Consider the following 288,358-nt stretch of genomic DNA (forward strand, 5'->3'; position numbering starts at 1 on the left):
CGTATTATTCAATATGTACATCGGAGGGGCAGTTACGCAAATAAAAGAAAGGTTCAAGAGTGGAATTAAAACTAAAGGTTAAAGAATATCAGTAATGAGATTCAATAAAGACATTGCCATCCTCAATCAAAGTGAAGCAGAATTACAGGATCTGCTGAATGGAATGGAAAATCTGAGTGCAGCATGTAGATTGAGAGTAAGTCGAAGAAAGACGAAAGTAATGAGAAGTAGCAGAAATGAGAACAGCGAGAAACTGTGATCGCGAACCTGATGAAGTTAAGGAATTCTGCTATTTAGGCATCAAAGTAACCAATAATGTTAGAAGGAAGAAGGGTATCAAAAGCAGAGTACTACTGGAGAAAACGGCATTCATGGCAAAGAGAATTCTACCAATACCCAACAATGGCCTTAATTTGAGGAAGAAATTCCTGAGCGCAGAGCTGTATGGTAGTGAAACATGGACTGTGGGTAACAAGAAAAGAAAGGATTCGAAGAATTTGAGACGTAGAGTTACAGAAGAATGTTGAAAATTAGGTGGACTGGTATGGTAAGGAATGAGGTGGTTCTGCTGAGAATCGACGAGGAAAGGAATGTATGGAAAACACTAATTAGAAGAAGGGGCAGGATGGTAGGGCATCTCTTAAGACATCAGGGATTAACTTCCATTGTATGGAGCGAGCTGTAGAAGATATAAACTGTAGAGAAAACAAAGATTGGGTTGCACCCAGCAAATAATTGAGGACATAGGTTGGAATTGCTACCCTGATATGAAGAGGGGAACTGGTGGTGGTCTGCATCAAACCAGTCAGAAAACTGAAGACTCAAAACAAAAAAAAAAAAAAAGGTGCAGCTAGTGGAACAACATACAAGAAATCCTGACCGGATGGGGCTTGGTATGGTAGAAGTGATATGTTAGAAAGTCGTTTCTGTATGTTTTACTTAAAAAACGCAAAAAATGTGAAACGTGCCGTTAGAAAAATTAATGAATTACTGTGCTGATAAACCTCTTACATTATTTGGTCTTCAAACAGCTGAGCAGAACTGAACGTACTCAGGGCATTTCTCTCTTTACTTGTTCTGATATACACTAAACTGACACGCAATATTTTTTACCTCACAAAAATCTTCGTTACTCGAACTACTGCAATACAGCGAGCGCCAATACTGCCAGCTAAATAAAAGATTCTAACTACTGAAGGCACTAACTACTGATAGGCACAGTTAGCAAATGAAAGATTTCGATAGAGAATAAACAATGTATTTACCTTAATAGTGTTCAAAAGTCATCATGTATATATCAGTTCATGACATCCGATCTTACAAATTTACTGTCTCTAATGGACACACGTCCAGATCATCCCCTTTCAAAACGCCGCCATCTTGCTCCCCGCATCCACCACTGCTGGCGGCTCACCTCCAACTGCGCAACGCTACGCGCTGTTAACAGCCAACTACCCAACACTACAATACCATATACTCCAACGATGCAAACCAACCACAGCCTTCACACAGCACAGTCAGTGATATTCATATACAGCGCTACGTGGCGTTACCAACATAAAAACCTAAACAGCCTACTTACATAGCCTCCATGCTCCCTACAAAAAGTTTTACAAATTGTTTTGGGCAGTGGTCAATACAGATTTGAAAAAAAATGTATCATAATTACAAGAAAAGGCACACACTTATTGATACATTGTTGGTCAAAAGCTAAAATTTTCTCACAGTCCATGAAGACAGTCCTGATCATTCATCACAGTAAAATTGCTGTGTTTTTTGTTCTCAAAGTCTGAGCAGTAAAATAAAATGCACACGGAAGTAATGGATTTCCATGCAGTCTAGAAGAAGTAGTGTTGTCCTTCCAACGGAAAGACAATGCTGACTCTTGACATGCAGACAGGTAATGGGTCATGACAGAGCAAACCCACAGCTGAGTCGGTCGAAGTTTTGAAGAATATTGGTAGGTAGGTCATCACAGAGCAGACCACTGTAGTCCTGTTACAGATTACGGTATTGGTGGGCCACCAGAGGTGCAGACCCACTGCAGTCCTTGTAGAAATAGTGGTATTGGTGGGCCATCAAAGATGCAGACCCACTGTAGTCCTTCTAGAGACGGCCAGCAGGCATCTGTTGCGACTGAAGAGGTGCACAATCGCCATCGAAGAGTCTTGCGGACAATATAGCAAGTCCATAAACCACCACTTGTGCACTCACAACGTTTTTGGAATTATCCTTAGAACCAGCAATGCTGTTACTCAGTCCCTTGCTGAATTATTAACGCATGTCCAAACACTAACAGTCCTCTTTTTTTCACATATTGTGCATATACTATGGCCAACAGAAATGTGTGCAGTGAAATGAATGCTTACAAGTTACTTAATTTGATGAACTGGTGTCAATTACAATTTTATAACATGAGAATACAATAACAAAAGTACAAAATACATCATTACAGAACATAACCATACAGATAACATTTGTGGTAATACGGGCTTTACAAAAGGATCGAAATAACAAATACAACAGTGTTACAGGAATTATGACATAAGTACATACATAAAAGATGAGAATACTTTTGAAACATCAACTTCACACATGAGCATTAAAACAAAACAGATTAAATAATGTCTAAACATATTTAGAAGGTAAATAACATATTATTAGAAAAATTCTGCAACATAACTCTCATCAGACAAACACATAAAGACAGGAAGAACATAAATACACAAGGGTACAGAAACATATAGCGGAATAACACAAATGGAAAGGACAGGGTTCGTTTTAAGTGTGACATATGGTACTGCAGGCCAACCCAAAACTTCATTCCATAGATCTTTCCTCTTATTTCATCATTTGTTTCCACAAAAAAAAAATCCTATCCAAGCACGCTTTCTGTATTTAAATGTTCGCTTATTTCTTACCTCATTATTTATTTTCCATTATCTTACCTCATCATTTATTTCCAAGAAAATTCTACCTAAACCTGTCGTCCCTACACCCTACTGTTTGGTTCATATCCTCTTTCAAACTAATTACTTCTTATAGTACAATACACATTTTAGCCCAATTTTTTTTCATATAACTTCTCAATGCATCTTTTCCTTACTCTCCATAATTAGGTTCGTATATAGTATCCCCCCTTCTTAAGCTACCTTAAATCTACTGAGCTCAGATACATAAACTAAGGGACGAGGCAATGCAGCAGTACAAAACAATTAACACAAACAGCAATGACAAAAAAAATGCGAATTGGCAAAGCAAGCAGCAGTATATTTAAATTAACAAATAAAATGCAACATTACAACTAATATGGCAATGTGCAGCAAACAAGAAAAATAAATCAGTAGTAAAACTGGCTTAACAGAGTAATACAAAGTGAAATACAGTAGCACTATGACTGGCAAGCAGCAGCAGCAAATACTATAACTTAAACCTAAATATGACAAAGCTCAAGCAGAAAGAATAGTGCTCTAATGACAACAATGCAGATAATGGAAATGTCTGTTCACATCTATGTCATTAAAGTTGTGTTACCAAGCACTTGAAAAGAAAATTATGTAAGCAGTTACTGTTATTAGTCCCTTCTTATTTGTTTTTCCTTTCCAAGTGCTCCCTTATTGAAGAATGTGGATCATAAAATTATTATTCAATAGATCTGTCGACAGAAAGTGTTCATATTAGCAAATGCATTTAATTTTATTTTATAGAACCAATGCTACAACACAGCTGGAAACCAGATCTTAAATGAAATAAGCAACTATGTAAAGCAAAGCATAGAAATATCATTCAGTAGCTATGTGGCATTTCATAAATCAGTAGAAGTTCTCTCAACTCTTGTAGAAAGACACTTATCATAATCAGATGTGCAGATGTAAGAATACTTCCGATCAATTCATAAGCATTTCAGTAAATAGCACAAAGTATGTGCTCCACAGTACAATCATATGTTTCCAAGTAATGGGAGTGTCGTACTTACGATGCTTTCTACAAAGAAATGTCAATAGCGATGTTAATGGCCACTTTTTTTCTCCACCTAATGGCTTTTTCTCCAGGTGGCTGGCGCAGCTGGCCGCTCACAATGCATTATGTCAAGGTTACTTGGCTTTCTTACCGAAATATTTACGACAGCAGTTTGCACTATAGTGACAGTCTCATATAAAAATTTCACAGGTCGAGAATTTGCGTTACAAATGTGTAGATGCAAAATCCTATAAATATAATAGTGTCCAAAAAATTTTTGCCGGTATTGTGAAACATTCATGCATGTACACACATTTCATAACTCTTAAAGTACGATTCTTGATTTCCAACATCCTGTTTCACAAATCAGAGTCCCTAACCACTACTCATTATTCCTTACCTTATTACTCATATACATATTCGTCGACATTTCTCCAATATTTCATCATAATAAATATGTAGCACAATCAAATTCCTCATATACCATCAGCTTATTGATCATAAACATACCTCAACAGCGTAATACACATTGTCATCGTAATAATATCATAACAACTGAGTCAAATCTCAAAAACATCGCAGCTTTCTGCAATAATTTCAAAACCTAAAAAAAAATTCTCTGCTTATTTCAGTAGTGTCATCTACCTCAAACGTACTTTAAAAATCATGATCCCATACCAAATACATCGTTCAAAGCTCTCATAGTATCACAATGGTTCCGAAAAAATATGAACAGTACACAAAGTACAGACAAAATACAATTTCGTAAGTCTGAAGTTATCCAACTGTGTAATTACTAAAACATCTGTCACTGATATAGTAAAAAAAAAAGTTTGTCTCTCTCAGTTAAATGATTAGATAGCTGTGTACTTTATGTGTTAGAGAAATATGGTACCGATGTGTAAAGTTGTATAACCAAATACCATATTAGCTGGGGCTCCTTGTGCTTGTCAAACACATGGTATGCAAACTAAGCGAGTACCCCCCCCCCCCCCCCGAGGATTAATGTAATTATACCCTCTGGTGTTACAGATTACAGCAATGGAATGGAATGTATCATGGAGAACTTTCTTTGTAATTCAAAAATCTTGAAAAATAAATGTTTTAAGTACAAAATTAACCACTCTTATACGTGTTTTGCAGTGCTAAATTGTGGGTCTTGTTGTAACATAATCTCTGTCATTACTTAAGTGTAAAAAATGTGCCAAGTGTCGTAATTATCGTCGTCCGTAAGCAAAGTTCTGTGTAAGTCAATGTACTTAAGTCGTAATAAACAAAAGTGAAATGCTATGCGTATGGATATTGTAGTTATTACGTTCAGTACCGTGTTCAAGAAATCACTACACTGTAACGTATAGTTGTGCTACAAAAAAGGCTGTCTCATTGTAGCTATACCACAAAAGTTACTACTAAAACATGTTTTACTTTCCAGAAGAATTCAGAAAAACTGTGAAGATATAATGCAGATAGAGCACAAAAGTAGCAACATAAATTGTGTCACACATTAGTCGCATCGTGATATAATCGTGTAGCTGTCAAAGAAACCAAATACTAAGTCATCTTTAATCTCGCAAAAAGTACTTTAAATCCAGAATGTCTTTTCAAGTAAACCAAAAAGTTGCATTAAAATCTCATTAGCAGTATATGTTCTAAGTATGTAAGCCTTATAGTCGTTATGTAATCGTGCAACTAACAAGCAAGAATGTATACACTCAGTAACACTGTGTCCTCTGTTCAATATCACAATGCAGTTGTAATTACTGTCCAAATAAGTTCCGTAGGTTCTTGACTGAATAGTTAACTTTAAAACATAGTTGCATGTTAACAGTTTCTAAGTGTGACAAAGCGTACTAGTAACGTGAGGTGAAAAATTTTATGGCAAAGACTAAGTTAAAAAGCAGATTATCTCTCAATAAAAGGTTTTACATGTGAAATGTGATGCAATCCTTCATAGTACTCAGAGTTTCAACTTGAACGCAATTATCATGCGGTATACGTCGCTAATGAATACTGGAATTTATCTCAAGGTTAGCATCTATGTTATTTTTCTCTGAGCCAGCCGGCGCATGTGGCTGCCTGCGATGCGAGTCATTGTCTGTCACTTTGTTGGCGCGCATCGTTATTAGGATTAGGAGACCTAACTTCTACAAATTCACCTTGAAGAGAAGGCCCTGCCCTGTTTGAATCCCGCCAGTTCTGATGAAATTCAGGTCTGTCGTTTTGTCGGTAGTTTACATAGTTTCTTTTTTCTCGGTCATGTGGTGGAGAATTTCTCCCGGAATCGTAACTGCGCGGAGGACCTTTGTGTCTGAAGTTATTCTGTCTTTCTTGATAATAATTGTTTTGGTTCCCATATTGTCTGTTTCTGTGGTTGTCCCTATCACGTTCATTACTCTGGAAATGCGATCTTCCTCTGTAACTATTACTACTCTGCCAGTGGTTGTCATATGGGTGGTGTCTGTTTTGGGTCACGATTTGCGTGGTAAGAATAGCCTTGTCGTGTCCAGTTATTATTTCTGTCATCGCGGAATTGTGACGGATGTGACCTGTAATTGTTGTGTTCCTGTTTTCGCATCCCGCGATTGTCAGTGTCAGTTTCCAATTCTTGTAACAGTCCCTGAAAAGCTTCAATGTCTTCTTTGCAACGTCCTGCCAAAATAATATGTCGTAAATGTTCAGGCAATTTGATTAAGCAAATGTGGGTGAGTTCTGAGGGGTTGTATGGGTTTGACAGGTACTGATTCTTGTGCAACATGTCTTCAAAATATTTCACAAGAGTGGAAAATTCAGATTGTTCGAAATGTTTCATCATTATGATGCTATGTTTTACTCTGTCTTGTGTAGCTTGAGACCAATATGCTGAGAGGAAGGCATGATCAAATTCTCCTTCACTGTGACAATCGTGAATGACCGATCGCATTCTAACAGCTGGTTCATTCTCTAAATAGAAACACATAAATTTTAATCTGTGTTCTAATGACCAGTTGGGAGGAAAACAATGAGAGAATTGATGAAGCCACGCTTGTGGATGAATGTCGTTGCCGGAATTCTTAAATGTTTTGAATTTACGTGTAGTAATAAACAGCTTATAGTCAAAATCATCATGTCGGCGAGTCGTATGTCGGTCATTGTCACGTCGTTTCGGCGGTTTCATCTCAAAATTCGGTGTACCTTGCCAATTTCTTTCATGATTTCCGGAAGTGCCCTGTGTTATTATTTTGTGGCTGTTCCGTACTTCTATGTCCCTCTTCCCGTATTGGAGCGCGAGTGTCCTCTGAAATATGTAATTCTTGTATTACCTGTGTCAACTGATCTTGCACTTCGCGGATTTCTCTTTGGTGTTGCGTATTAATTTGATTCTGACTTTGTTTGAATTTCCTAATTTGTTCGTACTGTTCTGTGTCATTAAAGATTACTGGTCTTGTGTCATTCAGATTATCATCTACCTTCGTAGATAAATTATTTAGCTGATCCTATAGTTCGACTGCTTTCTCTGATAATGAACTAATTTCCTCCATGTGTCTTTCTGAACCAATTTTCAGAGTATCTACTGTGTCCTTTAAGTTTTCCTGAGTTTTTGCAAGTAGCGTAACCGAATCGGTAGATGCAACTGAGTCAGATTTAGCTTGCAAGGTCTCATGATTTTCATGAACAGTAGTTTGCAGTTCTTTTATGGCTGCTTCGTGATTCTGTAATGCATCTTCATGCCGCGAAAAAATAGGTTGAAAATGCTCACAAATTTGTGTTTTTACGTCATTACAGACTTTTTGACATTTCGATTCGATGTTATGTAACTCAAATCTTCACGTGTTTGTTCAAGCGTGGTGTCTAACTTATTGTTCCATCGTGTCTAACTTTTGAAGATTTTGTTCCATTGTGTCTAACGTTTGAAGCCTTTGTCCCATTTGTTGTATTAATTGTAATAACAATGCACTGGTGTCTGAAACATGTTCCTCAGTGCTTTTCGGCAGTGAATTTGCACAGGCAACATTCACATTTTGACAAGCAGAAAATGTGTCTTGACTTATTTGAGAAAACGGTGAGGACCCAAAACCTGCGTCTACAGTATTTGCGAAATTGTCTCTTGTCATTTCGGATTGTTGAGACGAGCTTTTGCAGACCGATAGATCGATAATGCTTCCCTGTTCACTAATTGTTTCACTGTCTACACCATTATTTGCAGCCCGCTCCATTTCCCTATGCACAATTACCAAATCACTACTTTGAACATTAGTTAATTCATCACACGATGGCGCTAACACACTGCTTTCGTCTTCACTGTCATTTCTCAGTTTACTTTGGAGCCTAGTATTACGTTTTTCACACGCCATTATTATCACGTATTTCACATGATAACACAGAAAATCACAGTTTCAAGAGCAAAATAAGAAAACACATTAACATAGCATTGAAAATAATATCTCGTTAATTGCAAGCGCAGCTGCGAAATACTTGGTGCAAATCTACATGCATGCCACAACTGTTTTACTGTACAACAATGAAAAACTACAACTACAAAGGAAATTCTCTCCATATTTACGCGCTAGTAGTAAACAATAGCTACACTAATCACAGAAACTATAAGAAAACAATCAGAAGATTCCAGTGAGGTATCCTCGGCTAAGGGTCGACATATGAAACGTCCCCTTAGAAAAATTAGTGAATTACTATGCTCGTAAACCTCTTACATTATTTGGTCTTCAAACAGCTGAGCAGAACTGAACTTACTCAGACATTTCTCTCTTTACTTATTCTGATCAACACTAAACTGACACACAATATTTTTTAGCGCAACGCAATCTGACTTTCAAAAATCCCTACAAAAGAATGGCCCTGACTAACAATAACCTATACCTTTCATGAATCACTTACCTCACAAAAATCTTCGTTACTCGAACTTCTGCAATACAGCGAGCGCCAATACTGCCAGGTAAATAATAGATTCTAACTATTGAAGGCACTAACCACTGATAGGCATAGTTAGCAAATGAAAGATTTCGATAGAGAACAAACAATGTATTTACCTTAATAGTCATCAAAAGTCATAATATATACAGCAGTTCATGACATCCAGTCTTACAAATTTACTATCTCTGATGGACACACGTCCAGATCATCCCCTTTCAAAACCCCGCCATCTTGCTCCCCACATCCACCACTGCTGGCGTCTCACCTCCGACTGCGCAACGCTACGCGCTGTTAACAGCCAACTACCCAACACTACAATAGCATATACTCCAACAACGCAAACCAACCACAGCCTTCACACAGCACAGTCAGTGATATTCATATACAGCGCTACGTGACGTTACCAACATAGAAACCTAACATCCTACTTACAAGTATTGCCCTGGTGGAAAAGTGACCTATTGCAACACTTAACAACACTAAATTGCCCAAAAAATTCCTGTTTAATTTTTATGTAGGACTAACGGCCTGAGCTTAGCGAGTGAGAGAATGTTAAAATCTAGTTCGTTTTTTATGAAGGCTAGATATGACAATGCGTATTGCACGAAACGATATCGGTAGGTGCATCTGGGAAACGGCCTTGCCATGGTGGTTACACCGGTTCCCGTGAGATCACCGAACTTAAGCGCTGTCGGGCGTGGTCGGCACTTGGATGGGTGACCATTCATGCCGCCATGCACTGATGCCATTTTTCGGGGTGCACTCAGCCTCGTGATGCAAATTGAGGAGCTACTCAACCGAATAGTAGCTGCTTCGGTCGAGAATACCATCATAACGACCAGGAGAGCGGTGTGCTGACCCCACGCCCCTCCGCATCCTCCTCTGAGGATGACACGGCGGTCGGATGGTCCCGGTAGGCCACTTGTGACCTTAAGACGGATTGAAGGTGCTACTGAATCACTCTGTATGTATGTTCCGCATCTCCTGCTGAACCAGTGGATCGATTACAACGAAAGCTGGCAATGCCATTTACAGTCCGGAAAGAATCACTGCAGGGAAAAGAACCACCTATCAATGGGGATGCGGTGTCAGTAAGAAAGTGGCTTAGCTCATGACGCGCAAACACCCTTACTGCAGTCATCCAGTGTTAGAAAATGACAGCTCCTGGTAACCAGCAACAAATTTTATGCATAATTTCAAATCTTTACGAAATATTTTCACGCTGAGAGCACTCACAAAATGATGGAAAGAAACAAGTCTACTAATTACAGCAATTTCCTTGGTCATGCAGTATTCCCGACATATTTTGCAGACGGTATTCACATATACCACTGAATGTACGACTAAAATTGTAGCATTGTACGACATCCGGAGATATGTCACAAACACTGAAATGCATGAGAAACTGCCACGTTTATTACTTCTTTAGTACTAACTCTAGTCACAACGAATTTGGGAGACAGTAGCCTCACATACCACTGGATGGACCTGCCAAATTATATTATTTTGCGGCATACAGTTGAGGAGATAAGACATCATGACCAATGAACTGCGTAAAAAATAGTCTGCAGGGCGAATGTCGCTAGAGATTCAGATAGAAGAAGAAGGCGTGTGACGAGGGCCACCCGTCGGGTATACCGCTCGCCTGGTGCAAGTATTTCGATTTGACGCCATTTCGGCGACTTGTGCGTCGATGGGGATGAAATGGCGATCATTAGGTCAACACAACACCCAGTCCCTGAGCGGAGAAAATCTCCGACCCAGCCGGGAATCGAATCCGGGCTCTTAGGATTGACAGCCTGTCGCGCTGACCACTCAGCTACCGGAAGATGAAATACGTGTACAGCTACGTGTAAAATATGTTAGCTAAGTGTATTTATCATGTACGTACATCGGCAAATAAACATATGAAAAGCTCATCCTATACCCCTGAAATGCTTTCAGCGTAATTTGGCACGCATATTGCACTCCTGCAAATTGAAATAAGAACACCGTGAATTCATTGTCCCAGGAAGGGGAAACTTTATTGACACATTCCTGGGGTCAGATACATCACATGATCACACTGACAGAACCACAGGCACATAGACACAGGCCCGGGATGGTTCCTTTGAAAGGGCACGGCCGACTTCCTTCCCCATCCTTCCCTAATCCGATGAGACCGATGACCTCGCTGTCTGGTCTCCTTCCCCAAACCAACCAACCATAGACACAGGCAACAGAGCATGCACAATGTCGGCACTAGTACAGTGTATATCCACCTTTCGCAGCAATGCAGGCTGCTATTCTCCCATGGAGACGATCGTAGAGATGCTGCATGTAGTCCTGTGGAACGGCTTGCCATGCCATTTCCACCTGGCGCCTCAGTTGGACCAGCGTTCGTGCTGGACGTGCAGACCGCGTGAGACGACGCTTCAACCAGTCCCAAACATGCTCAATGGGAGACAGATCCGGAGATCTTGCTGGCCAGGGTAGTTGACTTACACCTTCTAGAGCACGTTGGGTGGCACGGAATACATGCGGACGTGCATTGTCCTGTTGGAACAGCAAGTTCCCTTGCCGGTCTAGGAATGGTAGAACGATGGGTTCGATGACGGTTTGGATGTACCGTGCACTATTCAGTTTCCCCTCGACGATCACCAGTGGTGTACGGCCAGTGTAGGAGATCGCTCCCCACACCATGATGCCGGGTGTTAGCCCTGTGTGCCTCGGTCGTATGCAGTCCTGATTGTGGCGCTCACCTGCACGGTGCCAAACACGCATACGACCATCATTGGCACCAAGGCAGAAGCGACTCTCATCGCTGAAGACGACACGTCTCCATTCGTCCCTCCATTCACGCCTGTCGCGACACCACTGGAGGCGGGCTGCACGATGTTGGGGCGTGAGCGGAAGACGGCCTAACGGTGTGCGGGACCGTAGCCCAGCTTCATGGAGACGGTTGCGAATGGTCCTCGCCGATACCCCTGGAGCAACAGTGTCCCTAATTTGCTGGGAAGTGGCGGTGCGGTCCCCTACGGCACTGTGTAGGATCCTACGGTCTTGGCGTGCATCCGTGCGTCGCTGCGGTCCGGTCCCAGGTCGACGGGCACGTGCACCTTCCGCCGACCACTGGCGACAACATCGATGTACTGTGGAGACCTGACGCCCCACGTGTTGAGCAATTCGGCGGTACGTCCACCCGGCCTCCCGCATGCCCACTATACGCCCTCGCTCAAAGTCCGTCAACTGCACATTCGGTTCACGTCCACGCTGTCGCGGCATGCTACCAGTGTTAAAGACTGCGATGGAGCTCCGTATGCCACGGCAAACTGGCTGACACTGACGGCGGCGGTGCACAAATGCTGCGCAGCTAGCGCCATTCGACGGCCAACACCGCGGTTCCTGGTGTGTCCGCTGTGCCGTGCGTGTGCCGGAGCAAGTATGGTGGGTCTGACACACCGGTGTCAATGTGTTCTTTTTTCCATTTCCAGGAGTGTATTTATGGTCTGTGAGAGTCACAGTAATGAATCTCCTATTGCGCTGAGGGTGATGAAGTGGCGAGAGACGGCAGGACGAGGGGGGGGGGGGGGGGATTAGGATATAGACGGAATGGGGAAGAAATGGGCACAGATAGAGGAAGTAGGATATAGACACAAGAAAGGCGAGTAGATGATCGGAGATGGGGGGAAGCAGAGGTGGGCAAAAGGGGGAGGAGGAGATGGACAGATGTTGGAGAAAAGGGGATAGAGGAGGCGATGGACATGGAGAGGAAAGGGTAGACATTGAAAGGTAAGAGGAGGAGGTGGATATGGCAACGCTACTTACAAAAGCCCCATGGCCGATACCATATACAACTGCATATTATGACGCAAAAGTAAAGCCCTCCGACGTCAGGCCACAAGTGGCCCATCGAGACCATCCGACCGCCGTGTCATCCTCATGAGGATGCGGATAGGAGTGGCGTGTGGTCAGCACACCGCTCACACCTGAAGGGAACTGATGTATCCGCTGCGGCAAGGCCGTTGCCAAGCCAAAGTAAGGCAAACTCCTAATCTCAGAGGGTTACAGGCAAGCAAACTACAACATCTGATTAAATATACGGAAGATTTAGGCAAACTAAACACGATATGAGATTTTTCTGTTTCTCCCGGCGTATCAAACAGTCCACTAGTGTAGTACCAGTCCATAGCGTCCAACGTGCTGTTGGATATTATAGACCGGCAACATCCCCCTCAACTGTTACATAAAATCACAATATACGTATTATCCAGGTGGCTAGTTCATCAAACAGCTAATAACAAGTAATGCGATAACAAGTAATCGCGATTTAGTTGACACCGCTGGCAAGCAATTTGACCAAAACAGGTAGGTTTTACGGAGATGTACGGGAAATTTACTTTACCGGTACTAAAAATGATATGATGAAAGCCTCAAGACCCCCTAAAGCATACTGTGAGATCCTCTTTCCAAGTTGAATTCAGTAAACGAGATATTAAGTAATGGATAATCTGACCTGTAACACATATATATACGCAGAACTAAAGACTTTTCTAATACGTTACATCAGCAATAAATGAAAGAAGACTAACTATGGCTGAATGGTTAATTCGCCACACAAAATCTCACAGAAAATATTTTAAAGCCAGTACGGACATGTATGAACTAACACCAAAACCACGTTGCCCAGTAAAGTGAGAAGTAGGAATGAAAATTCCCAATCCATATACGCCACAAATAGCGGATGTGTGTCCAGAAGATTGGATAAACATAGTGTGGTAGAAAAACACAAACGACAGCCTCCGATCACAACAGAATATCAGAGGAACTAACAAAAAATACTAGCTAGATTCGAAAGGAACCAGGATATTGTTGGTCACACGTCAGTTGAAAACAGAATTAATGCCCTCTAAAGGAAACTGTTCACTATAAAATCCACAAAATTGGCACGCAACTGCTACCCAAGAAAACATCCTCCAGCGATCAAGTAACTGACAACCCTAGCAGACCTTAAAGCGCCAATAACCGTCCGCAGGCTAGGTCTCCCTACTACCTTCGGCCCAGCAGAGCACGCACGTATTGTGCATAAAACCGGACTTCCTGCGCTCCGAACTGCTGACAGCCGGTCTTCATTCTGTTTGTTGCGCACGCTCGCATGTCGACGCCCGCCAATGCCCAGACGTCCTCTTGTAGGCTGGGGACCTGCGGTTTCCCTTTAATAGGTCAGAGACATACGCAGGGCACGTAGTATCGATAACTGCCACGGACGTCACGCTTATACGGCATAAGATCACTGAAAGGATCCTCTGCATATTTCAAGCAAAGGACGGACACATCCTACTTTAATGTCCTCTAATAGTTGTCCGGATACTTTTCATTAAATAGTGTGAGTTACATGTCTGTTTCATTACATACAGTAACAATTAGTTAGGTGAGGAAATTAGGAGAATGAAGTTGCATGGCGTTCCTTGGTCCTCCTGCAGATAGCTGGCCTCAACCAGTGATGTTTATTTTGTTTGCTCCGCTACCAGACCTCTAATACAAGCTGTCGAGTTGCCTGTGGGTTTGAGTAACTGCAACACAGGTACTAGAAGCATGAGTATAGTTTTGGAATTGTAAAATTGCTCCACACGAAGTGGGGGCAGAAGCGTAGGAGAAGCGCCGCATCATCATCAGTCAGGAGATCTGGTAGGAGCTGTGTTTCACATCACTTGATAAAAGACGGAGGACCATGTTTCGCAGATTCTGACGCATACCTCTACGTGGAGAATCGTGCAGAGACCCATGAAATATGCATGGCGCTTTTATTTCGTTATGCCGGCTCGGCCTACGTAATTTAGAGCGCGCGCAGTTCGCGGCGAACCGCGACGTGCCGCGCCTCATTGCCGCCCAGCCCGCTGCTATCACAATTCCGTTAATTAGCGGACGCAGACGGGCGGCTGCAAACAGCTCCGGCCAAATTAAACCGATGCCGCGGCACCGCACACAGCGGCCGACCTGTCCCACTATCGACTACTACAATGACGAGGTGGAGACCGCGCGATGCGCGAGTGGGCGGTTGTGGGGCAGTTCGTAACAACCGTCATCTATCGTTTACGCTGCCCGATGCATTTAAATTGTATGCTGCTTTCATTTGCTGCTTTCTAATTGAAATGTCCGTAAAAGGGGTTTACTGCAGCAACGGGACGAGTAGCGAGTGATTCTATAGGGTCGGGAAACGTACGGCGAATTTCAAAACCATTTATCCGATTTTATAATACTTCTGTATCTCTGAAGGTACAAACTTGGGGCGAATTATAACTTGGGCGCCGGAGCTATAAAATTATCTCGCAACCAGTTGCCAGTTTCTGGTGAGGTTGCCCTTAGAGGTTCACTTGTTGCACCTAGGTCACTCCATCGCCCATGATACAGAATATCGAGTACAAATATGGATAATACAACGACAGAAGGCTGTTTTGCATTCTCCGTTTCAGCATGTGTATTTTTGGGGGGCATGATTTTCCTCGAGAGTATTGCACTATTTCTCCTAAAGTTTGAAACATTGGACGGTACCAGCAGTTTCATGGCTTTGGTTTTTTATGTAATATGACACCCACTGGTCGTCTGCTGTGTACAGGCTGTGTGCCCAACAGACCAGCAAACCTGCTCGCAGTAGTTGTGTACCAGCGGCCTAACCTCGGCTTTACTTCATCATATGACAGAGCTACAACCATGGACGCTGTCTAGGCCAACAGTTGGCAACAAAAGCACCGCCAGAGGTCATTGAGTTCGTGGACCTATTTGCTTCAATGAGCAACGTGGTCAAAAATAGTTCCTCCAGTATCTTCATGCGACCTGGGATGGTGCAAAAATTCTCTGCGGCACCTTCCGTCGAGCTATGAGACAGGCGCTGATTGCACCTGCTGTTCCTCAAACAGAGTCTCCATCACATTCATCGTGACATTCAGATCCCTGACACACCAGCAGCAACTGACCAACGGACACGCCAGTGTCTGCCCTTAACATCAACAGGACTTGGCCTCTACATCGGAGACGACCATGAACTTGGTGTGGCCCATCGATCTTCACTAAGTTATTTTGTTCTAGTTCAGAGAGAACATTAAAAATTGTTGGTTTATGATTGTGGCCTTCGATCAAAATTCGGGGTTATGTAAATTCAGTGTCCATCACGAACTTTCAGTAACTGTAGCAGTGATTAACTCTGTTCGAGTACAGGAGTATTTTGGTATAACTGCTTTGCAATGAAAAAGATCTACATTGTTTACCGGGGATGTGTTCTCATAGTACCTTAATCAGCGCAAAACTTAGCATCATCCCCGTGTGCTCATTCAGGTCGCAGTTCAGAAGTATTTTAAACACAGTCCGCAGAGTATAATCTCCATGTCAGCAGAGAGTTAGCCACTCCTCATTTGTCTCTCTGGCGTGGTTCATGATGACGTTTGTGTCTCAAACTATACAGGATTCAATAGCTATAAGCGGTCTGTTATGGTAATAAACAACTTGTATAGTTTTCTGAATTTTTTCTCGATATTAAGTATGGTATCACGTATCGACACCACCCCACGGGCATCTCGAAGTAGGCAACGGAAGTTTCCGTCCGACACTGATAGCGAACGCACGGGACTGGAGGACCCAGTGTTGCGCGCTCACTGAGCCACGGCATCAGCGGCTCTCGACTATGAGCACCCTCCAATGTCACGATGAAGGATGGGCAGCCGCAGTCACCCAATCCACTTGCACCTGGAGCCCCTTCGATCCGACACGCTACACAGACATGTCCTATTCGCGGCTCTGACTCCATCATTCGCTTTACTGCTTTCCCTGTAGACACTGTGATAGCTGTACCTTATTTATTGCTGTATTATGTGATACGTGGGCCTTACTGGAAACAAGGAAAGCGTGGAAGGGAGGACTCACCAATGTAACTTTCTTTTCAAACAACACGTTTATTTATCAGTATACGAGTATATAATCATAAAATATTCTTTCACAAAATGAACAAACCTTAAGTCGAATAAGCTTTTGCAGAAGAAATCTGAAGTGCTGTATTGCAAAACAGCAAACAATATGGCAATGATTACAAGACGCCCGAACCTGCAGCCCGCCCGTTATAGGGTGAAACAGTGGTGTTTACTACCGCGCTGGACACAGGCTTACTAAATGCCCGTCTGTAGCACATGAAAACTATATAAGGACCATTCATGACAAGAGTGATTTAGTTACTCAAAACAGATGACGTAACTTTTAATTTGAAAGATGACGAAAGTTTCGGGGTTAAGATGCGCACCTGTGATTTAAAATTAAACAGATTAGGAAACAATATGACAACGATAAGGATTACTTCAAAGCAACCAACCTCTTAATTTCAATCGCCAACCAAGGTGCGACTGGATTCCAACCCGTCCCTCCTGACAATTTTATTCTGACTAAAGCCCTGGTTACAGGTGGCTCTTAATAGTTTCAAAGTTAATACCACACCATTTACTTCATTATAAATCAGTTCAAATGGCAGCGAAATCATTTTCTTAAAAGAAGCTTTTATGATGCTGTATTTCGTCCTTCCATATCTGGGGCCGAACTCTTCATTCTATGTAAATATTGCACATAGTATGGTTTACCCTATATGCGGTGTCTGTTCTTTAGGACATGTTTGGCAGAACAGACACAGCGAGACAGAGACACGGTATTCCGTGCTGTTGTGATGATCACTGTGTTTGGATAGTGTAGTGGTCTTCACATCTGTCTAGTAATCGGTATGAATGGAAGTTTAAATGTACTAGCTGACAGTAAGCAAGAGCAAAACTCTAGCAATGATTATGAGCAGGACATCTGTCTAGGGTAAGCTGATGCTCGATGGAGAGAAAGTTGAATGTGTAGAATCTTTCAGCTGCCTGCGAAGTACATATGAAGGAGTGGAGCTGCCAAACTAGAAGCCAAGTGTGGAACCTTGTGTACAAGGGACGTCCTGTGAAAGCCAAATGCACAATCTATAAAAGTATCTCCTCCCGACAATCGTATTAAGTTAGGAATACTGTATAATTAACAAGGCACAACCATGAGAAAGGAAAAGAACCAAAATTAGGAATGAGAAAATCACAGGAGAGATGCAGAGAGAGAGAGAGAGAGAGAGAGAGAGAGAGAGAGAGAGAGTACGACACGGCTCAGGTGGTTCAGGCATGTGAAGAGAATGAAGGGTAACAGCCTACCAGAACAATACCTGGATACAATTGTGCTTGGGAAAACACAGGATGGTTTCAGAGTTATATTTTTTCACTGCAGAGGAGTGTGCGCTGATAGGTTCTGCTAGATTAAAATAGTGTGCCAGAGCGAGATGAAAGCGGGATCCGAGTTTGAGGTATGTCAAGATAGCGGGAAATGGAGGCAAATTATTCATAAATACCCTACCTGACTCACTGGAAAGAAATTAAGATGATCACTGCTGCAATTACCGGATGGGCACAACAAAGCAGGTCCACAAAATAGTTCTAGCACCTTAACATAGGCAACTCAGCTTACTCCGTTCGTACCAGGTGTTAAGATGCAAGAAACACTTTTGGGACAGTTTCAATTTGCCCGTCCTGTAATATCGGGTCTCATATTCTTGGTTATCACAGCTGAAAATCTTCCGTAGACTGCACTTTTCATCTATTCTCTTTAGGTTTTCTTCATTTCGTACTTTCCTTCCTCTTAATTAATAACATATTTTGATGGCATAAAATTTCAAATTCTTAGAGTTTCCTTTGTACTTGATAATCTATGATCCACGTTTCTCTTCACAAACTGCTGTGCTCCAGACGTACACGTTCAGGAACTCCTTCATTTGTTCCAAATCGACATCTGATAACATTAGATCTCATGTAAATAAAGAAAGCTCTTTTGACCTGTGCCAGTTCTACTGTTTGTAACAAGAATTATTTTTACATGGTACCTTCTTTATGCGGAAGGTTCCTTTGCTAGAAAACGGTGGAACATTGTCCAGTGGGTATTTAAATGGCAAAGATTGATTCTGAAAAATTACCTGAGATATCGGACTTTTGTTACTAGAAGTGATTGTAGGTGGGAGTCAAAATTAATAAGCTGATTTATCGTCAATAAGACGTAATACACATTCTAACAATAACGAATTTTACCCTGTGTAGTCCAATGACTCAGTCCAAAAACTTCTCGCCTTACAAGAAAACTGGTATCCATGTTATTCATCTGCAGATCAAAGTTATGGTATAAACTGTAGTAAAATCGCTTCGTGTAGGCACCGCACTTACGCAGAAGCGTTAGATTACGGCGCCGACAATACGTCAACATTTACAACCGTTAAATTACAACGGACGAAAAGCTGATTCCCTCAGGAATAAATCATTAAGTGATCCGTTGTTCTTAGAGAAAGTGTAGATGGTTGATTTACATATGTAAATGCTAAAGTTGTACTTGTCTGACAGCTGGTGAATACATTTTAGAGACAGTGAAATAAAAGAGAAAACAAATAACCAAATTAAATTTTTAAAAGTGTGAATCTTTGGGAGTCACAACATCAAAGGAAAGAGAAATGTATTACGTAATCAAATTTCTACGGCTGCTGGGTAAACGAATATGCCTGTTATAACGAGATTGTAGCAGTAATTTGCATCTCGAGGTTTTTTGCTCTGAAATTAAATGAGTGACTCCCGTAATGCAGTTCCGCACTTCCGTTCATATAGCCGAGTCCTCAATGCACGCCTCTCTTGAATAAAAGAACCTTTCTTATGAGTCTAGACAGACGAGTTCTATGGTTGCTAAAGTAACCGAAAGAGCGTCCTTATGAGTATCACTGTCTTCCGTTACAGTGTATTTGGCCAAACACCCAGAAAACTGAAAAAATTCTGATACATCCCAGTTTAAAATGCCACAGATCCCTATTTAGACAAAGACTCTTTGATAGAATCCTGATTGTATACAGGCTTCGATTACAAGGATTTAATACGCAACTTGATTGTCTACAAGTTCCAATATAGTTATCCAATAGGACAATAGCCACGTTGTGGTACACGTAATTACATGAAATTACATGTAAAGTAACAAATCATTTTTGAAATTCCTTCTGAGCTCTTCAATTGCATTGTTATTCACTTACAAGCAATATCGCGTACATTTCTGGGGTACACTTCTTACAATGTATGCAAATCTTGCTACAACTTTCAGATAGGTCGGAAAATTTCGAATTTTTGTGCTTAGTTGGCCTGCTGCACCCTTGTACTTCCATCTTCAAACTCTATCAAAGTCTTATATCTATATAAGGTCAGCACCGAAGTCTTAACTTTCCTCCAACGACAACTGAATGGAGTTACCTCATTCGTATTGGTGTGATTCGTGCAAACAGTGTGACTGAAATATAAACCAATATAGCGTTGATGATAACTTTTCTCGAGGATTGGAGACATTGATCACTTGAACAGCAGACATCCCTAGCGTGGGAATTGAGAAGGCCACTTGGTGTGTCGTAAAGAAACCCGCACAGCCCGCTGTCTCAACGGCCAGAGTTTTCATAGTGCTGCCCACAAGAGAAGACTGCAGAACATGATGATGTATGGAACTAAAAACATAATGAATGAGAACCATGTTGGCGTAAATTAAACCATCTAACTTTCTCGACCCTGTGTTAAAAATTATGACTACTTGAATATTACTCGCCAACTTCGATCTTAGGATTGATAGGGGAAATACAGAAGGTTCAACGAAGAGCCACGTGTTCAGTCATAGGTTCATTCAGTTAGTGCAAAAGTGTGACAGGAAATGCTCAGCCAAAACCAGCGGCAGACGCTGCTAGAGAGGTATTCTTCTTCATAGTGTGATTTCCTGTTAAAGTTGCAAGAGCATACGTTCCTACAAGAATCAACCAAAATACACTGATACGCTCAAAATATGATGTGACCACTGCCCACCGCGACGTTAGATGCCGCCTGTTGGCGTTGGGGGCACGTGACACGGTTACTAAGGTACGTAAGCGGAGCAAGCAAGTACGGGGTACCACCCAAGTGACAATATCTACTGGAAATGTGGAAATCCATTGAGATAAGCGACTTTGATAATGGGCAGATTATTATCATGCAGAGCCTGTGAACAAGTATCACAAAAACGGCGAAACTGGTCGAATGTTCACATGATACTATCGTGAGCATGTACGGAAAGAGGTGGAAGAACAGTGAAACTATCACTAGGTGATAATTGGTTCGACATCCACTTCTCTTCACAGAACGTGGGGTTCGGGGGATCGTATGCTCTGTAAAGTAGAACAGATGGTGATCTGTGGAGTCTCTGTCGAAAAAGCACAATACTAGTTCTCGCAAAAGTCTTTCGGAGCACACAGATCACCGTACATAGTTGAAATGGAGCTCTGCAGCAGACCATCCCAACGTGTCCACATGTTGACCCAACGACACCGTCAGTTACGATTTCAGTGGGCACGTGACCATCGGGATTCGACCGTCGATCAATGAAAACGTGTCGGCTCATCGGGTGAATAACATTTATGCTGCACAAGGCCAATGGTCGTCTCCACAAAAGGCGTTATCGAAGTTAAGGGTGACTCGAAACGTGTAGCATGCCACGGACGCAAGCTGTTGAGGGCATTATTATACTATCGTAAACATTCCCTGCACTGGCATGCAATATGTTGCAGTAATCGAAGACACACTGACAGCTGCGAACGACCTGCATCAATTCATGCTTGATGTCTTCCCCGACGGTGAGGTCATCTTTCAGCAGGATAATTGTCTGTGTCTCGGAACGAGTGCCGTGCTGCTGTGGTTGGGGGAGTATTATAGTGAACTCACGTTAATGTCTCGGAGACCAGATTCACCTTATGCAAATCCTATTGAATCCATCTGGGTCGCAATCGGGAGCCATCACCGCGTACGCAAATCTACGACCCGCTTTTACGCGAAAAACATAATCTGTGCATAGAAATCTAATGCCACATACCTCCATAAACCTACCAGCAAACTGTCGGATTCCTGATATGCACAATTAGTGATTTATTTCGTTCCAAAGACGGACAAACCAACTATTAATTAGGTTGTCATTATGTTTTGGCTCGTCAGTGTATTTCTCCCAACTACCTACTATACGCTAAGAGACATTTAATTAGAGAGATTCGACACGTAAGTATACGAGCAATACATTTTGACATGAACCATTCGCCAATGGAACAGAAAATTGAGTAAATGACAGTTATATACAAAGTAGCCTTTCCGAGAAACTGCAAGGTGGCTTGCGAGTAGGGCTGTGGGTATATTTAAAGTATTTTTTAAGGTTTCAGAACCATTGAGAAGCCTATACAACGGAAGATTTCTATATAACTCAGACAAGAGCTCTTAGGATCGCATCATTGTGGTACAGCCGATACGAAAGTAACAGACATTCTGAAGAAAATTAAATCAGAATCCCTGGACGACTGGTGACGTTATCCACGTGAAACTAAGTTACTTAAATTTAGAGAACTGGTTTTCGAGATGGACTTTACAAAAATTCTCAGGTTTTCGATGTGACATTAATCGATGTTTGACCTTTCAGCCAACTGAACGATCGTTAGGAACGATATGTTGTTCAGATCCCACGTTAAACCGTAAGTCCCGTTCTCCCAGTATGGTAACTGGGGTAGATTAGGGGTGCACAAGTCGCCGAAGGGGCGCACAGTTAGACCACATACATCCGACCATAAAGCCATGCATGGTTATTATAATCTGCCTTAAACATATATAAAATATTTGATTACAGAGGGGATCGTTTCATTCTTCATGTTTCATGGTTTACTTTCTTACATGTCATATATTATTTAACAGAATTTTCTGAGATTTCTTATATGACGACATTTTAGGATATAAAACATAAACTTTTTATAAAGCTCGTACCCTTACGGCGTTTAGTTGCCATTATATCTACTTAAAGCACAGCACTGACCTTTACATTTGGTACATATACCCGTACTTAGCTAAGGGTACTTGACGACTGAGTGTCAGGTGTAAGGTCTGCCTGTATTATAAGGTTGCACTTTGCGCCCTACGTTAGTTATCATACAAAAATACTCTGTTGTTCTTAAGGAATTTTTGGTTTGCTAACCATTACGGTACCATTGGAGAAGCTGAAACAGCGACAATACGCTACAGAAAATAATTTCCCTGATTGTGCTGTTCCCTGTATCAACTGTCAGTAAGTCGGAAATACATATCTAAAATGTGTCCTTTTTACTGGTGATTTTTGGGGCAAGTTTATTATTGGATACCATCTCACCCATCCCACCACCTATCGCTTCCGTTGAGTGACAACCGTCATTCTTAACTAACACTTCATATTGAGGTTTAGGAATAACGTAGGAAAGATACAGATAGAATAAAATTTATTGTACTGTGAAAGACGGGGTCATCATAGGTGGTATACAAGCTTGTATTGGGAATGCAAACCGGTTGCGTACTTCTCACTGGAACTATTTCGGCGTAAGCCTTTGGCGACTTAAGAAATCCACGAGTACGAGTCTAGTGTGTTACCAAGGCCCCGCCTCGCTCGGAGCTTGGCATGAGGTGGTGGTGGGGATCAAGTACAGACCTACCCTGCATGTACAGGGGATCAGTGGTGGTGGGGATCAAGAACAGACCTGCCTTGCATGTACAGGGGATCAGTGATGGTGGGGATCAAGTACAGACCTGCCTTGCATGTACAGGGGATCAGTGATGGTGGGGATCAAGTACAGACCTGCCTTGCATGTACAGGGGATCAGTGATGGTGGGGATCAAGTACAGACCTACCCTGCATGTACAAAGGATCAGTGGTGGTGGGGATCAAGTACAGACCTACCCTGCATGTACAGGGGATCAATGGTGGTGGGGATCAAGTACACACCTGCCTTGCATGTACAGGGGATCAGTCTCACCCCACTGAAAGGGACGACATTAGCAATAAGTGATTTAGGAAAACTGTGGGGAACTTGAATATACACTATGTGATCAAAAGTATCTGGACACCTGGCTTAAAATCAGTTTCAAGTTCGTGACGCCCTCTATCGATAACACTGAAATTCAATATGATGTGGGCCCACCCATAGCCTTGATGACAGCCTCTACTGTGACAGGCATACATTCAGTCAGGTACCCGAATGTTTCTTGGGGAATGGCAGCCCATTCTTCAGAGTGCTGCACTGAGGAGAGGTACCAACGTCGGTCGGTGAGTTCTGGCACGCAGTCGGCTTTCCAGAACATCCAAAAAGTGCTCTATACGATTCAGGTCAGGACTCTGTGCAGGCCAGTACGTAACAGGGATGTTATTCTCGTGTAACCACTTAGCCACAGGGCGTGCATTGTGAACAGGTGCTCGATCGTGTTGAAATATGCAATCGCCATCCTCGAATTGCTCTTCAACAGTGGGAAGCAAAAATGTGCTTAAAACATCAATGTAGACCTGTGCTGTGATATTCCCACGCGAAACAACAAGGGGTGGAAGACCCCTACATGGAAAACACATCCACACCATAATAACACGCTTGGCACTACACACACTGCCAGATGACGTTCACAAGGCATTCGCCATACCCACACCATACCATCGGATAGCCACATTGCGCACCGTGATTAGTCACTCCACACAGCTTTTCCACTGTTCAAAAGTCCAATGTTTACGCTCCTTGCACCAAGCGAAGCGTCGTTTGGCATTTACCGGTGTGGCTTATGAGCAGCTGCTCGACCACGAAATCGAAGTTTTCTTATCCCCCGCCTAACTGTCATAGTACTTGCAGTGGATCCTGATGCAGTTTCGAATTCCCGTGTGATGGTCTGGATAGATGTCTGCCTATAACACATTACGACCCTTTTCAACCGTCGGCGGTCTCTGTCAGTCAACAGACGAGGACGGTCTGTACGTAGTCTTCACGTTTCCAGTTCACTATCAATTCGGAAACAGTGGACCTAGTGATGTTAAGGAGTGTGGAAATCTCGTGTACCGACGTATGACACAAGTGACACCCAATCACCTGACCAAGATCTAAGTCCGTGAGTTCCACGGAGCGCCCCATTCTGCTCTCTTACGATGTCTAATGACTACTGAGGTCGCTGATGTGGAGTATATGGCAGTAGGTGGCTGCACAATGCACCTAATATGAAAAACGTTCATTTTTAGGAGTGTGCGGATACTTTTTATCACATATTGTATAATGGCCTGAAGGGGACCAGAATTTGTATCCTTCTGAAAGCGTGTCCAACAGCAGAACCACTGTGCCACTTTTTCAGTTTATATGTCCGCTAATATGAACATTGTTATACACTACCGGTTTTCAAATTCTTACAGTCAATCTAAAACCTGAAGCAGGAAGGATTTTATAAATTTATCAGCATAAATAACCTCATATTAATAGCTCACAAAATAGGGCGAGTTGTTGATGTAAGCTGAAGCCGTGATACGTAATGCAGCGTTAAGACATAATGCATAAGTCTCTCTAATTTGCTTTGTCAGCAAGTGAACGAATATATGAATTCATTGAACCCTCTGCTAGGCACTTTATTGTGAAGATAGTAATCACGTAGATGTAGATGTAGTGAACAAATTCTGTCTAGCAGTCTAGTTCTAAAGTAAGGTACGTTTTAAACGTTTTTCAGCGTCCGGTTTCAATCTGTAACTTATTTACGACTGAAACTCGAACTTCTTGTGTCTTATAATTGCAAGTGCACTTTCTTCAATACAACGCTCTATCACACATTTCATTAAATTCCTCGTCTGATTCGTTTATTTAGGGCGCCTGTTCATAGATCTAATAGTCGTTCGAACCGGGGAAATATTTGTTCCGCTACGTACCAGGCAAAAATTAATTAAAACGTATCCGATATTATAACTTTCTGAACGCCTTTCACGTGCATGGTGGAGCAATCGATTTCTTTGTAATGTCACATATTTGACAGGAAATTTGATAGAGCTTTGCAAAATAAACATCCAAAGAGTAATTTGCAGTGTGAGTGAAGCTATCTATAGGAGATAAGTAGCTGAGATGATCAACGCTTAGAAAATTTAAATTACTGCGTGACGTGTGCACAATATATCTGCTCAGTTGCGGTCCAGGAGTAATGCACACTAAAATCTGTGAAAACTGTTGCACCAAAGCTAATGTATCGGTTTGAATTCGCATGAAGTAAATTTCTGTACGTTGTAACACCGCTTGTACGCATGCGACCTGAGTAAAAAAGGAATTATGAAAGATATTTCAGCTTGAATAATGTCCAGTGTCGGACTGATTAAATAGCGAATCACTGTTTCAGATGACGTAAAAACGGCCGTTACATTGGTGAGAGAAAGAGGTGCATTGAATTTGCAATAATATACATGTTCTTGAATTCTCTCTCTCATTCACTTTTATTTCTCTCGACGCCATTAAAACTGTGAATCCGAAATACTTATTTTAGAATCAACTAGATTGAAAATAATTACCACGAAATTTAAAAATTATAATCACGGTCTTCGTTAAGATGAAGCAGTGGGGTTCTATGTAATAAATATAAATAACAATTATCTCAAAGAGATAAGCACAATGGCGGCTTTGCAAATCGCTAGTTCTCACAAAAAACCTCATCGTCTGGTTCACTAGATGGGCTACTAAAAGAATAAAAATTAAATAGTTAATTAGCATGTTACGGTATTTAGGTGATACAATACCCCTGCCACATAAAACGTTCATTATTATTTAAGGACACTTATATAGACACTGCTTTTAAAAATTACAAACATGAAGAGACAAGTATAGCAACAAAACTGACAGAGATATATTTTACGTATTGAAACAAAAAAATTTTTATCTTTAAGGAGATATGCAAGTTCCTCCGTCGGTGGAAACGTATTATTCTCCATCTGACCAAATATCATACAGCAACTAAGACGAATTACACAGCTCAAGACAGAACAAAACCATAGCGACGTTTCAACATCAGGGCATGAGATATTCGATTACGGATGATATTTACATAATTTGACGACTTTTGAAAAAAAATAATCTTGAAGCATTATGTTACAATAGGAGCGCATATTTTCGTTCAGAACACTATGATGCGCGTGGGACTCATGATTTACCGACGTAAGCCCCACTCCCAATACTAGATATCTCTAAACTACATCTTCTGTTGTTTTTGATTTCGTCATTAGTTAAGGTATATCCTTGCAACGTATTAGGAGTCAGTTTCTTGTCTATTTGCTTGAACAGACTTTCACATAGAAACTAATAGTGGATAATATCCAACTAGCATTGTGGCGGTCTGCCTACCGGGGTTTGGATAATTGTGTAGCCGCTGTTGTTAAGTCAGTTCACTTCCCACTTACCGGACATAGACACGGAGAGATTCGCAAATTATCGAGCGACGTGGCGTAGTAGTTATCTCATTGAACTCTTTTTGGGGTGGACGATCGTTCAAATCCACTTCTGGCCATACTGGTTTACGGTTTTCGTGATTTACCTATACAACCAAATTCCGGGACGGTTCCTTTGGAAGAGCACGATCGATTTCCTTCCCCGTCCTTACAACATCGGAGCATGTGCTCCATGTCATGTGACCTCGATGTCGACGGGACATTAGATCTTCCAATTTTTCTTATAAACCCCGAGCCAGGTGCACTACTGACTAAAGGGACCCCTGATAATGCCCAATAGTTAACAGTCATTATGACCGTGATGGAACTGTCTTTATACAACTGAGTAGAGTTCAGGTTAAATGATCGTAACTGCTCACAGTTGATTTAAGTTCAACAAACTGGCAAGTTTTAGTAATTCCGTGGAATAATCACTCCATCGCAAAATTACGTTATGGGTTTAACTTGAAAATAACACAGCTCAGTTTATAGAGTTTCAGCCAATGATCAGTTGTGGAATGATATTAGTTCAACCACCAGACTACAAATCGCAGGTCACAACAGCTGTAACTCAAGGAACTTCTAATGTCAACACGTAAATATAGGTATTGCGCCCATTTAGTACCTGGCTCACTTGAAGTATTTGTAATCAACGCCAACTCAATGTTAATTCCCTGAAATTCTTGACCTGTTGACTTATTGTCTCCGGCATAGAATCGACACTAGAGCTGAACATTAATATGGAACATCTGTTTCATTCCCACCGCGATGGCTACTAGGTGCAAAACACCATGATTTTTATTCCAACCGTTAGTACAAATGAATTTCCTCAGTTCCAGCACGCTACTGCGCCTAGAAATGATAACATAGAATAACCACCTCCAATTAAGATGTATTTTGCGGATTAAAAATGAATGACAGTTGCACTAGGCAACATAGACCAGTTAGTCTAATAAATTGATTTGGCTTTACATCTGGGACGATTTCCTTCAGTATTATTGCTGTTGAAAAAACTTAATGATATCGTAACTGCTACAATTGATCACTGAATATGTTTCTTAACCTATAAAACGTTTCATTGTGGTGTTGCAGTTACAAATGATTGATACAAGCTAGTAAGTTCAGAAATGGCTCTGAGCACTATGGGACTTAACTTCTGAGGTTATCAGTCCCCTAGAACTTAGAACTACCTAAACCTAACTAAGCTAAGGATATCGCACACATCCATACCCGAGGCAGGATTCGAACCTGCGACCGTAGCGGTCGCACGGTTCCAGACTGTAGCGCTTAGAACCGCTCGGCCACTCCGGCCGGCAGCTAGTAAGTGATAAACGGAAACATCTTGCTCCCACGATTGGGAAGGAATTATAATCTACAAATAAGTCAGAAAAGTTCGAATCTGCAATGAAACTTTCTCATAATTGTGTAATAGGCATATAAACAGTGAAAAATTAGAAAGAAATGTGTTAAACCTGACAGCCAATTTAAATCTTGACAGCTTTAACTTGGGACGAATACTTCGCATCCATCTATATATCTCTCTGCCTTTCTTGACCGTTCATTTTCTTCGCCGCTCGCTACCTGTCTGCGAAAACATAATCAGATGTTAGTGGCATTTAAACTTGTCTCATAGACTAGCAATGAGTCTACAGCTCTGATTGTTTGCTAATGTTATTCCGTGGATTTTTCTTTGGAACACAAAAAAGAAATTTTCCTATTCTCTGATAGGTTGATAAGTAGCCACGAGTGTCCGTTGGCCCACACTGTGGAGCGTCAGAATTCAGAGAAATGCTAACTTCTTCAACGTTTGTGTACGATGTCCGATTCTGGATCAGGATACATTCAGGTTCCGATTCTGTAGACGTAAAACAACGGTGCTGTGAGGGCTGACAAGTGTTCTCACTTCAGTGTTTAACTTCACTGAGACTGGCATCGTGTGAATTATATGAATATCAGGATAAAGTGAGATTTAGCTTAAAGCGTTACTCATTATTACTTCTTCAGTTATTTCAGTTTTTTCGTGATTAGCGAGTGGATTCTTGTTACAGAAAATCTTATGCTTCCATATCTTGCTCATTACCGTGCAAGCGCACGTATCAGTTCCTGCGTAAATTTGAATAGCACCCCTCCTTGTAACATGGGTTGAGCAGTAATTCCTGCCGTGTCGTTTAATGATGATTCTGTCGTGTCATCTGCAGGTAACACCTTTTTTATGCTGTACTTCCCAGAGCTTTGTGAACAAATTGTGTATATTACGTGTATCTGAGTTTAATGTTTCATGTGCTTCTGGTGAGGTTTAGGTTTTCGCGATGTGTGTAGAATCCAGTGAAATAAATGTTGTTGTTGTTGCTGTCGTCTTCAGTCCTGAGACTGGTTTGAAGCAGCTCTCCATGCTACTCTACCCTGTGCAAGCATCTTCATCTCCCAGTACCTACCACAACCTACATCCTTCTGAATCTGCTTAATGTATTCATCTCTTGGTCTCCCTCTACGATTTTTACCCTCCACAATGCCCTCCAATACTAAATTGGTGATCCCTTGATGCCTCAGAACGTCCTACCAACCGATCCCTTCTTCTAGTCAAGTTGTGCCACAAACTTCTCTTCTCCCCAATCCTATTCAATACTTCCTCATTAGTTATGTGATCTACCTATATAATCTTCAGCATTCTTCTGTAGCACCACATTTCAAAAGCTTCTATTCTCTTCTTGCCCAAACTATTTTTCGTCCATGTTTCACTTCCATACATGGCTACACTCCATACAAATACTTTCAGAAACGACTTCCTGACACTTAAATCTATACTCGATGTTAACAAATTTCTGTTCTTCAGAAACGCTTTCCTTGCCATTGCCAGTCTACATTTTATGTCCTCTGTACTTCGATCATTATCAGTTATTTTGCTCCCCAAATAGCAAAACGCCTTTACTACTTTAAGTGTCTCATTTCGTGATCTAATTCCCTCAACATCACCCGACCGACTAAATTCCATTATCCTCGTTTTGCTTCTGTTGATGTTCATCTTATATCCTCCTTTCAAGACACTGTCCATTCCGTTCAACTGCTCTTCCAAGTCCTTTGCTCTCTCTGACAGAATTACAATGTCATCGGCGATCCTCAAAGTTTTTATTTCTTCTCCATGGATTTTAATACCTACTCTGAATTTTTCTTTTGTTTCCTTCACTGCTTGCTAAATATACAGACTTAATAACATCAGGGATAGGCTACAACCCTGTCTCACTCCCTTCCCAACCACTGCTTCCTTTCATGTGTCTCGACTCTTATAACTGCCATCTAGTTTCTGTACAAATTGTAAATAGCCTTTCGCTCCCTGTATTTTACCCCTGCCACCTTCAGAATTTGAAAGAGAGTATTCCAGTCAAAATTGTCAAAAGCTTTCTCTAAGTCTACAAATGCTAGAAATGTAGGTTTGCACTTTCTTAATCTAGCTTCTAAGATTAGTCGTAGGGTAAGTATTGCCTCACGTGTTCCAACATTTCTACGGAATCCAAACTCATCTTCCCCGAGGTCTGCTTCTAGTAGTTTTTCCACTCGTCTGTAAAGAATTCGCGTTAGTATTTTGCAGCTGTGACTTATTAAACTGATAGTTCGGTAATTTTCACGTATGTCAACACCTGCTTTCTTTGGGATTGGAATTATTATATTCTTCTTGAAGTCTGAGGGTATTTCGCCTGTTTCATACATTTGTCCTCTAGCCATCCCTGCTCAACCATTTTGCACTTCCTGTCGATCTCATTTTTGAGGAGTTTGTATTCCTTTTTGCCTGCTTCATTTACTGCAGTTTTATATTTTCTCCTTTCATCAATTAATTTCAATATACAGTATAATCTATCTGAAACCTGTCAGTATCTCCAGGCTTCTTCCATGTATACAGCCTTCTTTTAGGATTCTTGAACCAAGTGTTAGCTATGATTAAGTTGTGCTCTGTGCAAAATTCTACCAGGCGGCTTCCTATTTCATTTCTTAGCCCCAATCCATATTCACGTACTACGTTTTCTTCTCTCCCTTTTCCTACTACCGAATTCCAGTCACCCATGACTATTAAATTTTCGTCACCCTTCACTATCTGAATGTGGTGTCACTGCCAGATACCACACTTGCTAGGTGGTAGCTTAAATCGGCCGCGGTCCATTAGTACATGTCGGACCCGCGTGTCGCCACTGCGTGATCGCAGACCGAGCGCCACCACACGGCAGGTCTCGAGAGACTTACGAGAACTCGCCCCAGTTGTACGACGACGTTGCTAGCGACTATACGGACGAAGCCATTTCTCTCATTTGCCGAGAGACAGTTAGAATAGCCTTCAGCTAAGTTAATGGCTACGACTTAGCAAGGCGCCATTAGCCTTAAATAGCTTGTATATAAAGAGTCACTTGTATCGCCACAATCTCCAGATGTCTCATCAAGAACGATGTATACAAGGATGTATTAAAAGTTAAGTATATTCCAAAGATACGTATTTTCTTTATCACATTCATTAAGTCTCCTGTTTCAGACCTCACTCCATCCTTCGTGAGTTAGCGCGTGCATCTTGGCCGCCTCTTTCAATTAGTGTGCGTAGTGTTGGCAAGTCTGCCGACACTACACTGAATAATTTCTTTTATTTCATCATACATTTCCTCAATTTCTTCATCTGCAGAGCTAGTTGGCATATAAACTTGTACTACTGTAGTAGGTGTGGGCTTCGTATCTATCTTTGCCACAATAATGCGTTCACTATGCTGTTTGTAGTAGCTTACCCGCATTCCTATTTTCCTATTCATTATTAAACCTACTCCTGCATTACCCCTATTTGATTTTGTGTTTATAACCCTGTAGTCACCTGACCAGAAGTCTTGTTCCCCCTGCCACCGAACTTCACTAATTCCCACTATATCTAACTCTAACCTATCTATTTCCCTTTTTAAATTTTCTAACCTACCTGGAAGGCAAACTTTTGCAAGCAATTAAAGGTTTTTACATGGATAGTCAGGCAACAGTTAGAGTTGACGGTAAATTGAGTTCATGGTTCAGAGTAGTTTCAGGGGTAAGACAAGGCTGCAACCTGTCTCCACTGTTGTTCATATTATTTATGGATCATATGTTGAAAACAATAGACTGGCTGGATTTGATTAAGATATGTAAACACAAAATAAGCAGTCTTGCGTATGCGGATGACTTAGTTGGGATGGCAGATTCGATTGAAAGTTTGCAAAGTAATATTTCAGAGCTAGATCAGAAATGTAAGGACTATGGTATGAAGATTAGCATCTCCAAAACAAAAGTAATGTCAGTGGGAAAGAAATATAAACGGATTGAGTGCAAAATAGGAGGAACAAAGTTAGAACAGGTAGACGGTTTCAAGTACTTAGGATGCATATTCTCACAGGATGGCAACATAGTGAAAGAACTGGAAGCAAGGTGTAGCAAAGCTAATGCAGTGAGCGCTCAGCTACGATCTACTCTCTTCTGCAAGAAGGAAGTCAGTACCAAGACTAAGTTATCTGTGCACCGTTCAATCTTTCGACCAACTTTGTTGTATGGGAGCGAAAGCTGGGTGGATTCAGGTTACCTTATCAACAAGGTTGACGTTACGGATATGAAAGTATCTAGGATGATTGCAGGTACTAGTAGATGGGAACAATGGCAGGAGGGTGTCCACAATGAGGAAATCAAAGAAGAACTGGGAATGAACTCTATAGATGTAGCAGTCAGGGCGAACAGGCTTAGATGGTGGGGTCATGTTACACGCATGGGAGAAGCAAGGTTACCCAAGAGACTCATGGGTTCAGCAGTAGAGAGTAGGAGGAGTCGGGGCAGACCAAGGAGATGGTACCTGGATTCGGTTAAGAATGATTTTGAAGTAATAGGTTTAACATCAGAAGAGGCACCAATGTTAGCACTGAATAGGGGATCATGGAGGAATTTTATAAGGGGGGTTATGCTCCAAACTGAACGCTGAAAGGCATAATCAGTCTTAAATGATGATGATGATGATGACCTGCCCGATTAAGGGATCTGACATTCCACGCTCCGATCCGTAGAACGCCGGTTTTCTTTCTCCTGATAACGACATCCTCTTGAGTAGTCCCCGCCCGGAGATCCGAATGGGGGACTATTTTACCTCCGGAATATTTTACCCAAGAGGACGCCATCATCATTTAACCATACAGTAAAGCTGTATGCCATCGGGAAAAATTACGGCCGTAGTTTCCCCTTGCTTTCAGCCGTTCGCAGTACCAGCACAGCAAGGCCGTTTTGGTTAGTGTTACAAGGCCAGATCACTCAATCATCCAGACTGTTGCCCCTGCAACTACTGAAAAGGCTGCTGCCCCCTCTTCAGGAACCACACGTTTGTCTGGCCTCTCAACAGATACCCCTCCGTTGTGGTTGCACCTACGGTACGGCTACCTGTATCACTGAGGCATGCAAGCCTCCCAACCAACGGCAAGGTCCATGGTTCATGGAGGGGGGGTTAATAAATATGCAATAAATAAGGTTTTGGTATTATTTTGGTAGCTAGTTAACCTCTGTCACTCGTGGATTATGGATTAACCAGGACCATCAGCCATACTTGTATAGAGGCACTTAAATTTCAACAGACCTTTCGCATAATTTCCTGTTCGTCTTGTGTACCCACAGCAGATATCTTTCATGTAGCTTACACAGCCAAGGTAGATCATTAAATATGATTTCCCCCCACTAACTGATACTTTCCAGACTTATGCGAAACTAGATGAAGCACTACATCTGAAGCTCAGGCAGAAGAGAGCAAAAGGGTTTCTATGGTCAAATATTAATAGGAAATGAAGGGGCGAAGACTTGGTTTAACTCCCCGTCGACACTGTGGTCATCAGAGATGGAGCTCAATGTTTGTGCCAAGGATAGGGAAGTTTATCACTCGTGCTCTTTCCAAAGAGCAATCCCGGCATTTTTCTGGAGAGATTTAGGAAAATCATGAAAAATTTTGATCTGGATGCCCGGACGCGGCCTTGAACCGTCGTCCACCCACATGTGAGATCAGTGTGCTAGCAACTGCGCCACCTCGCCGGGAAATATTAATAGATAACATACCATGAAGACTGATGGAAATTTTGATGCGTATTCAATTAATGTGAGTCTATGCAATGACGCATGGATAGATCACACTGCCTGCCGGAATGAGATACCTGAGCATTTTACACCATGCGGACCTCGGCACGCCGGCACAACTGCTCACTTAGTGATCAACGGCATTGTAGAAAACCAGGACACTTATGCGTCATTACGACAAAAGGTCTACGCGGCACCTACAGTATTAGATAACCGACAAGCCTGATTTGATGTGCGTAAATACTGCCCACCCAGTTGGCAAAAAGCAATGAACTAGCGTCCTCTGAAGGGAGGTGTATATCCATGAATTCTAAGGGAGCAACTATCTCAATTCCGTTCCTTACTTGTAGGGCCAGTTTCATCACCAATGGTCGCGAAGGGTGAACACAGGCCCTTCCAGCTGCCGCTACCCGGGAGTCGGCCAACTCCAGACGCTGTTAGCCAGATGCATCGCTGTCTACACACACAAAGCATACCACCATACAGTGCAGGCCAAACTGTCGAAGCGCTGCACTGCTGTCCAGGAATACTTGTCATTCAAGGTCAGCAAGCTACTGGGTCTAGCAACAGACAGGCGTCTTCACAACTAGCTATCGTGCACTGGGGACCGAGTGTGGCCATCCTCTGTCCCCCAGATATAAGCTTAATACTTCTTTAGTTAACTGTTGAAAATAAGCAGTGAATCAAAATTTAAAAATGTGCACTGAAGAGCCAAAGAAACTGGTAAATCTGCCTAGTATCGTTTATGGCCCTCGCGAACACGTAGAAGTGTTGCAACACGATGTGGCACGGACTCAACTAATGTCTGAAGTAGTGCTACACGGAACAGACATCATGAATACTGCAGGGCTGTACATAAATTCGTACGAGTACAAGGGAGTGGAGATCTCTTCTGAACAGTACACTGCAAAGCATCCTAGACATGCTCAGTAATGTTCATGTCTGGGGAGTTTGGTGGCCAGCGTAAGTGTTTAAACTCAGAATAATTATTCTTGGGCCACCCTGTAGCAATTCTGGATTTGTTGGGTGTCGTATTGTCCTGCTGGAATTGCCCAAGTCTGTCGGAATACGCAATGGACGTGAATGGATGTAGGTGGTTAGATAGGATATTTACTTACGTGTCACCTTTCAGAGTCAAATCTAGACGTACCAGGGGTCCCATATCAATCCAATTGCATGTGCTAGAAACCATTACAGAGCCTCCATCAGTTTGAACAGACCCCTGATGACGTGCAGGCTCCATGGATTCATGAGGTTATCACCATACCTGTACGCGTCCACCCGCTCGATACGTTTGGAAACGAGACTCGTCCGACCAGGCAACATGTTTATAGTCATCAACAGTCCAATATCGGTGTTGTGTCGTGCAGTCCTCAAGGGTACACGAGTGGGCCTTCGGCTCCGAAAGCAGATATCCATGATGTTTCGTTTAATGGTTCGCCCGCTGACACTTGTTGATGGCCCAGCATTGAAATCTGTAGCAATTTGCGGTAGGGTTACACTTCCGTCACGTTGAACTATTCTCTTCAGTCATGGTCGTTCCGGTTCTTGCAGGAACTTTATGCGGCCGCAGCGATGTCGGATATTTGATGTTTTACCGGATTCCTGATACTCACGGTACACTCGTGAAATGGTCGTACGGAAAAATCCAAAATTCATCGCTACCTCGGAGATGCTGTGTTCGAACGCTCGTGCGCCGACCATAACACCACTTGAAACTCACTTTCATCTTGATAACTTGCCATTGTAGCGGCAGTGACCGATCTGTAACTGCGCCAGACACTTCTACATCTACATCTACATCAATACTCCGCACGCCACCTGACGTAACGCTTTCGCGGTTACTAAATGATCCTGTAACGAAGCGCGCTGCTCTCCGTTGGATCTTCTCTATCTCTTCTATCAACCCTAATTGGTACGGATCCCACACTGCTGAGCAGTATTCAAGCAGCGGGCGAACAAGCGTACTGTAACCTACTTCCTTTGTTTTCGGATTGCATTTCCTTAGGATTCTTCCAATGAATCTCAGTCTGTCATCTGCTTTACCGACGATCAGCTTTATATGATCATCCATTTTAAATCACTCCTAATGCCTACTCCCAGATAATTTATGGCGTTAACTGCTTCCAGTTGCTGACCTGCTATATTGTAGCTAAATGATAAGGGATCTTTCTTTCTATGTATTCGCAGCACATTACACTTGTCTACATTGAGATTCAATTGCCATTCCGTGCACCATGCGTCAATTCGCTGCAGATCCCCCTGCATTTCAGAACAATTTTCCATTGTTACAACCTCTTCATGTACCACAGCATCATCCACAAAAAGCCTCAGTGAATTTCCGATGTCATCCACAAGGTCATTTATGTATATTGTGGATAGCAACGGTCCTACGACACTCTCCTGCGGCGCACCTGAAATCATTCTTACTTCGGAAGACTTCTCTCCATTGAGTATGACATGCTGCGTCCTGTTATCTAGGAACTCTTCAATCCAATCACACAATTGGTCTGATAGTCCATATGCTCTTACTTTGTTCATTAAACGACTGTGGGGAACTGTATCGAACGCCTTGCGGAAGTCAAGAAACACGGCATCTAACTGCGAACCCGTGTCTATGTCCCTCTGAGTCTCGTGGACGAATAGGGCGAGCTTGACTTCACACGACCGTCTTTTCGAAACCCGTGCTGATTCCTACAGAGTAGATTTCTAGTCTCCAGAAAAGTCATTATACTCGAACATAATACGTGTTCCAAAATTCTACAACTGATCGACATTAGAGATACAGGTCTATAGTTCTGCACATCTGTTCGAGGTCCCTTCTTGAAAACGGCGATGACCTGTGCCCTTTTCCAATCCTTTGGAACGCTACGCTCTTCTAGAGACCTACGGTACACCGCTGCAAGAATGGGGGCAAGTTACTTCGCGAACTCTGTGTAAAATCGAACTGGTATCCCATCAGGTCCAGCGGCCTTTGTTCTTTTGAGCGATTTTAATTACTTCTCTATCCCTCTGTCGTCAGTTTCGATATCTACCATTTTGTCATCTGTGCGACAATCTAGAGAAGGAACTACAGTACAGTCTTCCTCTGTGAAACAGCTTTGGAAAAATACGTTTAGTATTTCGGCCTTTGGTCTGTCATCCTGTGTTTCAGAACCATTTTGGTCACAAAGTGTCTGGACATTTTGTTTTGATCCACCTACCGCTTTGACATATGACCAAAATTTCTTAGGATTTTCTGCCAAGTCAGTAGATAGAACTTCACTTTCGTATTCATTGAACGCCTCTCGCATAGCCCTCCTCACACTACATTTCGCTTCGCGTAATTTTTGTTTGTCTGCAAGGCTTTGGCTATGTTTATGTTTACTGTGAAGTTCCCTTTGCTTCCGCAACAGTTTTCTAACTCGGTTGTTGTACCACGGTGTCTCTTTTCCATCTGTTACGATCTTGCTTGGCACATACTCATCTAACGCATACGGTTGTCTTATATAGGCGTTGCGGGCCGCAGCGGCGTTTACCGCCTGTTTGCAAATCTTTGTATTTGGAAACGCATGCCTATACCAGTTTATTTGGTGCTTTAGTGTACTTGCTGTAGTCTACAGTCGCAGTTCTATTTAGCCTATTGACTACATGTTACTGATTACCATCAGCGGACCATCGCGTGGCGCGCAAATGCCTATACCGCTTCCACATGACGCTGTATGGCATGGAATAAAGTGGCGACTGGATCCTATCACGCGGTCCTTTGGACCTGACCACGTATTTTAATTTTTTGTGGCAGTAAGCATGTTTTCTTGTGATGTGCACCTATGGGCTACATAACAGAAGCTGTTCCCTGAATACACATGTTTTATTTGGCAGTTGAGACGACCTATAACATCCGCTGGGTGAACCAAAATAAAAAAATTTGACTTCATGCCGAGCAACTATTTTAATCCCATATAAATGAGTTTCAACAGACTCAGCATTAGCTCCAAGCATATGTCAACGAATCATTCACACGCGAAGCATTTACCCTCTGTGAGGTGGAGAGCAAATGGCTGGAGGTTATTCTCGTAATTGCTGGCAATCAAATTAAGCGAACAAAGAGCAGCCGTTTAACTCGTGAATCAGAGAGTATTCATATTGTTTTTTTTTTTTTTTTTATCGACGTGCGTCATATTTTTCCACGAGCTGTCCATTTATAATACTGCATGAGAGCTCTGAGTATCCTTTTTGTTCCCGTTTCTGTGGAACAAAGACATTTTGTTTACTGAAAATTATTTCTTTCAGTCCCGTTACTGCATTTAAGTGGGCTTTTGTGTTCTTGTTTCTATAAAAATCAAGAGATATTACTCAGTGATGCGTCGACTTACTTGTTTGATTTGCAGTCCGGTTACGATGGTTTTGATTTCCATATTTCGATTAAAATAATTGCGACGAACGCGAGTAATCGACTTTTGAGGAAGTCTTCAATGATTAATTTACCTTTCAACTACACCGTATGGAATATATAGTATTTATTCTCAGCTTCAAAACATTATAAAAATATCGTTCGAACTTGGCTCCAGAATTTTGTATTATTCATTCATGGCAAACGATTTATTAATAATGGCAAGGAAATGATTCATTTACGAGACACATTTAAATGTACAAAAGGATTTGTTATTCGTGATACAGAAATGCTACATTTACGGAAAACGTTAACATTTAAGAAAACACTGGAACAACTCCTGCTTTCGTGCATTCCTAGAGTCTGTGTTCCATAACTTGACATACTTTGTCGAAAACTTCTGCTGTGTTCCATAAGTGGCCAAATCTATTTTCGGTGCACTGGCTCAGAATAGTGACATTACACTCGCGATTCGAGTGCCCCAAGGTTTTTAAATGCCTCAAAGTAAAACAACTATCTGATTGCAGGCGTGCAATGGATCCCCTCATTAGTAGGAAGCATTTGATAGATAGACCATTTGTTATGATTACAGTGACTGCTTTCAGTCATAGAACAGTGAGAAAGTGTTTGTCAGTGCATTTCATTTAAATTTTATTCTAAGTAGAAAGGTATTTAGCTGAGAGATACTTCACCTATATCGAATTTATGATCCAATGGTGAATATTAATAGTAATATTGTTGAGACCATCCTGTCTGACTAAGCAGTGAAGACAATAATGTGTGTCAGTAATTGTTGTACTTAGGCAAATAGTTTGCTCTGCTCTGACTATCAGCTCCAATCTTAACGTTTACATATGCTTGTGCTAGAGTTCATTGCACTCTCGTGTGGCAAAGTATATATTGTGTTTGTCCACGAAAGTTACTCATATCCATTTTCTTGAATAGGAATGTTGCTCGTTCTGATGCCTAGTTAGGCTGGCAACAGTTTTCTTTATCATTTGTACAATGTGGATAGGAAAATTTCGTTTGCCACCGTTTAAACATTTACATAATTCTGACTTTCCCTTCTGATAAGACACTTCCGTTAGGTACATCACCGTCAATATAACAAAATTCCTTCCAGAGGGTAAAACTGCTCTGCTTCTTTATACTATAATTGCTTTGACTAATAATTTCGTGATACAATTTGCCTCCAGTTCTAAGGTTATGTTACAACAGTAGCGGATGGTAGTGTTGTATCTTACTAGGACTACACTTGTTTTGCTATTAATTACAATGTTTGTATCACCGGCAAACAAAACAAACTTGGCATCTGGTAATGTTACTGATGGAAGGTCATTGATGTACACAAAAAAAGTAAGGGCCCTAACATGGAACCTTGTGGGATCCCACATGTTATTAATTCCCAGTTGGATGATGCCTGATAGCTTAATACATGCCTCTTTCCTAAGACCACCCTCGGTTTCCTGACAGAGATATAGGATTTGAACCATTTTGCAGCATATCCTGTTACACTATAATACTCTAATTTGCTTAAAAGGACACTGTGATTTACACAGTCACATGCCTTTGACAGAGCACAAAATATACTAGTTGCCAGCAATTTTTTGTCTAATTATTCAAGTACATTTTCACTGTAAGTGTAGATAGCCTTCTCAAAATCAGAACCCCTTAGAAATCGGAACTGTGACTTTGACCATATGTTATTTGTGATGAGATGGTTATCAAGCCGATTGTACATTACCTTTTCTAAAATTTTTGAGAGTGCTGGCAAAAGTGAGATTGGATGGAAGTTTGATGCTATTTCTTAAACAGTGTCTTAACTTCAGCATATTTCAGTCATTCTGTATATATTCCACTGATAAACGACTGAATACACAGATAGCTTAATGTGTTACTTAACCCAGAATTACATTCTTTAATTAACTTTGTTTATATTTCATCATACCCACTAGATGTTTTTGATTTTAAAGATTTTATGATGGACATTACTTCAGCTGAGGTTATGAGGGTCAAATTAATATTATGGAAGTTACTTGAAATGTCTGGTCTGAGGTATTCCATAGCAGCATCTACAGAACCTAACAACCTCATCTTTCCAGTAACAGTTATGAAATGTTTGTTAAAAAGTTCTGCAACACACATCTGTCCCCAAAGTATCATTTTTACTCTTACTGCTATTTGTTCCTCTTCATGTCTGGTTCTACTGGTCTCCTCCTCCACTATATCCCATATTATCTTTATTTTGTTATCTGATATGACTATCTTTTCCTTGTAATATATTTGCTTTGATGCCGATTACAGTCTTAATATTTTGCAGTATCTCTTGTAGTTTGCTGTAGCTTCAACATCTGAACTGTTTCTCATTGACAGATACAGTTTTCTTTTTGTTTTACAAGATACCTCTATTCCATGCCTTCTTTGTAGTCTTTGCTCTAACCTATGTTAGTTTTGGCGGAAAACAGTGTTCAAATAAGGTATGCAGTTTATTAGCAAAAGTGTCGTATTTTTCACTCATGCCATTAGCACTGTAAACATCAGTCCAGTGAATGTCTCTGAGGAGTGTCCTAAAATAATCAATTCTTGACTTATTGATTACCCTCTTGAGCTCAGATTTAACAGTTTTTATATCTTGTTCAGTATTAACATTTAACAAATGAAACTGCATGTCATGGTCTGAGAAGCCATTGACTATTCGTTTTGTAATATCATTTTGTTCATTGGACTTTTCTATAAAGATATTATCAATGGCTGTTTGTAAGAAATTGCCTACCCTGATGGGGAACTTCACAGTGGGAATTAAGGTGAACGATAGTGTTACTAACTCATATAAGTTATTATTGGGAGAGTCTTTAAGGAAATCTATATTGAAATGACCAGCAATCACAATTTCTTTGTTTTTGGTTGTTAAATGGGCCAGTATAGCTTCAAGGTGGTTTATGAACAGATTAAAGTTACCTGCAGGTGCTTGATATACATTTAATATTCTTGTTGCTGTGGTCCTCAGTCCTGAGACTGGTTTGATGCAGCTCTCCATGCTACTCTATCCTGTGCAAGCTTCTTCATCTCCCAGTACCTACTGCAACCTACATCCTTCTGAATCTGCTTAGTGTATTGAGCTCTTGGTCTCCCTCTACGATTTTTACCCTCCCCGCTGCCCTCCAATGCTAAACTTGTGATCCCTTGATGCCTCAAAACATGTCCTACCAACCGATCCCTTCTTCTAGTCAAGATGTGCCACAAACTTCTCTTCTCCCCAATCCTATTCAATAACTCCTCATTAGTTACGTGATCTACCCACCTTATCTTCAGCATCCTTCTGTAGCACCACATTTCGAAAGCTTCTATTCTCTTCTTGTCCAAACTGGTTATCGTCCGTGTTTCACTTCCATACATTGCTACACTCCATACAAATACTTTCAGAAACGACTTCCTGACACTTAAATCTATACTCGATGTTAACAAATTTCTCTTCTTCAGAACCAGTTTCCTTGCCATTGCCTGTCTACATTCTATATCCTCTCTACTTCGACCATCATCAGTTATTTTACTCCCTATATAGCAAAACTCCTTTACTACTTTAAGTGTCTCATTTCCTAATCTAATCCCCTCAGCATCACCCGATTTAATTTGACAACATTCCATTATCCTCGTTTTGCTTTTGTTGATGTTCATGTTATATCCTCCTTTCAAGGCACAGTCCATTCCGTTCAACTGCTCTTCCAAGTCCTTTGCTGTCTCTGACAGAATTACAATGTCATCGTTGAACCTCAAAGTTTTTACTTCTTCTCCATGAATTTTAATAGCTACTCGGAAATTTTCTTTTGTTACCTTCACTGCTTGCTCAATATACAGATTGAATAACATCGGGGAGAGGCTACAACCCTGTCTGACTCCTTTACCAACCACTGCTTCCCTTTCATGCCCGTCAACTCTTATAACTGCCATCTGGTTTCTGTACAAATTGTAAATAGCCTTTCGCTCCTTGTATTTTACCCCTGCCACCTTCAGAATTTGAAAGAGAGTATTCCAGTTAACGTTGTCAAAAGCTTTCTCTAAGTCTACAAATGCTAGAAACGTAGGTTTGCCTTTTCTTAATCTTTCTTCTAAGATAAGTCGTAAGGTTAGTATTGCCTCACGTGTTCCAACATTTCTACGGAATCCAAACTGATCTTCCCCGTGGTCCGCTTCTACCAGTTTTTCCATTCGTCTGTAAAGAATTCGCGTTAGTATTTTGCATCTGTGACTTATTAAACTTGATAGTTCGGTAATTTTCACATCTGTCAACACCTGCTTTCTTTGGGTATTTCGCCTGTCTCATACATCTTGCTCACCAGAAGGTAGAGTTTTGTCATGACTGGCTCTCCCAAGGCCTTCAGTAGTTCTAATGGAATGTTGTCTACTCCCGGGGCCTTGTTTCGACTCAGGTCTTTCAGTGCTCTGTCAAACTCTTCACGCAGTATCTTATCTCCCATTTCATCTTCATCTACATCCTCTTCAATTTCCATAACATTGTCCTCAAGTACATCGCCCTTGTATAAACCCTCTGTATACTCCCTCCACCTTTCTGCCTTCCCTTCCTTGCTTAGAACTGGGTTGCCATCTGAGCTCTTGATATTCCTACAAGTGGTTCTCTTCTCTCCAAAGATTTCTTTAATTTTCCTGTAGGCAGTATCTATGTTACACCAAGTGAGACAAGCCTCTACATCCTTACATTTGTCCTCTAGCCATGCCTGCTTAGCCATTTTGCACTTCCTGTCGATCTCATTTTTGAGACGTTTGTATTCCTTTTTGCCTGCTTCATTTACTGCATTTTTATACTTTCTCCTTTCATCAATTAAATTCAATATATCTTGTGTTACCCAAGGATTTCTACTAGCCCTCGTCTTTTTACCTACTTGATCCTCTGCTACCTTCACTACTTCATCCCTCAGACCTACCCATTCTTCTTCTACTGTATTTCTTTCCCCCATTCCTGTCAATTCTTCCCTTATGCTCTCCCTGAAACTATCTACAACCCCTGGTTCTTTCAGTTTATCCAGGTCCCATCTCCTTAAATTCCCACCTTTTTGCAGTTTCTTCAGTTTCAATCTGCAGTTCATAACCAATAGATTGTTGTCAGAATCCACATCTGCCCCTGGAAATGTCTTACAATTTAAAACCTGGTTCCTAAATCTCTGTCTTACCATTATATAATCTATCTGATACCTTTTAATATCTTCAGGATTCTTCCAGGTATACAACCTTCTTTTATAATTCTTGAACGAAGTGTTAGCTATGATTAAGGTATGCTCTGTGCAAAATTCTACAAGGCGGCTTCCTCTTTCATTTCTTTCCCGCAATCCATATTCACCTACTATGTTTCCTTCTTTCCCTTTTCCTACTGACGAATTCCAGTCACCCATGACTATTAAATTTTCGTCACCCTTCACTACCTGAATAATTTCTTTTATCTCGTCATACATTTCATCAATTTCTTCACCATCTGCAGAGCTAGTTGGCATATAAACTTGTACTACTGTAGTAGGCATGGGCTTTGTGTCTACTTGGCCACAATAATGCGTTCACTATGCTGTTTGTAGTAGCTAACCCGCACTCCTATTTTTTTATTCATTATTAAACCTACTCCTGCATTACCCCTATTTGATTTTGTATTTATAACCCTGTAATCACCTGACCAAAGGTTCCTCCTGCCACCGAACTTCACAAATTCCCACTATATCTAACTTTAACCTGTCCATTTCCCTTTTTAAATTTTCTAACCTACCCGCCCGATTAATGGATCTGACATTCCACGCTCTGATCCGTAGAATGCCAGTTTTCTTTCTCCTGATAACGACGTCCTCTTGAGTAGTCCCCGCCGGAGATCCGAATGGGGGACTATTTTACCTCCGGAATATTTTACCCAAGAGGACGCCATCATCATTTAATCATACAGTAAAGCGGCATGTCCTCGGGAAAAATTACGGCTGTAGTTTCCCCTTGCTTTCAGCCGTTCGCAGTACCAGCACAGCAAGGCCGTTTTGGTTAATGTTACAAGGCCAGATCACTCAATCATCCGGACTGTTGCCCCTGCAACTACTGAAAAGGCTGCTGCCCCTCTTCAGGAACCACACGTTTGTCTGGCCTCTCAACAGATACCCCTCCGTTGTGGTTGCACCTACGGTACGGCCATCTGTATCGCTGAGGCACGCAAGCCTCCCCACCAACGGCAAGGTCCATGGTTCATGGGGGAAGACATTTAATATTATGAAGGATATTTTTTGAAATTCTACTTCTGTTACACATGCTTCCATAAGCTGTTCTAGGCAAAATTTATGAACGTCTATGTTCTTAAATTTATGACAGTTCGTGATGAATGTGGCAACTCTGCCTTTCTCCGTTTCTGATCTATAAAAGTGAGATGTTAACCTAAATCCTGTAACACTTAAAAGTTCAATATGAATGGTCACATGATGTTCAGAGAGGCAGATTATGTCAGCTGAGTTTGAGGACTCTTAATTCATCCCTGCATATAGTTACTTAATTAATTTCATTTCTCAGTCCTCGAATATTTTGATGCAATAAAGATAGCTGACGTTTCACATTGACTGCGTTAAAATTGAGCAGAGTTGAAATTTCTGCTGATTTTTGAAAATTCTTAACCAATGGCTGTTTATGCTGATGTAATAATCTAGAATTATTTCTTGGTTTCTTTCTCAAACTGAAGGTTTTTCTCAATCCTAACCTCTCTTACAACTTGGTGTCTTTCTGTCCTTCCTACCCTAAAATAGGGTCTATTCTGAACCCTATAACCACTGGTATTTTATCTCTCATGACAGTGCCTCCCCCTTTAACTCTCCTGCTATTTTCCCATCCATATTAGTAGACTTCTCTAGGAATGCACTTTTTGCCATTGCTAGTCTTCTTTTGATGTCTTCCTTGCTCTGTTTGTCATTGGTTATTTTACTGCCTGGGTAACAGAATTCCTTAACTTCATCTACTTCGTGACCATCAATCCTGATGTTAAGATTCTTGCTGCTCTCATTTCTACTGCTTCTCGTTACCTTCGTCTTTCTTTTATTTACTCCCACTTCATACTCTGCACTCATTAGACTCTTCATTCCGTTCAGCAAATCATGTAATTCTTCTTCACATTCATTCAGGATAGCAATGTCATCAGCGAATCGCATCATTGATATCCGTTCACCGTGAATTTTAATTCCCGTCCTGAACCTTTCTTTTGTTTCGATCATTGCTTCCTCGAAGTACAGATTGAACAGTAGGAGCGAAAGTATACATCCTTGTCTTACACACTTTTTAATACGAGCTTTTCGTTCTTGGTTGTCCACTCTTATTATTCTCTCTTTCCTGTTTTACATGTTGTATATGACCCGTCTCTCCCTATAGATTACCCCTATTTTTCTCAGAATTTCGAACGTGTTGCACCATTTTACATTGTCGAACGGTTTTTCCAGGTCGACAGATCGTATTAACGTGTCTTGATTTTTCTTAATTCTTGCTTCCATTACTAACCGCAACGTCAGAATTGCCTCTCTCTCGCCTTTACCTTTCCTAAAGCTAAACATCGTCATCTAGCGCATCCTCAAATTTCTTTTCCATTCTTCGGTATATTATTATTCTAAGCAACTTGGATGCATGAGCTTTTAAACTGATTGTGCTGTAAATCTCGCACTTGTCAGCTCATGCCGTCTTCGTAATTGTGTGGATGATGCTTTCCCGAAAGTCAGATGGTATGTAGCCAGACTCATACTGTCTACACGCCAACGTGAATAGTCACTTTGTTGCCGCTTCCCCCAATTATTTTTTAAATTCTGATGGAATTTTATCCATCCCTTCTGCCATATTTGATCCTAAGACCTCCAAACCTCTTTTAAATTCTGATCCTTGTACTGGATCCTCTATCTCTTCTCTATTGACTCCAGTTTCTTCTTCTGTCACATCACACAAATCTTCCCCTTTCAATGTATTCATTCCACCTAATCGCTCTCTCCTCTGCATTTAATAGTGGAATTCCCGTTGCACACTCAACGTTATCACCCTTGCATTTAATATCACCGAAGGCTGTTTTGACTTTCCTGTATGCTGAGTCTCTCCTTCCGACAATCATTTCTTTTTCGGTTTCTTCACATTTTTTATGCAGCCATTTCGTGTTAGGTATTTATTTCATTCCTCAGCGACTTGTATTTCTGTATTCCCGAGTTCCCCGGAACATTCTTCTACTTCCTCTTTTCATCGATCAATTGAAGCATTTCTTCTGTTACCCATGGTTTCTTCGCAGTTACCATCTTTGTACCTATGTTTCCTTTCACAACTTGGCCCTTTTTAGAGATTTCCATTCCTCTTCAACTTTACTGCATGCTTAGCTATTCCTTATTGCTGTATGTATACCCTTAGAGAACTTCAACCGTATGTCGTCACTCGTTAGTACTTCCGTATCCAACTTCTTTTCGTATTGATTCTTCATGACTTAAACTTCAGCCTACTCTTCATCACTATTATATTGCGATCTGAGACAATGTCTGCTCCTGGGTACGCCTTGAAATCCAGTATCTGATTTTGGAATCTCTGTCTGACGATGATGTAATGTAAATGAAATCTTCCCGTATCACATGGCCTTTTCCAAGTATACCTCCTCCTCTTGTGATTATTGAATAGAGTATTTGCTATTACTAGCTGAAACTTGTTGCAGAACTCAATTAGTCTTTCTCCTCTCTCATTCCTTGTTCCAAGCCCATATTTTCGAGTAACCTTTTCTTCCACTCCTTCCACCTACAACTGAATTCCAGTCTCCCATGACTGTTAGATTTTCATATCCCTTTACATACTGTATTACTCTTACTGTATCCTCGAACACTCCCTCTACTTCTTCATCTTCAGCATGCGACGTAGGCACGTACACCTGAACTATCTTGTCGGTGTTATTTGGCTATCGATTCTGATAAGAAGAACCCGATTACTGAACTGTTTACAGTAACACACTGACTGCCCTACCTTCCTATTCGTAATGAATCCTACTCCCGTCGTACCATTTTATGCTGCTGTTGATATTACCCGATACTCGTCTGATTAGAAATCCTTGTCTTCTTTCCACTTCACTTCACTGGCCCCCTACTATATCTACATTGAGTCTTTGCATTTCACTGTTCAGATTTTCAAGTCTCCCGACCATGTTCAAGCTTCTGACATTACACTCCCTGACTCGAAGAACGTTATCCTTCCGATGCTACCGATTTGTATTATCTTGAAATAGGGGAGATAGTGCCACAGACATGACACGTGAATTGGAGAGGCAATCATTGAAACAAAAGAGTTTTTCATTGCAACGAGATCTTCTATTGAAATTTCAGTCACCAGATTTCTCCTCCGATCGCGAAAACATTCGTTTTAGGGAGAAATGATCATCTGATCATCACAATAAAGTAAGAGAAATCAGGGCTCCCACAGAAAAATGTATGTGCTTGTTGCCCCCCCCCCCCCCTCCAACCGTTCGAGAGTGGAACGGTAGAGTGCCAGCTTGAAGGCGGCTCATTGAACCCTCTGCCATGCACTTTATTGTGAATAGCAGAGTAATCATGTAGATGTAGATGATAGAGAAGTGAACATCTACCACTTGTTATGGGTCCTGTCGTCGCTCTTAGCAAATTAATTGTTAAATTTCACATGCCTCGAATGTAACTTTAAGTATCGGTCGGTTGTAAGAGTGCGCTATGGTACACAATACTGATGGACGATACACGCTACGTCGCTGATTTGAAGACTCAAGTTTGTCGTAAAGCTCTAATGGATCACGAGAAATTCTATGTTGTCGAATATTAGCGAAGAAAGCCTGTCAAGGCGAATGGCTGTGATAGCTGGAACCCTGTCCTGTAGTTTCAAAAAGTTTGTTGTAGCCATCCAGATCTCCACTTTGAAGTCTGTACGATCCCAACGCCATGTGTACCCTCCGTCATGAGCCATACGTTGTCTCCCATGTCAGAGCTGCAGAAGGTGGCTACCGACACCAGCTCGCGCCCAGTGATGCGGCTGCAGGGAAGGGCCCAGAAACGGGAGGCCATTAACGCGGTCGCAGCTAAGCCGACCGGCGACTAGGCGCCCGTGATGGACGACCAGTGGCCCGCATTAATCACCAAGCCTCGCCTCGCTCAGCGCCCGATATCAGGGGCCAGCCTGCAACATCGACTCTTGTCTGCAGCACCGCCCACCGCTGAAAGCCCGACTGCGGTTGCCTAATGAGCACAGGGCAAAATGCAATGTCCCTGTCACACGGTCGCCTGGAAACAAGCAACTAAATCATAAGTAATTAATATGTAACCACCGCTGATTTGCCATATAAATACGCGAATACGAAAAACTGTCCGACGTTTAGGCCATATTGTATTAGTTATCCTCAGAACAGTGCCAAATTTAGCTTGGGAGAGGCTGCGTCGGTGCACTGCGTGACCAACGACAATACCATGAACACAGAAATACTGTAATAAAATTAACCTCAGTTGTCATGTGACACAGTTACGTGCATCGCAGCTGAATCAGTCTCCGTCCTGAGGCAAGCCACGGTAGTTCGGCCGAAACGTCAGATATATATAATATTTTAGCTTTTTAACTGCACTACCGGCCATTAAATTTGCTACACCAAGAAGAAATGCAGATGATAAACCGGTATTCATTGGACAAATATATTATACTACAACTGACATGTGATTACATTTTCACGCAGTTTGGGTGCATAGATCCTGAGAAATTAGTACCCAGAACAACCACCTCTGGCCGTAATAACGGCCTTGATACGCCTGGGCATTGAGTCAAACAGAGCTTGGATGGCGTGTACAGGTACAGCTGCCCATGCTGCTTCAACACGATACCACAGTTCATCAAGAGTAGTGACTGGCGTACTGTGACGAGCCAGTTGCTCGGCCACCATTGACCAGACGTTTTCAATTGGTGTGAGATCTGGAGGATGTGCTGGCCAGGGCAGCAGTAGAACATTTTCTGTATCCAGAAAGGCCCGTACAGGTCCTGCAACATGCGGTCGTGCATTATCCTACTTAAATGTAGGGTTTCGCAGGGATCGAATGTAGGGTGGAGCCACGGGTCGTAACACATCTGAAATGTAACGTCCACTGTTCAAAGTGCCGTCAATGCCAACAAGAGGTGACCGAGACGTGTAACCAGTGGCACCCCATACCATCACGCCGGGTGATACGCCAATATGGCGATGACGGATACACGCTTCCAATGTGCGTACACCGCGATGTCGCCAAACACGGATGCGACCATCATGATGCTGTGAACAGAACCTGGATTCATCCGAAAAAATGTCGTTTTGCCATTTGTGCATCCAGGTTCGTCGTTGAGTACACCATCGCAGGCGCTCCTGTCTGTGATGCAGCGTCAAGGGTAATCGCAGCCATGGTCTCCGAGCTGATAGTCCATGCTGCTGCAAACGTCGTCAAACTGTTCGTGCAGATGGTTGTTGTCTTGCAAACGTCCCCATCTGTTGACTCAGGGATCGAGGCGTGGCTTCACGATCCGGTACTGCCATCAGGATGAGATGCCTGCAATCTCGACTGCTAGTGATACGAGGCCGTTGGGATCCAGCACGGCGTTCCGTATTACCCACCTGAACCCACCGATTCCATATTCTGCCAACAGTCATTGGATCTCGATCAACGCTGCCAGCAATGTCGCGATACGTCTACCGCAATCGCGATAGGCTACAATCCGACCTTTATTGAAGTTGGAAACGTGATGGTACGAATTTCTCCTCCTTACACGGAGCATCAAGACAACGTTTCACCAGGCAACGCCGGTCAACTGCTGTTTGTGTATGAGAAATCGGTTGGAAAGTTTCCTCATGTCAGCACGTTGTAGGTGTCGGTACCGGCGCCAACCTTGTGTGAATGCTCTGAAAAGCAAATCATTTGCATATCACAGCATCTTCTTCCTGTCGGTTAAATTTCACGTCTGTAGCACGTCATCTCCGTGCTGTAGCAATTTTAATGGCCAGTAGTGTATACTATTTTTGGATGGTGGGGTAGAACACGTAGAACTATTTTAATGAGGCGCTGATTTTGCAATTCCAAAATTTTAAACATTCTGGCATATTAAAAGCATGCGTCGGAGTTGGATTCGAAACCAGGACCTTTGTAAATGTTCAAGTTTCGACTCCTAATTGGGTATTCTATAAAAAGAAAATGGTCGGATTTAGGAGTGGCCATACAGAAGGGAAGTTTAGTAGGTTGATGAGGAAACATCAGCAGTATCTCCGCCGAATAGGTTAGGAAAGAAATATATAGACAACTCTGGCTAGAGGAAACGACAATGTCATAAGACTTGTATCAGTACATCAGAGAATAAGCTCCATGATATTGGAACGAGTAGCAGAGGACAGAGATTAGAATATACACTACAGAAAACTGGGAACATTGGGTGCAGCTGATACATCAGATGATACAAGCTAAGAAATCTATGGCAGGTCGGCTAAATAAACAATCAAATCCTAAATCTAACAAATGGCAGGTTTCACATTCTTATCGTTATCATTTACTCTGACATGACACTAAAAAACCGGTACACATAAGACACACTTCGCCAAGGGAAGGCACCATTTTCGGCGAGGAAGGAAGGATTTTCTGTTTAGGCTGCTGCGAAATCTCTCGGCGTTTGTAAGGCAACAGTTTACCATATTATAGCGCAGTCAGTCGACATCCGATTCCAGCAAGAGACTACGAATCAGAATATGATGGAAATATCGTTTTCTCTTTGTAGTAAAATAGTAGAGACGCATCTGTTTAAAATGAGGAATGTGCTTTTATATATTTTATTTCTGAAACTTTGAAATTTATTTTCTAAAAACGTTCTGTCACAACTCACTTCCGCACGTTCTCTGACAAAAATCTCTCATTTAATCTTTTCAGTAACTCAATGGATAACGTATCTGTTCTTTGTGTTGCCAGTGTTTGGTAATAATTATTTTATTTTGAAATGGTGAGTTCAAAGAATAACGTAATATCAGTATTGCTGTGATGTGAATTATGTTATATGTTGAGAGGAAAGTTTTAAAAAAGATTTACAATAAACTTCCTGGAGGGTGCGTAAGTAACAGGCTGATGACAATTTCATATTGCAATGCCGGAAATTCCACTAGCGATAGTAAGATAGGTGTGGGGAGACTTCAGCTCTGACGGCCTGTGCAAGGTCCACGAATGTGTGGACCATGAACATCTTTACTCAGTAACTGCGTATTAGAAAATCGGCTTTATAATATACTTAAAATGGTTTGTTATATGCATAAAGACACGCCGTTCTCTGGTTTCTGTTGCATTTGCACCAACTGTCTGGTCTCTTCTGACATCATTGTATAGCTTCAAGATCTACTGACAGATAGTATTGTCCTACACTGAAAAGCCAAAGAGACTGGTACACCTGCCTGATATTGTGTAGGGACCCCGTGAGGACGCCGAAGTGCCACAACACAACGTAGAATGAACTCGGCTTATGTTTGAAACAGTACTGGAGGGAACCCGCACTATGAACCCTGCAGAGCTGTCCATAAATCAGTAAAAGTACGAGGGGATCGAGGTCTCTTCTGAAGAGCATACTGCAAGGCATCACAGATATGCTCAATAATGTTCATATCTGTGGAGTTTGGTGGCAAGCGGAAGTGTTTAAACTCAGAAGAGCCACACAGTAGAGATTCTGGACGTGTGTGATGATACATTGTTCTGCTGAATGTCCATCGGAATGCACAATGAACATGAATGGATTCAGGAGATCAGACATGATGCTTACGTACGTGTCACCTGTCGTACGTGTCACCTGTCAGAGGCCCCATGTCACTACAACTGCACACGACCCACACCATTACAAATCCTCCACCAGCTTCAAGAGTCCCCTGCTGCATGCCGGGTCCTTGGATTCATGAGGTTGTCTGCATACCTGTACACGTACATCTCCTCGATACAATGTGAAACGAGATTGGTCCGACCGGACAACATCTTTCCAGTCATCGAAATTTCATTGTCCATGTTGAAGGACCCAGATGACGCGTAAAGCTTTGTGTCGCTCCGTCATCAAAGGTACATGAGTGAGCCTTCGGCTTCGAAATCCCATATCGATGATCTTCCGTGGAATGGTTCGCACGCTGACACTTGCTGGTCGCTCAGCACTGAAATCTGTTACAATTTGTGGAAGGGTTGTGCTTCTGTCAAGTTGAATGATTCTCTTCAGTCATCATTGGTCCCGTTCTTGCATGATCTTTTCCCGGCCGCAGCGATGTCGGAGATTTGATGTTTTGTCGGATTCCTGATATTCAGGGTATACTGGTACGGGAAAATTCTCATTTCATTTCTACCTCGGAGATGCTGTGTCCCATCTCTAGTGCACCGATTATAACACCACGTTCAAACACATTTAAATCTTCATAACCTGCCATTGTAGGAGCAGTAAACCATATAACAACTGAATGGAAAGGCACTGATGAGAGCAAAAAAAAAAAAAAAGAGGTTAGGACAGAAAAATTTGATAAATGACATAATTGGTAAACGTATTGGTTGTTCCATCTTATCTACTTTTCCATACAGTGTTATGCCACAGCCAAGTTGTTGCTTCGACACACTGGTGCTTGTAAAATTCATGCATTCAAATTCCCACTGACACATGTCAAAAATTATCAACATCCGATGCCGTATGTTGGAGGCGAATAGCAGTGTTCAAATCAATGTCTCCTTGGCTGCTAAATTTGACACTTAATTTCCCTGTTTCCCAACTGACGTAAGGCCCCCAATAATGACACTACCTTCCCCAGTGTCTGCTAAAGAATAGAACGTCCTGGATGATTAGGACTCAATCGTCCGCTGGATACAACTGCTGTGTGATCCGTAAAGAGGAAATGTAATGGTGTAGCTTCCAAGCAGAAGTATACAGTCACAGATCTCAGGCACAAGAGTAACCCTTTCACCTTTATACCTTGTTGTTCATTATGTTACTTACTTATCAGACCAATGAATCGAATTGTCTCACAAAAACAGCAATAGCAATTGCCATATCCTCAATCTTTACAACACGTTCTGCTCTAAAGGTCTCTTACGTGAATATGTAAAATCCAGAACTATCTTTCTGAGGATTAACAAAATTCTGCATGCGTCCACTGCCCTGAGCTGCTAAGTCCACAGTGACAATGTTTTGCCTGAGGAGTCATTGCTACAGATTTGATTAATGGTAGGAACTTTCCTATGTGTACTGATTTAAACTGCTGCTGAAACATCGATTACTGTTCCTTGCAAATATCGATCTTTGCAATTCAATGATTAGTTTTAAGAGAAGCATTAAGACATAGTTTCGAAACTGGCTAGAGCACGAATTTACAAAGGCTACCATAGCATTTAACATAGCAAAAGATAAAGCATCGGCACCCACCTGAGTTGGTGAAAAAAGTTGTAATTTCTGTTACGTATTAAAATATTATTATCTTCTGAATAATTAGTACCGGTGTATGAAATCCCATTGACGGAAGGTGTCAGAAATATCCATCATGCAAAACAAGGAAGATTGTAGCTGTAGAACATGGCAGCTTAAAAGGGAAGTTCCTTAAATGTAACATGGCCAGGCGTAACAGACCAGGTCCGCTTAAGATGAATCCAACTATTTTCAATGTATTGTCACATATGCGCCAAACATTACTTGAAAGCTGGTACCTTGCGATCTTGAAGGATCCTCACCTTTCATCGGTATGGAACCCCCTGTTTTGGCAGTCACTCACTGCCGTTAACACTGCTCTGATCGCCATGCACCTATAGAGAGTTACTGGGCGTGGCCACATGGACGCGACTTTGCTGGAAGCCATGTTCCACATGTCGGTGCAATGGCGAGGAAGGTGTAAGAGGGACTCCGCTCACTAAGAACTTGGCGACGCAGCTGGTGAGCAAACGGACGTAGGCGCCCACCAACTTAACTTGAGCACAGGACTTGGTTTGTATCCCAGTGGCGGCGCTGTACCTGTCAGAGAAACTGTTGCATTGACAGGGAATAATTTCTCATAACCCAAGATATGTTCACACACCGAAGATGAAGCATTTACTGTACTGAACCAGGTTTGTAACATCCATAGATCAGTGTACGTATCACGATGTAAGTCACAACTCGGAGCTAAGATTCTGTTTCTAAGAAACACATCGGAGATTCTATAACACGTGATGATGTTTAAGTGCAAAGGTGTCATTATCATAATATGGAAGGTCACATAAGGTAAAGTATTTAGGAACATGTGAAGGTGAACTTTTCTTGCAGGTTCCTAATTCGTGATTGATTGATGAAAAGTAATTAATCACAAATACAGAACTCATACGCTACCTGCAAGAAATGAGTCAAAAATCACCTTCACAAATTCTTTAATTCTTCACCATATATCTCATTCCATATTATGAAAAGTATCTTCTTGTATTGTTTACGAAAAATGTCCACTTACTTCATAGAGACCCTAGATATGCAGTTAATGGTGATTTGTGCTCCACAAATAATCGGAAGTAATACTGATTTTCGGTAGCTTAGTACCGTTACGGGACACAGGGGTAATTTCGGACGGGAAGAGCGTATTCTGTTTTTACGTTGGTATCACTGAATGCAAACTTTTATTTCGAGCGCGCGTTTTGCTGTTTATACCTCACGTATTGTCAAGCATATACGCACACACATTTTTGCAGTTGGAACTTGAAACAGTGGTGTGTTGCGGGTTACAGTGTAGTGTGAAATTGTTGCTAGTTAGTTTTATGCAAATATTTTCGTCATTGTGCAAGGAGAGAAAAAATTGGTAAGCTTAATTTGCTTATACTTTATTTAATTGAATGTTATGAAGGAAATGTGAATCCAACTAGTCTCCACATCTCACGTGCGCTAATGTCTAGTGAACTATTTATAGATAGCTACACACGTTGGGGTAAGATAGGACAATGCAGAGTACTTACAAAAGGAGGCCTGCTTTTCTTCAGAGGTGCAATTATAGATGGAAAATCTTGAAACGGCGATTGCTGATGTAATATCAGGAAATACATCGTACAAGAAAGGTATCAAGCAAATTTAATGTACCACGTTCAATAAAATAAATAATACAAACCCTTTAGTAATTGGAAGGCCTTCTGTCTTAACTACCATTGAAGACAACACACTTGTTCGTAGTATTTTACGGGATGCGCATTGGGGTGAAGGGATATCTTGATAAACGTGGACGAAGGGAAAAACGCTTTCCTTGTAGCATGCCAAGGATTGAGTGGTCGCGTTTATTCTTACAGCGTCACTCTTCCATGTTATGCGTCCGGTTATCTGAGAACATTAAAAGGCAACGTGCTGAAGTGAATCATGAGACAGTGAAATCATACTTCCAGACCGTTGATAAAATAATGGAAAATATCGATCTCAAAAATGTAAACAATTATGACGAGACGAATCTATGTAACAACCCTGGGAGGAAGCATGTGACACCTACAAGGGAAACAAAACATCCTGAAACGATTCGACATTCTTTTGAGAGTAGTATTTCAGTAATGATGACTGTCACTGGGGACGGAACACTATTACCTCCGTATGTGGTCTACAAATCGGAGCATTTATGAGACATCTGCCAAGGAGGAGGCCCCAAAGGAACCCGCTATAACAGTAATAAAAGTGGATGGTTTGGTCTACATTTGAAGACTTGTGTATTACCATTGCGTTGCCTTACCTGAAATCAATTAAAGGGAGAAAGTTATGATGGGAGACAACCTTTCAAGTGACATTTCGCTGCGAGTAAGTGATGAATGTCAAAAGAATAAAAAATCTCTTTATTTTGTTGTCACCGAACAGTATTCATATTTTACAGCTATTAGACGTAGGTTTCTTCAGACCTTTAAAAGCTGCTTGGCAGCAGTGTTTAAGAAATGGAAGAAAAGCTCCCGTGGGAAAGTATCGAAAAATGATTTCCCTCATTTTTTATGGAAACGGTTAAAAAGAGAAGACAATATAAGAAGTGCATTCCGTGCAGTTGGATTAACTCCATTCGACCCTGAAACAGTCCTGAAAAAATTGAGTGTTGAAGATAGTTCTCAAAACAATTCTTTAGAAGCCTGGTCTTAGAGCTTTGAAGATATGCTTTAGAATGTTCGCTATGGAATGAAAAATAACAAAATTGTTCAACGACAGCGAAAATTAGATGTTGCCCCAGGAAAATCTATTTTCGTCATCGATATGAGAGAGGGATAAAGCTGACTCAGTGTCTGAATTGCTTGTGAATAATGATGCAGTACCCATTGTTGGCGATAACAGCAGAGTAAAGAGAGCAGTTCTGGATGTGGACGCTTTTGTTCTTGTGGATTATCAACATATGTTGGGGGTAAACAGCGAAATAGGCAACCTGTCGGAATCACAACAGAAGTGGGGGCAAAAGAAGTGGAAGTCAGATTTTTGCATCCATATCAAGGCAGCAAATCTGTGTTTACTTTTTCTGGCATTCCAGGCCATGATACTGTAGACAAAGGCCAAATTGTAAAAGTGTTGCCGACTCTAAGAGAAGAAAAGGGGAAGTTTTCTTTCACTGAGAACATATTGATTTGTTGTATGAGTAGTTAGTTTTTATTTATGAAACAGTTTGTAAATATGTCTGTGAAAGCTTTCTAAATATGTGTCAAATATCTACTGTCGATGTGGAGAATATTTTGTAACCATCTGTGAAAAATGTTATCTAAACATGTAAAGGATGTTTCTAAGTATGTGTATTTTTTTAAAAAAGATAGTCACTGCCCAAAGTTACCGTATTAGAGGGTAAAATGGACCTATGGATGGAAGTTCAATGAATGTCCGAAATTACCATCAGTGAGTAAAATTGGACAGTTTTATTTGTTAGATTCTAATTAAAATTATTTTAAACTGAAGTTCGTTGATCATTTTATACGCCAATGTCATCCAGACTATCTCGCATTTCTTTTGCGAGAATTTAATGTTCTTTACGTAATTTCAAATGGCTCTGAGCACCATGGGACTCAACTGCTGTGGTCATCAGTCCCCTACAACTTAGAACTACTTAAACCTAAGTAACCTAAGGACATCACACACATCCATGCCCGAGGAAGGATTCGAACCTGCGACCGTAGCAGTCGCACGGTACCGGACTGCGCGCCTAGAACCGCGAGACCACCGCGGCCGCCTCATAATTTCATTAGTGAACATGAAAATTGTGTCCGGTATTACCCCACGTTACAATATGTCTCGAACAACGAATCCAATTGTTTGGAGCTCAAACCCCTAAACTATGTAATCACGAATTGTTCTGGCAACGGTTTCTGAAACTAATATATATCATGCCACATTATCGTTCAGAGTCAGGGTTTAACTCTTGTTTCTCTTTTAACTGGACGTACAACTCAGTTCAAAGGTATGTGTATAATATTTTCAATACAACAATGCCCAGTAAGGCATTTCGATATTACATTCAGTCTTCCGATCGAGGAATACTGCTCTTGGAAGAAAAAGTATGAGCAAAGTTCGTCCTGCACTACTGGACTCCCAATCAAAAACAACGACTTGTGGACACATGTTACAGTTTGATTTCAATGCAAAATGTGTACAATTTTTTTCTGAAAAAAACTGTGATGATGACGACACTTAGTGTTATCAATAAAAACCTACCACAAAACGACAAATCGTAATAATTCATGTGGAAGATCATAGCTTTGATGACATAGCATTCAAGCCAATCTAATCAAAGAGTTCAACAACTTCTCAAATGAGGACTTCTCCTTTATTTTCACATTGTTGTACGAACGTTCTGTGCTTTGTACTGAAATTGTGGAGACTATGTTGACCACCTGAAGCATTAAGACCAATATCTTAACTTTCTCTGCTTTTAATTACTCGAGTCCCGAAACCTTTCGATCTAATGGGATAAAGTCCGTGAGTTGAGGTAGGACATGTACCGTGTGATTAAAAATGTATGGATATCCCTAAGTCAAGCTGGACTGACCACTAGATGTCGCGGGAGTATTCTTTCGTGAGCAGAAGAGCAATTACAGCAGAATTGGTGGGTGACGAGGGCTCAGCGAATACAAATGTGGACTAGTCATTGGAAGTCACATAAATAACAGATCAATCACGCACACTTCAACACTTCTGAAGCTGCCAAAGTCGACTATTGGTGATGTGACTCTGAAGTGTATACACAAAAACAAAAAACAAAACTAAAACAAGATCAGGCAGATCTCATGTACTGACGGGACCGTCAAGCACTCGAACGGTGGATGTAACAAATCGCTTTAAGTCAGAGGATTACATTATTCGTGAGATTCAAAGTGCTGCCGGTAGTCCAGCTAACAGAATGACTGTGCATAGGTAATTAAAATGAATGGGGTCCATTGGTGGATCAGGCCCTCATAAATCACGCACTTGTGTTGTTGGTGCTGAGTGGCGGTAGAGATGATGTAATGAGCGACGACACTGGAGAGTGGGAGACTGGAGAAGATTGATCTGGAGCGACGAGTCACACTATACCCTGTAGTAACGTGATGGAAGGTTTTGGGTTTGGTGAACGCCTGAAGAACATTTATCTGTCATCATATGAGTGAAGTAAAGAGGTCGTATTACGATATGAACGTCTTTCACGTAACTGGTGAGTGGTCTACTTGTTGTGTTTACAGAAATACTATATATGGAATATTATGAACATATCTTACAACTTTAAAGCGTTGTGTACTGCATGTAGTAGAGGAACATCTCGGAGACGGTGAATGTGTCTATCGGTAAGACAATGCAGCCTGTCATAATGCAACAGCACTTCGGAAATGGTTTGTGGACAATAACGATCCCAAATTGAGTCGCCCAGCCAAGAGTCTCGTCACGAACCAAACCTTTAGGGTGAGTTAGAACGTCGACTCACTCTATACTCAAGCGCAACAGACCGCAGCGTCCGACATCACTTCTTTCCCTGGCAACGGCTCTTGGGAAAGAGAGGACTGACATTGTTCCCGGCAGAGTTCAAGCCGTCATAAGCACGAAGGACAGACACAGCCGTTCCAACGTCCACCAGTTGTTCTCCACGTACCTTTGATCAGATAGTGTATCTATTGATTTCAGAACTGCTAATTTTAACTAATAAACATTTGAGCCGTGTATTCGGAGTTATTGAGCCACCAAATAACTAATTAGTACATATTACTTGTAAAACTGGTTATTGATTGTCTTTATACAGTGATGCGTATCACATGAGATGGGACGTTTATTGACATGGAGATACAGCAGTTAAACAGATGGTAGCTCTTCCGCTGTGACGGTTGTACAACAGGTTGTCACCAAAATTTGTTCTGATGTTATTCCTGAGATTCATTCGACTGGTGTCAGGGACTATTAATACATGAATTAGAAGCAATTATGGGGAAACAATAATAGCAAATATGAAAATCTGATGACCTTTGGAGAGTTGAGAAACGATGGTGTAGCAGTAATATACGTATAGACGTTGACTGGTGAATGTCAGACCCAACAGCGGTTCAAGAATTGGTGTATATGCGAGTACGATCAAAAAACTACGTTGAAATCTTTGTACGGTGAATCCTGATCATTAGTAATTTGAGTGCCTCTCTCTTTACGTGCGATTCATGGAATAGCTCGTCCAGTTACCAGCTGAATTTTTTGTTTGCTTTACGATCTTTCATCTCTGTTTTGATATTTATGTGTGTAATTCCTGCGGACCATCAAAGAGAGTAAACAGTAAAATGGTGAACGTAGTCAGGAATGTCTAAATTTCAAGAAATTTTGCAGAATAACGATTCTTATCAAGCTAGGCATTGATTTACCCTTGGTTTGTTAGTAAACTGACGACTGTTTCATCTACCTCAGCTTATACCAGGCATTTGACATTATCAGACTTCTGGGAAGTTCACAATGAAATGAGTAGCCACGCAAACAGCTTCCGTTTGACCAATACTATTTACAGCATCCATAGACGTAGTTATCACGTTCTTAAAATACGAAAACTATGATGGGTTAATGGAACGTTGGAACAGTACAACGCAAATTCTGTATATCCACTTTCTGAAACGTCATCAACTGGTGATGGAACGAAGTTCTATAGTTAGGAGGCGATAGTGTACCATTAGTGGGGCTACGCAGCATCATGTGATAATCGAATACTTATGTATTAAACTTTTTCAAAATACACAAACTGATAGAACCAGTAATTTCCAAGCAACACTACAACATATATATGAAATTAGCAGCATGTCTCGAAATTGTTTACAAGTCTTCCTTCAATCCGACCTTGTATGGACCACAAACACTCGAGCAGTACTTAAAATTGCTCCGAAATATGGTCTGTATGCTGTATACTTCATGGATAAGCTACGCTTTTCCTGGCATTCCCTCAATAAACAGAAGGCGAACAGTTGCCATCTCTGCAACTGAAATTTGTTGCTCTTTCCATTTCATGTCCCTTTTGGAACACCACGCTTAGATATTTAAGGACATAACTGTATCACTTGCACACCACTAAGATTATATTCTAACAATGCGTATTTTTCCCACTTTTTACATACGTACATCGGGCTGTAGCCTCTACTGCACACAGATGATTGATATTCCCACAGTGTGACGATGCACATTTATTAACAGCTTCGCAACAGATAAGTAAAATTTCACAAAAGATAATAGTAACAGAAATGATCGTTCGTGATCTAATGTGTATGCAGCAAATTGAAAGGTTGTCGTGACATGGGTCGTGACGTAATAACTGCTGCACAGCTACACTACAGCGTAGCCTGCGGGGTGCAGAGCGGCAACCCGCAGAGCGGGAGGCTCAGTCGTCGAACCGGAAACAGGACTGTCAGGCGTCAGCCCTAAGTACACTCCAGTACTCATCAGCGTTAACTTTCACTTTCCCACATTTAGAACAAACTGTGATCCATCACACCAAAAAGAAATGCTATCCTTCGTCATGTATCCTCCTACAGTCACTGAACGATGATACTTATGGGTACAATACAGCTAATGGTCGCAAATAGCTCCTCACCCAATTCGCAGATCATTCATGTATAGCCTATAGAGGACAGGAGCGCCCATATCCACGCTCTCTGTACCACTACTGATGATTCCGCTCTCTCTTATAAATTGTCTCCATCCAGGACAATGTACTGGGCTCTATTACTTTAAGTCTTCGAGACACACTGTGGCACTGTACCAAACGCTTTCCGGTAATCTGGGAAAATTGAATCGACATGTTGCGTTTCATCAGTGGTTCTCAGGATATTGCGCGAGAAAAGAACAACATTGGTGAGTACAGTTGAAGACAGTGCTTAGAGAAGTCTCCAGGTAGCGCTCATTCAGCATTTGATATCAAAAGGTTGATAACGATGCTTATGATGAAGATGTGGAACTTTCCATATAAGTTAATTAGATATATCGACTGTGGGCAACACGAAGTAATTCAGAGAAACTTTTCGTATGTATCTGAGCGACGTAGCACATTGACTGCAATACAGGACTCACATTCATATGGAGTGGTGATTAGATCCCAAATTCGTCATCTAGATGTAGATTATAATTAGTTTTTGAGAATAGGTGTGGTTCATATTGGGAGTGTCCCTTTGAAAAGGACTTAGGTGACATTCTTTGCCATACTTCTCTAGTCCGAATTAGTGTTGCGCTATCACGATCTCATTGCCGACGAACGTTTAACCCCAAACCTTTTCCTAGATTTCATGTACCTTCAACATGTTAAAAAACCTACTGACGCCTCATCGCCTTTACGTGTTTCTATCGACTGATCTAAAACGTACGCCTATCAAATAAATACATATGTCACCATTTTGTTTCGAGGTCTGTGTACGTTTGGCATCAGCAGTTTAGCCGCAACAAGGACCAGTAAGTTATATGAATAAAACAATATAACACTGTTATAGCAATTACATAACACAGCTATTACTAACGGCAGAAGGTTGTCAAAGAGAGCTCTGGCTTAAGGTACTCTTACCCCTATGTTACAGATAGGATATAGGGGGCATGTGTTGCATTTCCAGTGTCAGGTTACACACTTAGGCTCTGACTCCCGGCAGCAACGAGATTCACACACTCCCTTTCCACCTTCACGTTTTATAACTAGGGCACTTAAGCTGGTGGCTTTAGTCTGGAGCTGGGCAGCATAGGTGGAGGATAAGGGTGTGTCTCTTTGTTAAAATTACTTATATCAGCACCTAGTACTGTGATCCAGTATTGCATAATTTTTAAAACACGTCATCCCACATTTCACCATTTTTTTTCGATTGTTTTCTTTAGCAGTATCAGTTGTGGGAAATGTACTGATTTCAGCACAAAAGCAGCTGGGTTTTTAGGAGGAGAGTGAATGCATCCAGACACTACTATTATCTCATGGTCACCGTATGAGGGTTATGCCAAGAAATATTGATTCGTCAGGCTCATTCCGTAGTCCATCTGGCTGCATGTGACCTCCTGTATCAATCTTACGGTTGTTGCTTTTACCATTTTACCGTTATATAATATTATTTTAAAAACAATCAATGACATGCTTGCAATAAATGGATGTAGGTGACTTTAAAATGCATTTCCACCATTAGTATGTGTTTCTTGTGACATCATGCAAGGATAAAAAAAATCACATCCATCCTACGTAGATTATGGCCTATCCAAGTGGCATCAGACAAACACAGTATAATGTATAATTAAATCCACAGCGAAAGGTTGTAACCGATAGTTTTGTCATCTTCAGTCTTCATGCAGATTTCTTTTTAAATACCAATACGAACAATCGATTAAACTATGTTTGACGTGTAAAAGCCATTATGTTGTTGCGATCGTATGAGATAATATACAAGGTGTGTGAGAAAACAGATGATACTAACAACATTGTGAATGATCTTCCAACGCTGTGTTGTTCTACTTGTGTAGCCCAGTGTCTTTATCCTTTCCAAATACTCAGTCCGAGTTTTAGATCCGTACAGCCATCACGTGGTTTTTCAGACCGCCATCAGCAAAATTGGGTTTTTGTTATGTGCTTGATAATGGAACAGCGTAGTTTAGAGCGACGTTATGCAATTTAGTTTTCTGTTGAACTTGAAAAATCCGCGAGTGTGCAGTCTGAAAAGTTGAGACAGCCATATTGTGAACATTCATTATCAATATATAAGGTTTTTGTCTGGCACAAATCATTTTTGGTTACCCGATATCACTTTTAAGAACAGCAAAGTGATATTATCTTACAGATCAGAGCTCTAACGACACTGGTTTTATATTGACTCTCGTTATGATTGCACATGAAGCTGGTGTCCTCTCAATTTAAGTTGGCCATAGAGCCTGAAGATGGTTTAATAGAACACTAAAACTGGTTGTGTGAATAAATTAAATGTAAAACATAAGTTTGTAGGTGTTTTAATTTGTATTTCTTTTAATACTAAATATTTCCCAATATTCTATTAGCGACGTATTTCATATGAAATTGATCACTGTTTCTGCAAACGTTATGTCAAGTATATGTTTCACACCAAACTTAAAAATTATCATTGTTTCATCATACAGAAGCTAAAAAATATAAATGTCCTCGCTGAGGCGAGTTCAAGTTCAACTGTGAATTCTGCAAATTGCACTACATCGACCAGACACTCCGCTCATATGCCGCTAGATACCATGAAGATACATATGGACAGAAAAAAAGCTTTCCATTTACATTTGAATAATGCCTGACATAAAATCAATCAGCGAAACACCTTTATATTGCATAATGCACTGAAATAGAGAATTCTTGATTTGTTTGAAACTTTATAATTATATAAAATACCAAAAAGGCCCCAAACTTTTAATCAGCTGTTAGACTATAAAAATATGTAATATTCTTCTCGGGCATGCAGCCGGATCATGACGTCTTCAAGACACAATATTTCTGCGGTCCAACTGGCCGCCATCATCAGGTGAGAGCGCTGGTGCACAATCTCGCCGGAACTGACTTCCCAGCGCAAGCGGCAGCCCGTATATAGGCCGCAGAAGACCCACAACGCGTGCGCGAGAAGGTGCCGTAGCTGCCCTCTAGTGCAGTAAACATGCCGCGCCGCCGGTGGTGGAAAGAGGCGAAATCGAGATATCGCTGTCAAAAATAAAAGAAATTTAAAAAAAAATTCTATTCCGACAATTGAGACGCAGACCGTTGTTTTTTAATGTCAGATAACACCGGGTCCCAAGTCTTACTTAAAAGATAACCCTTGTCTCTATTAATAAGATTGTCAGATAAACGAATCTCTATTGATTCTTTTAAAACACAGTCCCAATAGCGAGATGCAGGGGCAACCATTTGTGTCGCATCATATTGCATTCTGTGTCCCTCGGTGAGACAGTGCTCCGCCACTGCGGATTTCTCGGGTTGAAGCAGCCGTGTGTGCCGCTGATGCTCTACACATCGGTCCTGAATGGTCCGGATCGTCTGACCAATATAAGCCTTCCCACAGTGGCAAGGGATCTTGTACACACCGGGCTTCCTCAAACCCAAGTCATCCTTAACAGAGCCAAGAAACGCTCTAAGCTTGGCCGGCGGACGAAAAATACTTTTGATGTGATATCTTTTTAGAATTCTTCCTATCTTCGAGGAAATGCTCCCAGCAAAAGGCAGAAAAGCTACCGCTTTGCAGGTATCTTCTGGTGGTTCAGGCGATGGTCCAAACTGGAAAGCACGACGGATCTGTTTATCTGTATAGCCATTCTGCTTGAACACAACATTAAGGTGGTCCAATTCTTGTGTCAAGGTTTCTCCATCTGAAATGGCATAAGCTCTTCTCGCCAACGTTCGCAGGACCCCCGTACGCTGGAACGATGGATGACAGCTAGAAGCATGCAGGTAACGGTCCGTGTGCGTAGGCTTTCGATAAACACTGTGCCCCAGTGTCCCATCATCCTTTCTGTACACCAGAACATCCAGAAACGGAAGCTTTCCATCAATTTCCACCTCCATGGTAAACTTGATGCTAGGATGCAGGGAATTAAAATGATCTAGGAGGCGGTCAAGAGCCTCCCTCCCATGAGGCCACACCATAAACGTGTCGTCAACGTACCTCCAGAAACAGGTTGGGTTTAAGGACGCCGTCTTCAGCGCCATGTCCTCCAAATCTTCCATAAAAAGGTTGGCGACTATTGGGGACAGTGGGCTCCCCATAGCCACTCCGTCAGTCTGTTCAAAATATTTGTCATTGAATAAAAAGTACGTCGACGTCAGCACGTGGCGACAAAGCCTGGTTGTGTCCTCATCCAGTTTCTCACCAATTAATTGCAAGGATTCTTCCAGAGGAACCCGGGTAAAAAGCGACACGACATCAAAGCTCACAAGCAAATCGCAGGGACTAAGAGACAAGGACTTCAATCTCTGAATAAACACCATAGAATTGGGAATGTGATGCTCGCATTTACCGACGTGAGGGCCAAGAACAGATGCTAAATACTTGGCTAGATTGTAGGTAGGAGCACCCAAGTTACTCACGATCGGACGAAGCGGGACCCCTTTCTTATGAATCTTGGGTAGGCCGTATAGTCTCGGTGGCACGGCAGCACCAGGACGAAGTTTTTTGAGAACGTCGTCAGGTAAAGAACTCTTCTTCAACAGTGAAAGCGTCTTCCGTTTTATCCGTTCAGTTGGGTCGTCCTGCAATGTTTTGTATACTGAGTCCTGAAGTAAGAGATCAATCTTTCCCAGATAGTCATCACGTGACAGAAGAACCGTTGCGTTGCCTTTGTCGGCTGGTAGAACTATCAGATCCTCGTCTTCTCTAATGGATCGGACGGCTGCCCTTTCGAGAGAGGAGATGTTACTCCGTGGAGGCGGCGCCCGCCGCAATGTATGTGAGACCTCTTGCCTAATCTCTTCAGCTTGGCCCTCCGAAAGGTTGGGCACTGCTTGTTCGACTGCACAGATGAATTCGGTGATAGGGACATTCCTCGGTGTAGGGGCAAAATTCAGGCCTTTCTCCAACACTGACAGCGTAGCGTCGTCCAGTTCTTTACTCGCGAGGTTAATCACTGTCCGTCGACGGGTGTCGCCATCAAATATCATAGGTTGAGAACAAAGCCGTTGAAACTTAGAAGACTGTTTCCTGACGGCGCTCCTATGCGTCCAATCTGATAGTGCCCAAGAAGAACTATCCACCCATTCCCAGGATGCATCCGACAGCAGCGACGATAACTCCAAGTGCAAGAAAAGTAAATCCTTGGATATGAGATCCAGTTGTCTTCGAGTGAAGCGAATACGCTCCTTGACTAAGGCGAAACTGGCACGATTCTTGATGTTGTTGGCCGTTTTGGTATCAATAAAATGCACAAATCTAGCAAACTTAGGTATCACTCTTCCATCGCGGCATCTCAGCAAAAAGGGGAGGGCACTCAGCAACTTGCCCTTCTTCTTACGAAGTTTATCAAACTTCTTCACGAGTTCCACCATCTCCTCCCCGTAGAGGCTTCTGATGTGACTACGAAGGCTTTCCCGGCGTAATAATTGATAATATTCTTCTCGGGTATGCAGCCGGATTCTGACGTCTTCAAGACACAATATCAAGAAGCGTGCCAGTTTCGCCTTAGTCAAGGAGCGTATTCGCTTCACTCGAAGACAACTGGATTTCATATCCAAGGATTTACTTTTCTTGCACTTGGAGTTATCGTCGCTGCTGTCGGATGCATCCTGGGAATGGGTGGATAGTTCTTCTTGGGCACTATCAGATTGGACGCATAGGAGCGCCGTCAGGAAACAGTCTTCTAAGTTTCAACGGCTTTGTTCTCAACCTATGATATTTGATGACGACACCCGTCGACGGACAGTGATTAACCTCACGAGTAAAGAACTGGACGACGCTACGCTGTCAGTGTTGGAGAAAGGCCTGAATTATGCCCCTACACCGAGGAATGTGCCTATCACCGAATTCATCTGTGCAGTCGAACAAGCAGTGTCCAACCTTTCGGAGGGCCAAGCTGAAGAGATTAGGCAAGAGGTCTCACATACATTGCGGCGGGCGCCGCCTCCACGGAGTAACATCTCCTCTCTCGAAAGGGCAGCCGTCCGATCCATTAGAGAAGACGAGGATCTGATAGTTCTACCAGCCGACAAAGGCAACGCAACGGTTCTTCTGTCACGTGATGACTATCTGGGAAAGATGGATCTCTTTCTTCAGGACTCAGCATACAAAACATTGCAGGACGACCCAACTGAACGGATAAAACGGAAGACGCTTTCACTGTTGAAGAAGAGTTCTTTACCTGACGACGTTCTCAAAAAACTTCGTCCTGGTGCTGCCGTGCCACCGAGACTATACGGCCTACCCAAGATTCATAAGAAAGGGGTCCCGCTTCGTCCGATCGTGAGTAACTTGGGTGCTCCTACCTACAATCTAGCCAAGTATTTAGCATCTGTTCTTGGCCCTCACGTCGGTAAATGCGAGCATCACATTCCCAATTCTATGGTGTTTATTCAGAGATTGAAGTCCTTGTCTCTTAGTCCCTGCGATTTGCTTGTGAGCTTTGATGTCGTGTCGCTTTTTACCCGGGTTCCTCTGGAAGAATCCTTGCAATTAATTGGTGAGAAACTGGATGAGGACACAACCAGGCTTTGTCGCCACGTGCTGACGTCGACGTACTTTTTATTCAATGACAAATATTTTGAACAGACTGACGGAGTGGCTATGGGGAGCCCACTGTCCCCAATAGTCGCCAACCTTTTTATGGAAGATTTGGAGGACATGGCGCTGAAGACGGCGTCCTTAAACCCAACCTGTTTCTGGAGGTACGTTGACGACACGTTTATGGTGTGGCCTCATGGGAGGGAGGCTCTTGACCGCCTCCTAGATCATTTTAATTCCCTGCATCCTAGCATCAAGTTTACCATGGAGGTGGAAATTGATGGAAAGCTTCCGTTTCTGGATGTTCTGGTGTACAGAAAGGATGATGGGACACTGGGGCACAGTGTTTATCGAAAGCCTACGCACACGGACCGTTACCTGCATGCTTCTAGCTGTCATCCATCGTTCCAGCGTACGGGGGTCCTGCGAACGTTGGCGAGAAGAGCTTATGCCATTTCAGATGGAGAAAGCTTGACACAAGAATTGGACCACCTTAAGGTTGTGTTCAAGCAGAATGGCTATACAGATAAACAGATCCGTCGTGCTTTCCAGTTTGGACCATCGCCTGAACCACCAGAAGATACCTGCAAATCGGTGGCTTTTCTGCCTTTTGCTGGGAGCATTTCCTCGAAGATAGGAAGAATTCTAAAAAGATATCACATCAAAAGTATTTTTCGTCCGCCGGCCAAACTTAGAGCGTTTCTTGGCTCTGTTAAAGATGACTTGGGTTTGAGGAAGCCCGGTGTGTACAAGATCCTTTGCCACTGTGGGAAGGCTTATATTGGTCAGACGATCCGGACCATTCAGGACCGATGTGTAGAGCATCAGCGGCACACACGGCTGCTTCAACCCGAGAAATCCGCAGTGGCGGAGCACTGTCTCACCGAGGGACACAGAATGCAATATGATGCGACACAAATGGTTGCCCCTGCATCTCGCTATTGGAACTGTGTTTTAAAAGAATCAATAGAGATTCGTTTATCTGACAATCTTATTAATAGAGACAAGAGTTATCTTTTAAGTAAGACTTGGGACCCGGTGTTATCTGACATTAAAAAACAACGGTCTGCGTCTCAATCGTCGGAAAAGAATTTTTTTTTAAATTTCTTTTATTTTTGACAGCGATATCTCGATTTCGCCTCTTTCCACCACCGGCGGCGCGGAATGTTTACTGCACTAGAGGGCAGCTACGGCACCTTCTCGCGCACGCGTTGTGGGTCTTCTGCGGCCTATATACGGGCTGCCGCTTGCGCTGGGAAGTCAGTTCCGGCGAGATTGTGCACCAGCGCTCTCACCTGATGATGGCGGCCAGTTGGACCGCAGAAATATTGTGTTTTGAAGACGTCATGATCCGGCTGCATACCCGAGAAGAATATTATCAATTATTACGCCGGGAAAGCCTTCGTAGTCACATAAAAATATGTAGTTTGTAAATCATTTTTATTACTTTCTTACCATCAATTTTGGTCGCAGTAACGTCTGTTAAGCACATTTTCAGACATATATCATTCTTCATATTGTATTTTAAATGTACTTTTCCCTTGTATGAATCTTTATAATGGTTAATTCTGATGGAAACCTCAATGCATTTCATTTTAAAATTGATACTTTGGTGATACTAAATACTATTCGTCATAGCATGGATACTTTCTACAAAGCACACATTAAGGTGACATCAGATGTAAATTTATCACCATTATACTTCAGATGATGTCTGCTCCATGGGATATACATACTACGAACATTAGGTAATTAAATGTAGCATTCTATGCATCAGATCAATTATTAATCTAATAACTTAGGCATTTACCATTAAATTAGGCTGGCTATTGTCTGAAATAATGAATGGCTATTGTACATTGCCTAAGCTCATCTTGTGAAGTCGTCCAACATGGCGATATTCCAAGGCTATAAACGTGTTTCCGAATTATCATTTACATCGAATCATATTCAACTATGTGTTCAATTCTACACTGTAGTCTGTCATATACACCGTTGACCATTGAGCATTTTGTTCAGAATATATTCAATCGTCTTTACGCCATTTTCGCTAAATCTTTGGTTGACTGGGTAAATTGCCTGAACCCACCAGACGTATTCATGGTGACTTATCGTTACAGTTTAGCATTTACATAGTCCAATTTGAAACATAAACATAGGTCTGTGTATCATATATTCCAGTAATTATGGGTGTATATTAATAATTGTGCTACTTACAATATTTTATAGCCTCACTACATGTTGTATAAATATTTATATATTACATTACATTGTCGTGCACATCAACATCAATTCAAGATCTGTTGTAGCTATGAAGCCTCTATTTAAAGTCTGGCTTTTTTAAAAACACTTTGGATAGAGTTGGTGTTTGAGTAAATATGTTACCTTCTCAGATGTGGTGTTAATATTTATGAACAGCTTTGACTAGTTTGTCATTGTGTGCCTGTTATGGTCACACTATATGGTCACTCGCTCTATGTGTTTTCCTACTCTGATTGTTATTTGCTCTATGTATAATAAAAAAAGACACATTTTATATGTAGCTGGTAGTAATAAAAACGACCAGTATGCACTCTCAACAAGAGTTAACGCTTCACGTGCTCATCTGGCCATGTGTCATATTCACTGCCAGCCAGTTATTCAAGTAATTCTATTTCTTAGTGAATGCTGTAGGTGATTGTTGTAAGTATTATATTTTATATCCCTTAGACAACATTAGTTCAACAGCATTGTCTTTTAGTTATAAAGCCGCTATCGTAAATGGAGGGTGTATCTACTGACATTAGTATAGTACAGTTAGCTCAAATGTAATAGTTAGCGTTTTTGTAATGAATAATACATAAAATAAAATAATTTACCGTTTATTTTCTCTCTCCGATATTGTTCGTTCTTTATAATATTATCCTATTTGTAGGCATTTTCTGTCTGTGAAGCTTCAGTTTTGTTACACATATTTTAATAATTCTGTAGCTATAATTACCTGTTATAAGATTTATTTTATAAACTACTATTTCCACCTCTTTTTACTGTATTAAATTATATTCAAGTATACACAGTGGCAGTCACTTTATTTGCTACCACATTCTGGTTAACCTTCATTTACACCGTGAATGCACATTACGACTTAGCTTATGTCATATTCAGAATAACACAGCGATGTATTCTAGATACAACAGTAGTCACGATTTTGCTGGAACTTTTATGCATATAGCTTTTTGCCAATAGTTTTGGATCACATGAATATAAATTTATTCTACTTTATTCTACAGCTGCCATTTGCTTAAAGATGTAAATGTTAACACTGTCATGACTAAGTGTTTTATTTAATCTAATTCTTTAGGAACAATAGTTTTTGCATAATTATAATTTCTCTTATAAATGCTACCGTATTTCGAAATATTATGACCTGTGCCCTTTGATACTAATTTGTTGACCTGGAAATAGCCGGTGAAGCGGTTGAAACTAGTAATTACTGTTTACTACATTGAAACCTTGGAAAAAGAAAGCTTTTAATAAAATCTATAAAACACCAAATTTTTACACATCAAATGTGTTAATGATTCGTGATTAACGTTGTCTGTAGATGTTTCTATAAGTTCCGCCTTACATGTAACAGCAGCGCTTTTGTACAAAACCAATTTAATTAGTGGCCCTAGTCTGTTGTCGACGTTAACGTTAGTCTATTCTCCAGGGGTAAGTTCGCAAGTACTATGTCTTGCTATAAATTATTCAATGTTTCATATGAAGTTTAGTTCCAAACTGCTGTCGTGTTGCCGCTTCCATATTTCATTGTACCCCAGTAATGCTAGTAACAAAAATTTAGTTATCTACCAGAAATAATAATTACCCAAAAATAAAATAACACAGTACATTATATATGGTAATCCAGACAGTAAAAACATTTTTCTAGTAGCTCAGAACTGCAGATGATACTCCAAATGTATGTACAAACTGTAAAAGATAACTGCCTAATAGTTTCAGTACTGCATTTGTCCATCAGAAAATAATACCCCATGTACAGATATTTCAAACTGACAAAATTAGAATTAGTTCGCACTATTAATACAACTGATATTATTTTCTTTTCTTCTTATTTCAAATCCAAACATTGACGGGCGAAAGCTGGGATGAGTTCTACAAACACAATTTTCCCCTGCTGAGAACTTACAAGGGAATGGCATTCAAACATTAGTGTAAGGAATGATGTACAGGAATTGTTGTAAAATGTAGTACTGCAAGACACATTTCATTTCAACAAATTACAAATCCTCGTTGATGGATGTCGTGTGTGACATCAAACATTGCCATGATTTTTTTTTCTCTGCTAGCCACTTTTATCAGAATTACATTTGCAAGAATTGAACTGTCGATATGGAGTCATTCAAAAAAATGTTTGTATAGTTTAAGCCAGGTTTCCACTGGAGCAAAAAAGCTATCAAGCACGAGCAATAGAGAATTCTAACTGGTATACCCGGTAGGCCTTTTGCAGGTCTTTCAATTGGACGGCACTGCACCTACTTACGTGTCCCTAACCTTCCCCGGTTACCTAATCGGGAAATGAAGATCTGCGGTTTAACGTGGATTCCGAACTACATGCCTTTCATGGCCACGCCAACATCTGTGAGACGTGAATGCTCGATTAAAAGTCATAGTGAAAGAGTTGTGGTCTGAACGGAATTTGACACTCTCCCGTGCTTCCTATCTGAAAATTGCTTTTTATTGACAAATCTATGTCTATTGTATCGCATTTTACTCACCACAATGACAACATAGTGTGAGGTTTTAAATCACAATGGAACCGTTTAATAACAAACATTTTTGAAGGTATGTAATTATCCATTTCCCATTTCCTATTTGTAATGTCATGACAGGAGATATGTTCCATGTGCATACATTATGCGACAGACCAGAAGATTACAGTTACAACTCTCGAAGCCAGTTCTCAACAATAAATACTAATTTAAGAGGTGTTTGCCATTGAAAAATTTAGGGAAGTTCTACCAAAATGGAGGAAATGGGTACACTTTTACTCTTGATAAGTTAGGTAGGTCGGAATATTGAAATGATTTGAAATCCCAAAAGATGTTTCTTTCATTCGACACTTTCACTCTTATTTTAAAAAAAAATATCTCAATGAAAAAAATTATATCTTTCTTACTTCTGAATCACATACTTCATGCAAAAACTTGTGTTGGGAACATTATAGCTGGCCGCACCAGTGTAGCATACGAGTATTTCCTTGTGTTCATTCACCGAGTGAGGTGACGCAGTGGTTAGCACACTGAACTCGCATTCGAGAGGACGAATGTTCAAACCCGCATACGTCCATTCTGATTCAGGTTTTCTGTGATTTCCCTAAATAGCTTCGGGCAAATACCGGGATGGTTCCTTTGAAAGGGCACGATCGACTTTCTTCCCCATCCTTTCTTAAGTCGATAGGACCGATGGCCTCGGTGTTTAGTCCCCCCTCCAAATCAACGAACCAACCTTGTACACAAGGCTACCGAATGATAAATTAAAATTCAAGGAACGAAAATACCAGAAATTCCAAGACTTGAGGAAACCAGTGGTTGCGGAAGGAACACAAATTTTGGGAAAGTCCTTAGGGTATCTTATATACCATTGGTTGAAAATTTATTATTGGTGCAAGAGGTAATTCCTCATTACTTTTTACTTATTGCACACCAAAGTGTCTCAAGCCATTATTTATGTAACTTTTCGTTGCTTCTTATTGGCCAAATAATTACTAACTTTGAAATGTTTAAGGGACTCTGTCAAATTTCATTCTTAAAAATATGTTCTCATTACTCGAACACAACATTTACTTCCCCATTTTAGTATCTACAACATACTTTGCAAGTGCTTCAGATCGTAGCACTGCACTGTACCTTGCTACTTCTCATTATAAACGACGTTACGTATTATCATTATACTGTCTTGGGTCTTTGGAAGAGTGCAGTAAAGGTATTGACGGACTTGAAATGTCATGCTGCAGGCAGAGTAAATACAACAAACGGAAAGTTAAACTATACCAGACGTTTTCTCGCTGAAACAGTCGTTTGTTGTTTCGACGATTATACAGTTATACATACCAATGACCTAGTGGATAACGTCGAATGTTCTGTGAGGCTTTTCGTGGGACATACTGTTGTGCATAGGGAGAATTTTTTTTTAACTTGTGGTCAGGTCTTATGGGACCAAACTGCTGAGATCAGCGGTCCCTAAGCTTAAACACTACTTAATCTAAGTGACAAGACGCCTGAATAATTTATAGCAAGACGTAATACTACGAACTTACCCCTGGAGAATAGACTCTAACGTACGTCAACAACAGACTAGGGTCACTAATTGGCAACAGCTGTCCAGATGCCTACGATTACTACTCCTATAGGCTAAGTTCTACAGGAAGCTCATGTGAATATCTCTCACAGTGTAACAGACTAAAGTTGCGTCAGTAGTTCAGCAGCCTAAGTCGTTTATAGAATGCGACATCAAGTGGAGTGAAATTGAACTAAACAATAGCACGAGTAAGCAAAAACAAATAGGCGGGCCGACGGTTGTCGTGACAGAAAAATAAGTAACAATTAAGTTTGTTTCGCTGTCTTCACCACATTCTCTCACATATTTGTAAGCAATTTCAGAGAAGAATCTGATGATAACGTGATTGTTTGGTATAACATCTATTTTCATAGTAGTCTGCCATTCGTTAAGCATAAGCAAACGACACAAAACTTTGAGGTTACGCCTGCAGTTCTGGTTTGAAATGGTAGTGGTCTCACTGCCAAAGTCGTACCTGTGGAGAAATCCTTAATCCTACCGGTACGACTTAGATGTTGATAGGAATTACGTAACGACTAAAGATTATTTGTTTCAGCTAATCAATGCGATGAAATTTCACTGAAACATCTGAGTGGTGAAATCGCATTTAAGGAAGTGTGTAGAAGATTGCGTCGTCATTTGAAGGATTTAGACAAAATATCATATTTTGGAAGCCTTAATGACAGGACGGGGGAGAGAGACGTTGAATTAGCACAGCATTTAACTAATTTCGTGTTTAGTTTCCTTGGAGTAGTTATAACTGAATTAAGAAAATTTGCTTACCAACATTCTAAGAAGTATCATCCACCGTTTCACGTTAATAAAGAAAAAAGAAACACTAAAAGAAGGTAACTCCTTGCGAGTGAGTTGAGCGGCTAACCTCCAGGCGTGTCAGGCAGACGTAGAATAGCAGTATCGAAATTCGTTGATCGTTGGTAGTACAAGACACGAAGTGAATTAAAACACTAAGAGCATGATATTCTCTAAAAACGCTTTTAAACTCACGCTATCAGGGAATTCTATAAAACACTGTCATGGATCTCAAACCACGTAAGAATGAGACGGAAATTACATAACAAGATTAGACGGCACTAGGTAGTAAACAACAACCGATTTCCACTTAGCGTAGCTTTTAAATCACGGAAGATAATAAAAGAATGAGAACTCTAAGAAGCACCATATTCATAACAACAGTATTAAGCAGACAAAATGCGGTAATTATGGGCAGTGCTGCACAGTATTCAAAACTACTCGTGACGCTGCGCCACTGCTGTTTCTCAAGCCCGAACGCTTCAGTGTGACCCTCCGCCACGGCTATCAACTGCCAACGGAGACCTACACTGGTCTTTTTCAGTGTGTCTAAGGGATATCCCTATTTTCGGGTTCCTTTACTTTCTACTTCGTGCGTTTTCCTGAGTTTCCTATTACAGTGTCATGTTGGCTCAAAATGTTCCTTGAAGCCACACTTCGTGGACGTTGTCAACCGCCCGTCATAGACTACTATAGCCTAGAAATTCTGTATCGTGATACACGTGTTGATTAAGGTTTACTTTGACAGCCTTTATCCTGTTGTCTTCATTGCATTGGCTGTTATTCGACCATTACTCGGTTTCAACCTGTGAAAGTAGGTATACTATTTTTGTGTATTCTCTTTCAAAGGGCAGATTATTCAACCTGACTAATCACAAGCCCCGTTCTGCAAACGAAACATTCACCTTTGTTATTCGCTGTTTAGTGACCTAAAATCTGCACTATCTGTTTTTGCTTATACGTTTCTGAAACATGTTTGACGTAAACAGCGTTGTTAAGAAATAATCCTGATAAGCGGCCATCTCGTAGCTCTGTTGTACAATCAGTTATCGATTTCAGTTACTGTAGGCCTTCGACATCCTAAGAGGAACGAAACGGTTTCCTCACCGGGTGTTCCATTGTGTTGCTTGGGAGCGTACTTGCAGTTCACAGCAACGACACTTTCTCTCCCTATAGATGTTTACTGGCTGAGAGCTGGGCGCTGACACACGTCTCCTCTACCTGTCATGGCTGGAGAGGAACTGCGTTGTCCATTCACGACTCACGACCTGCTCTTAAAGCTTTACTTCCACCAGTACCTCATCACCTACCTTCAAAACTTGCAGGACTGGCTCGCCTGGAAGAAAGGATATTGCGGAGACATGGCTTAGCCACAGCGTAGGGGATTGTTTATAGAATCAGACTTCACAGAACTGCGGAATGGGTGAGATACTGGCGGACGTGTAGCTATGAGGACGGATAGTGAGTCATGCTGGGATAGGTCCCAGGTTCGAGTCTCGGTCCGACACACATTTTTAATCCGTCAGGAAGTTTCAGTGTCAATCTTATTGAAACAGGAATCCACATTGTTTACGACTCTTCCATACGCAAATTAAATGTAATGAAATATTTTGCTAAGAGAGTGGTTACTTATCGTTGTCATGGCGTTGTTTTGTACTACACTAGAATACATGAATGAAGCACATGTGACAACAAAGCAGAATCAATTTTCTCATCAGACTATAAACGTCTGGATCACACTCTAGTTTTCAAACCACAAAACATGTCATTTTGCTATAAATTGCAAATCAGCTTGCACCTCTCCAGAAGCCTGCATCCCTGTTTCTCTCTCTATGCTATGTTGCAGTTAGTGCATAGACGAAATAAGAGAAACTTTGGGCGGAAACCGCAGACAGTAGCAATCCGACGTTCAGTGGAGGTAGAGATGACTGATAGTGTAGTATTCCACTGCATGGGTCTCAACGTGTTGACATTTGTCGAAAACCAGATTAGGATAACACAGATAGTACAGATTCGTAACTGCCTTCACATACCTGAAAAATATCTTCGTATTTCTTGCATTAACGAAGGAGAGTCGTTCCGTCTCCTCGAAATGAGGATTAGGAGTTAACACGCTGTCAACGTCATCGACTACAGGGCATAAGTTTTAACTGGCGAAGAATGTGGAAAGACGTTGGTCATTCCCCGTTCAAAGGAATTTGCCTTTGGCGATTAAGGGAAAGCGTGGGAAAGCTAAATATGGACGCCTGGTTTGGGATTTGACACACTTCCGTTGCTAATGCGAATCTACTGTCTCGCGACTGCTTCTGGCTTTCCCAAAGCGCACGTAACCATTCTCCCCACGGCTCTACTCCGATGTGTGCACTGAATTCCACAGCTCGTGGTCCAGTGTTCAGCGTCGCTGCGTCTAGTTCGCAAGGTTCTCGATGCGGAACAGTCCAGGCCAGAGAGTTGCTCCCCTCGGGGACTGGGGTTTGTGTTATCCTCTTAATTTCATCTCATCTTCAGCGGAACGCGAATCGCCCAATTGATGTCAAATACAGGGTGATTCAAAAAGAATACCACAACTTTAAAAATGTGTATTTAATGAAAGAAACATAATATAACCTTCTGTTATACATCATTACAAAGAGTATTTAAAAAGGTTTTTTTTCACTCAAAAACAAGTTCAGAGATGTTCAATATGGCCCCCTCCAGACACACGAGCAATATCAACCCGATACTCCAACTCGTTCCACACTCTCTGTAGCATATCAGGCGTAACAGTTTGGATAGCTGCTGTTATTTCTCGTTTCAAATCATCAATGGTGGCTGGGAGAGGTGGCCGAAACACCATATCTTAACATACCCCCATAAGAAAAAATCGCAGGGGGTAAGATCAGGGCTTCTTGGAGGCCAGTGATGAAGTGCTCTGTCACGGGCTGCCTGGCGGCCGATCCATCGCCTCGGGTAGTTGACGTTCAGGTAGTTACGGACAGATAAGTGCCAATGTGGTGGCGCTCCATACAGTTGATTGTGGAATTTGCAGCTCTCTGCTAGCTCTGCGAGTCGATTTTCCTGGGCTGCGAACAAATGCTTGCTGGATGCGTGCTACATTTTCATCACTCGTTCTCGGTCGTCCAGAACTTTTCCCTTTGCACAAACACCTATTCTCTGTAAACTGTTTATACCAACGTGTAATACATCACATATCAGGAGGTTTAACACCATACTTCGTTCGAAATGCACGCTGAACAACTGTCGTCGATTCACTTCTTCCGTACTCAATAACACAAAAAGCTTTCTGTTGAGCGGTCGCCATCTTAGCATCAACTGACGCTGACGCCTAGTCAACAGCGCCTCAAGCGAACAAATGTACAACTAAATGAAACTTTATAGATCCCTTAATTCGCCTACAGATAGTGCTTAGCTCTGCCTTTTGTCGTTGCTGAGTTTTAAATTCCTAAAGTTGTGGTATTCTTTTTGAATCACCCTGTACACTGACGAAAAGAAAGTCACAAAACGAAGAATGAGTTGTGCAACTTAAACCAAACTTTGTGGCCATGTTTCTATGTTTGAATGATGATGCTTCTTCACATTTAGCGTCACTTACATAAGAGAGACGCTAGTAGCGGCACAGTGAGGATGGAAATCAGGTTTCTTCATGTACACGCTGCAACGGTCGTGATCTTTAGTTACCTTTCAGACTCGACGTAGTGAGGTGATCTCTGTCTGAGATGATATCAGTCAATAATGCCTTTAAGGTGACTAAGACGCCATTATCACCATCTCACTGAGTTTGACTGGGGTCGTGTAATAGTGCTACGAGAGACTAGATGTCAGTCAAAAGAAAACCGGGTTCCGAACGTCCACGTGGCACTACCAAGGGAGAAGACCACCGTGTCTGGCGTATGGCTCTGGCGCATCGTACTGCGTCTCCAGCAGCAATATAAGTAGCAGTTGTCACCACAGTGACACAGCGAACTGTTACAAGTAGCTTACTTCAACGTCAGTTTCGAGCCAGACGACCTGAAGCGTGCATTCGACGGACCGCAATCCACCGCCATTTGCTGCTTCAGTGGTGTGAAGCGGGATCTCATAGGATGCAGGATGGAGATCTGTTGTGTTTGCTGAAAAAAGCTGGTTCTGCCATTGATGGCCGTGAGTTGGTTAGAAGGAGATCAGTTGGGGGACTGCAAGCAACCTGTCTGCGTCCTAGACACATTGGACCTAAAGTTTGTCTTATTTCCTGGTGTGCGATTTCGTATGACAGTAGGAGCACTCTCGTAGTTATCTCGCGTACATTTTCTGCAAATTTATACGCCAGTCTGGTGATTCGACCTGCTATGCTACTATTCACGAAAAGCATTCCATGGGAAGTTTTCCAACAGGATAAGCTCGCCCCACATACGACTCTTGGTAACCCAACATGATGTACTGACAAGGGAACCTCCCCATCGCACCCCCCCCTCAGATTTAGTTATAAGTTGGCACAGTGGATAGGCCTTGATAAACTGAACACAGATCAATTGAGAAAACAGGAAGAAGTTGCGTGGAACTGTGAAAAAATAAGCAAAATATACAAACTGAGTAGTCCATGGGCCACATAGGCAACATCATGGACAATGTGAGCTCAGGAGCGCCGTGGTCTCGTGGTAGCGTAAGCAGCTGCAGAACGAAAGGTCCTTGGTTCAAGTCTTCCCTCCTGTGATAAGTTTAGTGTCTCCCCAAGGTCATAGGTCAACCGATTCCTCCACATGAAAACACATCTGATATATTCTATACGACACTGGTAACGGCATGTGCGTCACATGAAAGGAATATGTTGTCGACCCACCTAACTTGTACACTTGGCGAATGGGTAAAAAGATTCTTCTACCTTGCCCGATTTAGGTTTTCTTGTGGATGTGATAATCACTCCCAAAAAAGTGATGAAAACACAATAGTTTGTCACATAAACTGAAAATAAAAAAATTAAACTTTTCACTCGTTGGAGGATTTGAACCAAGGACCTCTCGTTCCGCAGCTGCTCACGTTACCACGAGACCACGGCGCTCCTGTGGTCTTAGAGTCCTTGATGTGGCCTATCTTCCCATGAACTACTCAGTTTGTATATTTTGCTTATTTTTTCACAGTTCCACACAACTTCTTCCTGTTTTCTCAATTGATCAGTTCTTCAAGGCCTATCCACTGTGCCAACTTATAACTAAATCTGAGGGGGGTGCGAAGGGGAGGTTCCCTTGTGAGTGTCGACATGTTGTCTTCGCCTTCTCGATCACCAGATCTGCCTCCAATCGAGCGCATACGGGACATCATCAAACGACAACTCCAGCGTCATCTACAAGCAGAATTTAGTCAATCTATTGACCAACTAAGTGGAATTGGCTCGGAACTCAATCTCATCGACCGACATTCGGCACCTGTGCAATACAATTCATGCACGTTTGCATTACCTCGAAGAAACCGGTCTATTGACACACAGTCAACATGAGTTTAGAAACCATCGTTTCTGTGAAACACAACTAGCTCTTTATTCACATGAAGTTTTGAGTGCATTGACAATTGATTTCAGATCGATTCCGTATTTCTGGATTTCCGGAAGGCTTTTGACACTGTACCACACAAGCGGGTAGTAGTGAAATTGCGTGCTCATGGAATATCGTTTCAGTTATGTGACTGGATTTGTGATTTCCTGTCAGAGAGGTCACAGTTCGTAGTAACTGACGGAAAGTCATCGAGTAAAACAAAAGTGATTTCTGGCGTTCCCCAAGATAGTTTCATAGGCTCTTTGCTGTCCCTTATCTATATAAATGATTTTGGAGACAATCTGAGCAGCCGTGCGAAAAGTGGCAGTTGAACGTAACTAACGGAACGTGTAAGGTCGTCCACATGAGTGGTAAAAGGAACTCGTTAAACTTCGGTTACACGATAAATCAGTCTAATCCAAAAGCCGTACATTCCACTACATACCTAGGTATTACAATTACGAACAACTTAAACTGGAAGGAACACATGTAGATGTAGATGTGGGTGCAGCATTTAAAATTCTGGCGGTTCCACTGGTTATACCAACATTTCATGTTTGCAATGGATTATCCCCCGTTTACATTAATCTATGTTCTTGCAATGTTTATCACTTAAATATGTTAACTATACAAATGTATTAAAGGAATTTCATTACTCTACATTAATTTTGGTGTTGCGATTTTTTCAGTCATCATAGAAAGACTTATAGCACGGGGCCGAACAGCCACTGAAGGCGTGTGCCTACCAATAAAGCCGTAAGGTCATTTCATTTCTGAAGCAGTACTTTAAAGGAGAAATTCAGACGGTGAAACTGTATCCACCAACGCCGCAGCAGCTGTGAGGATATAGTGATAGTCTCAATGAAGCTCAGAGTGTCGAAATTAGTGGCGCGAAGAGGAAGGTCAATGGAACCCGCTGTAGAGCTGCTTTGTGGGTACAGGTCGCCGAATGGGTTGGTATTACGCGACGCCGGCGGCCGCTAACACCTCTCAGCCGGGACGGTCCATTCACAGAGCCGACAGGGCTTCCTGCTTCCGGCCCGTCTGCAGCCTCGCTTCGCGGCTTACCAGGAAGCTTCTGAGGTGCGATGGTTCAAATAGGATACCGCTGCCTCAGATGTCTTCACGGTGCGCAGGATAGATTTCCTACTCTTGAGTAGCACTATGTTTAGGTCCCGATAAATCTCAAACGGGGTTGGTTGTGGAGTGTCATGACTATGGCAAACGTAAACGGGATATTGAACGGGAAGGTCCGGACAGACTTACATAGCAGTTTGCTCACTTGTTTCTTTTTTTCGGCAAATCATCTATTATGTCTTTGCCAATTACGGTAGCCGGCCGGATCGGCCGAGCGGTTCTAGGCGTTACAGTGGAACCGAGCGACCGCTACGGTCGCAGGTTCCAATCCTGCCCCGGGCATGGATGTGTGTGGTGTCCTTAGGTTAGTTAGGTTTAAGTAGTTCCAAGTTCTAGGGGACTGATGACCTCAGAAGTTAAGTCCCATAGTGCTCAGAGCCATTTGAACCAGTTACGGTAGCCATCTCCTCCTCGCCCTTTCCTGACTTCTTCCATCTACCGGATTATAGTTTCAGACTTTCTGAGATATAATGCTGTAGTTCATTCTGTTGAAATGTCCACAGAATTTTAGTCTCTTATCTTCTATTTTAAGAATCATGATAGAAGGTTGTATACATGGAAGAACCCTGGAGATACTAAAAGGTATCAGATAGATTATATAATGGTAAGACAGAGATTTAGGAACCAGGTTTTAAATTGTAAGACATTTCCAGGGGCAGATGTGGACTCTGACCATAATCTATTACTTATGACCTGTAGATTAAAACTGAAGAAACTGCAAAAAGTTGGGAATTTAAGGAGATGGGACCTGGATAAACTGAAAGAACCAGAGGTTGTACTGAGTTTCAGGGAGAGCATAAGGGAACAATTGACAGGAATGGGGGAAATAAATACAGTAGAAGAGGAATGGGTAGCTTTGAGGGATGAAGTATTGAAGGCAGCAGAGGATCAAATAGGTAAAAAGACGAGGGCTAGTAGAAATCCTTGGGTAACAGAAGAAATATTGAATTTAATTGATGAAAGCAGAAAATATAAAAATGCAGTAAATGAAGCAGGCAAAAAGGAATACAAACGTCTCAAAAATGAGGTCGACAGGAAGTGCAAAATGGCTAAGCAGGGATGGCTAGAGGACAAATGTAAGGATGTAGAGGCTTTTCTCACTAGGGGTAAGATAGATACTGCCTACAGGAAAATTAAAGAGACCTTTGGAGATAAGAGAACCACTTGTATGAACATCAAGAGCTCAGATGGAAACCCAGTTCTAAGCAAAGAAGGGAAAGCAGAAAGGTGGAAGGAGTATATAGAGGGTCTATACAAGGGCGATGTACTTGAGGACAATATTATGGAAATGGAAGAGGGTTTAGATGAAGATGAAATGGGAGATAAGATACTGCGTGAAGAGTTTGACAGAGCACTGAAAGACCTGAGTCGAAACAAGGCCCCCGGAGTAGACAACATTCCATTGGAACTACTGACGGCCTTGGGAGAGCCAGTCCTGACAAAACTATACCATCTGGTGAGCAAGATGTATGAAACAGATGAAATACCCTCAGACTTCAAGAAGAATATAATAATTCCAATACCAAAGAAAGCAGGTGTTGACAGATGTGAAAATTACCGGACAACCAGTTTAATAAGCCACAGCTGCAAAATACTAACACGAATTCTTTACAGACGAATGGAAAAACTAGTAGAAGCCGTCCTCGGGGAAGATCAGTTTGGATTCCGTAGAAATACTGGAACACGTGAGGCAATACTGACCTTACGACTTATCTTAGAAGAAAGATTAAGGAAAGGCAAACCTACGTTTCTAGCATTTGTAGACTTAGAGAAAGCTTTTGACAACGTTAACTGGAATACTCTCTTTCAAATTCTGAAGGTGGCAGGGGTAAAATACAGGGAGCGAAAGGCTATTTACAATTTGTACAGAAACCAGATGGCAGTTATAAGAGTCGAGGGACATGAAAGGGAAACAGTGGTTGGGAAGGGAGTAAGACAGGGTTGTAGCCTCTCCCCGATGTTATTCAATCTGTATATAGAGCAAGCAGTAAAGGAAACAAAAGAAAAATTCGGAGTAGGTATTAAAATCAATGGAGAAGAAATAAAAACTTTGAGGTTCGCCGATGACATTGTAATTCTGTCATAGACAGCAAAGGACTTGGAAGAGCAGTTGAACGGAATGGATGGTGTCTTGAAGGGAGGATGTAAGATGAACATCAACAAAGGCAAATCGAGGATAATGGAATGTAGTCGAATTAAGTCGGGTGATGTTGAGGGTATTAGATTAGGAAATGAGACACTTAAAGTAGTAAAGGAGTTTTGCTATTTGGGGAGCAAAATAACCGATGATGGTCGAAGTAGAGAGGATATAAAATGTAGACTGGCAATGGCAAGGAAAGCGTTTCTGAAGAAGAGAAATTTGTTAACATCGAGTATAGATTTAAGTGTCAGGAAGTCATTTCTGAAAGTATTTGTATGGAGTGTAGCCATGTATGGAAGTGAAACATGGACGGTAAATAGTTTGGACAAGAAGAGAATAGAAGCTTTCGAAATGTGGTGCTACAGAAGAATGCTGAAGATTAGATGGGTATATCACATAACTAATGAGGAGGTACTGAATGGGATTGGGGAGAAGAGGAGTTTGTGGCACAACTTGACCAGAAGAAGGGATCGGTTGGTAGGACATGTTCTGAGGCATCAAGGGATCACCAATTTAGTATTGGAGGGCATCGTGGAGGGTAAAAATCGTAGGGGGAGACCAATAGATGAATACACTAAGCAGATCCAGAAGGATGTAGGTTGCTGTAGGTACTGGGAGATGAAGAAGCTTGCACAGGATAGAGTAGCATGGAGAGCTGCATCAAACCAGTCTCTGGACTGAAGACAACAACAACAACAACATCTTCTATGTTGCTCCTTGTGTTCACTGTATTTGATTCTTTCCTAATGTCACTTGTTTCTTAATCTGTCTACTCTGGTGCAGTCTTTTATAGCCCAAAAAAAAATTTCATTTCAGCTGCCTGGGTCTTCCTTTCTTGTGGTTTGTAAATAACGCACAACTAATTTCCGTAGAGTTGTGTGGGATGGGGCATGACTTTACAACATCTCATTTATGTTATTTTTTGTATCTTGCTTCTAAAGCACCTGTTTATTGTTCCACATATGTTATCAAACTTTCCAACTGTCTTGCGTGCGTCTTCGTCATATTGGTATATGATTTCAAACTACAGATAATTGGGTTCTGTCAAGTTCTGTTATTTCACTTATCACCACTACTTTGTTCGTATAAAAGCCATTGTTTTTCGTTTCGTTTGTAGTTACTTTCGTGTTATCGTATTTGGCTATTTCGCTTTTAGGCTACACTCCTTCAAAGTAGGTAATACTAACACTCTTTCTTGGTTACAGCTTCTGCATATGAATCGAAATTCATAAGTCTATTTATCAATTCAAATATGTGTAATATGTAATTGTTCGTCCAGAAGCAAATTACAAAATGTCTCAAGCAAATGTTCTGTAGTCGTCAGGGGACATCAATCAGCATCCGTGGTGTTGATGCCACACAAGCATTCTGGTTCTGAGCGGCACTTCATCCAGAAGAGGAGGAAGAATTCGTCTGAGGAAGTTGGCGTACGCTGTACCGTTTAGACTACCGTTGATGAAATACGGGCCAATAATTGTAGTATCAATCATCCCACACCAGATGTTAATTCTCCATGGACGCTGACGTTCCGCCTATTTATGCCATCGTGCTTTCGTTGTAGCGTTGTTCTTTACGAAGATATGAACAGCGGTATGACTTTTTTAAATTATTCCTGTATTTTTATTCCGTAATTCATTTCCCCTCCTAAAGACCTATTCAAAAATGTATCACAGTGTACTATTCACTGAAACACAACGTTATTAATTACATAACACAACACTGACATAGACGCTCCCAGCGCATAGTGCAGGTTCTGAGGGTAATGAAACACATCCACGTGCTGACTTTGACAAATGTAAACACAAGTAGAATGCACACCCATCATTCCGTCAAACATCGTCAGTTGAAGAATTGTGTGAGTAGAATATACACCGACGAAGAGAAGGTACAAATGCTATTTATATATGGGGAATGTAATTTACGAGTACAGTAATTGCATTTCTGTTTCTTTATAGAAGGGTACATGTAGTACAGTAGTTTAGTCCTTTTAAATACTGTTGTGTAGAGTAGGCATACAGTAAAGGAGGTTCTCCCTACAAACTGCATCGACTTAACGTTTCTTTTATTGTTGTTATTGTTGAAGGTAGGAGAAATTCTACGTAGGCAGCGGAACTGTACAGACAGGGATATCCTGACAAGAACCCGCCTTCCCGAAGGATTTTTTCTCGTTTTGCTGCGACGCTTCAGGAAACGGGAAATTTAAACCCACGACAACGCAATCGTCGTTGCACTCGCACGGACGAAGCTTCCGAAGTTACTGTTATCGCTTCCGTTTCTATGAATCCACATGTGAGCATACCACACTTTGAACTCGAGATTGTCATTCCTAAAAGCAGTGTACATCGTATTCTTACACGGCACCGCTTGCATCCTTACCATGTACACCTACATTAAGAATTGCAAGGGAATGATTTCCAGAATTGTGTACAGTTCTGTCAGTGGGCACAACAGCAAATCCTCTCCAACCCGAACATCTTCTCCATTGTTGTGTTTACCGATAAATGTTCCTTCTCGAACGAAGGAGAGGTAAATACACTCCTGGAAATGGAAAAAAGAACACATTGACACCGGTGTGTCAGACCCACCATACTTGCTCCGGACACTGCGAGAGGGCTGTACAAGCAATGATCACACGCACGGCACAGCGGACACACCAGGAACCGCGGTGTTGGCCGTCGAATGGCGCTAGCTGCGCAGCATTTGTGCACCACCGCCGTCAGTGTCAGCCAGTTTGCCGTGGCATACGGAGCTCCATCGCAGTCTTTAACACTGGTAGCATGCCGCGACAGCGTGGACGTGAACCGTATGTGCAGTTGACGGACTTTGAGCGAGGGCGTATAGTGGGCATGCGGGAGGCCGGGTGGACGTACCGCCGAATTGCTCAACACGTGGGGCGTGAGGTCTCCACAGTACATCGGTGTTGTTGCCAGTGGTCGCGGGAAGGTGCACGTGCCCGTCGACCTGGGACCGGACCGGACCGCAGCGACGCACGGATGCACGCCAAGACCGTAGGATCCTACGCAGTGCCGTAGGGGACCGCACCGCCACTTCCCAGCAAATTAGGGACACTGTTGCTCCTGGGGTATCGGCGAGGACCATTCGCAACCGTCTCCATGAAGCTGGGCTACGGTCCCGCACACCGTTAGGCCGTCTTCCGCTCACGCCCCAACATCGTGCAGCCCGCCTCCAGTGGTGTCGCGACAGGCGTGAATGGAGGGACGAATGGAGACGTGTCGTCTTCAGCGATGAGAGTCGCTTCTGCCTTGGTGCCAATGATGGTCGTATGCGTGTTTGGCGCCGTGCAGGTGAGCGCCACAATCAGGACTGCATACGACCGAGGCACACAGGGCCAACACCCGGCATCATGGTGTGGGGAGCGATCTCCTACACTGGCCGTACACCACTGGTGATCGTCGAGGGGACACTGAATAGTGCACGGTACATCCAAACCGTCATCGAACCCATCGTTCTACCATTCCTAGACCGGCAAGGGAACTTGCCGTTCCAACAGGACAATGTACGTCCGCATGTATCCCGTGCCACCCAACGTGCTCTAGAAGGTGTAAGTCAACTACCCTGGCCAGCAAGATCTCCGGATCTGTCCCCCATTGAGCATGTTTGGGACTGGATGAAGCGTCGTCTCACGCGGTCTGTACGTCCAGCACGAACGCTGGTCCAACTGAGGCGCCAGGTGGAAATGGCATGGCAAGCCGTTCCACAGGACTACATCCAGCATCTCTACGATCGTCTCCATGGGAGAATAGCAGCCTGCATTGCTGCGAAAGGTGGATATACACTGTACTAGCGCCTGATGTATCTGACTCCAGGAATGTGTCAATAAAGTTTCCCCTTCCTGGGACAATGAATTCACGGTGTTCTTATTTCAATTTCCAGGAGTGTTTATGGAACATCCATTATTGGTCCAGCGACAACCCACGATGGCCTAGATAGGTGGAACGTCAGCGTCAATGGAGAATTAACATCTGGTGTGGGATGATTGATACTACAATTACTGGCCCGTATTTCATCAACGGTAGTCTCAACGGTACAGCGTATGCCAACTTCCTCAGACGAATTCTTCCTCCTCTTCTGGATGAAGTGCCGCTCAGAAACAGAATGCTTATGTGGTATCAACACCATGGACGTCCAGCACATAATACCTTGCATGCACGTCTTGTTCTGAACCGAAGGTATCCTGCCAGATAGATTGGTCGAGGAGGAACAGTTACTTGGCCTGCTAGGTCTCCTGATTTAAATCGTCTAGACTTTTATCCTTGGGGATGCATTGAAGACGTTGCCTATCACAATATTCCAAGAGCTCCAGAGGACATGCAGGAACGTATCGTGCTTTCTTGTAATTCTCTTCAGCAGGCAAGCCTGGAAGAAGTAAATAATTCTTTCATTCAACGTGTGCAACAGGGCATCGGTGTCCCGGGTCACCACTCTGAGCAATGATACAGAAGAGTCAAAGTCAATTTCGTGTTATGTTTTTATTTTGTTTCCATTTGTTTTCTGATAACTCCAACAAGCGGACGAGTTTGAGATCTCTGGATCAAAGTCAATGTTGTGTTATGTACTTAATAACGTTGCGTTTCAGTGAATGGTACATTGTGATACAATGTTGAATAGGAAATTGATAGGTAATGAATTACCTAATAAAAAATAACGTGTGCCATTTAAGAAACCGTTACCGCTGTTCATATCTTCGTAAAAAACCTAGCTACAAGGCAATCATACTGATTGATGTACCCCTGACAACGAAAGAACATTTGCTTGAAACATTTCGTAATTTGCATCTGGCCAAACAGTTATTTAGGGTAGTCAAGATAAATGGGAAACCCTGTAGGTGTATAATCGACAGTGTAAATGGATATTTAAGTTTTATGTGTGTGTGTTACAAAGTGTTTAGCATATTTTTAGACGCGATAGTATGTACCAAAACAAGACAAGAATGTCTATCTAACGTAGTTTCCAAAGTGTATACCTTAAGTCATAATAACATTTATTAATTTTCGCTACTGTTGATAACATACCTTTCACCGCAAGCTATTTGGTATTTCGAACAACCTGTTAAAGGCGTTTCAAAATCAAGAATTGCTAACTGGGTCTCTCGATTATATTTATGAATGACGGATTTCATAACATATACGTCATCTGCTGTCTTTCTCCCTCTACAGCATTTCATTAGTTCTTTATTTAGTACACTGTAGATGCACAGTAATATTTTATTTTAGGAGTTAGTTGTCGCCGGCCGAAGTGGCCGTGCGGTTAAAGGCGCTGCAGTCTGGAACCGCAAGACCGCTACGGTCGCAGGTTCGAATCCTGCCTCGGGCATGGATGTTTGTGATGTCCTTAGGTTAGTTAGGTTTCACTAGTTCTAAGTTCTAGGGGACTAATGACCTCAGCAGTTGAGTCCCATAGTGCTCAGAACCATTTGAACCATTTAGTTAGTTGTCAGTGCTATCCACACTCATAGGTTTCCTGGTTTATGAGGCCGTCATAGTTTCTGCCTCTCTTCTATGAATAAACCAATAACACCTCACTGAGCTGGCCAGAGTGGCCGAGCGGTTCTAGGCTCTACAGTCTGTAACCGCGGGACCGCTAAGGTCGCAGGTTCGCATCCTGCATCGGGCATGGATGTGCGTGATGTCCTTAGGTTGGTTAGGTTTAAGTAGTTCTAAGTGCTATGGGACTGATGACCTCAGAAGCTAAGTCCCATAGTGCTCAGAGCCATTTGAACCATTTTGATCACCTCACTGACTGTAGTCAATTGGTTAGATTATGTACGTCTAATAAATGAAATTCCTTTGAATATGACGTGAAACAGAAAAGGAAATGAATCATTTTTATAACGGTTACTGCACCTGTGAATTTCCCAGGACTACAAAAGAGAATAATCAGTTTTTATGCATGTGTAGGGTGATTCCGTGATGATCTTACAAACTTTCATGGATTGAGGAGAAAGGTAAATGTATCATTGTGATGTAAGGGGCCCTGGTACGGAAATGACTGACTCGAAAGTTATTAGAGGAAATGGTTCTGATACCTCTGTCAGTGAAATACAAATACCGCTGCTGTTGTTGCCAAGACTATAGGATAGGCAACTTTCAGAGGTGGACCAAAACAAGAAGAAAAAATGTAGTAAACATGACCCTTAAGAGCTAGGAGCACTAGTTCATCTTCGATAATGTGCAACCCATTGCCGGCCGTTGTGGCCGAGCGGTTCTAGACGCTTCAGTCTGGATCCTCGCTGCTGCTACGGTCACAGGTTCGAATCCTGAATCGGGCATGGATGTGTGTGATGTCCTTAGGTTAGTTAGGTTTAAGTAGTTCTAAGTCTAGGGGACTGATGAACTGAGATGTTAAGTCCCATACTGCTCAGAGCCTTTTTCATTCTTTTTTTGCAACCAATTTCTTCAACTATAAGCTCCATATTTTTGGAGGAGGTAGTAGGGCAGATAACAAGAAATGAAAATACAGTAAATACTGACTCTAAAGTCCATACCTTAAGAGGTATGGGCAGTTATTCAGCAGAAGAGAGGTGTTGCACAGTAATTCCCACGAGCACCGCGAACGAGACAGGGTGAGAGTTCTTTTAATTCTTAATAGGGATACAGTGGCTGGCAGTACAATTGACTTTTAGCTGTCACACATTGAAATATTATTCTGGAGGACTGAGGTTCAAAACCTTATCCAAATGGCTCTGAGCACTATAGGACTTAACTTCTAAGGTCATCAGTCCCCAAGAACGTAGAACTACTTAAACCTACCCAACCTAAGGACATCACATACATCCATGCCCGAGGCAGGATTCGAACCCGCGACCGTAGCGGTCGCGCGATTGCAGACTGAAGCGCCTAGAGCCGCTCGGCCACCACGGCCGGCCCTTATCTAAATCTCCAGATTTAAATGTTCTGTGGCTTCCCTAAACCACTTAATCAAAATATCGCAGTGATTCCCTTGAAAGGGAGGCGGCAGGTTTCTTTACACAATCGTAGCTCAATATCTCGAACTTGATCATCGACAGAAAACTAACTTCTCTCCTCCTTTTCAGCTTAAGTGAGTCATTATCAGCATAAAGTTTCACATTCAACGTGCAGAAAAGTGGAATGAAAGTTACCGATTATGAAGCCTAAGAATAGCACTAAAATTGTAGTCCTCGTTCTCACTGTCTCCAAGACGCTAGCAGATGCAGGTAGAAGTTATGAGGGCGCAGATCTACTGGCAGCTAACAGTGGACAGGCGTAAAGGCGGAGCAGAAGGAAGAGGAAGAATTAAAAATGTTCAAATGGTTGAAATGGCTCTGAGCTCTATGGGACTTAACATCATAGGTCATCAGTCCCCTAGAACTTAAACCTAACTAACCTAAGGACACCACACACATCCATGCCCGAAGCAGGATTCGAACCTGCGACCGTAGCAGCCCCGCGGTTCCGGACTGCAGCGCTAGAACCGCACGGCCACAGCGACCGGCAATTAAAAATGTAATTCTACAAACAATGCCATAAGCCAAGTACACAAATGAAGTACCAAATGGCGGGGTAGTAGTAAGTATTGGAAAACAAAAACAAAAAAGTCATTATTAAACGAAGGAACCACTTAGTGGAAAACTAATAAGGATTCCGCAAATACTGGAAGTAATTGTCAGGGAGCGAATTCTATAAGAGGGCATATATCAAGAAATGAGAGTTTCGATTGTGTAGTTAAAAATGTGAACGTAAATACATGTTATGCTAGACGAGATGATGGACAGAGGCAAGTAAATGGCCTTAGTATTCGGAGACAATCCCTCGTAACTGTAGTATCAAAATACAACCTATTCATCTATTTTGGAATAGTGAAGTTATGGAAGGACTTGGAAACTTTTTTCGCACAACGTTGGTCTAAGTGTTAAATGTGTATGCCAATATTAGACAAGAAATAAATAAGTACGAGGGTGAATGGAAGTAACTAAATGAGTTTTAACTTAAGTTTAGCAACGATGCGGTAAGTTACAGACAATAGAATTTGAAACTTTTCTTTCAATACTTACGCATTTTTAAGAGGAAAGCGGGATGCACTTCAGTATACGACAACTCGGAGCGAAGATTCTGTCTCCCTACACTTACAGCGGTTGTAGTGAACTTCAAGAAAATTACGGAAGCAAATTGTTTCTGTTACTACACATCCAGTTCTAACAGCTGCAATCGTTGGCTATAAAATGTTAAACAGCAACCAGTATTAACAACTGCAGAATGACGTGTGCCGTCTGCAATGCAATAAAACTTCCGGACGTCGCAAATTATCGTTCCAGTCTTTCACTTTCCAGCGTAGTCTAAACCGTTAGGAAACTTCCTCTTAGGTTAAAACTGTGTTACGGACCGAGACATGAATATTGAACCTGGTGTTTCACTGCCAATGCTCTAACCGACTGAGCTATACAGACATTATTCATGACTCTCCCTAATACTTTACCCCTGCCAGTAAATCTAGTCCACTTTGCAAACTCCACAAAAATACTTCCGCACAGTTTACGGGAATGGCACTCCTGTAGGAAATCACACGGCGAAGAACGACTTAGTCTAGAGTACTGTTTCCGAAGTGAATCTTTCACTATTATTCTTATTGTTTCGTACATTTTATTTCACCTTGCAGTAGCGAAAGCTTCTCAATTTCGTGAAAATTCTGTGATGGCATCTTCAGTTCAGTTTATTTCCCCTCCTGTTTCTTACATCTAGTTTCTAATTATTCCCCTAGTCACTTCAATATCTTTAAAACGAAAATGATCTTCGTCCCTTGACTTCTCTACATTTCCTTCCAGCTTTCTGGGTATTATTCTATTAAAATTTACAAGCGCTAGATATCTAATTTCTTTGTGAGTAACCGATTCCATCTCCAACGCCAAAGCGATGATAATATAATTGAGGAGCACTTTTTTCTCATTGATCTGGAGTACTTTGACGTAGTGCATAACCCACATGTTTCTGTTGATTTTATCGTACGCTTGAAATCCCCTGAGACAGTAGATCGCGCAGTAAGGAATACAGCGCTAGGCAGTTCCGTTACAGAGCTATGGACAGCTCTGAAAAAGGCAATCACAGAATCTGGACGGACAAAAATAATTTCAAGAAAAGTAACGGCCAAGCAACCATGGATAGCTTAAGTAGACAGGCGAAAGGAAGTAGTACAATAATTTTCATGGAAGTACAGGAACTGATAAATAAAAGTCACTTAAATATGAAATAAACAAGAAGTGCGGAAAAGCCAACATGGAATGACTTGGAGGAAAACTGTCACGAAATCGAAAACAGTATTGTAGTCAGAAGGACTGATTCAACAAATAAAAAAGCCATGCAGCCTTCGAGGAAATTAAAAGCAATGGATTCAACAGTAAAAGTGCTGTGGGGATTCCTACGTTAAGTTATGAGGAGAGCGTGAAAATATGGACTACGCGGAAGGCTTCTACGCGGGAGTGAATTTGTCTGAAGCCATGACTGAGAAAGAAATGAGAGTCGATATGGAGAGCAGATGGAATCCAGTATTCGTGTGAGATTTTAATAGGGCTTTGGGAAATTTTCGATTAAATAAGTCAGAAGCGATACATAACATTTCTTTAGAATTTCTAAAATCATTGTTGGAAGTGGCAACCAAGCGTTTATTCAAACTGATGTGTAGAATCTCTCACACTGGTGACATACCATCAGACCTAATGAAAAGAAACTATTCACACAGTCTCAAAGATAGTGAAGAAAGATAAGTGTGGGAACTATCGCACAATCAGCTTAACGGCAAATAGATCGAAGTTGCTGGCAAGAATAATATAAAGAAAGATGGAAAAGGAAGTTGAATATGTGTTATATGGCGATCAGTCTGCCTTTTGGAAAGGTGAGGTTACCAGACTGACAGTTCTGACGTTGTGACTGATATTGGAAGCAAGACGGAAGATAAATAACGACTGTTTCATAGGACCTGTCACCATAGCAAAAACGTTCGACAATATAGCATTGTGCAACATGTTCGAAATTCTGAGAAAAGCAGGAGTAAACTGTAGGGAAGGACGGATCATATACAGTACGCCAAAAACTGACAGGAAAAATAGGAACGGAAGACCAAGAACTGATTATTCGAATCAAAAACGACATAAGATAGGGATGTAATCTATACATTAAAGAGGCAGTGGTGGAAGTGAAAGAAATTTTCTGGAATGGGACTGAAATTAGGGTGGGATGATATCAATGATAAGATTCGCAGTCAAATTGAAGAAGAATTACAAGAGGCGTTGAATGGACCAGAATGAATGGAAAATACAGATTGAGAGTAAACCGAAGAAAGAGGAAAATATTTAGGAGTAGAGATTGGTGATAAACTTAAAATGAAAACTGGAGACCACGAAGTAGACGATGTTGACTTCTCCTATCTTAGAAGCAAGATACCACATTTAGAACGAAACTAGGACGAAAAATAAAGCAGATTACCTAATGAAAAGAGAATCCTACGAGTGTCAAACATCGGCAGTAATCTCAGACATGAGTATCTTAAAATATACGTTTGGAGTATAACACTGTGTCGTAGTACATCACGGATTGTGGTAAAACTGGGAAATCTTTTGAAACATTCGAGAAGTTGTGATATAGAAGGATGTTGAAAAATTAGGTGGACTCACAAGAGAAGGTAGCACAAAATTCTCCCCGTAACTGCGAATAAAGGGTAGTACGGGAAACACTGACAAGAAGAAAGGATAAGGTAATGGGATAAGTGTTAAGGAGAGTTGCGCTCTTCGAAACTGCTCTTTGGTAGTTTCGATACAGTACATAGTTGACCAAGTAAATCGTAGAATTACCGGCGTTATTGGTGGCACTGGTCGGGAAAGAAACATAAATAAATGTGTAAGAGAGAAACTGAGAGACGACGACTTCTCCTTGTTTGTTTGTTTGGTTGGTTGCTTGCCTGTTTCGCCCGTCTGCGCAGCATACACTGTTTGTCCATTGTGTATTTTATATCGTTAAGAATATAAGTAATAAAAATTAGTTGAGGGCGTAACTTCTGACGCAAGTACAGTTCACTTGCAAAGATATAAATTCTGTGTAATAATTGTGGTTTTCCACTCAACAGAACGTTCATCATCATGATAAAGGCAAGACATTCCATTTATTATTAATTAACGTGGAATTTGTTTATAAATAACAGACCCACGTTTTATATAACTTCGAAGAAGTACTGAAATGTTCTTTGATACATTGCAGTTTTGCCTGAGGAAATTGATTTTTCTGGTGCTGTATGACAAATTTGTATTTATTTAATTTCACGTTACACAACTACTTTCGAGCAAAACTTGAATTAAATATTCACAATCTTAATTTTGCTGTAAATGTTCTTCGTTTTTAAGTAACAGACCGGAGGATAAGTATGCAGAACAAAAATGTTCCATAGGTTCGGCGGCCGTTTGTACATCCTCACAGTTTCTAGACGGTTTCCCGCTCCCGGTTTCTACGGGAGTGTCCGGAGGCCATTCTGAAAGACCACAGTCGCATTGAGAGAATTGTGGTGAAATTTGGTGCCAATGTGACCATCATTAACCTCCCTCCCCCCGCCCCCCTTATATATCAAGTGAACGTCTTGTTGTTTGAAGCGTTGCCGAGCTCGTTGCTGACGTTGAAGGGTGCAATACTTACAGAGGAAGACAGTACGCAACTTTGCGCCAAATTTCAAAGTTATGCATCAGAATGGAAGAAATTTACGAGATTTAAAAAAAAGATGCTTTAATTGTGTTGCGCTGTGTAGATTTTAGACAACCTTACCCTTATGTATTTTGTGCAGTTGCATAAACAAACATGTTGGGCACTATATCCTGATTTGGTATTTTTTGCACACCGTCCTCTTTTACACAAATAAAATTTGTGAATGATTGTGTAAGTGTAAATTTCTAATGAAAGTGCCATGGTATATTAAATTATAATATAATTTTTTTACACTTAAAGATAGGGACTAAAAGGAGGAAAGTAGTTTCTCTATAAAGAGATGGAGAGATTGGTATTATGCTACTTCTCCTCCATACCCACCTTGAAAGCAAGCCAATAAAATATTAGGTAGTCACAGTAGTACACGATATCATGGCCACGTAGTTTCACTAAAATTGCTTAGTTATGTTCATAAATATTTATCATAGTTTTCTCTTTGAAGGAAGTCTTGCTTATTTTCGAGCTGCTTCCATATTTGCAATTTAAAAGATAGTTATCGAAAACAATCGTCAGAGTCACCACTAAATTAATTAACGTATTATGTGTTGTGGTGACTTCATCGTAAAACTATCTCATGAGTCAGTAACTAGAAAGTTACGCTACCAGTTGGCAAATATGTGACTTTCTTTGCACATGCTTCGGGGCTACATTATCCATTGTTATGAACGAAGGAAACCAATTAACAAAAAGCAATACTTTAACTACTGACAATCAATTAAAAATGTTCGTAATGTCCTGTAGTATAACATATCTTAAAAGTTCTATGCCATTAGAAGCAATGAAAACTAAAACTCAGCAGGAAACATGCAGGGTCACACACAAAACCTTTCTTAGAAAATTTCACGTTGTTATATCTCAAGGCACAGTTGTAACCTAAATGCAGTCACTTTCACCTACTAAAGAAAGTAGTTTCCAACGGCCCAAAGGATGCTATTGTCTGTCGTAAGAAGTCATACAAAATTGTAAAATAAAACTATCCTCGTTCTGCTATATGTATTGGATGGCTGACGGAAGACATAAAACCTAAAGTTGCTGCTTCCCAAGGTGGACATCGCTAAACTGCGCCCAGAAATGAACCACGGACATTCTTTCTTCTCGTTTTACACGCGGACGCATTCCTTTCTTAAAGCCATAAATATCTCCACTTCCGCTAAATTTGAAAACATCCACTACGTATCTTTTAGGATCAGTACCCTCATCCTGTTTGTCATCATGCTACCCAACGAATGCTGCTCATTTTTCGAGTTTTTCGCCATAGCGGATGAGCTATTCTCTTTTTTATTATTATTCTCTTTGAACGTTACCTTAAAGTGTCTTCACTTTTACTCCACGTACTTCACAATCTTGGCATTCTGTTTTATAAACTCCCTCTTTCCCCGTTAATTTCTGCCCTGTGCCAAACTTACATTTAGACCTCTGTTCCAGTTTGTTTTCCGTCCTGAATGAAATGTTTCCTTTTTTTTAAAAAAAAATCACCAAAGTGGGGAGGGCTGGCAGAAGCAAAATACGCTGCTCTTCAGCCCAGAGAGGTACAAAAATGTGAGCATATGCGAAAAAGAACATATAACGTAAAATGGCAAAATTTGGTGAAAAAAATGAGAGTAAAAACAGATCATTATGAAAAGGTAAATTACATAAAACGTAGATGAGACACACACACACACACACATACACATGCGGAGAGCGATCACTTCAGGTTGAAGAGAAAACAAAGAAACACCAATGCGGCAACACAATGAGGTATACTGGCGGCATTGTTGGCAGTGATGAAACGAAGCACTACACGCATCACTGGAAAAACATTGACACCACAACAAATACGATAAACGTTAAAAATCACTTCACCGAAAGAGGGGGAGGTTACCACTGGGTGAAGGGTAGGGAAGTGATAAGGCGGTGAGAGAGACAGTAGGGGAAGCCTGGAGGGGGTGGGGATGGGGAGAGGAGAAGGAAAGGAGCCAGAAGCGTGGGGGGGGGGGGGGAGGAGAAAAAAGAGGGCTGGCAGTGGAAAAGGAGGAACAAGGGAAGGGGGGAGGGAGGGGGGAGGGAAGAAAGGGGGACTAGATCTGGTAGGAGGGATATGAAATGTTCATGCCTTTGTTGTTAAATAGCCTCTCCTGTTTATATGAGATAATTCTCAAATATGGCATGATGCAATATTTCCTGACATTTTCCCCATTTTCTTAGTTTCTGTGTCCTGCCACTGCATCCATACTACGAGGGTCGCTCAATATGTATTGCAACAGACCTCTTTTTCTTTGCTAATTTTGGTTGAAAAAATGTGGAACTCGTTTTGGTACATCGTGGAATGGTTCCACTGCAGCCCCTATAGTTTCATGAAGTTCCAACAGGTGGCGACGGTGTTGAGTCGCCTGTCACCATCGCAACAAGCTCGTGTAAAATTATCCCAGCTCCCACGTGCCGTCCGATTGCACGCGGCTGTGACTCCAGCAAACTTGGAACGTTACGTTGGAGGTGACTGGCGGAACACAATCGGCCTCCTCCCTGCTCAACTGGACGGTAGGTAGTGCTGACACTCGTCCATTAGATGGAGTACTCAAAGATATGTGTCCGCAGGGTTCCTCGCCGCCCAGCTGAAGACCATAAAGCACAGTTGTAAACTACCTGTTCAGAATTCCTTGCGCGTTACGAGGCGCAGCGAAGAACAATCTGTACGGAACTGCTTGCGCCCTGTGAGACTAATAGTGACAATTCTTTGTCGAACATTGTTATGAGCGATGAAACATTGGTCCATCATTTCGAACCGAAAAAAACGGGAATCCATGAAGTGGTGCGAAAACCGCCTGTCGTCCGAAGAAACTGTTCAAAGCCGCACCTTCAGCCTATAAAGTGACGGCGACGGTCTTCTGGGACTCTGAAGGTGTTACTGGATTTCATGTCCTCCTTCATAGTGCACCGATCAACTCTGAAGGTTATTGTGCTACCACCGTGAAAGCGAAGAAACGACCTCAGCATATACGTCGCCACAAAAGTTTAAAGTAACTACTCGTTCTCCATGACAACGCAACGCCTCACAAAAATCAGCGCACCCGAGTGGCGCTCACGAAGCTTCATTGGACTGCTCTTCCTCATCAACTCTACAGCCCGGGTCGCGCGCCCTCTGAATTTCATGTGTTCTCCCGATAAAGAATGAAGTCTGCGGGTAGGAGTACATGAATGATGGAGCAAGACGTTGGCTCCGACGTCGACCAGTGGAGTGGCAGCATGGAGCGGTGCAGATCCTTCCAGTTAGGTGGTGCTCAGCCGTCACATTGAATGAAGGCTATGTTGAAAAATACGTTATTTAACCCATTATTTATTGAACGCCCCTACAATTAAACTATATATCTACATCTACATATATACTCCGCTAGTCACCAAGCGGTGTGTGACGCCTCAGTACGAGCTCTTATTTCCCTTATCTTTGAAAGGTGATCATTACGCGATTTGGAAGTTGGTGGTAATAATATATGCTCTACATCCTCGGCAAAGATCGGATTTCGGAATTTAGTGAGCTGCCCCTACCGTTTAGCGCGTCGTCTATCTGCAAGTGTGTCCCACTTCAAACTTTCTATGAGCTGTGTAACGCTCTCGCGATGACTATATGTACCAGTCACGAACCTTGCCGCCCTTCTTTGGAACTTCTCAATCTATTGAATCAGACTCAACTGGTAAGGGTCCCTTACAGACTAACAATACTCTAATACTGGACAAACTAACGTATTGTAAGCAATTTCCTTTGTTGAAGGATTGCATCGCTTCGGGATTCTACCAATAAACCACAATCTAGAGTTCACCTTGCCCGTTACTTGTGTAATCTGATCACACCCATATACTTGACGGATGTTACCGCTTCCAAAGACAGGGAATTTATTTTGCATTCGTACATTAATGGGGATTTTCACCTTGTTATACGCAGTAGGTTACACTTAAAAATATTGAGAGATAACTGCTAATCATTACACCATGCATTTATTTTCTGCAAATCCTCATTGATTTGCTCACAACTTTCGTGTGGTACTAATTTCTTGTAGACTACAGCATCATCGGCAAACAGTCTAATGCCGCTGGCAATACCATCAGCCAGATCGTTTACGTAAATCGTAAAAATCAGTGGGCCTATTACGCTGTCCTGGGGCACACCTGAAATAAAAAATTACTCTACTTTCTGTTGAAGTCACTCCGTTCAAGAAGACATACTCCTCTCTGTCTCTTAGAAAACTTTCTATATAACCGCATATGTCATGGGATAGACCGTACGCGCGCACTTTTTGGAGCAAGCGACTTTGCTGATCTGAGTCGAACGCCTTTCGAAAGTCGAGAAATATGGGATCAACCTGGGAGCCGGTATCTAGAGCCTGTTGTATATCATGCTCAAAGAGGGCCAGCTGTGTCTCGCCTGAACGCTGCTTCCTAAAACCGTACGGGTTTCTGCAGATGAGCTTCCCAGAATCTAGATAGGTCATTATGTCTGAACACAAAATATGTTCCATGATTCTACAACAAATCGATGTCAGTGAAACTGGCCGGTAACTATGTGCCTCCGATTCTCTCCACTTTTATAGATTGCTATGACCTGGGTCTTCTTCCAGTCCCACGGAACTTTCCGCTGTTACAATGATCTCTGATAGATGATGGATAAGAATAATGCTACATTTGTAGCATAGTCAACATATAATCTTACGGGGATACCCTCTGGACCAGATGCCTTCCTGGCATTTAAGGATCTTAACTGTTTTACAATCCCAGATACACTAAACACTATGTCAGCCATTCTTGTGTTTGTTCGATAAATGAAAGGGCGAATGGTGCTGCTTTCCTCTACCGTGAACGAGTTTTTGAAAGCTTGGTTCAGAATTTCGGCCTTCTGTTTATCATCATCCGTTGCATTACTCGTACTGTCAGGAAGAGAAGGTATTGAATTGTTTGTAGCGTTCATAAATTTTACGTACGACCAAAATTTTTTGGGGTTATTTTTAGAATCAAAATATTGCTTTCGAAGTCGTTAACAGCTGCTTCCATTTCGCGTAGTTTCTGTTTATCAACGGGGCAGTGACTACGTTCAAAACGACTGTGCAAAATTCTCTGCTTCCTCAGCAACTTTCCGATATTTTTGTGACTAGAGTTAAACCTTTATTTACGTAAGTGTTTTCATTTCATCATCCTTGTTTGAAGGACTTAGCAGGATGGAAATAGACTTGTACAAATCATTTATTTTTATACTACAGAACGTTAAAAATATTTTTGTATGCTTATCAGTACGCGTAGTATTGCGATTTATTGTTTAGTTTTCCCCTTGTTTAACAGCATCTGATGATGGAATAACGTAGTCCGGAAACAAGATGTGCTATAACATGCCGCGTTTCACAACAGGTGGCATAGGTTTTTCCAAGTACCGACAGTTAATGTATGTTTGACGAGTATGCATGTCAAAATATGACTTGTGATCGTTGGTTCAAAATATCACAATTTGTTGTATTATCTCAGTTAACCGCTCATCACTAACCCATTTCTGCATTGTTAATCTATTGTAACCTAATTCCCATCCATGACACTGTGGTAATTGAGGAAATCATGTCGGAATCGAATTTTTAATATCCGCTAAATAAAATTTTAATTTTACGTCACACTTCTAAGGCCAAAATTATTGAAACTTCAATGGTACTGGTGAGTAGACTTTTACGTAAAAACAACTTAGTATTAGGGCCGCATCCCTCGCGAACGAATCCTTAACTGCATCATTGCAACAAAGAGCCACTGGTCAAGGTAGTTTTGGTGGACTCCATTAGTAAAGTCTGTTCGTTGCAGCGACGCATCAGACAATGGGACTGGCTAAAAGCAAAATATAATAAGGTGCAGCGTGCCTCCGGCTTACTTCTCCCCATGTTTTCTTCATTCGGATAACAAAGAATACCGCCTGCGCAGGCCAAGTCACGTTCCCCTTTAGTTCCCTCATTTCTCGCTGTCTGTTATCTGCTCCAAGTTTGCCAGCGCACACGGCGCTGTTTCCAACAAAAACTCTATTCTGATCTCGTCTCGTGCACAAAAGAAAATTCATATCGAGTCTAAAATATGTCCAAGTAGTATCACTCTTCATCATATTCTTCTATAATGATACGGTATACTATGCTCGATATCTGGGTCTTTAGGACAGTATTAAATTACGTACAGACAGGAGTGGTAAAAAAGAAAAAGTTGGAAACTTTCCCAGTTTAACACACAAAATAATCCAAGAAATCCACCAAGTTTTGTGAAATTGCACTGCGAATCAGAATAAAAGGATCACGTTTCCGGAACCCAGTAATTGCCTCCCATTGCAATGCATAAGTTTGAGATTTGTCTCAAAGATTAGCGCACGGTGTTGATCATGGTGGGGCTTCGCAGCCAATAGCCCGTAGGAGTTCCCATGTCGACCCAACCAAAGGAATTTTCAATAACGACTGCAGTGGACACTAGATCAAAGAGATTGTACCACGAGTCTAAGACAATGCAATCCCTGACCTGGTAAATCATTTTTTTTCTTACACCAGGTCGGTGGCCATGTGTGGATATGCCGTCATCTAGACGAGCAACCGGCTAATCTAAATATGTGCTGCGCCACAGACGCAGGCCAGTGAGCAACAGTAATGTCCCATGTGGTCTTCCACGGGACCCGTGGCAGTATTTGAGGGCAATATGACAGCTGTGAACTAAGCGAATATTAATACTTGTTTTGTAAATAAAACTGCCCTTTCCTGCTGCTAGTTACTTTATGTATTCCATACGCGTTTCGCCTTCTCCTGTTCTAAGGAATCATCAGTGGGATCTATAACGATACAGTTTTGTTAGTTATAGTTATTGAACAGTTCACTTCGCGATTTTTTTGTAAAAAAGTAATTACTTATGATTTGCTGATCTGCGTTTCCTCACATTTGGTCTGGACGTCGCACTACCACTTTTATCACTACCATGTAATCACATCTTTGTGTTGTCACCTTCCACACACTGTTCACCATGTTTCTCACTCCTTTTGTGGTGGAATATTGTTCTTTTGTTACTCGATACAACTATTTCGTCGTACACTGTTTTTCAAAATGTAAATATTGCGTCTCCATTACGTGTTTCATCTTCTTTGGTAAGTTTACCTATTTGTTGCCAACCTAACGAAGAATATGTCCGAGACTAGCTTCTATTTGTGATGTTTATACCGTGTGTGTGTGTGTGTGTGTGTGTGTGTGTGTGTGTGTGTGTGTGTGTGTGTGTGTGTGAGAGAGAGAGAGAGAGAGAGAGAGAGAGAGAGGGAGGGAGAGAGAGAGAGAGAGACGGGGATAGAGCAGACGAGTTTTTTTCTTTTTTCTTTGGGGGTGGGGTGGGGGAGAGCGGGTGTACTAGCTGTTGGAGAGTGGTTGAAAACTTCGGTGACAGCTGATTTGAATTTTCGTTTCAATGTTCTGTGGAGAGGTTCATGGATGAGTGAGTGTAAAGATGTTGGGTACTATTATTATTATATTGGGCAGTATTATTATATTAATACTTTTTGCGAACGTTATTCTATTATGTTATCTATTAGTGTAAATAATGAATTGCTTGGCATGTGTACTTGGTCATTTAACAGGATTTTCCCATCTGCTTTGGTTTCCTCTATGTGGTAATTTTCTTGCCTAGTTAGGAGGTGTTTTTTATTGTTGATTCTAATTATTTTCATGTCATCTACTCTTGTCGTTGGTTTGTGGTCATTTTCTGTTACATGTTCTGCAAATGTGGAGTGGTTTGTCCTATATTTCCAGGCTCTCATGTGTTCTTTGTATCTGAAGTCAAATGTTCTCCCTGTTTGCCCTACGTATGTGCCTTCACAAGTGTTACACTGTAGCTGATATATACCTGCTTTCTGGTATATATCTCTGTTTTTGTGAGTTTTGGGGTGTATTTTTGTATAGGTTTGTCTGTTGTGTATGCTATGTTTATTCCCTGACTTTTGAAATTGTTGGTGATATTATGGGTGAGTTTGTGTTTGTATGCCATCGTGTACCATCTTCTGTTTCCTTTCATCTTTTTCTGATTATCCTGTGTAGTTGTTATGGGACTGTGTGTTTGTGTTTGGTTCTGTTGTGTTGTTGTCTGCGTTTTGGAGCTTTCTGCTTTTATTTTACTTTTAATTTTGTTGTTTAGCTTTGTGACTGTGTTATTATTGTAACCATTATTTTGTGCTATCTGCATTATTATGTCCAGTTCTTTTTGGTAGCTTTCTTTGGTGAGTGGTACTGTGTTCAGTCATGTTGGACAGTGTGTGGAAGGCCAGAACACAAAGATGTGCTTATAAGGCAGTGATAAACGTGTTTGTGCGACCTCCAGACCAGATGTGAGGAAACGCAGATGAGCATATCATAAGGATATGACGTTGTGTAGGTAACAGTAAACAGTATAACGACATGTGCACTACTCTACCACACTTTAATGGTCTTCTTAGCTAGTTTATCATCTTGCCCATTGCGCTTCTTCCTACACACTGTTGAACTTTATGAAACTTCTTTTAATTAATGTGGTGACAGTTGGAGAGAAGTATAGTATGTTCTGGACTATTTAATTTGCGGAAATCATTTGCTGAGGCATCTAAAAGAACCATTGGAGATGGACCGATTGCTAAAGGGCATTCCTCCGCTAGAGCTCCGCTTAGCTCAGTATCGCGTAAAATTCAGCTGTTTGCAAAGTAAAGGTATCTGGTAATAGGACTCACGATCAGAGACAATCGATAATCAGCCACGGGATGGTAATACCAGAATTACCGAAAAACGTTTCGCTGTATTATTTAATACAGTTCGGAAAGTCAAGTAAATTGTAGGTGAAAATTTATTCGAATTTTTTTCAGTTTAGCGCATCAGTTAACATATTTTCAGTTTAATTCTGTTCCTAGTCGTTCTTCGTTTTTGACAATAAAACGCAATGTGTTTAATAGTATGTGATTACTAATACAGTGTGATTAATCGTGAACGCAATCACCTTCGTAGCTTCGGCGCGGGTGACAGGAGGTCCCGCAGTAAATATAGTACGGTTCTGTTTCTAACAGTCACAACATTAACACTTACGATGGAAAGTAAATTACTCAAGTATAATATATATATATATATATATATATATATATATATATATATATATATATATACAGCCTTCCTTCGTTGTTCAAGCATTTCCGACACCTGCTTAGGAAATTGCTCATTACACTCTGTAGTCCTCTCTGTGAAACGACAGTAAGTTCTTGACTAATGTTAATTTTAAGTCCATCTAAATCGTATGAATTTGGTTTATACACTTCCTTGTTTAATGCTTCGCCCAAAACCCAGAGATAAAAATCACAGGTGGTGAAATACTGGGAACGAGGAGTCCGTATGTCGTTAGTGATAACCCCATCTTGTAATACGTCATGAATTTCCTGGAATGAGATGTTGGCTGTATGTGGCGTCGCAGAGTCCTGCTGGAAGGTCGCGTTCTCCCTTAGTTAACTGGCAAAAATAAGGCAAAAAAATTGTTTTCTACGTGTCTGTCACAGTCAGTCGTTTCCTGGAAAATAACAGAGCCTATTATTTCCTACCGCTAATAGCGCCCCGCACTCCTATTTTTGATCATGTATGGGAGTATTATTTATTACGTTAGGTTTCTCAGAACTGAAATAAAGGTGTTGTTTTACAGAATTAATGAATACACTTAGGTGGAACCGTGTTCCGTAAGAGAAGTGAGTTAGTCAATTTCTCCGTCAAGCACCCAATTCAAAACCTATTCACGAAACCGTAACCTTTTCGGGCGGACGAATGTTCTAAGTGGTTGCAGTGCAGGTCTTTTATAGGACTGTAATTTCAGTAAGTCTTTGGTCTTTTTGACAGAACCATAGGAAATACCCATTTGCTGAGAAATAAGTCGAAGTGATTTTCTAGGAGACCTTTCCAGGAGCATGCCTAGTGTTATCCAAAGTTCCTTCTGTGACTACTAAATATAGTTGTCTACCTTTTTTGTCAAGATCACTCCCCCTTTCATGAAACTCATTCATCAATCGATGAAACTCACTCCGACTAGGAACTTGAATATTAGGAAATTTCTATTTAAGTAATTTCTTACTGTATGCATTGGTTCTGTAAGCACATATGAATCGTGCTCAAATATTCTTTGACCAATAGATTACTTGTACTATATTTTGCTATTTCATTTTAAACATTTTCTCTGACAAGGGAACCTCCCAATCGCACCCCCCTCAGATTTAGTTATAAATTGACACAGTGGATAGGCCTTGAAAATCTAAACACAGATCAATCGAGAAAACAGGAAGAAGTGGTGTGGAACTATGAAAAAATCGGCAAAATATACAAACTGAGTAGTCCATCTGCGAGATAGGCACATCAAGGACAATATAAGCTGAGGAGCGCCGTGGTACCGTGGTTAGAGTGAGCAACTGCGGAACGAGAGGTCCTTGCTTCGAGTCCTCCCTCGGGTGAAAATTTTACTTTCTTTATTTTCGCAAAGTTACGATTCGTCCGTTCATTCATTGACGTCTCTGTTCACTGTAATAAGTTTAGTGTCAGTTTTTTGCGACCGCACCGCAAAACCATACGATTAGTAGACGAGAGGACGTGCCTCTCCAATGGGAACCGAAAACATTTGATCGCAAGGTTATAGGTCAACCGATTCCTCCACAGGAAAACACGTCTCATATATTCCTTTCGACACTGGTGACGGCATGTGCGTCACATGACAGGAATATGTTGTCGACCCACCTAACTAGCGCCGGCCGCGGTGGTCTCGCGGTTCTAGGCGCGCAGTCCGGAACCGTGCGACTGCTACGGTCGCAGGTTCGAATCCTGCCTCGGGCATGGATGTGTGTGATGTCCTTAGGTTGGTTAGGTTTAAGTAGTTCTAAGTTCTAGGGGACTGATAATCACAGCAGTTGAGTCCCATAGTGCTCAGAGCCACTTAACTTGCACACTTGGCGAATGGGTAAAAAGATTCTTCTACCTTGCCCGATTTAGGTTTTCTTGTGGATGTGATAATCACTCCCAAAAAAGTGATGAAAACATAAGAGTTTGTCACATAAACTGCAACAAATTAATGCAACAGTTTCACAGTCGCACAGTTGTCCCTGTGCTCTGCAAAACATATGTTTTTTACGTTTTCAAATGTTTCCGTGCGTAGACCGTCAAATCCTGCATATGTCCAAGCAAACCTGAATATGTCCTGGAATTTTGGAGAGCGAAGTTGGTTATGTGTGAGTGCCTGAACTTTGATAATTACCTGAAAACTTTTCACTCGAGAGAAGATTTGAGCTAAGGACCTCTCGTTCCGCAGCTGCTCACGCTAACCATGGGACCACGGCGCTCGTCAGCTGACACTCTCCTTGATGTTGCCTACCTTGCGCATGGACTACTCAGTTTGTATATTTTGCCTATTTTTTTCATAGTTCCACACAACTTCTTCCTGTTTTCTCGATTGATCTGTGTTCAGTTTTTCAAGGCCTATCCCTGTGCCAACTTATAACTAAATCTGAGGGGGGTGCGATGGGGAGGTTCCCTTGTGAGTACACTGCACTTCGAGGCCCAACGTATACGTCCTCCCTGCTCAATATTCTATACAAACAAAAGGCGTCGCAGAAGAGGGGAAATGTACTATTGGGCATCGCTGCCACTGATCGCCTGCGACGGGGGAAGGGAATCCCAGACAGTTACTTGTGTTAGGGATTCATTTCCCTGCATTATAACATAAACGGTTCAAGACACAGAAGCGTATTTACAGACAAATAATTGTTTGGATAAGGGATAGTATTTGGAAGTTTAATTCGTATTATTGAGTCAATTACAATTTTTTAAGGAACATTACAACCGTTAATGAGGTCGCAGCAGACAACGTCATAGAGAACTTGCAAAGCATCAACCTGATTTACACACATGAGGAAAGAGATTTATATCACAAATTTAGCGCATTTATAACCCTCTCTTTCTGCTCATCAACGGCTGTTTCCCAAACTTTGAAATATGTTAGCAATGACGTATCGAAGAAGTCGTTAATACGTAAGTGCATTGCAGCATTGTGTTGGTGAAAGAGAGAACTGTACTAAGTGGTGAAGATAAGTATAAATGTGCCACAGCTTTCATACTACAAAAGATTTTTTTCTACATTGAGAAGTATTAAAAAATGGAAAAGCTTACGTGTTGCACCAGAGATTAATAATTGTGAAAACAAAAACAAAAGTATATGGAGTGTAGTTAGTACGGAAATGGAAAGCCTGCCAGAAATCAATGTGGTCTTGTAAGTAAAACGCTTTCTGTATATTTCTTAGAAACTCCGTACAGTCAGCGCAAAAGGAAATAGATAGCTTTCTCCTTTCCCTCTTTATTTGATGCAGCTCGATTAGATTCCTTCCATCTATCACGAGGAAATTTGTCACATTTCGAATCCTGCCTCGGGCATGGATGTGTGTTATGTCCTTAGGTTAGTTAGGTTTAAGTAGTTCTAAGTTCTAGGGGACTGATGGCCTCAGATGTTAAGTCCCATAGTGCTCAGAGCCATTTTGAACCAATTGAGATATTTTACATTTTAGATAGTGGGTCCAGAAAGTAAAGAGAGCAAGTTAAAAAAGAAAAACATAAACATTGCAACTAAATTTCAACAACAGTGAAAATTTGGAGACTTGGAGAATTACAGTAATTTGCCCATTCAAGAAAAATTCTCTACAATGAGGCGTTTGACACCATACAATACTTATCACTAAAATAGCAACACCAGGAAGTCGAGATGTAATTAACACTAATTTTACTTAGTGTGCGTACACTGCATTTTAAGACGAACACGTGATCAAATTTGCAGGTGATTGCAAGTTGTACGAGATGCTAAATTTAGTATACAAGTCTGAAACTTTTGTCAGCCACAATGGCAATCGAGCTGGGCATGAACTGTGCGTGGACAGGTGTAGCCCTACATCATTCCATGCTGCTACAACTCTACACTAGGGATTGGCAAGTGGTGAACGGCCAGACTCTCTTCAATCAATGGGAATATGTTTTCAGTGGGTGAGTATTCTGGACAATGTGCTATCCAGAGCATCGGTCGAACATCCTTTGTATCGAGGGAGGTCAGAATAGAACAATATCTTGTTCAATGATTACGTCACGAACATAATGAAGGTAAGGCAGAGTCAGCGCTATTAACAAGGGAGCAATGTGGCAGCTGCTACCCAAGTTAGTTGCTTCGTGAGAGGAGACGTGTTGAGTCCCATATCATCATGTAAAGTTTTGTGTCTGTATGCAGTGATGGATGCAATGAGGTGACTTTTTGTTTTATCAGGGCCCCTAGACGCAGATGTAAATGGAAATGGGAGCCGTTTGAAAAGACTGTGCAGTGCAACTCTGGTGTCCAATATCACTGTTGGGCACAAACTTGTGGAGCTCCCTCTTTACTGCCACGTCAGCAGAAGCCATAACAATGGTCGCTGCGAGGACAGTCAGTAATTCTCTACACGTCGCCGCACTGTCCGTGTAGATACATGTCTTGTTGCAAAGAAATCAGTTGCCTTGTTCAAAATATGTGAGTTGTCTGTACGACTCTGCATCGTACAGCAGATATTATGTCTCTCAGAATTTCATTAATGGGAACAGCGAAAACTTCCATAGCGTAGCTTATGGGCCTCCTAACCCACCGATTCCATACTCGCATGAGAGTCGTGGGAAGCAGATCAAGAGGAGCAGTGATATCATGGAACGTTAAACTGCAGCTTCGTCAGGCTACGATTATGCAGCTGTCAAATTAGTCCTCCTTTCGTTCAAATGCGATGTCAGAATGCGGAACCTGCACGCAGTTGAAATATCCTCTTCGTGTAGCTACGCCTCAACTGTTAATCATTTACATCTTCAGGCATGTAGTGCACCTCGTGGAAGTTTCAAATTTGCTGCATGCCGCCTACATATTGCAGCAATCTCTTTAGACCTCTAATGACAAGCAGTGTAGAACGAACGCTTTTTCCTTGCACTTGAGAAATCTATCTGAAATTCAAATAACTACCTTTAACTTCGAGCAACTTAATACAGAAATCGGTGACTTAAACTTTACTTGAAGTTTGTTACCAAAGAACCGACAATAATAAATTTCTGTTATGACAGGTGCATGCAGCTAGCTGACATTTGTATTGAAATGAATTGAGAACCACCACACTACGCGTTGTGTAGCTCTCAAAGTGTATGGTAAATTTATGACGTATTAAAATGGTAAGGAGTGGTAAGCTCTCAACCCCACAATCAGAAAAATAAAAGTTCACAATTATTTCACCCCAGCACTTTTACATCAGGTACACGTTGGTAGTTTGGACACACTTGATTGTTGAATTAATCACTCGTAAGGTACGTTCTAAATTGTTTGAAAGCAGCAAGTAGTAAATCAGACGCTTTAGACATCGATACACACTCTTTTAAATGTAGGCCATCTGTGTCGCTCAGCGTTCAGTTCATTTCCAACTAACTAAGTGACTGTCTGAATTCCAATAGCAGGAGTTAAATTACAATCCGCGACTTAATAACAATATTAAAACAGCAGCCCACACGCCGACGAAACAAGTTAAAGACTCATTTCAAGAAAACTTCGTTCAGAAGCTGATACAAGAATTATTTACATTCGCGGTGGACCTCAACTGACCTCTGCACCTGATTTAGGCACGAATAATGAAAAATTACATTTTACAGTTCTAAAACACGAAATAACAACATTACCACACAGGCCTTAACGTTGTAAACAGTTACATATCATTTAAGCGAATGTACCAGTTTTGCACATTTTCCACAGCTCAACAGAATACATCAGTTTATAACATCCGTCTTGCAGTAACTCAGTTCACTGCACTGCTCCTTGCCAACACACACACATTCAAACCGAATACCACCTCATACGTAGGGGAATCACATCTGCGGAATTTACTCTTAACTGGTTTTAAAAATATTCAACTGCAGTGACAAACCATATCGACAAAACTTTAGCCAGTCAACGGCCGACCAACCAATTCAAAACATAGTCAAGTTTGCTGCAGTATCCCGCCCTCGGGTTACTGTTGGTATTCACCTTACTTAGAAAGAAACGAGCTTCTCGTCCAGGTCGTGAAGCCCCAAGGGCTGACCACCGGCCGCTGTGTCATCCTTTGCCTTGCAGCGCCTTTCGAATGCAGTATGGACAGGCATGTGTCCAGCACACCAGTCCCCCGGACGTTTCGCAGAATTTCCAGATCGTGAAGCCGTTGCCAGACGGTAAAGTAGCTCCTCCATTACCACCACGATGCGTAGTACACCCCCACCAGTCTTCTCACCAAGGAAAAATCCATGATAGTACTGGGAATCGGACCCGAATCCTCCTCATGACAGCCATCTACATGGACCGCTCGGTTACGGAGATGGGCATCTTAAATAAAAGGGACATATGAATTCAATATATTGTACCAAATTAGTTGGCACTTGATTTCTAAACCTCCAGTGCAGAACGAATTTGTTGTGACAAATAAGTGACGGTGTAGTTAATGTCACTCGAGCACTATCAAGATTCAGTATGCTATGTCGGCTTTGGTACCAGGAAGGAGCTTTCAGGTGTCATTCAGCAGTTGGAAGCTCAACATTAACGTCCGTTATATGATGGTGACGACTGGCACAACGGCGTCATAGCAGGTTCACCTCAGTGAAATACGAGGTGTGGCTAGAAAAAAACCGGACTAGTACTGGTGAAACAATAAAACGAATGCAATAAGGCTGAAAGTCGCGTGGCCCGTCACGTGACTCTCGCTCCGCCTACTGCTCGAGTTTCATCTGCCTCCTGCACTCAGTCTGCCCGTGGCGTCTGTTTTAAGTAGTTGACGTTTTGTCTGTGCGTCGGAAAATGTTGAGTGTACAGAAAGAACAGCGTGTTAACATCAAATTTTGTTTCAAACTAGGAAAATCTGCAAGTGAAACGTTTGTAATGTTACAACAAGTGTACGGCGATGATTGTTTATCGCGAACACAAGTGTTTGAGTGGTTTAAACGATTTAAAGATGGCCGCGAAGACACCAGTGATGACACTCGCACTGGCAGACCATTGTCAGCAAAAACTGATGCAAAGATTGAAAAAATCGGTAAACTTGTTCGACAAGATCGCCGTTTAACAATCAGAGCAGTGTCTGAGTTAACAGGAGTTGACAAGGAAAGTGTTAGGCAGATTCTTCATGAAAGTTTCAACATGAACAAAGTGTGTTCAAAAATGGTTCCAAAGTGTCTCACAATTGAACAGAAGGAACGCCGAAGAATGATTTGTTCTGACATCCTGGAAAACATTGAAAGTGATCCCAACTTCTTACAAAATGTTATTACTTGCGATGAATTGTGGTTTTTTACGTACGATCCCGAAACTAAATGCCAATCGATGCATTGGAAAACTCCTGGTTCTCCACGACAAAAAAAAAGCACGAATGTCAAAATCGAAATTCAAGGCAATGATTATTGTTTTTTTTTTTTTTTTTTTTTTTACATCAAAGGGATTGTGCACATTGATTGGGTACCAGAAGGACAAACAGTGAATCAGCATTACTACATTAGCGTCCTGGCTACCCTACGTGAGCGAGTACGGAGAAAACGGAACGATTTGTGGAGAAAAAAGTCATGGATCCTTCACCAAGACAATGCCCCAGCTCACAGTGCGTTGTCAGTGAAGACGTTTTTGGCAAAACACAACATTCCCATCTTAGATCATCCACCCTACTCACCTGATTTGGCCCCCTGTGACTTTTTTTTTCTTTTCCCTAAAGTCAAGTCAGCTTTGAAAGGAACTAGATTTGAGACTGTTGAAGCAGTAAAAGAAAAAGCGACGGAAGTAATGTATGGACTTACCGAAAATGATCTGCAGCATTGCTATGAACAGTGGAAAATTCGTATGGAGCGGTGTAGAGACCGAGGAGGAGAGTACATTGAAGGAGATAACATGAAATTGTAAATAATTGTAAATAAATGTTTTTTTCCAGCATCAGTCCGGTTTTTTTCTAGCCGCACCTCGTACTTTCGTTGCGAGATCAGAACCTGCATGGAAATGTTCTAGACCAGCAGTGGAAATACCATGAGTGAACTGAAGAACTGATATGTTACTACCAATGGAATAGCGAGCTCCCAATTGGAACCCCCCCCCCCCCCCCCAGACTTTCCGAGTTGGTAATCGCCACTGGGTGTCGCCGCCTATGTTGACGTGCCCGCTGCTGCCAAAAGACTCCGTGGTCAGCCTGCTTCCAAAGGCCCTCACTCAGTACCGCGCTTCCGCACAGTCTTAAAATCGGTGCGTGCGGAGGTAGCGCTCTCTCGCGACGCGCCGAGGAAACTCCAGACAGCATAAGTCTACAGGCCGCCGCTTGCATATCATATATCGATAGGAACGTATCAAAAATTACAAAATTTTAAAGTGCATACTGCACACATCTATGATCTGTTTCAGTAAACACTTGTGTGTGAGTGTAGTATTCAGACCGTGAAATTGTGAGACTTAGCTTATGGCGATGATATGGAAGGCAGTCATCGAACGCTCTGCATTCTATACAAACTAGACGAGGCCAGGAAACTAAGAATATTTTATCCAAGGACTCCATTGTGAAAGACTTAGTTGCCATGAAACTGTTGTGTACTGTAATTTGTGTTGCATGAACACCACCCAGAGCTGGCAGGTCTGAAGCCAGGCAGAAAACATATTGCTGTATGAGGAAAAAGGATATACCCAATTCGTCGTGATATAGTTCCCAGGAGGTACACCATATCTATGGCAGGCAGCTTATTGACCATCAATCTAGCCATTCGTTCACCTCCACAGAAGTCATCAACCACCACACAGCGCCACTCATTCAGTCATTTACTAAGCTTTTTGAGAAGTTAATGTACTCTAGGGTTTTCATTCACTAGTGTAATACTGGGTTACGTAGGGAGCCACAGTTGATTTCTAAACGGCCCTCCACTTAGGCAGCTGTTTATAAATATCCTGTACCAATAATAAAATTCTTAAGCGATGAAATACCACCAGATGAGATTTTGAGTGAGCTATCAAAACATTTGTTCCCGCCAGTCATAATATTCTAATGGGGAAATTAAGTTATTATGAAATACGTACTTCAGTGCATGTCAGGTTCAGTTGTTATTTAAAAAATAGAATGCAGAAGTTCATCCTCGGCTCCTCGAGTAAAAGAAAGTGGGATGCCACATAATGTGCATGAGGAAAAGTTACGGTGGGAGTGTGTTAGATCACTGGTCTACAGCTGTTGTTGCTCCACTGAATGAATGATCTTTCAATTACATCAACAGAGAAAAGCTTTCTGAACAAATGGGTAAGCATCTCGATAAAAATTTAAACAGCAAAAAGTATGTAGCAGACTTGTTAGAACGCTTACGTTCGACTACTTCCGTCATGGGAATAATTTCCATATTTTACGATACAGGAAACTTTACATACACTCCTGGAAATTGAAATAAGAACACCGTGAATTCATTGTCCCAGGAAGGGGAAACTTTATTGACACATTCCTGGGGTCAGATACATCACATGATCACACTGACAGAACCACAGGCACATAGACACAGGCAACAGAGCATGCACAATGTCGGCACTAGTACAGTGTATATCCACCTTTCGCAGCAATGCAGGCTGCTATTCTCCCATGGAGACGAGCGTAGAGATGCTGGATATAGTCCTGTGGAACGGCTTGCCATGCCATTTCCACCTGGCGCCTCAGTTGGACCAGCGTTCGTGCTGGACGTGCAGACCGCGTGAGACGACGCTTCATCCAGTCCCAAACATGCTCAATGGGGGACAGATTCGGAGATCTTGCTGGCCAGGGTAGTCGAATTACACCTTCTAGAGCACGTTGGGTGGCACGGGATACATGCGGACGTGCATTGTCCTGTTGGAACAGCAAGTTCCCTTGCCGGTCTAGGAATGGTAGAACGATGGGTTCGATGACGGTTTGGATGTACCGTGCACTATTCAGTGTCCCCTCGACGATCACCAGTGGTGTACGGCCAGTGTAGGAGATCGCTCCCCACACCATGATGCCGGGTGTTGGCCCTGTGTGCCTCGGTCGTATGCAGTCCTGATTGTGGCGCTCACCTGCACGGCGCCAAACACGCATACGACCATCATTGGCACCAAGGCAGAAGCGACATCGCTGAAAACGACACGTCTCCATTCGTCCCTCCATTCACGCCTGTCGCGACACCACTGGAGGCGGGCTGCACGATGTTGGGGCGTGAGCGGAAGACGGCCTAACGGTGTGCGGGACCGTAGCCCAGCTTCATGGAGACGGTTGCGAATGGTCCTCGCCGATACCCCAAGAGCAACAGTGTCCCTAATTTGCTGGGAAGTGGCGGTGCGGTCCCCTACGGCACTGCGTAGGATCCTACGGTCTTGGCGTGCATCCGTGCGTCGCTGCGGTCCGGTCCCAGGTCGACGGGCACGTGCACCTTCCGCCGACCACTGGCGACAACATCGATGTACTGTGGAGACCTCACGCCCCACGTGTTGAGCAATTCGGCGGTACGTCCACCCGGCCTCCCGCATGCCCACTATACGCCCTCGCTCAAAGTCCGTCAACTGCACATACGGTTCACGTCCACGCTGTCGCGGCATGCTACCAGTGTTAAAGACTGCGATGGAGCTCCGTATGCCACGGCAAACTGGCTGACACTGACGGCGGCGGTGCACAAATGCTGCGCAGCTAGCGCCATTCGACGGCCAACACCGCGGTTCCTGGTGTGTCCGCTGTGCCGTGCGTGTGATCATTGCTTGTACAGCCCTCTCGCAGTGTCCGGAGCAAGTATGGTGGGTCTGACACACCGGTGTCAATGTGTTCTTTTTTCCATTTCCAGGAGTGTATTTTGCGCATTTTCAGTCATTGAAGTCACACACACACACACACACGCACACACACACACACACACACACACACACACACACACACACAATCGAGCAGTCATCTCCTTAGATCGTTGGGAGCAATAATGACAGCCTCACCATATGTTTATTGACGTATGAAATTTTCTAGATACAAAGCTTCCGAATTCGAGAGCAGCGGAGATATTTACAAGTGCAATATTACAAGGGAAAATGGTTTGCATTATCCTTTAATGAATCTAGCTCTGGGCAGGGTGAGATGAAATACGCAGCTATAAAAATCTTTGACAATCTATCCTTGGAAATAAACTATCTGACACAGAGCAGAATCTCTTACAAACGTAGATTAGAAGTGTTTGTTCTTGTCAGTTCATTTTGTGTAATTCAGAAACCCGTAAACGTAAATAAGTTAAAGAAGTTGTCATTAACCGGCGTCGTTAACCGTTAACCTGTCAGTACCAAGGGAAGGGTGAGGGGTACTTTGTACCCACCTTTTGAAAATATATTAATTGTCAGATACTTCTCATTTTAAAATGTTGAAAGACTGTTTCTTGTTTCATTTTTTTTTCAATTAAACTTAGCTAATAATTTTAAGTGACGGTGCTGAATGTGAATTTTCACAATGAATATGTTTTTGAGGTTCAGTACCGTACTTACACGTCATCATGGTTTTAAAATGTATGTTGTGCATAAGAGTCAGCAATAATTAACGAAATCTATACCGTTTTAATTTTTTTATGCTGGGCACAACATAATAACCCCACACCCCTACGGTCGATAGTATAGGTTGCACGGAAGTACACTGGTATTCCTGAGAGTATCCTGAAAGATATTTGTGCATTATTATTTCTACGAGTGTCTTAAAAGATGTCTGATAGTGTGCTACAGGATATTTTCAAGTTTTGAAACCCACTTACACATTAGTATCACTTTAAAGAGTCTTCTGTTAATGTTAAGTCAATAACATTCCTTTAAATATTTTTGCGGTGGGCATGAAGTACCTTCCACCCCCACCCCCCCCTCCTCCACCACAAGCTCTACGCCCACCGTCAGTAGCACACGTTACTTAAAATGCGTTAGTACTGTGAAGCTTAATAAGGAAAAACAGAAACTGTAAATGGCTAGGAAGTAGGCATTGAAATACTTTTCATCTTTTTTTAGATGTGCTGTATATTTGTTCAGGTCTCAGTTCACACGTTCCACATGATAACGTGTATCGTGAATATAGTACGTGGAACACGTACGTAAGTAACTCATCCATCCATTCATTTATTATACACTGAAGGCGAATTTACAATTGTACTTCTTGGGTCTAGAAACATGCTTTTCTTTGATTTGGCCTTCATGAGAGTACATCGACAATTGCACTATTTAGCCTTGAATAACTGTGCTATTCAGCCATCGACAGTAACACTATTTGGTCTTAAACAGCTACAATAGTTACATATTTTTAACGTAATTCAACGTATTATAAAGAAGCTATAGTATATATTTCCTGTACAAAATATGTTTACAGACTGAACTGTTAGGTCATTATACAGAAACAGTTTTATAACGAACCCCTAAAATAGTGACTGTACCTTCTATATAGGTATCTGGTTAGAATTTAACATTGGTAACTAAAATTCGTTCTATCAGAGATCTAGGACTGTCTTATCATTCTTTATTAGAAGACTAGTAAAGCTTGTAGAGAATGGTTTCCTAGTTCTGAGAGGAATTGTTTTCTGTGAGGCTGGAAATAGGAAGCAAGGAAGATTCAATGATTAATATTTTCAGAGTCTCCATTATTACAATCATAATCTCTGAATTTCTTAGTTTTAAACAAGAAAAATGTGCAGGGACATTTTCATGTATGCCTCTCTTCCACAGAATTGTAAAGATGGCTGTGTGGTGTACAGACGTGTTACGCAACGAAGATAAGACTTCTATGTGGGGGTTGAACACATCACTTTTCTTTGGTTGCGTTTGATATTTCCCAACCCTCTTCTTACTCGGATGTGACTTCCATTTTTAATAGTGTAAAAAGGTGTTGAATGATAGATGGATATCAAGATCAGCTTTGGATCGAGCAGCTGTCATTTCCAACTAATCTACTGCTTCGTTCTACAAAATGTCTACATTAGCTTTTATCTAAAGCAGGTTATTATATTTTTTCTTCGAGTACCTTCTTTTACTTAGTGGGCTATGACGATAAGAGGTTCACCACTGTGTTTTGGAAGTCATGGATGTCTTGTGACCCACCCAATCTGCAGTTTCTGTCAATAAAATAATTCTCACCTCATTTTATGCTGGTGGTAACGCCTTTCGTAACATTAGTGGACGATTCCGCATTGCGTGGTAGTGACACGTTAGTTTTGACCTGATAGTGTTTAAGAACGTAATACACTATACGAATCTAGCTTCTCCACTCAGTTGCCGCATGTAAATAGTTTTTAACGTTATTGTTGCATCATACGGGCTGCTACGTTATCATTCTTTTCAGATGGCGTCATGTAATTCTTCACTTTCCTGCCTTATAAGTTGTTTCATTGGTAATTAACTTTGAAACGTGTGAGGTAACAGACGATTTGTGGCGGCATGAAAATATTCGGAGTTGGCGTGGCTTTACGGGCCGCTCAGCGGGCGTGGGACGCCCGGCAGGCCGACCACGTGGTGCCAGACGTTGGCCGAAGCAAGAGTAGTCCAGCCCGAGCGCATGGCTAGGAATTCCATGGTGACACTGTGTCGATGAAAGAGACTTATATGCCGAGAGTGCCAAAGATGGCAGACTTTGTGAAACCGTCATGGCAGACATTTCACAGTTCGTATAGAAATTAACAATGGCCAGATGAATCATGATACCTCAAAAAGAAAAAAAAAGTACATTACTATTATTTGCACGACGATTCTGATGGTGTAATCAGATTTTCAATATCTTTATTAGTTTAAAGTTTAGTATCCGACTGTAAATTATACAAGTAACACCCAGCAACGAGTTTCCAAAATCTAAACGATTCACCCGATTTTGTCAATCGACGTCTCTTCAGAAAGCTATTAGTGTACACGTACATTAGTGTACACTTCAGTAATTTAACTTGAATTGTACATGAGTTATTGGAGGTCAAAGTGGCCGATTGCTATCGGTCGCGTCAGGCCATAAGTACTCCAAAGTTACACGAAAGAACGATAGCAGCATGCTTGTAAATATATTTATTCGTCTATGTGTTTGTTTATATCTGATATATACTATTCATGAAGAAATTGGTGAAATACTTACTGTGTGTTAGAGAGTACCGAGACATTAGGCTCCTAGCCTACCTTTTGCTTCCTTTCTTTTGATAGATGTTTATTTAATTGTTTATGTATTTAATAATGTGTGTTAGAGCGTGTTTATGGTCCAGTCATAGGAATATCTATTTAATTTCAAGTATTGAAATGTATATCCAGTATTTCGAATGTATTTCATTATGTTTGTGAGTGTGCGTTGGGTTGAAGAGAGGGCAGGAGCGCTCTAGCCAATCACAATGATCATTCCAAAAAGGACACGTGGAGAGACTGTATGGAAATGGGGAGGTGCATCGTTCCTGGAGAGGACACGACTGAGTTTTGGGGCAGTTCGGAAGAGTGCGGCGCGAGAGACAGTCGCACAGGACACGGGGAGTCTGGACTGGAGGGCGCGGGGGACCCACGGTCGCCAGAGAGACTTGGAGTGTGGAGCGGTTTGCGCGTGGTCGCGACAGATAGAAATACTTCGGAGTGCCGACTTGTTTACGTGTGAGATTTCCATGGCTTCTACAGTGAAGACGTAGTGTGCGTTTAGAAGTGAATATCTCGCGATCTATGTTGTGGGTCATAACTAATTACGTTAAGTAGGAATCTATTGTCTCCCTGTTGTTCAACTTAAATTTTATTTAATTGATGGACCATCGACACCAATAAGTGTTTGCAGAAATATACCGCATTCTCAAAAGTACTTCTACTATCATACTCATCACTTAAAGTCGTTAAGATGGTACCTGCTGATTTTATTTAATTGCAATCTTTCATTTATAAATTTATACGTTACATTCGAAATTGCCGAGTGATAGGAACCTATGACCATTCGATTCATGTGTATACTCGTATACTGTAGACTCAGCAGTATTTGGCTTCTAATGCGGCAACTACGTATCCCTGCACCTAGACGACGAAACCAGCAAAATCTTTTAATATTTCTACTCTAAGTCGGAGGGTACGTAGTTGAGGGCCACCACATCACACTACCCTCATTCTCATTTGAAATCCCGCAAATGGTACACCATACGGAAGATATTTCTTAACAATTATTTCTCAGAACAACATACACCCTCACAGACATTTCTGCTTTCTTTGTGATCATTCTCTATAGTCAGTGTTAAGTGACGTTTGAGGGGGTGTACAGTTCGACGCCATGGGACAGTGGATACTGGAAACCTGTGTTTTGGAGTGCTGACTCACTGTATAACCTTTGGCAATCCGATTGCATAATTTAGGTTTTGCGAATGCCAGAGGAGTTTTACCTATCATCATATGTATTGCCAACCGTGAAGTACAGAGCATGTGGTACTACGGTACGGGGATGTCTTTCATTGTTATGGCTCGGTCCCCATATCACGCTAAAAAAAAAAAACGCGAAATGCAGAATGACATAAACACATTTTACCTCATTGTGTACTGTGTAAATTGGAGGAACTATTCGGGGACGACGACTGCATCAGCATGACAATGAATGGTGTCATAAAGCAGCATTTGTGAGCAAAGGATTTTTGGACAATAACATTGCTGAAAAGGACTGGCCTTTTCGGAGTTCCAGCCTAAACTCAACGGAAGTCCTCTGCGATGAGCTGGGATATCAGCTTCGCTCCAGACCTGAGCGGCCTTCATACTTCCGCCGACAGACCTATTTTTCTTATTAACCTTCTTGGTAAGGTATTTGAAAAACTTTTATGTAAAAGGTTACAACATCACAGGCAAGTATAGGGGATGAGTCCTCACCAGTACTCCTTGAGAAGAGGTAAGTCAGCTTGAAAGACATAAGTAATAACGCCATATCGCTAATTGCAAGTGCAGATTTTACTCACGTTCTAGCGATGATCGTCGATATTACTCACGCTTTCGATAACCTATGGTGGCCGTCTTTGGTTGCTTTTGGGAGCTAGAGTGTCCAGTGGCGCTGCAGAACTGCTGAGAGACTAATGCCGCGGCAGACATGCAATATCAGAGATCACTGGAATGGTGGAAAGTTCCACTGGACTGGAAGAAGGCCCAGATCATAGCAATCTATAAAAAGGGTAGAAAATCGGATGAACATAATTACCGGACAATTTCACATACATCGATTTCTTGTAGAATCATGGAACATATTTTGCGTTCAGACATGATGACCTTTCTAGACTTTCTAGACTGAGAAGAAGCTCATCTGCATAAACCAGCACGGTTTTAGGAAACAGCGGACATGCGAGACACAGCTGGTCTTCTTTGTGCATGATATACAACAGACTCTAGATACCGGCTCCCAGGTTGGTGCCATATTTCTCGACTTTCGAAAGGCGCTCGACTCAGTTCCGCACTGTCGTTTGCTACAAAAAGTGAGCGCTTACGGCCTATTCGATGACATATGCCGTTGGATAGAAAGTTTTCTAACAGAGAAAGAGCAGTATGTCGTCCTGAATGGGGTGACTTCAACAGGAATAAGCGTAACTTCAGGTATGTCCCAGGGCAGCGTAATAGGCCCGCGGGTTTTTACGATTTACGTAAACGACCTGGTTAATGGTATTGACAGCGGCATAAGACTGTTTGCCGAAGATGCTGTAGTCTACAAGAAATTAGTATCACACGAAAGTTGTGAGCAAATCAATGAGGATTTACAGAAAATAAATGCGTGGTGTAATGACTATCAGTTATCTCTCAATATTATTAAGTGTAACCTACTGCGTATAACAAGGTGAAAATCCCCATTAATGTATGAATACAAAATAAATTCCCTGTCTTTGGAAGCGGTAACATCTGTAAAGTATATGGGTGTGATCAGATTACACAAGTAACGGACAAGGTGAACTCTAGATTGCGGTTTATTGGTAGAATCCTGAAGTGATGCAGTCCTTCAACAAAGGAAATTGCTTACAATACGTTATTTCGTAGAGTCTTCGAGTGTTGTCCGTCTGTATGGGACCCTTCCCAGTTGGGCCTAATTCAGTAGATTGAGAAGGTCCAAAGGAGAGCGACAAGGTTCGTGACTGGTATATTTAGATATCGCGAGAGCGTTACAGAGCTCATAGAAAGTTTGAAGTGGGACACACTTACAGATAGACGACGCGTTAAACGGAAGGAGCTGCTCACTAAATTCCGAAATCCGATCTTCGACGAGGATGTAGAGCATATGTTATTACCACCAACTTTTAAATCGCGCAGTGGTCACCATTCAAACATAATGGAAATAAGAGCTCGTACTGAGGCGTTAAGACAGTCGTTTTTCCCTCGCGCGATCCGTGAGTGGAACGGAGGGGATGGAAAGGGGGGGGGGGGAATATGACTATGGCGCGAATGTGCCCTCTGTCACACACCACTTGGGGGCTAGCGGAATATATATGTAGGTGTAGATGTAGAACATTAACACGCCAAAGAAAGGAAATAACGAAGATCATAACAAAAGGCTTTCCACATGGATCACTGTGTGAACCAGAACTTTGAGATATACCTTTGGAACCCATACTACAGAAGCTACGTGGCAGCGGTAACGTAAGAGGACATGTAGGATTATCAGATGACATACTGTTCTTTGTAACTGGTGACTCAAGAAGAATTTTAGAGGATAAATGTAATGAAGCACTCCGTGAGCTCGAGGGATGATATAGAAGTGTGAAATTGTCACTGTCATCTCACAAAACCGCGTGCCTCTTGCTGAAAGGAAATGTAGCAAGATAACATAAGTTAAAATCAAACGATGTAACTACTAGAAGCCGCGCAGCAAAGAGGTATCTAGTATTCATGAAATAAAGTCGTAACTTTGCATATCATATACAGGAGGACGGCAGAAGCGGTGCTAACATGATGAACTTAAGTATAACCATCGCAAACAGGCAATTTCTGCTTCCCTTGAACACAATAAAAGCGTACCAGTGAAAGGTTCAAATGGTTCAAATGACTCTGAGCACTATGGGACTTAACATCTATGGTCATCAGTCCCCTAGAACTTAGAACTACTTAAACCTAACTAACCTAAGGACAGCACACAACACCCAGCCATCACGAGGCAGAGAAAATCCCTGACCCAGCCGGGAAGCGAACCCGGGAACCCGGGCGTGGGAAGCGAGAATGCTACCGCACGACCACGAGATGCGGGCCCAGTGAAATGTATGTGCTAAGGTATGATCAGGGTAGATCCAGAAAATAAAGTCGATAGCTGCCAACCGCAAGGTGGGCTGAGTGTAATATCTTTGAGTCGGAGGATCTTTGATGGTTACGAGAGCCGGGCGCGCGCAGTGGAAAACTCTGGAGTCGCAGCTAGGTGCCCGGAGGAAGCAGACGTGTATGACTTAAATTTTTAACAATATATATTGAGATCAACATTGTGTTTCAATCTAACAGCCTGAATCACAATCCACATCCTTTGCTTGTATTGAATATGAAAATGGCTAGTAAAGTAAAGTTACCCCAATGAAATAACGTGAAGAAAATGAGGCCTCTATGCAATATATATATGTGCAGTTCATGGTTTGAAATCGATTTTTGTACAACTAAAATTATCAGAGCAAAGTTACTTCAAATAACTAATTTTATGCAATTGCACAACTGGCATTATTCAAGCCAAGATATAATTTCATTAAGTAAACATCAGGGCCAAAAGTTAATTTTTCAGTACCATCTTAATGCCATTGCAGAAACAGCATTATTCTCTTAAACTTGATTGCTGAGTCAAAAACATATTTCATTACAGAGAAAATGGAGGAGTGCAAGAACCAAGTTCTCAGACGCAGTCAGAAGCAGGTTTGTTGAATAATTATTTTGGAACAATTTTATCTATGATACTTTCACTACCAATTTACATTCGTAAAAATCTGAGGATATGAGACATGCTCTGTGCTTCTAGATAGCAGATAGTGAGGCCAGCTACATTACAGATTTCAACGAAGAATGCTAATAAAATTAATGGACGCCTACTGCACTACGCTGAACGGTGCGTTGTTAATAACTCTGAAAATTTTCCCACTGGATTTGGAAATTAGGAAAAGGGGAGCCCTTTGTTGACTAAAGACAGGCAATCACATGGTAGCACGAGATACTAAGAGCTGAGAATACCACAAAAAAGTTAACAGAGGGTCGCTTATTGCAACTGTGACAAAATGAATGGGACTCTTCGAGCGCTGGAAGGAGGATACACGAATTTCTCCTCAACATGACGGAGATCACCAGAAATATATTTCTTCAGACGTCAAGTGGACTCGGACGTCACCTGACTGGTAAAGTCTCGTACAGTAGTACGCTTATAAACTCAAAACGTAGATAAATGACAGTTTCGCCTGAGGAAATGTAGATTTCCCAAGTTCACATTTTGGGTCAGTGCGCTCTGCAAAGATGTAGTGGGTAATGGTCGTTAGGCATTAAGGACGCTGGATCCTAGAACAGTACTGGAGAACAAGGCAATATGGCGCATCTTGGAAGATACTGCAGCCGCAGCAGCCAGAAAACCCAAGCAAGACGTTGCAAGATACGCAATCGCCAGTCAGAATGTTGACAACTGAGGTCAACGACGGCTGAATGAAATGGTTTTTTTAAGGTTCTACAATGCATTTGTTCAACCGATCACAACAGTGTGATTTATAAGACGTGGAATCGCTTGTAAATTGGAAACAGAGCCGACGGGCCCCCCCTAAGCCCAATCCAGCAGACAGTGCCTGTTGACAGTTGCAGTTTGAGGTCGGATCCCATAGCGGAAACAAAGAGCGACTTAAGTGCACTCCAATAAATGAACATAAAGAGGACAGAATCTGTAGCAATAAAGTAATACTAATAGTGTAATAACTGGTTAAAGCATTTTAATTTCAGTTTTTTCGGGGTAGAAAATAATTGTAGTGCAGAATTTTTGTAGAATGTGCATTGTTTTAAAATCTGATAAGTACCAGAAAGATGTAATTAATACATATATTTATTACTACCCACACAAATGTGAATGTATAGCCTGCGTTAGCTCTCTAGCTAATAGTCTCTAATGTGATGAACATATAAGCAAATAAATAATGACCTTCCTGGATTCGGCTCCTGAGGTAGAATGGGCTGTTATTCCTCCACAGCCGTTATGACAGTTCACTGAAAGTGTCTCCAGCGGAGTAGATGCCGTCATAAAACCGAACATCGAACACATGGAATATTGATGTCCACTACTAGGACGCGGATACTTTTCACAAGATTGTGTATAAAAACGCCCATATGGGAAGCCAGTGGATTAAGGAAAGTAGTCACCGTTTCTAGCGTCTCCTGAGAGGAGGATATAACTCCTAACATTTATCAGTCAGAGATTTCCAAGATTATTTCTGTTTAATTTGTTCCTCCAATTGTGCATTCAGGAACTATTTTCGATCTAATCACGAAACCAGATTATTATACTACGTGTCACCGAAAATTACGTAGATGAAATGTTACGTTCTTGGTAACAGACACCCATTTATTTGCAATGGTTTGAGACCTTACGCTTGGAGAGTATGTATGCAGTTAACTACAACATTTTCATTCTTTTCAATCCGTATCATCTACACCATTAAATTAATGTCACAAGTAACATTTATTAGTAATGAAGCTAAATGTACACAGGGGAAAGGTAAGCTGTCCAACTATTGTTGATGTGGTCTTGAGTCCAAAGATTGATGTGATGCAGCTCTCCATGCTACTCTGACCTGTGCAAGCCTCTTCATCTCCGAATGACTATTGCAGCTTACATCCATCTGAATCTGCTTATTGCATTCATATTTTGGTCTCCCTCGACAGTTTTACGTCCCCACGCTTCTCTCCAATACTAAACTGATGATCTCTTGATGTCTCACAATATGTCCTATGAACCGACCTTTTCTCCTAATGAGGTTGTGAAATAAATTACTTTCCTCGCCATTTCTGTTCAGTACCTCCTCATTAATTATGTTATTTATCCATAATCTCTTCAGCCTTCTTCTGTAGCACCAAATTTCAAAAATTTCTATTCTCATTTTGTGTAAACATTTTATCGCCCATGTTTCATTTCCATACATGGCTGTACTCCACTCAAATACTTCAAGAAAAGACTTCCTAACACTTAAATCTATTTTCGATGTAAAAAAATTTATCTTCTTCAAATACGCCTTTCTTGCCATTTCTAGTCTACATTTCATATTTGCTCTGCTTCGACCATCATCTGTTACTGCCCAAATGATAGTACCTTAAGTGTCTCATTTGCTAAGTCTATTCCCTCAGCATCTCCAGATTTAACCCGCCTACACTCCATTATCCTTGTTTTGCGTTTGTTGATGTTCGTTCAAATGCTCTTCCAAGTAGCTCTCTCTGACAGAATTATAATGTCATCGGCAAACCTCAAAGTTATTGTTTCTTCTTCCTGAACTTTAATTCCTACTCCAAATTTTTCTTTGGTGTCCTTCACTGCTTGTTCAATGTATAGATTGAATATCATCGAGGATAGGCTACAACTCTGTCTCACTCCCCTCTCAACCGCTGCTTTCCTTTAAAGCCCATCGACTCCTATAACTGCTGTCAGGTTTCTTTACAAGTTGTAATCAGCCATTAGCTCTCTCTATTTTACCTCTGCAGCAACAAGAACTTCTAAGAAAGTACTTCAGTAAAAATAGTTAAAAGCTTTATCTTTGTCCACAAATGCTATAAATGTATGTTTGCCATTCCTTAACCTATCTTCTAAGACCTAGAGTCAGTACTGCTTCGTGTGTAGCTACATTTCTCCGGGATCTAAACAGATCTTCCAGTTTTTCCGTTGTTCTATAAGAAATTTTAATTTTATTTTCCATCCATGTCTTATTAAATCGACAGTTCGGTAATATTCACACCTGTCAGCATCACATTTCTTTGGATTTGGAATTATTACAATCGTCTTGAAGTCTGAGGTTATGTCGCCTGTCTCATACATCTTGCACGCAAGATGGAAGAGTTTTGTCTTGACCGCTACTCCCAAGGCTGTCAATAGCTCTGACGGAATGTCGTCTACTCGCAAGGCTTTGTTTCCACTTAAGTCTTTCAGTGATTTATTAATTCTTCTCCCAGTATCGTACCTCCATTCTCATCGTCATATACTTCCCTTCCCATTTTTATAATATTGCCTTCAAATTCATCTACCATGTATAGACCCTACATAAACTTCTTCTAACTTTAAGATTTCTCTCTTCGCCTATGACTGATTTTCCATCTCAGTTCTTTATATTCATACAGCTGCTTTTCTTCTCTCCAAACGCCTCTTTAATTATGCAGTTGGCAGTATCTCTCTTTCCCCAAGTGAAATACCTTTCTAAGCCCTTACATTTGTCCTCTAGCCGTTCCCGCTTAGCCATTTTCCACTGCCCGTCAATCTCATTTGGTAGACGTTTCTATTTCCCTTTGCCTGTTTCTTTTGCTGCATTCTTAGATTTTCTCCTCTCTGCAATTAAATTCAATATATCCTGTGTTATCCAAGGATTTCTACTAGATCTTGTATTTTTATCTAATTGATCCTCTCCTGTCTTCATTATTCTATCTCTCAAAGCTATCTATTCGTCTTCTACCGTATTCCCTTTCCTAGTTCTAATCGATAATGGCCTAATGCAGCTTCTGACACTCACAACAACCACTGGTTCTTTTAATCTATCCAAGTCCCATGTCCTTAATTTTTGCAGTATGTTTAGTTTTAATACAGATCACAACCAATAAATTGTGGTCAGAATCCAACTTCAAATCTGGTTCCAAAACTTATATCTTACAGTTACATAAGCAACCTGAAATCTGTCGGTGTCTACAGGTCTCCTCCCCGTACATCACTTTCTTCCATAATTTTGAAACCCAGTGTTAGCGATCGTTAAATTATGCTCTGTCGAAAATTCTAACAGGTGAATTCCTCTATCATTCCTTCCCCCCAATCCGTATTCACCTATAGTTTCTCCTTCTCTTCCTATACCTAATCCCGAAATCCATCCCCCCATAACAATTAAATTTTCGTCCTCTTTAACTATCTGATTAATTTATTTTACCTCAGCATACATTTCTTCAATGTCTTCATCATGTGCACAGCTAATGGCATCTAAACTTCCACCGTTGTGGTGGGTGTTGGCTTTCTGTCTATCTTGCCTACGATAAAGCCTTCACTAAGCTTTTCATAATAACTAACCCATGTTCCTACTTTCTTATTCATTATTAACCCTACTCCTGCATAACACCTATTTCATGTTGTATTTATATCTCTATATTCATATGCTCAAAAGTCATGTTTCTCCTGCCACCGAACTTCAATTCCTGCTATATGTAACTTCAACATATCCATTTCCCTTTTCAAATTTTCTAACCTACCTGCACTAGTAAGGGATTTGACATTCCACTCTCTGATCTGTAGAACGCCCGTTTCGTTTCTCCTGATGACGACAGCGTGCTGAGTAGTACTTGCCTGGACATCAGAATGTGGGACTATTTTACATCCGGAACATTTTACCCAAGAGGATGCCATCCTCATTTAACCATAGAATAGAGCTTCATGCCCTCCAGAAAAACGAAGACTTTAGTTTCCCCTTGCTTTCAGCCGTTCACTGTCTCAGCAAAGCGATGTTGTTCTGATTGACGTTACATGGACGGATCAGTCAATCATCCAGATTATTTCCCCTGCAGCAAATGAAGCGGATGGGGCCCCTCTTCTCGAAACATACGTCTGCCTGGCCTCTCAACAGGTACCCCTCGGTGGTGATTGCAACTGAGGTACGGCTGTCTCCATCGCACACAAGCCACCTCAACAACAGAAAAGAACTGTATTCGTACTGAAAAACGTCATGTTCAACTATGACAATACCACTTAGCAATACGAGGAATCGTTATAAAGTTTAAATTATGACCTTCCTCATTTACGTGTTTGCAGGTACAGTCATTAGCCCTTGTATTCATTGTAATTCTCGCGCCACTATACCGTGGCACGTCGCCAGAGAAGGCAAAACCGAATGATGCATCCCAGTGATATAGTGGAGAGTTGACGACAACAACAACCAAAGGAAGATTTTCGAAGGCCCCGATCAGAACCATGGCATTGAAACCACACAGGCTGAAAAAATAGGGAGAAAAGAGAGAGATAAATGAAATAAAAAAATAAACTGAAACTTTGCGTATTGAGAGGGTATGTAATGTAATTTCAGTTATCACATTGTGCTGGAAAAGCCGTGATAAAACAGCTGTACTGTCTGCTGATGCAAGCTAAGGCAACACTGTTGCAATTGGTCGCAGATACAGCCACTGGGATGGACTTCGCGTCCTAGCTGGTCTCATATATGGGGTTAACGATAATTCCCTAGTCCGGCCAATGCTAGTCTCCTACTAGTGATGTCGTATGGCACAGACTGTTACACGAAGTTCAGTGCTTGTTCTCGAATGGCACGTGTAGATGGGAAAGGGTTACGATATGCTTGGTGCACTATACTGCCATCCTCCCCTACGGTGGTCATCCGTGGCCGTCCAGAATATTGATGACGAATTTCCTTGCCCTCATGTTCCCAAGCAGTCTAACATCGGGCCTGTGTCACAAAAGAAAATAGCAAATCTGGATGTTACAGAATTAGATCAGCTGGCCAAATGGAGATCCACAATGAGGCCCTTTCAATCTCGGCTACGTTTTATGAGTGCTTCACATTTTTTGGCAAGCTGTGTGCACGGTAAATCGCTTAAACAGTGCTGATCAGTCTAAAATGCCAACTGCCTGAGGCCGCGCGGGGTAGCCACGCGGTCTTTTGCGCCTTGCCACGGATCGTGCGACTCCCCCCGTCGGAGGTTCGAGTACTCCCTCGGGCAGCGGTGTGTGTGTGTGTTGTTCTTAGTGTGAGTGAGTCCAAGCAGTGTGTAAGCTTAATGACCGATGACCTCAGTAGTTTCATCCCATAGAACTTACCACAAATTTCCAATTTTTCCAATTGCCTGATATGTCCAGGATGCTGTTTGCGTTTCTTAGGGCTTTTCATTACCTATGCAGAACGGTAGAATCCACAAATTACAGAGAGCAACTGGTTTTAGCCAAAAGCCAAGGATTTTTGCGCGCGGAGATTTTCCTGTTGAAGTTATCTGGAAGACGATCTATAGTTCGAGGATTTTATCGACAAGAGGAAATCTCCTGAAATCACATGAAAAGTCTTTCTCGTGACCGGTTAGTTGGAAAAAATATTTCCATTTTGGAATCCCCCCCCCCCCCCATGACTCATTCAAGCATTGGCAAGTTTGTCTGGAAATATCCGCGATCTGCTATGGACATGAAAATCCTATAAAAAGTAGAGAAAAGCTCCCCGTCTTGTTGGTGTGACTTCTCGCCATTTTCTAGGACAACTTTCACCTTAGCCGAGGCTGGATAAAACGTAAAATGTTGTCTCTCTTTGCTATTTACAACTGGAAATCTTGGTACTGAAATGTATACTTTTTTATTTTGAACTGAAGTGCCTCAAATTTTCTTTCTTATTGTCGTCACTTGATAGCAGACCCTCCCATTGTTTAATTTCTCATCCAGCACGATGAGGTGATCGAAAATAAAAGCGCAAGTCGTGCTGTTATTTGATTCCTAACAAATATTTGTGACTTCATTCTATGATACGATGAAAAGCACTTGAACGAAACTGTGCTTTTAAGTTTGAGAGGCAACTTCTAATAGATACTAGCTGTTTTGCAGAATGACAGGTTGATAAGTATATAGGAGTGTTAAGTACTAAATTTCACATGACATTACTCTTGCAGTCAGGAGGTGTGAGGGACTTAGACAACGAGCGCAAAGTAGTGTCCTACATGTACACTTTACTTCACATACAGAAATGGAAAAAATGGTGAACAAAGTTCTCAAAAAGTACCATTGATTGGTTTTCTGAGAATGGTCTCACGCTGAATTTCACAAAGACACAGTTCTGCGCCTCTAGTGTAACACATGGTGATGAAATAATACGTAGGGTGGAAACATCAAAATTCTTAGGCGACCATATTGATGAGAATTGAAATTGGAAAAAGCACATTTTGGAACTCCTAAAACAATTTGGTTCACCCATATTTACACATAGCACGTATTTAGGAGACAGAAATCAGTAAGCTGACATGTTTTGCTTGTTTCATTCAGTAATGTCACATGGAATTATGTTCTGGGGTAACTCATCTTTAAGAAAGAAGGTCTTCACTGCCCGAAAACGTGCTGTAAGAATAATAATTGGTGCTCACCCGCGATCATCTTGTAGACATCTGTTTAAAGAGTTTGGCATTCTGAGTACTGCTTCACAGAATATTTATTCCCCCATGAAGTTAGTTGTAAATAATCCGCCACAGTTCAAAATGAAAAATGAGGTACATATTACAATACTAGAAGAAAAAATGACATTCATTACGCAACGTGAAGGTTTTCTTTAGTACAGAAAGGGGTGCACAACGCTGGAACAAAAACTTTTGTTCATTTACGCAGTGATATAAAATGGTAATATTTGAAAATAAATTGAAAAGGTTTCTCCTTGACAACTGCTTCTACCTAGTAGAAGAGAGTCTATGTTTGTAATTTGTAAAGGGTGGTGGGTAGGAATTGCTAACTCAGTCTGTTTATCTTGTATTCATTTCGAAAAAAAATTATATAGTGATGTTTAGAGTACAAATACATGTACAAATTAATTTGCAATATGAATATAAAATGACTCATTCCATGTCATGACGATTTATCGTGCAAAATGTTACATGGAACATTAAAGTAACTAACTAGCTAACTAACTAGCTGTGTAGGCACCACAGATGATTAATTTATTTGTGTTATCAATGATGGCTTAGCTTCGTGTCTGCTTAGGTATAGAAAGTTCGAATTACACACGGTAATCAGATAAAGCTTGAGTGCATAAACAGTGTAAATCTGTGTAACTAACTTCCTTTCAAGAGTCTTCTTCAGGAGCATTCATAAATTTCTTTGGTGAATCATAAGTTCTTCTCGCCTAGGTTTGATCTTCCTACAACGTTGAACGTTCGCAAAGTGTAATTGTGAGCTTGAGGCTGATACTAATTATGTGTCATAGTATTTCTTCCCAATCTTTTCAGGTGATTCATGTAAAAAGGTTTCCGACGTGATTACGCCAGCACAGCTGGAGTTAAGATATTTTGAACGTGGAGTGGTAGTATGAGCTAGATGCATGGGACATGCCGTTTCGGAAGTCATTAGGGAATTCAGTGTTCCGAGATCCACGGTGTAAAGAGTCTTCCGAGAACACCAAATATCAGGCAATACCTTTTACCGCGGACAACGCAGTGGCCGTTGGCCTTCACTTAACGACCGACAGCAATGGCGTCTGCGTAGAGTTGTCAGTGCTGACACACAAGCAACTGCTTGAAATAACCGCAGAAATCAACGTCGGATTACGACGAACGTATCCATTATGACAAAGCGGCGAAATTTGGCGTTTTTGGACTATGGCATCGAACAACCGGCCAGAGTGCCTTCGCTAATAGTACCATATCTCGTGCAGAGCCTCTCCTGGGTTCGTCGTCATGTTTTATAGACCATAGACGGTTGCAAAACATTGGCCCGATCAGATGAATCCCGACTTCAGTAGGTAACATCTGATGTTAGGGTTCGAACTTCGCTCAGACCCACGAAGCCACGAACCCTTGCTGTCAACAAGGCACTGTGCAATCTGGTGGCGGCTCCATAATAGAGTGGGCTGCATTTACGTGGTACGGAAAGTGTACTCATAATGTTCGGGTACTTGGAGAGCATTAGCAACCATTCGAGGATGTCATCTTTCCCAACAACGATGGAATTCGTATGAATGACAACGCGCTATCTCACCGTGTCACAGTTGTTCGCGATCGGTATGAAGAACATTCTGGACAGTTCGAGGGAATTGTTTCGCCACCTACTTGGTCCGACATGAATCCCATCAAATATATATGGGACAAATTCGACAGGTGCACGATATCACGCACTGGCAATACTTTATCAATTATTGATAGCTATAGAGGCAGCATGGCTAAATATTTCTGCAGGAGACTTCCAGTAATAAATTAAACAGGAATTGAAGGTATAAAAAACTGTTTGAGGCATAGAGACTGGAAAGATGTATACAATTCACCTAGGATAAATGAAAAATGTAACTGTTTCTCAAATATGGTCATAGCTCACATTGAAAACTGCTGGCCTAAGAAAGTAATCACAGCAAATAGATTAATTGTTTCAAATCCTTGGATTACAAACGGAATAAAATTACCTTGAAAAACAAAAAGAAGACTGTACTTAATATCAAGCGAAAACGATGATTACAGAGCAAAATCACATTACAAATTATATTGTCAGATTCTAAACAAAGTAATCAGAACCTCAAAATGTATTTATTTTCAAGAAAAAAATAAATGTCTCTAACAACAAGATAAAAACCGTAGGAACATAGTAAAACGTGAAACAGGAAAAACTAATCAGGCAAATGAGGAAATTATGTGAAATGTAAGTAGTGAGTTGATTAGAGATAACTCCAAAATTGCAGACACTTTCAACAACTTTCTCCTTTGAGTAGCAGACAACTTAGGTTTGCATAGTTACTCAGAAGACAGCTTAAAATATTTGAAAAATGCATTTCTGCAGAAATTTGCCAAAATTCAACTATATCCTACCTCACCGAAAGAGATTTCTAATATTATTAACTATCGTAAAAACAAATGTTTCAGTGGTTAAAATGAAATCAGCACTACCCTAATTAAATGTTGCTCCTCAGAAATTTGTGACATACTGTCTTACTTAGGTAATGAATACCTCCACAGTGGTACTTTTTCAGGTAGGCTTAAATATGCTATTGTCAAACCATTACACTAAAAAGGAGACAAATCATCAGTGGGAAAACTTCAATCCCATTTCATTATTGGCATTATTGGCATTATTTTCAAAAGTCTTTGAAAGGGATATGTACAATACACTTTATAAACACTTAGTACAGAAAAATATTTTCATTCACAATCGTTTTGGATTTAGGAAAGGATTGTCAAATGATGAATCTATATTCACTTTTACAGATGATATATTAGAATCAATAAATCACAAGTTATTACCACTTGGAATATTCTGTGATCTGGCTAAAGCTTTTGATTGTGTTAAGCATGATATCTTCGTACAAAAGTTAAAATATAATGGGATAACAGGAGTAGCAGGCTCATGGTTCTCAATCTTTTTAATAGCAAACATTTTGTGTCTGTATAAGGCTTACCACATAACAATAGTTATTAAAAATACGAAACGATCAGAAAAGGGATGCCCTAGGGCTCTATTTTAGGCCCCTTGTTGTTCCTATTATATGTTAATGACCTTCCATATGCAGTATCACAAAATGCAAGTTTTGTCTTATTTGCAGATGATACAAGTATTGGTATAAAAAACAGTACCTGCGATCACATTGAGCAATCAGCTAGTGAAATATTTGTATCTATGGGTGGTTCACAGCAAATGGATTGTCACTTAATTTTGACAAGACCCAGTACATACAGTTTAGTACCTCAGAAAAAATACCTGACCCTATAAATATAATGAATTCACACAATGAATTTAAAGCTGTAGACTGTGTCAAATTTTTAGGGCTATAAATTGACCACAACCTGAACTGGAGAACTCACACTCTAGACTTAATGAAACGCCTTAGTTCAGCTACATTTGCAGCACGCCTGATAGCAGAAATAGGTGAAAAAGGTAGTTTATTTGGCCGACTTCCATTCACTAATGAGTTATGGAATCATCTTTTGGGAAACTCCTCCCACAAAGAGAACGTTTTCGAAATTATATCTGGTGTCAGTCCTTGATCATCATGCAAAGACCTCCATAAGAAACTTGGTATTCTAACTCCTACTTCTCAGTACATGTACTCATTGATGTCCCTTGTCATTTCCAACATGTCTCTTGTTACACAAAATAGTGCGAAACATGGTTATAATACCAGAACCAAAAGCAATCTGTATAAGGACTGTAAAAGCTTAACATTAGTACAAAAAGGAGTCAAATACATAGGTGCTCATATATTCAATAAATTATCAGAGCATATCAAAGGTCATGTAAGTGATAAAGATCGGTTCCAGAGTGAATTAAAGAACTTCCTGTTGGCCAACTCCTTGTACTCCATCGATGAATATATTCACAAGGATTATAGCTCATAACTCTGTCTGCATTAGAATTGTACAATATCCATGTATCTGAGTAAAAAAGTATCTAAAAGAAAAAAAAAACATTGACTCTTTCCACATCCCAGAGACACCTCTGCAAGAGATCCATGGAAAACGATAAATGTAATGTAAATGTAGCGTAACGGCTTGTTGAGACCATGCCATGACAAAGTGCTGCACTGCCGGATGAAAGGAGGTCTGACACGATATTTGAAGGTTTCACATGACTTCCGTCACCTCAGTGTATCATATCTGTATTTTGTTACTGACATGTTTTTTAGTATGTAACACGTACGAGGTGCGGCTAGAAGAAAACCGGACTGATGCTGGAAAAAACATTTATTTACAATTATTTACAATTTCATGTTATCTCCTTCAATGTACTCTCCTCCTCGGTCTCTACACCGCTCCATACGAATTTTCCACTGTTCATAGCAATGCTGCAGATCATGTTCGGTAAGTCCATACATTACTTCCGTCGCTTTTTCTTTTACTGCTTCATCAGTCTCAAATCTAGTTCCTTTCAAAGCTGACTTGACTTTAGGGAAAAGAAAAAAGTCACAGGGGGCCAAATCAGGTGAGTAGGGTGGATGATCTAAGATGGGAATGTTGTATTTTGCCAAAAACGTCTTCACTGACAACGCACTGTGAGCTGGGGCATTGTCTTGGTGAAGGATCCATGACTTTTTTCTCCACAAATCGTTCCGTTTTCTCCGTACTCGCTCACGTAGGGTAGCCAGGACGCTAATGTAGTAATGCTGATTCACTGTTTGTCCCTCTGGTACCCAATCAATGTGCACAATCCCTTTGATGTCAAAAAAAAAAAAAAAAACCAATCATCATTGCCTTGAATTTCGATTTTGACATTCGTGCTTTTTTTTGTCGTGGAGAACCAGGAGTTTTCCAATGCATCGATTGGCATTTAGTTTCGGGCTCTTAAGTAAAAAACCACGATTCATCGCAAGTAATAACATTTTGTAAGAAGGTGGGATCACTTTCAATGTTTTCCAGGATGTCAGAACAAATCATTCTTGGCGTTCCTTCTGTTCAATTGTGAGACACTTTGGAACCATTTTTGAACACACTTTGTTCATGTTGAAACTTTCATGAAGAATCTGCCTAACACTTTCCTTGTCAACTCCTGTTAACTCAGACACTGCTCTGATTGTTAAACGGCGATCTTGTCGAACAAGTTTACCGATTTTTTCAATCTTTGCATCAGTTTTTGCTGACAATGGTCTGCCAGTGCGAGTGTCATCACTGGTGTCTTCGCGGCCATCTTTAAATCGTTTAAACCACTCAAACACCTGTGTTCGCGATAAACAATCATCGCCGTACACTTGTTGTAGCATTACAAACGTTTCACTTGCAGATTTTCCTAGTTTGAAACAAAATTTGATGTTAACACACTGTTCTTTCTGTACACTCAACATTTTCCAACGCACAGACAAAACGTCAACTACTTAAAAGAGACGCCACGGGCAGACTGAGTGCAGGAGGCAGATGAAACTCGAGCAGTAGGCGGAGCGAGAGTCACGTGACAGGCCACGCGACTTTCAGCCTTATTGCATTCGTTTTATTGTTTCACCAGTACTAGTCCGGTTTTTTTCTAGCCACACCTCGTATTCAAAGAATGATCGACTATTACGTGGACATATACAAACTTTCGAGGCGTTACCGAGTGTGTACCAGAAAACAAGACAAGTGGACGAAGTGCCTTTTGTAAATGGTGGTTAATCATCAAAATTAATTTCAGCTACTTAATTCGTTGTTCACCTCTTAAACACTACTTGCTATGACGAAATAAACACACAAATAGCGTGCTTTTTTGTCGCAGGGATGTAACAGTGACTTTGCTCTGTGCCCAGTTTTCGTTTCACGCAGCACAAATTTTCTCTCATGGTAGAGGTGGAATAAACAAGAATACAACCATTTTGTTTACACTGGACGAAATTTGCATGTTTCTCGTCTGAAGCATAAGCTGCAGAGTGAAACATATTCCGGATATCACTGTTCCTCTAATAGAACATATTTACAAATTGCGTAGTTTGCATTAGTTACTTTTCGGCTTTCTCTCTCTACAGTATGACAAAATAAGCTTCGTTAAAGCCATCTGATCAAGACAATCGGTCATTTAACTTTATCAGTGCTATTCTACAGCAGAAAGATCGTGTTCTCATCTTCCATACCAACATTAAGTCACGACCAGTCATACACTCTTGCATGATTCAGCAAGAGAGAACGAATCGAGTTTGAAGCGACCGCAGCGCTACAGTTCTCAAACTCGTCAGACTCCAGGAACTACTGTGAGAACGAAGGAACCCCATTAGCACTGATGTAACAGCGGCACCTTCATTCATAAAGTTTGCAACCCCAACATTAGACATGTACTCACTATGTTTCTAATCTACTGGCAACCATAATCCTACCTGTAGGCAAATCAGGCAGCAACGCAACTCTCTCTCTCCATTTTCGGTAGCTATCGCGTAGTTTGCACAGCCTGTCTTGGTTAGGGGCAGATCATCCTTCATAGTCCCTTGGTGACCTGCGGTGATAGACTGGAGAGGGAAAATATCATTTCATCTTAACTCAAAATTCTGTTTATTTTCGAGGAAATTCTGCACATTTGTGGGGGAAAAAAGACGTTGACTTGTACTCTCTATTCATGTGGCTGCGAACATTCATTCCGACCGGAGATTTGAAAAATGGTGCCAAAGTGTGCTTTATTTTTTGCCGTTCTGTTTCCCACGATGTCCACACGACCCCTCCACCACCAGTTTCCTTCATACTCTGCGAACTTCCCTGACGAAGCACACGAGTTGCAGGAAATCTAGAGCAATAAACACGATGGAGCTGCCTCCGCCCGCTCGTCCAGCACGGGTAGTGCCCCGGAGAGGGCGGCGTGGACGGCGGAGGCGGGGTGGCGGCGGTATTTTATTCATGGGCCCCCGGGGACGGCTGAAGCTGCCAACCAGCGGAGAAGCAAGGCGCGTGTCGGGAATTCGTGCCGGCTACGTGGCGCGCACGTGGCGAAATGGCCGTTGCTGTGATGTCTGCCACAGATGCAACACCAAGACACACTACGCCGTCCATAAACACAACAAGCTTACCGGGGCTAGCAGTTTTGTGCTTCCTGCACAACGATAAGTCTTAAACAACTCAGTGCAGAAACACGACTTGGGAACTAGACTGCAAAGTCATGTTCCTCAACCCCTCCTGTTCAACCAGGAGGTGGGTTTCAACTTCGAAAAATCATGAAAACCAGTCATTTCATGCTTGTGCTCTCAAAGGAAATGTTGGTATAAATCATCACTGCCTAAATTTCCAACATATGCCACCCAGAATAGTCAACTTCATATCTTGTAAGGACTGTCGATTTGTTACATTGACACTTGCTTTGTTCTACACTTCGCTGTAAATTTTTTCCTATAACTGACGTTGTTGTTACCGATTGTGTCGTTTGTGACGCATGCGACTTTACTCCAATGTAAGGTGTAAACTGATATAAAAACCTTGCAAGCGACTTGTTCTGATAATGGCAGCAAGGTTCTGCTCCGATGAATCCTTACAAGAGTTTATAATGTCTTGGATGCACATCCGAAAGGCGATGGAGTACAGTTTTGTAATTGCTTCGTAGCCATTTTATCGGTTACCTCATTCCTGTGTCCAGGTGAATGTGCTGTTAGCCACGTAGAGTTCAGGGCAAACTAATTGTTGGGTAGGACTGGCTAATTGCTTCTAGACAGCGCGAAGTGTAGCAAAATGACTGAAACATTTAAAGCCTTGGGTTTCAGTACGTAGCAAAGCTCGACTAATTGCCGTAACTGCTGGAGTGGACATGGTGAGCGCATTTTCCAGAGACCGTACGTATTTCATAGACACCACAGTAGTCAAAGGCAAATCGAACTCCAACATCAGTTCTATAGCTCGCGGTGTAGACGGCATATGAATAAACGTATTTCTGGAGGAAGTCTTTCTGTTAAACTTCCAACTGCTTACGGAATATTCGTACGAAAGGAAAGACCTTGCTCTATAAGCTTGCGAACATTTATGTGCTATAGTTCATTAAAGTGATGAGGAAGTAACCCATATTCGCCTAAAAGAAAGAACAAGTGCCTGAAATTAGCACACAGTCTTAGGAGTGTGTCAGTCCTACTGCCGTTGACAGGACGATGTTGTGTGAGTCAGTTTTAATTACATTTAATCTATTAGAGCGGAGACATAACATTAGACTTTCGGGAAAATATCATCCACAGAATCCCGAAGATTGTACGGACAGTCAAGTCTGAGAATAATCGCAAGATCAGGTTAACATCCCACACCTCGAAGTTACTGACAGGGATAGTATATATAAGAATGAAGTAGGAAATTGACGATGTAACACACAACAAATGTAAACAAACCTGACAAGCAATTCTGACGTTGCGACTACAATGTAAGTAGACTTACGAAAAATGAATCTACTTTGATAGGAACTGGACACATATAAAAAGCGACTGACAACGTAACATGCCACAAAATATCCGAAATTCTGAGAAAAATTACGAGTGAGCTATGGAGAAAGACGGGTAACATACGGTATATATAAGATACAGGAGGGAAAAATAAGATTAGGAGGCCAATGACGAAGTGCCTGGATTAAGAAGGGTGTAAGACAGGAATTAAGTCTCTTGCCTCTACTTTCCAATCAGTACTGTGAAGAAGTAATTATGGAAACGAAAGGAAGTTTCAGGAGTGGAATCAAAATTCGGGTAAAAAAATATCAATGATATGATTCGTTGGTGATATTGCTATCTTCAATTAAAGTAAAAAAAAATTACAGGGCGTGTGCAACGGGATGAACAGTGTAATGAATACATAATGTAGATTAAGAGTTTATAGAACAAAGATGGGAGTAGTGTCTTGTGGAAGATATGAGATTAGCGATGATCTTACCGTCAAAATTGCTGGCTACAAAGTAGACGAAGTGTAGGAATTCTTCTGCCTTGCAAGAAAGAAACACGTGACGTACGAAGCAATGACAACAGAAAAAGCAGGGTAGCACAGGCAAAGAGGAATTTTTGGCCAAAAGATGTCTACTAATAAAAAAATGGGTCTTAATTTGAGGACGAAATTTCTCATGATGTATTTTTGCAGCACACCATTGTATAGCAGTAAAGGAAAGTTAGTAAAGAACCGAATCCACGTGTTTGAGATCTGATGATGCAGAAAAACGTTGGAGATCCCTCACTGATTCTGAGAAGACTGGAAGGCATGGAGAACACTACCAACAAGAAGGAGCACATGAAAGGATGAGTATTAAGACATTACCAAATAACTTTCATAGTACTAGAGGGAGCAGTAGAGGGTTAAAAAATGTATGGAAAGTCAGAGATTGGAGTACGTCCAACAAATAACTGAGTGAATTTTTGATACCACCACATTCGATTACTTTTGCCTGCCACATGTATATGTACGAAAAAGCTCATTGGCCGTCTATCCAAAAAATTAAGAGACTGATTTCAGGCGTGGCGTATGAGTGTCGCCAGCGCAGTAACTACGGTGGCAGCCTGAACTAATAACTGTAAACAACAGATATACATTCGAATAGTCATTTCTGAGCATGCGGTGTTAATTGAACGGGCGGCCGTAGCGTGTCAACGTTGCTGAGTCAAAACTTACGAACTTGATTGTTACTTTCGGCAGTTCTCTACGCTAGTTTCGGTAACTTATGGGCTGAATGGTCCGCACCACTTCGAAAAATGACCCAAGCCTAACATGAAGTGGAATGATCATATAAAATTAATTGTTGGTAAGGCGGGTGCCAGCTTGAGATTCATTGGGGGAGTCCTTAGAAAATGTAGTCCATCAACGAAGGAGGTGGCTTACAAAACACTCGTTCGACCTATACTTGAGTATTGCTCATCAGTGTGGGATCCGTACCAAGTCGGGTTGACAGAGGAGATAGAGAAGATCCAAAGAAGAGCGGCGCGTTTCGTCACAGGGTTATTTAGTAGGTATGATAGCGTTACGGAGATGTTTAGCAAACTCAAGTGCAAACTCTGCAAGAGAGGCGCTCTGCATCGCGGTGTAGCTTGCTGTCCAGGTTTCGAGAGGGTGCGTTTCTGGACGAGGTATCGAATATATTGCTTCCCCCTACTTATACCTCCCGAGGAGATCACGAATGTAAAATTAGAGAGATTCGAGCGCGCACGGAGGCTTTCCGGCAGTCGTTCTTCACGCGAACCATACGCGACTGGAACAGAAAAGGGAGGTAAAGTGCCCTCCGCCACACACGGTTGGGTGGCTTGCGGAGTATAAAGGTAGATGTAGAAGTGGAAGTAATGCGGTATGTGGCTTACTCGAATTGGACGCAGAGGGGGGCGTAACTTCCTCGTGTGTCTCAGGATAAATGACGGTATGGCATCCATAGAAATATACTGTATTGAAAATGAAAGCTATGGGCTGTACGCATCCCGAAACCTGGAACATGTAAGAAGAAGACTAGAGAGAGGCCCTATTTGATTAGGTATGTGTTTCTCCTGTGACCCCTACACAGGCTAATTATGTATCTAAACCGAAACGCTAAGGAAAGTGAAATTTTTGGCATACACGATGCTTTCCTATAAGGAAAGCTCAGTGTCGTCATATCTGAAACCGTACAGTTTGCTGAATATTTCACCATTGGGTACGCAAACAATTATTTCACGTATTGAAAGTTCCTCCGTCCTCACGAAGAAGTTATTCTGTGTGCTTCATAACAATAATTTCAACTGATATGTGGTCTTCCGTTTTCATATGCCAACTGCCAAGTACTTATCTTATAAATGTAGCGACTGTCGTCTCAGGATTATCTGTAGAGCCACGAGAACATCTCATTGTGAGAAAGAACTTCGTGAACTGCGACTGTATCTCGCCGTCAAAAGTTTCCTCATTTATGCTGATGCCGTACCCCGCGCACAAGATAAAAGAAACCAGATACTTACTAGGTGTAGACAACGGCTTAAGAGAAAAAGTTTCTCTTCTTTGTCGTTGGATTATATGCTAATAAATTCATAACGCTTGTTTTGCAGCAGACATGGGCTGGGAGGGTATTACATTCCAGCCTAACTTCTCTTTATCAGAAGTTTACCTTTTCTTACCCAATTAAAGTGTATTAGAACTCCTGAATGTTTTTCTATGAATGAAACTTTACAGAATCCTCAGATACAAACTCAGCCTGATGCTTTCCGACAAGAGTTGGATATGTTCCAATAACACAACTGAAGCAACCTTTATTCAGTTTTCCGCTCGGTGCAAAATCCAAATCAGCATCATCCGTTCGTGACGAAAGACGTGTAAATTCCGTTACCAAAGGACAACTGATACACAATGTTTGCCTAACTCACAGCAAATTACCTACATAATGCTGGTTTGAAATCCAGTGTAGCTCGACTGAAAATAATGATGGAAGGAGGCGTTAGTAATCCTGTTGACATGACAACCCTGGTTTCTTTTGTGGTTTCGAGTAATGTCCGTTTTCTTATTATTAACTTCAAGGATTCAGTTTATAGCTTAGTCCATCTCATAAGGGCTATTTTTCATTAGTCACACTTTATCTCTCTTTTCATTACGTCCGTAGTCCGTTACATGTCTATTCTTTCAGCCCCTCTTCTTTCAATGTGCTTCTTCCATTTTGTTATACACGTTCTATCCTTTCATTAACGCAAAACGCACTTAACTCTTTTTTATTTCAGAATTCTTTATTCTAAGCCTCAGGGCACATCCTTCTACTTTCCACAAAAAAGTCTTTCAGGTTATTGCATTCTTCTTTGGTCTGTTTTAGTTATTGTCCAGGTCAAACTTCTGTATGTGAGTAAAAGTGCTGCCACTGTTGTGAAAAATTCGGCTTCGTGTATTGGCTGTATTGGCCAATGTTCTACTTAAGAGCCGCATATGATTTGAAACTAGTTTAATTTACTAGAGACGCCATTACCATATTCATAACTTACAGTAATAGTAGAAGCTTATAGTAATAACTGAAAGCGAGATACTTGTTCAGCTGGTTTTCCATTTAGCATTAGGCATTAAACATTAGAACGCAGTGGATGTTTTCCTTTAAAAGCCATAACTTTGGATATATTTTATAATATTTTCAAGTTACACAGCTTACTTATGAAGTAGAGTAAATTATAAGTAATCATTCGTGTTTTGTGAAATTATTTGATCTTTCGCAAACAGTGTTGTTTCTGTGAATCGGTTTTATTCCTCAGTTAACTTCATGTTTCTCTTATCTAATAATGTTATCAATAAGTGTATCAAATAAAGTGGATTAGAGACGGAACAATCGTCATGCCCCCTTGTTAATTATTATTGGTCCAGTTCTCTCTTTGCCTGTTTTAATTAAAATTTCGTAATTTAAATACAAACATATTTTCATTTTAAATAAATGTTTAGGATAACCTCATCTCTACATTATATTCCAGATTATATTCCTATTCACTGTATCAAATACTTTTTCACAAAATACAAATGCAGTATGAGTTTCCAGATTCTGTTCTTGGCTCTTTTCTGTTTCCTGCTGAAACCATCGTGTCCCTCGTGTAAGAGAGCATCAGCTACTCTTTCTTGCCCTTATTAATATATCATGCATATGATTCATAGCTAGAGTTTGCCCGACTAATTCCTCTGTAATTTTCATAATCATATTCAGTTTCATTTTTATACAGTGATATTACTTGCGTCACTCTCCAAAAGTGGCGTACCACCTGCCGTTTCCAACATTTATTTAATAAATGCAACAGCTCAATATTTGACAGGTTTCACATTAATATTATCTCAGTAGTCTCTCAGTCAAATATCGTACTAGTTCTTGCACTCAGATAACGGAATGTAATGAAATTTACACGGCATCGATCGTGGAGCAAACAAGCGAATCATTATCTCCATCACAGGTTTTGAATGTATGATCTGGTCTCCGACATACCCACTGTAAGATAACTCGTAATTGATCCCTACAATTTCCTACAAGATTTAATGAATTAAAAATGTTCGCAGTTGCATATTCGTTGTTAAGAATATTTAATCATTTTCCGTTTCTAATTATCCTGTACAAATGGCATTTAAAATCCACGCATGAAATTGTTGACAAAACTGTGTTAAACTTCAATCTGACATAAGATGAGACCCCGGATCTATAGCTGTAGACAAATTACGTGATTTTACTCACAGTCGATTTCTAAGAATTTTATTAGACGTAGATCACGTAGTTCTGAGTAACTCACATGAAATGTCAATTTTCTTGAAGAGTATAATTACCGGAGCTGTTCTTTTTTGGGTACAACTTTATTTCAAATACATTTTAAGCAAGCACAACAAAGGATTACTAACCTGCTGGAGACGTCGCGTTAATATCGTGAACACTGCCGCTAGTCTGTGGCCTGTAAGAGTGTCCTGAATTTTCTTCCGGTACTCCATACCGAGATAAGGTCACTCATAGAGGAGTAGACCTGTAGAGCTACTACACTACAGGTATTTTCATGGGCGTGTTTCATGTGCTCTTCCTCATAGCCCCAGACATTTACCATAGGACAGAGATTGGGTGGTTCAGCTAGCCAGTCGAGGTGTGATGGGATGCCGGAGTGTTCATCACACCATGAATGTACGCGTGCACCTCTGTGATCGCAGGTGTCGCCATCCTGAAAGACGAGAGTATCCACACCATGTTATCATGAATATGTAGAAAAAATATCAAAGCTCGGTCACCGAGAATGCCGAAACAAAATCATATTAATGTCCAACGTACCCTGTATGAGAGAGCCAGATCACGGTAGGAAATACACACGCTCCCCCCTCCACCCGCCCTCTCTCCCCAAAAATCACAGGACCACCTCAGTGTGAGCAATTCTCCTTTTAATAGCAAATACAACGGTCCAGGACGTTTACATTGCTTACCGCATATAGATTTTCCACGACTCCATGATGAGGTTGCAAAAGTGTTACAGTATTTCGATCAATGTGCATGTCTAAATGACCTTTTTGCGATTACGAAAATAAATAAACCATGATTACATGGGAACATAAGTGCAAAAATCTCAGAAATTTTCTTCGTCGGTCTAACCGCTGTCAGTTTATATCAGATAAAAGTTACATTATCTCTCCAAGGCGCCGAAAATAATTAAAAGCTACTGAAAATTTATTTTGTTTGTGATATATGTTGTCGAAGAGCGTGAAATATAAAATCTAGTTGTACACAGTGTGACTGCATTTCAATTTAAATGCGGCGTGTTAGAAGTTTCCTCACCCCCACGGCATGCCGTGGTGATGAGGGAAGTGTGTAGCGAATCTTGAGCTCTATGGCTCTCATGCCAGGGGACGGTTCGCAGACCGAATTCTTGGTCCCCTCTGCATTAGCATAGTCCATAGATGTCAAAGAAACTTAATCTGTATAGAGTATTATCGTTAAAATACCACTATACGACTTAATGCTATTTACGAGTACGCTTATGTCATCTAAAGTTAATCATACTAATTAGTAACTAAGATCCTGTATTGAAGAAACCTAATGCCTCTTCAATATCAGATTATTGCTGTTATTTTCACTCAGTCAGTAACTTAATATTTGATCTCAATGGTATTTTGTAATGAAAATATTTTTAAATCTTCAAAAACTGAGTCCTGTTTGTAGTACGTTATTATCTGCCATACGACTTTGTGACATAGCTGCTTGCTAAGTATAATTTTTTTTTTCATCCCGCCTGGATAGGTAGCGTGTGGATCTGCTACTGTGCACTGTGTCTGCAAAATAGGCCGAGAGTGAAGGACAGGAGTAGGGGCAGAGAAAGGTGAAGTACTTCTGTACTGCCTGTACATTTTACAAGTTTACTAAAAAAAATATGAGTACATAAATGGTTACTTAACTTTGGCTGAGATGAGCATGTAGGTGCGAAGCCGTACAGGTATCAAAGTTAACAGCTACTAGAAGTTGCAAAGGCCAAATTTGTAGTGGCTCGCCCACTATGAAATGGAAATCATGTTGCTTGGTCGTCTGCTCGTGATCAAATACGCTCAATGTGGAGCGGCGCTCGGCGAGCTCCACAGCGCCGGCTAGGCCCTCTAGCTGTGATCGACGTTGTTCGTCCGCTCTCGTAGTGCCAGTCTATGAGAGCGCACCTACTTTGTCGCATCGTAGCTATCGATTACACAATTTTCATGTTCTTTCGAATTTGTAGGGTTTCCCAGCTTCTTATGTTGGATGGAAGCCTATAGGATATCTTACCAACGAAGTACGTAACTCCAACTAAAGCTTGGACATGAGAACTTTTTTGTCTTGTACTGCAACTTCTTACATCACATTCCTGTCGAGACTGATTTGTATTATCAGCAACAAAACAACAATAACCAAAGAATGTATTGGGAAGTGAGTGCCAGAATGCCACGATTCTGAAAGTGGCTTTTGCAAGGTGTACAGTTATCTACTTTAAAAATCTGTTCTCACTAATCGCTTTTGCTGATTAATCATTTTATTTCACCCAGGTGCAGTACTGCAAAAGAGGAATTCATAAAATAAAATGAAATGGTAGTAACTAAAGTAAGCCAGATGAGCCTTGAGCTCTTGCCGTGCTAACCGGCTTTTCACAGGTACAGCAGCTCAGCACAGCTGATCATGCTAGCTAACTTGCACTCACACCTCAGCAGTGAGCAACAACTTATCGCTCCAGGGTGGCCCATTTATCAGTTTTGTGGCAAATTTATTTTCAAGACTGTCGTATTAATGAGAAACGACAATGATATTCGACATAATGAGAACTGACAACAAAATGCAGTACCTCTTTTAATATTTTGATGTAGCAAGGAACGGAGCAGCTAAGTAAGGAACGTGATATTTCTTACGAATGTTGCAGCCTGGTAATGATTGCCGTCTTAGACCGAAATTTAAATTCACCAATTTATATTTTGTTGCTATTTTATTTAAACGTTAAACATAGAAACACAGATTGACATTCAATATCATTTATTTGGTTTTACAATAAAGGGTCAATGACTGGTACCACTTTTCGAGGAGTGATAATTTGAAGACAAGCTCCTAAGCTGAAATCTGCTAGTGAGCTTCTGTAGATAGATTTGGGTCACTTCATTGCGAAGGAAAAGCAGGATCAACATGTAAGTTTAAACATCGACATAATACTAGCTGCAGACTTTAAAAGTTGCGAAAATTTACAGTGAGGAAAAAGAAGTCTAAAAGACTGAATTTGCTATGAAACTAATAACGCAGACGTCACGCTGTAGGTGCATACGTTTTAACTGTAGCCGAGTTTCGACACTGTCAATATAACCTGGAAATCAGTGAAACAGCTCAAACATTTACTAGCTGAATAGCATGGGTAACTTGATCTAACGACAGAGCCATTCCCTGAACGTTTCTTTTGAAAATAAAATGTGTTTTCATAGTGAAAATTATTGAGACGTTTATTCTCTGCTCCCTTATGGCGTACATATTCTTCATACTTATCACTTAAAAGAAAGTCTTTTCTGTTGTTTTCAAAGTTTGAGAGTACATTAATAGAACATCAAGTGTACGAAAACATCATCACATACAATAAACATATGGACTACATATCCTGCACTGATACGTTGATGATGTTTTTGGCAGTTTTTCAGTGCCTAACTCGACCATCATGCTACTTTTCACCCTTTTCAAAACAGATACTTTCCATTTCCTGGGGAGACTCCATCTTATAACTTTTTTTTTTTTTTTAATAGATTAGCGGCTAGTTCACATCTTCAGATATTTACTTTTAGATCGCAATCGAATTACAAGTACGTCTATGAAATGTTTGGAATACGGATTGATAAAGGGTTGTGGCACACGGGAAGAAGCAAAAGATAATTTTTGACTTCTAGCACATCAAATAAAATTATCTTTACTCCGAATTTGGTATAAACACAGACTGGGAGAACTGAAATGAAACAATTGGCAGCCAGTTGTTGGAAATCAATTGATTTGCCTATTTACTGTGCAAACATAAATTTAGAGAATACACTGAAGTCCTGTTCAGTACACTAAACAAGCCCGAAGGAAACAGGCATTGGCTTACAATCAGATATCCCTACCGATACACCTCCTTTAACGAGACCGAGAGTAGATTTTTATTAAGAAAAATGGTGCCATTACCTTGAAATTAGAAGAAAAATCTTGATAGAAGCATGAAGGGAAAACTTAAAGCTGACGGAAAACTTAAATGTGTGTGTGTGTCTTCTAGACATTTTGATAGAATATTAAAATCCATTTTACCACCATAAGTTTGTTCTTCTAAGCTCAGTGCCAACTTTTTTGTTGTAAACATTAACCAGCATGAATCAAATTTTTACAGGAAGTAGTCTTGATGTGTTTCCATACTTCTAACCATTAATATTATCGAAAATGTATTTCGCTTTTTTTTTATCATCATATTTATGTACCGGTAATTAAAGAAAATTTAGGGCTGGATTTTTAAATAAACTCTGAAAACAAATTATTAATATTTCTCATAAAATGAATACACAGAACTGTTGATGTACGCCTTATGAATGTACAGTACTTGCAAATACTGGCATGTGAAAATTGTGGTGCGAGTACCAAAAGCTGGTTTTCAACATTACCGTTAGAATCATATTAAAACTCAGAACTCGAGAAACAATGACATTATGGACTTCAGAACTATGCTATTCCTACGTCGTTACATAACAGACACTACTTTCAAATTTCATTGTTATCGGCAAAGTAGAAGAAAGGTTAAATTTTTGGACGGAGTCTCCCCCTAAGAATGGGCGAACTGCATGTCATTTGCCTGCGTTTCCGTTGCAAAGATTTTGTATTCGGTGTCCACCCATGTAGATTTTGATGCTAATAACCTCTGATGGTGAATGCTGCGCTTATCCCTTAGAAAAGCCTCTGAGATATTCTTGTCAGTCTTTATTAGGGACTATTTTTCAAATATCAAGAGATATATACCCAACTTTGTGTCGTTTCCGGGGAACAACACGAAGAGAGAGTCTCTTTCGTCACTCATGATATTTGCTTAAAATATATATTAGATTGCCAATGATTACATTAAACTATTTTTCAAAATTTACAAATTTATCAATGGGTCTGACGTTTTCTTCGTCACTGCAACATCCATGCGTGGCCCTCACAAGTCAGAAACGATTTTAAGTTTTCATCAGCTTCAAGCTTCTTTGAAGCCTTTGCAACCGTTTCATCATTCTTCATTGCTCACTATTCTTTTTCTTTTGGCATCAAAGTTTAAAGCTGGTCGATCAAATTGGTGACCATGGTGCTCTGCATATTCTCGAAGTAATGAGTAAAAATTCGGATGAAATGTTGATATTAATGTAAATAAGTTATACACAACTGCAACCAGTCACTTTTTTGAATAATAATGCTTTATTCCATAAACCGGTTTTCAAACATTTTCAGGTTCATCTGGGAGCAGCATAATGCTGGGTGCTGGTTTGTGACAGTATAGGAGGCTTTTTTCAGATCTGTCTGCCTCCATTTTGATGTCCAGAACACTTTCACACGAACTATATTAGTTTACACTTTCCCAGCATCCAGCATGCGCTTTACAACTGTTGCTTGTAACAAAGATCTTGACAGAAAGATATGGCATAACCTACTTTGTACAGAGATGTAATTTGTTGTTCGTTACATGTGTTAAAGTCGATATAAGGGCAAGTATTTTAATGGCGATAACATGAGAGCACGAGATAAAATAAATAAATTACTTCACGAACAAATTTCAGGTGATCTGATTTCTTATTTCTACTTGTCTATTACAGGCAGGTTTTTTTATATATATTATAGCAATTATCATGTTTGGCATTAACATGGATCCCAAGGAATCAATAATACAGGATTATTGTATCTGCAGTGAGATGCAGCTGTCTGTATGACTAGGGCCTGTGTATTTAAATTAATAATAAATCTTCAGATGAACTGTTGGCTTATTTCTGTTGTTACGTTAACATGATCTGGGGTATTATCAAGAGCAGATTCTGTTTATTTTAGCTAAAGGAACATGTATAAGAGTTATAGTGATTGTAACGGGCTATCATCTGCAAGTAAAATGTTGCTGCATTCATTCATCTGCAAATTATTTTCTTTGAAGAATATTCCCCCAGAGTCGGTGCGATCTTGTGTAGTTCCCATATATATTCGTCTAATACAACGTAACGTTTGTTTCGTATTTCTGTGTCATGGTAACGATGTTACTAAGTCGTAGCCTCGATTGAAGAGCTGCCCTACTTCTCCAACGTAAACTGATTAATCTGTATAGTCTGTCGCTTCTTTGCGCTTACAAAATATGTTCGCACTTCATTTGCTGCTTCAACTTCACGGCTATCTACCCCTAAAACTGCGTTAATTGTTGTGGATGGTTTTCCTTTGCATTTATTCTTTTTACAGTTTACACAACGCCATTAACTCACTTCATATTTGTTTGTATAGTTCACTATATACTGATTTCCGTTGTAAATCAGTAAAGGCTTCCATCTGGTGGTCGCAGCCAACTCCATTGTCTCAGCACTAAAGCACAGAACGCGACTCGCCAGTTAGAGGTCAATGACAGACTGATCTCTGGGCGAAAACCACGCACATTACGAACTGGTCTGGGAATAGGGAACTTTGTGCAGGAAATGAGCTTTGGCCTTCTCCAGAATACGTCGCAGGTAACCGCGGACAGGCCAGTGTATCCTACTTCTGAAACACCGTGCCCACTACCTACAGTGTCCGGGACTCCGTGCAAATGTCAACACATTCCCTGTCCGTACAACTGTCACTCCGCGCAAATGTCACTAACTCCCATATGTACCTGGCGCGCCAGCAGCCAATGGCTTCTCCGCGGTCATTTCCGGTGCTGTTCTCCTCTTGCGACCTGCAATAGTCCTTCGCTACAGCAGGGGAAACCAGCAACTGTTTACCTTGAGGCTTTTCTTCTTTCTCGTTTAAACTGTTCTCGTGTTTGGGTATTTATGTAGCTTCACTGAAAAAGCGGGTGTGATATCTCTTCTCTAAAGCCGAACTTCCGTGTCGGCGAACTTTACTATGTGTCGGCCTCACACAGCGCGTGCTATGCCACGGCCGATTTCTCCACCTGCCCTAACCTGCAATGTCTCTTAGATTTTGTCTAGACTCCGAATCGACTCAAAGAGAACATTGTACTCAACGATGAAGAAGAATTATAGCTCTGTTTTAGAGAATGCAGTCTCTTCCTATTTTGGAAAATCTTCGGCACTATCACGAATGTTAGCAACTATCGGAATTGTTGAAGGGTGCCGCATCCAATAGTTTGAGTGCATCTGCCGCTTTTAAAGGCCTGATTGTGTCTAGGAAAGTGTCGCAGTTGTGATGTACAGTTTTGATGTACAGGCTGACACAGAATAACGGGAATGTTTGAAATGTGTAGCGGCAGGCATGGGCAGGTGGCAGCACCACGGGTTCGTGATATTTAGCGAGAAAACAATTCGACATTTCAGTAATCGTGGATCAGTGGAACGAACAACAGCGGGCGTTAGCCTTCAAAATGTTTTATAAAAACAACTATAGTTTGGTAACGGCGCAGGGGGAGTTTCGACGTTTCTATATTTTAGGACGTCATGAAGCCGTTCAGTCAAAACACGCGATGAAATATTGAATTAATAATTTTGAAGAGACTTGACCTGCCCTCAAGAAGAAACCAACAGGACGACCAAGAAGTGTGCATTCTCCAGCGAACATTGATATTGTACGTGAGTCTGTCTTACGGAGCACACGGCGCTCAATTCGTAAGTAAGCAGCAGTGTGTGGAATGTCTTGGGAGAGTGTTTTAAGATTTCTTCATCTTGGATAAAAATTTCATCCTTACAAACTGCAGATGATACAACAATTGAAGGACAACGATTACCGGGTACGATTAGAATTCTGTCTACAAATGTAATAAAAATAAACAATGACGATGAACTTCTAAACAAGTTGTGGATCTGAGATAAGGCACATTTTCATCTCACAGGTTATGTGAATAAACAGAACTACCGTTACTGAGCAAACACAATCCTAATGTAACGACGTTCATGAGCGCCCTTCACACGTTAGTAAAATGACAGTATGGTGTGGTATTCCATCTCATGGGATTCTCGGACCGCATTTTTTCAAAATGAACAGGGAAACACAGTAACTTTTAATGCCGATCGTTACGTGAAGACGTTACGAACTTTCGTTACACCTGCATTGAACAACTTTCCAAACGATCAAGAAGCCTGGTTTCAACAGGACGGAGCGACTTCACATACTGCACGGCATTCGATGGCATATGTGAGAGAATTGTTTGACAACCGTGTGAACTCAGGATTCGGTAACATTCCCTGGCCCGCTAGATCGCCAGATTACTCCGTTTGTGATTCTTTTTGTGGGGCTACCTCAAGAAAAAAGTCTACACGAGTCGACCAAGAACCCTGGGTGAGTTAAAAAAGAGAATTCGAAATGCAATTCACAGTATCCCAGACGAGATGTTGCTGCGGTCAGTGAGGAATCTCAACAGCATATTTCACGGATATATTCGTACTGGATGACGCCATCTAAATTTGTAAGGTTTCATTTCCTACGAATGCAATTTCTTTCCTTCACCACTTATAGTTTTATTGGGTTGTGGAAATGCTCCCGTTTTTCTGTGTCTCCCTTGTATACTGGTTACTTTTACGAGCAACTGAATAACAGACAGCGGCCATGTATCGTACGTGGCACTTCGTGGTATCTCCTTACCCAAACACTAATAGCTTTGCTGTGGAGGGTGAGGTTCGAAAAAAATGGTTCAAATGGCTCTGAGCACTATGGGACTTAACTTCTATGGTCATCAGTCCCCTAGAACTTAGAACTACTTAAACCTAACTAACCTAAGGACAGCACACAACACCCAGCCATCACGAGGCAGAGAAAATCCCTGACCCCGCCGGGAATCGAACCCGGGAACCCGGGCGTGGGAAGCGAGAACGCTACCGCACGACCACGAGATGCGGGCGGTGAGGTTCGAACTTGTCGTTCTTAAGGTACAGGGCATTTAAGAATCATGCATTCTAAAGAAAAGATCTGAATAATTGGACGACATATTTCCGTGTAGTTTTCCCATGGGAGACGCAGCCAGACGGGTCAGTTGCCATGTTTCCTCCCAGCACCACCTCCACCACAACCTGCCTGGAGGTACTAATTCGCAAGATGAACAAGTGATTTCAAGATACTAAAAACAAGTGTTATAGGGGCGCTACTACCTACAGTATCTGGAAATGACTTATTTGATATCGCCGGAATGATGCTTGTAGAGGAACTTAATATTTTCTTAATGATAAGATAAATATTCGACTCTCATACCAAAGATTAATCTGAAAATGATTTAACACTGACGGACAAAATAAGATTTACCCTCTTCGTTTATCAATTTTAGTAATAGTTACCCTTCGTTTTTCTCATGTCCTGGTGATAAGAGGTATAAACGAAGTGCTTTGTAACTTCAAGTGAAATTGTGCTTAATAATAAAAGCTACTTCTGAAACAATACGATTTTCTCGTTTACGATACCACGAATCCCAGCTCCTGTATGTAACTCTGGAAGATTACTATTATTTTAATTTTGTATGGAAAATTTCGATGGAGGAGCTGCTGAACAATAGAGGTATGTAAATGTGTTCATCTCTTTCCCAATGTGGCCGCGAATGTCAGTTTCATTATCTAGATCATATCTGCCGCGACATTTAGAACCTGCTATCTTCCTTTTCATTTAGTTGTGAAATCCGATTATAAATGCATTCTCACCACAGTTCTTTTTACCTCGGCCATCTGGAATGATAGTGCTTTGAACGTACGTGCCTCTATCCCCATCGTTCGTTCACATACAACTGAGTGTGTACTGACGTAACTACACTTATGACCCATTTCCCTTACAGTGTCAATTCTTATTTTGAACCACTCACTCGCGAATATACGTGACCTCTTATTTTGTGTCTTTCTAAGATGAATAAATGCATTTTAACCACAATTCATTTTACCAGGGCTTCGGGGAATGATAGTACTTACAACGTACATGCCTCTATCCTGTTCGCATACAAATGAGTGTGTACCCACCTAGCTGTACTTATGACCCATTTCCCTTGCAATATTAATTCTTATTTCGAACCACTCATTCGCGAATGTACGTGCCCTCTTATTTTGTGTAGTTAGTCGGGTGTATTCCTTAACAACGTTACTTGTAATATTCAGTGGCCTAGTTACACAATTGACCATCGCCTCTGTCGCAGCGGTGCTTCACGTGAAACATTTATTACGCGACATTCATACTAACTCTCAATTCAAAATTACGACATCGGCTGACTACGTTTTTAGCAATTTAACAGGGCGGTTACAATGGCAACCGAGTGCCGTGACCATTGTTTCATAAAAAATTGTACTAATTTTAAGTTGAAATATTAGAGTAAGTTTTCCATTTATTACTGCGACTATAACAATTGCTTCTGTTGCACGTTACGCCAGCTGCATCCCGGGAAAAAAAAATTACTACCGAAATCAGTCCATAAAATTGACAAATATTGATCCTAAACATTTGGAAAAGAATGAAGTTTAGGAACATTAAACCTACTACTAAGAAAACCGACCGGCAAAAGAAAATCTATAACGTAAGATCAACAGTACTACTATGCGTTTGGTTGACCGTAAATGTGGGATAGAATTGAATTTTTGCGTCACCCAATGTATAGCACATATTTCTTTTCTTTCAAAATTTCTTTTTCAAATATTTCTGTAGATTTGTGTAAATATATTATATGTGAATGTATCACAAGACAGCGGGAAAGCTTTAGTAGCTGCGCGCGGGATTCTGGATCGTCAGTCTATTGTTTGAGCAGAGAGATATTTTACTGCGTTAATTTAAACGAACAGAGCTACGTCATCTATTATTTGTTTATGTGTGATAGGAATTATTGCAATAGTAAGGCTTGGTTGTTCGTTGACTAACGAGAACAGATAACGATGGTGGAACTTAGGTCTCAAACTGACACAATGGATGGTTCATCGGACGACGAATCTGTTGCTCAGCCTTTAGTAAATCCAGATAGACAATGTACTCGATAACGATACCACGGTCGCAGCGACTAGTGGTACTGTGTCACAAGCGACAGGCGATAATAGGCCTACACTGGAAACCATACCAGAACCGAACTTATTAAAATTGTTCAAAGCTATGCAAACTGATCTGTTGACACAGTTTGCAAATCGGATAACCATACAAATGACTACCCAGATGAGCAGTTTAGAAACTGATGTAAGGAATCTGACAGAAACGCAAAAGAGCCTGACAACACAGATAACTCAGTTAATAACTGAAGTAGCAGATCAGGTGATTGAAGAAGTAATGCGGGAAGATTTAAATAATATGAATCAGGACACTGACAAATTAAAAACAACGGTAAAAGATCTATACGACCAAATAAGAAAACTAACTGAAGACTTTAGTGCTATGCACTTACAACAAACAACACGTAACACAAAAATGCAGTAACCTGTCACTCAAGGTGAAGAGGTAACTAAAAAACAGGAGCGGATTGCTGATGATTTTTTCCAGGAGAAAGATATTCATATAAATCGCACTTTAGAAATAGAATTACGAAAAACTGTAAATAACACAGTGGAACAAATTTACGCTAAACGGAACACATCTGTTACAGAATTATAGACGGACATAGAGCAAATTCACAGGCAACTTCATGACATTAAGGCACAACGTAGAGACACGGAAGAAGAGGAAGAATCTGAAAACATGCATGCAGGTAAGGACGACTGTTCACATAGTGACTATCACAGTACCAATGTTAATGTAACTATAATGGGTATGGCAATCAATGACACCAGAATGTGAATAGGAAACAGACAACAGTAGAACCAACTTTGTCGACTGTGTTGCTCGAAGAGAGTCGTATAAAACATCGGCAGTTTCAGGTGTTTATCCCTGAACGCAAGTCAGTACATCCTATTATTTTTATCAAGTCATTCAGCGATGTGCTGGCCAAGGCATGGTACGAACTGCAAAAGATTCAGGATGTTACCGGATATATACAGGGCGATGGTGCGCTGTGGGATACCGAAATGTCTGAAAGTTGCCAAGCGCCAGAGCAATTCGAAAATGCTTTTCTTTCTAAGTACTGGTGGAGTTGTGTACAGGAAAGATTGAAGAAATCCGTGTTCGCTCCTGAACGATACAATCAAAAGTTTGGATATTTATGAAAATACTTCGAAAAGTATCTAAACAAAACGCGTTTCTGGGATGAACCAGTTTAACACACTGATGTTATGCGTATTTTGAAAGCCAAACTGCCCATTAACATTACAGAATAAGTTGTAGAGGTACCTGAGAGCAATTTGGAGGACTTCTTATCGATCTTAGATTCCAGAGATTTGATTAATGAAGGCTTCTGGCACAGCGGTAATAGCCAAAATCGTTATTGCAGCGGTGGCGGAAATCAGTCTCCGCCGCATCAAGAGCAATTCGATGTCAACAATGCCGAGCGATCGGTTGAGCCACGACCAGATTTTGTTGATCCAGCCTCTGCAGCGCAAATGCAGAATCCGAATTCGGGAGGCAATTGTAATTCCAATTACAGTTCTAATTACAACCAAGGGTATAAGAGAAAGACGAAGAATGGTGATAGGAGTATCAAGGCTATTCTGACAACGGAAATCCAAACTGGAATAGGCAGTATGGTATTCTATCAGTGTGGAAACGGCTATCACCAGTGAGATCCACAGTGCAATAGCAATAACAACGTAGCCGATCCAAGAAAAACGCAATTGAACCACGCTCAGAGGAACCAACAATTTAAATTTCAGACACAAAATAATATTACGCCTCTGAGCTCAGGACCACATAATAACCAAGATGCGCAACGTATAAACAATACACCTTTCGTAAACATTTTCAAAGTGATGAATGAGACGCCAACCGACAATAATATGGCGTTAAACTAAACGTGGCCACATTATGCCCTCTAATGTCGGTCAGGGACTGTCGTGTGGGCGATACAAGCAATAAGCATAACGATATACCAAGATGAAGCAGGCATACGTGATGACATACGACGAAATACCCTGTTTTTACGAGGAAGGTGGCATAGTTCAAGCAATATACAGGCGCTAGTAGGAAAAATACCGACCAATATCTTACTGGACACCGGTGCTAATATTAGTGTGGTACTGAAAGCCCTTTTCAAACAGTTCGACGGTCAGAAATCCCTACCAAGCTGCCTCAGTACTAAATTGTATGATAGTAGGTACCATAGGTGGCAAATTCAAGTTTATTAAAGTGCAAATCATGATCGAAGAACAGATTGAGTAGATCGTATTCCAGACGATTTTCCTGGTGATCTAAGGGTTGACAGAACGATGAGCTGTACTTTCGGAATGAATTTCCTGAGGGAAAAGTGTGCTGAAATTGATTTAGAACATGGGATGTCGTCTGTTTATCGATGATCAAAACTGTGAAATAAATTTAATAAAGGTTAAAAGTAGGATTGATATAAGTCTTGTAAAAACATACACATTAAAACTCTGTAGGTCAAGGTTTAACTGCCATAACTCAACGGAACACCGGTAGAAGAGTGCACAGAGATTTCTCTGCAACAAAAAGAAGAACTTAGAACTTTATTGTTCGGATATGCACATGTTTTCGGTGAACGTATCAGTACCACATGGATATTCGGCTCCACGACAGGTTTTGCAAGATCCCATATTCCACATTATGGTCGCAAAGAGAAGCGGTAGCTCAGGACATAAAAAGGATGTTGTCTTGGAATATTATTGAGACCTCGTTACAACCACACTGCAGCCCGCTACGCGCGATAGAAAAGGCAGAGAATACAGTGAGGCTCGTTCTCAATGCCCAGGAAATTAACAAAATTATTGTCCCTGTAACCACCCGGCCTGCACATTTAGAGAAAATATTACAACGCTTTCACGGTGAACAGTATCAGTCCAGTGTTGACCTCCGGAGTTCTTACTGGCAGATCTCACTTTTCACCTGAAAGCAGAAGTTACACAAACTTTATTTTTACAGGCAGATGCTACCAGTATTGCGTTTTACCCTTTGGGTTGAACATTAGTGCTGGAGTCGTTATAACAGCATTCGACACTGTATTAGGGCCTGATCTCCCACACAAGCTCGCTGTCTACACTGATAATATATTAATCGCAACATCTACCTTGGATGAGCATTTAGAACTATTAGCGAGAATGCCACAGAGATTTTCGACAGGTGAGTTAACGGCGTATCTTAAGAAATCAAAGATTTTTTGGAGAAACATTAATTTTTTAGGTCACATAATTTCACCTGCTGGAATAAATCCTGACCCTGAAAAATTGCTGGCAATTAAAAATTTTCCTGTACCTTGCACAAAACGGCAGCTAAAAGCGTTCACGGGTTGTGTTCTTTCTTCCGACATTTCGTAATAAATCAACTGCAAAATAGTACCGCCTTGTTAGGATTGTTAAGGAAGGACAGGCAGTGGATTTAAACACAATAGAGCCAAGTCGACCTCGAGGACATAAAACACGTTCTGGTGAACTCTAAGATTATTGGCCACCCAGACATGAGCCAAGACTTTTGTAACGCTACCGATGCATCGTTTTCAGGTTTAGGTGCCTGTCTCTTTCAGATGACCGAAGATGGGGGCACCGAAGATTTGAAAGTGTTCAGTTTCGCTAGCAGGATACTTGCTGAATGTAAACGCAGGTACTCAATAACAGAGTTGGAGGCTCTCTCTATTGTGTGGGCACTTAAGAAATGCCATTATTATTTGTCTGGTAAGCGGGTGCGTGTATACAGTGATCATCAAGAACTAAATTTTCTACTCGCCTGCAGGTTGTTACACAATCGGCTTGCAAGGTGGACACTGTCCTTACAAGACTACGATTTATAGATTATACATGTGAACGGAAAGACTAATTGCTGACGCCTTATTACGATTTCCTCTAGGTTTTGCCCGAATTCAACAAATTGGTAGAACAGGATACTGAAATAAAGGTTATGCTTATAAAAGATACTAAGTTTAGAAAATATGTTTTGGATATTTGTAATAGCATGGCTAAGTTTCAAGAGGTGAACTGGTGGCGGAAAAAGCTAGGTTTCATTTAAGCAACAATCCATAGGTACCTGTGCCGCAGCACTGCCAATTGCATCACGGTGTGTTGTTTGATAGGAGAAACACAGACAGCGATTTTTGGTGTGTGTGTACTCCCAAAGCATGTGAAGAGAATTTAATGTGGCGCACTCTTTTCACTTAGGCACACTACAGTGCCCATAAATGCTGTAAGAAGTTAAATGTTTAGTTCTATTTTCCTCAGACACACCCATCAAATCTTAAAAACTTGTACTGTTTGCCAGAAGGCTAAGCCTTCCAACAGAACTGTGAAACAGTACTGTATCCTATACTGCCAAAATGCTACAGGACCCCTGCCCTCTGCTCGAGGTACATAATAGTCGTATACGATGTATTTTCCTAAAATGTGAAAGTGTATGCCACAAAATCTAGGGCAGCTAAGCCTATCATCAAACATATACTAAATGACTACTTCCCCTCTGTTTAAACCTCAAGTGATTTTATCTGACAAAGCAACTGATTTTACCTGCCAGGCTTGGAAACAATTTTTTGAGGGAGCAGAAAGTCCTGCAAATTTTGATATCAAGGCATAGCCCACAAGCTAATCCCAGTGAGAAATGTTCCGTGAGCTAAATAGATTCATGAGGCCGTATGTAGCCAGTAAGCAATCAAAACGGATCGAGTACTTAAATGTCTTCGAACAGATGTTAAACAATCTACCGATTTACCACACAACAATTACACTGTTGGATGTAATACGTAACAGGGAGGAGAACAATGAGTAGGTGACTCTCACCCCTACCTGTTCCAAGAGAACAAGTAAACTTAGATGATAAGGTGAAACAAGTCTAGTTTCTATTACAGAGAATGCCAATCGTGTCGGCCGCTGTGACCGAGCGGTTCTAGGCGCCTCAGTCTGGAACCGCGCTGCTGCTACGGTCGCAGGTTCGAATCCTGCCTCGGGCATCGATGTGTGTGATGTCCTTAGGTCAGTTAGGTTTAAGTAGTTCTAAGTCTATGGGACTGATGACCTCAGATGTTAAGTCCCTTAGTTCTTAGAGGCATTTGAACGCCAATCGTAGGAGTAAACATTTTGACAGGAAATTACATGGTATAACCAGACTTGGTATTGGAGAGAAGTTCTTGCTTAAAACTTATGTTAAATCATCTTTTTTAGCTACGGGAAAAGCTAAGTGGCAAATTAAATATATTGGCCCTTACACCATTGTACACATTCCACACGATGGATGTTACCTAATTGCGCACCCTCAGAAAGTCGAAGAACTTTACGCACACCGAGACTTAAAGAGGTTTTACCATGTTTAGAATCACATGTTACATTTGTTTATGCACATAAATACACTGTGTACTCTATGATGAGAGAAAGAAAATCTGGTCAAGGTAAGTTACATTTATACTATGCAGCAAAGGGAATTGTCAGAGTAATGCCAATTTGTTTTCACCACAAGTGAATGTGGACACGATACCTAATTAAATTAGGATACTCAGATAGGAATTAGTGACTAGTGAAATAAGCACAGAATGTACATCTAAGGTTTTGATTGAACGATTTTCTGATCGTGGTGATTTTACTTTTCAGTTTATGAATACAGGTATCTGGAGCGAACAATTAGCACAGACCTGGTATTAAAGTAGTTGTAGGTTTTTTTCACCACTTGTGTATCAGGATAATAAGGATCTGGGTAAGTTACGAAAACAATTCTGATTCCCTAAGGCATGGTATTAGTATAAGATTACGCAAGTGCATGTTACCTTGCGTAGAAACGTTAACGTAGTATCCACACCACTAGTAAATTTCGACGCAACTTTGGTTAAAACTAAATTAATTTTAGCATGTTTTATGAGCATCAATTAATTTCGAGCTGCTGAATAAAGTATCTCACATCATCTGCTGTTTACTCTGCAACCTAGCCTAAGTCATCTGCATGAAGAGATGATAGTTATTAGTGTGAACTGGCAAGGATACATTTATCTTTATCTGTATAAGTGAGACGATAACTACGCTAACGAGGTACAATTTGTAAACTTGAAATAAGGTAAATACGACACCGTCTACAGATAAGGCCAAGGTAAGTTACAAATGCAAATCTTGTTAGAAATACTAGCTAACACCGAGTCGTACATAATTATTTACGGGAAGTGTCCGTCGAAATTCTACAAGACTTCATCCGGCGATAAAAACTAGTATAGTTATACAGATTTCACAACTATTTAAGGCAATGTTGTAAAGTTTATCATGAGCATCGTATGCACATAACATGCCGCTCAATAACACCTGTTAAAACATAAGTTATACGTCATAAAAACATGATGTGATTACAATTAATTAAAATGACACGTACATATTTTGAATTTTATTATATTTATAGTATTTTACTCAACGCAGTTGGGATATATTTTATGTGGGATGAGAATTGAGAGGTGACAGAGGTCCCGATGGTTATTAATACACGCAAATACGAGTGCAGCGAAGAAGCAAACACAATATGAGATATGTGCAGTACACAGACACCCACTCAGAAGCAGTCTAGTGCATAGCGACCAAGTTTCACTATTACTAATGTCATTCGTATTACTTGTCAGGTTATTCTTGTTTGTTTCGCATCTACACTCCTGGAAATGGAAAAAAGAACACATTGACACCGGTGTGTCAGACCCACCATACTTGCTCCGGACACTGCGAGAGGGCTGTACAAGCAATGATCACACGCACGGCACAGCGGACACACCAGGAACCGCGGTGTTGGCCGTCGAATGGCGCTAGCTGCGCAGCATTTGTGCACCGCCGCCGTCAGTGTCAGCCAGTTTGCCGTGGCATACGGAGCTCCATCGCAGTCTTTAACACTGGTAGCATGCCGCGACAGCGTGGACGTGAACTGTATGTGCAGTTGACGGACTTTGAGCGAGGGCGTATAGTGGGCATGCGGGAGGCCGGGTGGACGTACCGCCGAATTGCTCAACACGTGGGGCGTGAGGTCTCCACAGTACATCGATGTTGTCGCCAGTGGTCGGCGGAAGGTGCACGTGCCCGTCGACCTGGGACCGGACCGCAGCGACGCACGGATGCACGCCAAGACCGTAGGATCCTACGCAGTGCCGTAGGGGACCGCACCGCCACTTCCCAGCAAATTAGGGACACTGTTGCTCCTGGGGTATCGGCGAGAACCATTCGCAACCGTCTCCATGAAGCTGGGCTACGGTCCCGCACACCGTTAGGCCGTCTTCCGCTCACGCCCCAACATCGTGCAGCCCGCCTCCAGTGGTGTCGCGACAGGCGTGAATGGAGGGACGAATGGAGACGTGTCGTCTTCAGCGATGAGAGTCGCTTCTGCCTTGGTGCCAATGATGGTCGTATGCGTGTTTGGCGCCGTGCAGGTGAGCGCCACAATCAGGACTGCATACGACCGAGGCACACAGGGCCAACACCCGGCATCATGGTGTGGGGAGCGATCTCCTACACTGGCCGTGCACCACTGGTGATCGTCGAGGGGACACTGAATAGTGCACGGTACATCCAAACCGTCATCGAACCCATCGTTCTACCATTCCTAGACCGGCAAGGGAACTTGCTGTTCCAACAGGACAATGCACGTCCGCATGTATCCCGTGCCACCCAACGTGCTCTAGAAGGTGTAAGTCAACTACCCTGGCCAGCAAGATCTCCGGATCTGTCCCCCATTGAGCATGTTTGGGACTGGATGAAGCGTCGTCTCACGCGGTCTGCACGTCCAGCACGAACGCTGGTCCAACTGAGGCGCCAGGTGGAAATGGCATGGCAAGCCGTTCCACAGGACTACATCCAGCATCTCTACGATCGTCTCCATGGGAGAATAGCAGCCTGCATTGCTGCGAAAGGTGGATATACACTGTACTAGTGCCGACATTGTGCATGTTCTGTTGCCTGTGTGTATGTGCCTGTGGTTCTGTCAGTGTGATCATGTGATGTATCTGACCCCAGGAATGTGTCAATAAAGTTTCCCCTTCCTGGCACAATGAATTCACGGTGTTCTTATTTCAATTTCCAGGAGTGTATATGTAATTTTAGTTACAGAGATTTGTTCTATATGTGCATCGTTTATTATTTTCTTTCTTTGGTGCAGATTTTGCCTCATTTGCAGACAATTTCTATGAACACTTTTGGTGCATTCATTTTTTGTATAGTCGTTTCCATGTATAAGTGCATTTGTAGCACGATCCTAAGTTAGGGAAGCGCTGTTGTTCTCGAAAACGTGTTGTCTTATGCCATGTGAGATATATAAGACACGTATTTTGAGCAGCATGTCCACAGATAAAGTTCTGAAAGAGGATACAGGAGCAAATAACGAACGTGAACATAAACAACTAAAACGTAGGAAGTAGTCTCATGGGCTAAAATTTTTTTAATGGTAAAAATGAACGGAATAGTGTATAGTTACCTAATGACAGTAAGTTGTTCAGTGACAGTGATTTATTCAGCGACATGTGAGTTATACGCATAGAGGCAAGTGGAAACAAGTTTAATACCACCAGCCTTCTACTTCGAAATAAATGATACTTGGTGAACCGAGGAAGCCTGCTACGGTACGGGCGTTTGTGCACTAGGACATTGTGCCGTTGGCAACCTAAATAACCCTTAACTCACGAGGTGACTGTTCTGTAACGTAGACTACGAGGTGTGGTCTCTGGGACCTCAACGATTAAACTGAGATTTAGGAGATAAATCATTTGAAATTTTTCGTTTAAGTTACATAGCATCTATTTTATATAATCTCAGTGTTGTTTAAATACTTCACTTTGACTGTATTACATTAAATAAAGTCTGTAGTATTTTACTTTTTGTCACACATACTGACACACTTTTGTGCGATTTTTTATATATTACACATAAAGAAACTCTTAAAGAACTAAAGTTTACATTCTGAAAAATTATAGTTCCTTTTCATAGCACGTAAATTTTCACATATAGCTAAATTCCAGGTTTTAAATTAGCACATAAACATTGGACATAAAGAAAGTTTGTAAAACGAACATTGACTGCTGGCATCTACATTTCCCTTCACCACCACTCAGGACCTGTTTGATTTTAACTTGTACTTTAAGTATTTCATTGAAGAAACGGGAAGATGTCCAACGCCATTGTCTCAAAGTTCTTAATGTGAATGATACTCTCGTTCGTTAACAGAATTGTGGCCACTGGCTATTGAAAAATTGTCGTCCTTTTCGTTTATTTCTTGATATATATCACTGACACGTTCCGCTATTCACTGACTTCTATCTTCATCAAACTTAGGGTCGATACAACTGACTGATTACTGAGAATACAATTCGTGCCATACTAGGAAAATAGGTACGTTGTTCACGAGGCGTGGACCAGGAGACCCCATAACACGTGTTAGTAACAAACAAAGAAGGCGATAATGCAGCCGACTGTAAAACCTTATAGAAATGGCGATTTAACGAGGTTAGATGAAGCATAGGATTACTCCGCCATAAATTTGGAGAGCGAATATGAAAATTCTCGTAAGGTTTCAAGAGGACACACCTCGCGAGTTAAGGATAAAATGCAGTATTTAGCTTCGTGCAGTGAGACGTAGGAGGTGCCCTATGGTCCCTTCTTACAGCCAAGGTGTACAACGTTGAAGCTAGTACAGTAGTTACGTAAATGCTGAAAACGCTGCAGAGCACACTTTATAAAGATGCACTGACCGCCACATGCGTCATCTCTACCCGGCGGTGGGTGCGCGGCTACTGCACTCCAAACGGTGCGTAGCGTGGCGCCAGACTGATTGTTGCGCGTATGGTTACTCGTAAATGACGTCCCGGTGGAGGTTCGAGTCCTCCCTCGGGCATGAGTGTGTGTGTTTGTCCTTAGGATAATTTAGGTTAAGTAGTGTGTAAACTTAGGGACTGATGACAAAAATGGTTCAATGGCTCTGAGCACTATGCGACTTAACTTCTGAGGTCATCAGTCGCCTAGAACTTAGAACTAATTAAACCTAACTAACCTAAGGACATCACACACATCCATGCGCGAGGCAGGATTCGAAGCTGCGACCGTAGCGGTCGCCCGGCTCCAGACTGTAGCGCCTAGAACAGCTCGGCCACTCCGGCTGGCGGGACTGATGACCTTAGCAGTTAAATCCCCTAAGATTTCACACACATTTGAATATTTTTTGGTAAATGACGCATTATTGACTGACGGCCTGATGCAAGAGGACAATTTGAATGGGAAGCAAAATCTACCTTCAAATGGACACTCACTATTCTGCAAAGAGATGTGGAGACACAATTTCCTGACCCGCTAAATAAAATCTTACCACTACACAACATGATCTACGTCCCACATTATGAAATAAAAACGACACCCATGTTCATTGAACTTAAGGCAGAACAGCACCTATGATTATGTATACGTTAGTGTGAAGTTACACTAAGTACTAAACTCTGCGCATTTTATTTGTTACATGTTTATCTTGCCCAGAAAGGAGATGTACTTGGACGTTATCAAATAGATCCTGGTACAAAAGCGGGAGGCAGTGGAGAGCATAAGCAACTAAAAGTAAGAATTTATCACACTTACAACTCCAGATACCCTTGCCAACCCTACAGCCTGGATCGGCACACCAAAAGTATACGACGTTCTTGTGATTTTTTTTATTTTCAGGAAAAAGTAATTGTAGAATCACAAAAAGGGCTTTTGAAATGTAATTTTGTTGTCAAGGTGGTACTGGAAATGTTATTTGTACGCAGGAACAATGACGTTGCATGCCAACCATAAAGAACAGACCTATGAACTTGTATAAAATGTAATGTAATATTCATGTATTTGATGTTAAGGACGATGCAGTAATTTTTGTGTGCAGTATGTAAGTTAATGTATATTTTGTGTCTCCGAGTGTATATGTTTTCATTGCTAAGAAACCATAAATGTACAATATACGAGGGAAACGAATGTTACAACAAGTGATTAGCTAAGTGCCAGGACCGGCACCAGAACTATACAAGCAAAGTGGTGATGAGAAATCCCTTAAAAGATACGAACAGTGAAATTCAATTACGTGTGTAAAGGAGTGAAAGAACTACCAATGTGTAAAGTGAAACTTCCTGGCAGATTAAAGCTGTGTGCTGGACCGAGACTCGAACTCGGGACCTTTGCCTTTCACGGGCAAGTGCTCTACCAATTTTTTTTTTTTTTTAATCTCATTTTGTTCGTCTTCGTTCGTTGTTGCACCTGCTACTGGCGGACGATGGAGGCGCTGGTGGTGGTGGTGGTGGTGGTTAGTGTTTAACGTCCCGTCGACAACGAGGTCATTAGAGACGGAGCAAGCTCAGGTTAGGGAAGGACTCGGAAGGAAATCGGCCGTGCCCTTTCAAAGGAACCATCCCGGCATTTGCCTGAAACGATTTAGGGAAATTACGGAAAACCTAAATCAGGATGGCTGGAGACGGGATTGAACCGTCGTCCTCCCGAATGCGAGTCCAGTGTGCTAACCACTGCGCCACCTCGCTCGGTCAGGAGGCGCTGGTCAACAACAGAGGTACGTGAATGCGTTCATCTCTTTCCCTTCGTGGCCGCCAATGTCAGTTTCATTAACTAGGTCACATCTGCCGCGGCATTTAGAACCTACTACCTTTCTTTTCATTTAATTGTGAATTCCGATTATTATCTTTTCTCACATGAATAAATGCGTTTTCACCACAATTCTTTTTACCTCGGCCATCTGGAATGACAGTGCTTTGAACGTACGTACCTCTATCCCGATCTTTCGTTCGCATACAGCTGAGTGTGTACTGACGTAACTACACTTATGACCCATTTCCGTTACAAAATAAATTCTTATTTTGAACCACTCACTCGCGAATATACGTGGCTTCGTATTTTGTGTAGTCAGTCTGGTGTTTTCCTTAACAACGTTACTTTTAATATTCAGCTGTTTAGTTTCCACAAGTGACCTTTGCCTCTGACGCGAGATATTTATTACATGACATTCATAGTAACACTCATTTCAAAATTATGACATCGGCTAAGTTTCAACAATTTAACAGGGCGGTTACATGCTGCTGTGTACAGCAGGCTGCAACGCTATAAGACTCTAGCAGAATTGAAGCAGAGTTTTCCATATGTTCTTTTTTCATCGATTTTGTGGAGAACGTCCTCGTCACCTTACCTTTACAGTACAGATAATCTGGAACAACCTTTTATAGAAACATCTGTCCAATTCATCGAATCTCTTCTTTCCCCGTTTTCCCATAATGATTCACTATCATGCAATGTTGTGCACGAAACGTCCCGTAAATATTCGAAGTTTCTTCCTTATATTAGACCCGATATTTGATGGTACCATATGTCTCTTTGCTAGGACCCCCTCTCTCTCAGTGCTGATTTTCTTTTCATGTGCTTCATGCTTCGTCCGTCATGAGTTTAAAATCAAATGGCTCTGAGCACTATGGGACTTATTTTCTGAGGTCATCAATCCCCTAGAACTTAGAACTACTTAAACCTAACTAACCTAAGGACATCACCCAACACCCAGTCATCACCAGGCAGAGAAAATATAATAATTATGTGCAATAATTATGTGTTATTTATGGTTGTTCAAAGCAGAAAAATTCGTAAAGATTTATTATAGGTTAACATTTTAGAGACGTTAATCCACAATATTCGGAAGCGGCAGCAGTCGAACAAGGAAAACCGGCACTTACGTCAATATTGGTCATTTTTCTGCCCAACGTGAGAGGCACAGATCAACGACTGAAGAGTGAGTCGCCACCATAGAAACTTCGCGACATTGTCAAAAACACCGAATAAATACCTCCGACAGACAATCGTGGTCTTTTGAGAAGGTCCTACGAGGAGTGAAAGTAGACGGACGGACCGATGGTTAGTCAGCGGACGTCGTATCGCTACAACGACTTAGCCGCTACTCTGCTCGACAAAAGAAGATGTCGATACCGTGTGCCAATAGGTCAACGCAAAAGACGCCATCCCAGATGTTATCAGAAAGAAGTTCGTGTGGCACTTACCCAGGTGGCTGTTGAGGACGAAGGAACCGCGGCCTCACCAAATGGGTCATCTTTGAACCTAGAGGTTGATGAAATCAGCCAGAAGGCTCAGAACCTGAGGGTCGCTGTTTCGATTCCTGGACGGAGCACCCCGCGCCACGCCAAAGCCGCCGTTAATAACGCAACGAGCGAATTCACAAGGAGAAGGCCGCCCCGCCGCCGCACAGAGAGTCACTGGCAGTGTACTGAACGGAAGAGTACGCTGCCGACACTACAACACGAACCGTCGCCGTATCAGCGGTCACAGGGACCTGCACGCTACGACTCCGCCGCTCCGCTGCAGCGACGAATTCAGCGAGTATCAACACATTGTATTACTCTGTTTGTTTAAAGACTCTTATATCTCGATAAGCGGAACTGCCAATGTTTCTCTCACACCTCACCCACTAAGCCAAGTAAAGAACCCTTTCCACCACCCACAAAGTGTCGCTTTCCCTCCCACCATCCCTGACAAAATAATCGCGTTCGCTCACCTCCCACTGACGCTCAATGTCTACTGTTATTAAACCCCGACCCACTACACAATGTAGCAGATGTCTATCACTTCCTCCATTCCGTTTCCCCCAATTTTGATGCTGAGTTTACCGCAAATTCTATTTATGCTGCTTCTCTTTCGAATTTATTCGGTTTACTCTCAGTCCACATTCTGTTCCCATTGGTTCAAACCATTGAAGAGTTCCTTTAATTTCCTTTCACTTTCACTGATAATAGCAATGTCATCAGCGAATCTTATTTACATCCTTTTACCCAGAATTTTAATCTCTATCTTGAACTTCCCTTTTATTTTCCTCGTTGCTTCTTCGATGCATAAATTACAGCACGGGGAAATACTACATCCCTGTTTGACACCCCCTCTAATCTCAGCACATCCTTCCTAGTCAAAAATGGTTCAAATGGCTCTGAACACTATGGGACTTAACATCTGAGGTCATCAGTCCCCTAGAACTTAGAACTACTTAAGCCTAATTAACCTACAGACATCACACACATCCATGCCCGAGGCAGGATTCGAACCTGCGACCGTAGCAGCAGCCCGGTTCCGGACTGAAGCGCCTAGAACCGCTCGGCCACAGCGGCCAGCCATCCTTACTAATCTTCCATTCTTATTATTTATCTTTGGTTCTCGTACACAATGTACATTAATCGTCTTTCCCTACACCTTATTCCTCTTTCTCTCAAAATTTCGAATGCCTGGCTGCATATTACATCAACCAGTGTATTCTTCCGGTCGACAAATCCTATGGACGGTTCTTGATTGTTTTATGTCTTGCTTCCATTACCAATCGCAGCGTCAGTGATGCCTCTCTGGTGCCATTACCTTTCCGAATGCCAAATTCGTGAGCCAAAAACGCTATGACTAATGCTGACCGTGGGATTAACGTCCCCTGGCTGCGATACAGCAGTAAAGAAAGCATGTAAGAGGGGCAGACACTAATAAGCGCCGCTGATGTTAAAATCCGCCAACACATGCGTCTTTGACAAATGACTGACTTTCATGACCCAACACCTGTGAAAGAGCATCTTGAAAACGGCGAAGCTCGTCGCCAGGATTTTGTAGTGTCAGTTATGCTGTTCGCATACCTCTATCGTTACAACGTGGAAAATTTGTAAGACATGTGTATAAAAAGGCCGCTGGTAGAACTGGACATTGGCCTAAGATTCAGCAGTTTCGTCGTTTCGATTTTACGAACAAAAATACGTTGTTCTGAGAGATTCTTGTAGTGGGCCAATTCTGGTCTTTCAACTTGTAAAGCGGTTAGAACCTTTAAAGAAAGTAGATAAATGGATGAAGTGGAAACCAAATTTTTTATTCAATTATCGTTATGCGTTGTCAGCAAACGATGGCTTAAAAGTCGAGTTAAAGGTATCACGTATAATTCGTTCGTATATGTGTCGAAGGAGAGGAAACGATTTAAAGTGCATGAGATAAATACAAAGCGCATTCTTAAGCTCAAACTGAAAACTGTCTTGCAGCAATTTAGATTCATTCGGATTTTACGTGAAAAAAACGCGTATCTTTCAGTTTTTGGCGTGCGTCAGTTCTGTGTGTCAACCTTGTGCGAATCGGATGAAATATTGTAAGAAAATAGACAAATTCGTGTAAACAACGGTCAATCGGATGTTTCGTCCACGTTTTATCCGTTACCACGATATAGCGATACAACGATGCACATCCAATTTTCATAAAATTTGATTTTACTTGAATTGCACGTGCTGATATGGTTTAAACTGATACAGATGATAATAAAAAAATGAATTTTTCTGGTGACTGTAAGAAGTGTGCGCAAAAATCTTTCATTGTCCGAGTTTTAAGCGCAAAAAACTACGCGTTTGCACTTGAAACTGTCTTTCGTAGAAATACGTTGCATTTTAAGAGCTGCATTTGGATATAATTGAAAAAAAAACTGGTTATTACAATTGATTAAATCTTTTCTTTGTTAATACGTTAAAGATTTTATTCACCAGGGGCTTAAAATCATAGAAAATATTTGGACATGCATAACAATGCATGTACTAAACCAGAATTATAACCAGTCCTGTATCAAGTGATATACCATTTCATCGAGCTTTTAAAGCTTTATCTAGGCAGGAAATCAAACTAATGCGAAAATTGGTATAAAAATAGTTGTCAGACAAAAGGATCACTTCATTTGTAACCAACAGAACTGTTTCACTGCGTTTTCTTCAAAGAGTACGTAAACAAGTTTAAGTTCGTTAATTTTCGTACAGGACTGGAAAGTACACTCCTGGAAATGGAAAAAAGAACACATTGACACCGGTGTGTCAGACCCACCATACTTGCTCCAGACACTGCGAGAGGGCTGTACAAGCAATGATCACACGCACGGCACAGTGGGCACACCAGGAACCGCGGTGTTGGCCGTCGAATGGCGCTAGCTGCGCAGCATTTGTGCACCGCCGCCGTCAGTGTCAGCCAGTTTGCCGTGGCATACGGAGCTCCATCGCAGTCTTTAACACTGGTAGCATGCCGCGACAGCGTGGACGTGAACCGTATGTGCAGTTGACGGACTTTGAGCGAGGGCGTATAGTGGGCATGCGGGAGGCCGGGTGGACGTACCGCCGAATTGCTCAACACGTGGGGCGTGAGGTCTCCACAGTACATCGATGTTGTCGCCAGTGGTCGGCGGAAGGTGCACGTGCCCGTCGACCTGGGACCGGACCGCAGCGACGCACGGATGCACGCCAAGACCGTAGGATCTTACGCAGTGCCGTAGGGGACCGCACCGCCACTTCCCAGCAAATTAGAGACACTGTTGCTCCTGGGGTATCGGCGAGGACCATTCGCAACCGTCTCCATGAAGCTGGGCTACGGTCCCGCACACCGTTAGGCCGTCTTCCGCTCACGCCCCAACATCGTGCAGCCCGCCTCCAGTGGTGTCGCGACAGGCGTGAATGGAGGGACGAATGGAGACGTGTCGTCTTCAGCGATGAGACTCGCTTCTGCCTTGGTGCCAATGATGGTCGTATGCGTGTTTGGCGCCGTGCAGGTGAGCGCCACAATCAGGACTGCATACGACCGAGGCACACAGGGCCAACACCCGGCATCATGGTGTGGGGAGCGATCTCCTACACTGGCCGTAGACCACTGGTGATCGTCGAGGGGACACTGAATAGTGCACGGTACATCCAAACCGTCATCGAACCCATCGTTCTACCATTCCTAGACCGGCAAGGGAACTTGCTGTTCCAACAGGACAATGCACGTCCGCATGTATCCCGTGCCACCCAACGTGCTCTAGAAGGTGTAAGTCAACTACCCTGGCCAGCAAGATCTCCGGATCTGTCCCCCATTGAGCATGTTTGGGACTGGATGAAGCGTCGTCTCACGCGGTCTGTACGTCCAGCACGAACGCTGGTCCAACTGAGGCGCCAGGTGGAAATGGCATGGCAAGCCGTTCCACAGGACTACATCCAGCATCTCTACGATCGTCTCCATGGGAGAATAGCAGCCTGCATTGCTGCGAAAGGTGGATATACACTGTACTAGCGCCTGATGTATCTGACTCCAGGAATGTGTCAATAAAGTTTCCCCTTCCTGGGACAATGAATTCACGGTGTTCTTATTTCAATTTCCAGGAGTGTTTATGGAACATCCATTATTGGTCCAGCGACAACCCACGATGGCCTAGATAGGTGGAACGTCAGCGTCAATGGAGAATTAACATCTGGTGTGGGATGATTGATACTACAATTACTGGCCCGTATTTCATCAACGGTAGTCTCAACGGTACAGCGTATGCCAACTTCCTCAGACGAATTCTTCCTCCTCTTCTGGATGAAGTGCCGCTCAGAAACAGAATGCTTATGTGGTATCAACACCATGGACGTCCAGCACATAATACCTTGCATGCACGTCTTGTTCTGAACCGAAGGTATCCTGCCAGATAGATTGGTCGAGGAGGAACAGTTACTTGGCCTGCTAGGTCTCCTGATTTAAATCGTCTAGACTTTTATCCTTGGGGATGCATTGAAGACGTTGCCTATCACAATATTCCAAGAGCTCCAGAGGACATGCAGGAACGTATCGTGCTTTCTTGTAATTCTCTTCAGCAGGCAAGCCTGGAAGAAGTAAATAATTCTTTCATTCAACGTGTGCAACAGGGCATCGGTGTCCCGGGTCACCACTCTGAGCAATGATACAGAAGAGTCAAAGTCAATTTCGTGTTATGTTTTTATTTTGTTTCCATTTGTTTTCTGATAACTCCAACAAGCGGACGAGTTTGAGATCTCTGGATCAAAGTCAATGTTGTGTTATGTACTTAATAACGTTGCGTTTCAGTGAATGGTACATTGTGATACAATGTTGAATAGGAAATTGATAGGTAATGAATTACCTAATAAAAAATAACGTGTGCCATTTAAGAAACCGTTACCGCTGTTCATATCTTCGTAAAAAACCTAGCTACAAGGCAATCATACTGATTGATGTACCCCTGACAACGAAAGAACATTTGCTTGAAACATTTCGTAATTTGCATCTGGCCAAACAGTTATTTAGGGTAGTCAAGATAAATGGGAAACCCTGTAGGTGTATAATCGACAGTGTAAATGGATATTTAAGTTTTATGTGTGTGTGTTACAAAGTGTTTAGCATATTTTTAGACGCGATAGTATGTACCAAAACAAGACAAGAATGTCTATCTAACGTAGTTTCCAAAGTGTATACCTTAAGTCATAATAACATTTATTAATTTTCGCTACTGTTGATAACATACCTTTCACCGCAAGCTATTTGGTATTTCGAACAACCTGTTAAAGGCGTTTCAAAATCAAGAATTGCTAACTGGGTCTCTCGATTATATTTATGAATGACGGATTTCATAACATATACGTCATCTGCTGTCTTTCTCCCTCTACAGCATTTCATTAGTTCTTTATTTAGTACACTGTAGATGCACAGTAATATTTTATTTTAGGAGTTAGTTGTCGCCGGCCGAAGTGGCCGTGCGGTTAAAGGCGCTGCAGTCTGGAACCGCAAGACCGCTACGGTCGCAGGTTCGAATCCTGCCTCGGGCATGGATGTTTGTGATGTCCTTAGGTTAGTTAGGTTTCACTAGTTCTAAGTTCTAGGGGACTAATGACCTCAGCAGTTGAGTCCCATAGTGCTCAGAACCATTTGAACCATTTAGTTAGTTGTCAGTGCTATCCACACTCATAGGTTTCCTGGTTTATGAGGCCGTCATAGTTTCTGCCTCTCTTCTATGAATAAACCAATAACACCTCACTGAGCTGGCCAGAGTGGCCGAGCGGTTCTAGGCTCTACAGTCTGTAACCGCGGGACCGCTAAGGTCGCAGGTTCGCATCCTGCATCGGGCATGGATGTGCGTGATGTCCTTAGGTTGGTTAGGTTTAAGTAGTTCTAAGTGCTATGGGACTGATGACCTCAGAAGCTAAGTCCCATAGTGCTCAGAGCCATTTGAACCATTTTGATCACCTCACTGACTGTAGTCAATTGGTTAGATTATGTACGTCTAATAAATGAAATTCCTTTGAATATGACGTGAAACAGAAAAGGAAATGAATCATTTTTATAACGGTTACTGCACCTGTGAATTTCCCAGGACTACAAAAGAGAATAATCAGTTTTTATGCATGTGTAGGGTGATTCCGTGATGATCTTACAAACTTTCATGGATTGAGGAGAAAGGTAAATGTATCATTGTGATGTAAGGGGCCCTGGTACGGAAATGACTGACTCGAAAGTTATTAGAGGAAATGGTTCTGATACCTCTGTCAGTGAAATACAAATACCGCTGCTGTTGTTGCCAAGACTATAGGATAGGCAACTTTCAGAGGTGGACCAAAACAAGAAGAAAAAATGTAGTAAACATGACCCTTAAGAGCTAGGAGCACTAGTTCATCTTCGATAATGTGCAACCCATTGCCGGCCGTTGTGGCCGAGCGGTTCTAGACGCTTCAGTCTGGATCCTCGCTGCTGCTACGGTCACAGGTTCGAATCCTGAATCGGGCATGGATGTGTGTGATGTCCTTAGGTTAGTTAGGTTTAAGTAGTTCTAAGTCTAGGGGACTGATGAACTGAGATGTTAAGTCCCATACTGCTCAGAGCCTTTTTCATTCTTTTTTTGCAACCAATTTCTTCAACTATAAGCTCCATATTTTTGGAGGAGGTAGTAGGGCAGATAACAAGAAATGAAAATACAGTAAATACTGACTCTAAAGTCCATACCTTAAGAGGTATGGGCAGTTATTCAGCAGAAGAGAGGTGTTGCACAGTAATTCCCACGAGCACCGCGAACGAGACAGGGTGAGAGTTCTTTTAATTCTTAATAGGGATACAGTGGCTGGCAGTACAATTGACTTTTAGCTGTCACACATTGAAATATTATTCTGGAGGACTGAGGTTCAAAACCTTATCCAAATGGCTCTGAGCACTATAGGACTTAACTTCTAAGGTCATCAGTCCCCAAGAACGTAGAACTACTTAAACCTACCCAACCTAAGGACATCACATACATCCATGCCCGAGGCAGGATTCGAACCCGCGACCGTAGCGGTCGCGCGATTGCAGACTGAAGCGCCTAGAGCCGCTCGGCCACCACGGCCGGCCCTTATCTAAATCTCCAGATTTAAATGTTCTGTGGCTTCCCTAAACCACTTAATCAAAATATCGCAGTGATTCCCTTGAAAGGGAGGCGGCAGGTTTCTTTACACAATCGTAGCTCAATATCTCGAACTTGATCATCGACAGAAAACTAACTTCTCTCCTCCTTTTCAGCTTAAGTGAGTCATTATCAGCATAAAGTTTCACATTCAACGTGCAGAAAAGTGGAATGAAAGTTACCGATTATGAAGCCTAAGAATAGCACTAAAATTGTAGTCCTCGTTCTCACTGTCTCCAAGACGCTAGCAGATGCAGGTAGAAGTTATGAGGGCGCAGATCTACTGGCAGCTAACAGTGGACAGGCGTAAAGGCGGAGCAGAAGGAAGAGGAAGAATTAAAAATGTTCAAATGGTTGAAATGGCTCTGAGCTCTATGGGACTTAACATCATAGGTCATCAGTCCCCTAGAACTTAAACCTAACTAACCTAAGGACACCACACACATCCATGCCCGAAGCAGGATTCGAACCTGCGACCGTAGCAGCCCCGCGGTTCCGGACTGCAGCGCTAGAACCGCACGGCCACAGCGACCGGCAATTAAAAATGTAATTCTACAAACAATGCCATAAGCCAAGTACACAAATGAAGTACCAAATGGCGGGGTAGTAGTAAGTATTGGAAAACAAAAACAAAAAAGTCATTATTAAACGAAGGAACCACTTAGTGGAAAACTAATAAGGATTCCGCAAATACTGGAAGTAATTGTCAGGGAGCGAATTCTATAAGAGGGCATATATCAAGAAATGAGAGTTTCGATTGTGTAGTTAAAAATGTGAACGTAAATACATGTTATGCTAGACGAGATGATGGACAGAGGCAAGTAAATGGCCTTAGTATTCGGAGACAATCCCTCGTAACTGTAGTATCAAAATACAACCTATTCATCTATTTTGGAATAGTGAAGTTATGGAAGGACTTGGAAACTTTTTTCGCACAACGTTGGTCTAAGTGTTAAATGTGTATGCCAATATTAGACAAGAAATAAATAAGTACGAGGGTGAATGGAAGTAACTAAATGAGTTTTAACTTAAGTTTAGCAACGATGCGGTAAGTTACAGACAATAGAATTTGAAACTTTTCTTTCAATACTTACGCATTTTTAAGAGGAAAGCGGGATGCACTTCAGTATACGACAACTCGGAGCGAAGATTCTGTCTCCCTACACTTACAGCGGTTGTAGTGAACTTCAAGAAAATTACGGAAGCAAATTGTTTCTGTTACTACACATCCAGTTCTAACAGCTGCAATCGTTGGCTATAAAATGTTAAACAGCAACCAGTATTAACAACTGCAGAATGACGTGTGCCGTCTGCAATGCAATAAAACTTCCGGACGTCGCAAATTATCGTTCCAGTCTTTCACTTTCCAGCGTAGTCTAAACCGTTAGGAAACTTCCTCTTAGGTTAAAACTGTGTTACGGACCGAGACATGAATATTGAACCTGGTGTTTCACTGCCAATGCTCTAACCGACTGAGCTATACAGACATTATTCATGACTCTCCCTAATACTTTACCCCTGCCAGTAAATCTAGTCCACTTTGCAAACTCCACAAAAATACTTCCGCACAGTTTACGGGAATGGCACTCCTGTAGGAAATCACACGGCGAAGAACGACTTAGTCTAGAGTACTGTTTCCGAAGTGAATCTTTCACTATTATTCTTATTGTTTCGTACATTTTATTTCACCTTGCAGTAGCGAAAGCTTCTCAATTTCGTGAAAATTCTGTGATGGCATCTTCAGTTCAGTTTATTTCCCCTCCTGTTTCTTACATCTAGTTTCTAATTATTCCCCTAGTCACTTCAATATCTTTAAAACGAAAATGATCTTCGTCCCTTGACTTCTCTACATTTCCTTCCAGCTTTCTGGGTATTATTCTATTAAAATTTACAAGCGCTAGATATCTAATTTCTTTGTGAGTAACCGATTCCATCTCCAACGCCAAAGCGATGATAATATAATTGAGGAGCACTTTTTTCTCATTGATCTGGAGTACTTTGACGTAGTGCATAACCCACATGTTTCTGTTGATTTTATCGTACGCTTGAAATCCCCTGAGACAGTAGATCGCGCAGTAAGGAATACAGCGCTAGGCAGTTCCGTTACAGAGCTATGGACAGCTCTGAAAAAGGCAATCACAGAATCTGGACGGACAAAAATAATTTCAAGAAAAGTAACGGCCAAGCAACCATGGATAGCTTAAGTAGACAGGCGAAAGGAAGTAGTACAATAATTTTCATGGAAGTACAGGAACTGATAAATAAAAGTCACTTAAATATGAAATAAACAAGAAGTGCGGAAAAGCCAACATGGAATGACTTGGAGGAAAACTGTCACGAAATCGAAAACAGTATTGTAGTCAGAAGGACTGATTCAACAAATAAAAAAGCCATGCAGCCTTCGAGGAAATTAAAAGCAATGGATTCAACAGTAAAAGTGCTGTGGGGATTCCTACGTTAAGTTATGAGGAGAGCGTGAAAATATGGACTACGCGGAAGGCTTCTACGCGGGAGTGAATTTGTCTGAAGCCATGACTGAGAAAGAAATGAGAGTCGATATGGAGAGCAGATGGAATCCAGTATTCGTGTGAGATTTTAATAGGGCTTTGGGAAATTTTCGATTAAATAAGTCAGAAGCGATACATAACATTTCTTTAGAATTTCTAAAATCATTGTTGGAAGTGGCAACCAAGCGTTTATTCAAACTGATGTGTAGAATCTCTCACACTGGTGACATACCATCAGACCTAATGAAAAGAAACTATTCACACAGTCTCAAAGATAGTGAAGAAAGATAAGTGTGGGAACTATCGCACAATCAGCTTAACGGCAAATAGATCGAAGTTGCTGGCAAGAATAATATAAAGAAAGATGGAAAAGGAAGTTGAATATGTGTTATATGGCGATCAGTCTGCCTTTTGGAAAGGTGAGGTTACCAGACTGACAGTTCTGACGTTGTGACTGATATTGGAAGCAAGACGGAAGATAAATAACGACTGTTTCATAGGACCTGTCACCATAGCAAAAACGTTCGACAATATAGCATTGTGCAACATGTTCGAAATTCTGAGAAAAGCAGGAGTAAACTGTAGGGAAGGACGGATCATATACAGTACGCCAAAAACTGACAGGAAAAATAGGAACGGAAGACCAAGAACTGATTATTCGAATCAAAAACGACATAAGATAGGGATGTAATCTATACATTAAAGAGGCAGTGGTGGAAGTGAAAGAAATTTTCTGGAATGGGACTGAAATTAGGGTGGGATGATATCAATGATAAGATTCGCAGTCAAATTGAAGAAGAATTACAAGAGGCGTTGAATGGACCAGAATGAATGGAAAATACAGATTGAGAGTAAACCGAAGAAAGAGGAAAATATTTAGGAGTAGAGATTGGTGATAAACTTAAAATGAAAACTGGAGACCACGAAGTAGACGATGTTGACTTCTCCTATCTTAGAAGCAAGATACCACATTTAGAACGAAACTAGGACGAAAAATAAAGCAGATTACCTAATGAAAAGAGAATCCTACGAGTGTCAAACATCGGCAGTAATCTCAGACATGAGTATCTTAAAATATACGTTTGGAGTATAACACTGTGTCGTAGTACATCACGGATTGTGGTAAAACTGGGAAATCTTTTGAAACATTCGAGAAGTTGTGATATAGAAGGATGTTGAAAAATTAGGTGGACTCACAAGAGAAGGTAGCACAAAATTCTCCCCGTAACTGCGAATAAAGGGTAGTACGGGAAACACTGACAAGAAGAAAGGATAAGGTAATGGGATAAGTGTTAAGGAGAGTTGCGCTCTTCGAAACTGCTCTTTGGTAGTTTCGATACAGTACATAGTTGACCAAGTAAATCGTAGAATTACCGGCGTTATTGGTGGCACTGGTCGGGAAAGAAACATAAATAAATGTGTAAGAGAGAAACTGAGAGACGACGACTTCTCCTTGTTTGTTTGTTTGGTTGGTTGCTTGCCTGTTTCGCCCGTCTGCGCAGCATACACTGTTTGTCCATTGTGTATTTTATATCGTTAAGAATATAAGTAATAAAAATTAGTTGAGGGCGTAACTTCTGACGCAAGTACAGTTCACTTGCAAAGATATAAATTCTGTGTAATAATTGTGGTTTTCCACTCAACAGAACGTTCATCATCATGATAAAGGCAAGACATTCCATTTATTATTAATTAACGTGGAATTTGTTTATAAATAACAGACCCACGTTTTATATAACTTCGAAGAAGTACTGAAATGTTCTTTGATACATTGCAGTTTTGCCTGAGGAAATTGATTTTTCTGGTGCTGTATGACAAATTTGTATTTATTTAATTTCACGTTACACAACTACTTTCGAGCAAAACTTGAATTAAATATTCACAATCTTAATTTTGCTGTAAATGTTCTTCGTTTTTAAGTAACAGACCGGAGGATAAGTATGCAGAACAAAAATGTTCCATAGGTTCGGCGGCCGTTTGTACATCCTCACAGTTTCTAGACGGTTTCCCGCTCCCGGTTTCTACGGGAGTGTCCGGAGGCCATTCTGAAAGACCACAGTCGCATTGAGAGAATTGTGGTGAAATTTGGTGCCAATGTGACCATCATTAACCTCCCTCCCCCCGCCCCCCTTATATATCAAGTGAACGTCTTGTTGTTTGAAGCGTTGCCGAGCTCGTTGCTGACGTTGAAGGGTGCAATACTTACAGAGGAAGACAGTACGCAACTTTGCGCCAAATTTCAAAGTTATGCATCAGAATGGAAGAAATTTACGAGATTTAAAAAAAAGATGCTTTAATTGTGTTGCGCTGTGTAGATTTTAGACAACCTTACCCTTATGTATTTTGTGCAGTTGCATAAACAAACATGTTGGGCACTATATCCTGATTTGGTATTTTTTGCACACCGTCCTCTTTTACACAAATAAAATTTGTGAATGATTGTGTAAGTGTAAATTTCTAATGAAAGTGCCATGGTATATTAAATTATAATATAATTTTTTTACACTTAAAGATAGGGACTAAAAGGAGGAAAGTAGTTTCTCTATAAAGAGATGGAGAGATTGGTATTATGCTACTTCTCCTCCATACCCACCTTGAAAGCAAGCCAATAAAATATTAGGTAGTCACAGTAGTACACGATATCATGGCCACGTAGTTTCACTAAAATTGCTTAGTTATGTTCATAAATATTTATCATAGTTTTCTCTTTGAAGGAAGTCTTGCTTATTTTCGAGCTGCTTCCATATTTGCAATTTAAAAGATAGTTATCGAAAACAATCGTCAGAGTCACCACTAAATTAATTAACGTATTATGTGTTGTGGTGACTTCATCGTAAAACTATCTCATGAGTCAGTAACTAGAAAGTTACGCTACCAGTTGGCAAATATGTGACTTTCTTTGCACATGCTTCGGGGCTACATTATCCATTGTTATGAACGAAGGAAACCAATTAACAAAAAGCAATACTTTAACTACTGACAATCAATTAAAAATGTTCGTAATGTCCTGTAGTATAACATATCTTAAAAGTTCTATGCCATTAGAAGCAATGAAAACTAAAACTCAGCAGGAAACATGCAGGGTCACACACAAAACCTTTCTTAGAAAATTTCACGTTGTTATATCTCAAGGCACAGTTGTAACCTAAATGCAGTCACTTTCACCTACTAAAGAAAGTAGTTTCCAACGGCCCAAAGGATGCTATTGTCTGTCGTAAGAAGTCATACAAAATTGTAAAATAAAACTATCCTCGTTCTGCTATATGTATTGGATGGCTGACGGAAGACATAAAACCTAAAGTTGCTGCTTCCCAAGGTGGACATCGCTAAACTGCGCCCAGAAATGAACCACGGACATTCTTTCTTCTCGTTTTACACGCGGACGCATTCCTTTCTTAAAGCCATAAATATCTCCACTTCCGCTAAATTTGAAAACATCCACTACGTATCTTTTAGGATCAGTACCCTCATCCTGTTTGTCATCATGCTACCCAACGAATGCTGCTCATTTTTCGAGTTTTTCGCCATAGCGGATGAGCTATTCTCTTTTTTATTATTATTCTCTTTGAACGTTACCTTAAAGTGTCTTCACTTTTACTCCACGTACTTCACAATCTTGGCATTCTGTTTTATAAACTCCCTCTTTCCCCGTTAATTTCTGCCCTGTGCCAAACTTACATTTAGACCTCTGTTCCAGTTTGTTTTCCGTCCTGAATGAAATGTTTCCTTTTTTTTAAAAAAAAATCACCAAAGTGGGGAGGGCTGGCAGAAGCAAAATACGCTGCTCTTCAGCCCAGAGAGGTACAAAAATGTGAGCATATGCGAAAAAGAACATATAACGTAAAATGGCAAAATTTGGTGAAAAAAATGAGAGTAAAAACAGATCATTATGAAAAGGTAAATTACATAAAACGTAGATGAGACACACACACACACACACATACACATGCGGAGAGCGATCACTTCAGGTTGAAGAGAAAACAAAGAAACACCAATGCGGCAACACAATGAGGTATACTGGCGGCATTGTTGGCAGTGATGAAACGAAGCACTACACGCATCACTGGAAAAACATTGACACCACAACAAATACGATAAACGTTAAAAATCACTTCACCGAAAGAGGGGGAGGTTACCACTGGGTGAAGGGTAGGGAAGTGATAAGGCGGTGAGAGAGACAGTAGGGGAAGCCTGGAGGGGGTGGGGATGGGGAGAGGAGAAGGAAAGGAGCCAGAAGCGTGGGGGGGGGGGGGGAGGAGAAAAAAGAGGGCTGGCAGTGGAAAAGGAGGAACAAGGGAAGGGGGGAGGGAGGGGGGAGGGAAGAAAGGGGGACTAGATCTGGTAGGAGGGATATGAAATGTTCATGCCTTTGTTGTTAAATAGCCTCTCCTGTTTATATGAGATAATTCTCAAATATGGCATGATGCAATATTTCCTGACATTTTCCCCATTTTCTTAGTTTCTGTGTCCTGCCACTGCATCCATACTACGAGGGTCGCTCAATATGTATTGCAACAGACCTCTTTTTCTTTGCTAATTTTGGTTGAAAAAATGTGGAACTCGTTTTGGTACATCGTGGAATGGTTCCACTGCAGCCCCTATAGTTTCATGAAGTTCCAACAGGTGGCGACGGTGTTGAGTCGCCTGTCACCATCGCAACAAGCTCGTGTAAAATTATCCCAGCTCCCACGTGCCGTCCGATTGCACGCGGCTGTGACTCCAGCAAACTTGGAACGTTACGTTGGAGGTGACTGGCGGAACACAATCGGCCTCCTCCCTGCTCAACTGGACGGTAGGTAGTGCTGACACTCGTCCATTAGATGGAGTACTCAAAGATATGTGTCCGCAGGGTTCCTCGCCGCCCAGCTGAAGACCATAAAGCACAGTTGTAAACTACCTGTTCAGAATTCCTTGCGCGTTACGAGGCGCAGCGAAGAACAATCTGTACGGAACTGCTTGCGCCCTGTGAGACTAATAGTGACAATTCTTTGTCGAACATTGTTATGAGCGATGAAACATTGGTCCATCATTTCGAACCGAAAAAAACGGGAATCCATGAAGTGGTGCGAAAACCGCCTGTCGTCCGAAGAAACTGTTCAAAGCCGCACCTTCAGCCTATAAAGTGACGGCGACGGTCTTCTGGGACTCTGAAGGTGTTACTGGATTTCATGTCCTCCTTCATAGTGCACCGATCAACTCTGAAGGTTATTGTGCTACCACCGTGAAAGCGAAGAAACGACCTCAGCATATACGTCGCCACAAAAGTTTAAAGTAACTACTCGTTCTCCATGACAACGCAACGCCTCACAAAAATCAGCGCACCCGAGTGGCGCTCACGAAGCTTCATTGGACTGCTCTTCCTCATCAACTCTACAGCCCGGGTCGCGCGCCCTCTGAATTTCATGTGTTCTCCCGATAAAGAATGAAGTCTGCGGGTAGGAGTACATGAATGATGGAGCAAGACGTTGGCTCCGACGTCGACCAGTGGAGTGGCAGCATGGAGCGGTGCAGATCCTTCCAGTTAGGTGGTGCTCAGCCGTCACATTGAATGAAGGCTATGTTGAAAAATACGTTATTTAACCCATTATTTATTGAACGCCCCTACAATTAAACTATATATCTACATCTACATATATACTCCGCTAGTCACCAAGCGGTGTGTGACGCCTCAGTACGAGCTCTTATTTCCCTTATCTTTGAAAGGTGATCATTACGCGATTTGGAAGTTGGTGGTAATAATATATGCTCTACATCCTCGGCAAAGATCGGATTTCGGAATTTAGTGAGCTGCCCCTACCGTTTAGCGCGTCGTCTATCTGCAAGTGTGTCCCACTTCAAACTTTCTATGAGCTGTGTAACGCTCTCGCGATGACTATATGTACCAGTCACGAACCTTGCCGCCCTTCTTTGGAACTTCTCAATCTATTGAATCAGACTCAACTGGTAAGGGTCCCTTACAGACTAACAATACTCTAATACTGGACAAACTAACGTATTGTAAGCAATTTCCTTTGTTGAAGGATTGCATCGCTTCGGGATTCTACCAATAAACCACAATCTAGAGTTCACCTTGCCCGTTACTTGTGTAATCTGATCACACCCATATACTTGACGGATGTTACCGCTTCCAAAGACAGGGAATTTATTTTGCATTCGTACATTAATGGGGATTTTCACCTTGTTATACGCAGTAGGTTACACTTAAAAATATTGAGAGATAACTGCTAATCATTACACCATGCATTTATTTTCTGCAAATCCTCATTGATTTGCTCACAACTTTCGTGTGGTACTAATTTCTTGTAGACTACAGCATCATCGGCAAACAGTCTAATGCCGCTGGCAATACCATCAGCCAGATCGTTTACGTAAATCGTAAAAATCAGTGGGCCTATTACGCTGTCCTGGGGCACACCTGAAATAAAAAATTACTCTACTTTCTGTTGAAGTCACTCCGTTCAAGAAGACATACTCCTCTCTGTCTCTTAGAAAACTTTCTATATAACCGCATATGTCATGGGATAGACCGTACGCGCGCACTTTTTGGAGCAAGCGACTTTGCTGATCTGAGTCGAACGCCTTTCGAAAGTCGAGAAATATGGGATCAACCTGGGAGCCGGTATCTAGAGCCTGTTGTATATCATGCTCAAAGAGGGCCAGCTGTGTCTCGCCTGAACGCTGCTTCCTAAAACCGTACGGGTTTCTGCAGATGAGCTTCCCAGAATCTAGATAGGTCATTATGTCTGAACACAAAATATGTTCCATGATTCTACAACAAATCGATGTCAGTGAAACTGGCCGGTAACTATGTGCCTCCGATTCTCTCCACTTTTATAGATTGCTATGACCTGGGTCTTCTTCCAGTCCCACGGAACTTTCCGCTGTTACAATGATCTCTGATAGATGATGGATAAGAATAATGCTACATTTGTAGCATAGTCAACATATAATCTTACGGGGATACCCTCTGGACCAGATGCCTTCCTGGCATTTAAGGATCTTAACTGTTTTACAATCCCAGATACACTAAACACTATGTCAGCCATTCTTGTGTTTGTTCGATAAATGAAAGGGCGAATGGTGCTGCTTTCCTCTACCGTGAACGAGTTTTTGAAAGCTTGGTTCAGAATTTCGGCCTTCTGTTTATCATCATCCGTTGCATTACTCGTACTGTCAGGAAGAGAAGGTATTGAATTGTTTGTAGCGTTCATAAATTTTACGTACGACCAAAATTTTTTGGGGTTATTTTTAGAATCAAAATATTGCTTTCGAAGTCGTTAACAGCTGCTTCCATTTCGCGTAGTTTCTGTTTATCAACGGGGCAGTGACTACGTTCAAAACGACTGTGCAAAATTCTCTGCTTCCTCAGCAACTTTCCGATATTTTTGTGACTAGAGTTAAACCTTTATTTACGTAAGTGTTTTCATTTCATCATCCTTGTTTGAAGGACTTAGCAGGATGGAAATAGACTTGTACAAATCATTTATTTTTATACTACAGAACGTTAAAAATATTTTTGTATGCTTATCAGTACGCGTAGTATTGCGATTTATTGTTTAGTTTTCCCCTTGTTTAACAGCATCTGATGATGGAATAACGTAGTCCGGAAACAAGATGTGCTATAACATGCCGCGTTTCACAACAGGTGGCATAGGTTTTTCCAAGTACCGACAGTTAATGTATGTTTGACGAGTATGCATGTCAAAATATGACTTGTGATCGTTGGTTCAAAATATCACAATTTGTTGTATTATCTCAGTTAACCGCTCATCACTAACCCATTTCTGCATTGTTAATCTATTGTAACCTAATTCCCATCCATGACACTGTGGTAATTGAGGAAATCATGTCGGAATCGAATTTTTAATATCCGCTAAATAAAATTTTAATTTTACGTCACACTTCTAAGGCCAAAATTATTGAAACTTCAATGGTACTGGTGAGTAGACTTTTACGTAAAAACAACTTAGTATTAGGGCCGCATCCCTCGCGAACGAATCCTTAACTGCATCATTGCAACAAAGAGCCACTGGTCAAGGTAGTTTTGGTGGACTCCATTAGTAAAGTCTGTTCGTTGCAGCGACGCATCAGACAATGGGACTGGCTAAAAGCAAAATATAATAAGGTGCAGCGTGCCTCCGGCTTACTTCTCCCCATGTTTTCTTCATTCGGATAACAAAGAATACCGCCTGCGCAGGCCAAGTCACGTTCCCCTTTAGTTCCCTCATTTCTCGCTGTCTGTTATCTGCTCCAAGTTTGCCAGCGCACACGGCGCTGTTTCCAACAAAAACTCTATTCTGATCTCGTCTCGTGCACAAAAGAAAATTCATATCGAGTCTAAAATATGTCCAAGTAGTATCACTCTTCATCATATTCTTCTATAATGATACGGTATACTATGCTCGATATCTGGGTCTTTAGGACAGTATTAAATTACGTACAGACAGGAGTGGTAAAAAAGAAAAAGTTGGAAACTTTCCCAGTTTAACACACAAAATAATCCAAGAAATCCACCAAGTTTTGTGAAATTGCACTGCGAATCAGAATAAAAGGATCACGTTTCCGGAACCCAGTAATTGCCTCCCATTGCAATGCATAAGTTTGAGATTTGTCTCAAAGATTAGCGCACGGTGTTGATCATGGTGGGGCTTCGCAGCCAATAGCCCGTAGGAGTTCCCATGTCGACCCAACCAAAGGAATTTTCAATAACGACTGCAGTGGACACTAGATCAAAGAGATTGTACCACGAGTCTAAGACAATGCAATCCCTGACCTGGTAAATCATTTTTTTTCTTACACCAGGTCGGTGGCCATGTGTGGATATGCCGTCATCTAGACGAGCAACCGGCTAATCTAAATATGTGCTGCGCCACAGACGCAGGCCAGTGAGCAACAGTAATGTCCCATGTGGTCTTCCACGGGACCCGTGGCAGTATTTGAGGGCAATATGACAGCTGTGAACTAAGCGAATATTAATACTTGTTTTGTAAATAAAACTGCCCTTTCCTGCTGCTAGTTACTTTATGTATTCCATACGCGTTTCGCCTTCTCCTGTTCTAAGGAATCATCAGTGGGATCTATAACGATACAGTTTTGTTAGTTATAGTTATTGAACAGTTCACTTCGCGATTTTTTTGTAAAAAAGTAATTACTTATGATTTGCTGATCTGCGTTTCCTCACATTTGGTCTGGACGTCGCACTACCACTTTTATCACTACCATGTAATCACATCTTTGTGTTGTCACCTTCCACACACTGTTCACCATGTTTCTCACTCCTTTTGTGGTGGAATATTGTTCTTTTGTTACTCGATACAACTATTTCGTCGTACACTGTTTTTCAAAATGTAAATATTGCGTCTCCATTACGTGTTTCATCTTCTTTGGTAAGTTTACCTATTTGTTGCCAACCTAACGAAGAATATGTCCGAGACTAGCTTCTATTTGTGATGTTTATACCGCGTGTGTGTGTGTGTGTGTGTGTGTGTGTGTGTGTGTGTGTGTGTGTGTGTGTGTGTGAGAGAGAGAGAGAGAGAGAGAGAGAGAGGGAGGGAGAGAGAGAGAGAGAGACGGGGATAGAGCAGACGAGTTTTTTTCTTTTTTCTTTGGGGGTGGGGTGGGGGAGAGCGGGTGTACTAGCTGTTGGAGAGTGGTTGAAAACTTCGGTGACAGCTGATTTGAATTTTCGTTTCAATGTTCTGTGGAGAGGTTCATGGATGAGTGAGTGTAAAGATGTTGGGTACTATTATTATTATATTGGGCAGTATTATTATATTAATACTTTTTGCGAACGTTATTCTATTATGTTATCTATTAGTGTAAATAATGAATTGCTTGGCATGTGTACTTGGTCATTTAACAGGATTTTCCCATCTGCTTTGGTTTCCTCTATGTGGTAATTTTCTTGCCTAGTTAGGAGGTGTTTTTTATTGTTGATTCTAATTATTTTCATGTCATCTACTCTTGTCGTTGGTTTGTGGTCATTTTCTGTTACATGTTCTGCAAATGTGGAGTGGTTTGTCCTATATTTCCAGGCTCTCATGTGTTCTTTGTATCTGAAGTCAAATGTTCTCCCTGTTTGCCCTACGTATGTGCCTTCACAAGTGTTACACTGTAGCTGATATATACCTGCTTTCTGGTATATATCTCTGTTTTTGTGAGTTTTGGGGTGTATTTTTGTATAGGTTTGTCTGTTGTGTATGCTATGTTTATTCCCTGACTTTTGAAATTGTTGGTGATATTATGGGTGAGTTTGTGTTTGTATGCCATCGTGTACCATCTTCTGTTTCCTTTCATCTTTTTCTGATTATCCTGTGTAGTTGTTATGGGACTGTGTGTTTGTGTTTGGTTCTGTTGTGTTGTTGTCTGCGTTTTGGAGCTTTCTGCTTTTATTTTACTTTTAATTTTGTTGTTTAGCTTTGTGACTGTGTTATTATTGTAACCATTATTTTGTGCTATCTGCATTATTATGTCCAGTTCTTTTTGGTAGCTTTCTTTGGTGAGTGGTACTGTGTTCAGTCATGTTGGACAGTGTGTGGAAGGCCAGAACACAAAGATGTGCTTATAAGGCAGTGATAAACGTGTTTGTGCGACCTCCAGACCAGATGTGAGGAAACGCAGATGAGCATATCATAAGGATATGACGTTGTGTAGGTAACAGTAAACAGTATAACGACATGTGCACTACTCTACCACACTTTAATGGTCTTCTTAGCTAGTTTATCATCTTGCCCATTGCGCTTCTTCCTACACACTGTTGAACTTTATGAAACTTCTTTTAATTAATGTGGTGACAGTTGGAGAGAAGTATAGTATGTTCTGGACTATTTAATTTGCGGAAATCATTTGCTGAGGCATCTAAAAGAACCATTGGAGATGGACCGATTGCTAAAGGGCATTCCTCCGCTAGAGCTCCGCTTAGCTCAGTATCGCGTAAAATTCAGCTGTTTGCAAAGTAAAGGTATCTGGTAATAGGACTCACGATCAGAGACAATCGATAATCAGCCACGGGATGGTAATACCAGAATTACCGAAAAACGTTTCGCTGTATTATTTAATACAGTTCGGAAAGTCAAGTAAATTGTAGGTGAAAATTTATTCGAATTTTTTTCAGTTTAGCGCATCAGTTAACATATTTTCAGTTTAATTCTGTTCCTAGTCGTTCTTCGTTTTTGACAATAAAACGCAATGTGTTTAATAGTATGTGATTACTAATACAGTGTGATTAATCGTGAACGCAATCACCTTCGTAGCTTCGGCGCGGGTGACAGGAGGTCCCGCAGTAAATATAGTACGGTTCTGTTTCTAACAGTCACAACATTAACACTTACGATGGAAAGTAAATTACTCAAGTATAATATATATATATATATATATATATATATATATATATATATATATATATATACAGCCTTCCTTCGTTGTTCAAGCATTTCCGACACCTGCTTAGGAAATTGCTCATTACACTCTGTAGTCCTCTCTGTGAAACGACAGTAAGTTCTTGACTAATGTTAATTTTAAGTCCATCTAAATCGTATGAATTTGGTTTATACACTTCCTTGTTTAATGCTTCGCCCAAAACCCAGAGATAAAAATCACAGGTGGTGAAATACTGGGAACGAGGAGTCCGTATGTCGTTAGTGATAACCCCATCTTGTAATACGTCATGAATTTCCTGGAATGAGATGTTGGCTGTATGTGGCGTCGCAGAGTCCTGCTGGAAGGTCGCGTTCTCCCTTAGTTAACTGGCAAAAATAAGGCAAAAAAATTGTTTTCTACGTGTCTGTCACAGTCAGTCGTTTCCTGGAAAATAACAGAGCCTATTATTTCCTACCGCTAATAGCGCCCCGCACTCCTATTTTTGATCATGTATGGGAGTATTATTTATTACGTTAGGTTTCTCAGAACTGAAATAAAGGTGTTGTTTTACAGAATTAATGAATACACTTAGGTGGAACCGTGTTCCGTAAGAGAAGTGAGTTAGTCAATTTCTCCGTCAAGCACCCAATTCAAAACCTATTCACGAAACCGTAACCTTTTCGGGCGGACGAATGTTCTAAGTGGTTGCAGTGCAGGTCTTTTATAGGACTGTAATTTCAGTAAGTCTTTGGTCTTTTTGACAGAACCATAGGAAATACCCATTTGCTGAGAAATAAGTCGAAGTGATTTTCTAGGAGACCTTTCCAGGAGCATGCCTAGTGTTATCCAAAGTTCCTTCTGTGACTACTAAATATAGTTGTCTACCTTTTTTGTCAAGATCACTCCCCCTTTCATGAAACTCATTCATCAATCGATGAAACTCACTCCGACTAGGAACTTGAATATTAGGAAATTTCTATTTAAGTAATTTCTTACTGTATGCATTGGTTCTGTAAGCACATATGAATCGTGCTCAAATATTCTTTGACCAATAGATTACTTGTACTATATTTTGCTATTTCATTTTAAACATTTTCTCTGACAAGGGAACCTCCCAATCGCACCCCCCTCAGATTTAGTTATAAATTGACACAGTGGATAGGCCTTGAAAATCTAAACACAGATCAATCGAGAAAACAGGAAGAAGTGGTGTGGAACTATGAAAAAATCGGCAAAATATACAAACTGAGTAGTCCATCTGCGAGATAGGCACATCAAGGACAATATAAGCTGAGGAGCGCCGTGGTACCGTGGTTAGAGTGAGCAACTGCGGAACGAGAGGTCCTTGCTTCGAGTCCTCCCTCGGGTGAAAATTTTACTTTCTTTATTTTCGCAAAGTTACGATTCGTCCGTTCATTCATTGACGTCTCTGTTCACTGTAATAAGTTTAGTGTCAGTTTTTTGCGACCGCACCGCAAAACCATACGATTAGTAGACGAGAGGACGTGCCTCTCCAATGGGAACCGAAAACATTTGATCGCAAGGTTATAGGTCAACCGATTCCTCCACAGGAAAACACGTCTCATATATTCCTTTCGACACTGGTGACGGCATGTGCGTCACATGACAGGAATATGTTGTCGACCCACCTAACTAGCGCCGGCCGCGGTGGTCTCGCGGTTCTAGGCGCGCAGTCCGGAACCGTGCGACTGCTACGGTCGCAGGTTCGAATCCTGCCTCGGGCATGGATGTGTGTGATGTCCTTAGGTTGGTTAGGTTTAAGTAGTTCTAAGTTCTAGGGGACTGATAATCACAGCAGTTGAGTCCCATAGTGCTCAGAGCCACTTAACTTGCACACTTGGCGAATGGGTAAAAAGATTCTTCTACCTTGCCCGATTTAGGTTTTCTTGTGGATGTGATAATCACTCCCAAAAAAGTGATGAAAACATAAGAGTTTGTCACATAAACTGCAACAAATTAATGCAACAGTTTCACAGTCGCACAGTTGTCCCTGTGCTCTGCAAAACATATGTTTTTTACGTTTTCAAATGTTTCCGTGCGTAGACCGTCAAATCCTGCATATGTCCAAGCAAACCTGAATATGTCCTGGAATTTTGGAGAGCGAAGTTGGTTATGTGTGAGTGCCTGAACTTTGATAATTACCTGAAAACTTTTCACTCGAGAGAAGATTTGAGCTAAGGACCTCTCGTTCCGCAGCTGCTCACGCTAACCATGGGACCACGGCGCTCGTCAGCTGACACTCTCCTTGATGTTGCCTACCTTGCGCATGGACTACTCAGTTTGTATATTTTGCCTATTTTTTTCATAGTTCCACACAACTTCTTCCTGTTTTCTCGATTGATCTGTGTTCAGTTTTTCAAGGCCTATCCCTGTGCCAACTTATAACTAAATCTGAGGGGGGTGCGATGGGGAGGTTCCCTTGTGAGTACACTGCACTTCGAGGCCCAACGTATACGTCCTCCCTGCTCAATATTCTATACAAACAAAAGGCGTCGCAGAAGAGGGGAAATGTACTATTGGGCATCGCTGCCACTGATCGCCTGCGACGGGGGAAGGGAATCCCAGACAGTTACTTGTGTTAGGGATTCATTTCCCTGCATTATAACATAAACGGTTCAAGACACAGAAGCGTATTTACAGACAAATAATTGTTTGGATAAGGGATAGTATTTGGAAGTTTAATTCGTATTATTGAGTCAATTACAATTTTTTAAGGAACATTACAACCGTTAATGAGGTCGCAGCAGACAACGTCATAGAGAACTTGCAAAGCATCAACCTGATTTACACACATGAGGAAAGAGATTTATATCACAAATTTAGCGCATTTATAACCCTCTCTTTCTGCTCATCAACGGCTGTTTCCCAAACTTTGAAATATGTTAGCAATGACGTATCGAAGAAGTCGTTAATACGTAAGTGCATTGCAGCATTGTGTTGGTGAAAGAGAGAACTGTACTAAGTGGTGAAGATAAGTATAAATGTGCCACAGCTTTCATACTACAAAAGATTTTTTTCTACATTGAGAAGTATTAAAAAATGGAAAAGCTTACGTGTTGCACCAGAGATTAATAATTGTGAAAACAAAAACAAAAGTATATGGAGTGTAGTTAGTACGGAAATGGAAAGCCTGCCAGAAATCAATGTGGTCTTGTAAGTAAAACGCTTTCTGTATATTTCTTAGAAACTCCGTACAGTCAGCGCAAAAGGAAATAGATAGCTTTCTCCTTTCCCTCTTTATTTGATGCAGCTCGATTAGATTCCTTCCATCTATCACGAGGAAATTTGTCACATTTCGAATCCTGCCTCGGGCATGGATGTGTGTTATGTCCTTAGGTTAGTTAGGTTTAAGTAGTTCTAAGTTCTAGGGGACTGATGGCCTCAGATGTTAAGTCCCATAGTGCTCAGAGCCATTTTGAACCAATTGAGATATTTTACATTTTAGATAGTGGGTCCAGAAAGTAAAGAGAGCAAGTTAAAAAAGAAAAACATAAACATTGCAACTAAATTTCAACAACAGTGAAAATTTGGAGACTTGGAGAATTACAGTAATTTGCCCATTCAAGAAAAATTCTCTACAATGAGGCGTTTGACACCATACAATACTTATCACTAAAATAGCAACACCAGGAAGTCGAGATGTAATTAACACTAATTTTACTTAGTGTGCGTACACTGCATTTTAAGACGAACACGTGATCAAATTTGCAGGTGATTGCAAGTTGTACGAGATGCTAAATTTAGTATACAAGTCTGAAACTTTTGTCAGCCACAATGGCAATCGAGCTGGGCATGAACTGTGCGTGGACAGGTGTAGCCCTACATCATTCCATGCTGCTACAACTCTACACTAGGGATTGGCAAGTGGTGAACGGCCAGACTCTCTTCAATCAATGGGAATATGTTTTCAGTGGGTGAGTATTCTGGACAATGTGCTATCCAGAGCATCGGTCGAACATCCTTTGTATCGAGGGAGGTCAGAATAGAACAATATCTTGTTCAATGATTACGTCACGAACATAATGAAGGTAAGGCAGAGTCAGCGCTATTAACAAGGGAGCAATGTGGCAGCTGCTACCCAAGTTAGTTGCTTCGTGAGAGGAGACGTGTTGAGTCCCATATCATCATGTAAAGTTTTGTGTCTGTATGCAGTGATGGATGCAATGAGGTGACTTTTTGTTTTATCAGGGCCCCTAGACGCAGATGTAAATGGAAATGGGAGCCGTTTGAAAAGACTGTGCAGTGCAACTCTGGTGTCCAATATCACTGTTGGGCACAAACTTGTGGAGCTCCCTCTTTACTGCCACGTCAGCAGAAGCCATAACAATGGTCGCTGCGAGGACAGTCAGTAATTCTCTACACGTCGCCGCACTGTCCGTGTAGATACATGTCTTGTTGCAAAGAAATCAGTTGCCTTGTTCAAAATATGTGAGTTGTCTGTACGACTCTGCATCGTACAGCAGATATTATGTCTCTCAGAATTTCATTAATGGGAACAGCGAAAACTTCCATAGCGTAGCTTATGGGCCTCCTAACCCACCGATTCCATACTCGCATGAGAGTCGTGGGAAGCAGATCAAGAGGAGCAGTGATATCATGGAACGTTAAACTGCAGCTTCGTCAGGCTACGATTATGCAGCTGTCAAATTAGTCCTCCTTTCGTTCAAATGCGATGTCAGAATGCGGAACCTGCACGCAGTTGAAATATCCTCTTCGTGTAGCTACGCCTCAACTGTTAATCATTTACATCTTCAGGCATGTAGTGCACCTCGTGGAAGTTTCAAATTTGCTGCATGCCGCCTACATATTGCAGCAATCTCTTTAGACCTCTAATGACAAGCAGTGTAGAACGAACGCTTTTTCCTTGCACTTGAGAAATCTATCTGAAATTCAAATAACTACCTTTAACTTCGAGCAACTTAATACAGAAATCGGTGACTTAAACTTTACTTGAAGTTTGTTACCAAAGAACCGACAATAATAAATTTCTGTTATGACAGGTGCATGCAGCTAGCTGACATTTGTATTGAAATGAATTGAGAACCACCACACTACGCGTTGTGTAGCTCTCAAAGTGTATGGTAAATTTATGACGTATTAAAATGGTAAGGAGTGGTAAGCTCTCAACCCCACAATCAGAAAAATAAAAGTTCACAATTATTTCACCCCAGCACTTTTACATCAGGTACACGTTGGTAGTTTGGACACACTTGATTGTTGAATTAATCACTCGTAAGGTACGTTCTAAATTGTTTGAAAGCAGCAAGTAGTAAATCAGACGCTTTAGACATCGATACACACTCTTTTAAATGTAGGCCATCTGTGTCGCTCAGCGTTCAGTTCATTTCCAACTAACTAAGTGACTGTCTGAATTCCAATAGCAGGAGTTAAATTACAATCCGCGACTTAATAACAATATTAAAACAGCAGCCCACACGCCGACGAAACAAGTTAAAGACTCATTTCAAGAAAACTTCGTTCAGAAGCTGATACAAGAATTATTTACATTCGCGGTGGACCTCAACTGACCTCTGCACCTGATTTAGGCACGAATAATGAAAAATTACATTTTACAGTTCTAAAACACGAAATAACAACATTACCACACAGGCCTTAACGTTGTAAACAGTTACATATCATTTAAGCGAATGTACCAGTTTTGCACATTTTCCACAGCTCAACAGAATACATCAGTTTATAACATCCGTCTTGCAGTAACTCAGTTCACTGCACTGCTCCTTGCCAACACACACACATTCAAACCGAATACCACCTCATACGTAGGGGAATCACATCTGCGGAATTTACTCTTAACTGGTTTTAAAAATATTCAACTGCAGTGACAAACCATATCGACAAAACTTTAGCCAGTCAACGGCCGACCAACCAATTCAAAACATAGTCAAGTTTGCTGCAGTATCCCGCCCTCGGGTTACTGTTGGTATTCACCTTACTTAGAAAGAAACGAGCTTCTCGTCCAGGTCGTGAAGCCCCAAGGGCTGACCACCGGCCGCTGTGTCATCCTTTGCCTTGCAGCGCCTTTCGAATGCAGTATGGACAGGCATGTGTCCAGCACACCAGTCCCCCGGACGTTTCGCAGAATTTCCAGATCGTGAAGCCGTTGCCAGACGGTAAAGTAGCTCCTCCATTACCACCACGATGCGTAGTACACCCCCACCAGTCTTCTCACCAAGGAAAAATCCATGATAGTACTGGGAATCGGACCCGAATCCTCCTCATGACAGCCATCTACATGGACCGCTCGGTTACGGAGATGGGCATCTTAAATAAAAGGGACATATGAATTCAATATATTGTACCAAATTAGTTGGCACTTGATTTCTAAACCTCCAGTGCAGAACGAATTTGTTGTGACAAATAAGTGACGGTGTAGTTAATGTCACTCGAGCACTATCAAGATTCAGTATGCTATGTCGGCTTTGGTACCAGGAAGGAGCTTTCAGGTGTCATTCAGCAGTTGGAAGCTCAACATTAACGTCCGTTATATGATGGTGACGACTGGCACAACGGCGTCATAGCAGGTTCACCTCAGTGAAATACGAGGTGTGGCTAGAAAAAAACCGGACTAGTACTGGTGAAACAATAAAACGAATGCAATAAGGCTGAAAGTCGCGTGGCCCGTCACGTGACTCTCGCTCCGCCTACTGCTCGAGTTTCATCTGCCTCCTGCACTCAGTCTGCCCGTGGCGTCTGTTTTAAGTAGTTGACGTTTTGTCTGTGCGTCGGAAAATGTTGAGTGTACAGAAAGAACAGCGTGTTAACATCAAATTTTGTTTCAAACTAGGAAAATCTGCAAGTGAAACGTTTGTAATGTTACAACAAGTGTACGGCGATGATTGTTTATCGCGAACACAAGTGTTTGAGTGGTTTAAACGATTTAAAGATGGCCGCGAAGACACCAGTGATGACACTCGCACTGGCAGACCATTGTCAGCAAAAACTGATGCAAACATTGAAAAAATCGGTAAACTTGTTCGACAAGATCGCCGTTTAACAATCAGAGCAGTGTCTGAGTTAACAGGAGTTGACAAGGAAAGTGTTAGGCAGATTCTTCATGAAAGTTTCAACATGAACAAAGTGTGTTCAAAAATGGTTCCAAAGTGTCTCACAATTGAACAGAAGGAACGCCGAAGAATGATTTGTTCTGACATCCTGGAAAACATTGAAAGTGATCCCAACTTCTTACAAAATGTTATTACTTGCGATGAATTGTGGTTTTTTACGTACGATCCCGAAACTAAATGCCAATCGATGCATTGGAAAACTCCTGGTTCTCCACGACAAAAAAAAAGCACGAATGTCAAAATCGAAATTCAAGGCAATGATTATTGTTTTTTTTTTTTTTTTTTTTTTACATCAAAGGGATTGTGCACATTGATTGGGTACCAGAAGGACAAACAGTGAATCAGCATTACTACATTAGCGTCCTGGCTACCCTACGTGAGCGAGTACGGAGAAAACGGAACGATTTGTGGAGAAAAAAGTCATGGATCCTTCACCAAGACAATGCCCCAGCTCACAGTGCGTTGTCAGTGAAGACGTTTTTGGCAAAACACAACATTCCCATCTTAGATCATCCACCCTACTCACCTGATTTGGCCCCCTGTGACTTTTTTTTTCTTTTCCCTAAAGTCAAGTCAGCTTTGAAAGGAACTAGATTTGAGACTGTTGAAGCAGTAAAAGAAAAAGCGACGGAAGTAATGTATGGACTTACCGAAAATGATCTGCAGCATTGCTATGAACAGTGGAAAATTCGTATGGAGCGGTGTAGAGACCGAGGAGGAGAGTACATTGAAGGAGATAACATGAAATTGTAAATAATTGTAAATAAATGTTTTTTTCCAGCATCAGTCCGGTTTTTTTCTAGCCGCACCTCGTACTTTCGTTGCGAGATCAGAACCTGCATGGAAATGTTCTAGACCAGCAGTGGAAATACCATGAGTGAACTGAAGAACTGATATGTTACTACCAATGGAATAGCGAGCTCCCAATTGGAACCCCCCCCCCCCCCCCCAGACTTTCCGAGTTGGTAATCGCCACTGGGTGTCGCCGCCTATGTTGACGTGCCCGCTGCTGCCAAAAGACTCCGTGGTCAGCCTGCTTCCAAAGGCCCTCACTCAGTACCGCGCTTCCGCACAGTCTTAAAATCGGTGCGTGCGGAGGTAGCGCTCTCTCGCGACGCGCCGAGGAAACTCCAGACAGCATAAGTCTACAGGCCGCCGCTTGCATATCATATATCGATAGGAACGTATCAAAAATTACAAAATTTTAAAGTGCATACTGCACACATCTATGATCTGTTTCAGTAAACACTTGTGTGTGAGTGTAGTATTCAGACCGTGAAATTGTGAGACTTAGCTTATGGCGATGATATGGAAGGCAGTCATCGAACGCTCTGCATTCTATACAAACTAGACGAGGCCAGGAAACTAAGAATATTTTATCCAAGGACTCCATTGTGAAAGACTTAGTTGCCATGAAACTGTTGTGTACTGTAATTTGTGTTGCATGAACACCACCCAGAGCTGGCAGGTCTGAAGCCAGGCAGAAAACATATTGCTGTATGAGGAAAAAGGATATACCCAATTCGTCGTGATATAGTTCCCAGGAGGTACACCATATCTATGGCAGGCAGCTTATTGACCATCAATCTAGCCATTCGTTCACCTCCACAGAAGTCATCAACCACCACACAGCGCCACTCATTCAGTCATTTACTAAGCTTTTTGAGAAGTTAATGTACTCTAGGGTTTTCATTCACTAGTGTAATACTGGGTTACGTAGGGAGCCACAGTTGATTTCTAAACGGCCCTCCACTTAGGCAGCTGTTTATAAATATCCTGTACCAATAATAAAATTCTTAAGCGATGAAATACCACCAGATGAGATTTTGAGTGAGCTATCAAAACATTTGTTCCCGCCAGTCATAATATTCTAATGGGGAAATTAAGTTATTATGAAATACGTACTTCAGTGCATGTCAGGTTCAGTTGTTATTTAAAAAATAGAATGCAGAAGTTCATCCTCGGCTCCTCGAGTAAAAGAAAGTGGGATGCCACATAATGTGCATGAGGAAAAGTTACGGTGGGAGTGTGTTAGATCACTGGTCTACAGCTGTTGTTGCTCCACTGAATGAATGATCTTTCAATTACATCAACAGAGAAAAGCTTTCTGAACAAATGGGTAAGCATCTCGATAAAAATTTAAACAGCAAAAAGTATGTAGCAGACTTGTTAGAACGCTTACGTTCGACTACTTCCGTCATGGGAATAATTTCCATATTTTACGATACAGGAAACTTTACATACACTCCTGGAAATTGAAATAAGAACACCGTGAATTCATTGTCCCAGGAAGGGGAAACTTTATTGACACATTCCTGGGGTCAGATACATCACATGATCACACTGACAGAACCACAGGCACATAGACACAGGCAACAGAGCATGCACAATGTCGGCACTAGTACAGTGTATATCCACCTTTCGCAGCAATGCAGGCTGCTATTCTCCCATGGAGACGAGCGTAGAGATGCTGGATATAGTCCTGTGGAACGGCTTGCCATGCCATTTCCACCTGGCGCCTCAGTTGGACCAGCGTTCGTGCTGGACGTGCAGACCGCGTGAGACGACGCTTCATCCAGTCCCAAACATGCTCAATGGGGGACAGATTCGGAGATCTTGCTGGCCAGGGTAGTCGAATTACACCTTCTAGAGCACGTTGGGTGGCACGGGATACATGCGGACGTGCATTGTCCTGTTGGAACAGCAAGTTCCCTTGCCGGTCTAGGAATGGTAGAACGATGGGTTCGATGACGGTTTGGATGTACCGTGCACTATTCAGTGTCCCCTCGACGATCACCAGTGGTGTACGGCCAGTGTAGGAGATCGCTCCCCACACCATGATGCCGGGTGTTGGCCCTGTGTGCCTCGGTCGTATGCAGTCCTGATTGTGGCGCTCACCTGCACGGCGCCAAACACGCATACGACCATCATTGGCACCAAGGCAGAAGCGACATCGCTGAAAACGACACGTCTCCATTCGTCCCTCCATTCACGCCTGTCGCGACACCACTGGAGGCGGGCTGCACGATGTTGGGGCGTGAGCGGAAGACGGCCTAACGGTGTGCGGGACCGTAGCCCAGCTTCATGGAGACGGTTGCGAATGGTCCTCGCCGATACCCCAAGAGCAACAGTGTCCCTAATTTGCTGGGAAGTGGCGGTGCGGTCCCCTACGGCACTGCGTAGGATCCTACGGTCTTGGCGTGCATCCGTGCGTCGCTGCGGTCCGGTCCCAGGTCGACGGGCACGTGCACCTTCCGCCGACCACTGGCGACAACATCGATGTACTGTGGAGACCTCACGCCCCACGTGTTGAGCAATTCGGCGGTACGTCCACCCGGCCTCCCGCATGCCCACTATACGCCCTCGCTCAAAGTCCGTCAACTGCACATACGGTTCACGTCCACGCTGTCGCGGCATGCTACCAGTGTTAAAGACTGCGATGGAGCTCCGTATGCCACGGCAAACTGGCTGACACTGACGGCGGCGGTGCACAAATGCTGCGCAGCTAGCGCCATTCGACGGCCAACACCGCGGTTCCTGGTGTGTCCGCTGTGCCGTGCGTGTGATCATTGCTTGTACAGCCCTCTCGCAGTGTCCGGAGCAAGTATGGTGGGTCTGACACACCGGTGTCAATGTGTTCTTTTTTCCATTTCCAGGAGTGTATTTTGCGCATTTTCAGTCATTGAAGTCACACACACACACACACACGCACACACACACACACACACACACACACACACACACACACACAAATCGAGCAGTCATCTCCTTAGATCGTTGGGAGCAATAATGACAGCCTCACCATATGTTTATTGACGTATGAAATTTTCTAGATACAAAGCTTCCGAATTCGAGAGCAGCGGAGATATTTACAAGTGCAATATTACAAGGGAAAATGGTTTGCATTATCCTTTAATGAATCTAGCTCTGGGCAGGGTGAGATGAAATACGCAGCTATAAAAATCTTTGACAATCTATCCTTGGAAATAAACTATCTGACACAGAGCAGAATCTCTTACAAACGTAGATTAGAAGTGTTTGTTCTTGTCAGTTCATTTTGTGTAATTCAGAAACCCGTAAACGTAAATAAGTTAAAGAAGTTGTCATTAACCGGCGTCGTTAACCGTTAACCTGTCAGTACCAAGGGAAGGGTGAGGGGTACTTTGTACCCACCTTTTGAAAATATATTAATTGTCAGATACTTCTCATTTTAAAATGTTGAAAGACTGTTTCTTGTTTCATTTTTTTTTCAATTAAACTTAGCTAATAATTTTAAGTGACGGTGCTGAATGTGAATTTTCACAATGAATATGTTTTTGAGGTTCAGTACCGTACTTACACGTCATCATGGTTTTAAAATGTATGTTGTGCATAAGAGTCAGCAATAATTAACGAAATCTATACCGTTTTAATTTTTTTATGCTGGGCACAACATAATAACCCCACACCCCTACGGTCGATAGTATAGGTTGCACGGAAGTACACTGGTATTCCTGAGAGTATCCTGAAAGATATTTGTGCATTATTATTTCTACGAGTGTCTTAAAAGATGTCTGATAGTGTGCTACAGGATATTTTCAAGTTTTGAAACCCACTTACACATTAGTATCACTTTAAAGAGTCTTCTGTTAATGTTAAGTCAATAACATTCCTTTAAATATTTTTGCGGTGGGCATGAAGTACCTTCCACCCCCACCCCCCCCTCCTCCACCACAAGCTCTACGCCCACCGTCAGTAGCACACGTTACTTAAAATGCGTTAGTACTGTGAAGCTTAATAAGGAAAAACAGAAACTGTAAATGGCTAGGAAGTAGGCATTGAAATACTTTTCATCTTTTTTTAGATGTGCTGTATATTTGTTCAGGTCTCAGTTCACACGTTCCACATGATAACGTGTATCGTGAATATAGTACGTGGAACACGTACGTAAGTAACTCATCCATCCATTCATTTATTATACACTGAAGGCGAATTTACAATTGTACTTCTTGGGTCTAGAAACATGCTTTTCTTTGATTTGGCCTTCATGAGAGTACATCGACAATTGCACTATTTAGCCTTGAATAACTGTGCTATTCAGCCATCGACAGTAACACTATTTGGTCTTAAACAGCTACAATAGTTACATATTTTTAACGTAATTCAACGTATTATAAAGAAGCTATAGTATATATTTCCTGTACAAAATATGTTTACAGACTGAACTGTTAGGTCATTATACAGAAACAGTTTTATAACGAACCCCTAAAATAGTGACTGTACCTTCTATATAGGTATCTGGTTAGAATTTAACATTGGTAACTAAAATTCGTTCTATCAGAGATCTAGGACTGTCTTATCATTCTTTATTAGAAGACTAGTAAAGCTTGTAGAGAATGGTTTCCTAGTTCTGAGAGGAATTGTTTTCTGTGAGGCTGGAAATAGGAAGCAAGGAAGATTCAATGATTAATATTTTCAGAGTCTCCATTATTACAATCATAATCTCTGAATTTCTTAGTTTTAAACAAGAAAAATGTGCAGGGACATTTTCATGTATGCCTCTCTTCCACAGAATTGTAAAGATGGCTGTGTGGTGTACAGACGTGTTACGCAACGAAGATAAGACTTCTATGTGGGGGTTGAACACATCACTTTTCTTTGGTTGCGTTTGATATTTCCCAACCCTCTTCTTACTCGGATGTGACTTCCATTTTTAATAGTGTAAAAAGGTGTTGAATGATAGATGGATATCAAGATCAGCTTTGGATCGAGCAGCTGTCATTTCCAACTAATCTACTGCTTCGTTCTACAAAATGTCTACATTAGCTTTTATCTAAAGCAGGTTATTATATTTTTTCTTCGAGTACCTTCTTTTACTTAGTGGGCTATGACGATAAGAGGTTCACCACTGTGTTTTGGAAGTCATGGATGTCTTGTGACCCACCCAATCTGCAGTTTCTGTCAATAAAATAATTCTCACCTCATTTTATGCTGGTGGTAACGCCTTTCGTAACATTAGTGGACGATTCCGCATTGCGTGGTAGTGACACGTTAGTTTTGACCTGATAGTGTTTAAGAACGTAATACACTATACGAATCTAGCTTCTCCACTCAGTTGCCGCATGTAAATAGTTTTTAACGTTATTGTTGCATCATACGGGCTGCTACGTTATCATTCTTTTCAGATGGCGTCATGTAATTCTTCACTTTCCTGCCTTATAAGTTGTTTCATTGGTAATTAACTTTGAAACGTGTGAGGTAACAGACGATTTGTGGCGGCATGAAAATATTCGGAGTTGGCGTGGCTTTACGGGCCGCTCAGCGGGCGTGGGACGCCCGGCAGGCCGACCACGTGGTGCCAGACGTTGGCCGAAGCAAGAGTAGTCCAGCCCGAGCGCATGGCTAGGAATTCCATGGTGACACTGTGTCGATGAAAGAGACTTATATGCCGAGAGTGCCAAAGATGGCAGACTTTGTGAAACCGTCATGGCAGACATTTCACAGTTCGTATAGAAATTAACAATGGCCAGATGAATCATGATACCTCAAAAAGAAAAAAAAAGTACATTACTATTATTTGCACGACGATTCTGATGGTGTAATCAGATTTTCAATATCTTTATTAGTTTAAAGTTTAGTATCCGACTGTAAATTATACAAGTAACACCCAGCAACGAGTTTCCAAAATCTAAACGATTCACCCGATTTTGTCAATCGACGTCTCTTCAGAAAGCTATTAGTGTACACGTACATTAGTGTACACTTCAGTAATTTAACTTGAATTGTACATGAGTTATTGGAGGTCAAAGTGGCCGATTGCTATCGGTCGCGTCAGGCCATAAGTACTCCAAAGTTACACGAAAGAACGATAGCAGCATGCTTGTAAATATATTTATTCGTCTATGTGTTTGTTTATATCTGATATATACTATTCATGAAGAAATTGGTGAAATACTTACTGTGTGTTAGAGAGTACCGAGACATTAGGCTCCTAGCCTACCTTTTGCTTCCTTTCTTTTGATAGATGTTTATTTAATTGTTTATGTATTTAATAATGTGTGTTAGAGCGTGTTTATGGTCCAGTCATAGGAATATCTATTTAATTTCAAGTATTGAAATGTATATCCAGTATTTCGAATGTATTTCATTATGTTTGTGAGTGTGCGTTGGGTTGAAGAGAGGGCAGGAGCGCTCTAGCCAATCACAATGATCATTCCAAAAAGGACACGTGGAGAGACTGTATGGAAATGGGGAGGTGCATCGTTCCTGGAGAGGACACGACTGAGTTTTGGGGCAGTTCGGAAGAGTGCGGCGCGAGAGACAGTCGCACAGGACACGGGGAGTCTGGACTGGAGGGCGCGGGGGACCCACGGTCGCCAGAGAGACTTGGAGTGTGGAGCGGTTTGCGCGTGGTCGCGACAGATAGAAATACTTCGGAGTGCCGACTTGTTTACGTGTGAGATTTCCATGGCTTCTACAGTGAAGACGTAGTGTGCGTTTAGAAGTGAATATCTCGCGATCTATGTTGTGGGTCATAACTAATTACGTTAAGTAGGAATCTATTGTCTCCCTGTTGTTCAACTTAAATTTTATTTAATTGATGGACCATCGACACCAATAAGTGTTTGCAGAAATATACCGCATTCTCAAAAGTACTTCTACTATCATACTCATCACTTAAAGTCGTTAAGATGGTACCTGCTGATTTTATTTAATTGCAATCTTTCATTTATAAATTTATACGTTACATTCGAAATTGCCGAGTGATAGGAACCTATGACCATTCGATTCATGTGTATACTCGTATACTGTAGACTCAGCAGTATTTGGCTTCTAATGCGGCAACTACGTATCCCTGCACCTAGACGACGAAACCAGCAAAATCTTTTAATATTTCTACTCTAAGTCGGAGGGTACGTAGTTGAGGGCCACCACATCACACTACCCTCATTCTCATTTGAAATCCCGCAAATGGTACACCATACGGAAGATATTTCTTAACAATTATTTCTCAGAACAACATACACCCTCACAGACATTTCTGCTTTCTTTGTGATCATTCTCTATAGTCAGTGTTAAGTGACGTTTGAGGGGGTGTACAGTTCGACGCCATGGGACAGTGGATACTGGAAACCTGTGTTTTGGAGTGCTGACTCACTGTATAACCTTTGGCAATCCGATTGCATAATTTAGGTTTTGCGAATGCCAGAGGAGTTTTACCTATCATCATATGTATTGCCAACCGTGAAGTACAGAGCATGTGGTACTACGGTACGGGGATGTCTTTCATTGTTATGGCTCGGTCCCCATATCACGCTAAAAAAAAAAAACGCGAAATGCAGAATGACATAAACACATTTTACCTCATTGTGTACTGTGTAAATTGGAGGAACTATTCGGGGACGACGACTGCATCAGCATGACAATGAATGGTGTCATAAAGCAGCATTTGTGAGCAAAGGATTTTTGGACAATAACATTGCTGAAAAGGACTGGCCTTTTCGGAGTTCCAGCCTAAACTCAACGGAAGTCCTCTGCGATGAGCTGGGATATCAGCTTCGCTCCAGACCTGAGCGGCCTTCATACTTCCGCCGACAGACCTATTTTTCTTATTAACCTTCTTGGTAAGGTATTTGAAAAACTTTTATGTAAAAGGTTACAACATCACAGGCAAGTATAGGGGATGAGTCCTCACCAGTACTCCTTGAGAAGAGGTAAGTCAGCTTGAAAGACATAAGTAATAACGCCATATCGCTAATTGCAAGTGCAGATTTTACTCACGTTCTAGCGATGATCGTCGATATTACTCACGCTTTCGATAACCTATGGTGGCCGTCTTTGGTTGCTTTTGGGAGCTAGAGTGTCCAGTGGCGCTGCAGAACTGCTGAGAGACTAATGCCGCGGCAGACATGCAATATCAGAGATCACTGGAATGGTGGAAAGTTCCACTGGACTGGAAGAAGGCCCAGATCATAGCAATCTATAAAAAGGGTAGAAAATCGGATGAACATAATTACCGGACAATTTCACATACATCGATTTCTTGTAGAATCATGGAACATATTTTGCGTTCAGACATGATGACCTTTCTAGACTTTCTAGACTGAGAAGAAGCTCATCTGCATAAACCAGCACGGTTTTAGGAAACAGCGGACATGCGAGACACAGCTGGTCTTCTTTGTGCATGATATACAACAGACTCTAGATACCGGCTCCCAGGTTGGTGCCATATTTCTCGACTTTCGAAAGGCGCTCGACTCAGTTCCGCACTGTCGTTTGCTACAAAAAGTGAGCGCTTACGGCCTATTCGATGACATATGCCGTTGGATAGAAAGTTTTCTAACAGAGAAAGAGCAGTATGTCGTCCTGAATGGGGTGACTTCAACAGGAATAAGCGTAACTTCAGGTATGTCCCAGGGCAGCGTAATAGGCCCGCGGGTTTTTACGATTTACGTAAACGACCTGGTTAATGGTATTGACAGCGGCATAAGACTGTTTGCCGAAGATGCTGTAGTCTACAAGAAATTAGTATCACACGAAAGTTGTGAGCAAATCAATGAGGATTTACAGAAAATAAATGCGTGGTGTAATGACTATCAGTTATCTCTCAATATTATTAAGTGTAACCTACTGCGTATAACAAGGTGAAAATCCCCATTAATGTATGAATACAAAATAAATTCCCTGTCTTTGGAAGCGGTAACATCTGTAAAGTATATGGGTGTGATCAGATTACACAAGTAACGGACAAGGTGAACTCTAGATTGCGGTTTATTGGTAGAATCCTGAAGTGATGCAGTCCTTCAACAAAGGAAATTGCTTACAATACGTTATTTCGTAGAGTCTTCGAGTGTTGTCCGTCTGTATGGGACCCTTCCCAGTTGGGCCTAATTCAGTAGATTGAGAAGGTCCAAAGGAGAGCGACAAGGTTCGTGACTGGTATATTTAGATATCGCGAGAGCGTTACAGAGCTCATAGAAAGTTTGAAGTGGGACACACTTACAGATAGACGACGCGTTAAACGGAAGGAGCTGCTCACTAAATTCCGAAATCCGATCTTCGACGAGGATGTAGAGCATATGTTATTACCACCAACTTTTAAATCGCGCAGTGGTCACCATTCAAACATAATGGAAATAAGAGCTCGTACTGAGGCGTTAAGACAGTCGTTTTTCCCTCGCGCGATCCGTGAGTGGAACGGAGGGGATGGAAAGGGGGGGGGGGGGAATATGACTATGGCGCGAATGTGCCCTCTGTCACACACCACTTGGGGGCTAGCGGAATATATATGTAGGTGTAGATGTAGAACATTAACACGCCAAAGAAAGGAAATAACGAAGATCATAACAAAAGGCTTTCCACATGGATCACTGTGTGAACCAGAACTTTGAGATATACCTTTGGAACCCATACTACAGAAGCTACGTGGCAGCGGTAACGTAAGAGGACATGTAGGATTATCAGATGACATACTGTTCTTTGTAACTGGTGACTCAAGAAGAATTTTAGAGGATAAATGTAATGAAGCACTCCGTGAGCTCGAGGGATGATATAGAAGTGTGAAATTGTCACTGTCATCTCACAAAACCGCGTGCCTCTTGCTGAAAGGAAATGTAGCAAGATAACATAAGTTAAAATCAAACGATGTAACTACTAGAAGCCGCGCAGCAAAGAGGTATCTAGTATTCATGAAATAAAGTCGTAACTTTGCATATCATATACAGGAGGACGGCAGAAGCGGTGCTAACATGATGAACTTAAGTATAACCATCGCAAACAGGCAATTTCTGCTTCCCTTGAACACAATAAAAGCGTACCAGTGAAAGGTTCAAATGGTTCAAATGACTCTGAGCACTATGGGACTTAACATCTATGGTCATCAGTCCCCTAGAACTTAGAACTACTTAAACCTAACTAACCTAAGGACAGCACACAACACCCAGCCATCACGAGGCAGAGAAAATCCCTGACCCAGCCGGGAAGCGAACCCGGGAACCCGGGCGTGGGAAGCGAGAACGCTACCGCACGACCACGAGATGCGGGCCCAGTGAAATGTATGTGCTAAGGTATGATCAGGGTAGATCCAGAAAATAAAGTCGATAGCTGCCAACCGCAAGGTGGGCTGAGTGTAATATCTTTGAGTCGGAGGATCTTTGATGGTTACGAGAGCCGGGCGCGCGCAGTGGAAAACTCTGGAGTCGCAGCTAGGTGCCCGGAGGAAGCAGACGTGTATGACTTAAATTTTTAACAATATATATTGAGATCAACATTGTGTTTCAATCTAACAGCCTGAATCACAATCCACATCCTTTGCTTGTATTGAATATGAAAATGGCTAGTAAAGTAAAGTTACCCCAATGAAATAACGTGAAGAAAATGAGGCCTCTATGCAATATATATATGTGCAGTTCATGGTTTGAAATCGATTTTTGTACAACTAAAATTATCAGAGCAAAGTTACTTCAAATAACTAATTTTATGCAATTGCACAACTGGCATTATTCAAGCCAAGATATAATTTCATTAAGTAAACATCAGGGCCAAAAGTTAATTTTTCAGTACCATCTTAATGCCATTGCAGAAACAGCATTATTCTCTTAAACTTGATTGCTGAGTCAAAAACATATTTCATTACAGAGAAAATGGAGGAGTGCAAGAACCAAGTTCTCAGACGCAGTCAGAAGCAGGTTTGTTGAATAATTATTTTGGAACAATTTTATCTATGATACTTTCACTACCAATTTACATTCGTAAAAATCTGAGGATATGAGACGTGCTCTGTGCTTCTAGATAGCAGATAGTGAGGCCAGCTACATTACAGATTTCAACGAAGAATGCTAATAAAATTAATGGACGCCTACTGCACTACGCTGAACGGTGCGTTGTTAATAACTCTGAAAATTTTCCCACTGGATTTGGAAATTAGGAAAAGGGGAGCCCTTTGTTGACTAAAGACAGGCAATCACATGGTAGCACGAGATACTAAGAGCTGAGAATACCACAAAAAAGTTAACAGAGGGTCGCTTATTGCAACTGTGACAAAATGAATGGGACTCTTCGAGCGCTGGAAGGAGGATACACGAATTTCTCCTCAACATGACGGAGATCACCAGAAATATATTTCTTCAGACGTCAAGTGGACTCGGACGTCACCTGACTGGTAAAGTCTCGTACAGTAGTACGCTTATAAACTCAAAACGTAGATAAATGACAGTTTCGCCTGAGGAAATGTAGATTTCCCAAGTTCACATTTTGGGTCAGTGCGCTCTGCAAAGATGTAGTGGGTAATGGTCGTTAGGCATTAAGGACGCTGGATCCTAGAACAGTACTGGAGAACAAGGCAATATGGCGCATCTTGGAAGATACTGCAGCCGCAGCAGCCAGAAAACCCAAGCAAGACGTTGCAAGATACGCAATCGCCAGTCAGAATGTTGACAACTGAGGTCAACGACGGCTGAATGAAATGGTTTTTTTAAGGTTCTACAATGCATTTGTTCAACCGATCACAACAGTGTGATTTATAAGACGTGGAATCGCTTGTAAATTGGAAACAGAGCCGACGGGCCCCCCCTAAGCCCAATCCAGCAGACAGTGCCTGTTGACAGTTGCAGTTTGAGGTCGGATCCCATAGCGGAAACAAAGAGCGACTTAAGTGCACTCCAATAAATGAACATAAAGAGGACAGAATCTGTAGCAATAAAGTAATACTAATAGTGTAATAACTGGTTAAAGCATTTTAATTTCAGTTTTTTCGGGGTAGAAAATAATTGTAGTGCAGAATTTTTGTAGAATGTGCATTGTTTTAAAATCTGATAAGTACCAGAAAGATGTAATTAATACATATATTTATTACTACCCACACAAATGTGAATGTATAGCCTGCGTTAGCTCTCTAGCTAATAGTCTCTAATGTGATGAACATATAAGCAAATAAATAATGACCTTCCTGGATTCGGCTCCTGAGGTAGAATGGGCTGTTATTCCTCCACAGCCGTTATGACAGTTCACTGAAAGTGTCTCCAGCGGAGTAGATGCCGTCATAAAACCGAACATCGAACACATGGAATATTGATGTCCACTACTAGGACGCGGATACTTTTCACAAGATTGTGTATAAAAACGCCCATATGGGAAGCCAGTGGATTAAGGAAAGTAGTCACCGTTTCTAGCGTCTCCTGAGAGGAGGATATAACTCCTAACATTTATCAGTCAGAGATTTCCAAGATTATTTCTGTTTAATTTGTTCCTCCAATTGTGCATTCAGGAACTATTTTCGATCTAATCACGAAACCAGATTATTATACTACGTGTCACCGAAAATTACGTAGATGAAATGTTACGTTCTTGGTAACAGACACCCATTTATTTGCAATGGTTTGAGACCTTACGCTTGGAGAGTATGTATGCAGTTAACTACAACATTTTCATTCTTTTCAATCCGTATCATCTACACCATTAAATTAATGTCACAAGTAACATTTATTAGTAATGAAGCTAAATGTACACAGGGGAAAGGTAAGCTGTCCAACTATTGTTGATGTGGTCTTGAGTCCAAAGATTGATGTGATGCAGCTCTCCATGCTACTCTGACCTGTGCAAGCCTCTTCATCTCCGAATGACTATTGCAGCTTACATCCATCTGAATCTGCTTATTGCATTCATATTTTGGTCTCCCTCGACAGTTTTACGTCCCCACGCTTCTCTCCAATACTAAACTGATGATCTCTTGATGTCTCACAATATGTCCTATGAACCGACCTTTTCTCCTAATGAGGTTGTGAAATAAATTACTTTCCTCGCCATTTCTGTTCAGTACCTCCTCATTAATTATGTTATTTATCCATAATCTCTTCAGCCTTCTTCTGTAGCACCAAATTTCAAAAATTTCTATTCTCATTTTGTGTAAACATTTTATCGCCCATGTTTCATTTCCATACATGGCTGTACTCCACTCAAATACTTCAAGAAAAGACTTCCTAACACTTAAATCTATTTTCGATGTAAAAAAATTTATCTTCTTCAAATACGCCTTTCTTGCCATTTCTAGTCTACATTTCATATTTGCTCTGCTTCGACCATCATCTGTTACTGCCCAAATGATAGTACCTTAAGTGTCTCATTTGCTAAGTCTATTCCCTCAGCATCTCCAGATTTAACCCGCCTACACTCCATTATCCTTGTTTTGCGTTTGTTGATGTTCGTTCAAATGCTCTTCCAAGTAGCTCTCTCTGACAGAATTATAATGTCATCGGCAAACCTCAAAGTTATTGTTTCTTCTTCCTGAACTTTAATTCCTACTCCAAATTTTTCTTTGGTGTCCTTCACTGCTTGTTCAATGTATAGATTGAATATCATCGAGGATAGGCTACAACTCTGTCTCACTCCCCTCTCAACCGCTGCTTTCCTTTAAAGCCCATCGACTCCTATAACTGCTGTCAGGTTTCTTTACAAGTTGTAATCAGCCATTAGCTCTCTCTATTTTACCTCTGCAGCAACAAGAACTTCTAAGAAAGTACTTCAGTAAAAATAGTTAAAAGCTTTATCTTTGTCCACAAATGCTATAAATGTATGTTTGCCATTCCTTAACCTATCTTCTAAGACCTAGAGTCAGTACTGCTTCGTGTGTAGCTACATTTCTCCGGGATCTAAACAGATCTTCCAGTTTTTCCGTTGTTCTATAAGAAATTTTAATTTTATTTTCCATCCATGTCTTATTAAATCGACAGTTCGGTAATATTCACACCTGTCAGCATCACATTTCTTTGGATTTGGAATTATTACAATCGTCTTGAAGTCTGAGGTTATGTCGCCTGTCTCATACATCTTGCACGCAAGATGGAAGAGTTTTGTCTTGACCGCTACTCCCAAGGCTGTCAATAGCTCTGACGGAATGTCGTCTACTCGCAAGGCTTTGTTTCCACTTAAGTCTTTCAGTGATTTATTAATTCTTCTCCCAGTATCGTACCTCCATTCTCATCGTCATATACTTCCCTTCCCATTTTTATAATATTGCCTTCAAATTCATCTACCATGTATAGACCCTACATAAACTTCTTCTAACTTTAAGATTTCTCTCTTCGCCTATGACTGATTTTCCATCTCAGTTCTTTATATTCATACAGCTGCTTTTCTTCTCTCCAAACGCCTCTTTAATTATGCAGTTGGCAGTATCTCTCTTTCCCCAAGTGAAATACCTTTCTAAGCCCTTACATTTGTCCTCTAGCCGTTCCCGCTTAGCCATTTTCCACTGCCCGTCAATCTCATTTGGTAGACGTTTCTATTTCCCTTTGCCTGTTTCTTTTGCTGCATTCTTAGATTTTCTCCTCTCTGCAATTAAATTCAATATATCCTGTGTTATCCAAGGATTTCTACTAGATCTTGTATTTTTATCTAATTGATCCTCTCCTGTCTTCATTATTCTATCTCTCAAAGCTATCTATTCGTCTTCTACCGTATTCCCTTTCCTAGTTCTAATCGATAATGGCCTAATGCAGCTTCTGACACTCACAACAACCACTGGTTCTTTTAATCTATCCAAGTCCCATGTCCTTAATTTTTGCAGTATGTTTAGTTTTAATACAGATCACAACCAATAAATTGTGGTCAGAATCCAACTTCAAATCTGGTTCCAAAACTTATATCTTACAGTTACATAAGCAACCTGAAATCTGTCGGTGTCTACAGGTCTCCTCCCCGTACATCACTTTCTTCCATAATTTTGAAACCCAGTGTTAGCGATCGTTAAATTATGCTCTGTCGAAAATTCTAACAGGTGAATTCCTCTATCATTCCTTCCCCCCAATCCGTATTCACCTATAGTTTCTCCTTCTCTTCCTATACCTAATCCCGAAATCCATCCCCCCATAACAATTAAATTTTCGTCCTCTTTAACTATCTGATTAATTTATTTTACCTCAGCATACATTTCTTCAATGTCTTCATCATGTGCACAGCTAATGGCATCTAAACTTCCACCGTTGTGGTGGGTGTTGGCTTTCTGTCTATCTTGCCTACGATAAAGCCTTCACTAAGCTTTTCATAATAACTAACCCATGTTCCTACTTTCTTATTCATTATTAACCCTACTCCTGCATAACACCTATTTCATGTTGTATTTATATCTCTATATTCATATGCTCAAAAGTCATGTTTCTCCTGCCACCGAACTTCAATTCCTGCTATATGTAACTTCAACATATCCATTTCCCTTTTCAAATTTTCTAACCTACCTGCACTAGTAAGGGATTTGACATTCCACTCTCTGATCTGTAGAACGCCCGTTTCGTTTCTCCTGATGACGACAGCGTGCTGAGTAGTACTTGCCTGGACATCAGAATGTGGGACTATTTTACATCCGGAACATTTTACCCAAGAGGATGCCATCCTCATTTAACCATAGAATAGAGCTTCATGCCCTCCAGAAAAACGAAGACTTTAGTTTCCCCTTGCTTTCAGCCGTTCACTGTCTCAGCAAAGCGATGTTGTTCTGATTGACGTTACATGGACGGATCAGTCAATCATCCAGATTATTTCCCCTGCAGCAAATGAAGCGGATGGGGCCCCTCTTCTCGAAACATACGTCTGCCTGGCCTCTCAACAGGTACCCCTCGGTGGTGATTGCAACTGAGGTACGGCTGTCTCCATCGCACACAAGCCACCTCAACAACAGAAAAGAACTGTATTCGTACTGAAAAACGTCATGTTCAACTATGACAATACCACTTAGCAATACGAGGAATCGTTATAAAGTTTAAATTATGACCTTCCTCATTTACGTGTTTGCAGGTACAGTCATTAGCCCTTGTATTCATTGTAATTCTCGCGCCACTATACCGTGGCACGTCGCCAGAGAAGGCAAAACCGAATGATGCATCCCAGTGATATAGTGGAGAGTTGACGACAACAACAACCAAAGGAAGATTTTCGAAGGCCCCGATCAGAACCATGGCATTGAAACCACACAGGCTGAAAAAATAGGGAGAAAAGAGAGAGATAAATGAAATAAAAAAATAAACTGAAACTTTGCGTATTGAGAGGGTATGTAATGTAATTTCAGTTATCACATTGTGCTGGAAAAGCCGTGATAAAACAGCTGTACTGTCTGCTGATGCAAGCTAAGGCAACACTGTTGCAATTGGTCGCAGATACAGCCACTGGGATGGACTTCGCGTCCTAGCTGGTCTCATATATGGGGTTAACGATAATTCCCTAGTCCGGCCAATGCTAGTCTCCTACTAGTGATGTCGTATGGCACAGACTGTTACACGAAGTTCAGTGCTTGTTCTCGAATGGCACGTGTAGATGGGAAAGGGTTACGATATGCTTGGTGCACTATACTGCCATCCTCCCCTACGGTGGTCATCCGTGGCCGTCCAGAATATTGATGACGAATTTCCTTGCCCTCATGTTCCCAAGCAGTCTAACATCGGGCCTGTGTCACAAAAGAAAATAGCAAATCTGGATGTTACAGAATTAGATCAGCTGGCCAAATGGAGATCCACAATGAGGCCCTTTCAATCTCGGCTACGTTTTATGAGTGCTTCACATTTTTTGGCAAGCTGTGTGCACGGTAAATCGCTTAAACAGTGCTGATCAGTCTAAAATGCCAACTGCCTGAGGCCGCGCGGGGTAGCCACGCGGTCTTTTGCGCCTTGCCACGGATCGTGCGACTCCCCCCGTCGGAGGTTCGAGTACTCCCTCGGGCAGCGGTGTGTGTGTGTGTTGTTCTTAGTGTGAGTGAGTCCAAGCAGTGTGTAAGCTTAATGACCGATGACCTCAGTAGTTTCATCCCATAGAACTTACCACAAATTTCCAATTTTTCCAATTGCCTGATATGTCCAGGATGCTGTTTGCGTTTCTTAGGGCTTTTCATTACCTATGCAGAACGGTAGAATCCACAAATTACAGAGAGCAACTGGTTTTAGCCAAAAGCCAAGGATTTTTGCGCGCGGAGATTTTCCTGTTGAAGTTATCTGGAAGACGATCTATAGTTCGAGGATTTTATCGACAAGAGGAAATCTCCTGAAATCACATGAAAAGTCTTTCTCGTGACCGGTTAGTTGGAAAAAATATTTCCATTTTGGAATCCCCCCCCCCCCCCCCATGACTCATTCAAGCATTGGCAAGTTTGTCTGGAAATATCCGCGATCTGCTATGGACATGAAAATCCTATAAAAAGTAGAGAAAAGCTCCCCGTCTTGTTGGTGTGACTTCTCGCCATTTTCTAGGACAACTTTCACCTTAGCCGAGGCTGGATAAAACGTAAAATGTTGTCTCTCTTTGCTATTTACAACTGGAAATCTTGGTACTGAAATGTATACTTTTTTATTTTGAACTGAAGTGCCTCAAATTTTCTTTCTTATTGTCGTCACTTGATAGCAGACCCTCCCATTGTTTAATTTCTCATCCAGCACGATGAGGTGATCGAAAATAAAAGCGCAAGTCGTGCTGTTATTTGATTCCTAACAAATATTTGTGACTTCATTCTATGATACGATGAAAAGCACTTGAACGAAACTGTGCTTTTAAGTTTGAGAGGCAACTTCTAATAGATACTAGCTGTTTTGCAGAATGACAGGTTGATAAGTATATAGGAGTGTTAAGTACTAAATTTCACATGACATTACTCTTGCAGTCAGGAGGTGTGAGGGACTTAGACAACGAGCGCAAAGTAGTGTCCTACATGTACACTTTACTTCACATACAGAAATGGAAAAAATGGTGAACAAAGTTCTCAAAAAGTACCATTGATTGGTTTTCTGAGAATGGTCTCACGCTGAATTTCACAAAGACACAGTTCTGCGCCTCTAGTGTAACACATGGTGATGAAATAATACGTAGGGTGGAAACATCAAAATTCTTAGGCGACCATATTGATGAGAATTGAAATTGGAAAAAGCACATTTTGGAACTCCTAAAACAATTTGGTTCACCCATATTTACACATAGCACGTATTTAGGAGACAGAAATCAGTAAGCTGACATGTTTTGCTTGTTTCATTCAGTAATGTCACATGGAATTATGTTCTGGGGTAACTCATCTTTAAGAAAGAAGGTCTTCACTGCCCGAAAACGTGCTGTAAGAATAATAATTGGTGCTCACCCGCGATCATCTTGTAGACATCTGTTTAAAGAGTTTGGCATTCTGAGTACTGCTTCACAGAATATTTATTCCCCCATGAAGTTAGTTGTAAATAATCCGCCACAGTTCAAAATGAAAAATGAGGTACATATTACAATACTAGAAGAAAAAATGACATTCATTACGCAACGTGAAGGTTTTCTTTAGTACAGAAAGGGGTGCACAACGCTGGAACAAAAACTTTTGTTCATTTACGCAGTGATATAAAATGGTAATATTTGAAAATAAATTGAAAAGGTTTCTCCTTGACAACTGCTTCTACCTAGTAGAAGAGAGTCTATGTTTGTAATTTGTAAAGGGTGGTGGGTAGGAATTGCTAACTCAGTCTGTTTATCTTGTATTCATTTCGAAAAAAAATTATATAGTGATGTTTAGAGTACAAATACATGTACAAATTAATTTGCAATATGAATATAAAATGACTCATTCCATGTCATGACGATTTATCGTGCAAAATGTTACATGGAACATTAAAGTAACTAACTAGCTAACTAACTAGCTGTGTAGGCACCACAGATGATTAATTTATTTGTGTTATCAATGATGGCTTAGCTTCGTGTCTGCTTAGGTATAGAAAGTTCGAATTACACACGGTAATCAGATAAAGCTTGAGTGCATAAACAGTGTAAATCTGTGTAACTAACTTCCTTTCAAGAGTCTTCTTCAGGAGCATTCATAAATTTCTTTGGTGAATCATAAGTTCTTCTCGCCTAGGTTTGATCTTCCTACAACGTTGAACGTTCGCAAAGTGTAATTGTGAGCTTGAGGCTGATACTAATTATGTGTCATAGTATTTCTTCCCAATCTTTTCAGGTGATTCATGTAAAAAGGTTTCCGACGTGATTACGCCAGCACAGCTGGAGTTAAGATATTTTGAACGTGGAGTGGTAGTATGAGCTAGATGCATGGGACATGCCGTTTCGGAAGTCATTAGGGAATTCAGTGTTCCGAGATCCACGGTGTAAAGAGTCTTCCGAGAACACCAAATATCAGGCAATACCTTTTACCGCGGACAACGCAGTGGCCGTTGGCCTTCACTTAACGACCGACAGCAATGGCGTCTGCGTAGAGTTGTCAGTGCTGACACACAAGCAACTGCTTGAAATAACCGCAGAAATCAACGTCGGATTACGACGAACGTATCCATTATGACAAAGCGGCGAAATTTGGCGTTTTTGGACTATGGCATCGAACAACCGGCCAGAGTGCCTTCGCTAATAGTACCATATCTCGTGCAGAGCCTCTCCTGGGTTCGTCGTCATGTTTTATAGACCATAGACGGTTGCAAAACATTGGCCCGATCAGATGAATCCCGACTTCAGTAGGTAACATCTGATGTTAGGGTTCGAACTTCGCTCAGACCCACGAAGCCACGAACCCTTGCTGTCAACAAGGCACTGTGCAATCTGGTGGCGGCTCCATAATAGAGTGGGCTGCATTTACGTGGTACGGAAAGTGTACTCATAATGTTCGGGTACTTGGAGAGCATTAGCAACCATTCGAGGATGTCATCTTTCCCAACAACGATGGAATTCGTATGAATGACAACGCGCTATCTCACCGTGTCACAGTTGTTCGCGATCGGTATGAAGAACATTCTGGACAGTTCGAGGGAATTGTTTCGCCACCTACTTGGTCCGACATGAATCCCATCAAATATATATGGGACAAATTCGACAGGTGCACGATATCACGCACTGGCAATACTTTATCAATTATTGATAGCTATAGAGGCAGCATGGCTAAATATTTCTGCAGGAGACTTCCAGTAATAAATTAAACAGGAATTGAAGGTATAAAAAACTGTTTGAGGCATAGAGACTGGAAAGATGTATACAATTCACCTAGGATAAATGAAAAATGTAACTGTTTCTCAAATATGGTCATAGCTCACATTGAAAACTGCTGGCCTAAGAAAGTAATCACAGCAAATAGATTAATTGTTTCAAATCCTTGGATTACAAACGGAATAAAATTACCTTGAAAAACAAAAAGAAGACTGTACTTAATATCAAGCGAAAACGATGATTACAGAGCAAAATCACATTACAAATTATATTGTCAGATTCTAAACAAAGTAATCAGAACCTCAAAATGTATTTATTTTCAAGAAAAAAATAAATGTCTCTAACAACAAGATAAAAACCGTAGGAACATAGTAAAACGTGAAACAGGAAAAACTAATCAGGCAAATGAGGAAATTATGTGAAATGTAAGTAGTGAGTTGATTAGAGATAACTCCAAAATTGCAGACACTTTCAACAACTTTCTCCTTTGAGTAGCAGACAACTTAGGTTTGCATAGTTACTCAGAAGACAGCTTAAAATATTTGAAAAATGCATTTCTGCAGAAATTTGCCAAAATTCAACTATATCCTACCTCACCGAAAGAGATTTCTAATATTATTAACTATCGTAAAAACAAATGTTTCAGTGGTTAAAATGAAATCAGCACTACCCTAATTAAATGTTGCTCCTCAGAAATTTGTGACATACTGTCTTACTTAGGTAATGAATACCTCCACAGTGGTACTTTTTCAGGTAGGCTTAAATATGCTATTGTCAAACCATTACACTAAAAAGGAGACAAATCATCAGTGGGAAAACTTCAATCCCATTTCATTATTGGCATTATTGGCATTATTTTCAAAAGTCTTTGAAAGGGATATGTACAATACACTTTATAAACACTTAGTACAGAAAAATATTTTCATTCACAATCGTTTTGGATTTAGGAAAGGATTGTCAAATGATGAATCTATATTCACTTTTACAGATGATATATTAGAATCAATAAATCACAAGTTATTACCACTTGGAATATTCTGTGATCTGGCTAAAGCTTTTGATTGTGTTAAGCATGATATCTTCGTACAAAAGTTAAAATATAATGGGATAACAGGAGTAGCAGGCTCATGGTTCTCAATCTTTTTAATAGCAAACATTTTGTGTCTGTATAAGGCTTACCACATAACAATAGTTATTAAAAATACGAAACGATCAGAAAAGGGATGCCCTAGGGCTCTATTTTAGGCCCCTTGTTGTTCCTATTATATGTTAATGACCTTCCATATGCAGTATCACAAAATGCAAGTTTTGTCTTATTTGCAGATGATACAAGTATTGGTATAAAAAACAGTACCTGCGATCACATTGAGCAATCAGCTAGTGAAATATTTGTATCTATGGGTGGTTCACAGCAAATGGATTGTCACTTAATTTTGACAAGACCCAGTACATACAGTTTAGTACCTCAGAAAAAATACCTGACCCTATAAATATAATGAATTCACACAATGAATTTAAAGCTGTAGACTGTGTCAAATTTTTAGGGCTATAAATTGACCACAACCTGAACTGGAGAACTCACACTCTAGACTTAATGAAACGCCTTAGTTCAGCTACATTTGCAGCACGCCTGATAGCAGAAATAGGTGAAAAAGGTAGTTTATTTGGCCGACTTCCATTCACTAATGAGTTATGGAATCATCTTTTGGGAAACTCCTCCCACAAAGAGAACGTTTTCGAAATTATATCTGGTGTCAGTCCTTGATCATCATGCAAAGACCTCCATAAGAAACTTGGTATTCTAACTCCTACTTCTCAGTACATGTACTCATTGATGTCCCTTGTCATTTCCAACATGTCTCTTGTTACACAAAATAGTGCGAAACATGGTTATAATACCAGAACCAAAAGCAATCTGTATAAGGACTGTAAAAGCTTAACATTAGTACAAAAAGGAGTCAAATACATAGGTGCTCATATATTCAATAAATTATCAGAGCATATCAAAGGTCATGTAAGTGATAAAGATCGGTTCCAGAGTGAATTAAAGAACTTCCTGTTGGCCAACTCCTTGCACTCCATCGATGAATATATTCACAAGGATTATAGCTCATAACTCTGTCTGCATTAGAATTGTACAATATCCATGTATCTGAGTAAAAAAGTATCTAAAAGAAAAAAAAAACATTGACTCTTTCCACATCCCAGAGACACCTCTGCAAGAGATCCATGGAAAACGATAAATGTAATGTAAATGTAGCGTAACGGCTTGTTGAGACCATGCCATGACAAAGTGCTGCACTGCCGGATGAAAGGAGGTCTGACACGATATTTGAAGGTTTCACATGACTTCCGTCACCTCAGTGTATCATATCTGTATTTTGTTACTGACATGTTTTTTAGTATGTAACACGTACGAGGTGCGGCTAGAAGAAAACCGGACTGATGCTGGAAAAAACATTTATTTACAATTATTTACAATTTCATGTTATCTCCTTCAATGTACTCTCCTCCTCGGTCTCTACACCGCTCCATACGAATTTTCCACTGTTCATAGCAATGCTGCAGATCATGTTCGGTAAGTCCATACATTACTTCCGTCGCTTTTTCTTTTACTGCTTCATCAGTCTCAAATCTAGTTCCTTTCAAAGCTGACTTGACTTTAGGGAAAAGAAAAAAGTCACAGGGGGCCAAATCAGGTGAGTAGGGTGGATGATCTAAGATGGGAATGTTGTATTTTGCCAAAAACGTCTTCACTGACAACGCACTGTGAGCTGGGGCATTGTCTTGGTGAAGGATCCATGACTTTTTTCTCCACAAATCGTTCCGTTTTCTCCGTACTCGCTCACGTAGGGTAGCCAGGACGCTAATGTAGTAATGCTGATTCACTGTTTGTCCCTCTGGTACCCAATCAATGTGCACAATCCCTTTGATGTCAAAAAAAAAAAAAAAAACCAATCATCATTGCCTTGAATTTCGATTTTGACATTCGTGCTTTTTTTTGTCGTGGAGAACCAGGAGTTTTCCAATGCATCGATTGGCATTTAGTTTCGGGCTCTTAAGTAAAAAACCACGATTCATCGCAAGTAATAACATTTTGTAAGAAGGTGGGATCACTTTCAATGTTTTCCAGGATGTCAGAACAAATCATTCTTGGCGTTCCTTCTGTTCAATTGTGAGACACTTTGGAACCATTTTTGAACACACTTTGTTCATGTTGAAACTTTCATGAAGAATCTGCCTAACACTTTCCTTGTCAACTCCTGTTAACTCAGACACTGCTCTGATTGTTAAACGGCGATCTTGTCGAACAAGTTTACCGATTTTTTCAATCTTTGCATCAGTTTTTGCTGACAATGGTCTGCCAGTGCGAGTGTCATCACTGGTGTCTTCGCGGCCATCTTTAAATCGTTTAAACCACTCAAACACCTGTGTTCGCGATAAACAATCATCGCCGTACACTTGTTGTAGCATTACAAACGTTTCACTTGCAGATTTTCCTAGTTTGAAACAAAATTTGATGTTAACACACTGTTCTTTCTGTACACTCAACATTTTCCAACGCACAGACAAAACGTCAACTACTTAAAAGAGACGCCACGGGCAGACTGAGTGCAGGAGGCAGATGAAACTCGAGCAGTAGGCGGAGCGAGAGTCACGTGACAGGCCACGCGACTTTCAGCCTTATTGCATTCGTTTTATTGTTTCACCAGTACTAGTCCGGTTTTTTTCTAGCCACACCTCGTATTCAAAGAATGATCGACTATTACGTGGACATATACAAACTTTCGAGGCGTTACCGAGTGTGTACCAGAAAACAAGACAAGTGGACGAAGTGCCTTTTGTAAATGGTGGTTAATCATCAAAATTAATTTCAGCTACTTAATTCGTTGTTCACCTCTTAAACACTACTTGCTATGACGAAATAAACACACAAATAGCGTGCTTTTTTGTCGCAGGGATGTAACAGTGACTTTGCTCTGTGCCCAGTTTTCGTTTCACGCAGCACAAATTTTCTCTCATGGTAGAGGTGGAATAAACAAGAATACAACCATTTTGTTTACACTGGACGAAATTTGCATGTTTCTCGTCTGAAGCATAAGCTGCAGAGTGAAACATATTCCGGATATCACTGTTCCTCTAATAGAACATATTTACAAATTGCGTAGTTTGCATTAGTTACTTTTCGGCTTTCTCTCTCTACAGTATGACAAAATAAGCTTCGTTAAAGCCATCTGATCAAGACAATCGGTCATTTAACTTTATCAGTGCTATTCTACAGCAGAAAGATCGTGTTCTCATCTTCCATACCAACATTAAGTCACGACCAGTCATACACTCTTGCATGATTCAGCAAGAGAGAACGAATCGAGTTTGAAGCGACCGCAGCGCTACAGTTCTCAAACTCGTCAGACTCCAGGAACTACTGTGAGAACGAAGGAACCCCATTAGCACTGATGTAACAGCGGCACCTTCATTCATAAAGTTTGCAACCCCAACATTAGACATGTACTCACTATGTTTCTAATCTACTGGCAACCATAATCCTACCTGTAGGCAAATCAGGCAGCAACGCAACTCTCTCTCTCCATTTTCGGTAGCTATCGCGTAGTTTGCACAGCCTGTCTTGGTTAGGGGCAGATCATCCTTCATAGTCCCTTGGTGACCTGCGGTGATAGACTGGAGAGGGAAAATATCATTTCATCTTAACTCAAAATTCTGTTTATTTTCGAGGAAATTCTGCACATTTGTGGGGGAAAAAAGACGTTGACTTGTACTCTCTATTCATGTGGCTGCGAACATTCATTCCGACCGGAGATTTGAAAAATGGTGCCAAAGTGTGCTTTATTTTTTGCCGTTCTGTTTCCCACGATGTCCACACGACCCCTCCACCACCAGTTTCCTTCATACTCTGCGAACTTCCCTGACGAAGCACACGAGTTGCAGGAAATCTAGAGCAATAAACACGATGGAGCTGCCTCCGCCCGCTCGTCCAGCACGGGTAGTGCCCCGGAGAGGGCGGCGTGGACGGCGGAGGCGGGGTGGCGGCGGTATTTTATTCATGGGCCCCCGGGGACGGCTGAAGCTGCCAACCAGCGGAGAAGCAAGGCGCGTGTCGGGAATTCGTGCCGGCTACGTGGCGCGCACGTGGCGAAATGGCCGTTGCTGTGATGTCTGCCACAGATGCAACACCAAGACACACTACGCCGTCCATAAACACAACAAGCTTACCGGGGCTAGCAGTTTTGTGCTTCCTGCACAACGATAAGTCTTAAACAACTCAGTGCAGAAACACGACTTGGGAACTAGACTGCAAAGTCATGTTCCTCAACCCCTCCTGTTCAACCAGGAGGTGGGTTTCAACTTCGAAAAATCATGAAAACCAGTCATTTCATGCTTGTGCTCTCAAAGGAAATGTTGGTATAAATCATCACTGCCTAAATTTCCAACATATGCCACCCAGAATAGTCAACTTCATATCTTGTAAGGACTGTCGATTTGTTACATTGACACTTGCTTTGTTCTACACTTCGCTGTAAATTTTTTCCTATAACTGACGTTGTTGTTACCGATTGTGTCGTTTGTGACGCATGCGACTTTACTCCAATGTAAGGTGTAAACTGATATAAAAACCTTGCAAGCGACTTGTTCTGATAATGGCAGCAAGGTTCTGCTCCGATGAATCCTTACAAGAGTTTATAATGTCTTGGATGCACATCCGAAAGGCGATGGAGTACAGTTTTGTAATTGCTTCGTAGCCATTTTATCGGTTACCTCATTCCTGTGTCCAGGTGAATGTGCTGTTAGCCACGTAGAGTTCAGGGCAAACTAATTGTTGGGTAGGACTGGCTAATTGCTTCTAGACAGCGCGAAGTGTAGCAAAATGACTGAAACATTTAAAGCCTTGGGTTTCAGTACGTAGCAAAGCTCGACTAATTGCCGTAACTGCTGGAGTGGACATGGTGAGCGCATTTTCCAGAGACCGTACGTATTTCATAGACACCACAGTAGTCAAAGGCAAATCGAACTCCAACATCAGTTCTATAGCTCGCGGTGTAGACGGCATATGAATAAACGTATTTCTGGAGGAAGTCTTTCTGTTAAACTTCCAACTGCTTACGGAATATTCGTACGAAAGGAAAGACCTTGCTCTATAAGCTTGCGAACATTTATGTGCTATAGTTCATTAAAGTGATGAGGAAGTAACCCATATTCGCCTAAAAGAAAGAACAAGTGCCTGAAATTAGCACACAGTCTTAGGAGTGTGTCAGTCCTACTGCCGTTGACAGGACGATGTTGTGTGAGTCAGTTTTAATTACATTTAATCTATTAGAGCGGAGACATAACATTAGACTTTCGGGAAAATATCATCCACAGAATCCCGAAGATTGTACGGACAGTCAAGTCTGAGAATAATCGCAAGATCAGGTTAACATCCCACACCTCGAAGTTACTGACAGGGATAGTATATATAAGAATGAAGTAGGAAATTGACGATGTAACACACAACAAATGTAAACAAACCTGACAAGCAATTCTGACGTTGCGACTACAATGTAAGTAGACTTACGAAAAATGAATCTACTTTGATAGGAACTGGACACATATAAAAAGCGACTGACAACGTAACATGCCACAAAATATCCGAAATTCTGAGAAAAATTACGAGTGAGCTATGGAGAAAGACGGGTAACATACGGTATATATAAGATACAGGAGGGAAAAATAAGATTAGGAGGCCAATGACGAAGTGCCTGGATTAAGAAGGGTGTAAGACAGGAATTAAGTCTCTTGCCTCTACTTTCCAATCAGTACTGTGAAGAAGTAATTATGGAAACGAAAGGAAGTTTCAGGAGTGGAATCAAAATTCGGGTAAAAAAATATCAATGATATGATTCGTTGGTGATATTGCTATCTTCAATTAAAGTAAAAAAAAATTACAGGGCGTGTGCAACGGGATGAACAGTGTAATGAATACATAATGTAGATTAAGAGTTTATAGAACAAAGATGGGAGTAGTGTCTTGTGGAAGATATGAGATTAGCGATGATCTTACCGTCAAAATTGCTGGCTACAAAGTAGACGAAGTGTAGGAATTCTTCTGCCTTGCAAGAAAGAAACACGTGACGTACGAAGCAATGACAACAGAAAAAGCAGGGTAGCACAGGCAAAGAGGAATTTTTGGCCAAAAGATGTCTACTAATAAAAAAATGGGTCTTAATTTGAGGACGAAATTTCTCATGATGTATTTTTGCAGCACACCATTGTATAGCAGTAAAGGAAAGTTAGTAAAGAACCGAATCCACGTGTTTGAGATCTGATGATGCAGAAAAACGTTGGAGATCCCTCACTGATTCTGAGAAGACTGGAAGGCATGGAGAACACTACCAACAAGAAGGAGCACATGAAAGGATGAGTATTAAGACATTACCAAATAACTTTCATAGTACTAGAGGGAGCAGTAGAGGGTTAAAAAATGTATGGAAAGTCAGAGATTGGAGTACGTCCAACAAATAACTGAGTGAATTTTTGATACCACCACATTCGATTACTTTTGCCTGCCACATGTATATGTACGAAAAAGCTCATTGGCCGTCTATCCAAAAAATTAAGAGACTGATTTCAGGCGTGGCGTATGAGTGTCGCCAGCGCAGTAACTACGGTGGCAGCCTGAACTAATAACTGTAAACAACAGATATACATTCGAATAGTCATTTCTGAGCATGCGGTGTTAATTGAACGGGCGGCCGTAGCGTGTCAACGTTGCTGAGTCAAAACTTACGAACTTGATTGTTACTTTCGGCAGTTCTCTACGCTAGTTTCGGTAACTTATGGGCTGAATGGTCCGCACCACTTCGAAAAATGACCCAAGCCTAACATGAAGTGGAATGATCATATAAAATTAATTGTTGGTAAGGCGGGTGCCAGCTTGAGATTCATTGGGGGAGTCCTTAGAAAATGTAGTCCATCAACGAAGGAGGTGGCTTACAAAACACTCGTTCGACCTATACTTGAGTATTGCTCATCAGTGTGGGATCCGTACCAAGTCGGGTTGACAGAGGAGATAGAGAAGATCCAAAGAAGAGCGGCGCGTTTCGTCACAGGGTTATTTAGTAGGTATGATAGCGTTACGGAGATGTTTAGCAAACTCAAGTGCAAACTCTGCAAGAGAGGCGCTCTGCATCGCGGTGTAGCTTGCTGTCCAGGTTTCGAGAGGGTGCGTTTCTGGACGAGGTATCGAATATATTGCTTCCCCCTACTTATACCTCCCGAGGAGATCACGAATGTAAAATTAGAGAGATTCGAGCGCGCACGGAGGCTTTCCGGCAGTCGTTCTTCACGCGAACCATACGCGACTGGAACAGAAAAGGGAGGTAAAGTGCCCTCCGCCACACACGGTTGGGTGGCTTGCGGAGTATAAAGGTAGATGTAGAAGTGGAAGTAATGCGGTATGTGGCTTACTCGAATTGGACGCAGAGGGGGGCGTAACTTCCTCGTGTGTCTCAGGATAAATGACGGTATGGCATCCATAGAAATATACTGTATTGAAAATGAAAGCTATGGGCTGTACGCATCCCGAAACCTGGAACATGTAAGAAGAAGACTAGAGAGAGGCCCTATTTGATTAGGTATGTGTTTCTCCTGTGACCCCTACACAGGCTAATTATGTATCTAAACCGAAACGCTAAGGAAAGTGAAATTTTTGGCATACACGATGCTTTCCTATAAGGAAAGCTCAGTGTCGTCATATCTGAAACCGTACAGTTTGCTGAATATTTCACCATTGGGTACGCAAACAATTATTTCACGTATTGAAAGTTCCTCCGTCCTCACGAAGAAGTTATTCTGTGTGCTTCATAACAATAATTTCAACTGATATGTGGTCTTCCGTTTTCATATGCCAACTGCCAAGTACTTATCTTATAAATGTAGCGACTGTCGTCTCAGGATTATCTGTAGAGCCACGAGAACATCTCATTGTGAGAAAGAACTTCGTGAACTGCGACTGTATCTCGCCGTCAAAAGTTTCCTCATTTATGCTGATGCCGTACCCCGCGCACAAGATAAAAGAAACCAGATACTTACTAGGTGTAGACAACGGCTTAAGAGAAAAAGTTTCTCTTCTTTGTCGTTGGATTATATGCTAATAAATTCATAACGCTTGTTTTGCAGCAGACATGGGCTGGGAGGGTATTACATTCCAGCCTAACTTCTCTTTATCAGAAGTTTACCTTTTCTTACCCAATTAAAGTGTATTAGAACTCCTGAATGTTTTTCTATGAATGAAACTTTACAGAATCCTCAGATACAAACTCAGCCTGATGCTTTCCGACAAGAGTTGGATATGTTCCAATAACACAACTGAAGCAACCTTTATTCAGTTTTCCGCTCGGTGCAAAATCCAAATCAGCATCATCCGTTCGTGACGAAAGACGTGTAAATTCCGTTACCAAAGGACAACTGATACACAATGTTTGCCTAACTCACAGCAAATTACCTACATAATGCTGGTTTGAAATCCAGTGTAGCTCGACTGAAAATAATGATGGAAGGAGGCGTTAGTAATCCTGTTGACATGACAACCCTGGTTTCTTTTGTGGTTTCGAGTAATGTCCGTTTTCTTATTATTAACTTCAAGGATTCAGTTTATAGCTTAGTCCATCTCATAAGGGCTATTTTTCATTAGTCACACTTTATCTCTCTTTTCATTACGTCCGTAGTCCGTTACATGTCTATTCTTTCAGCCCCTCTTCTTTCAATGTGCTTCTTCCATTTTGTTATACACGTTCTATCCTTTCATTAACGCAAAACGCACTTAACTCTTTTTTATTTCAGAATTCTTTATTCTAAGCCTCAGGGCACATCCTTCTACTTTCCACAAAAAAGTCTTTCAGGTTATTGCATTCTTCTTTGGTCTGTTTTAGTTATTGTCCAGGTCAAACTTCTGTATGTGAGTAAAAGTGCTGCCACTGTTGTGAAAAATTCGGCTTCGTGTATTGGCTGTATTGGCCAATGTTCTACTTAAGAGCCGCATATGATTTGAAACTAGTTTAATTTACTAGAGACGCCATTACCATATTCATAACTTACAGTAATAGTAGAAGCTTATAGTAATAACTGAAAGCGAGATACTTGTTCAGCTGGTTTTCCATTTAGCATTAGGCATTAAACATTAGAACGCAGTGGATGTTTTCCTTTAAAAGCCATAACTTTGGATATATTTTATAATATTTTCAAGTTACACAGCTTACTTATGAAGTAGAGTAAATTATAAGTAATCATTCGTGTTTTGTGAAATTATTTGATCTTTCGCAAACAGTGTTGTTTCTGTGAATCGGTTTTATTCCTCAGTTAACTTCATGTTTCTCTTATCTAATAATGTTATCAATAAGTGTATCAAATAAAGTGGATTAGAGACGGAACAATCGTCATGCCCCCTTGTTAATTATTATTGGTCCAGTTCTCTCTTTGCCTGTTTTAATTAAAATTTCGTAATTTAAATACAAACATATTTTCATTTTAAATAAATGTTTAGGATAACCTCATCTCTACATTATATTCCAGATTATATTCCTATTCACTGTATCAAATACTTTTTCACAAAATACAAATGCAGTATGAGTTTCCAGATTCTGTTCTTGGCTCTTTTCTGTTTCCTGCTGAAACCATCGTGTCCCTCGTGTAAGAGAGCATCAGCTACTCTTTCTTGCCCTTATTAATATATCATGCATATGATTCATAGCTAGAGTTTGCCCGACTAATTCCTCTGTAATTTTCATAATCATATTCAGTTTCATTTTTATACAGTGATATTACTTGCGTCACTCTCCAAAAGTGGCGTACCACCTGCCGTTTCCAACATTTATTTAATAAATGCAACAGCTCAATATTTGACAGGTTTCACATTAATATTATCTCAGTAGTCTCTCAGTCAAATATCGTACTAGTTCTTGCACTCAGATAACGGAATGTAATGAAATTTACACGGCATCGATCGTGGAGCAAACAAGCGAATCATTATCTCCATCACAGGTTTTGAATGTATGATCTGGTCTCCGACATACCCACTGTAAGATAACTCGTAATTGATCCCTACAATTTCCTACAAGATTTAATGAATTAAAAATGTTCGCAGTTGCATATTCGTTGTTAAGAATATTTAATCATTTTCCGTTTCTAATTATCCTGTACAAATGGCATTTAAAATCCACGCATGAAATTGTTGACAAAACTGTGTTAAACTTCAATCTGACATAAGATGAGACCCCGGATCTATAGCTGTAGACAAATTACGTGATTTTACTCACAGTCGATTTCTAAGAATTTTATTAGACGTAGATCACGTAGTTCTGAGTAACTCACATGAAATGTCAATTTTCTTGAAGAGTATAATTACCGGAGCTGTTCTTTTTTGGGTACAACTTTATTTCAAATACATTTTAAGCAAGCACAACAAAGGATTACTAACCTGCTGGAGACGTCGCGTTAATATCGTGAACACTGCCGCTAGTCTGTGGCCTGTAAGAGTGTCCTGAATTTTCTTCCGGTACTCCATACCGAGATAAGGTCACTCATAGAGGAGTAGACCTGTAGAGCTACTACACTACAGGTATTTTCATGGGCGTGTTTCATGTGCTCTTCCTCATAGCCCCAGACATTTACCATAGGACAGAGATTGGGTGGTTCAGCTAGCCAGTCGAGGTGTGATGGGATGCCGGAGTGTTCATCACACCATGAATGTACGCGTGCACCTCTGTGATCGCAGGTGTCGCCATCCTGAAAGACGAGAGTATCCACACCATGTTATCATGAATATGTAGAAAAAATATCAAAGCTCGGTCACCGAGAATGCCGAAACAAAATCATATTAATGTCCAACGTACCCTGTATGAGAGAGCCAGATCACGGTAGGAAATACACACGCTCCCCCCTCCACCCGCCCTCTCTCCCCAAAAATCACAGGACCACCTCAGTGTGAGCAATTCTCCTTTTAATAGCAAATACAACGGTCCAGGACGTTTACATTGCTTACCGCATATAGATTTTCCACGACTCCATGATGAGGTTGCAAAAGTGTTACAGTATTTCGATCAATGTGCATGTCTAAATGACCTTTTTGCGATTACGAAAATAAATAAACCATGATTACATGGGAACATAAGTGCAAAAATCTCAGAAATTTTCTTCGTCGGTCTAACCGCTGTCAGTTTATATCAGATAAAAGTTACATTATCTCTCCAAGGCGCCGAAAATAATTAAAAGCTACTGAAAATTTATTTTGTTTGTGATATATGTTGTCGAAGAGCGTGAAATATAAAATCTAGTTGTACACAGTGTGACTGCATTTCAATTTAAATGCGGCGTGTTAGAAGTTTCCTCACCCCCACGGCATGCCGTGGTGATGAGGGAAGTGTGTAGCGAATCTTGAGCTCTATGGCTCTCATGCCAGGGGACGGTTCGCAGACCGAATTCTTGGTCCCCTCTGCATTAGCATAGTCCATAGATGTCAAAGAAACTTAATCTGTATAGAGTATTATCGTTAAAATACCACTATACGACTTAATGCTATTTACGAGTACGCTTATGTCATCTAAAGTTAATCATACTAATTAGTAACTAAGATCCTGTATTGAAGAAACCTAATGCCTCTTCAATATCAGATTATTGCTGTTATTTTCACTCAGTCAGTAACTTAATATTTGATCTCAATGGTATTTTGTAATGAAAATATTTTTAAATCTTCAAAAACTGAGTCCTGTTTGTAGTACGTTATTATCTGCCATACGACTTTGTGACATAGCTGCTTGCTAAGTATAATTTTTTTTTTCATCCCGCCTGGATAGGTAGCGTGTGGATCTGCTACTGTGCACTGTGTCTGCAAAATAGGCCGAGAGTGAAGGACAGGAGTAGGGGCAGAGAAAGGTGAAGTACTTCTGTACTGCCTGTACATTTTACAAGTTTACTAAAAAAAATATGAGTACATAAATGGTTACTTAACTTTGGCTGAGATGAGCATGTAGGTGCGAAGCCGTACAGGTATCAAAGTTAACAGCTACTAGAAGTTGCAAAGGCCAAATTTGTAGTGGCTCGCCCACTATGAAATGGAAATCATGTTGCTTGGTCGTCTGCTCGTGATCAAATACGCTCAATGTGGAGCGGCGCTCGGCGAGCTCCACAGCGCCGGCTAGGCCCTCTAGCTGTGATCGACGTTGTTCGTCCGCTCTCGTAGTGCCAGTCTATGAGAGCGCACCTACTTTGTCGCATCGTAGCTATCGATTACACAATTTTCATGTTCTTTCGAATTTGTAGGGTTTCCCAGCTTCTTATGTTGGATGGAAGCCTATAGGATATCTTACCAACGAAGTACGTAACTCCAACTAAAGCTTGGACATGAGAACTTTTTTGTCTTGTACTGCAACTTCTTACATCACATTCCTGTCGAGACTGATTTGTATTATCAGCAACAAAACAACAATAACCAAAGAATGTATTGGGAAGTGAGTGCCAGAATGCCACGATTCTGAAAGTGGCTTTTGCAAGGTGTACAGTTATCTACTTTAAAAATCTGTTCTCACTAATCGCTTTTGCTGATTAATCATTTTATTTCACCCAGGTGCAGTACTGCAAAAGAGGAATTCATAAAATAAAATGAAATGGTAGTAACTAAAGTAAGCCAGATGAGCCTTGAGCTCTTGCCGTGCTAACCGGCTTTTCACAGGTACAGCAGCTCAGCACAGCTGATCATGCTAGCTAACTTGCACTCACACCTCAGCAGTGAGCAACAACTTATCGCTCCAGGGTGGCCCATTTATCAGTTTTGTGGCAAATTTATTTTCAAGACTGTCGTATTAATGAGAAACGACAATGATATTCGACATAATGAGAACTGACAACAAAATGCAGTACCTCTTTTAATATTTTGATGTAGCAAGGAACGGAGCAGCTAAGTAAGGAACGTGATATTTCTTACGAATGTTGCAGCCTGGTAATGATTGCCGTCTTAGACCGAAATTTAAATTCACCAATTTATATTTTGTTGCTATTTTATTTAAACGTTAAACATAGAAACACAGATTGACATTCAATATCATTTATTTGGTTTTACAATAAAGGGTCAATGACTGGTACCACTTTTCGAGGAGTGATAATTTGAAGACAAGCTCCTAAGCTGAAATCTGCTAGTGAGCTTCTGTAGATAGATTTGGGTCACTTCATTGCGAAGGAAAAGCAGGATCAACATGTAAGTTTAAACATCGACATAATACTAGCTGCAGACTTTAAAAGTTGCGAAAATTTACAGTGAGGAAAAAGAAGTCTAAAAGACTGAATTTGCTATGAAACTAATAACGCAGACGTCACGCTGTAGGTGCATACGTTTTAACTGTAGCCGAGTTTCGACACTGTCAATATAACCTGGAAATCAGTGAAACAGCTCAAACATTTACTAGCTGAATAGCATGGGTAACTTGATCTAACGACAGAGCCATTCCCTGAACGTTTCTTTTGAAAATAAAATGTGTTTTCATAGTGAAAATTATTGAGACGTTTATTCTCTGCTCCCTTATGGCGTACATATTCTTCATACTTATCACTTAAAAGAAAGTCTTTTCTGTTGTTTTCAAAGTTTGAGAGTACATTAATAGAACATCAAGTGTACGAAAACATCATCACATACAATAAACATATGGACTACATATCCTGCACTGATACGTTGATGATGTTTTTGGCAGTTTTTCAGTGCCTAACTCGACCATCATGCTACTTTTCACCCTTTTCAAAACAGATACTTTCCATTTCCTGGGGAGACTCCATCTTATAACTTTTTTTTTTTTTTTAATAGATTAGCGGCTAGTTCACATCTTCAGATATTTACTTTTAGATCGCAATCGAATTACAAGTACGTCTATGAAATGTTTGGAATACGGATTGATAAAGGGTTGTGGCACACGGGAAGAAGCAAAAGATAATTTTTGACTTCTAGCACATCAAATAAAATTATCTTTACTCCGAATTTGGTATAAACACAGACTGGGAGAACTGAAATGAAACAATTGGCAGCCAGTTGTTGGAAATCAATTGATTTGCCTATTTACTGTGCAAACATAAATTTAGAGAATACACTGAAGTCCTGTTCAGTACACTAAACAAGCCCGAAGGAAACAGGCATTGGCTTACAATCAGATATCCCTACCGATACACCTCCTTTAACGAGACCGAGAGTAGATTTTTATTAAGAAAAATGGTGCCATTACCTTGAAATTAGAAGAAAAATCTTGATAGAAGCATGAAGGGAAAACTTAAAGCTGACGGAAAACTTAAATGTGTGTGTGTGTCTTCTAGACATTTTGATAGAATATTAAAATCCATTTTACCACCATAAGTTTGTTCTTCTAAGCTCAGTGCCAACTTTTTTGTTGTAAACATTAACCAGCATGAATCAAATTTTTACAGGAAGTAGTCTTGATGTGTTTCCATACTTCTAACCATTAATATTATCGAAAATGTATTTCGCTTTTTTTTTATCATCATATTTATGTACCGGTAATTAAAGAAAATTTAGGGCTGGATTTTTAAATAAACTCTGAAAACAAATTATTAATATTTCTCATAAAATGAATACACAGAACTGTTGATGTACGCCTTATGAATGTACAGTACTTGCAAATACTGGCATGTGAAAATTGTGGTGCGAGTACCAAAAGCTGGTTTTCAACATTACCGTTAGAATCATATTAAAACTCAGAACTCGAGAAACAATGACATTATGGACTTCAGAACTATGCTATTCCTACGTCGTTACATAACAGACACTACTTTCAAATTTCATTGTTATCGGCAAAGTAGAAGAAAGGTTAAATTTTTGGACGGAGTCTCCCCCTAAGAATGGGCGAACTGCATGTCATTTGCCTGCGTTTCCGTTGCAAAGATTTTGTATTCGGTGTCCACCCATGTAGATTTTGATGCTAATAACCTCTGATGGTGAATGCTGCGCTTATCCCTTAGAAAAGCCTCTGAGATATTCTTGTCAGTCTTTATTAGGGACTATTTTTCAAATATCAAGAGATATATACCCAACTTTGTGTCGTTTCCGGGGAACAACACGAAGAGAGAGTCTCTTTCGTCACTCATGATATTTGCTTAAAATATATATTAGATTGCCAATGATTACATTAAACTATTTTTCAAAATTTACAAATTTATCAATGGGTCTGACGTTTTCTTCGTCACTGCAACATCCATGCGTGGCCCTCACAAGTCAGAAACGATTTTAAGTTTTCATCAGCTTCAAGCTTCTTTGAAGCCTTTGCAACCGTTTCATCATTCTTCATTGCTCACTATTCTTTTTCTTTTGGCATCAAAGTTTAAAGCTGGTCGATCAAATTGGTGACCATGGTGCTCTGCATATTCTCGAAGTAATGAGTAAAAATTCGGATGAAATGTTGATATTAATGTAAATAAGTTATACACAACTGCAACCAGTCACTTTTTTGAATAATAATGCTTTATTCCATAAACCGGTTTTCAAACATTTTCAGGTTCATCTGGGAGCAGCATAATGCTGGGTGCTGGTTTGTGACAGTATAGGAGGCTTTTTTCAGATCTGTCTGCCTCCATTTTGATGTCCAGAACACTTTCACACGAACTATATTAGTTTACACTTTCCCAGCATCCAGCATGCGCTTTACAACTGTTGCTTGTAACAAAGATCTTGACAGAAAGATATGGCATAACCTACTTTGTACAGAGATGTAATTTGTTGTTCGTTACATGTGTTAAAGTCGATATAAGGGCAAGTATTTTAATGGCGATAACATGAGAGCACGAGATAAAATAAATAAATTACTTCACGAACAAATTTCAGGTGATCTGATTTCTTATTTCTACTTGTCTATTACAGGCAGGTTTTTTTATATATATTATAGCAATTATCATGTTTGGCATTAACATGGATCCCAAGGAATCAATAATACAGGATTATTGTATCTGCAGTGAGATGCAGCTGTCTGTATGACTAGGGCCTGTGTATTTAAATTAATAATAAATCTTCAGATGAACTGTTGGCTTATTTCTGTTGTTACGTTAACATGATCTGGGGTATTATCAAGAGCAGATTCTGTTTATTTTAGCTAAAGGAACATGTATAAGAGTTATAGTGATTGTAACGGGCTATCATCTGCAAGTAAAATGTTGCTGCATTCATTCATCTGCAAATTATTTTCTTTGAAGAATATTCCCCCAGAGTCGGTGCGATCTTGTGTAGTTCCCATATATATTCGTCTAATACAACGTAACGTTTGTTTCGTATTTCTGTGTCATGGTAACGATGTTACTAAGTCGTAGCCTCGATTGAAGAGCTGCCCTACTTCTCCAACGTAAACTGATTAATCTGTATAGTCTGTCGCTTCTTTGCGCTTACAAAATATGTTCGCACTTCATTTGCTGCTTCAACTTCACGGCTATCTACCCCTAAAACTGCGTTAATTGTTGTGGATGGTTTTCCTTTGCATTTATTCTTTTTACAGTTTACACAACGCCATTAACTCACTTCATATTTGTTTGTATAGTTCACTATATACTGATTTCCGTTGTAAATCAGTAAAGGCTTCCATCTGGTGGTCGCAGCCAACTCCATTGTCTCAGCACTAAAGCACAGAACGCGACTCGCCAGTTAGAGGTCAATGACAGACTGATCTCTGGGCGAAAACCACGCACATTACGAACTGGTCTGGGAATAGGGAACTTTGTGCAGGAAATGAGCTTTGGCCTTCTCCAGAATACGTCGCAGGTAACCGCGGACAGGCCAGTGTATCCTACTTCTGAAACACCGTGCCCACTACCTACAGTGTCCGGGACTCCGTGCAAATGTCAACACATTCCCTGTCCGTACAACTGTCACTCCGCGCAAATGTCACTAACTCCCATATGTACCTGGCGCGCCAGCAGCCAATGGCTTCTCCGCGGTCATTTCCGGTGCTGTTCTCCTCTTGCGACCTGCAATAGTCCTTCGCTACAGCAGGGGAAACCAGCAACTGTTTACCTTGAGGCTTTTCTTCTTTCTCGTTTAAACTGTTCTCGTGTTTGGGTATTTATGTAGCTTCACTGAAAAAGCGGGTGTGATATCTCTTCTCTAAAGCCGAACTTCCGTGTCGGCGAACTTTACTATGTGTCGGCCTCACACAGCGCGTGCTATGCCACGGCCGATTTCTCCACCTGCCCTAACCTGCAATGTCTCTTAGATTTTGTCTAGACTCCGAATCGACTCAAAGAGAACATTGTACTCAACGATGAAGAAGAATTATAGCTCTGTTTTAGAGAATGCAGTCTCTTCCTATTTTGGAAAATCTTCGGCACTATCACGAATGTTAGCAACTATCGGAATTGTTGAAGGGTGCCGCATCCAATAGTTTGAGTGCATCTGCCGCTTTTAAAGGCCTGATTGTGTCTAGGAAAGTGTCGCAGTTGTGATGTACAGTTTTGATGTACAGGCTGACACAGAATAACGGGAATGTTTGAAATGTGTAGCGGCAGGCATGGGCAGGTGGCAGCACCACGGGTTCGTGATATTTAGCGAGAAAACAATTCGACATTTCAGTAATCGTGGATCAGTGGAACGAACAACAGCGGGCGTTAGCCTTCAAAATGTTTTATAAAAACAACTATAGTTTGGTAACGGCGCAGGGGGAGTTTCGACGTTTCTATATTTTAGGACGTCATGAAGCCGTTCAGTCAAAACACGCGATGAAATATTGAATTAATAATTTTGAAGAGACTTGACCTGCCCTCAAGAAGAAACCAACAGGACGACCAAGAAGTGTGCATTCTCCAGCGAACATTGATATTGTACGTGAGTCTGTCTTACGGAGCACACGGCGCTCAATTCGTAAGTAAGCAGCAGTGTGTGGAATGTCTTGGGAGAGTGTTTTAAGATTTCTTCATCTTGGATAAAAATTTCATCCTTACAAACTGCAGATGATACAACAATTGAAGGACAACGATTACCGGGTACGATTAGAATTCTGTCTACAAATGTAATAAAAATAAACAATGACGATGAACTTCTAAACAAGTTGTGGATCTGAGATAAGGCACATTTTCATCTCACAGGTTATGTGAATAAACAGAACTACCGTTACTGAGCAAACACAATCCTAATGTAACGACGTTCATGAGCGCCCTTCACACGTTAGTAAAATGACAGTATGGTGTGGTATTCCATCTCATGGGATTCTCGGACCGCATTTTTTCAAAATGAACAGGGAAACACAGTAACTTTTAATGCCGATCGTTACGTGAAGACGTTACGAACTTTCGTTACACCTGCATTGAACAACTTTCCAAACGATCAAGAAGCCTGGTTTCAACAGGACGGAGCGACTTCACATACTGCACGGCATTCGATGGCATATGTGAGAGAATTGTTTGACAACCGTGTGAACTCAGGATTCGGTAACATTCCCTGGCCCGCTAGATCGCCAGATTACTCCGTTTGTGATTCTTTTTGTGGGGCTACCTCAAGAAAAAAGTCTACACGAGTCGACCAAGAACCCTGGGTGAGTTAAAAAAGAGAATTCGAAATGCAATTCACAGTATCCCAGACGAGATGTTGCTGCGGTCAGTGAGGAATCTCAACAGCATATTTCACGGATATATTCGTACTGGATGACGCCATCTAAATTTGTAAGGTTTCATTTCCTACGAATGCAATTTCTTTCCTTCACCACTTATAGTTTTATTGGGTTGTGGAAATGCTCCCGTTTTTCTGTGTCTCCCTTGTATACTGGTTACTTTTACGAGCAACTGAATAACAGACAGCGGCCATGTATCGTACGTGGCACTTCGTGGTATCTCCTTACCCAAACACTAATAGCTTTGCTGTGGAGGGTGAGGTTCGAAAAAAATGGTTCAAATGGCTCTGAGCACTATGGGACTTAACTTCTATGGTCATCAGTCCCCTAGAACTTAGAACTACTTAAACCTAACTAACCTAAGGACAGCACACAACACCCAGCCATCACGAGGCAGAGAAAATCCCTGACCCCGCCGGGAATCGAACCCGGGAACCCGGGCGTGGGAAGCGAGAACGCTACCGCACGACCACGAGATGCGGGCGGTGAGGTTCGAACTTGTCGTTCTTAAGGTACAGGGCATTTAAGAATCATGCATTCTAAAGAAAAGATCTGAATAATTGGACGACATATTTCCGTGTAGTTTTCCCATGGGAGACGCAGCCAGACGGGTCAGTTGCCATGTTTCCTCCCAGCACCACCTCCACCACAACCTGCCTGGAGGTACTAATTCGCAAGATGAACAAGTGATTTCAAGATACTAAAAACAAGTGTTATAGGGGCGCTACTACCTACAGTATCTGGAAATGACTTATTTGATATCGCCGGAATGATGCTTGTAGAGGAACTTAATATTTTCTTAATGATAAGATAAATATTCGACTCTCATACCAAAGATTAATCTGAAAATGATTTAACACTGACGGACAAAATAAGATTTACCCTCTTCGTTTATCAATTTTAGTAATAGTTACCCTTCGTTTTTCTCATGTCCTGGTGATAAGAGGTATAAACGAAGTGCTTTGTAACTTCAAGTGAAATTGTGCTTAATAATAAAAGCTACTTCTGAAACAATACGATTTTCTCGTTTACGATACCACGAATCCCAGCTCCTGTATGTAACTCTGGAAGATTACTATTATTTTAATTTTGTATGGAAAATTTCGATGGAGGAGCTGCTGAACAATAGAGGTATGTAAATGTGTTCATCTCTTTCCCAATGTGGCCGCGAATGTCAGTTTCATTATCTAGATCATATCTGCCGCGACATTTAGAACCTGCTATCTTCCTTTTCATTTAGTTGTGAAATCCGATTATAAATGCATTCTCACCACAGTTCTTTTTACCTCGGCCATCTGGAATGATAGTGCTTTGAACGTACGTGCCTCTATCCCCATCGTTCGTTCACATACAACTGAGTGTGTACTGACGTAACTACACTTATGACCCATTTCCCTTACAGTGTCAATTCTTATTTTGAACCACTCACTCGCGAATATACGTGACCTCTTATTTTGTGTCTTTCTAAGATGAATAAATGCATTTTAACCACAATTCATTTTACCAGGGCTTCGGGGAATGATAGTACTTACAACGTACATGCCTCTATCCTGTTCGCATACAAATGAGTGTGTACCCACCTAGCTGTACTTATGACCCATTTCCCTTGCAATATTAATTCTTATTTCGAACCACTCATTCGCGAATGTACGTGCCCTCTTATTTTGTGTAGTTAGTCGGGTGTATTCCTTAACAACGTTACTTGTAATATTCAGTGGCCTAGTTACACAATTGACCATCGCCTCTGTCGCAGCGGTGCTTCACGTGAAACATTTATTACGCGACATTCATACTAACTCTCAATTCAAAATTACGACATCGGCTGACTACGTTTTTAGCAATTTAACAGGGCGGTTACAATGGCAACCGAGTGCCGTGACCATTGTTTCATAAAAAATTGTACTAATTTTAAGTTGAAATATTAGAGTAAGTTTTCCATTTATTACTGCGACTATAACAATTGCTTCTGTTGCACGTTACGCCAGCTGCATCCCGGGAAAAAAAAATTACTACCGAAATCAGTCCATAAAATTGACAAATATTGATCCTAAACATTTGGAAAAGAATGAAGTTTAGGAACATTAAACCTACTACTAAGAAAACCGACCGGCAAAAGAAAATCTATAACGTAAGATCAACAGTACTACTATGCGTTTGGTTGACCGTAAATGTGGGATAGAATTGAATTTTTGCGTCACCCAATGTATAGCACATATTTCTTTTCTTTCAAAATTTCTTTTTCAAATATTTCTGTAGATTTGTGTAAATATATTATATGTGAATGTATCACAAGACAGCGGGAAAGCTTTAGTAGCTGCGCGCGGGATTCTGGATCGTCAGTCTATTGTTTGAGCAGAGAGATATTTTACTGCGTTAATTTAAACGAACAGAGCTACGTCATCTATTATTTGTTTATGTGTGATAGGAATTATTGCAATAGTAAGGCTTGGTTGTTCGTTGACTAACGAGAACAGATAACGATGGTGGAACTTAGGTCTCAAACTGACACAATGGATGGTTCATCGGACGACGAATCTGTTGCTCAGCCTTTAGTAAATCCAGATAGACAATGTACTCGATAACGATACCACGGTCGCAGCGACTAGTGGTACTGTGTCACAAGCGACAGGCGATAATAGGCCTACACTGGAAACCATACCAGAACCGAACTTATTAAAATTGTTCAAAGCTATGCAAACTGATCTGTTGACACAGTTTGCAAATCGGATAACCATACAAATGACTACCCAGATGAGCAGTTTAGAAACTGATGTAAGGAATCTGACAGAAACGCAAAAGAGCCTGACAACACAGATAACTCAGTTAATAACTGAAGTAGCAGATCAGGTGATTGAAGAAGTAATGCGGGAAGATTTAAATAATATGAATCAGGACACTGACAAATTAAAAACAACGGTAAAAGATCTATACGACCAAATAAGAAAACTAACTGAAGACTTTAGTGCTATGCACTTACAACAAACAACACGTAACACAAAAATGCAGTAACCTGTCACTCAAGGTGAAGAGGTAACTAAAAAACAGGAGCGGATTGCTGATGATTTTTTCCAGGAGAAAGATATTCATATAAATCGCACTTTAGAAATAGAATTACGAAAAACTGTAAATAACACAGTGGAACAAATTTACGCTAAACGGAACACATCTGTTACAGAATTATAGACGGACATAGAGCAAATTCACAGGCAACTTCATGACATTAAGGCACAACGTAGAGACACGGAAGAAGAGGAAGAATCTGAAAACATGCATGCAGGTAAGGACGACTGTTCACATAGTGACTATCACAGTACCAATGTTAATGTAACTATAATGGGTATGGCAATCAATGACACCAGAATGTGAATAGGAAACAGACAACAGTAGAACCAACTTTGTCGACTGTGTTGCTCGAAGAGAGTCGTATAAAACATCGGCAGTTTCAGGTGTTTATCCCTGAACGCAAGTCAGTACATCCTATTATTTTTATCAAGTCATTCAGCGATGTGCTGGCCAAGGCATGGTACGAACTGCAAAAGATTCAGGATGTTACCGGATATATACAGGGCGATGGTGCGCTGTGGGATACCGAAATGTCTGAAAGTTGCCAAGCGCCAGAGCAATTCGAAAATGCTTTTCTTTCTAAGTACTGGTGGAGTTGTGTACAGGAAAGATTGAAGAAATCCGTGTTCGCTCCTGAACGATACAATCAAAAGTTTGGATATTTATGAAAATACTTCGAAAAGTATCTAAACAAAACGCGTTTCTGGGATGAACCAGTTTAACACACTGATGTTATGCGTATTTTGAAAGCCAAACTGCCCATTAACATTACAGAATAAGTTGTAGAGGTACCTGAGAGCAATTTGGAGGACTTCTTATCGATCTTAGATTCCAGAGATTTGATTAATGAAGGCTTCTGGCACAGCGGTAATAGCCAAAATCGTTATTGCAGCGGTGGCGGAAATCAGTCTCCGCCGCATCAAGAGCAATTCGATGTCAACAATGCCGAGCGATCGGTTGAGCCACGACCAGATTTTGTTGATCCAGCCTCTGCAGCGCAAATGCAGAATCCGAATTCGGGAGGCAATTGTAATTCCAATTACAGTTCTAATTACAACCAAGGGTATAAGAGAAAGACGAAGAATGGTGATAGGAGTATCAAGGCTATTCTGACAACGGAAATCCAAACTGGAATAGGCAGTATGGTATTCTATCAGTGTGGAAACGGCTATCACCAGTGAGATCCACAGTGCAATAGCAATAACAACGTAGCCGATCCAAGAAAAACGCAATTGAACCACGCTCAGAGGAACCAACAATTTAAATTTCAGACACAAAATAATATTACGCCTCTGAGCTCAGGACCACATAATAACCAAGATGCGCAACGTATAAACAATACACCTTTCGTAAACATTTTCAAAGTGATGAATGAGACGCCAACCGACAATAATATGGCGTTAAACTAAACGTGGCCACATTATGCCCTCTAATGTCGGTCAGGGACTGTCGTGTGGGCGATACAAGCAATAAGCATAACGATATACCAAGATGAAGCAGGCATACGTGATGACATACGACGAAATACCCTGTTTTTACGAGGAAGGTGGCATAGTTCAAGCAATATACAGGCGCTAGTAGGAAAAATACCGACCAATATCTTACTGGACACCGGTGCTAATATTAGTGTGGTACTGAAAGCCCTTTTCAAACAGTTCGACGGTCAGAAATCCCTACCAAGCTGCCTCAGTACTAAATTGTATGATAGTAGGTACCATAGGTGGCAAATTCAAGTTTATTAAAGTGCAAATCATGATCGAAGAACAGATTGAGTAGATCGTATTCCAGACGATTTTCCTGGTGATCTAAGGGTTGACAGAACGATGAGCTGTACTTTCGGAATGAATTTCCTGAGGGAAAAGTGTGCTGAAATTGATTTAGAACATGGGATGTCGTCTGTTTATCGATGATCAAAACTGTGAAATAAATTTAATAAAGGTTAAAAGTAGGATTGATATAAGTCTTGTAAAAACATACACATTAAAACTCTGTAGGTCAAGGTTTAACTGCCATAACTCAACGGAACACCGGTAGAAGAGTGCACAGAGATTTCTCTGCAACAAAAAGAAGAACTTAGGACTTTATTGTTCGGATATGCACATGTTTTCGGTGAACGTATCAGTACCACATGGATATTCGGCTCCACGACAGGTTTTGCAAGATCCCATATTCCACATTATGGTCGCAAAGAGAAGCGGTAGCTCAGGACATAAAAAGGATGTTGTCTTGGAATATTATTGAGACCTCGTTACAACCACACTGCAGCCCGCTACGCGCGATAGAAAAGGCAGAGAATACAGTGAGGCTCGTTCTCAATGCCCAGGAAATTAACAAAATTATTGTCCCTGTAACCACCCGGCCTGCACATTTAGAGAAAATATTACAACGCTTTCACGGTGAACAGTATCAGTCCAGTGTTGACCTCCGGAGTTCTTACTGGCAGATCTCACTTTTCACCTGAAAGCAGAAGTTACACAAACTTTATTTTTACAGGCAGATGCTACCAGTATTGCGTTTTACCCTTTGGGTTGAACATTAGTGCTGGAGTCGTTATAACAGCATTCGACACTGTATTAGGGCCTGATCTCCCACACAAGCTCGCTGTCTACACTGATAATATATTAATCGCAACATCTACCTTGGATGAGCATTTAGAACTATTAGCGAGAATGCCACAGAGATTTTCGACAGGTGAGTTAACGGCGTATCTTAAGAAATCAAAGATTTTTTGGAGAAACATTAATTTTTTAGGTCACATAATTTCACCTGCTGGAATAAATCCTGACCCTGAAAAATTGCTGGCAATTAAAAATTTTCCTGTACCTTGCACAAAACGGCAGCTAAAAGCGTTCACGGGTTGTGTTCTTTCTTCCGACATTTCGTAATAAATCAACTGCAAAATAGTACCGCCTTGTTAGGATTGTTAAGGAAGGACAGGCAGTGGATTTAAACACAATAGAGCCAAGTCGACCTCGAGGACATAAAACACGTTCTGGTGAACTCTAAGATTATTGGCCACCCAGACATGAGCCAAGACTTTTGTAACGCTACCGATGCATCGTTTTCAGGTTTAGGTGCCTGTCTCTTTCAGATGACCGAAGATGGGGGCACCGAAGATTTGAAAGTGTTCAGTTTCGCTAGCAGGATACTTGCTGAATGTAAACGCAGGTACTCAATAACAGAGTTGGAGGCTCTCTCTATTGTGTGGGCACTTAAGAAATGCCATTATTATTTGTCTGGTAAGCGGGTGCGTGTATACAGTGATCATCAAGAACTAAATTTTCTACTCGCCTGCAGGTTGTTACACAATCGGCTTGCAAGGTGGACACTGTCCTTACAAGACTACGATTTATAGATTATACATGTGAACGGAAAGACTAATTGCTGACGCCTTATTACGATTTCCTCTAGGTTTTGCCCGAATTCAACAAATTGGTAGAACAGGATACTGAAATAAAGGTTATGCTTATAAAAGATACTAAGTTTAGAAAATATGTTTTGGATATTTGTAATAGCATGGCTAAGTTTCAAGAGGTGAACTGGTGGCGGAAAAAGCTAGGTTTCATTTAAGCAACAATCCATAGGTACCTGTGCCGCAGCACTGCCAATTGCATCACGGTGTGTTGTTTGATAGGAGAAACACAGACAGCGATTTTTGGTGTGTGTGTACTCCCAAAGCATGTGAAGAGAATTTAATGTGGCGCACTCTTTTCACTTAGGCACACTACAGTGCCCATAAATGCTGTAAGAAGTTAAATGTTTAGTTCTATTTTCCTCAGACACACCCATCAAATCTTAAAAACTTGTACTGTTTGCCAGAAGGCTAAGCCTTCCAACAGAACTGTGAAACAGTACTGTATCCTATACTGCCAAAATGCTACAGGACCCCTGCCCTCTGCTCGAGGTACATAATAGTCGTATACGATGTATTTTCCTAAAATGTGAAAGTGTATGCCACAAAATCTAGGGCAGCTAAGCCTATCATCAAACATATACTAAATGACTACTTCCCCTCTGTTTAAACCTCAAGTGATTTTATCTGACAAAGCAACTGATTTTACCTGCCAGGCTTGGAAACAATTTTTTGAGGGAGCAGAAAGTCCTGCAAATTTTGATATCAAGGCATAGCCCACAAGCTAATCCCAGTGAGAAATGTTCCGTGAGCTAAATAGATTCATGAGGCCGTATGTAGCCAGTAAGCAATCAAAACGGATCGAGTACTTAAATGTCTTCGAACAGATGTTAAACAATCTACCGATTTACCACACAACAATTACACTGTTGGATGTAATACGTAACAGGGAGGAGAACAATGAGTAGGTGACTCTCACCCCTACCTGTTCCAAGAGAACAAGTAAACTTAGATGATAAGGTGAAACAAGTCTAGTTTCTATTACAGAGAATGCCAATCGTGTCGGCCGCTGTGACCGAGCGGTTCTAGGCGCCTCAGTCTGGAACCGCGCTGCTGCTACGGTCGCAGGTTCGAATCCTGCCTCGGGCATCGATGTGTGTGATGTCCTTAGGTCAGTTAGGTTTAAGTAGTTCTAAGTCTATGGGACTGATGACCTCAGATGTTAAGTCCCTTAGTTCTTAGAGGCATTTGAACGCCAATCGTAGGAGTAAACATTTTGACAGGAAATTACATGGTATAACCAGACTTGGTATTGGAGAGAAGTTCTTGCTTAAAACTTATGTTAAATCATCTTTTTTAGCTACGGGAAAAGCTAAGTGGCAAATTAAATATATTGGCCCTTACACCATTGTACACATTCCACACGATGGATGTTACCTAATTGCGCACCCTCAGAAAGTCGAAGAACTTTACGCACACCGAGACTTAAAGAGGTTTTACCATGTTTAGAATCACATGTTACATTTGTTTATGCACATAAATACACTGTGTACTCTATGATGAGAGAAAGAAAATCTGGTCAAGGTAAGTTACATTTATACTATGCAGCAAAGGGAATTGTCAGAGTAATGCCAATTTGTTTTCACCACAAGTGAATGTGGACACGATACCTAATTAAATTAGGATACTCAGATAGGAATTAGTGACTAGTGAAATAAGCACAGAATGTACATCTAAGGTTTTGATTGAACGATTTTCTGATCGTGGTGATTTTACTTTTCAGTTTATGAATACAGGTATCTGGAGCGAACAATTAGCACAGACCTGGTATTAAAGTAGTTGTAGGTTTTTTTCACCACTTGTGTATCAGGATAATAAGGATCTGGGTAAGTTACGAAAACAATTCTGATTCCCTAAGGCATGGTATTAGTATAAGATTACGCAAGTGCATGTTACCTTGCGTAGAAACGTTAACGTAGTATCCACACCACTAGTAAATTTCGACGCAACTTTGGTTAAAACTAAATTAATTTTAGCATGTTTTATGAGCATCAATTAATTTCGAGCTGCTGAATAAAGTATCTCACATCATCTGCTGTTTACTCTGCAACCTAGCCTAAGTCATCTGCATGAAGAGATGATAGTTATTAGTGTGAACTGGCAAGGATACATTTATCTTTATCTGTATAAGTGAGACGATAACTACGCTAACGAGGTACAATTTGTAAACTTGAAATAAGGTAAATACGACACCGTCTACAGATAAGGCCAAGGTAAGTTACAAATGCAAATCTTGTTAGAAATACTAGCTAACACCGAGTCGTACATAATTATTTACGGGAAGTGTCCGTCGAAATTCTACAAGACTTCATCCGGCGATAAAAACTAGTATAGTTATACAGATTTCACAACTATTTAAGGCAATGTTGTAAAGTTTATCATGAGCATCGTATGCACATAACATGCCGCTCAATAACACCTGTTAAAACATAAGTTATACGTCATAAAAACATGATGTGATTACAATTAATTAAAATGACACGTACATATTTTGAATTTTATTATATTTATAGTATTTTACTCAACGCAGTTGGGATATATTTTATGTGGGATGAGAATTGAGAGGTGACAGAGGTCCCGATGGTTATTAATACACGCAAATACGAGTGCAGCGAAGAAGCAAACACAATATGAGATATGTGCAGTACACAGACACCCACTCAGAAGCAGTCTAGTGCATAGCGACCAAGTTTCACTATTACTAATGTCATTCGTATTACTTGTCAGGTTATTCTTGTTTGTTTCGCATCTACACTCCTGGAAATGGAAAAAAGAACACATTGACACCGGTGTGTCAGACCCACCATACTTGCTCCGGACACTGCGAGAGGGCTGTACAAGCAATGATCACACGCACGGCACAGCGGACACACCAGGAACCGCGGTGTTGGCCGTCGAATGGCGCTAGCTGCGCAGCATTTGTGCACCGCCGCCGTCAGTGTCAGCCAGTTTGCCGTGGCATACGGAGCTCCATCGCAGTCTTTAACACTGGTAGCATGCCGCGACAGCGTGGACGTGAACTGTATGTGCAGTTGACGGACTTTGAGCGAGGGCGTATAGTGGGCATGCGGGAGGCCGGGTGGACGTACCGCCGAATTGCTCAACACGTGGGGCGTGAGGTCTCCACAGTACATCGATGTTGTCGCCAGTGGTCGGCGGAAGGTGCACGTGCCCGTCGACCTGGGACCGGACCGCAGCGACGCACGGATGCACGCCAAGACCGTAGGATCCTACGCAGTGCCGTAGGGGACCGCACCGCCACTTCCCAGCAAATTAGGGACACTGTTGCTCCTGGGGTATCGGCGAGAACCATTCGCAACCGTCTCCATGAAGCTGGGCTACGGTCCCGCACACCGTTAGGCCGTCTTCCGCTCACGCCCCAACATCGTGCAGCCCGCCTCCAGTGGTGTCGCGACAGGCGTGAATGGAGGGACGAATGGAGACGTGTCGTCTTCAGCGATGAGAGTCGCTTCTGCCTTGGTGCCAATGATGGTCGTATGCGTGTTTGGCGCCGTGCAGGTGAGCGCCACAATCAGGACTGCATACGACCGAGGCACACAGGGCCAACACCCGGCATCATGGTGTGGGGAGCGATCTCCTACACTGGCCGTGCACCACTGGTGATCGTCGAGGGGACACTGAATAGTGCACGGTACATCCAAACCGTCATCGAACCCATCGTTCTACCATTCCTAGACCGGCAAGGGAACTTGCTGTTCCAACAGGACAATGCACGTCCGCATGTATCCCGTGCCACCCAACGTGCTCTAGAAGGTGTAAGTCAACTACCCTGGCCAGCAAGATCTCCGGATCTGTCCCCCATTGAGCATGTTTGGGACTGGATGAAGCGTCGTCTCACGCGGTCTGCACGTCCAGCACGAACGCTGGTCCAACTGAGGCGCCAGGTGGAAATGGCATGGCAAGCCGTTCCACAGGACTACATCCAGCATCTCTACGATCGTCTCCATGGGAGAATAGCAGCCTGCATTGCTGCGAAAGGTGGATATACACTGTACTAGTGCCGACATTGTGCATGTTCTGTTGCCTGTGTGTATGTGCCTGTGGTTCTGTCAGTGTGATCATGTGATGTATCTGACCCCAGGAATGTGTCAATAAAGTTTCCCCTTCCTGGCACAATGAATTCACGGTGTTCTTATTTCAATTTCCAGGAGTGTATATGTAATTTTAGTTACAGAGATTTGTTCTATATGTGCATCGTTTATTATTTTCTTTCTTTGGTGCAGATTTTGCCTCATTTGCAGACAATTTCTATGAACACTTTTGGTGCATTCATTTTTTGTATAGTCGTTTCCATGTATAAGTGCATTTGTAGCACGATCCTAAGTTAGGGAAGCGCTGTTGTTCTCGAAAACGTGTTGTCTTATGCCATGTGAGATATATAAGACACGTATTTTGAGCAGCATGTCCACAGATAAAGTTCTGAAAGAGGATACAGGAGCAAATAACGAACGTGAACATAAACAACTAAAACGTAGGAAGTAGTCTCATGGGCTAAAATTTTTTTAATGGTAAAAATGAACGGAATAGTGTATAGTTACCTAATGACAGTAAGTTGTTCAGTGACAGTGATTTATTCAGCGACATGTGAGTTATACGCATAGAGGCAAGTGGAAACAAGTTTAATACCACCAGCCTTCTACTTCGAAATAAATGATACTTGGTGAACCGAGGAAGCCTGCTACGGTACGGGCGTTTGTGCACTAGGACATTGTGCCGTTGGCAACCTAAATAACCCTTAACTCACGAGGTGACTGTTCTGTAACGTAGACTACGAGGTGTGGTCTCTGGGACCTCAACGATTAAACTGAGATTTAGGAGATAAATCATTTGAAATTTTTCGTTTAAGTTACATAGCATCTATTTTATATAATCTCAGTGTTGTTTAAATACTTCACTTTGACTGTATTACATTAAATAAAGTCTGTAGTATTTTACTTTTTGTCACACATACTGACACACTTTTGTGCGATTTTTTATATATTACACATAAAGAAACTCTTAAAGAACTAAAGTTTACATTCTGAAAAATTATAGTTCCTTTTCATAGCACGTAAATTTTCACATATAGCTAAATTCCAGGTTTTAAATTAGCACATAAACATTGGACATAAAGAAAGTTTGTAAAACGAACATTGACTGCTGGCATCTACATTTCCCTTCACCACCACTCAGGACCTGTTTGATTTTAACTTGTACTTTAAGTATTTCATTGAAGAAACGGGAAGATGTCCAACGCCATTGTCTCAAAGTTCTTAATGTGAATGATACTCTCGTTCGTTAACAGAATTGTGGCCACTGGCTATTGAAAAATTGTCGTCCTTTTCGTTTATTTCTTGATATATATCACTGACACGTTCCGCTATTCACTGACTTCTATCTTCATCAAACTTAGGGTCGATACAACTGACTGATTACTGAGAATACAATTCGTGCCATACTAGGAAAATAGGTACGTTGTTCACGAGGCGTGGACCAGGAGACCCCATAACACGTGTTAGTAACAAACAAAGAAGGCGATAATGCAGCCGACTGTAAAACCTTATAGAAATGGCGATTTAACGAGGTTAGATGAAGCATAGGATTACTCCGCCATAAATTTGGAGAGCGAATATGAAAATTCTCGTAAGGTTTCAAGAGGACACACCTCGCGAGTTAAGGATAAAATGCAGTATTTAGCTTCGTGCAGTGAGACGTAGGAGGTGCCCTATGGTCCCTTCTTACAGCCAAGGTGTACAACGTTGAAGCTAGTACAGTAGTTACGTAAATGCTGAAAACGCTGCAGAGCACACTTTATAAAGATGCACTGACCGCCACATGCGTCATCTCTACCCGGCGGTGGGTGCGCGGCTACTGCACTCCAAACGGTGCGTAGCGTGGCGCCAGACTGATTGTTGCGCGTATGGTTACTCGTAAATGACGTCCCGGTGGAGGTTCGAGTCCTCCCTCGGGCATGAGTGTGTGTGTTTGTCCTTAGGATAATTTAGGTTAAGTAGTGTGTAAACTTAGGGACTGATGACAAAAATGGTTCAATGGCTCTGAGCACTATGCGACTTAACTTCTGAGGTCATCAGTCGCCTAGAACTTAGAACTAATTAAACCTAACTAACCTAAGGACATCACACACATCCATGCGCGAGGCAGGATTCGAAGCTGCGACCGTAGCGGTCGCCCGGCTCCAGACTGTAGCGCCTAGAACAGCTCGGCCACTCCGGCTGGCGGGACTGATGACCTTAGCAGTTAAATCCCCTAAGATTTCACACACATTTGAATATTTTTTGGTAAATGACGCATTATTGACTGACGGCCTGATGCAAGAGGACAATTTGAATGGGAAGCAAAATCTACCTTCAAATGGACACTCACTATTCTGCAAAGAGATGTGGAGACACAATTTCCTGACCCGCTAAATAAAATCTTACCACTACACAACATGATCTACGTCCCACATTATGAAATAAAAACGACACCCATGTTCATTGAACTTAAGGCAGAACAGCACCTATGATTATGTATACGTTAGTGTGAAGTTACACCAAGTACTAAACTCTGCGCATTTTATTTGTTACATGTTTATCTTGCCCAGAAAGGAGATGTACTTGGACGTTATCAAATAGATCCTGGTACAAAAGCGGGAGGCAGTGGAGAGCATAAGCAACTAAAAGTAAGAATTTATCACACTTACAACTCCAGATACCCTTGCCAACCCTACAGCCTGGATCGGCACACCAAAAGTATACGACGTTCTTGTGATTTTTTTTATTTTCAGGAAAAAGTAATTGTAGAATCACAAAAAGGGCTTTTGAAATGTAATTTTGTTGTCAAGGTGGTACTGGAAATGTTATTTGTACGCAGGAACAATGACGTTGCATGCCAACCATAAAGAACAGACCTATGAACTTGTATAAAATGTAATGTAATATTCATGTATTTGATGTTAAGGACGATGCAGTAATTTTTGTGTGCAGTATGTAAGTTAATGTATATTTTGTGTCTCCGAGTGTATATGTTTTCATTGCTAAGAAACCATAAATGTACAATATACGAGGGAAACGAATGTTACAACAAGTGATTAGCTAAGTGCCAGGACCGGCACCAGAACTATACAAGCAAAGTGGTGATGAGAAATCCCTTAAAAGATACGAACAGTGAAATTCAATTACGTGTGTAAAGGAGTGAAAGAACTACCAATGTGTAAAGTGAAACTTCCTGGCAGATTAAAGCTGTGTGCTGGACCGAGACTCGAACTCGGGACCTTTGCCTTTCACGGGCAAGTGCTCTACCAATTTTTTTTTTTTTTTAATCTCATTTTGTTCGTCTTCGTTCGTTGTTGCACCTGCTACTGGCGGACGATGGAGGCGCTGGTGGTGGTGGTGGTGGTGGTTAGTGTTTAACGTCCCGTCGACAACGAGGTCATTAGAGACGGAGCAAGCTCAGGTTAGGGAAGGACTCGGAAGGAAATCGGCCGTGCCCTTTCAAAGGAACCATCCCGGCATTTGCCTGAAACGATTTAGGGAAATTACGGAAAACCTAAATCAGGATGGCTGGAGACGGGATTGAACCGTCGTCCTCCCGAATGCGAGTCCAGTGTGCTAACCACTGCGCCACCTCGCTCGGTCAGGAGGCGCTGGTCAACAACAGAGGTACGTGAATGCGTTCATCTCTTTCCCTTCGTGGCCGCCAATGTCAGTTTCATTAACTAGGTCACATCTGCCGCGGCATTTAGAACCTACTACCTTTCTTTTCATTTAATTGTGAATTCCGATTATTATCTTTTCTCACATGAATAAATGCGTTTTCACCACAATTCTTTTTACCTCGGCCATCTGGAATGACAGTGCTTTGAACGTACGTACCTCTATCCCGATCTTTCGTTCGCATACAGCTGAGTGTGTACTGACGTAACTACACTTATGACCCATTTCCGTTACAAAATAAATTCTTATTTTGAACCACTCACTCGCGAATATACGTGGCTTCGTATTTTGTGTAGTCAGTCTGGTGTTTTCCTTAACAACGTTACTTTTAATATTCAGCTGTTTAGTTTCCACAAGTGACCTTTGCCTCTGACGCGAGATATTTATTACATGACATTCATAGTAACACTCATTTCAAAATTATGACATCGGCTAAGTTTCAACAATTTAACAGGGCGGTTACATGCTGCTGTGTACAGCAGGCTGCAACGCTATAAGACTCTAGCAGAATTGAAGCAGAGTTTTCCATATGTTCTTTTTTCATCGATTTTGTGGAGAACGTCCTCGTCACCTTACCTTTACAGTACAGATAATCTGGAACAACCTTTTATAGAAACATCTGTCCAATTCATCGAATCTCTTCTTTCCCCGTTTTCCCATAATGATTCACTATCATGCAATGTTGTGCACGAAACGTCCCGTAAATATTCGAAGTTTCTTCCTTATATTAGACCCGATATTTGATGGTACCATATGTCTCTTTGCTAGGACCCCCTCTCTCTCAGTGCTGATTTTCTTTTCATGTGCTTCATGCTTCGTCCGTCATGAGTTTAAAATCAAATGGCTCTGAGCACTATGGGACTTATTTTCTGAGGTCATCAATCCCCTAGAACTTAGAACTACTTAAACCTAACTAACCTAAGGACATCACCCAACACCCAGTCATCACCAGGCAGAGAAAATATAATAATTATGTGCAATAATTATGTGTTATTTATGGTTGTTCAAAGCAGAAAAATTCGTAAAGATTTATTATAGGTTAACATTTTAGAGACGTTAATCCACAATATTCGGAAGCGGCAGCAGTCGAACAAGGAAAACCGGCACTTACGTCAATATTGGTCATTTTTCTGCCCAACGTGAGAGGCACAGATCAACGACTGAAGAGTGAGTCGCCACCATAGAAACTTCGCGACATTGTCAAAAACACCGAATAAATACCTCCGACAGACAATCGTGGTCTTTTGAGAAGGTCCTACGAGGAGTGAAAGTAGACGGACGGACCGATGGTTAGTCAGCGGACGTCGTATCGCTACAACGACTTAGCCGCTACTCTGCTCGACAAAAGAAGATGTCGATACCGTGTGCCAATAGGTCAACGCAAAAGACGCCATCCCAGATGTTATCAGAAAGAAGTTCGTGTGGCACTTACCCAGGTGGCTGTTGAGGACGAAGGAACCGCGGCCTCACCAAATGGGTCATCTTTGAACCTAGAGGTTGATGAAATCAGCCAGAAGGCTCAGAACCTGAGGGTCGCTGTTTCGATTCCTGGACGGAGCACCCCGCGCCACGCCAAAGCCGCCGTTAATAACGCAACGAGCGAATTCACAAGGAGAAGGCCGCCCCGCCGCCGCACAGAGAGTCACTGGCAGTGTACTGAACGGAAGAGTACGCTGCCGACACTACAACACGAACCGTCGCCGTATCAGCGGTCACAGGGACCTGCACGCTACGACTCCGCCGCTCCGCTGCAGCGACGAATTCAGCGAGTATCAACACATTGTATTACTCTGTTTGTTTAAAGACTCTTATATCTCGATAAGCGGAACTGCCAATGTTTCTCTCACACCTCACCCACTAAGCCAAGTAAAGAACCCTTTCCACCACCCACAAAGTGTCGCTTTCCCTCCCACCATCCCTGACAAAATAATCGCGTTCGCTCACCTCCCACTGACGCTCAATGTCTACTGTTATTAAACCCCGACCCACTACACAATGTAGCAGATGTCTATCACTTCCTCCATTCCGTTTCCCCCAATTTTGATGCTGAGTTTACCGCAAATTCTATTTATGCTGCTTCTCTTTCGAATTTATTCGGTTTACTCTCAGTCCACATTCTGTTCCCATTGGTTCAAACCATTGAAGAGTTCCTTTAATTTCCTTTCACTTTCACTGATAATAGCAATGTCATCAGCGAATCTTATTTACATCCTTTTACCCAGAATTTTAATCTCTATCTTGAACTTCCCTTTTATTTTCCTCGTTGCTTCTTCGATGCATAAATTACAGCACGGGGAAATACTACATCCCTGTTTGACACCCCCTCTAATCTCAGCACATCCTTCCTAGTCAAAAATGGTTCAAATGGCTCTGAACACTATGGGACTTAACATCTGAGGTCATCAGTCCCCTAGAACTTAGAACTACTTAAGCCTAATTAACCTACAGACATCACACACATCCATGCCCGAGGCAGGATTCGAACCTGCGACCGTAGCAGCAGCCCGGTTCCGGACTGAAGCGCCTAGAACCGCTCGGCCACAGCGGCCAGCCATCCTTACTAATCTTCCATTCTTATTATTTATCTTTGGTTCTCGTACACAATGTACATTAATCGTCTTTCCCTACACCTTATTCCTCTTTCTCTCAAAATTTCGAATGCCTGGCTGCATATTACATCAACCAGTGTATTCTTCCGGTCGACAAATCCTATGGACGGTTCTTGATTGTTTTATGTCTTGCTTCCATTACCAATCGCAGCGTCAGTGATGCCTCTCTGGTGCCATTACCTTTCCGAATGCCAAATTCGTGAGCCAAAAACGCTATGACTAATGCTGACCGTGGGATTAACGTCCCCTGGCTGCGATACAGCAGTAAAGAAAGCATGTAAGAGGGGCAGACACTAATAAGCGCCGCTGATGTTAAAATCCGCCAACACATGCGTCTTTGACAAATGACTGACTTTCATGACCCAACACCTGTGAAAGAGCATCTTGAAAACGGCGAAGCTCGTCGCCAGGATTTTGTAGTGTCAGTTATGCTGTTCGCATACCTCTATCGTTACAACGTGGAAAATTTGTAAGACATGTGTATAAAAAGGCCGCTGGTAGAACTGGACATTGGCCTAAGATTCAGCAGTTTCGTCGTTTCGATTTTACGAACAAAAATACGTTGTTCTGAGAGATTCTTGTAGTGGGCCAATTCTGGTCTTTCAACTTGTAAAGCGGTTAGAACCTTTAAAGAAAGTAGATAAATGGATGAAGTGGAAACCAAATTTTTTATTCAATTATCGTTATGCGTTGTCAGCAAACGATGGCTTAAAAGTCGAGTTAAAGGTATCACGTATAATTCGTTCGTATATGTGTCGAAGGAGAGGAAACGATTTAAAGTGCATGAGATAAATACAAAGCGCATTCTTAAGCTCAAACTGAAAACTGTCTTGCAGCAATTTAGATTCATTCGGATTTTACGTGAAAAAAACGCGTATCTTTCAGTTTTTGGCGTGCGTCAGTTCTGTGTGTCAACCTTGTGCGAATCGGATGAAATATTGTAAGAAAATAGACAAATTCGTGTAAACAACGGTCAATCGGATGTTTCGTCCACGTTTTATCCGTTACCACGATATAGCGATACAACGATGCACATCCAATTTTCATAAAATTTGATTTTACTTGAATTGCACGTGCTGATATGGTTTAAACTGATACAGATGATAATAAAAAAAATGAATTTTTCTGGTGACTGTAAGAAGTGTGCGCAAAAATCTTTCATTGTCCGAGTTTTAAGCGCAAAAAACTACGCGTTTGCACTTGAAACTGTCTTTCGTAGAAATACGTTGCATTTTAAGAGCTGCATTTGGATATAATTGAAAAAAAAACTGGTTATTACAATTGATTAAATCTTTTCTTTGTTAATACGTTAAAGATTTTATTCACCAGGGGCTTAAAATCATAGAAAATATTTGGACATGCATAACAATGCATGTACTAAACCAGAATTATAACCAGTCCTGTATCAAGTGATATACCATTTCATCGAGCTTTTAAAGCTTTATCTAGGCAGGAAATCAAACTAATGCGAAAATTGGTATAAAAATAGTTGTCAGACAAAAGGATCACTTCATTTGTAACCAACAGAACTGTTTCACTGCGTTTTCTTCAAAGAGTACGTAAACAAGTTTAAGTTCGTTAATTTTCGTACAGGACTGGAAAGTACACTCCTGGAAATGGAAAAAAGAACACATTGACACCGGTGTGTCAGACCCACCATACTTGCTCCAGACACTGCGAGAGGGCTGTACAAGCAATGATCACACGCACGGCACAGTGGGCACACCAGGAACCGCGGTGTTGGCCGTCGAATGGCGCTAGCTGCGCAGCATTTGTGCACCGCCGCCGTCAGTGTCAGCCAGTTTGCCGTGGCATACGGAGCTCCATCGCAGTCTTTAACACTGGTAGCATGCCGCGACAGCGTGGACGTGAACCGTATGTGCAGTTGACGGACTTTGAGCGAGGGCGTATAGTGGGCATGCGGGAGGCCGGGTGGACGTACCGCCGAATTGCTCAACACGTGGGGCGTGAGGTCTCCACAGTACATCGATGTTGTCGCCAGTGGTCGGCGGAAGGTGCACGTGCCCGTCGACCTGGGACCGGACCGCAGCGACGCACGGATGCACGCCAAGACCGTAGGATCTTACGCAGTGCCGTAGGGGACCGCACCGCCACTTCCCAGCAAATTAGAGACACTGTTGCTCCTGGGGTATCGGCGAGGACCATTCGCAACCGTCTCCATGAAGCTGGGCTACGGTCCCGCACACCGTTAGGCCGTCTTCCGCTCACGCCCCAACATCGTGCAGCCCGCCTCCAGTGGTGTCGCGACAGGCGTGAATGGAGGGACGAATGGAGACGTGTCGTCTTCAGCGATGAGACTCGCTTCTGCCTTGGTGCCAATGATGGTCGTATGCGTGTTTGGCGCCGTGCAGGTGAGCGCCACAATCAGGACTGCATACGACCGAGGCACACAGGGCCAACACCCGGCATCATGGTGTGGGGAGCGATCTCCTACACTGGCCGTAGACCACTGGTGATCGTCGAGGGGACACTGAATAGTGCACGGTACATCCAAACCGTCATCGAACCCATCGTTCTACCATTCCTAGACCGGCAAGGGAACTTGCTGTTCCAACAGGACAATGCACGTCCGCATGTATCCCGTGCCACCCAACGTGCTCTAGAAGGTGTAAGTCAACTACCCTGGCCAGCAAGATCTCCGGATCTGTCCCCCATTGAGCATGTTTGGGACTGGATGAAGCGCCGTCTCACGCGGTCTGCACGTCCAGCACGAACGCTGGTTCAACTGAGGCGCCAGGTGGAAATGGCATGGCAAGCCGTTCCACAGGACTACATCCAGCATCTCTACGATCGTCTCCATGGGAGAATAGCAGCCTGCATTGCTGCGAAAGGTGGATATACTCTGTACTAGTGCCGACATTGTGCATGCTCTGTTGCCTGTGTCTATGTGCCTGTGGTTCTGTCAGTGTGATCATGTGATGTATCTGACCCCAGGAATGTGTCAATAAAGTTTCCCCTTCCTGGGACAATGAATTCACGGTGTTCTTATTTCAATTTCCAGGAGTGTATATTGTATTTTGTCGTGGCTAAATTGTTTTGGGATCTTCTGCTTACTTCAGGTATTCACAATAATTTTTAATTCGGAACTGCAGATTGCAACAATTTGCCAACATTATTCACATGAGTTTATCTACCTGCGGTTTCTTAATTTTCAATTTTATTTTGCTTACTTTAAATTAACCATAACAAAAATTTGAAGATAAGAGATAGTAACATGCTGTATGTTTCTCAATAGTTTATTATTTGTAGCGAAAATCGTTCAGCGTTCATGTAGTGAATAATTCGTTACACAGATACCTTATTCCTAGCTTTGTTTCAGATGCAACATTTCATTTACAACATCATCGTATAAGTTTTAAAATAGTTCGAAACGACACGTTCGTTCAGATGAAAGATTAAATTTAAGAACGTGTCCGTAGGCTTCCCAACAATTTGGGCATGTTTTGGTTCATCAGTAAACTGGTCAACAGGTTAAATCCTCAGCTAGTTAAAATAGGCAAATAAATTGTCAATTAATTAAATTAATTGCATTATTGGTTGATACCTGTTGAGTGTTAGGATGTTCCTCTCTGCTGGTGGTCACTGGATGTCGAAGAGCCAGCTCCACCCAGCGCATTGTTGTCCGCACTTTGTGATTGATTGTAAAGATACTTCCACAAATTATAATGGACAGCTGTAACTTCGTTTGTGTAATATATCGCATTATTCCATCGAGAGGTTCGTCACATGGTGGTATTTCTAGGTTACTTTGCAACTGCTTGTAAGAAGCACAATAATGTACAGTCCCATGATACTGTTAATTTTGGCGAAAGCCGTCTGCCGTCCAGACGCCACTTGACAAGTAACTTTTTTTTATAGGAGTATTTTGACACGAAGACATTTTTCACAGTCTTCTGTTTCGGAACTGCTACTTCACGCAAACCACATTAACACGTCTGTTTTTGTACACCCATTCTACATTTTATCTATCTATTTTACCTATATAATAAGGTTGTATAGTGATTTTATGTACGTAATGTAAACTACTTGCATACATTGTTACGATAAACTTCGCACAATACTTAATATTTCTTTCATTATTGTGTTTATGTTTGTTTTTATTTTGTGCACTCTGTTAAGTTTTTATGGCTATTTTCCCTATGCTTGTGTATACAGTCTTATGTGTTTATCAATAAAATTCGTAACTATAAAACAAAAAATTTGAAGAAACGATAATCAAAATAGACAGAAAAATTACTCGTAAAAATCATGAAACAAAATAACAACATAATTTTGTTGTTGTGGTCCTCAGTCCAAAGAATGATTTGATGCAGCTCTCCATGCTACTCTATCATGTGCAAGCCTCTTCATCTACGTGTAACTACTACAGCCTACATCGTTCTGAATCTGCTTACTGTATTCAGCTCCTGGTCTCCCTCTACGATTTTTACCACCCACGTTTCCTCCAGTATTAAGCTGGTGATCCCCTGATGCTTCTGATTGTGTCTTACCAACCGATACCTTCTTCTAGTCAAGTTGTACCACAAACTCCTCTTTTCCCTAATTCTCTTCAGTTTCTCCACATTAGTTACGTGATCTACCCATCTAACCTTCACCATTCTTCTGCAGCACCACATTTCGAAAGCTTATATTCTCTTCTTGTCAAACTGTTTATCGTTTATATTTCACTTCTATACATCGCTACGCTCCGTACAAATATTTTGTGACACTTAAATCTATACTCGATGTTAATACATTGTGTTTCTGCAGAAACGCCTCTCTTGCCTTTGCCAGTCTGCACTTTATATCCTCCCTACTTCGGTCATCTTCAGTTATTTTGTTTCCTAAATAGCAAAACTCGTCTACTACGTTAAGTGTCTCCTTTCCTAATACAATTCTCTCGGGATTACATGATTTAATTAGACAAAATTCCATTATCCTCATTTTACTTTTGTTGATGTTCATCTTATATTCTACCTTGAATACACTGTCCATTCCGTGCAATTGCCTTTCTAAGTCCTTTGCTGTCTCTGCCAGAATTAAAATGTCATTGGCGAACTTAGAAAATTTTTTTTTCTCCACCTTGGACTTTAATTCCTGCTCCATTTTTTTTTCTTTTGTTTCCTTTACTACTTGCTCAATATACAGATTGCATAACATTGGGGATAGGCTGCAAACCTGTATCAGTCCCTTCCCCACCAATGCTTTCCTTTCGCGTCTCTTGACTCTTATAACTGCAATCTGGATTCTGTACAGATTGTAAATACTCTTTCGCTCCCTGCATTTTACCCTTTCAGAAATTGAAAGAGAGTATTCCAGCCAACATTGTCAAAAGCTTTCTCTAGGTCTTCAAATGCTATAAACGTAGGTTTGCTTGACTTAACCCGTCTTCTATGAGAAGTCGTAAGGTGAGTATTGCCTCTCGTATTCCTGCATTTCTCTAGAATCCAAACTGATCTTCCCCGAGGTCGGCTTCTACCAGCTTTTCCATTGTTCTGTAGAGGATTCATGCCAGTACTTTGCAACCGTGACTTTTCAAACTGATAGTTCAGTAACTTTCACATCCGCCAGAAACTGCATTGCTTAGAATTCGATTTATTCTTGAAGTCTGAGGGGATATCGCCTGCTTCATACATCTTGCTCACCAGATGAGGGAATTTTGTCACGATAGTCTCTCCCAAGGCTATCAGTTGCTCTAATGGAATGTTGTCTGCTATGGGGCTTTCTTTTGGTTTGTAGTCTTTCAGTACTTCTTCAAATTCTTCACGCAGCGTTGTATTTCCCTTCTCAGTTTCATCTACGTCCTCTTCCATTTCCATTAAACTGCCCTAAAGTACATCTCCCTTCTGTAGACACTCTATATAGTCCTTCCATTTTCTGCTTTCTCTTCTTTGCTGAGGACTGATTTTCCATCTGAGCTCATGATATTCATACAGGTGGTTCTCTTTTCTCCGAAAGTGTCTTTAATTTTTCTGTGCACATTATCTATCTCACCCCTAGTGAAATATGCTTCTACATCCTTACATTTGTCCTCTAGCCATTCCTGCTTAGCCATTTTGCACTTCCTGTCGATCTCATTCTTTAGACGTTTGTATTGCCTTTAGCCTGCTTCATTTATTCCATTTTTATATATTCTCCTTTCAACAGTTAAATTCCTTATCCCTTGTCTTACCCAAGGATTTCTACTAGCCCTCGTCTTTTTACCTACTTGATCCTCTGCTGCCTTAACTATTTCATCTCTCAAAGCTACCCATTCTTCTTCTATTTTATTTCCTTCCCCCTTTCTTGCCAATCGTTCCCTACTGCTCTCTCTGAAACTCTCTACAACCTCTGGTTCTTTCAGTTTGTCCATGTCTCTCCTACTCAAATTTCCATCTTTTTACAGTTTCTTCAGTTTTAATGTACAGTTCATAACCTCCAAATTGTGGTAAGAGTCTATATCTGCGCTTGGAAGTATCTTATAATTTAAAACGTGCTTGCTAAATCGCTGTCTTATCGCAATATAATCAATCTAAACCTTCCCGTGTCTTCAGGCTGTTCCATGTATACAACCTTATTTTATGATTCTCAAACCAAGTTTTATCTATTACTAAATTATGCCATGTGCGAAATTCTAGGCAGCTTCTCCCAGTCCATATTCACCTACTGAATTCCCATCTCTTCCTTTTCTTACTATCGAATTCCAGCTACCCTTGTCTATTAAAGTTTGTTCTCCTTTAACTATCTGCATAATTTCTTTTACCTCATGATACATTTCGTCTCTCTCCTCCTCATCTGCAGAGCTAGTTGGCATACAAACTAGTACTACTCTCGTGAGTGTGGGCTTGGGTACAATTATGCTTTTACTATCCTGTTGATAGTAGCTTACCTGGGATCCTATTTTTTTTATTCATTATCAACTCTACTCCTGCATTATCTCCGTTTAATATAGTATTTATAACCCTGTATTCACCTAACCAGAAGTCCTGTTCCTCCTGCTACCAAACTTCAGTAATTCCCACTGTATCTAACTAATAAAGATAATAAAATGAATGAGAAATGCTCATATCATAACACAAAAGAAGGCGAGTATGCCCTGGGCAGAGTTAAGGATATAGAAAGATGACTAACTTTTCGACTTATCTGGAAACTTCGAAAACATTTCAATCAAAACATCTTGACATATACATGTTTTTTCCTTGTTAATATTGGTACCCACGATTTGTAATATAATGCATCGTGTTAAGAAAAGTAAGACAATACGTCATGTCATGACGTACATGTCATCCAACACGGCATTTCTCATGTTGTGTAGTATAACGCAACATCTCATTAAAGTTTAGCATGCATGCACTCCCACTCTGGGGTACTTCCTATTACAGATGCACCTCCACTCTCGGATACTTCTTATTGTAGATCCACATAAATTTTAGTTTGTTTGTTCTTATATCCCTTAGCATACGTATAACGGGAAGGAGGTCGGGCAAAGCTGTCGAGGAGGAAACGGTCACCACAGGAAAAAAATCGCCACCCCACACCCATAAATAAATAAAATTTAGCGTTCCACCAGGATCCGTACCACCCCCAGAGCCTTTTACCCCAGAAAACGTTTTTAGCTACTATATGTACTTATTTGCACTAAATTGTTTGTTATGGTTAGTGAATCTTCTGGATTTTTAGGATAGATTCCTGGATTTAAGCCTGTAAATTGGAAGATGCAGGTGTGTGTACGCCTCACATCTAAGAGGCCTCACTGAGTTGGGGAAGTATGATGAATCTAAAAAAAAAATTATATGTCAAGATGTTTTGATTTAAATATCTTTGAACCTGCCACATAAGTAGGAAAGCTATTTCCAATCTTTTACACCCATAGCTGAACCAAGATGTCTGAACCCTGGGTTCAGCCTGCCCAATATAGTCAGTACTGGAGACACTGTTATGTACGAAAGCTCGTCTCGTCAGTCATCTGGCAGCGAATCTATACTCCATTATCTCTCTGCGCCAGGTGTTCCCTTCTACAACCTAGCAGTAAGTCCTTATACCTCCATCTCCTAGCAGCCAGTGTTCACGATCTCCTATCGGCTAGTGTTTTCTGTCCAAACGCTCTGAGACTTTGCATTTTATGTCAGAGCAAGAACATCGCCAGCCAGTAGAAGCATACATTGTGCGTTCCGTCCAGTAAACGTTATTTATTATTATTAATCATTCGATACGATTTTTGAAACTGACTATAAGGAAGTTCACACTTATACGTACAAGGAAAAGTGCGCGATTTACGTAAAATAATTCTTTAATGTAGTAGAAGCTCTCGTTTTAAAAATTTAAACAGGATGTTATTCAATAGTCTCTTTTTTTTTTTGTCCGACAATTGAAGGATGTCGTAGTAGCAAGGACACGCGCCCGTTTGTCCACCCTGTGACCTGTCTCGTATCAATTATACGCTTTTGTTAGTCCGCCAAATGATATGTCTCGCAGCGAGCACAGTCTCCCGATAGTCCGTTATATGACCGGTCTTGTGGTTAAAATGTTAAACAGACGTGACATATGCGAACGTTTCCTGCTAACCCTGTAATCAGATTAGATGGGAATCATTCTCTCCGTTGCAAGCAGCGAGTTGTATTCAGAAAGATTTTTCCCGGTAACAGACGGTTACCGGAATTACACTATTGGCCATTAAAATTGCTACACCTCAAAGATGACGTGCTACAGACATGAAATTTAACCGATAGGAAGAAGATGCTGTGATATTCAAAAAATTAGCTTTTCAGACCATTCACACAAGGTTGGCGCCGATGGTGACACCTACAACGTGCTGACATGAGGAGAGTTTCCAACCGCTTTCTCATACACAAACAGCAATTGACCGGCGTTGCCTAGTGAAACGTTGTTGTGATGCTTCGTGTAAGGAGGAGAAATGCGTACCATCACGTTTCCGACTTTGATAAAAGTCGGATTGTAGCCTATCGCGATTGCGGTTGTCGTATCGCGACATTGCTATTCCTGTTGGTCGAGATCCAGTGGCTGTTAGCAGAATATGGAATCGGTGGGTTCAGTAGGGTAATACGGAACGCCGTGCTGGATCCCAAAGGCCTCGTATCACTAGCAGTCGTGATGACAGGCATCTTATCCGCATGGCTGTAACGGATCGTGCAGCCACGTCTCGATCCCTGAGTCGACAGATGGGGCCGTTTGCAAGACAACAACCATCTGTACGAACAGTTCGACGACGTTTGCAGCAGCATCGACTATCAGCTCTGAGACCATGGCTGCGGTTACCTTGACGCTGCGGCACAGGCAGGAGCACCAGCGATGGTGTACTCAACGACGAACCTGGGTGCACGATTTGCAAAACGTAATTTTTTCGGATGAATCGAGGGTCTGTTTACAGCATCATGATGGTCGCATCCGTGTTCGGCGACATCGCGGTGAACGCACATTGTAAGCGTGTATTCGTCATCGCTATACTGGCGTATCACCTGGCGTGATGGTATGGGGTGCCATTGGTTTAAAATGGTTCAAATGGCTCTGAGCACTATGCGACTTATCTACTTACGTCATCCGTCGCCTAGAACTAAGTAAACCTAACTAACTTAAGGACATCACACATCCATGACCGAGGCAGGATTCGAACCTGTTACCGTAGCGGTCGCTCGGCTCCAGAGTGGAGCGCCTAGAACCGCACGGCCACCCCGGCCGGCAGGTGCCATAGGTGACACGTCTCGGTCACCTCTTATTCGCATTGACGGCACTTTGAATAGTCGACGTTACATTTCAGATGTGTTACGACCTGTGGCTCTACCCTCATTCGCACCCTGCGAAACCCTACATTTCAGCAGGATAATGCACGACCGCATGTTGCAGGTCCTGTACGGGCCTTTCTGGATACAGAACACGTTCAACTGCTGCCCTGGCCAGCACATTCTCCAGATCTATCACCAACTGAAAACGTCTGGTGAATGGTGGCCGAGCAACTGCCTCGTCACTATACGCCAGTCACTACTCTTGACTCAATGCCCAGGCGCATCAAGGCCGTTATTGCGGTCAGAGGTGGTTGTTCTGGGTACTGATTTCTCAGGATCTATGCACACAAATTGCGTGAAAATGTAATCACATGTCAGTTCTAGTATAATATATTTTTCCAATGAATACCCTTTTATCAGGTGCATTTCTTCTTGGTGTAGCAATTTTAATGGCGAGTAGTGTATTACACTGTGCTTGCGCCCTTGATATATGTCGCCCACAGCGCTGCTGCGCCAGCCCACTCACTGTGTGTCCGCCGCGCAGTAAGCTAGGTGGCCGCTGCGGCGGTGTGGCTGTGTGTGTGTCGCCGTCACACGCAGCTGCGCCATTGTGTGGCCGGCTGACGCACGGCGCGCCCTGCGCTGAGGGGTCTGCATTAACTGCCGCGATGGCACAGTCACTCGCTTTATGGTGGCACCGGGCCAACTCTGGCGGCGCGATCCGAATTTATGTCCACATCTCCAGGGGCAAGTGGAAACTAATCTGCCGGAACTACCCCACCCGGCACTGAATGTGTAATCAGATAGTCTAGGTGCGATTTCTGGCCAACTTCTCCAACACAAATGCCATCGTAGCGTGCTACATCGAAAGCGATGGGTCGTTAAGTCAGAACGAGATGATGGCTGTACATTATTATCATATCTGTTTGTACATGAATGGAATGGCATACATTGAGGAGATTTTAGATAATTATCAAAATTGCAAATCATAGCCATCACACTACGGGCCCTATATAATATTGCGTGCAATTAAATATAACTGAATTTTTTTTAAATTATTAAGTAAAGGGACAGTATGCTAAACAGCCCTCACATTTGAAAAAAGAATGAAAAATATACAATCGCATTAAAATATTACGCTATCTTCCCCTCGAGAATTAATTATTAACTTATTCTCCATTAATCTGATGACTTATTATAACATTTTAAGTACTGCTGCAATAATTTTCGCTGTAAAATGTGTGAATCTACTACGTACAGCGTTCGTGTGGGAAACCTGCCAAAAAATCGTTATTACCTTTACGGCAATATTCAGAGAAAACCTAAAGAACGTGGTGCTACTTTTTCTCTTTTCTACAATTGTTTAGTTTAGCCGTTGGTGAGTTTCACATTTCTCTCAGGTGGATCATCACAGCCTTCCATTTCACGTGTTCGTGTAGAGCGTTGAGGAAATCTTCATTTTCAAGACACTTCGAACTATTAGTCTGAAATAACATGTCGCGCACGTCAAATACGGCAACAGATATTCCCAGTGTATTAGAAACTACCTATTCATCAAAATGGTTCAAATGGCTCTGAGCACTATGGGACTTAAGATCTGTGGTCATCAGTCCCCTAGAACTTAGAACTACTTAAACCTAACAACGTAAGAACATCACACACATCCATGCCCGAGGCAGGATTCGAACCTGGGACCACAGCGGTAGCGCGGTTCCAGACTGTAGCGCCTAGAACTCCTCGGGCTACCCGACCGGCTCCATCATCAGAGATGCAGGTTCCATCCAGGCACGTTTATTTTAATATCTTTTAAAATTTTCTTATGTTGAAACGTCCCCTTCGAAAAATTTGTGAAATACTGTGCTGGTAAACCCCTTACGTTATTTGATTTTCAAACAGCTGAGCAAAACTGAACGTACTCAGACATTTCTCTCTTCTCACTTCACTAAACTGACACACAATATTTGCTATTGTAATGTTGGGCTGTTGGCTGTTAACAGCGCGTAGCGTTGCGCAGTTGGAGGTGGGCCGCCAGCAGTGGTGGATGTGGAGAGTGAGATGGCGGAGTTTTGAGAGCGGATGATCTGCACGTGTGTCCATCAGATTGGATGTCATTAACTGATATACTGATAAATAACTTATATATATATATATATATATATATATATATATATATATAATGACTTTTGAACACTATTAAGGTAAATACATTGTTTGTTCTCTAACTGAAATATGCCGATCATGATTCCTATGGTCGTGTTAACACACACAACCGAATATTACGCTCAGCGAAGACGTTTAAATGCCACTGCATGACCAGAAAGTTGGAGTGTGGATAGCATTATTCGAAATTTATGTTTATGAAGGAAACGGTTATATTGTTTAATGATGCACGACTTCATTGGCCAACTAAAAGAAGACGAAATCAACTACTCATGGCTTACAGAAGATCTCTTATTGCGCACACAGGTACACCATGTATCTCCTGGAAGAGTTTTTGTGGCGGGGAGAGAGGAAAATGTCATCTCAAAGATATACATGTCCGCAGTTTGTGGTCTATTGTCTGGCGTTGCTGCTTCTGGATCACGGGATTCCGGGCTCGATTCCCGGCAGGGTCGGGGATTTTCTCCGCTGGGGTGCTGGGTGTTTGTGTTTTCCCCATCATTTCATCGTCATTCCGTAAAGTGACGAGACTGGACAGTGTAAAGATTGGGAATTTGTACGGGTGCTGATAAGCACGCAGTTGAGCGCCTCAAAAATCAAATATCGTCATCATCATCATCATCATCATCATCGATTATATGGTTCCCTCACTAGCCGGACCTTTCTCCACCAGAGAGTTTTCTTCGGGGAGCTACAAAATCTGTAGTGTATCGGAATCAGCCACGCAACACGAAGTAATAATATCTAGGGCAGTGGTTCCCAACTTTTTTTAAAGAATATTATCCGTGAACAAGATCTGATGTCATCCAGTACCCTAATGAAAGTTTATGGCCTAATTAAACGTAAGACTGTAAGAAGTTAATTTACATGTTTAAACTGTTGACTCATTAATAAAGTTAGTTAATGTTCGAGAAAAAGAAACTCGCGCGTTCTCTATGTTTATCACTAAAGAAAAACTACTCAGCCAAAGAGCTGTTTGATTCTGCTTTTATCTGACAATATTTTTTTATATTTAGTTTGGTGTCCGCCACCGCATATCTGAAGCAGTGTACCAAGTTAATTAACTTCTTCACATTTCTTCTAACTTTTATTTTCTTGTTCCAATTGTCAAAACTCTAATTTCACACCTGTAAGTTGTGGCGAATGGAGTCAGCAATCATACGAGTTCTTCCAGTAATAACAGTTACTAACGACAGATCGTTCGCTATAACAGTGTTAATTCTGTTCTATAAAAATCTTACAGCTTCTTACCTTTGCTAGGTTGAAGAAACTATACTTTGGATCAAATTTCACTTTATGGAAATATTCCTTAATTCCATGAAACTGACCTTAGAAACAAAGGCAATTTTGTAAACCTGAAAAAGTAGTCACTCTTAGAATTTATTACTGAAGCCGTTGATTATTATCACAGGAGGAGGTAGGAAGAGGAGGGAGGGACGCCAGGGTTCCCGGGTTCGATTCCCGGCGGGGTCAGGGATTTTCTCTGCCTCTTGATGACTGGGTGTTGTGTGATGTCCTTAGGTTAGTTAGGTTTAAGTAGTTATAGGTTCTAGGGGACTGATGACCGTAGATGTTAAGTCCCATAGTGCTCAGAGCCATTTGAACCATTTTTGAGGAGGGAGGGTGGGAGGATGGTCAACAGAACCAATACACTAAAGCAGAACTCGAGTGTCGTTCGTAAACCAAATAAATTTTCAGAATGAAATTCTTTATATGTATGAAACTGAATGTTAACACCCAGTTTCTTTTAACAGGTTCGACTGGTTACAGCGATCTTTAACACTAAGAGCAATCAATACTTGAGGGCAGGTCATCGACTGAAGTAAAAATAGAAATTGCACATTACTGAGAGGGAAAACAAGTAAATGGATTAGGGAACATATTGGAAAGGGAACGTGGCTATGATAGTCACGAAGGAAGTGGAGAGAGGGTGGTCAGTACCCAGGAAGACAGGTGTTCGATGGCCAGAGGAAGTTTTTTTTTCTAATAATAAGAAAACACTGAGAAAACAGACCTATGGTATGTAGGAGGGTGACATTTAAAGATAGATGAGCAACACTGATTCGTATTGCTGAAGATCACAATGCACGGAAGTATCTGAATGGGAGTTTTACCCAGCCATGGATGTAAAAAGGCTGATGATGAGATGTTACAGATTAGTCTACCGAAATTTGAATAACAAAAGTTACCATCAACAAAATAATTTAGGCGGCTAGTTAATCTTCATTGAACTCATTTTCTGTTTACCATACAGAAATTTTCATTTCATTGCTCAGAGAGTAATTACTCCCAGGTTGGGAAGCACTGATAGCTCACTGAACTATCTGAGTACAGCGACATGCCTCTATGGTTGCTATATCTGCCATTTTGGTTAACTTGATGTCCACATCCTGATACTTAGCAGAAAGATATGTTCTTCCTCAGCACTTTCAGATGTTGCAGGACATTTGTCAGCTAGGTAATAGTGCTGAGAAGGATTAAAGGCACTTAGGGAGTCGGCAAGAAATTTAGCAGTCACAACACATCTCATTCACTCCATTGCCCACAAGATTTCATGCAGTTCTGTACGAACACAGTGAATTCTTGAAGTAAGCAGATGTTGAGGACACAATCAAGTAAAACGATAGAGCAGCTGAGGGTGGCTCGCTTGAACAGAATGAATGTTGGGATCTCCTTCAAAACACATGGAGCAATTTCATTCAAATACAACATAGGAGCAGTGTGCCTCATGAGTATCAGCACTGTGGGGTGTGGGGTTTCTACTCTCCTAGTTCCAATAACTGGAGATACAGATTAAAAGAGGTAGTTGTTTTCAGACCCTGGCATACAGGCTGCCTTGTATACCAGGCATGTTCTGCAGGAACAATACTGGGCTGTCAAATCAACCTATAGGTATGGTTGCCTGTACGGCTTTCTGAACCGCAACATGTAAGCTACGCTGCACGACAGGTGTGTTGTGTTGAAGTAGCATCAACCTACTTTACTGGCCTCATTTGCATGGTGGTCTACATGTCAGAGGAAAATAAATGATTTTATAGATTTTGAAACGTACTGTGCCCTTCATGGCAAGTGTGTTGTGGAAGTAGTACCAGCCTGCTTTACTTAACTGTATTGCAGGTACTATGTGTGCCAACGAGCATGTCTGGTGACAGGCTGAAATGGATAGATGAGGGGAAGGACAAAGCGAGGGATAGGAGGAAATGGGCTTAGAATAGGGAACAGGGAGAGATGCTTGAGGCAGCTGGACAGCATAGAGATGTATTGTGCTGGTGGAAAAGGATGAGTGGGCAGTAGGGATAGGAAGAGAGAGGGGAGGAAGATACGGTTAGAGAAGTGGAGGATGATATGGTCACGGAGAGGAGGTGGAGAGGGAGGAGGAGTTGAAGAGACTGAAAGACTGAAGAGGAGGAGGTAGATAAATATAGGTCGGAGGATGAGATGCACAGACGGGGGGAAGTGGAGGTGGACATAGGGAGGAAGAGGAGAAAGTGTGTTCACATTATGTGTAGAATGCGTACATGGGCAAAACTGCGGGGAAAAGGTTGTTAAAATCTTAAAAGAAATTACTAACATTGTGATGTATACTTGACTTTCTTGTGTCCTGACTTTCAAATCCTTATCCTTATCCAGACTTTAAGCGCCTACCTACTGCTATCGCATAAGCCTCACTACACTGCTTCCTTCGCAGCTGTCAGTCCTTGACTAATTTTGATCAGAGTGCAGGCCCGTGGTGGGGACGTAGCGGCGGCTGTCATCTCCTTACAGACGTAACCGGAGCGCAGGAATACTTAGCGGCATCAACTTCACAGCGTGGCTGCGGGCTGCCCCTCTTTGTCCGGGAGGCAGCATTGTATAGCACCCAGCCTAGAGCCGGGCGCCGGCCCCCGCGCCGTTACAATACGAGGCACGCGAAGTGTGCCTGCCTGCCTGGCTACCCTGGCCCGACCTTCCGAGCGGAAATCAAACTCCGCTCCCAGTTCAGAGGGGCTTCGTGCCTTCAAGCGAGGCTAGTATGTGTTACCTACCTTGGTCAATAACATTCTCAGCCACTGGCGCAGCTAACGCAGCAAAGGAAGTATGCAGCACGACCAAGGAACCAAGCGGCCCTTGATTTCAAAGGAAGGTAATTTCGGGGAAAACATCACGTCAGTACTGTCGAAAGTACATTAAGCAACACAGTTCAAAGATCACTCTTTTGAAACGCCGCAACTCTTTCACATTGCAAAGAATAAGTTTGAAATTTGGCTCAGTGGTTCCTACAAACACCCTCTGTGATGAAATACCTTGTCGCCCTAAAACGGCGCCCTCGGGCTCGACGACGCTTCGGACAGCACGGTCTCGACAAATGTGGAAAAAAGGCCAGAGCTCAGAAGTCCATGTGAAGTGTAAGGTGGGTTGAAAAAAAAAAAAAAGGGGGTTTAATTAAGGCACGTCGACACAGAATTTCATCACAAAAAAAAAAATGGCTCTGAGCACTATGGGACTCAACATCTTGGGTCATAAGTCCCCTAGAACTTAGAACTACTTGAACCTAACTAACCTAAGGACATCACACACACCCATGCCCGAGGCAGGATTCGAACCTGCGACCGTAGCAGTCCCGCGGTTCCGGACTGCAGCGCCAGAACCGCTAGACCACCGCGGCCGGCTTCATCACAACTATGCCGAACGTAACCCTGGATGTATCGCAGGATGGGGAGATCGCCCCGCACCCTATTATCAACACTTCACACCATCTACTAACGTCTCAGCGAAAGGAGGTTAGAACGACGAAGCCCATCTTTGAAATCACGCAGCTTTGTAACGGATCGCCGAGGATGCGATTTCAGGCACACCGCTGATCAGAATCAACACGAGTAACCCTAAGGGTGCGGCATGAAGGATATCAATGAAACCATCCCTTTCCTTGCGGAATTGTTTCCCGCACATTTCGATTTCGAAATCAGATGTTGTGAGTGTGACGAATAACAGGGAAACGTCTCTGACATCCTTCGTCGCAGCTGAGACCACCAAATTTGAAGAGCGTTGTAGAGCTGGTCTCGCTGGCCGGGGTGGCCGAGCGGTTCTAGACGCTACAGTCCGTAACCGCGCTGCTGCTACGGCCGCAGGTTCGAATCCTGCCTCGGGCATGGATGTGTGTGATGTCCTTAGTTTAATTAGGAATAAGTAGTTTCAAGTTCTAGGGGACTGATGACCTCAGAAGTTAAGCCCCATAGGAAGAAAAAAAAAAAAAAAGGAAGCTGGCCTCAGTTGATCTGACACCTTAAGAGAGCAGCTCTGCCGATATCTATACTCTCGTGTAAGGCTGGAACCACTAGGCACCGTTCAGACCCGTTTGACGATAGCTGAATATGATAGAAAGCAGGAAAGGGTGCTTGCGCTTTTCCAGCACTCCTTTTTCGCACCCACCTGTGGCGTGATCACCGAAGGATGCGACACTGATACATGTGTTAATACAACGGTCAATAGAACCCGTTCGGCAGTACCCTCGTTGACACACACCCACATGTATTGAGCATTTCAAAAATGTTCCCATACAGAAAAACCTGCAAAGTAGCCCTAGGGGCTAGCTGGCAGGCATCCATGTGTCAGCCTCCGGTGACAGTCGCCTGCCATCAGGTAAAAACTACACTCCTGGAAATTGAAATAAGAACACCGTGAATTCATTGTCTCAGGAAGGGGAAACTTTATTGACATATTCCTGGGGTCAGATACATCACATGATCACACCGACAGAACCACAGGCACATACACACAGGCAACAGAGCATGCACAATGTCGGCACTAGTACAGTGTATATCCACCTTTCGCAGCAATGCAGGCTGCTATTCTCCCATGGAGACGATCGTAGAGATGCTGGATGTAGTCCTGTGGAACGGCTTGCCATGCCATTTCCACCTGGCGCCTCAGTTGGACCAGCGTTCGTGCTGGACGTGCAGACCGCGTGAGACGACGCTTCATCCAGTCCCAAACATGCTCAATGGGGGACAGATCCGGAGATCTTGCTGGCCAGGGTAGTTGACTTACACCTTCTAGAGCACGTTGGGTGGCACGGGATACATGCGGACGTGCAGTGTCCTGTTGGAACAGCAAGTTCCCTTGCCGGTCTAGGAATGGTAGAACGATGGGTTCGATGACGGTTTGGATGTACCGTGCACTATTCAGTGTCCCCTCGACGATCACCAGTGATGTACGGCCAGTGTAGGAGATCGCTCCCCACACCATGATGCCGGGTGTTGGCCCTGTGTGCCTCGGTCGTATGCAGTCCTGATTGTGGCGCTCACCTGCACGGCGCCAAACACGCATACGACCATCATTGGCACCAAGGCAGAAGCGACTCTCATCGCTGAAGACGACACGTCTCCATTCGTCCCTCCATTCACGCCTGTCGCGACACCACTGGAGGCGGGCTGCACGATGTTGGGGTGTGAGCGGAAGACGGCCTAACGGTGTGCGGGACCGTAGCCCAGCTTCATGGAGACGGTGGCGAATGGTCCTCGCCGATACCCCAGGAGCAACAGTGTCCCTAATTTGCTGGGAAGTGGCGGTGCGGTCCCCTACGGCACTGCGTAGGATCCTACGGTCTTGGCATGCATCCGTGCGTCGCTGCGGTCCGGTCCCAGGTCGACGGGCACGTGCACCTTCCGCCGACCACTGGCGACAACATCAATGTACTGTGGAGACCTCACGCCCCACGTGTTGAGCAATTCGGCGGTATGTCCACCCGGCCTCCCGCATGCCCACTATACGCCCTCGCTCAAAGTCCGTCAACTGCACATACGGTTCACGTCCACGCTGTCGCGGCATGCTACCAGTGTTAAAGACTGCGATGGAGCTCCGTATGCCACGGCAAACTGGCTGACACTGACGGCGGCGGTGCACAAATGCTGCGCAGCTAGCGCCATTCGACGGCCAACACCGCGGTTCCTGGTGTGTCCGCTGTGCCGTGCGTGTGATCATTGCTTGTACAGCCCTCTCGCAGTGTCCGGAGCAAGTATGGTGGGCCTGACACACCGGTGTCAATGTGTTCTTTTTTCCATTTCCAGGAGTGTATATTGTAATACGATACAGCACAATGTGTAGGACAGATAGTTATCGACAAATGTACGGGAGTTGGACGAAAATTTTCAAACATCGATAGAAACGCATGCTTGAACATAAATCCATCTGCTAGTCATGTCTGCTGTTGTATCTGAGCCATAACTGCAATTGTACAGTCCCTTCAATACGTTGCAACAGTCAGCCGTGGTCAGAAGAGTGTTCTGCATTGTCATGAGTACATTATTTAGGAGCTTAGTTAATTCGTACGTTGGAAAATTGATGGTGGTTGTACGGTGGGCGCTTGCGTAACAAACGGTGCCGAAGTGTTTGATTTTTCAAGAGGCACCCTATCGAAAAATTTTACCACGTTCTGGGAAAGGGAAAACATCATTCTCCTAGTCACAACGCGGACATAAGCGTGTGATCGAGAGAGACGGCCATTTAGGAGGGTTGTGACTAACAGTAAGACAACAACAGCCATAAAAGTCACTGCAAATCTAAATGTTAAACTCTCGAACACTGTCAGCATCAAAGCAACAAGATAGGAGCTTTATATGCTTGGAACTGAAGGACGAGTTGCAATTCTAAAGCCACTCATCAATGATGCAAATGCCCGTTACTGTATAAACGTGGTGCCGAAGCCATTAAGTCTGGACTACTGACCAATGGAAGAAAGCTTAGTCCCAAAAGTGTGGCATGGCAGTGGTTCGGTGATGACCTGGACACTGATATCGTGGTATTCCGTGAGCTCCATGCCTACTCTGCAAAGTTACATTATTGCCAAGGATTGCGTGGTGTGACCATTGTTGCTGATCAGGACCATCCCATTGTACAGTGTTTGTCCTCGAATGGTGATGTTGTGTTCGAGACGACAGGGCACCATTCACACTACTCGCATCGTGCAGGAAAGGTTTTGTGAGTATGTGACTGAATTGTCACATCTACTCTACCGACCACAATAACCAACCATATCTCAGTATTACCGAGCCTTTGTGCACTACTTTGGAGGGAAGGATGGATGATCGCTATCCACGTTCATCATCGTCACCTTGACTTGCCACTAGTAGGTTTGAGATCCCACTGAAAACCATACAGAATCTGTATTTATCCACTCGGAGACGGAAGTTCTTTTGAATGCCAACGAGTTTCTTACGCCGTATTAGGCATGGTAATGTGCGTTTTTGATACTTCCATACATTTCTCCAACCCCTGCAGATTTAAGTTCAGGCGTGATACAGTGAAGCGTGTTAGAACCTTTAGTGTGCATACTGTATACTAACCAGAAATAGCCCCTCCCCACCCCTCTCACACGATTCTTTAGAGAATCGAACTGCCAAATATAAAATACCTTTAAACGTCTGATTGCCTTAGAAACGTTAACCACAATGCGTGTAGAAACTTCGCGCTTGAAGTCACAAAACACTAATTACTTTGCTTTTATCAGTTTTCGATTATTCACAAATTAACTAATGAAAAACTTTAGAAAATATTCTAAATAATGTTTAAAGTTTGTTGAAAGTTATTAAGTACAGTCATTCATGACGTATGATACATTCACACATAACAAAGCACATACACAGGCACACACACATGCGCGCGCTCACCCTCTCTCTCTCTCTCTCTCTCTCTCTCTCTCTCTCACCCACACACACACACACACACACACAAAACAAATAAAAGATATCTACACACACATATATATACACACACACACAAGCACATATGCACAACTCAAACAAAAGGCGAAATACAAATACACATGGACACTTGGCAACATTACACACTGTAAACATATACTTGCTGAACACACAATGAAAGTGCAAGCGAAGTGTTGTAATAAATGTGGATGAAAAAACTCCGTGAATCTGCCATATGCTGTACGGGGACCGAAAGAACACATCTACAGGCCCACACACATGGACTTGTAACACTGGAAGTCGTAAGTAACACCAAACGATAATTTAACGTCACGAAACTTTTGATACAAAAACTGTTTCTATGCTAAGAAACAAGAGGAAAACATGAGGAAACGTAACACGGTAAAATAAGTAAAATGCTTGTAACTACTACATATTGCATTCGTTATACATAATGCAGGTGTGGGTTTAATAACGAATAAGAAAATGGGAATGCAGATAAACTACTATGAACAACACAGTGAAAGCATTGTCATAGACAAGATAGATACAAAGTCCACGCCTGTCACATAGTACAATTTACATGCCAACTCGCTTCGCAGATGATGAAGAGATCCAAGAAATTTATGATGAGGTAAAAGAAATTATTTAGGTACTGAAATGTGAAAAAAATTTGTCATGATGGACTGGAAAACGACAGTATGAAAAGGAAGTGAAAGAAAAATAGTAGGTGAACATGAATGGGGGTAGGAATGAAAGATGAAGCCGCATGGTAGAATTTTGCACAGTGCATAATTTAATCATTGCTGACATATGGTTTAAGAGCTGTAAAGGTAAACTGTACATGTGGATGAGACCTGGTGACACCTGAAAGTTTCAGATTGACTATGTAATGGTTAGACAGAAATTTAGGAATCATATTTAAAATTGTAAGAAATTTAAAGGGGAATATGTGGACTCTGACCACAATTTATTGGCTATGAACTGAAGATTAAAACTTAAGAAACTGGAAAAGGTAGGGGATTAAGAGGATGGGACCTGGATAAATGAAAGAACTAGGTAGTTCAGAGTTTCAGAGGGATCATTAGCCAACGGTTGACTAGAACAGGGTAAAGTAATAAAGTCGAAGACAAATGGGTAGCTGTAAGAGATGAAATAGTGAAGGCAGCAGAGGTTCAAATAGGTGAAAAGACAAGACCAAGTAGAAATACTTGGTTAACACAGGATATATTGACTTTAATTAACGAAAGAAGAAAATTGAAAAATTCAGCGAATGGAGCAGGCAAAGGAATAGAATAGTTTAAAAAATAAGACTGGCAGGAAGTGTAAAATGGCCAAGCAGTAATGGCGTGGGAACAATTGTAAGGATTTCGAAACACATTTCACTAGGGGAAAATATATACCGCCTATAGGAAAATTAAAGGAGCCTTTGGGGAGAAGAGAAACAGCCGTATGAATACCACGAGTTTAGATGGGAAACCATTTCTAAACAAAGAAGGGAAAGCTGAAAAGTGGAAAGAGTATATAGAGTCTATACAAGGGACATGAACTTGTAAACATTATTACAGAAAGGAAAGTGGACGTAGATGAAGAAGTGATGTGAAATATGATACTGCGAGAAGAATTTGACAGAGTTCTGAAAGAAAGTCGAAACAGTGTACCAGGAGTAGCCGATTTTCCATCAGAGCTACTGATAGCCTAGGTACAGCCAGCCATGACAAAACTCTTCCATCTGGTATCCAAGATGCACGAGACTGGTAAAATATCCTCAGACGTCAAGAAAAATGTGCTAATTCCAATTTCAAAGTTACCAGTTTCTGACTGGTGCCAAAATTACCGATCTCTCAGTTTAATATTTCATGGCTGCAAGATACTAACACCAGTTCTTTACAGAAGAGTGGACAAACTGATACAAGCTAACCTCGAGGGAGATCATTTTGGATTCTGGGGAAATGTAGGGACACACGAAGCAATACTGCCCCTACGTTAAGAAAAGGCAAACCTACATTTATAACACTTGAAGACTTAGAGAACACTTTTGTCGACATTGACAGGAATACTCTATTTCAAATTCTGAACGTAACGGGTGTAAGATAAAGGGAGCGAAAGGTTATTTACAACTTGCATAGAAGCCTGACGGCAGTTATAAGAGGCGAGGGTCTTGAATGGGAAGCAGTGGTTGAGAAAGGAGTGAGGCAGCATTCTAGCCTGTCCCCGATGTCATTCAATTTGTACTTTTAAGAAGTAGTAATGGAAAACAAAAAAATATTTGGAGTATGAATTAAAGATCACGGGGAAGTTATATGAAGTTCTAAGTTTGACATTACCACTGTAAATCTATCGTACACAGCAAAGGACCTGGAATAGCAGTTTAACGAAATGGACAGTATCATGAAAGGAGATATAAGATGAACATCAACAAAAGCAAAACATGGATAATGGGAAGCAGCCGAATTAAATCAGGTGATGCTAAGGAAGGCATGTTAGGTAACGAGGTACTTTAAGTAGTAGGTGAGTTTTGCTATTTGAGCAGCATTTACTGATGATGACTGAAGTAGAGAGAAAAAAATATAGACTGACAATGGCAAGAAAAGCATATCAGAAGCAGAGAAATTTGTTAACGTCGAATATAGACTTAAGTGTTAAGAAATATTTTCTGAAGGTGCTTGTCTGGAGTGTAGCAAAGCATGGAGGTTAAAGATGGACAGTAAACTGTTAAGACAAGCAAAGAATAGAAGCTTTCGAAATCTCGTCTACAGAAGAATTTAGAAGATTATAAGGGTCGATTGTGTAACTAGATGAGGAAGTACTCAATAGAAAGATTTAGAACGATGTGGGTTGTAGTAGTTATTCATTGAATGAAATGTTCACAAAGGATAATATAGCGTTGAGGGCTACATCAGGCCAGTCTTTGTGGTGAAGACCACAACAACAACATATATAAAAACAAACACGTTTTACAAATCACTGAAGATGTTTCTAAATATAAGAAGCGGAGCGGGAGCCTCTTGGTATGAGATTATCACAAACTAGCTTGGATGTGACAGTGCCCCACACATTTATTTAAATATACACTATCTCACTACTCAAAAATAATAAATGAACACGCTGATAACCCACGTGACAAAAGATTCAAGCTCAACAGGCAGAAGTCTCCTCACGTAAATAAGAGAACCGACCAGTACCACATCATGAAAGTAACAGAAAAGATACATAACCTGAATAATGGAGCAGAATGATACCTTTGATATCATCATTACGTCTTCTACATGAGTAGTAAGAGAATACCAATGAAAATACATTATACCATAAATATTTAGTCATTGTCTGTCCAATTACAGATTTCCAGAATAACGACATCTTTAGCAGTAGTATTAATAGTAGTAGCAGTACTGCTAGTTTTAGTCATCCGTAGATCAGTTTTACGGAGATATTGGATATTTCTTGGCTGTTCAGTTGAGGAATTGTCCGGATGAGGGGTCCGTAAATCCATGTGTACCTTTTCGGGGAAGTGTTAAAAATTAATCAGCGGGATATTACAATATTCTACCAAGATATTGTCCCATGACCTCGATGTTTGATTTTAGGAAAGCGTTTAGCGTTATCTTCATAGGTGTACGTGTCGCACTTCTCATTCAGTTTAATTTAGCGAATGCTTATATAAGGGAACAGTCTTTAAGATTCAGAACTATTTTGTTCTGAAATTTTGGAAATTTGTGGTAAGGTCTTACGGGACCAAATTGCTGAGGTCATCGGTCCCTAAGTTTATACACTATTTGATCTAACTTAAACTAACTTCCGCTAAGGACGACACACACACACACACACACACACACACCCATGCCCGAGGGAGGACTCGAACCTCTGACGGGGACAGCCACGTGGACCATGCAAGACGCCCCAGCGCCTTTTCTTCTGAAATATAAAGCAGATGGTTTAGTACTGTCCTAAATAATGTTTAAAATGTTGAAGCCAGAAAAAGAAAAGAATGTCAATGATTTATTTAACTGCATTGACGGTGAATGTAGTTCGTTGTTACACAGTATGGCTGAAGACAGTTCCCGGCAACCAGTCGTTATTTAGGAAACAGATTTACACGCACTAGAGGAAGAAGAAAGAAGAAGAAGAACAGGAAGAGCAACAGAAGCTCCTTCAAGGAGAAACTTTCCATCATAATTTATGGACCACAGGACCAAATACTGATATTCTGGTATCATTTTACTTTGTGTTATTTTATTGTTATACCTTTCTGAGAATTCCCTTATGGTAGGTACTATAAGAATAATATTAATGTTACGTTTTTAAGCGTTCTGTGGGTTAAATATTATTTGATGAAACAAACGCTTGCTCATTATCGTGTACTGACGCTGATTTATGGGAAAAGGGCTATAAATGTTTATAGAAATATTATTTTTCACATTGAAAACGTAAGTTAAAGTACCTAGTATTATTGAGAGATTTACGCAGTAGTAGAGGAAGGAAGACTAAGTTTAAGATCCCATCGACGTCGAGGTCATTACAGTCGCAGCACAAGTCCGAATGATGTCAAAGGTGGGGAAGCAAGTTGGCCGTTACGAAGGGAGCATCCCGGCATTTGCCTGGAGCGATTTAAGGCAATTACGGAAAACCTAAATCTAGATGGCCAGATGCGGGTTTGAAACGCCGTCCTTCCGAAGCGAATCCAATGCGCTAACCACTGCGCCACCTTACTCGGTAGCAGCATTGAAGAATATTTCACGTCCAATTAAAATATACATCAGAATCAGGCTCTTAGCCGAATGTGTTAAAAGTAACGCTTTAGACTGTCTTATCTCAAATAAACATTTAGTCAATGTGGCATTCGTACGGAAAATGCCTTAATTCAAGAACAACAAAAATAATGTAATTCATATATACAGTCATTTACACACTTGTACGTCTAGTTGGACAGGAGTGGGATAGGTGATCGTCCATGGCGTTATAGTAACAACCATCGTGACATTTGCCTGAAGTGAAATGAAATGAAATGTCTTGTGTCTAGGGCCTCCAGTTGGGTGGACCGTTCGCTTGGTGCAAGTCTTTTGCGTTGAAGCCACTTCGGTGACTTGCGTGTCGATGGGGATGATATGATGAAGACAACACAACACCAAGTCCCTAAGTGGAGAAAATCTCCGACCCAGCCAGGAATTGAACCCGAGCCCCTTTGCACAGCATTCGGCTACTGTGACCACTCAGCCATCGAAGCGGGCGTGCCTGAAATACTATAGGAAAACCACGGAAAACCTAAATCAGGATGAAAACTGAAGCCTCCACCCTCTCGAACACAAGGCCAGTCTGTTCAAAGCAGTGCTACCTCATTCGATTTATACCTAATGTTCATACTCTCTTAGAAAGATGTTATTTAATAATGTTCTCACTCCCAGTAACTAAACACACTACGCACAGTGTACACATATTGTAACATTACACACACTATCAGCTGATGGATATCGAAGATGTTTGGCTTCCATTTTGTGTCCCGCTACTTCCCTTATGCTACCCAGAAAAACTGAATCAGTATCCCTCTATAACGAGTGAGACGTGCACCTCAATAAGAGGATAAAGTGTTAGTGTTTCATAGTGCACATCTTTGGGATTATGTTTCCCAGGAAAAATAGAAGGATAACATAGAGTGAGAATGTTTTACGTGAAATGATATATGTGGTATTATTGTTATTATTATTTATTTGTGTTCCATTTTTATCAAACCCATTCTCTGAGATATTTAAGCATTCCTTCAATGTACAGTGCGTACTGCATAATAGGTGCTTTTTAATGGCCTTTATAAAGATTTTTCGACAATTTCCTTAATTTCATTGAGCAGTTTACTGTTCAGATTTATACCAGTTATTTTTTTTCCATTTCATGTTTATTCTTCTTGGTAAATGTAAGTTCGCTCTAGATGTTGTTGCATGGTCGGTGACACAGCTGTTTGTGTAGTAATTACCCGTGGTATTTACCCGGCTGGTTAGCTGTGCTGTCTAACGCACTGCTTCCCGGGCGGCCGGCGCATTAGTGTCGAGGTCCGGTGTGCCGGCCAGTCTGTGGATGGATTTTAAGGCGGTTTTCCATCTCCCCTTATTCCGCCTCATTTGCACTGTATCGACAATTGCTGCGCAAAGACTGTCTCCACGTGCCTGTACACCCTAATTAAAACATATGGGGTTACATTCATTTGATGTGAGACGTTCCTGGGGAGGGGGATCCACTGTGGACCCAACCACACAATATCCCAGGGTTCTGTGTGGGACGGCGGTGGGGTGAGTGGACCGCTGTAGCCTGTTGTGGGGTTGTGAACCACTGAGAGTTACGGCGGCGTTGAAACCTCTCCGTCGTTTCTGCCCCCCCCCCCCCCAGTTCAATACAATACAATACAATACCCATGGTATTTTAGATGCGTACAGTTTACTGGTAAATGTCCTCACATGGTGGAGTTATATTCCTCAGTGTTTTGAACATATCCTCATAATCATATCGACTACTCCATCTTCGGTTATAATCGTACGGCCCTTTTCCGCAGTTTGAAAACTGTGTTCATATGGGGGCCTGTCGAGAAGTAATGCCTTGGAATTTTTTATGTGAAAACTTTTTAACCTTTTTTAAATAAGCCGGCCGAAGTGGCCGTGCGGTTAAAGGCGCTGCAGTCTGCAACCGCAAGACCGCTACGGTCGCAGGTTCGAATCCTGCCTCGGGCATGGATGTTTGTGATGTCCTTAGGTTAGTTAGGTTTAACTACTTCTAAGTTCTAGGGGACTAATGACCTCGGCAGTTGAGTCCCATAGTGCTCAGAGCCATTTGAACCATTTGATTTTTTTTAAAATAAAGGTAAAGTTATTAATATTTTATAAGTTCATTCTTCATGACAGACACCCCGGCGACGACCACATTTCTCTCAGTGAGACATCAGTTTGTTGATATAAGACTGTAGATTGTTGAATTTGATGATGGACTCGAAACCTAACCTCTGCTTGCACCGCATCATCATTTCAAAATGAAGTCGGGGGTGTATTTTGTGTAAATGAATAACTAGTGAGGCAGAAGTTTACGTTGGATGTCAGAGAACACAAGGTGTCGGATTTTTGCAGATATCGCAGCTCTTATGTGTGGTCAGGCACTGTCATGCTGATGAAGTGGGTGCCCACGTGTGTCCAGACTCTTCCGCAATCAGACACTCAATGACAGCACGCTGTTTTCCACAAGTCGACGTAGTTACGTTAGACACAGCCATGTGACATGTTACAGTTCAACGCTTCCTAGTGGCAAAGGGCTGCAAAAATTTTGACATGATGAATAAATATCTAGGATGCTAATAACGTTTTTTCTATTTAAAAACTTTAGTAGTTTTCACATAAGGCATTCAGACGCGTTACTTTTTCTGCACGCCATAACATTTTGCCCACTTCCTCCTTTTGTTCGTGTGGATGGCATACAGTCAACTGCAAACATACTTTCAGAGGCAAACTTGATTCATTTATGACTTTAACCTATCATTTAGCATTTAGCTAGGTGGTTTATGACCCCAGAGCTTTGATTTATGACACTCTCGGAATAATATGTCCTTCCTGGAATCCCTCCACCCTTTCCCCTCCCACTCCACCTCCCCACCCCTCTGGGAAACCCCAATCTCTCCCCTCCCTATACGTCATACAAGCACATTTTTATATCAAATTAATTGGTTAATTAAGTAGATCAATTAATTAACCACTCCCCCTCTGGTAAATTACCCAAATCTCCCTTCCCACCCATAACTCCCCGTCTCCAGCCCCAATCTGGAAATTAGTGGGCCGAGGACTCAGTCTATACTGGAGAGGGAGGATCTCTTGATACAAAACTGAAGTCAGTGTCAATTACGTAGCAAAGGATATACTGTTTGTATATAATGTTCAATTTTTAAGGGTTGTATCTCTGTGTTAGTTGAGAAAAGCTCACCTGCAGCAACTAATTTTGTAAATACAGCTGATTGGTGGTGTTGTCTTGTTGGAAACTTTTTGTGTGTGTACTTATGTTGTCATGCAGATGGCTAGGACTGAGCAACTACGTAATGCCACCACCAGAGGACTTCCCAGGCCCCACACCTCGCACCCTCTCCCAGACCACCCATAAAAAATTGCTGTTGAAAAGACTCAGTCTGTGCTGGAGACGAATTATCTCATAACACCGAATTCAAATCTGCGTCAATAATATATTGATTCATATTCTTTATTTAATCAGTTCATGGGAGCAGTGGCCCCCCACTTGGGTAGAGCTCCGTCTGCATCCCCAACCCCACTTCCCAAGATGTAATAATTGTAAGCACCAAGGAATGAGACGAAGTGCGGTATAATAGCAACAGTTTGGGGCTTCCTGCATGCATGTCTATCGTCCGGCAGCCGCCGTGAAAGTCAAAAACAGCCCAACGTCCTAACTACAGATCGCAGTACTAAATACCACTCACCACAGACTGGACAGGGGCCTCCTTTGATCTTACAGCCCCTATCAAAACATCAAGTTGTAGCACATTGATTGGGAAATTTCAAACCTGCCTCCTCTCTGTCTCTCTTAAGAGGTTACTTTCTGTTTGTCTTCAAATATGCTGGCATAGGTTTTCATCTTTGCTCAGAATACTGCGTTCTTATAGGCTAGCATTGGGGATAAAGGGAGAGTCGACGCTATTTCAATATCAAAAATACAGGGAAATAGTCCATTTGCATTACCCCACCAAATTAATTGTTTTATAATTTACAATCATGATGTAGCTCACTCAAGACACTCATTTCCACCTTATGATGATTCTTCTTCATAATAAAAATTTGTTTTCAGTGTTTGAGTATCATATGCAAACATTATGCAAATGAAGTAATTGAATTTCCACTACAAATAGATCGTAGCCCTAAATATATCTGAGGTATTGTCTGCACTGACTTTTGAGAACAAGCAGCCTCTTCCACCACAACATTTCCAAGTATCAGCTATGCCAGCAGCTGTACTCCCATCACCTGATGTCCACACAACAACGCTATCAATAGCTCTGAGTTCGGAGAGACTATCACCAAGCAGTCAACCGATAAATTTACGTGGTGTGGGGGGGGGAGGGGGAGGGGGCAGGACGATTGTCATTTTGAATTTCTCTCGTAACACACACATCCACTTCGATCACTGCTCATCCAGCACACTGGTCACACCTGCTGCCATGGGCAAGAGCAGACAGGTCGGCGCATTCTTGATCCCCACCTGCCTGTCACTGGCTGAGCTAATCTGTGGCTTCCAGTCGCTGACTCCTCATGATCACTCCTGTCCCCAGCTGAGTCACACTGTGAGTCAAGCTGTAGCGGCTCGAATGTATACAGTAGTTCTAACGAATTCCACCCTGAAACAGCCCCCCAACTACAGAGTTTAAAAAATCTGCTTTACCCAATCCGAGACTGGGATTTGTTGCCCATACACCTCGAATTCTTCATGCAAAAGAAAACAGAAAAAAACAGGAGCATACATACGTTTCTGTATTGCTAAAGTGTCGCTACTTGTGAAAATTCTGTAACAGTATGATATAGGCTATATTTCCTCTAAATATCAGGTAAAAAAAATATCTGTTCCAATCAGCTTACAATAATTTACATCCTCTACACAGGACCAGAATATTAAACTCAAATTTGTCTAATGACAGAGTGCTAAGATCTACCTCTGTCACAGGACGCCTCTTCACTTTCGAATTCCCTTAAAGTAACCAAATACTTCGCCACATACAAAGTCTCTTAAGGTAACAGCACAGAGAAGTTGTAAATATCAGGTTTGCACTACTTACCACTCCACTATTTCGGTAATAGATCTGATTTTATTACGATGCTCTTCCCTCCCTGTGTATGTGTGAGATCGAAATTCGGTTGAAAGATATCACCACAGCAAAAAAATGCCTCATTAATGCTCTAATTTCTGAAGCATACTCGTGGTACCATAGCCATCACTTTCACCTGCCAGGTGGCAAGTTATTGATGTCAAATTGATAGCCTAATTAATTAAAGTTATCATGAAAGTAACTTCTGTCTTCGAAAGGAACTCATGTAAGAGGGAAAAATCTACATTTCCCATGAGAAATTCGAGGTGTGTGGTCAACAACATCCCTGCCTCGGATTGAGTAAAGTGGATATTTTTATCCCGGGGTTCTGTTTCTGGGTGGAATTGGTGAGAACTACTGTATACCTCCAAGCTGCAGCTGCTTGACTGGCGGCCGGAGTGTTCATGAGGAGACGGCGACTGGATTTCACTGAGTAACTCAGCCTTTTACGGGTGGCCGGTCGCTATGGCCGATCGGTTATAGGTGCTTCAATGCGGAATCGCGTTGCTGCTACGGTCGCAGGTTCGAACCCTGCCTCTGGCATGGATGTCTGTGATGTCCATAGGTTAGTTAGGTTAAGGTAGCTCTAAGTTTAGAAGACTGATGACCTCATATGTTAAGTCCTATAGTGCTTACAGTCATTTGAACCATTTTTTAGTAGCGGTTAGGCGCAAAGGATGCACCGGCCTGTGTGCTCTTTCTTGTGGCAGGAAGGGCTAGCGAAGTGACCACTATGCTGAGTGATCAGTGACGGAAGTGGACGAGTGTGTTATGGACGGGTGTATTATGTGAAAAGATTTAAAATGACGGGTGTTTACGTTGATCGATTGTTCCCCCCATGTAAACTGATCGATTGACTGCTTGGTAGGGCCGCCGCGTGGATGCCGGGGGATGGGCATACAGCTGCTGGCATAGCCGATACTTGTGTGGGTCTCACCTGTCAGGTTCCCGCAAGAAGATGCAATGTTTTTTTTTTTGTCATCAGTCTACTGACTGGTTTGTTGCGGCCCGACACGAATTCCTTTCCTGTGCTAACCTCTTCATCTCAGAGTAGCACTTGCAACCTACGTCATCAATTATTTGCTTGACGTATTCCAATCTCTGTCTTCCTCTACAGTTTTTGCCCTCTGCCCTCTACAGCTCCCTCTAGTACCATGGAAGTCATTCCCTCATGTCTTAGCAGATGTCCTACCATCCTGTCCCTTCTCCTTATCAGTGTTTTCCACATATTCCTTTCCTCTCCGATTCTGCGTAGAACCTCCTCATACCTTACCTTATCAGTCCACCTAATTTTCAACATTCGTCTATAGCACCACATCTCAAATGCTTCGATTCTCTTCTCTTCCGGTTTTCCCACAGTCCATGTTTCACTACCATACAATGCTGTACTCCAGACGTACATCCTCAGAAATTTCTTCCTCAAATTAAGGCCGGAATTTGATATTAGTAGACTTCTCTTGGCCAGAAATGCCTTTTTTGCCATAGCGAGTCTGCTTTTGATGTCCTCCTTGCTCCGTCCGTCATTGGTTATTTTACTGCCTAGGTAGCATAATTCCTTAACTTCATTGACTTCGTGACCATCAATCCTGATGTTAAGTTTCTCGCTGTTGTCATTTCTACTGCTTCTCATTACCTTCGTCTTTCTCCATTTTACTCTCAAACCATAATGTGTACTCATTAGACTGTTCATTCCGTTCAGCAGATCATTTAATTCTTCTTCACTTTCACTCAGGATAGCAATGTCATCAGCGAATCGTATCATTGATATTCTTTCACCTTGTATTTTAATTCCAGTCCTGAACCTTTCTTTTATTTCCATCATTGCTTCATCGATGTACAGATAGAAGAGTAGGGGCGAAAGGCTACAGCCTTGTCTTACACCCTTCATAATACGAGAACTTCGTTCTTGATCGTCCACTCTTATTATTCCCTCTTGGTTGTTGTACATATTGTATATGACCCGTCTCTCCCTATAGCTTACCCCTACTTTTTTCAGAATCTCGAACAGCTTGCATCATTTTATATTGTCGAACGCTTTTTCCAGGTCGACAAATCCTATGGAAGTGTCTTGATTGTTCTTTAGCCTTTCTTCTTTAGCCTCTCTCGTCCCTTTACTTTTCCTAAAGCCAAACTGATCGTCAGCTAGCGCATTCTCAATTTTCTTTTCCATTCTTCTGTATATTATTCTTGTAAGCAGCTTCGATGCATGAGCTGTTAAGCTGATTGTGCACTTGTCAGCTCTTGCCGTCTTCGGAATTGTGTGGATGATGCTTTTCCGAAAGTCAGATGGTATATCGCCAGACTCATATATTCTACACACCAACGTGAATAGTCGTTTTGTTGCCACTTCCCCCTATGATTTTAGTAATTCTATTGGAATGTTATCTATCCCTTCTGCCTTACTTGACCGTAAGTCCTCCAAAGCTCTTTTAAATTCCGATTCTAATACTGGATCCCCTATCTCTTCTAAATCGACTCCTGTTTCTTCTTCTATCACATCAGACAAATCTTCACCCTCATAGAGGCTTTCAATGTATTCTTTCTACCTATCTGCTCTCTCCTTTGCATTTAACAGTGGAATTCCCGTTGCACTCTTAATGTTACCACCGTTGGTTTTAATGTCACCAAAGGTTGTTTTGACTTTCCTGTATGCTGAGTCTGTCTTTCCGACAATCATATCTTTTTCGATGTCTTCACATTTTTCCTGCAGCCATTTCGTCTTAGCTTCCCTGCACTTCCTATTTATTTCATTCCTCAGCGTTTGTATTTCTGTATTCCTGATTTTCCCGGAACATGTTTGTACTTCCTCCTTTCATCAATCAACTGAAGTATTTCTTCTGTGACCCATGGTTTCTTCGCAGCTACCTTCTTTGTACCTATGTTTTCCTTCCAGACTTCTGTGATGGCCCGTTTTAGAGATGTCCATTCCTCTTCAACTGTACTGCCTGCTGCGCTATTCCTTATTGCTGTATCTATAGCGTTAGAGAACTTCAAACGTATCTCGTCGTTCCTTAGTTCTTCCGTATCCCACTTCTTTGCATACTGATTCTTGTTGACTAATGTCTTGAACTTTAGCCTACTCTTCATCAGTACTATATTGTGATCTGAGTCTATATCTGCTCCTGGGTACGCCTTACATTCCAGTATCTGATTTCGGAATCTCTGTCTGACCATGATGTAATCTAATTGAAATCTTCCCGTATCTCCCGGCCTTTTCCAAGTATACCTCCTCCTCCTGTGATTATTGAACAGCGTATTCGGTATTACTAGCTGAAACTTGTTACAGAACTCAATTAATCTCTCTCCTCTTTCATTCCTTGTCCCAAGCCCATATTCTCCTGTATTCTTTTCTTCTACTCCTTCCCCTACAACTGCATTCCAGTCGCCCAAGACTATTCGATTTTCGTCCCTCTTTACATACTGCATTATCCTTTCAATATCCTCATACACTTTCTCTATCTGTTCATCTTCAGCTTGCGACGTCGGCATGTATACCTGAACTATCATTGTCCGTGTTGGTCTGCTGTCGATTCTGATTAGAACAACCCAGTCACTGAACTGTTCACAGTAACACACCCTCTGCCCTACCTTCCTATTAATAACGAATCCTACACCTGTTATACCATTTCTGCTGCTGTTGATATTACACGATACTCGTCTGACCAGAAATCCTTGTCTTCCTTCCACTTAACTTCACTGAACCCTACTATATCCAGACTAAGCCTTTGCATTTCCCTTTTCAGATTTTCTAGTTTCCCTACCACGTTCAAGCTTCTGACATTCCACGTCCCGACTCGTAGAACGTTATCCTTTCGTTGATTATTCAATCTTTTTCTCATGGTAACCTCCCCCTTGGCAGTCCCCTCCCGGTGATCCGAATGGGGGACTATTCCGGAATATTTTGCCAATGGAGAGATCATCATGACACTTCTTCAATTACAAGCCACATGTCCTGTGGATACACGTTACGTGTCTTTAATGCAGTGGTTTCCATTGCCTTCTGCATCCTCATGTCGTTGATCATTGCTGATTCTTCCGCCTTTAGGGGCAATTTCCCACCCCTAGGACAAGAGAGTGACCTGAACCTCTATCCGCTCCTCCGCCCTCTTTGACAAGGCCGTTGGCAGAATGAGGCTGACTTCTTATGGCGAAGTCTTCATCCGCCAATGCTGATTATTTATCAAAATTGAGGCAGTGGCGCTGATCGATCCCGGGACCGAAGACGTTTTGATTATGAATCAAAGACGC

Source organism: Schistocerca nitens, chromosome 9, assembly GCF_023898315.1.
Source record: "Schistocerca nitens isolate TAMUIC-IGC-003100 chromosome 9, iqSchNite1.1, whole genome shotgun sequence".
Lineage (NCBI taxonomy): Eukaryota > Metazoa > Arthropoda > Insecta > Orthoptera > Acrididae > Schistocerca > Schistocerca nitens.